General features: G+C 45.3%; 4 protein-coding genes and 2 long non-coding RNA genes across 8 annotated transcripts; 3 read left to right on the top strand and 3 right to left on the bottom strand.

The window, feature by feature from the left end:
• Nucleotides 1-60,508: 60,508 nt before the first annotated feature.
• map3k12 (mitogen-activated protein kinase kinase kinase 12) lies at nt 60,509-80,781 on the top strand (the record flags this gene model as incomplete). Its single annotated transcript, XM_073071921.1, has 13 exons — nt 60,509-60,680; nt 66,135-66,318; nt 66,503-66,694; nt 67,260-67,418; nt 68,862-69,020; nt 69,266-69,374; nt 69,785-69,894; nt 70,160-70,276; nt 75,649-75,762; nt 76,573-77,167; nt 77,453-77,520; nt 77,830-78,082; nt 79,942-80,781. Coding segments are annotated over 13 exons (2,334 nt in total), but the record flags the coding sequence as incomplete, so codon positions are not given.
• A 14,989-nt stretch (nt 80,782-95,770) lies between these two features.
• pcbp2 (poly(rC) binding protein 2) lies at nt 95,771-123,151 on the bottom strand. 3 transcript variants are annotated; one of them, XM_073071195.1, is made up of 14 exons: nt 123,013-123,151; nt 122,357-122,409; nt 119,890-120,012; nt 118,560-118,583; nt 118,428-118,460; nt 118,232-118,348; nt 117,878-118,009; nt 116,463-116,591; nt 108,093-108,170; nt 107,034-107,075; nt 105,602-105,677; nt 103,931-103,980; nt 103,131-103,300; nt 95,771-96,247 (listed from the first exon to the last, which is right to left on the bottom strand). In XM_073071195.1, the coding sequence occupies exons 3-14, from the start codon at nt 119,953-119,955 to the stop codon at nt 95,989-95,991; spliced, it is 1,176 nt and encodes a 391-aa protein (XP_072927296.1). In that variant the 5' UTR covers nt 119,956-120,012; nt 122,357-122,409; nt 123,013-123,151; the 3' UTR covers nt 95,771-95,988. The 3 variants fall into 3 exon arrangements, with proteins under 3 accessions (XP_072927296.1, XP_072927297.1, XP_072927298.1); XM_073071197.1 differs by lacking the exon at nt 95,771-96,247 and adding an exon at nt 101,306-101,717; XM_073071196.1 differs by lacking the exon at nt 122,357-122,409.
• A 2,380-nt stretch (nt 123,152-125,531) lies between these two features.
• Nucleotides 125,532-191,360, top strand: LOC140741232 (uncharacterized). The gene is made up of 3 exons (XR_012102037.1): nt 125,532-125,624; nt 190,836-190,990; nt 191,269-191,360. It is a non-coding gene; the product is annotated as an uncharacterized lncRNA (long non-coding RNA).
• Nucleotides 129,925-151,510, bottom strand: LOC140741587 (bone morphogenetic protein receptor type-2-like). The gene is made up of 10 exons (XM_073071893.1): nt 151,501-151,510; nt 151,239-151,391; nt 144,095-144,175; nt 143,246-143,325; nt 140,879-141,106; nt 140,057-140,171; nt 137,467-137,618; nt 134,426-134,573; nt 132,515-132,651; nt 129,925-130,386 (listed from the first exon to the last, which is right to left on the bottom strand). The coding sequence occupies exons 1-10, from the start codon at nt 151,508-151,510 to the stop codon at nt 130,240-130,242; spliced, it is 1,251 nt and encodes a 416-aa protein (XP_072927994.1). The 3' UTR covers nt 129,925-130,239.
• On the bottom strand, nt 168,305-257,975 carry LOC140741231 (nck-associated protein 1-like). The gene is made up of 31 exons (XM_073071194.1): nt 257,792-257,975; nt 244,440-244,550; nt 240,408-240,500; nt 236,646-236,702; nt 235,892-236,034; nt 234,889-234,979; nt 234,092-234,229; nt 232,844-232,892; nt 229,445-229,601; nt 227,435-227,491; nt 225,882-225,978; nt 222,080-222,189; nt 218,253-218,385; nt 214,295-214,376; nt 212,288-212,346; nt 207,847-207,992; nt 206,028-206,160; nt 201,366-201,485; nt 201,133-201,272; nt 199,495-199,626; nt 197,343-197,561; nt 194,865-194,995; nt 193,043-193,140; nt 191,750-191,843; nt 187,054-187,136; nt 185,577-185,657; nt 180,071-180,164; nt 172,199-172,312; nt 171,298-171,407; nt 170,607-170,696; nt 168,305-169,192 (listed from the first exon to the last, which is right to left on the bottom strand). Exons 1-31 carry the CDS (start codon nt 257,885-257,887, stop codon nt 169,076-169,078), a joined length of 3,375 nt encoding a protein of 1,124 aa, XP_072927295.1. The 5' UTR covers nt 257,888-257,975; the 3' UTR covers nt 168,305-169,075.
• LOC140741233 (uncharacterized) lies at nt 235,902-254,248 on the top strand. The gene is made up of 3 exons (XR_012102038.1): nt 235,902-236,014; nt 240,024-240,094; nt 254,133-254,248. It is a non-coding gene; the product is annotated as an uncharacterized lncRNA (long non-coding RNA).
• Nucleotides 257,976-281,456: the final 23,481 nt, after the last annotated feature.

Below are 281,456 nucleotides of genomic sequence, written 5' to 3'. Positions count from 1 at the left end.
GTGTGTACCTGTACCCCAAATTCCCTGAAATCTACTATGATCTCCTGCTATTTGCTAGTCTCTCTGTGTACCTGTACCCTGAATTCCCTCAAATCTATTATAATCTCCTGACATTTATCAGTCTCTATGTGTACCTGTACCCCGAATTCCATCAAATCTACTATAAACTCCTGACATTTACCGGTGTCTCTGTGTAGACCTCTACCCCGAATTCCCTCAAATGTACGATAATCTCCTGACATTTACCAGTCTCTGTATACCTGTACATCGAATTCCATCAAATCTATGATAATCTCCTGACATTTACCCGTCTCTCTGTGTGTAACTGTACCACAAATTCCCGCAAATCTACGATGATCTCCTGACATTTAGCAGTCTCTGTGTGTACCTGTACCCCAAATTTTCTCAGATCTACTATAATTTCCTGACATTTACCGCTCTCTCTGTGTACCTGTACCCCGAATTCTCTTAAATCTATGATAATCTCCTGATATTTACTGGTCTCTCTGTGGACCTGTACCCCGAATTCCCTCAAATCTGCTATAATCTCCTGATATTTACCGGTCTCTCTGTGTGTACCTGTACCCCAAATTCCCTCCGATCTACAATAATCTCCTGATATTTATCAGTCTCACTCTATGTACCTGTACCCCAATTTCCCTGAATTCTACTATAATTTCCTGACATTTACCAGTCCATATGATTACCTGTACCCCGAATTCCCTGATATGTACGATAATGTCCTGACATTTACTGGTGTCTCTGCGCACCTCTACCCTGAATTCCCTCAAATCTACTATAATCTCCTGACATTTAGCAGTCTCTGTGTGTACCTGTACCCCAAATTCCCTCAAATCTACTATAATCTCCTGACATTTACCAGTCTCTCTGCGTGTACCTGTACCCCTAATTCCCTCAATTCAACTATAATCTCCTGACATTTACCGGTCTCTCTGTGTACCTGTACCCCGAATTCCCTCAAATCTACTATAATCTCCTGACATTTACCGGTGTCTCTGTGTGTAGCTGTACCCCAACTTCCCTCAGATCTACTATTATCTCTTGACATTTAGCAGTCACTGTATATACCTGTACCCCGAAGTCCCTCAAATATACTGTAATCTCCTGAGATTTACCTGTCTCTATGATTATCTGTAACCCAAATTCCCTGATATGTACGATAATCTCCTGACATTTACTGGTGTCTGTGTGTACCTGTGCTCTGAATTCTGTGAAATCTACTATAATCTCCTAACGTTTACCGGTCTCTCTCTGTAACTGTACCCTGAATTCCCTCAAATCTACGATAATCTCATAACATGTATCAGTCTCTCTGTGTACCTGTACCCCGAATTCCCTCAAATCTGCTATAATCTCCTGATATTTACCAGTCTTTCTGTGTACCTGTACCCCAAATTCTCTCAAATATACTATAATTAACTGACATTTACCCGTCTCTCTGTGTACCTGTACCCCGAATTCCCTCAAATCTACGATAATCTCCTAACATGTATCAGTCTCTCTGTGTACCTGTAACCCGAATTCCCTCAAATCTACGATAATCTCCTGGCATTTACCACTCTCTGTGAACATGTACCCCGAATTCCCTGAAATCTACTATGATCTCCTGATATTTGCTAGACTCTCTGTGTACCTGTACCCTAAATTCCCTCAAATCTATTATAATGTCCTGACATTTACCAGTCTCTGTGTACCTGTACATTGAATTCCCTCAAATCTACGATAATCTCCTGACAATTACTGGTCTCTCTGTGAACATGTACCCCGAATTCCCTGAAATCTGCTATGATCTCCTGATATTTACCAGTCTTTGTGTGTACCTGTACCCCGAATTCCCTCAAATCTACTATAATCTCCTGACATTTAGTGGTCTCTGTGTGTGTCCCTGTCCCCAAATTCCCTAAAATCTATGATAATCTCCTGACATTTACTAGTGTCACTGTGCAACTCTGCCCTGAATTACCTCAAATCTACTTTAATCTCCTGACAGTTAACATTCTTTGTGTGTAGCTGTACCCCGAATTCCCTCAAATTTATGATCATCTCCTGATATTTACCAGTCTCTCTGTGTACCTGTACCCCGAATTCCCTCAAATCTGCTATAATCTCCTGACATTTATCGGTGTCTTTGTATGTACCTGTACCCCGAATTCCCTCAAATCTACTATAATCTCCTGACATTTACCGGTCTCTCTGTGTACCTGTACCCTGAATTCCCTCAAATCTACTATAATCTCCTGACATTTACCGGTCTCTCTGTGTACCTGTACCCTGAATTCCCTCAAATCTACTATAATCTCCTGACATTTACCGGTGTCTCTGTGTGTAGCTGTACCCCAACTTCCCTCAGATCTACTATTATCTCTTGACATTTAGCAGTCACTGTATGTACCTGTACCCCGAATTCCCTCAAATGTACTGTAATCTCCTGAGATTTACCTGTCTCTATGATTATCTGTAACCCAAATTCCCTGATATGTACGATAATCTCCTGACATTTACTGGTGTCTGTGTGTACCTGTGCTCTGAATTCTGTGAAATCTACTATAATCTCCTAACATTTACCGGTCTCTCTCTGTAACTGTACCCTGAATTCCCTCAAATCTACGATAATCTCATAACATGTATCCGTCTCTCTGTGTACCTGTACCCCGAATTCCCTCAAATCTACTATAATCTCCTGACATTTAGTGGTCTCTCTGTGTGTCCCTGTCCCCAAATTCCCTAAAATCTATGATAATCTCCTGACATTTACTAGTGTCACTGTGCAACTCTGCCCTGAATTACCTCAAATCTACTTTAATCTCCTGACAGTTAACATTCTTTGTGTGTACCTGTACCCCGAATTCCCTCAAATTTATGATCATCTCCTGACATTTACCGGTGTCTCTGTGTGTAGCTGTACCCCAACTTCCCTCAGATATACTATTATCTCTTGACACTTCGCAGTCACTGTATGTACCTGTTCCCCGAATTCCCTCAAATATACTATAATCTCCTGAGATTTACCAGTCTCTATGATTATCTGTAACCCAAATTCCCTGATATGTACGATAATCTCCTGACATTTACAGGTGTCTCTGTGCAGCTCTACACTGAATTCCCTCAAATCTACTATAATCTCCTGACATTTAGCACTCTCTATGTGTACCTGTACCCTGAATTCCCTCAAATCTACTATAATCTCCTGACATTTACTGGTCTGTCTGTGTAGCGGTACCCCAAATTCTCTCAAATCTACGATAATCTCCTGACATTTACTGGTCTGTCTGTGTACCTGTACCCCAAATTCTCTCAAATCTACGATAATCTCCTGACATTTACTGGTGTCTTTGTTTACCTGTACCCTGAATTCCCTGAAATCTAATATAATCTCCTGATATTTACCAGTCTTTGTGTGTACCTGTACCCCGAATTCCCTGAAATCTACTATGATCTCCTGCTATTTGCTAGTCTCTCTCTGTACCTGTACCCTGAATTCCCTCAAATCTATTATAATCTCCTGACATTTATCAGTCTCTATGTGTACCTGTACCCCGAATTCCATCAAATCTACTATAAACTCCTGACATTTACCGGTGTCTCTGTGTAGACCTCTACCCCGAATTCCCTCAAATCAACTATAATCTCCTGACATTTACCGGTCTCTCTGTGCAACTGTAGCCCGAATTCCCTCAAATGTACGATAATCTCCTGACATTTACCAGTCTCTGTATACCTGTACATCGAATTCCATCAAATCTATGATAATCTCCTGACATTTACCCGTCTCTGTGTGTACCTGTACCCCAAATTTTCTCAGATCTACTATAATTTCCTGACATTTACCGCTCTCTCTGTGTACCTGTACCCCGAATTCTCTTAAATCTATGATAATCTCCTGATATTTACTGGTCTCTCTGTGGACCTGTACCCCGAATTCCCTCAAATCTGCTATAATCTCCTGATATTTACCGGTCTCTCTGTGTGTACCTGTACCCCAAATTCCCTCCGATCTACAATAATCTCCTGATATTTATCAGTCTCACTCTATGTACCTGTACCCCAATTTCCCTGAATTCTACTATAATTTCCTGACATTTACCAGTCCATATGATTACCTGTACCCCGAATTCCCTGATATGTACGATAATGTCCTGACATTTACTGGTGTCTCTGCGCACCTCTACCCTGAATTCCCTCAAATCTACTATAATCTCCTGACATTTAGCAGTCTCTGTGTGTACCTGTACCCCAAATTCCCTCAAATCTACTATAATCTCCTGACATTTACCAGTCTCTCTGCGTGTACCTGTACCCCTAATTCCCTCAATTCAACTATAATCTCCTGACATTTACCGGTCTCTCTGTGTACCTGTACCCCGAATTCCCTCAAATCTACTATAATCTCCTGACATTTACCGGTGTCTCTGTGTGTAGCTGTACCCCAACTTCCCTCAGATCTACTATTATCTCTTGACATTTAGCAGTCACTGTATATACCTGTACCCCGAAGTCCCTCAAATATACTGTAATCTCCTGAGATTTACCTGTCTCTATGATTATCTGTAACCCAAATTCCCTGATATGTACGATAATCTCCTGACATTTACTGGTGTCTGTGTGTACCTGTGCTCTGAATTCTGTGAAATCTACTATAATCTCCTAACGTTTACCGGTCTCTCTCTGTAACTGTACCCTGAATTCCCTCAAATCTACGATAATCTCATAACATGTATCAGTCTCTCTGTGTACCTGTACCCCGAATTCCCTCAAATCTGCTATAATCTCCTGATATTTACCAGTCTTTCTGTGTACCTGTACCCCAAATTCTCTCAAATATACTATAATTAACTGACATTTACCCGTCTCTCTGTGTACCTGTACCCCGAATTCCCTCAAATCTACGATAATCTCCTAACATGTATCAGTCTCTCTGTGTACCTGTAACCCGAATTCCCTCAAATCTACGATAATCTCCTGGCATTTACCACTCTCTGTGAACATGTACCCCGAATTCCCTGAAATCTACTATGATCTCCTGATATTTGCTAGACTCTCTGTGTACCTGTACCCTAAATTCCCTCAAATCTATTATAATGTCCTGACATTTACCAGTCTCTGTGTACCTGTACATTGAATTCCCTCAAATCTACGATAATCTCCTGACAATTACTGGTCTCTCTGTGAACATGTACCCCGAATTCCCTGAAATCTGCTATGATCTCCTGATATTTACCAGTCTTTGTGTGTACCTGTACCCCGAATTCCCTCAAATCTACTATAATCTCCTGACATTTAGTGGTCTCTGTGTGTGTCCCTGTCCCCAAATTCCCTAAAATCTATGATAATCTCCTGACATTTACTAGTGTCACTGTGCAACTCTGCCCTGAATTACCTCAAATCTACTTTAATCTCCTGACAGTTAACATTCTTTGTGTGTAGCTGTACCCCGAATTCCCTCAAATTTATGATCATCTCCTGATATTTACCAGTCTCTCTGTGTACCTGTACCCCGAATTCCCTCAAATCTGCTATAATCTCCTGACATTTATCGGTGTCTTTGTATGTACCTGTACCCCGAATTCCCTCAAATCTACTATAATCTCCTGACATTTACCGGTCTCTCTGTGTACCTGTACCCTGAATTCCCTCAAATCTACTATAATCTCCTGACATTTACCGGTCTCTCTGTGTACCTGTACCCTGAATTCCCTCAAATCTACTATAATCTCCTGACATTTACCGGTGTCTCTGTGTGTAGCTGTACCCCAACTTCCCTCAGATCTACTATTATCTCTTGACATTTAGCAGTCACTGTATGTACCTGTACCCCGAATTCCCTCAAATGTACTGTAATCTCCTGAGATTTACCTGTCTCTATGATTATCTGTAACCCAAATTCCCTGATATGTACGATAATCTCCTGACATTTACTGGTGTCTGTGTGTACCTGTGCTCTGAATTCTGTGAAATCTACTATAATCTCCTAACATTTACCGGTCTCTCTCTGTAACTGTACCCTGAATTCCCTCAAATCTACGATAATCTCATAACATGTATCCGTCTCTCTGTGTACCTGTACCCCGAATTCCCTCAAATCTACTATAATCTCCTGACATTTAGTGGTCTCTCTGTGTGTCCCTGTCCCCAAATTCCCTAAAATCTATGATAATCTCCTGACATTTACTAGTGTCACTGTGCAACTCTGCCCTGAATTACCTCAAATCTACTTTAATCTCCTGACAGTTAACATTCTTTGTGTGTACCTGTACCCCGAATTCCCTCAAATTTATGATCATCTCCTGACATTTACCGGTGTCTCTGTGTGTAGCTGTACCCCAACTTCCCTCAGATATACTATTATCTCTTGACACTTCGCAGTCACTGTATGTACCTGTTCCCCGAATTCCCTCAAATATACTATAATCTCCTGAGATTTACCAGTCTCTATGATTATCTGTAACCCAAATTCCCTGATATGTACGATAATCTCCTGACATTTACAGGTGTCTCTGTGCAGCTCTACACTGAATTCCCTCAAATCTACTATAATCTCCTGACATTTAGCACTCTCTATGTGTACCTGTACCCTGAATTCCCTCAAATCTACTATAATCTCCTGACATTTACTGGTCTGTCTGTGTAGCGGTACCCCAAATTCTCTCAAATCTACGATAATCTCCTGACATTTACTGGTCTGTCTGTGTACCTGTACCCCAAATTCTCTCAAATCTACGATAATCTCCTGACATTTACTGGTGTCTTTGTTTACCTGTACCCTGAATTCCCTGAAATCTAATATAATCTCCTGATATTTACCAGTCTTTGTGTGTACCTGTACCCCGAATTCCCTGAAATCTACTATGATCTCCTGCTATTTGCTAGTCTCTCTCTGTACCTGTACCCTGAATTCCCTCAAATCTATTATAATCTCCTGACATTTATCAGTCTCTATGTGTACCTGTACCCCGAATTCCATCAAATCTACTATAAACTCCTGACATTTACCGGTGTCTCTGTGTAGACCTCTACCCCGAATTCCCTCAAATCAACTATAATCTCCTGACATTTACCGGTCTCTCTGTGCAACTGTAGCCCGAATTCCCTCAAATGTACGATAATCTCCTGACATTTACCAGTCTCTGTATACCTGTACATCGAATTCCATCAAATCTATGATAATCTCCTGACATTTACCCGTCTCTGTGTGTACCTGTACCACAAATTTTCTCAGATCTACTATAATTTCCTGACATTTACCGCTCTCTCTGTGTACCTGTAACCCAAATTCCCTCAAATCTATGATAATCTCCTGACAATTACTGGTCTCTCTGTGAACATGTACCCCGAATTCCATGAAATCTGCAATGAACTCCTGATATTTACCAGTCTTTGTGTGTACCTGTACCCCGAATTCCGTCAAATCTACTATAATCTCCTGACATTTACCAGTCTTTGTGTGTACCTGTACCCCGAATTCCCTGAAATCTACTATGATCTCCTGCTATTTGCTAGTCTCTCTGTGTACCTGTACCCTGATTTCCCTCAAATTTATTATAATCTCCTGACATTTATCAGTCTCTATGTGTACCTGTACCCCGAATTCCATCAAATCTACTATAAACTCCTGACATTTACCGGTGTCTCTGTGTAGAGCTCTACCCCTAATTCCCTCAAATCTACTATAATCTCCTGATATTTACCAGTCTCGCTGTGTTCCTATATAATGAATTCCCTCAAATCTACTATAATATCCTGACATTTACCAGTCTCTCTGTGTACCTGTACCCAGAATTCCCTGAAATCTACGCTAATCTCTTGGCATTTACCAGGGTCTCTGTGTAGACCTCTACCCCGAATTCCCTCAAATCAACTATAACCTCCTGACATTTACTGGTGTCTCTGTGTACCTGTACCCCGAATTCTCTTAAATCTACGATAATCTCCTGACATTTACCGGTCTCTCTGTGTACCTGTACCCCGAATTCCCTCAAATCTGCTATAATCTCCTGATATTTACCGGTCTCTCTGTGTGTACCTGTACCCCAAATTCCCTCCGATCTACAATAATCTCCTGATATTTATCAGTCTCACTCTGTGTACCTGTACCCCAAATTCCCTGAAATCTACTATAATTTCCTGACATTTACCAGTCCATATGATTACCTGTACCCCGAATTCCCTGATATGTACGATAATGTCCTGACATTTACAGGTGTCTCTGCGCACCTCCACCCTGTATTCCCTCAAATCTACTATAATCTCCTGACATTTAGCAGTCTCTGTGTGTACCTGTACCCCAAATTCCCTCAAATCTACTATAATCTCCTGACATTTACCAGTCTCTCTGCGTGTACCTGTACCCCTAATTCCCTCAATTCAACTATAATCTCCTGACATTTACCGGTCTCTCTGTGTACCTGTACCCTGAATTCCCTCAAATCTACTATAATCTCCTGACATTTACCGGTGTCTCTGTGTGTAGCTGTACCCCAACTTCCCTCAGATCTACTATTATCTCTTGACATTTAGCAGTCACTGTATGTACCTGTACCCCGAATTCCCTCAAATATACTGTAATCTCCTGAGATTTACCTGTCTCTATGATTATCTGTAACCCAAATTCCCTGATATGTACGATAATCTCCTGACATTTACTGGTGTCTGTGTGTACCTGTGCTCTGAATTCTGTGAAATCTACTATAATATCCTGACATATACCGGTCTTCCTGTGTACCTGTACCCTGAATTCCCTGAAAAGTATGATAATCTCCCGACATTTACCGGTGTCTCTGTGTACCTGTACCCTGAATTCCCTCAAGTCTACGTTAATCTCCTGACATTTATCGGTCTTTCTGTGTACCTATATCCTGAATTCCCTGAAGTCTACTATAATCTTCTGACATTTACCAGTGTCTGTGTGTACCTGTACCCCGAATTCCCTCAGATCTACAATAATCTCCTGACATTTTCCAGTCTCTCTGTGTGTACCTGTACCCTGAATTCCCTCAAATCTACGATAATCTCCTGATATTTACTGGTGTCACTGTGCACCTCTACCCTGAATTCCCTCAAATCTACTTTAATCTCCTGGCATTTAACAGTATTTGTGTGTACCTGTGCCCAGAATTCCCTCAGATCTACTATTATCTCCTGACATTTAGCAGTCACTGTATGTACCTGTACCCTGAATTCCCTCAAATATACTATAATCTCCTGAGATTTACCAGTCTCTATGATTACTTGTACCCCGAATTCCCTGATATGTACGATAATCTCCTGACATTTACAGGTGTCTCTGTGCACCTCTACACTGAATTCCCTCAAATCTACTATAATCTCCTGACATTTAGCACACTCTATGTGTACCTGTACCCTGAATTCCCTCAAATCTACTATAATCTCCTGATATTTACCAGTCTCGCTGTGTTCCTATATAATGAATTCCCTCAAATCTACAATAATATCCTGACATTTACCAGTCTCTCTGTGTACCTGTACCCAGAATTCCCTGAAATCTACACTAATCTCTTGACATTTCCCAGTGTCTCTGTGTAGACCTCTACCCCGAATTCCCTCAAATCAACTATAACCTCCTAACATTTACTGGTGTCTCTGTGTACGTGTACCCCGAATTCTCTTAAATCTACGATAATCTCCTGACATTTACCGGTCTCTCTGTGTACCTGTACCCCGAATTCCCTCAAATCTGCTATAATCTCCTGATATTTACCAGTCTCTGTGAACATGTACCCCGAATTCCCTGAAATCTACTATGATCTCCTGATATTTGCTAGACTCTCTGTGTACCTGTACCCTAAATTCCCTCAAATCTATTATAATGTCCTGACATTTACCAGTCTCTGTGTACCTGTACATTGAATTCCCTCAAATCTACGATAATCTCCTGACAGTTAACATTCTTTGTGTGTAGCTGTACCCCGAATTCCCTCAAATTTATGATCATCTCCTGATATTTACCAGTCTCTCTGTGTACCTGTACCCCGAATTCCCTCAAATCTGCTATAATCTCCTGACATTTATCGGTGTCTTTGTATGTACCTGTACCCCGAATTCCCTCAAATCTACTATAATCTCCTGACATTTACCGGTCTCTCTGTGTACCTGTACCCTGAATTCCCTCAAATCTACTATAATCTCCTGACATTTACTGGTGTCTCTGTGTGTAGCTGTACCCCAACTTCCCTCAGATCTACTATTATCTCTTGACATTTAGCAGTCACTGTATGTACCTGTACCCCGAATTCCCTCAAATATACTGTAATCTCCTGAGATTTACCTGTCTCTATGATTATCTGTAACCCAAATTCCCTGATATGTACGATAATCTCCTGACACTTACTGGTGTCTGTGTGTACCTGTGCTCTGAATTCTGTGAAATCTACTATAATATCCTGACATATACCGGTCTCCCTGTGTACCTGTACCCTGAATTCCCTGAAAAGTATGATAATCTCCCGGCATTTACCGGTGTCTCTGTGTACCTGTACCCTGAATTCCCTCAAGTCTACGTTAATCTCCTGACATTTATCGGTCTTTCTGTGTACCTGTATCCTGAATTCCCTGAAGTCTACTATAATCTTCTGACATTTACCAGTGTCTGTGTGTACCTGTACCCCGAATTCCCTGAGATCTACAATAATCTCCTGACATTTTCCAGTCTCTCTGTGTGTACCTGTACCCTGAATTCCCTCAAATCTACGATAATCTCCTGATATTTACTGGTGTCACTGTGCACCTCTACCCTGAATTCCCTCAAATCTACTTTAATCTCCTGGCATTTAACAGTATTTGTGTGTACCTGTGCCCAGAATTCCCTCAGATCTACTATTATCTCCTGACATTTAGCAGTCACTGTATGTACCTGTACCCTGAATTCCCTCAAATATACTATAATCTCCTGAGATTTACCAGTCTCTATGATTACTTGTACCCCGAATTCCCTGATATGTACGATAATCTCCTGACATTTACAGGTGTCTCTGTGCACCTCTACACTGAATTCCCTCAAATCTACTATAATCTCCTGACATTTAGCACTCTCTATGTGTACCTGTACCCTGAATTCCCTCAAATCTACTATAATCTCCTGATATTTACCAGTCTCGCTGTGTTCCTATATAATGAATTCCCTCAAATCTACTATAATATCCTGACATTTACCAGTCTCTCTGTGTACCTGTACCCAGAATTCCCTGAAATCTACACTAATCTCTTGACATTTCCCAGTGTCTCTGTGTAGACCTCTACCCCGAATTCCCTCAAATCAACTATAACCTCCTAACATTTACTGGTGTCTCTGTGTACGTGTACCCCGAATTCTCTTAAATCTACGATAATCTCCTGACATTTACCGGTCTCTCTGTGTACCTGTACCCCGAATTCCCTCAAATCTGCTATAATCTCCTGATATTTACCAGTCTCTGTGAACATGTACCCCGAATTCCCTGAAATCTACTATGATCTCCTGATATTTGCTAGACTCTCTGTGTACCTGTACCCTAAATTCCCTCAAATCTATTATAATGTCCTGACATTTACCAGTCTCTGTGTACCTGTACATTGAATTCCCTCAAATCTACGATAATCTCCTGACAATTACTGGTCTCTCTGTGAACATGTACCCCGAATTCCCTGAAATCTGCTATGATCTCCTGATATTTACCAGTCTTTGTGTGTACCTGTACCCCGAATTCCCTCAAATCTACTATAATCTCCTGACATTTAGTGGTCTCTCTGTGTGTCCCTGTCCCCAAATTCCCTAAAATCTATGATAATCTCCTGACATTTACTAGTGTCACTGTGCAACTCTGCCCTGAATTACCTCAAATCTACTTTAATCTCCTGACAGTTAACATTCTTTGTGTGTAGCTGTACCCCGAATTCCCTCAAATTTATGATCATCTCCTGATATTTACCAGTCTCTCTGTGTACCTGTACCCCGAATTCCCTCAAATCTGCTATAATCTCCTGACATTTATCGGTGTCTTTGTATGTACCTGTACCCTGAATTCCCTCAAATCTACTATAATCTCCTGACATTTACTGGTGTCTCTGTGTGTAGCTGTACCCCAACTTCCCTCAGATCTACTATTATCTCTTGACATTTAGCAGTCACTGTATGTACCTGTACCCCGAATTCCCTCAAATATACTGTAATCTCCTGAGATTTACCTGTCTCTATGATTATCTGTAACCCAAATTCCCTGATATGTACGATAATCTCCTGACATTTACTGGTGTCTGTGTGTACCTGTGCTCTGAATTCTGTGAAATCTACTATAATCTCCTAACATTTACCGGTCTCTCTCTGTAACTGTACCCTGAATTCCCTCAAATCTACGATAATCTCATAACATGTATCCGTCTCTCTGTGTACCTGTACCCCGAATTCCCTCAAATCTGCTATAATCTCCTGATATTTACCAGTCTCTCTGTGTACATGTACCCCAAATTCTCTCAAATATACTATAATCACTTGACATTTACCCGTCTCTCTGTGTACCTGTACCCCGAATTCCCTCAAATCTACGATAATCTCTTGGCATTTACCACTCTCTGTGAACATGTACCCCGAATTCCCTGAAATCTACTATGATCTCCTGATATTTGCTAGACTCTCTGTGTACCTGTACCCTAAATTCCCTCAAATCTATTATAATGTACTGACATTTACCAGTCTCTGTGTACCTGTACATTGAATTCCCTCAAATCTACGATAATCTCCTGACAATTACCTGTCTCTCTGTGAACATGTACCCCGAATTCCCTGAAATCTGCTATGATCTCCTGATATTTACCAGTCTTTGTGTGTACCTGTACCCCGAATTCCCTCAAATCTACTATAATCTCCTGACATTTAGTGGTCTCTCTGTGTGTCCCTGTCCCCAAATTCCCTAAAATCTATGATAATCTCCTGACATTTACTAGTGTCACTGTGCAACTCTGCCCTGAATTACCTCAAATCTACTTTAATCTCCTGACAGTTAACATTCTTTGTGTGTACCTGTACCCCGAATTCCCTCAAATTTATGATCATCTCCTGACATTTACCAGTCTCTCTGTGTACCTGTACCCCGAATTTCCTCAAATCTGCTATAATCTCCTGACATTTACTGGTCTGTCTGTGTACCTGTACCCCAAATTCTCTCAAATCTACGATAATCTCCTGACATTTACTGGTGTCTTTGTTTACCTGTACCCTGAATTCCCTGAAATCTAATATAATCTCCTGATATTTACCAGTCTTTGTGTGTACCTGTACCCCAAATTCCCTGAAATCTACTATGATATCCTGCTATTTGCTAGTCTCTCTGTGTACCTGTACCCTGAATTCCCTCAAATCTATTATAATCTCCTGACATTTATCAGTCTCTATGTGTACCTGTACCCCGAATTCCATCAAATCTACTATAATCTCCTGACATTTAGTGGTCTCTCTGTGTGTCCCTGTCCCCAAATTCCCTAAAATCTATGATAATCTCCTGACATTTACTAGTGTCACTGTGCAACTCTGCCCTGAATTACCTCAAATCTACTTTAATCTCCTGACAGGAACATTCTTTGTGTGTACCTGTACCCCGAATTCCCTCAAATCTACTATAATCTCCTGACATTTACCGGTCTCTCTGTGTACCTGTACCCCGAATTCCCTCAAATCTACTATAATCTCCTGACATTTACCGGTGTCTCTGTGTGTAGCTGTACCCCAACTTCCCTCAGATATACTATTATCTCTTGACATTTCGCAGTCACTGTATGTACCTGTTCCCCGAATTCCCTCAAATATACTATAATCTCCTGAGATTTACCAGTCTCTATGATTATCTGTAACCCAAATTCCCTGATATGTACGATAATCTCCTGACATTTACAGGTGTCTCTGTGCAGCTCTACACTGAATTCCCTCAAATCTACTATAATCTCCTGACATTTAGCACTCTCTATGTGTACCTGTACCCTGAATTCCGTCAAATCTACTATAATCTCCTGACATTTACTGGTCTGTCTGTGTAGCGGTACCCCAAATTCTCTCAAATCTACGATAATCTCCTGACATTTACTGGTCTGTCTGTGTACCTGTACCCCAAATTCTCTCAAATCTACGATAATCTCCTGACATTTACTGGTGTCTTTGTTTACCTGTACCCTGAATTCCCTGAAATCTAATATAATCTCCTGATATTTACCAGTCTTTGTGTGTACCTGTACCCCGAATTCCCTGAAATCTACTATGATCTCCTGCTATTTGCTAGTCTCTCTGTGTACCTGTACCCTGAATTCCCTCAAATCTATTATAATCTCCTGACATTTATCAGTCTCTATGTGTACCTGTACCCCGAATTCCATCAAATCTACTATAAACTCCTGACATTTACCGGTGTCTCTGTGTAGACCTCTACCCCGAATTCCCTCAAATCAACTATAATCTCCTGACATTTACCGGTCTCTCTGTGCAACTGTAGCCCGAATTCCCTCAAATGTACGATAATCTCCTGACATTTACCAGTCTCTGTATACCTGTACATCGAATTCCATCAAATCTATGATAATCTCCTGACATTTACCCGTCTCTGTGTGTACCTGTACCACAAATTTTCTCAGATCTACTATAATTTCCTGACATTTACCGCTCTCTCTGTGTACCTGTAACCCAAATTCCCTCAAATCTATGATAATCTCCTGACAATTACTGGTCTCTGTGTGAACATGTACCCCGAATTCCATGAAATCTGCAATGAACTCCTGATATTTACCAGTCTTTGTGTGTACCTGTACCCCGAATTCCGTCAAATCTACTATAATATCCTGACATTTACCAGTCTTTGTGTGTACCTGTACCCCGAATTCCCTGAAATCTACTATGATCTCCTGCTATTTGCTAGTCTCTCTGTGTACCTGTACCCTGATTTCCCTCAAATTTATTATAATCTCCTGACATTTATCAGTCTCTATGTGTACCTGTACCCCGAATTCCATCAAATCTACTATAAACTCCTGACATTTACCGGTGTCTCTGTGTAGAGCTCTACCCCTAATTCCCTCAAATCTACTATAATCTCCTGATATTTACCAGTCTCGCTGTGTTCCTATATAATGAATTCCCTCAAATCTACTATAATATCCTGACATTTACCAGTCTCTCTGTGTACCTGTACCCAGAATTCCCTGAAATCTACGCTAATCTCTTGGCATTTACCAGGGTCTCTGTGTAGACCTCTACCCCGAATTCCCTCAAATATACTGTAATCTCCTGAGATTTACCTGTCTCTATGATTATCTGTAACCCAAATTCCCTGATATGTACGATAATCTCCTGACATTTACTGGTGTCTGTGTGTACCTGTGCTCTGAATTCTGTGAAATCTACTATAATATCCTGACATATACCGGTCTCCCTGTGTACCTGTACCCTGAATTCCCTGAAAAGTATGATAATCTCCCGGCATTTACCGGTGTCTCTGTGTACCTGTACCCTGAATTCCCTCAAGTCTACGTTAATCTCCTGACATTTATCGGTCTTTCTGTGTACCTGTATCCTGAATTCCCTGAAGTCTACTATAATCTTCTGACATTTACCAGTGTCTGTGTGTACCTGTACCCCGAATTCCCTGAGATCTACAATAATCTCCTGACATTTTCCAGTCTCTCTGTGTGTACCTGTACCCTGAATTCCCTCAAATCTACGATAATCTCCTGATATTTACTGGTGTCACTGTGCACCTCTACCCTGAATTCCCTCAAATCTACTATAATCTCCTGACATTTAGCAGTCTCTGTGTGTACCTGTACCCTGAATTCCCTCAAATCTACTATAATCTCCTGATATTTACCAGTCTCGCTGTGTTCCTATATAATGAATTCCCTCAAATCTACTATAATATCCTGACATTTACCAGTCTCTCTGTGTACCTGTACCCAGAATTCCCTGAAATCTACACTAATCTCTTGACATTTCCCAGTGTCTCTGTGTAGACCTCTACCCCGAATTCCCTCAAATCAACTATAACCTCCTAACATTTACTGGTGTCTCTGTGTACGTGTACCCCGAATTCTCTTAAATCTAGATAATCTCCTGACATTTACCGGTCTCTCTGTGTACCTGTACCCCGAATTCCCTCAAATCTGCTATAATCTCCTGATATTTACCAGTCTCTGTGAACATGTACCCCGAATTCCCTGAAATCTACTATGATCTCCTGATATTTGCTAGACTCTCTGTGTACCTGTACCCTAAATTCCCTCAAATCTATTATAATGTCCTGACATTTACCAGTCTCTGTGTACCTGTACATTGAATTCCCTCAAATCTACGATAATCTCCTGACAATTACTGGTCTCTCTGTGAACATGTACCCCGAATTCCCTGAAATCTGCTATGATCTCCTGATATTTACCAGTCTTTGTGTGTACCTGTACCCCGAATTCCCTCAAATCTACTATAATCTCCTGACATTTAGTGGTCTCTCTGTGTGTCCCTGTCCCCAAATTCCCTAAAATCTATGATAATCTCCTGACATTTACTAGTGTCACTGTGCAACTCTGCCCTGAATTACCTCAAATCTACTTTAATCTCCTGACAGTTAACATTCTTTGTGTGTAGCTGTACCCCGAATTCCCTCAAATTTATGATCATCTCCTGATATTTACCAGTCTCTCTGTGTACCTGTACCCCGAATTCCCTCAAATCTGCTATAATCTCCTGACATTTATCGGTGTCTTTGTATGTACCTGTACCCCGAATTCCCTCAAATCTACTATAATCTCCTGACATTTACCGGTCTCTCTGTGTACCTGTACCCCGAATTCCCTCAAATCTGCTATAATCTCCTGATATTTACCGGTCTCTCTGTGTGTACCTGTACCCCAAATTCCCTCCGATCTACAATAATCTCCTGATATTTATCAGTATCACTCTGTGTACCTGTACCCCAAATTCCCTGAAATCTACTATAATTTCCTGACATTTACCAGTCCATATGATTACCTGTACCCCGAATTCCCTGATATGTACGATAATGTCCTGACATTTACAGGTGTCTCTGCGCACCTCTACCCTGAATTCCCTCAAATCTACTATAATCTCCTGACATTTAGCAGTCTCTGTGTGTACCTGTACCCCAAATTCCCTCAAATCTACTATAATCTCCTGACATTTACCAGTCTCTCTGCGTGTACCTGTACCCCTAATTCCCTCAAATCTACTATAATATCCTGACATTTATCGGTCTCTCTGTGTACCTGTATACTGAATTCCCTGAAATCTACTATAATCTTCTGACATTTACCAGTGTCTGTGTGTACCTGTACCCCGAATTCCCTCAGATCTACAATAATCTCCTGACATTTTCCAGTCTCTGTGTGTGTACCTGTACCCTGAATTCCCTCAAATCTACCAGAAGCTCCTGACATTTACCAGTCTCTCTATGTACCTGTACCCCAAATTCCCTCAAATCTACTATAATCTCCTGATATTTACCAGTCTCTCTGTGTTCCTATACCCTGAATTCTCTCAAATCTACTATAATATCCTGACATATACCGGTCTCTCTGTGTACCTGTACCCTGAATTCCCTGAAAAGTACGATAATCTCCCGGCATTTACCGGTGTCTCTGTGTATCTGTACCCTGAATTCCCTCAAGTCTACGTTAATCTCCTGACATTTATCGGTCTTTCTGTGTACCTCTATCCTGAATACCCTCAAATCTACGATAATCTCCTGATATTTACTGGTGTCACTGTGCACCTCTACCCTGAATTCCCTCAAATCTACTTTAATCTCCTGGCATTTAACAGTATTTGTGTGTACCTGTGCCCAGAATTCCCTCAGATCTACTATTATCTCCTGACATTTAGCAGTCACTGTATGTACCTGTACCCTGAATTCCCTCAAATATACTATAATCTCCTGAGATTTACCAGTCTCTATGATTACTTGTACCCCGAATTCCCTGATATGTACGATAATCTCCTGACATTTACAGGTGTCTCTGTGCACCTCTACACTGAATTCCCTCAAATCTACTATAATCTCCTGACATTTACCAGTCTCTCTGTGTACCTGTACCCAGAATTCCCTGAAATCTACACTAATCTCTTGACATTTCCCAGTGTCTCTGTGTAGACCTCTACCCCGAATTCCCTCAAATCAACTATAACCTCCTAACATTTACTGGTGTCTCTGTGTACGTGTACCCCGAATTCTCTTAAATCTACGATAATCTCCTGACATTTACCGGTCTCTCTGTGTACCTGTACCCCGAATTCCCTCAAATCTGCTATAATCTCCTGATATTTACCAGTCTCTCTGTGTACCTGTACCCCAAATTCTCTCAAATATACTATAATCACCTGACATTTACCCGTCTCTCTGTGTACCTGTAACCCGAATTCCCTCAAATCTACAATAATCTCCTAACATGTATCAGTCTCTCTGTGTACCTGTACATTGAATTCCCTCAAATCTACGATAATCTCCTGACAATTACTGGACTCTCTGTGAACATGTACCCCGAATTCCCTGAAATCTGCTATGATCTCCTGATATTTACCAGTCTTTGTGTGTACCAGTACCCCGAATTCCCTCAAATCTACTATAATCTCCTGACATTTAGTGGTCTCTCTGTGTGTCCCTGTCCCCAAATTCCCTAAAATCTATGATAATCTCCTGACATTTACTAGTGTCACTGTGCAACTCTGCCCTGAATTACCTCAAATCTACTTTAATCTCCTGACAGTTAACATTCTTTGTGTGTACCTGTACCCCGAATTCCCTCAAATTTATGATCATCTCCTGACATTTACCAGTCTCTCTGTGTACCTGTACCCCGAATTCCCTCAAATCTACTATAATCTCCTGACATTTACCGGTCTCTCTGTGTACCTGTACCCCGAATTCCCTCAAATCTGCTATAATCTCCTGATATTTACCGGTCTCTCTGTGTGTACCTGTACCCCAAATTCCCTCCGATCTACAATAATCTCCTGATATTTATCAGTATCACTCTGTGTACCTGTACCCCAAATTCTCTGAAATCTACTATAATTTCCTGACATTTACCAGTCCATATGATTACCTGTACCCCGAATTCCCTGATATGTACGATAATGTCCTGACATTTACTGGTGTCTTTGCACACCTCTACCCTGAATTCCCTCAAATCTACTATAATCTCCTGACATTTAGCAGTCTCTGTGTGTACCTGTACCCCGAATTCCCTCAAATCTACTATAATCTCCTGACATTTACCAGTCTCTGTGTGTACCTGTACCCCAAATTCCCTCAAATCTACTATAATATCCTGACATTTATTGGTCTCTCTGTGTACCTGTATACTGAATTCCCTGAAATCTACTATAATCTCCTGACATTTACCCGTCTCTGTGTGTACCTGTACCACAAATTTTCTCAGATCTACTATAATTTCCTGACATTTACCGCTCTCTCTGTGTACCTGTAACCCAAATTCCCTCAAATCTATGATAATCTCCTGACAATTACTGGTCTCTGTGTGAACATGTACCCCGAATTCCATGAAATCTGCAATGAACTCCTGATATTTACCAGTCTTTGTGTGTACCTGTACCCCGAATTCCGTCAAATCTACTATAATATCCTGACATTTACCAGTCTTTGTGTGTACCTGTACCCCGAATTCCCTGAAATCTACTATGATCTCCTGCTATTTGCTAGTCTCTCTGTGTACCTGTACCCTGATTTCCCTCAAATTTATTATAATCTCCTGACATTTATCAGTCTCTATGTGTACCTGTACCCCGAATTCCATCAAATCTACTATAAACTCCTGACATTTACCGGTGTCTCTGTGTAGAGCTCTACCCCTAATTCCCTCAAATCTACTATAATCTCCTGATATTTACCAGTCTCGCTGTGTTCCTATATAATGAATTCCCTCAAATCTACTATAATATCCTGACATTTACCAGTCTCTCTGTGTACCTGTACCCAGAATTCCCTGAAATCTACGCTAATCTCTTGGCATTTACCAGGGTCTCTGTGTAGACCTCTACCCCGAATTCCCTCAAATATACTGTAATCTCCTGAGATTTACCTGTCTCTATGATTATCTGTAACCCAAATTCCCTGATATGTACGATAATCTCCTGACATTTACTGGTGTCTGTGTGTACCTGTGCTCTGAATTCTGTGAAATCTACTATAATATCCTGACATATACCGGTCTCCCTGTGTACCTGTACCCTGAATTCCCTGAAAAGTATGATAATCTCCCGGCATTTACCGGTGTCTCTGTGTACCTGTACCCTGAATTCCCTCAAGTCTACGTTAATCTCCTGACATTTATCGGTCTTTCTGTGTACCTGTATCCTGAATTCCCTGAAGTCTACTATAATCTTCTGACATTTACCAGTGTCTGTGTGTACCTGTACCCCGAATTCCCTGAGATCTACAATAATCTCCTGACATTTTCCAGTCTCTCTGTGTGTACCTGTACCCTGAATTCCCTCAAATCTACGATAATCTCCTGATATTTACTGGTGTCACTGTGCACCTCTACCCTGAATTCCCTCAAATCTACTATAATCTCCTGACATTTAGCAGTCTCTGTGTGTACCTGTACCCTGAATTCCCTCAAATCTACTATAATCTCCTGATATTTACCAGTCTCGCTGTGTTCCTATATAATGAATTCCCTCAAATCTACTATAATATCCTGACATTTACCAGTCTCTCTGTGTACCTGTACCCAGAATTCCCTGAAATCTACACTAATCTCTTGACATTTCCCAGTGTCTCTGTGTAGACCTCTACCCCGAATTCCCTCAAATCAACTATAACCTCCTAACATTTACTGGTGTCTCTGTGTACGTGTACCCCGAATTCTCTTAAATCTAGATAATCTCCTGACATTTACCGGTCTCTCTGTGTACCTGTACCCCGAATTCCCTCAAATCTGCTATAATCTCCTGATATTTACCAGTCTCTGTGAACATGTACCCCGAATTCCCTGAAATCTACTATGATCTCCTGATATTTGCTAGACTCTCTGTGTACCTGTACCCTAAATTCCCTCAAATCTATTATAATGTCCTGACATTTACCAGTCTCTGTGTACCTGTACATTGAATTCCCTCAAATCTACGATAATCTCCTGACAATTACTGGTCTCTCTGTGAACATGTACCCCGAATTCCCTGAAATCTGCTATGATCTCCTGATATTTACCAGTCTTTGTGTGTACCTGTACCCCGAATTCCCTCAAATCTACTATAATCTCCTGACATTTAGTGGTCTCTCTGTGTGTCCCTGTCCCCAAATTCCCTAAAATCTATGATAATCTCCTGACATTTACTAGTGTCACTGTGCAACTCTGCCCTGAATTACCTCAAATCTACTTTAATCTCCTGACAGTTAACATTCTTTGTGTGTAGCTGTACCCCGAATTCCCTCAAATTTATGATCATCTCCTGATATTTACCAGTCTCTCTGTGTACCTGTACCCCGAATTCCCTCAAATCTGCTATAATCTCCTGACATTTATCGGTGTCTTTGTATGTACCTGTACCCCGAATTCCCTCAAATCTACTATAATCTCCTGACATTTACCGGTCTCTCTGTGTACCTGTACCCCGAATTCCCTCAAATCTGCTATAATCTCCTGATATTTACCGGTCTCTCTGTGTGTACCTGTACCCCAAATTCCCTCCGATCTACAATAATCTCCTGATATTTATCAGTATCACTCTGTGTACCTGTACCCCAAATTCCCTGAAATCTACTATAATTTCCTGACATTTACCAGTCCATATGATTACCTGTACCCCGAATTCCCTGATATGTACGATAATGTCCTGACATTTACAGGTGTCTCTGCGCACCTCTACCCTGAATTCCCTCAAATCTACTATAATCTCCTGACATTTAGCAGTCTCTGTGTGTACCTGTACCCCAAATTCCCTCAAATCTACTATAATCTCCTGACATTTACCAGTCTCTCTGCGTGTACCTGTACCCCTAATTCCCTCAAATCTACTATAATATCCTGACATTTATCGGTCTCTCTGTGTACCTGTATACTGAATTCCCTGAAATCTACTATAATCTTCTGACATTTACCAGTGTCTGTGTGTACCTGTACCCCGAATTCCCTCAGATCTACAATAATCTCCTGACATTTTCCAGTCTCTGTGTGTGTACCTGTACCCTGAATTCCCTCAAATCTACCAGAAGCTCCTGACATTTACCAGTCTCTCTATGTACCTGTACCCCAAATTCCCTCAAATCTACTATAATCTCCTGATATTTACCAGTCTCTCTGTGTTCCTATACCCTGAATTCTCTCAAATCTACTATAATATCCTGACATATACCGGTCTCTCTGTGTACCTGTACCCTGAATTCCCTGAAAAGTACGATAATCTCCCGGCATTTACCGGTGTCTCTGTGTATCTGTACCCTGAATTCCCTCAAGTCTACGTTAATCTCCTGACATTTATCGGTCTTTCTGTGTACCTCTATCCTGAATACCCTCAAATCTACGATAATCTCCTGATATTTACTGGTGTCACTGTGCACCTCTACCCTGAATTCCCTCAAATCTACTTTAATCTCCTGGCATTTAACAGTATTTGTGTGTACCTGTGCCCAGAATTCCCTCAGATCTACTATTATCTCCTGACATTTAGCAGTCACTGTATGTACCTGTACCCTGAATTCCCTCAAATATACTATAATCTCCTGAGATTTACCAGTCTCTATGATTACTTGTACCCCGAATTCCCTGATATGTACGATAATCTCCTGACATTTACAGGTGTCTCTGTGCACCTCTACACTGAATTCCCTCAAATCTACTATAATCTCCTGACATTTACCAGTCTCTCTGTGTACCTGTACCCAGAATTCCCTGAAATCTACACTAATCTCTTGACATTTCCCAGTGTCTCTGTGTAGACCTCTACCCCGAATTCCCTCAAATCAACTATAACCTCCTAACATTTACTGGTGTCTCTGTGTACGTGTACCCCGAATTCTCTTAAATCTACGATAATCTCCTGACATTTACCGGTCTCTCTGTGTACCTGTACCCCGAATTCCCTCAAATCTGCTATAATCTCCTGATATTTACCAGTCTCTCTGTGTACCTGTACCCCAAATTCTCTCAAATATACTATAATCACCTGACATTTACCCGTCTCTCTGTGTACCTGTAACCCGAATTCCCTCAAATCTACAATAATCTCCTAACATGTATCAGTCTCTCTGTGTACCTGTACATTGAATTCCCTCAAATCTACGATAATCTCCTGACAATTACTGGACTCTCTGTGAACATGTACCCCGAATTCCCTGAAATCTGCTATGATCTCCTGATATTTACCAGTCTTTGTGTGTACCAGTACCCCGAATTCCCTCAAATCTACTATAATCTCCTGACATTTAGTGGTCTCTCTGTGTGTCCCTGTCCCCAAATTCCCTAAAATCTATGATAATCTCCTGACATTTACTAGTGTCACTGTGCAACTCTGCCCTGAATTACCTCAAATCTACTTTAATCTCCTGACAGTTAACATTCTTTGTGTGTACCTGTACCCCGAATTCCCTCAAATTTATGATCATCTCCTGACATTTACCAGTCTCTCTGTGTACCTGTACCCCGAATTCCCTCAAATCTACTATAATCTCCTGACATTTACCGGTCTCTCTGTGTACCTGTACCCCGAATTCCCTCAAATCTGCTATAATCTCCTGATATTTACCGGTCTCTCTGTGTGTACCTGTACCCCAAATTCCCTCCGATCTACAATAATCTCCTGATATTTATCAGTATCACTCTGTGTACCTGTACCCCAAATTCCCTGAAATCTACTATAATTTCCTGACATTTACCAGTCCATATGATTACCTGTACCCCGAATTCCCTGATATGTACGATAATGTCCTGACATTTACTGGTGTCTTTGCACACCTCTACCCTGAATTCCCTCAAATCTACTATAATCTCCTGACATTTAGCAGTCTCTGTGTGTACCTGTACCCCGAATTCCCTCAAATCTACTATAATCTCCTGACATTTACCAGTCTCTGTGTGTACCTGTACCCCAAATTCCCTCAAATCTACTATAATATCCTGACATTTATTGGTCTCTCTGTGTACCTGTATACTGAATTCCCTGAAATCTACTATAATCTTCTGACATTTACCAGTGTCTGTGTGTACCTGTACCCCGAATTCCCTCAGATCTACAATAATCTCCTGACATTTTCCAGTCTCTGTGTGTGTACCTGTACCCTGAATTCCCTCAAATCTACCAGAAGCTCCTGACATTTACCAGTCTCTCTATGTACCTGTACCCCAAATTCCCTCAAATCTACTATAATCTCCTGATATTTACCAGTCTCTCTGTGTTCCTATACCCTGAATTCTCTCAAATCTACTATAATATCCTGACATATAACGGTCTCTCTGTGTACCTGTACCCTGAATTCCCTGAAAAGTACGATAATCTCCCGGCATTTACCGGTGTCTCTGTGTATCTGTACCCTGAATTCCCTCAAGTCTACGTTAATCTCCTGACATTTATCGGTCTTTCTGTGTACCTGTATCCTGAATTCCCTGAAGTCTACTATAATCTTCTGACATTTACCAGTGTCTGTGTGTACCTGTACCCCGAATTCCCTCAGATCTACAATAATCTCCTGACATTTTCCAGTCTCTCTGTGTGTACCTGTACCCTGAATTCCCTCAAATCTACGATAATCTCCTGATATTTACTGGTGTCACTGTGCACCTCTACCCTGAATTCCCTCAAATCTACTTTAATCTCCTGGCATTTAACAGTATTTGTGTGTACCTGTGCCCAGAATTCCCTCAGATCTACTATTATCTCCTGACATTTAGCAGTCACTGTATGTACCTGTACCCTGAATTCCCTCAAATATACTATAATCTCCTGAGATTTACCAGTCTCTATGATTACTTGTACCCCGAATTCCCTGATATGTACCATAATCTCCTGACATTTACAGGTGTCTCTGTGCACCTCTACACTGAATTCCCTCAAATCTACTATAATCTCCTGACATTTAGCAGTCTCTGTGTGTACCTGTACCCTGAATTCCCTCAAATCTACTATAATCTCCTGATATTTACCAGTCTCGCTGTGTTCCTATATAATGAATTCCCTCAAATCTACTATAATATCCTGACATTTACCAGTCTCTCTGTGTACCTGTACCCAGAATTCCCTGAAATCTACACTAATCTCTTGACATTTCCCAGTGTCTCTGTATAGACCTCTACCCCGAATTCCCTCAAATCAACTATAACCTCCTAACATTTACTGGTGTCTCTGTGTACGTGTACCCCGAATTCTCTTAAATCTACGATAATCTCCTGACATTTACCGGTCTCTCTGTGTACCTGTACCCCGAATTCCCTCAAATCTGCTATAATCTCCTGATATTTACCAGTCTCTCTGTGTACCTGTACCCCAAATTCTCTCAAATATACTATAATCACCTGACATTTACCCGTCTCTCTGTGTACCTGTAACCCGAATTCCCTCAAATCTACAATAATCTCCTAACATGTATCAGTCTCTCTGTGTACCTGTACATTGAATTCCCTCAAATCTACGATAATCTCCTGACAATTACTGGACTCTCTGTGAACATGTACCCCGAATTCCCTGAAATCTGCTATGATCTCCTGATATTTACCAGTCTTTGTGTGTACCAGTACCCCGAATTCCCTCAAATCTACTATAATCTCCTGACATTTAGTGGTCTCTCTGTGTGTCCCTGTCCCCAAATTCCCTAAAATCTATGATAATCTCCTGACATTTACTAGTGTCACTGTGCAACTCTGCCCTGAATTACCTCAAATCTACTTTAATCTCCTGACAGTTAACATTCTTTCTGTGTACCTGTACCCCGAATTCCCTCAAATTTATGATCATCTCCTGACATTTACCAGTCTCTCTGTGTACCTGTACCCCGAATTCCCTCAAATCTACTATAATCTCCTGACATTTACCGGTCTCTCTGTGTACCTGTACCCCGAATTCCCTCAAATCTGCTATAATCTCCTGATATTTACCGGTCTCTCTGTGTGTACCTGTACCCCAAATTCCCTCCGATCTACAATAATCTCCTGATATTTATCAGTATCACTCTGTGTACCTGTACCCCAAATTCCCTGAAATCTACTATAATTTCCTGACATTTACCAGTCCATATGATTACCTGTACCCCGAATTCCCTGATATGTACGATAATGTCCTGACATTTACTGGTGTCTCTGCGCACCTCTACCCTGAATTCCCTCAAATCTACTATAATCTCCTGACATTTAGCAGTCTCTGTGTGTACCTGTACCCCAAATTCCCTCAAATCTACTATAATCTCCTGACATTTACCAGTCTCTCTGCGTGTACCTGTATCCCTAATTCCCTCAAATCTACTATAATATCCTGACATTTATCGGTCTCTCTGTGTACCTGTATCCTGAATTCCCTGAAATCTACTATAATCTTCTGACATTTACCAGTGTCTGTGTGTACCTGTACCCCGAATTCCCTCAGATCTACAATAATCTCCTGACATTTTCCAGTCTCTGTGTGTGTACCTGTACCCTGAATTCCCTCAAATCTACCAGAAGCTCCTGACATTTACCAGTCTCTCTATGTACCTGTACCCCAAATTCCCTCAAATCTACTATAATCTCCTGATATTTACCAGTCTCTCTGTGTTCCTATACCCTGAATTCTCTCAAATCTACTATAATATCCTGACATATACCGGTCTCTCTGTGTACCTGTACCCTGAATTCCCTGAAAAGTACGATAATCTCCCGGCATTTACCGGTGTCTCTGTGTACCTGTACCCAGAATTCCTCAAGTCTAAGTTAATCTCCTGACATTTATCGGTCTTTCTGTGTACCTGTATCCTGAATTCCCTGAATTCTACTATAATCTTCTGACATTTACCAGTGTCTGTGTGTACCTGTACCCTGAATTCCCTCAGATCTACAATAATCTCCTGACATTTTCCAGTCTCTCTGTGTGTACCTGTACCCTGAATTCCCTCAAATCTACGATAATCACCTGATATTTACTGGTGTCACTGTGCACCTCTACCCTGAATTCCCTCAAATCTACTTTAATCTCCTGGCATTTAACAGTATTTGTGTGTACCTGTGCCCAGAATTCACTCAGATCTACTATTATCTCCTGACATTTAGCAGTCACTGTATGTACCTGTACCCTGAATTCCCTCATACTATAATCTCCTGAGATTTACCAGTCTCTATGATTACTTGTACCCCGAATTCCCTGATATGTACGATAATCTCCTGACATTTACAGGTGTCTCTGTGCACCTCTACACTGAATTCCCTCAAATCTACTATAATCTCCTGATATTTACCAGTCTCGCTGTGTTCCTATATAATGAATTCCCTCAAATCTACTATAATATCCTGACATTTACCAGTCTCTCTGTGTACCTGTACCCAGAATTCCCTGAAATCTACACTAATCTCTTGACGTTTACCAGTGTCTCTGTGTAGACCTCTACCCCGAATTCCCTCAAATCAACTATAACCTCCTGACATTTACTGGTGTCTCTGTGTACGTGTACCCCGAATTCTCTTAAATCTACGATAATCTCCTGACATTTACCGGTGTCTCTGTGTAGACCTCTACCCCTAATTCCCTCAAATCTACTATAATCTCCTGATATTTACCAGTCTCGCTGTGTTCCTATATAATGAATTCCCTCAAATCTACTATAATATCCTGACATTTACCAGTCTCTCTGTGTACCTGTACCCAGAATTCCCTGAAATATACACTAATCTCTTGACATTTACCAGTGTCTCTGTGTAGACCTCTACCCCGAATTCCCTCAAATCAACTATAACCTCCTGACATTTACTGGTGTCTCTGTGTACCTGTACCCCGAATTCTCTTAAATCTACGATAATCTCCTGACATTTACCGGTCTCTCTGTGTACCTGTACCCCGAATTCCCTCAAATCTGCTATAATCTCCTGATATTTACCGGTCTCTCTGTGTGTACCTGTACCCCAAATTCCCTCCGATCTACAATAATCTCCTGATATTTATCAGTCTCACTCTGTGTACCTGTACCCCAAATTCCCTGAAATCTACTATAATTTCCTGATATTTACCAGTCCATATGATTACCTGTACCCCGAATTCCCTGATATGTACGATAATGTCCTGACATTTACAGGTGTCTCTGCGCACCTCCACCCTGTATTCCCTCAAATCTACTATAATCTCCTGACATTTAGCAGTCTCTGTGTGTACCTGTACCCCAAATTCCCTCAAATCTACTATAATCTCCTGACATTTACCAGTCTCTCTGTGTACCTGTACCCAGAATTCCCTGAAATCTACACTAATCTCTTGACATTTCCCAGTGTCTCTGTGTAGACCTCTACCCCGAATTCCCTCAAATCAACTATAACCTCCTAACATTTACTGGTGTCTCTGTGTACGTGTACCCCGAATTCTCTTAAATCTACGATAATCTCCTGACATTTACCGGTCTCTCTGTGTACCTGTACCCCGAATTCCCTCAAATCTGCTATAATCTCCTGATATTTACCAGTCTCTCTGTGTACCTGTACCCCAAATTCTCTCAAATATACTATAATCACCTGACATTTACCCGTCTCTCTGTGTACCTGTAACCTGAATTCCCTCAAATCTACGATAATCTCCTAACATGTATCAGTCTCTCTGTGTACCTGTAACCCGAATTCACTCAAATCTATGATAATCTCCTGGCATTTACCACTCTCTGTGAACATGTACCCCGAATTCCCTGAAATCTACTATGATCTCCTGATATTTGCTAGACTCTCTGTGTACCTGTACCCTAAATTCCCTCAAATCTATTATAATGTCCTGACATTTACCAGTCTCTGTGTACCTGTACATTGAATTCCCTCAAATCTACGATAATCTCCTGACAATTACTGGTCTCTCTGTGAACATGTACCCCGAATTCCCTGAAATCTGCTATGATCTCCTGATATTTACCAGTCTTTGTGTGTACCAGTACCCCGAATTCCCTCAAATCTACTATAATCTCCTGACATTTAGTGGTCTCTCTGTGTGTCCCTGTCCCCAAATTCCCTAAAATCTATGATAATCTCCTGACATTTACTAGTGTCACTGTGCAACTCTGCCCTGAATTACCTCAAATCTACTTTAATCTCCTGACAGTTAACATTCTTTGTGTGTACCTGTACCCCGAATTCCCTCAAATCTGCTATAATCTCCTGACATTTATCGCTGTCTTTGTATGTACCTGTACCCCGAATTCCCTCAAATCTACTATAATCTCCTGACATTTACCGGTCTCTCTGTGTACCTGTACCCCGAATTCCCTCAAATCTGCTATAATCTCCTGATATTTACCGGTCTCTCTGTGTGTACCTGTACCCCAAATTCCCTCCGATCTACAATAATCTCCTGATATTTATCAGTATCACTCTGTGTACCTGTACCCCAAATTCCCTGAAATCTACTATAATTTCCTGACATTTACCAGTCCATATGATTACCTGTACCCCGAATTCCCTGATATGTACGATAATGTCCTGACATTTGCTGGTGTCTCTGCACACCTCTACCCCGAATTCCCTCAAATCAACTATAACCTCCTAACATTTACTGGTGTCTCTGTGTACGTGTACCCCGAATTCTCTTAAATCTACGATAATCTCCTGACATTTACCGGTCTCTCTGTGTACCTGTACCCCGAATTCCCTCAAATCTGCTATAATCTCCTGATATTTACCAGTCTCTCTGTGTACCTGTACCCCAAATTCTCTCAAATATACTATAATCACCTGACATTTACCCGTCTCTCTGTGTACCTGTAACCTGAATTCCCTCAAATCTACGATAATCTCCTAACATGTATCAGTCTCTCTGTGTACCTGTAACCCGAATTCACTCAAATCTATGATAATCTCCTGGCATTTACCACTCTCTGTGAACATGTACCCCGAATTCCCTGAAATCTACTATGATCTCCTGATATTTGCTAGACTCTCTGTGTACCTGTACCCTAAATTCCCTCAAATCTATTATAATGTCCTGACATTTACCAGTCTCTGTGTACCTGTACATTGAATTCCCTCAAATCTACGATAATCTCCTGACAATTACTGGTCTCTCTGTGAACATGTACCCCGAATTCCCTGAAATCTGCTATGATCTCCTGATATTTACCAGTCTTTGTGTGTACCAGTACCCCGAATTCCCTCAAATCTACTATAATCTCCTGACATTTAGTGGTCTCTCTGTGTGTCCCTGTCCCCAAATTCCCTAAAATCTATGATAATCTCCTGACATTTACTAGTGTCACTGTGCAACTCTGCCCTGAATTACCTCAAATCTACTTTAATCTCCTGACAGTTAACATTCTTTGTGTGTACCTGTACCCCGAATTCCCTCAAATCTGCTATAATCTCCTGACATTTATCGCTGTCTTTGTATGTACCTGTACCCCGAATTCCCTCAAATCTACTATAATCTCCTGACATTTACCGGTCTCTCTGTGTACCTGTACCCCGAATTCCCTCAAATCTGCTATAATCTCCTGATATTTACCGGTCTCTCTGTGTGTACCTGTACCCCAAATTCCCTCCGATCTACAATAATCTCCTGATATTTATCAGTATCACTCTGTGTACCTGTACCCCAAATTCCCTGAAATCTACTATAATTTCCTGACATTTACCAGTCCATATGATTACCTGTACCCCGAATTCCCTGATATGTACGATAATGTCCTGACATTTGCTGGTGTCTCTGCACACCTCTACCCTGAATTCCCTCAAATCTACTATAATCTCCTGACATTTAGCAGTCTCTGTGTAGACCTCCACCCCGAATTCCCTCAAATCAACTATAACCTCCTAACATTTACTGGTGTCTCTGTGTACGTGTACCCCGAATTCTCTTAAATCTACGATAATCTCCTGACATTTACCGGTGTCTCTGTGTAGACCTCTACCCCTAATTCCCTCAAATCTACTATAATCTCCTGATATTTACCAGTCTCGCTGTGTTCCTATATAATGAATTCCCTCAAATCTACTATAATATCCTGACATTTACCAGTCTCTCTGTGTACCTGTACCCAGAATTCCCTGAAATCTACGCTAATCTCTTGGCATTTACCAGGGTCTCTGTGTAGACCTCTACCCCGAATTCCCTCAAATCAACTATAACCTCCTGACATTTACTGGTGTCTCTGTGTACCTGTACCCCGAATTCTCTTAAATCTACGATAATCTCCTGACATTTACCGGTCTCTCTGTGTACCTGTACCCCGAATTCCCTCAAATCTGCTATAATCTCCTGATATTTACCGGTCTCTCTGTGTGTACCTGTACCCCAAATTCCCTCAGATCTACAATAATCTCCTGATATTTATCAGTCTCACTCTGTGTACCTGTACCCAGAATTCCCTCAAATCTGCTATAATCTCCTGATATTTACCAGTCTCGCTGTGTTCCTATATAATGAATTCCCTCAAATCTACTATAATATCCTGACATATACCAGTCCCTCTGTGTACCTGTACCCAGAATTCCCTGAAATCTACACTAATCTCTTGACATTTACCAGTGTCTCTGTGTAGACCTCTACCCCGAATTCCCTCAAATCAACTATAACCTCCTGACATTTACTGGTGTCTCTGTGTACGTATACCCCGAATTCTCTTAAATCTACGATAATCTCCTGACATTTACCGATCTCTCTGTGTACCTGTACCCTGAATTCCCTCAAATCTGCTATAATCTCCTGATATTTACCAGTCTCTCTGTGTACCTGTACCCCAAATTCTCTCAAATATACTATAATCACCTGACATTTACCCGTCTCTCTGTGTACCTGTACCCCGAATTCCCTCAAATCTACGATAATCTCCTAACATGTATCAGTCTCTCTGTGTACCTGTAACCCGAATTCCCTCAAATCTACGATAATCTCCTGGCATTTACCACTCTCTGTGAACATGTACCCCGAATTCCCTGAAATCTACTATGATCTCCTGATATTTGCTAGACTCTCTGTGTACCTGTACCCTAAATTCCCTCAAATCTATTATAATGTCCTGACATTTACCAGTCTCTGTGTACCTGTACATTGAATTCCCTCAAATCTACGATAATCTCCTGACAATTACTGGTCTCTCTGTGAACATGTACCCCGAATTCCCTGAAATCTGCTATGATCTCCTGATATTTACCAGTCTTTGTGTGTACCTGTACCCCGAATTCCCTCAAATCTGCTATAATCTCCTGACATTTATCGGTGTCTTTGTATGTACCTGTACCCCGAATTCCCTCAAATCTACGTTAATCTCCTGACATTTATCGGTCTTTCTGTGTACCTGTATCCTGAATTCCCTGAAGTCTACTATAATCTTCTGACATTTACCAGTGTCTGTGTGTACCTGTACCCCGAATTCCCTCAGATCTACAATAATCTCCTGACATTTTCCAGTCTCTCTGTGTGTACCTGTACCCTGAATTCCCTCAAATCTACGATAATCTCCTGATATTTACTGGTGTCACTGTGCACCTCTACCCTGAATTCCCTCAAATCTACTTTAATCTCCTGGCATTTAACAGTATTTGTGTGTACCTGTGCCCAGAATTCCCTCAGATCTACTATTATCTCCTGACATTTAGCAGTCACTGTATGTACCTGTACCCTGAATTCCCTCAAATATACTATAATCTCCTGAGATTTACCAGTCTCTATGATTACTTGTACCCCGAATTCCCTGATATGTACGATAATCTCCTGACATTTACAGGTGTCTCTGTGCACCTCTACACTGAATTCCCTCAAATCTACTATAATCTCCTGACATTTAGCAGTCTCTGTGTGTACCTGTACCCTGAATTCCCTCAAATCTACTATAATCTTCTGACATTTACTGGTCTGTCTGTGTACCGGTACCCCAAATTCTCTCAAATCTACGATAATCTCCTGACATTTACTGGTGTCTTTGTTTACCTGTACCCTGAATTCCCTGAAATCTAATATAATCTCCTGATATTTACCAGTCTCTCTGTGTACCTGTACCCTGAATTCCCTCAAATCTATTATAAACTCCTGACATTTACCGGTGTCTCTGTGTAGACCTCTACCCCGAATTCCCTCAAATCAACTATAATCTCCTGACATTTACCGGTCTCTCTGTGCAACTGTAGCCCGAATTCCCTCAAATGTACGATAATCTCCTGACATTTACCAGTCTCTGTATACCTGTACATCGAATTCCATCAAATCTATGATAATCTCCTGACATTTACCCGTCTCTCTCTGTGTAACTGTACCACAAATTCCCGCAAATCTACGATGATCTCCTGACATTTAGCAGTCTCTGTGTGTACCTGTACCACAAATTTTCTCAGATCTACTATAATTTCCTGACATTTACCGCTCTCTCTGTGTACCTGTAACCCAAATTCCCTCAAATCTACGATAATCTCCTGACAATTACTGGTCTCTGTGTGAACATGTACCCCGAATTCCATGAAATCTGCAATGAACTCCTGATATTTACCAGTCTTTGTGTGTACCTGTACCCCGAATTCTGTCAAATCTACTATAATCTCCTGACATTTACCAGTCTTTGTGTGTACCTGTACCCCGAATTCCCTGAAATCTACTATGATCTCCTGCTATTTGCTAGTCTCTCTGTGTACCCTGTACCCTGATTTCCCTCAAATCTATTATAATCTCCTGACATTTATCAGTCTCTATGTGTACCTGTACCCCGAATTCCATCAAATCTACTATAAACTCCTGACATTTACCGGTGTCTCTGTGTAGACCTCTACCCCTAATTCCCTCAAATCTACTATAATCTCCTGATATTTACCAGTCTCGCTGTGTTCCTATATAATGAATTCCCTCAAATCTACTATAATATCCTGACATTTACCAGTCTCTCTGTGTACCTGTACCCAGAATTCCCTGAAATCTACGCTAATCTCTTGGCATTTACCAGGGTCTCTGTGTAGACCTCTACCCCGAATTCCCTCAAATCAACTATAACCTCCTGACATTTACTGGTGTCTCTGTGTACCTGTACCCCGAATTCTCTTAAATCTACGATAATCTCCTGACATTTACCGGTCTCTCTGTGTACCTGTACCTCGAATTCCCTCAAATCTGCTATAATCTCCTGATATTTATCAGTCTCACTCTGTGTACCTGTACCCCAAATTCCCTGAAATCTACTATAATTTCCTGACATTTACCAGTCCATATGATTACCTGTACCCCGACTTCCCTGATATGTACGATAATGTCCTGACATTTACTGGTGTCTCTGCGCACCTCTACCCTGAATTCCCTCAAATCTACTATAATCTCCTGACATTTAGCAGTCTCTGTGTGTACCTGTACCACAAATTCCCTCAAATCTACTATAATCTCCTGACATTTAGCAGTCTCTGTGTGTACCTGTACCACAAATTCCCTCAAATCTACTATAATCTCCTGACATTTACCAGTCTCTCTGCGTGTACCTGTAGCCCTAATTCCCTCAAATCTACTATAATATCCTGACATTTATCGGTCTCTCTGTGTACCTGTATCCTGAATTCCCTGAAATCTACTATAATCTTCTGACATTTACCAGTGTCTGTGTGTACCTGTACCCTGAATTCCCTCAAATCTACCAGAAGCTCCTGACATTTACCAGTCTCTCTATGTACCTGTACCCCAAATTCCCTCAAATCTACAATAATCTCCTGATATTTACCAGTCTCTCTGTGTTCCTATACCCTGAATTCTCTCAAATCTACTATAATATCCTGACATATACCGGTCTCTCTGTGTACCTGTACCCTGAATTCCCTGAAAAGTACGATAATCTCCCGGCATTTACCGGTGTCTCTGTGTACCTGTACCCAGAATTCCCTCAAGTCTACGTTAATCTCCTGACATTTATCGGTCTTTCTGTGTACCTGTATCCTGAATTCCCTGAAGTCTACTATAATCTTCTGACATTTACCAGTGTCTGTGTGTACCTGTACCCCGAATTCCCTCAGATCTACAATAATCTCCTGACATTTTCCAGTCTCTCTGTGTGTACCTGTACCCTGAATTCCCTCAAATCTACGATAATCTCCTGATATTTACTGGTGTCACTGTGCACCTCTACCCTGAATTCCCTCAAATCTACTTTAATCTCCTGGCATTTAACAGTATTTGTGTGTACCTGTGCCCAGAATTCCCTCAGATCTACTATTATCTCCTGACATTTAGCAGTCACTGTATGTACCTGTACCCTGAATTCCCTCAAATATACTATAATCTCCTGAGATTTACCAGTCTCTATGATTACTTGTACCCCGAATTCCCTGATATGTACGATAATCTCCTGACATTTACAGGTGTCTCTGTGCACCTCTACACTGAATTCCCTCAAATCTACTATAATCTCCTGACATTTAGCAGTCTCTGTGTGTACCTGTACCCTGAATTCCCTCAAATCTACTATAATCTTCTGACATTTACTGGTCTGTCTGTGTACCGGTACCCCAAATTCTCTCAAATCTACGATAATCTCCTGACATTTACTGGTGTCTTTGTTTACCTGTACCCTGAATTCCCTGAAATCTAATATAATCTCCTGATATTTACCAGTCTCTCTGTGTACCTGTACCCTGAATTCCCTCAAATCTATTATAAACTCCTGACATTTACCGGTGTCTCTGTGTAGACCTCTACCCCGAATTCCCTCAAATCAACTATAATCTCCTGACATTTACCGGTCTCTCTGTGCAACTGTAGCCCGAATTCCCTCAAATGTACGATAATCTCCTGACATTTACCAGTCTCTGTATACCTGTACATCGAATTCCATCAAATCTATGATAATCTCCTGACATTTACCCGTCTCTCTCTGTGTAACTGTACCACAAATTCCCGCAAATCTACGATGATCTCCTGACATTTAGCAGTCTCTGTGTGTACCTGTACCACAAATTTTCTCAGATCTACTATAATTTCCTGACATTTACCGCTCTCTCTGTGTACCTGTAACCCAAATTCCCTCAAATCTACGATAATCTCCTGACAATTACTGGTCTCTGTGTGAACATGTACCCCGAATTCCATGAAATCTGCAATGAACTCCTGATATTTACCAGTCTTTGTGTGTACCTGTACCCCGAATTCTGTCAAATCTACTATAATCTCCTGACATTTACCAGTCTTTGTGTGTACCTGTACCCCGAATTCCCTGAAATCTACTATGATCTCCTGCTATTTGCTAGTCTCTCTGTGTACCCTGTACCCTGATTTCCCTCAAATCTATTATAATCTCCTGACATTTATCAGTCTCTATGTGTACCTGTACCCCGAATTCCATCAAATCTACTATAAACTCCTGACATTTACCGGTGTCTCTGTGTAGACCTCTACCCCTAATTCCCTCAAATCTACTATAATCTCCTGATATTTACCAGTCTCGCTGTGTTCCTATATAATGAATTCCCTCAAATCTACTATAATATCCTGACATTTACCAGTCTCTCTGTGTACCTGTACCCAGAATTCCCTGAAATCTACGCTAATCTCTTGGCATTTACCAGGGTCTCTGTGTAGACCTCTACCCCGAATTCCCTCAAATCAACTATAACCTCCTGACATTTACTGGTGTCTCTGTGTACCTGTACCCCGAATTCTCTTAAATCTACGATAATCTCCTGACATTTACCGGTCTCTCTGTGTACCTGTACCTCGAATTCCCTCAAATCTGCTATAATCTCCTGATATTTATCAGTCTCACTCTGTGTACCTGTACCCCAAATTCCCTGAAATCTACTATAATTTCCTGACATTTACCAGTCCATATGATTACCTGTACCCCGAATTCCCTGATATGTACGATAATGTCCTGACATTTACTGGTGTCTCTGCGCACCTCTACCCTGAATTCCCTCAAATCTACTATAATCTCCTGACATTTAGCAGTCTCTGTGTGTACCTGTACCCCAAATTCCCTCAAATCTACTATAATCTCCTGACATTTACCAGTCTCTCTGCATGTACCTGTAGCCCTAATTCCCTCAAATCTACTATAATATCCTGACATTTATCGGTCTCTCTGTGTACCTGTATCCTGAATTCCCTGAAATCTACTATAATCTTCTGACATTTACCAGTGTCTGTGTGTACCTGTACCCCGAATTCCCTCAGATCTACAATAATCTCCTGACATTTTCCAGTCTCTCTGTGTGTACCTGTACCCTGAATTCCCTCAAATCTACCAGAAGCTCCTGACATTTACCAGTCTCTCTATGTACCTGTACCCCAAATTCCCTCAAATCTACTATAATCTCCTGATATTTACCAGTGTCTCTGTGTTCCTATACCCTGAATTCTCTCAAATCTACTATAATATCCTGACATATACCGGTCTCTCTGTGTACCTGTACCCTGAATTCCCTGAAAAGTACGATAATCTCCCAGCATTTACCGGTGTCTCTGTGTACCTGTACCCAGAATTCCCTCAAGTCTACGTTAATCTCCTGACATTTATCGGTCTTTCTGTGTACCTGTATCCTGAATTCCCTGAAGTCTACTATAATCTTCTGACATTTACCAGTGTCTGTGTGTACCTGTACCCCGAATTCCCTCAGATCTACAATAATCTCCTGACATTTTCCAGTCTCTCTGTGTGTACCTGTACCCTGAATTCCCTCAAATCTACGATAATCTCCTGATATTTACTGGTGTCACTGTGCACCTCTACCCTGAATTCCCTCAAATCAACTTTAATCTCCTGGCATTTAACAGTATTTGTGTGTACCTGTGCCCAGAATTCCCTCAGATCTACTATTATCTCCTGACATTTAGCAGTCACTGTATGTACCTGTACCCTGAATTCCCTCAAATATACTATAATCTCCTGAGATTTACCAGTCTCTATGATTACCTGTACCCCGAATTCCCTGATATGTACGATAATCTCCTGACATTTACAGGTGTCTCTGTGCACCTCTACACTGAATTCCCTCAAATCTACTATAATCTCCTGACATTTAGCAGTCTCTGTGTGTACCTGTACCCTGAATTCCCTCAAATCTACTATAATATCCTGACATTTATCGGTCTCTCTGTGTACCTGTATCCTGAATTCCCTGAAATCTACTATAATCTTCTGACATTTACCAGTGTCTGTGTGTACCTGTACCCCGAATTCCCTCAGATCTACAATAATCTCCTGACATTTTCCAGTCTCTGTGTGTGTACCTGTACCCTGAATTCCCTCAAATCTACCAGAAGCTCCTGACATTTACCAGTCTCTCTATGTACCTGTACCCCAAATTCCCTCAAATCTACTATAATCTCCTGATATTTACCAGTCTCTCTGTGTTCCTATACCCTGAATTCCCTCAAATCTACTATAATATCCTGACATTTACCGGTGTCTCTGTGTACCTGTACCCAGAATTCCCTCAAGTCTACGTTAATCTCCTGACATTTATCGGTCTTTCTGTGTACCTGTATCCTGAATTCCCTGAAGTCTACTATAATCTTCTGACATTTACCAGTGTCTGTGTGTACCTGTACCCCGAATTCCCTCAGATCTACAATAATCTCCTGACATTTAGCAGTCTCTGTGTAGACCTCCACCCCGAATTCCCTCAAATCAACTATAACCTCCTAACATTTACTGGTGTCTCTGTGTACGTGTACCCCGAATTCTCTTAAATCTACGATAATCTCCTGACATTTACCGGTGTCTCTGTGTAGACCTCTACCCCTAATTCCCTCAAATCTACTATAATCTCCTGATATTTACCAGTCTCGCTGTGTTCCTATATAATGAATTCCCTCAAATCTACTATAATATCCTGACATTTACCAGTCTCTCTGTGTACCTGTACCCAGAATTCCCTGAAATCTACGCTAATCTCTTGGCATTTACCAGGGTCTCTGTGTAGACCTCTACCCCGAATTCCCTCAAATCAACTATAACCTCCTGACATATACTGGTGTCTCTGTGTACCTGTACCCCGAATTCTCTTAAATCTACGATAATCTCCTGACATTTACCGGTCTCTCTGTGTACCTGTACCCCGAATTCCCTCAAATCTGCTATAATCTCCTGATATTTACCGGTCTCTCTGTGTGTACCTGTACCCCAAATTCCCTCAGATCTACAATAATCTCCTGATATTTATCAGTCTCACTCTGTGTACCTGTACCCAGAATTCCCTCAAATCTGCTATAATCTCCTGATATTTACCAGTCTCGCTGTGTTCCTATATAATGAATTCCCTCAAATCTACTATAATATCCTGACATATACCAGTCCCTCTGTGTACCTGTACCCAGAATTCCCTGAAATCTACACTAATCTCTTGACATTTACCAGTGTCTCTGTGTAGACCTCTACCCCGAAATCCCTCAAATCAACTATAACCTCCTGACGTTTACTGGTGTCTCTGTGTACGTATACCCCGAATTCTCTTAAATCTACGATAATCTCCTGACATTTACCGATCTCTCTGTGTACCTGTACCCTGAATTCCCTCAAATCTGCTATAATCTCCTGATATTTACCAGTCTCTCTGTGTACCTGTACCCCAAATTCTCTCAAATATACTATAATCACCTGACATTTACCCGTCTCTCTGTGTACCTGTACCCCGAATTCCCTCAAATCTACGATAATCTCCTAACATGTATCAGTCTCTCTGTGTACCTGTAACCCGAATTCCCTCAAATCTACGATAATCTCCTGGCATTTACCACTCTCTGTGAACATGTACCCCGAATTCCCTGAAATCTACTATGATCTCCTGATATTTGCTAGACTCTCTGTGTACCTGTACCCTAAATTCCCTCAAATCTATTATAATGTCCTGACATTTACCAGTCTCTGTGTACCTGTACATTGAATTCCCTCAAATCTACGATAATCTCCTGACAATTACTGGTCTCTCTGTGAACATGTACCCCGAATTCCCTGAAATCTGCTATGATCTCCTGATATTTACCAGTCTTTGTGTGTACCTGTACCCCGAATTCCCTCAAATCTGCTATAATCTCCTGACATTTATCGGTGTCTTTGTATGTACCTGTACCCCGAATTCCCTCAAATCTACGTTAATCTCCTGACATTTATCGGTCTTTCTGTGTACCTGTATCCTGAATTCCCTGAAGTCTACTATAATCTTCTGACATTTACCAGTGTCTGTGTGTACCTGTACCCCGAATTCCCTCAGATCTACAATAATCTCCTGACATTTTCCAGTCTCTCTGTGTGTACCTGTACCCTGAATTCCCTCAAATCTACGATAATCTCCTGATATTTACTGGTGTCACTGTGCACCTCTACCCTGAATTCCCTCAAATCTACTTTAATCTCCTGGCATTTAACAGTATTTGTGTGTACCTGTGCCCAGAATTCCCTCAGATCTACTATTATCTCCTGACATTTAGCAGTCACTGTATGTACCTGTACCCTGAATTCCCTCAAATATACTATAATCTCCTGAGATTTACCAGTCTCTATGATTACTTGTACCCCGAATTCCCTGATATGTACGATAATCTCCTGACATTTACAGGTGTCTCTGTGCACCTCTACACTGAATTCCCTCAAATCTACTATAATCTCCTGACATTTAGCAGTCTCTGTGTGTACCTGTACCCTGAATTCCCTCAAATCTACTATAATCTTCTGACATTTACTGGTCTGTCTGTGTACCGGTACCCCAAATTCTCTCAAATCTACGATAATCTCCTGACATTTACTGGTGTCTTTGTTTACCTGTACCCTGAATTCCCTGAAATCTAATATAATCTCCTGATATTTACCAGTCTCTCTGTGTACCTGTACCCTGAATTCCCTCAAATCTATTATAAACTCCTGACATTTACCGGTGTCTCTGTGTAGACCTCTACCCCGAATTCCCTCAAATCAACTATAATCTCCTGACATTTACCGGTCTCTCTGTGCAACTGTAGCCCGAATTCCCTCAAATGTACGATAATCTCCTGACATTTACCAGTCTCTGTATACCTGTACATCGAATTCCATCAAATCTATGATAATCTCCTGACATTTACCCGTCTCTCTCTGTGTAACTGTACCACAAATTCCCGCAAATCTACGATGATCTCCTGACATTTAGCAGTCTCTGTGTGTACCTGTACCACAAATTTTCTCAGATCTACTATAATTTCCTGACATTTACCGCTCTCTCTGTGTACCTGTAACCCAAATTCCCTCAAATCTACGATAATCTCCTGACAATTACTGGTCTCTGTGTGAACATGTACCCCGAATTCCATGAAATCTGCAATGAACTCCTGATATTTACCAGTCTTTGTGTGTACCTGTACCCCGAATTCTGTCAAATCTACTATAATCTCCTGACATTTACCAGTCTTTGTGTGTACCTGTACCCCGAATTCCCTGAAATCTACTATGATCTCCTGCTATTTGCTAGTCTCTCTGTGTACCCTGTACCCTGATTTCCCTCAAATCTATTATAATCTCCTGACATTTATCAGTCTCTATGTGTACCTGTACCCCGAATTCCATCAAATCTACTATAAACTCCTGACATTTACCGGTGTCTCTGTGTAGACCTCTACCCCTAATTCCCTCAAATCTACTATAATCTCCTGATATTTACCAGTCTCGCTGTGTTCCTATATAATGAATTCCCTCAAATCTACTATAATATCCTGACATTTACCAGTCTCTCTGTGTACCTGTACCCAGAATTCCCTGAAATCTACGCTAATCTCTTGGCATTTACCAGGGTCTCTGTGTAGACCTCTACCCCGAATTCCCTCAAATCAACTATAACCTCCTGACATTTACTGGTGTCTCTGTGTACCTGTACCCCGAATTCTCTTAAATCTACGATAATCTCCTGACATTTACCGGTCTCTCTGTGTACCTGTACCTCGAATTCCCTCAAATCTGCTATAATCTCCTGATATTTATCAGTCTCACTCTGTGTACCTGTACCCCAAATTCCCTGAAATCTACTATAATTTCCTGACATTTACCAGTCCATATGATTACCTGTACCCCGACTTCCCTGATATATACGATAATGTCCTGACATTTACTGGTGTCTCTGCGCACCTCTACCCTGAATTCCCTCAAATCTACTATAATCTCCTGACATTTAGCAGTCTCTGTGTGTACCTGTACCACAAATTCCCTCAAATCTACTATAATCTCCTGACATTTACCAGTCTCTCTGCGTGTACCTGTAGCCCTAATTCCCTCAAATCTACTATAATATCCTGACATTTATCGGTCTCTCTGTGTACCTGTATCCTGAATTCCCTGAAATCTACTATAATCTTCTGACATTTACCAGTGTCTGTGTGTACCTGTACCCCGAATTCCCTCAGATCTACAATAATCTCCTGACATTTTCCAGTCTCTCTGTGTGTACCTGTACCCTGAATTCCCTCAAATCTACCAGAAGCTCCTGACATTTACCAGTCTCTCTATGTACCTGTACCCCAAATTCCCTCAAATCTACAATAATCTCCTGATATTTACCAGTCTCTCTGTGTTCCTATACCCTGAATTCTCTCAAATCTACTATAATATCCTGACATATACCGGTCTCTCTGTGTACCTGTACCCTGAATTCCCTGAAAAGTACGATAATCTCCCGGCATTTACCGGTGTCTCTGTGTACCTGTACCCAGAATTCCCTCAAGTCTACGTTAATCTCCTGACATTTATCGGTCTTTCTGTGTACCTGTATCCTGAATTCCCTGAAGTCTACTATAATCTTCTGACATTTACCAGTGTCTGTGTGTACCTGTACCCCGAATTCCCTCAGATCTACAATAATCTCCTGACATTTTCCAGTCTCTCTGTGTGTACCTGTACCCTGAATTCCCTCAAATCTACGATAATCTCCTGATATTTACTGGTGTCACTGTGCACCTCTACCCTGAATTCCCTCAAATCTACTTTAATCTCCTGGCATTTAACAGTATTTGTGTGTACCTGTGCCCAGAATTCCCTCAGATCTACTATTATCTCCTGACATTTAGCAGTCACTGTATGTACCTGTACCCTGAATTCCCTCAAATATACTATAATCTCCTGAGATTTACCAGTCTCTATGATTACTTGTACCCCGAATTCCCTGATATGTACGATAATCTCCTGACATTTACAGGTGTCTCTGTGCACCTCTACACTGAATTCCCTCAAATCTACTATAATCTCCTGACATTTAGCAGTCTCTGTGTGTACCTGTACCCTGAATTCCCTCAAATCTACTATAATCTTCTGACATTTACTGGTCTGTCTGTGTACCGGTACCCCAAATTCTCTCAAATCTACGATAATCTCCTGACATTTACTGGTGTCTTTGTTTACCTGTACCCTGAATTCCCTGAAATCTAATATAATCTCCTGATATTTACCAGTCTCTCTGTGTACCTGTACCCCGAATTCCCTGAAATCTACTATGATCTCCTGCTATTTGCTAGTCTCTCTGTGTACCCTGTACCCTGATTTCCCTCAAATCTATTATAATCTCCTGACATTTATCAGTCTCTATGTGTACCTGTACCCCGAATTCCATCAAATCTACTATAAACTCCTGACATTTACCGGTGTCTCTGTGTAGACCTCTACCCCTAATTCCCTCAAATCTACTATAATCTCCTGATATTTACCAGTCTCGCTGTGTTCCTATATAATGAATTCCCTCAAATCTACTATAATATCCTGACATTTACCAGTCTCTCTGTGTACCTGTACCCAGAATTCCCTGAAATCTACGCTAATCTCTTGGCATTTACCAGGGTCTCTGTGTAGACCTCTACCCCGAATTCCCTCAAATCAACTATAACCTCCTGACATTTACTGGTGTCTCTGTGTACCTGTACCCCGAATTCTCTTAAATCTACGATAATCTCCTGACATTTACCGGTCTCTCTGTGTACCTGTACCTCGAATTCCCTCAAATCTGCTATAATCTCCTGATATTTATCAGTCTCACTCTGTGTACCTGTACCCCAAATTCCCTGAAATCTACTATAATTTCCTGACATTTACCAGTCCATATGATTACCTGTACCCCGAATTCCCTGATATGTACGATAATGTCCTGACATTTACTGGTGTCTCTGCGCACCTCTACCCTGAATTCCCTCAAATCTACTATAATCTCCTGACATTTAGCAGTCTCTGTGTGTACCTGTACCCCAAATTCCCTCAAATCTACTATAATCTCCTGACATTTACCAGTCTCTCTGCGTGTACCTGTAGCCCTAATTCCCTCAAATCTACTATAATATCCTGACATTTATCGGTCTCTCTGTGTACCTGTATCCTGAATTCCCTGAAATCTACTATAATCTTCTGACATTTACCAGTGTCTGTGTGTACCTGTACCCTGAATTCCCTCAAATATACTATAATCTCCTGAGATTTACCAGTCTCTATGATTACTTGTACCCCGAATTCCCTGATATGTACGATAATCTCCTGACATTTACAGGTGTCTCTGTGCACCTCTACACTGAATTCCCTCAAATCTACTATAATCTCCTGACATTTAGCAGTCTCTGTGTGTACCTGTACCCTGAATTCCCTCAAATCTACTATAATCTCCTGACATTTACCAGTTTCTCTGTGTACCTGTACCCCTAATTCCCTCAAATCTACTATAATCTCCTGATATTTACCAGTCTCGCTGTGTTCCTATATAATGAATTCCCTCAAATCTACTATAATCTCCTGACATTTACCAGTCTGTCTGTGTGTACCTGTACCCCAAATTCTCTCAAATCTCCGATAATCTGCTGACAGTTACCAGTTTCACTGTGTACCTGTACCGTGAATTTCCTCAAATCTATTATAATCTCCTGACATTTACCAGTCTCTATCTGTACCTTTACCCCGAATTACCTGAAATCGACGATAATCTCCTGACATTTACAGGTGTCTCTGTGTCCCTGTGCTCTGAATTCCCTCAAATCTAGAACACTCCCCTCTCATTTACCGGTCTTTCTGTGTGTACCTGTAGCCCTAATTCCCTCAAATCTACTATAATATCCTGACATTTATCGGTCTCTCTGTGTACCTGTATCCTGAATTCCCTGAAATCTACTATAATCTTCTGACATTTACCAGTGTCTGTGTGTACCTGTACCCTGAATTCCCTCAAATCTACCAGAAGCTCCTGACATTTACCAGTCTCTCTATGTACCTGTACCCCAAATTCCCTCAAATCTACAATAATCTCCTGATATTTACCAGTCTCTCTGTGTTCCTATACCCTGAATTCTCTCAAATCTACTATAATATCCTGACATATACCGGTCTCTCTGTGTACCTGTACCCTGAATTCCCTGAAAAGTACGATAATCTCCCGGCATTTACCGGTGTCTCTGTGTACCTGTACCCAGAATTCCCTCAAGTCTACGTTAATCTCCTGACATTTATCGGTCTTTCTGTGTACCTGTATCCTGAATTCCCTGAAGTCTACTATAATCTTCTGACATTTACCAGTGTCTGTGTGTACCTGTACCCCGAATTCCCTCAGATCTACAATAATCTCCTGACATTTTCCAGTCTCTCTGTGTGTACCTGTACCCTGAATTCCCTCAAATCTACGATAATCTCCTGATATTTACTGGTGTCACTGTGCACCTCTACCCTGAATTCCCTCAAATCTACTTTAATCTCCTGGCATTTAACAGTATTTGTGTGTACCTGTGCCCAGAATTCCCTCAGATCTACTATTATCTCCTGACATTTAGCAGTCACTGTATGTACCTGTACCCTGAATTCCCTCAAATATACTATAATCTCCTGAGATTTACCAGTCTCTATGATTACTTGTACCCCGAATTCCCTGATATGTACGATAATCTCCTGACATTTACAGGTGTCTCTGTGCACCTCTACACTGAATTCCCTCAAATCTACTATAATCTCCTGACATTTAGCAGTCTCTGTGTGTACCTGTACCCTGAATTCCCTCAAATCTACTATAATCTTCTGACATTTACTGGTCTGTCTGTGTACCGGTACCCCAAATTCTCTCAAATCTACGATAATCTCCTGACATTTACTGGTGTCTTTGTTTACCTGTACCCTGAATTCCCTGAAATCTAATATAATCTCCTGATATTTACCAGTCTCTCTGTGTACCTGTACCCTGAATTCCCTCAAATCTATTATAAACTCCTGACATTTACCGGTGTCTCTGTGTAGACCTCTACCCCGAATTCCCTCAAATCAACTATAATCTCCTGACATTTACCGGTCTCTCTGTGCAACTGTAGCCCGAATTCCCTCAAATGTACGATAATCTCCTGACATTTACCAGTCTCTGTATACCTGTACATCGAATTCCATCAAATCTATGATAATCTCCTGACATTTACCCGTCTCTCTCTGTGTAACTGTACCACAAATTCCCGCAAACCTACGATGATCTCCTGACATTTAGCAGTCTCTGTGTGTACCTGTACCACAAATTTTCTCAGATCTACTATAATTTCCTGACATTTACCGCTCTCTCTGTGTACCTGTAACCCAAATTCCCTCAAATCTACGATAATCTCCTGACAATTACTGGTCTCTGTGTGAACATGTACCCCGAATTCCATGAAATCTGCAATGAACTCCTGATATTTACCAGTCTTTGTGTGTACCTGTACCCCGAATTCTGTCAAATCTACTATAATCTCCTGACATTTACCAGTCTTTGTGTGTACCTGTACCCCGAATTCCCTGAAATCTACTATGATCTCCTGCTATTTGCTAGTCTCTCTGTGTACCCTGTACCCTGATTTCCCTCAAATCTATTATAATCTCCTGACATTTATCAGTCTCTATGTGTACCTGTACCCCGAATTCCATCAAATCTACTATAAACTCCTGACATTTACCGGTGTCTCTGTGTAGACCTCTACCCCTAATTCCCTCAAATCTACTATAATCTCCTGATATTTACCAGTCTCGCTGTGTTCCTATATAATGAATTCCCTCAAATCTACTATAATATCCTGACATTTACCAGTCTCTCTGTGTACCTGTACCCAGAATTCCCTGAAATCTACGCTAATCTCTTGGCATTTACCAGGGTCTCTGTGTAGACCTCTACCCCGAATTCCCTCAAATCAACTATAACCTCCTGACATTTACTGGTGTCTCTGTGTACCTGTACCCCGAATTCTCTTAAATCTACGATAATCTCCTGACATTTACCGGTCTCTCTGTGTACCTGTACCTCGAATTCCCTCAAATCTGCTATAATCTCCTGATATTTATCAGTCTCACTCTGTGTACCTGTACCCCAAATTCCCTGAAATCTACTATAATTTCCTGACATTTACCAGTCCATATGATTACCTGTACCCCGAATTCCCTGATATGTACGATAATGTCCTGACATTTACTGGTGTCTCTGCGCACCTCTACCCTGAATTCCCTCAAATCTACTATAATCTCCTGACATTTAGCAGTCTCTGTGTGTACCTGTACCCCAAATTCCCTCAAATCTACTATAATCTCCTGACATTTACCAGTCTCTCTGCGTGTACCTGTAGCCCTAATTCCCTCAAATCTACTATAATATCCTGACATTTATCGGTCTCTCTGTGTACCTGTATCCTGAATTCCCTGAAATCTACTATAATCTTCTGACATTTACCAGTGTCTGTGTGTACCTGTACCCCGAATTCCCTCAGATCTACAATAATCTCCTGACATTTTCCAGTCTCTGTGTGTGTACCTGTACCCTGAATTCCCTCAAATCTACCAGAAGCTCCTGACATTTACCAGTCTCTCTATGTACCTGTACCCCAAATTCCCTCAAATCTACTATAATCTCCTGATATTTACCAGTGTCTCTGTGTTCCTATACCCTGAATTCTCTCAAATCTACTATAATATCCTGACATATACCGGTCTCTCTGTGTACCTGTACCCTGAATTCCCTGAAAAGTACGATAATCTCCCGGCATTTACCGGTGTCTCTGTGTACCTGTACCCAGAATTCCCTCAAGTCTACGTTAATCTCCTGACATTTATCGGTCTTTCTGTGTACCTGTATCCTGAATTCCCTGAAGTCTACTATAATCTTCTGACATTTACCAGTGTCTGTGTGTACCTGTACCCCGAATTCCCTCAGATCTACAATAATCTCCTGACATTTTCCAGTCTCTCTGTGTGTACCTGTACCCTGAATTCCCTCAAATCTACGATAATCTCCTGATATTTACTGGTGTCACTGTGCACCTCTACCCTGAATTCCCTCAAATCTACTTTAATCTCCTGGCATTTAACAGTATTTGTGTGTACCTGTGCCCAGAATTCCCTCAGATCTACTATTATCTCCTGACATTTAGCAGTCACTGTATGTACCTGTACCCTGAATTCCCTCAAATATACTATAATCTCCTGAGATTTACCAGTCTCTATGATTACCTGTACCCCGAATTCCCTGATATGTACGATAATCTCCTGACATTTACAGGTGTCTCTGTGCACCTCTACACTGAATTCCCTTAAATCTACTATAATCTCCTGACATTTAGCAGTCTCTGTGTGTACCTGTACCCTGAATTCCCTCAAATCTACTATAATATCCTGACATTTATCGGTCTCTCTGTGTACCTGTATCCTGAATTCCCTGAAATCTACTATAATCTTCTGACATTTACCAGTGTCTGTGTGTACCTGTACCCCGAATTCCCTCAGATCTACAATAATCTCCTGACATTTTCCAGTCTCTGTGTGTGTACCTGTACCCTGAATTCCCTCAAATCTACCAGAAGCTCCTGACATTTACCAGTCTCTCTATGTACCTGTTCCCCAAATTCCCTCAAATCTACTATAATCTCCTGATATTTACCAGTCTCTCTGTGTTCCTATACCCTGAATTCCCTCAAATCTACTATAATATCCTGACATTTACCGGTGTCTCTGTGTACCTGTACCCAGAATTCCCTCAAGTCTACGTTAATCTCCTGACATTTATCGGTCTTTCTGTGTACCTGTATCCTGAATTCCCTGAAGTCTACTATAATCTTCTGACATTTACCAGTGTCTGTGTGTACCTGTACCCCGAATTCCCTCAGATCTACAATAATCTCCTGACATTTTCCAGTCTCTCTGTGTGTACCTGTACCCTGAATACCCTCAAATCTACGATAATCTCCTGATATTTACTGGTGTCACTGTGCACCTCTACCCTGAATTCCCTCAAATCTACTTTAATCTCCTGGCATTTAACAGTATTTGTGTGTACCTGTGCCCAGAATTCCCTCAGATCTACTATTATCTCCTGACATTTAGCAGTCACTGTATGTACCTGTACCCTGAATTCCCTCAAATATACTATAATCTCCTGAGATTTACCAGTCTCTATGATTACTTGTACCCCGAATTCCCTGATATGTACGATAATCTCCTGACATTTACAGGTGTCTCTGTGCACCTCTACACTGAATTCCCTCAAATCTACTATAATCTCCTGACATTTAGCAGTCTCTGTGTGTACCTGTACCCTGAATTCCCTCAAATCTACTATAATCTCCTGACATTTACCAGTTTCTCTGTGTACCTGTACCCCTAATTCCCTCAAATCTACTATAATCTCCTGATATTTACCAGTCTCGCTGTGTTCCTATATAATGAATTCCCTCAAATCTACTATAATCTCCTGACATTTACCAGTCTGTCTGTGTGTACCTGTACCCCAAATTCTCTCAAATCTCCGATAATCTGCTGACAGTTACCAGTTTCACTGTGTACCTGTACCGTGAATTTCCTCAAATCTATTATAATCTCCTGACATTTACCAGTCTCTATCTGTACCTTTACCCCGAATTACCTGAAATCGACGATAATCTCCTGACATTTACAGGTGTCTCTGTGTCCCTGTGCTCTGAATTCCCTCAAATCTAGAACACTCCCCTCTCATTTACCGGTCTTTCTGTGTACCTGTACCCCAAATTCTCTCTCCCCTGTCATTTACCAGTCTCTCTGTGTACCTGTACCTCAAGCTCCCTCTGATCTACAACACTACCCTGTCACATACCAGTGTTTCTGTGTACCTGTACCCTGAGCTACCTCTGTTCAAAAACACTCCCCTGTTATTTACCGGTCTCTCTCTGTATCTGTACCCCGACCTCCTTCTATTCCACAAAAGTCTCCTGTGATTTACTGCTCTCTCTGTACCTGTACCTCGAACTCCCTCTGTACCACAACACTCCCCTGTCATTTCCCAGTCTCTCAGTGTACCTGTACCCTAAGCTCCCTCAGTTCCACAACACTCCCCTGTCATTTACTGGTCTCTCTGGGTACCTGTACCCCGAGCTTCCTCAGTTCCACAACACTCCCCCCACTCCCCCTGTCATTTACCAGTCTCTCTGTGTACCTGTATCCCGAGCACACTCTGATCTACAACAGTGCCCTGTCATTTACCGGTCTTTCTGTGTACCTGTGCCCCGAATTCTCTCTCCCCTGTCATTTACCAGTCTTTCTGTGTACCTGTACCCCGAGCACACTCTGATCTACAACAGTGCCCTGTCATTTACCGGTCTCTCTGTGTACCTGTACCCCGAGCACACTCTGATCTACAACAGTGCCCTGTCATTTACCGGTCTTTCTGTGTACCTGTACCCCGAGCACACTCTGATCTACAACACTCCCCTGTCATTTACCAGTCTCTCTGTGTACCTGTACCCTGAATTCTCTCTCCCCTGTCATTTACCAGTCTCTCTGTGTCCCTGTACCCCAAGCACCCTCTGATCTACAACAGTGCCCTGTCACATACCAGTCTCTCTGTGTACCTGTACCCTGAGCACACTCTGATCTACAACAGTGCCCTGTCATTTACCGGTCTTTCCGTGTACCTGTACCCCGAGCACACTCTGATCTACAACAATGCCCTGTCATTTACCGGTCTCTCTGTGTACCTGTACCCCAACAACAACAAGGCGAGTTCAAACATAAGTTAGCATAAAGTTAAATTTTGCTGGTTAAAGCATCCATTAAATGCCAATTAAAGCATTGAGGAAGCTTGAGACATTGAGGTGAACGTGGAAGGCTAGTAAGAGTTCCATACTGACTGCCTGCCTTCTGACTGCTGCCAGAGAAGGAATCTGAGTGGCCTATTGCTGTGTGGCTCACTGTGGCTGGCAGGTAGGCCTCACTGCCTCATGTGGTGACCCTCTCTTTCGATTAATGTTGGTGATATCATAGGATGGTATCGTGGTACAGCATTTATGGATTGGACTATTGTGTTTATGGACTGTGGACTTTTTTAGACTCATAGTTTTTATATTCTGTATGTTTTTATCGCCTGTTCCTTTTCCATTTTGTTGTATGAGGGGAGGGGGTTTATGGATTGATGTTCTGTAGTTTTTGTGTGGGAGAGGGGTTGTTTTTGGGGCTGGATGATCCCGTTGCATTTTGTGCAGGGGGAGGGGAGTTGATCATTGGGATGCTGGATGCTGTTCCTTGTGTGTGTAGTGGGAGGAGGTTGATGTTTCTCTCTGAACGACTTGCACGTTTTTTCTTAATTTTGTCTTCAAGAGAAGACAAACTTCAGAGCTGTATATGGATACGTGCTTTGAAGCTGTTGTTGAACCTTTATGTGGGGATCTTCAGATTCCTGTACCTCCTGGCTGATGGTTGCATCACAAAGAGTGGGGTCCTTCACGATGGATGCTGCCTTCTTGAAGCACTGCTTTTTGAAGATGTTATTAATAGTGGAGTGCATTGTTAGGGAGTATTCTGGAGTTACAAGAATGAGACTTCAGTTTTCAATATAAATTGCAAGCTGTAAATTGAAGTTAAAAGCACAGGCTGGCCCACAGACTAAGAGATGCGGTTTGCAAAATGGTGACCAAAATGTTTTTTTTGCATATGCATCAGCCAAAAGTTAAGACAATGGGGTTGTGTTAGTTAGCCTGCATCAAACCAGGCAACTATGAGTTTAAGTAATTTGAACCATGATAAGCAAGTTCAAGGAAGTTTGCAGACCAGTTCTATCACTTAGCTCATCAAATAGCTGATCTATTGTGTACTTAGAGAATCATCTCACAGGTCTGACCAGGGTCCGATATACAGTAGCTGTAACATTACCCCTCAGCTCTTAAACTCAATCCTATGGTTGATGAAGGCCAATGCACCATATTGAATCACCTGTTGTTATCTTTGACCTTTGGGTTTGTGAGCCTCAACCAAGAATGATGTCTGTTTGTCCTGATGAATAAAGGCTCTATATCACCAGCTTCAGTGAACCCCAGCAACTTCGATCACTGTCACAACATACTGTAGAACATAGACAAATCCTTCCCACATAGTGTCACAGATCCCAGTGACGACATCCTTCACGAACAGGACCTGTTGTTGATTGGAGATGTCCCGATGGGATGTGGTGACTCAGAAGAGGTAGAAGTGGGATCTTCACTGATGGACAGGTGTGCCGTCCTGTCCCAAGGATTGTGAACCCACCTGTGGGTGTCACCTCCAGCAATGGAGAGTTGACACCAGTGACCCCACCCAACGAGTGAGTGCCCCAACAAATGAACACTGAAGAAATCTCGCTTGCCCGGTCACACCGCACTGTGTGGAATGTAGAGGGTGTGTGGGCAGTCGGCAGTGAGTCAGATGTTGTGTTCTGTGTTATTCTACTGAACATTGTGGGTATGCTGTGTGTGGCGACACTTGCAGGCTACCCCCAGCACATCCTTCGGTTTTGTTGGTTAACACAAAAAACAGTTCACTGTGTGTTTCGATATACCTGTGATACATAAATATGAATATGAATCTAGAACTGCCCTCTAAGCAGTAAATCTGTCTTTATGTCTGCTTCCCCTTTCAAGTGGCAGGTCCCTCTTTAAGGAGTACCTGCCTCTTTAAGGAGTAGACATCTGCCCTCTCCTTTATGCAGCAGATCCTATAAAACAGAGGATCCAGACCCCCCACTCCCCGATGTTTATGTGCGCCCGTCCCTTTAGGTGATGAATCCTTTCCCCTCCTCCTGGAGAAGAGCACGCCTGCTTCTTTAAGGCGGGAGCGCGGACGGTGCTCAGGGCGTGTCTGCGCGTCGAGGGCGCGCCCACTGCCGGAGCGGGAGCGCGGCAGTAGCAGCGGTTGGGGCTCGGAGCGGAGGTGAGAGCGGCGGGGGCGCTGGTAGGATCGCGGGAGCGGTGGACGGAAGGACCCGGGGGGTGACCCCACCTGCAGCGAGAAGCGGAGCAGGTGCGCGATCCGGTTCGGTTGCGGGATCCAGTGCAGGGAGGCCGGGAGCGGAGGGAGGGAGAGGCTTATGCATCAACTCTGAGAACAGCATCAGGACCAGGACTGGATCAGGAGCGGGAGCAGGGAGCATCGCCTGGAGCAGGGACAAGGGAGGGGCTCCTGCTTCAACTCCTGGATGGGAGCAGGATCCGCAGTGAGAGCAAGATCGGGAATAGGGAGGAGGGGGCCGTCACCTGGAGCGGAGGAAGGATGGGATTGGGAGTGGGGAGAGGCTCCTGCATCAACTCCGGAATCAGCATCTGGACCAACACTGGATCAGGAGTGGGATCTGGATCAGGAGGAGTAAGGAATGGGACGAGGGAGCGGGAAAGGATCTCTGGAAGTTCTGGGATTGGAGAGAAGGACAAGAGGTCTGTTGCAGCGGTACAAGACCTGTAGTCCTGTGTACAGTTTGGTCACCCAGCGATAAGAAGGATGGGTTTGAGGTGGAGAGAGTGCAGAAACGATTCACCAGGATGATACCAGGACTGGAGAGTTTGCATTAGAAGGAGAGACTGGACAGGCTGGGAATGTTTTTCATGGAGCAAAGGAGGCTGAGGTTTATAAAACCGGGATGTAGATAGGGTTGGTGGTCATAGTCTTTCCCTGCAGGGTTGTGGAGGCTAGAACTAGAGGGCACAGGTTTAAAGTGAGAGGGGAGAGACTTACAACTTTTTCACCCAGAGGGTGGTCTGAGTGTGGAATGAGCTGCCAGAAGAAGTAGTTGAAGCAGGTATATTAACAACACTGGACAGGTACAGGGATAGGAAAGGTTTAGTGATATGGGCAGATGGGACTCACTTGGATGGGAATCTGGGTCAGCACTGACCAGTTGGGCTGAAGGATCTGTTTCAGTGCTAAGTGGATCTGTGACCAGGAGAGGGAGCAGGACCATGGAGAGTGTTAGGGTGTGCAGGGAGAGGGGACGTGTGGGGGAATGAGAGGGTTGGGAATGTAGATGGGAACAGGTATAGGTCCTTGGCAGGACATGGATCAGGAGTGGAGTCGGAGAGGAAAAACAGCTCATCCAATAGGAAACGTTGGGGGAGGAGGAGGTGGGGAGAGGAGGGTGGAGGGTCAAGGGGGAGGTGGAAGGGTTGAGGAAGAGACCGGGGAGGGGAGACAGCAAGGGAAGGAGGTAGAGGAGGAGGTCAAGGAGGAGAGTCAGGGGAAGAGGGGAGTGGTGTGGGTTGGGGGCCAGTTCCTGGAATTCTGAGGGAGGGTGGATGGGGATTTGTGTGGGTCAGTTCAGAGTGTTGGTATTCAGTTCTGTTCTCTGAGTTTGTTTGGGAGAGGGTGTGGGATTCCTGGGAATGGAATTGAATTTGGACGGAGAAGGGACCTAGACAGGGAAAGTGGAGTTTATTGTCACACACAAGTCCCATGTGTGCACAGGGGCAATGAATAACTTACTTGCATCAGAGGCACAACATTCACAAGGAAAACATCAATTAAGCATAAACTACAGACACATTTTTACAAGTAAGAACACAGTTAGAACAAAAGCAAAAGTCCATTGTAGTGTAATGCTGGGATTTAAATGGGGAAGGAGTGGTGAAGAAGATGATACTGAATTTCTTCAGTTTCCCAAAGAAGGGAAGTAGCTGTTCCTGAACCTGGTGATGTGGGACTTCAGGCTTCTGTACCTCCTGCCCGATGGGAGCTGTGAGAAGATGGGATGGCCCGGATGGTGGGGATCTCTGATGATGGACGTTGCCTTCTTGAGGCAGCACCTCCTGTAGACACTACCCATGGTGGGGAGGGATGTGTCCGTGATGTACTGGGCAGAGTCCACAACTCTCTGCAATTTCCTACAAAGTGGGGGGTTTGGAGTGTATGAGGAGGTCTGGCAGTGGGCCAAGAAGGTGGGCTCAGAAGGAGCAGAAACTGGGAGTAGAACAGGACGACATCCAGAGAGTGGGAGTAGACAGGAATGAAGGAAGTGAAGACCGATGCTGGGTCAGGAGCAGATCCAGGGCTTAGGACTCGGCTGGGAGATTGGGTCTGGTGCTGCATCCTGAGATTGGACTAGGAGCTGCAGATTGGATTGGACTGGATTGGGATTGGGGAGCAGGATTGGAATGGATTTGGATGGAGAACAGGATTGGATTGAGATCGGATAGGGAGAGTGGGATTGGATGGAGACACTTGGACTGGGTTGGGATTATTCCTAGATGAATGGGAGATGAGGATTGGAGTCATTCAGCGAGAATGTAAAATTCTTCATGTGACTCCTGACCCCACCTTGCACTCAGTGTGCCTGGATAACAGACACCACTGCTTCTCCTGTTCCTCACTCCTCCCCATCATCCCCTCCCTCAGTCCCCCAAGAGGGTCTCAGTTTGAGGTACATGTGGGTGTGGACCCTGGACCCATAACCCAGCTCCAGTTCCTAGTCTCCAATGGATCAGAGGCTCTGCAAACCTCTCTCCCACCAGTCTCACTCTAAGTGTACCCCATCTTCCTCCTCCCCCAACCTTTCTCCCCTCTACACCCTCCCCCTTCACTGTGGTACAGCGTGCCTGTGCTTGCCTCCTGCAGTGACATAGCCACCAGTTTTGCCTGCTGCTCATCCCAGGACCTCGACTGATTTCTCAGCCAATGGATTGATTGTATCCCCTTCCCAGAGTAAGCAACATTCCCTGCTCCACTTGTCTCCCGCCACCCCCCACAGACTACCCCACCAAAGGGTCCTATTGAACCCGTGTTAAACTCAGGTGGGGAGGGGGGTGCTGAGATACTACTCATGGCGAAGAGATATTAGGGCAGTGGGGAGAAACTTAAACAGAATGGTGGGGGGCAGAGAGAGAGAGAGAGAGAGAGAAGGGTGAGATGAGCATAGGGGAGGGGAAGATGTGAGAGGAAGTGAGGATGAAGAGAGAGGAGAGAAGAATGGAGGAGAGGAAGAGGAGGGAGAAATCAAGAGGGAATGTGTGGGTGAGAGAGCATTTTGGAGAGGAGGGAGAGGGGGAAGGACAACCATTCCTGTGTCTCTGGAGACAGAGGTATGTACTTCACCCCTCAAGCTGGGTGCCCCTGACTCCCGGTGCTAGAGGTGTTATCAGGTTGCTGTCCCAGAGGGGTGGGTACGGAGAGAATAGGGCAGTGACCCTGGTGGGCTGTGTTGATGTGTGGATCAGCCCAGGGCAAGGGGGAGGGGGAATCACCATTGTTTGCTGCCTGGGTCCCCGGGGAGGTAACTGGAGAGCTGCAGGAGGCAGGGAGGTGGAGAGAGAGAGCGCGCAGGAGTGACAGGGAAGAGAGACCCTGACATGGTGGGAGAGTGAGAAACAGAGAGAGAGAGAGAGAGAGAGAGAGAGAGAGAGAGAGAGAGGAACAGCAACAGGCCCAAGAAAGCAGAGGGAGACACACACACACACACACACACACACACACACACACACACACACACACACACACACACACACAGTCTTTCTCCTCTCTCACTCCCCCTTCCCTTCCCTCTTTTCCCACTTCTCTCACACCCTTCCCTGTTACTTTCCACCTATCTCTCTCATCTGCTGCCTCACCCACTCTCCTTCTCTTGCTCTCCCCCCAAGTCTCCCTCTCTATTTCTCCCTCTATTTCCCCCTCCCTTGCACTCCCCCATCTCCACTTCATCTCCTCTACCTCCCATCCTCCCTCCCCGTACCTTCACCCTTCTTTTCCCTCTGTGTGTGTGTGTGTGTGTGTGTGTGTGTGTGTGTGTGTGTGTCTGTGTCTGTCTGTCTTTCACCTTCCTTTTGTTATCCCTACCCCCTCTTCCTTTCTCTATCTCTCCTATATCTCCACACCCTCTTCTGTCCTCCCTCCCTCCCTGCCAGCCCGTACAGAGCTAATCGAACCAGCCTTGCCTTCCTCACTGAACACACGTTCCCGTAATGTGCAGTCAGAGCTAATCTTAGCTGCTTACCTCATTGCTCAGTGACTGATGTGATCTGCGCCCTGGGAACCCCCCCCCCCCCCAAGCCTCCTGCTTTTTCTTCTGCTCCTGTTTGGTGTGAGGGCAGGTGGGAAGTGGAGGGTTGTGGAGGGGTTCGAGCAGGAGGTGGGGGGGGGGGTGGGAGTGTTGAAGGGGGTGTGCTGGGGTGGAGCGAAATGGTGGGGGTTGAAGTCAAGAGAAGGGAAGGTGGGGACAGGGTGGGGCAGGGACTGTCAGAATCATCCTAGGACCCACCATCAATGGGGAGGGCCATTCGGCCCCACCAGTGTCTGCTACCCCATTCCCCTGAGATTGAGGTCCACCTCCTCCTCTGATTTCCCTGGATATGAGAGTACCTTTTGGGGGACTGGATTCACATGATGCAGAAAAAGGCCCTTTGGCCCATCTGGTCCATGCCATCCGAGATGCCCCTGTAAGCCGGTCCAGTTTGCTCATGTGTCAGTCAGCTTATCAGAGGCAACTTATGTGATGAGAAATCTGCTGTTTTTCTGGTCGCAGCATGGTGCAAAGACATAAAATTACTATAAATTACAAAAAAATCATGCAAGAAAATGAGGAATAGTGAGGTAGTGTTCACAGGTTCATGGACCGTTTAGGAAACTGATGACAGAGGGGAAGAAGCTGTTCCTGAATTGTTGAGTGCGGGTCTTTAGGCTTCTGTATCTCCTACCTGATGGTACTAATGAAAAGAGGGGATGTTCTAAGTGGTGAAGGTCGTTAATGATGGATGCTGCCTTCATGGGGCATCACCTCTTGAAGATGTCCTCGAGGATGGGATGGGTTGTGCCTGTGATGGAGCTGGGCACAGACATCTTTGTCCCATATCCCTCCGAACCTATCCGGTCCACGTACCTGTCCAAGTGTCTTTTAAATGTTGTTAACGTACCTGCCTCTTCCTCTGGCAGCTTGTTCCATGTACTGACCACTCTCCGGATGAAAAAGATGCCTCTCAGTCCCAACTAAACCTCTCCCCTCTCACCTTAAACCTGAGTCTTCTAGCTTTCTGGGTACCTGTAACCCGAGCTCCCTCTGTTCTACAACACTCCCCTGTTATTTACCAGTCTCTCTGTACCTCTACCCTGAGATCCTTCTGTTCTACAATACTCCCCTATCATTTATGGGTCCTCTAATTAGCTGTACTCTGAGCTTCTTCTGATCTAAAACACTCCCCTGTCATATACCGGTCACTCTGACTACTGTACACCGAGGACCCTCTGTTCTGCAACACTCCCCTGTCATTTTACTGGTCCCTCTGTGTACCTGTACCCTGAGCTCCCTCTGTTCCACAACACTCCCCTTTCATTTACCTGTCTCCCTGTGTACCTGTACCCCAAGTTCCCTCTGTTCTACAATGGTCCCCGGTGCCTTGCTGTTCACTGTTTAACTTCTGCGCTGGTTTAATGCATCCACAACTCCCATTCCCCCCCCCCCCCCCACCGATCATTTTGTCCAAGTTGTGTTGTTGCTTGAGACCAGAGGTGTAGGAACTGTGCCAGGCCATTTTGTCTATCAAGCCTCACATCTTATTCCAAACATTTTTTCTCTCAGTGCTTCTCTCCCAATTTCTCCCACATAGCCCTCAACCCCTTTTAACATGGAACAGGCCTGTGATCACCATGGTATCAAACTCGACCAATCCCTACTGGCAAGACCATGTCCACATCCCTTCGCTGCCTGCACATTCTCTATTGTATCTGCTTCGATCACCGATCTGGCAGCACATTGTCATCACCCACTAAGAAAAATACTTGCCCTGCTCATCTCCTTTAAACTCTCACCTCATATCTTAAATGCATGCCCTCTGGATTTGGATATTTTGACCCTGGGGTAGAAAGATATCAGCTGTCTACTCTAATCTGTGCTGGGCTCAGGAATGGCTCAGTGGGGACAGCACCCACGGCAGGTTACACTGGATGTGAGGGAGAGAGTGGTTGGTGTGGGGGAGAGCTTGTGGGGCGAATAAAGGGAGAGAGATGTAGGAGGGTGGGAGAGGCACAGGAAGCTGCAGAACAGTAGATGGGGGTTGGTGAGGTGAATAGAGGGGATCCTGGAGAAGAGGAGTTGGGGGTGAGTGGGATGGGGAACAGGTAGGGGTGAGGACAGGAGAGGAAGGATCCAGGCTCTGGAGGTGGGAATACAAGTTGAGGTACCAGCAAAGCTCTCTCAGGCCGGAGATGTGTATTTGCGGAACAGTTCATGGGCCAGATTGTGCTGTGTGACAGAGGTGTGTGTGTGTATGTGTATGTGTGTCTGTGTGCAGTCACCATCCTTTGAGTGGATGTGAGCCCACAGATTCTAGTCCCTGCAGCCCTACTGATGTCCTAAGACAGGGGAGGCTGGGTGGTGGGGATTGGGATGGAAGGGGGTGATGGTCAGTTTTGGGAGGTCAGGGGGTGATGAGGGGGCACCCCACTGAACCTCAATGACCTGATACTTTGACCTCTCTTTCACTTTCCAGAGTGACCTTTCGTCTGCAACCTGCGACCTCTGACTCTCGGGTAACTGCGGTCACCCCAGTAATGACCACTGGCCACGGGGAGCATCTTGGATACTGAGCGTCCTTTTACCCATCCCCCCAATGCCCCCATCCATGACGTCTGGACCTTGAGTGACCTTCAGACATTGACCAACTGACAGTCTCACCCCCTTACCTGGGCTCACAGTGACCTCCTCTCCCCAACACACAACCCGACTGCAAACCTGGACACTTCAGTGACCCCTGACTCCCAGGTACAGAGTGACCTTTCACCCCTGATCTGTGACACTGACCTCTGATTCCTAAACCCCAGGCATGGACTGATCTCTTGTCTCTATCCATGACCCTGTTCTTGACTCCATGACCTTTCATCAGGAGTGACCCTAAGACCGCCTCTTGACCCTCCCCTCCCACCCCCTGGTCACCATGGCCTGTCTTCAAGAGAGGCGGACCCCATCGCCAGGCCTGGGCCTGGGCTTGGGCCTGTGCGGGGCATCCAGGCGCCTGCCTGAGCCGCCTGAGGACCCGGGGGGTTCAGGGCAGTCACCGGCAGCAATGTCACCCACCCAATGCGCGCTGCAGGGTGGGTGCAGCCCCCCCACCATGACGGACGGCAGCGAGGACTCCCCACGCGAGGCCTTTACCCGCTGTGTACTGCGGCTGCAGGAGGCCGAGGGGGGTGCAGCAGCTGGGGGTGGAGGAGCAGGGGGTTGTGAGGGGGGTGGCCGCAGGGAACCCCGGGCTGGACACCCACCCCATCTCCGCCCACCCATCAGGCCCCACTGTGTTCATCCGGGGCCCGGCTTCCTCGAGGGCCTCTTCGGCTGCCTCAGGCCCGTCTGGAGCATCCTGGGCAAGGCCTACTCCAGCGAGCACAAGCTCCAGGCCGAGGGTGAGTGAAAACCCTCCAGATCCCTTCAAAACCCTCCAAATCTCTCCATCTGGGACCCTCCGAATCTCTCCCTCCTCACTCCGGGAAATTCCCTCACTCCCTTACCCCATCAATGAGGCCTATGTGAACCATAGGGTGCAGGCTGAGGTTGAGTGTAAACCCATCTACATATCTCTGGGACCTATCTTCCTCACTCATAGACCCTCTGAAAGTTTCCAGGAACCTCTTCCCTCCCTCTTCACCTCCTCCATCACTCCAACTCCCCAATGAGGGAGGGGGTGAGGGTGAGGATGTACAGCCTTCTGGGTCTCATCCTCCTCTTCTTTCCTCTGCGGCTGTAACATCCACCCCTCTCCCCTGCCCTGGACCGTCTTTTCCTCCTACAGTCATGAACACTCGAGCCTTCACTCGCTCCCCTGCCTACTCTCTCTCAACACGCCCCCTGCTCTCTCCACTACTTATTCACTTCCCACACACCCCTTCTCTCTCTCTCCTCCCCACCTGCACTCTCCCCCATACACCCCACCCCCATTGCCCTTTTGTTCTCTCCAACATGTACTCTTTGTACCTCTCTCTGTCTCCCTCCCTCCCAATACCCTATCTCCCCAAGTCTCCTCCAAGACTCTCTCTATCCCCCATGCTTTTTAGTTTCCTGGTATCTCTCTCTTTCCCCGCTCTCTCTGTCAGTCCACCCTCTGTGTGTGTGTCTCTCTCTCAGAAACAGAAAACACTATCGCCTGTCTACTCCCATCGATCTGCACTGGGACTGTTGCCCTCCATATCCCCCCCCCCCCCCCCCAATCCATGTACCTATCCAAACTTCTCTTAAATGTTGAAATCATACCCACATCCACCCATTGTGCTGGTAGGTCATTCCACACTCTTACCACCCTCTGAGTGAAGAAATTTCCCCTCATGTTCCCCTTAAACATTTCACCTTTCACCCTTAACCCATGACCTCTAGTTCTAGCTTCACACAACCTTGCTGGAAAAAGCCTGCTTGCATTTACCCTATCTATACCCCTCATTATTTTGCACATCTCTGTCAAATATCCTCTCAATCTTCTACGCTCCAGGGAATAAAGTCCTAACCTAGTCAACCTTTCCCTGTAACTCAGGTCCTCAAGTCCTGGCAACATCCTTGTAAATTTTCTCTGCTCTCCTTCAACCTTATTGATATCTTTCCTGTAGATACGTGACCAGAACTGCACACAATACTCCTAATTAGTTCTCACCAATGTCTTGTGTGATTTCAACATGATAATACCATTCCCTGTACTCAAGACTTTACGAAGGCCAAAACACCAAAAGCTTTCTTTATGACTCTGTCTACCTGTGCTGTCGCTTTCAATGAATTATGGAACTATATTCCCAGATCCCTTTGTTCTACCACACTCCTCAGAACCCTACAGTTCACCGTGTAAGACCTACCCTGGTTGGTCCCACTGATGTGCAAAACCTCGCACTTGTCTGCACTAAACTCCATCTGCTGTTTTTCAGCCCATTTTCCCAGCTGGTCCAGATCCCTCTGCAAGACATGATAGCTTTCTTCGCTGTCCACTACACCCCCAATCTTGGTGTCATTCACAAATTTGCTGATCCAGTTAACCACATTATCATCCAGATCCTGATATAGATGATAAACAACAATGGACCAAGCACCAATCCCTGTGGCACACCACTAGTCACAGGCCTTTAGTCAGAGAGGGAACCATCTCCTACCACACTCTGGCTTCTCCCACAAAGCCAATTCAGAGCACACACAAAATGCTGGAGGAACTCAGCAGGCCAGATAGCATCAATGGAAAAGAGTAAACAGTCAACATTTCAGGCCAAGGCCCTTCATCAGGACTCTAATCAAATTTACTACCTCAGCTTGCATGCCAAGCGACTGAACCTTCTTGCCAACCTCCAATGCGGGACCTTGTCAAATGCCTTGCTAAAGTCCACGTAGACAACATCCACTGACTTGCCTTCATCCACTTTCCTGGTAATGTCCTCAAAAAACTCTTTAAGATTGTTTAGACACGACCTACCACACACAAAGCCATGCTGACTATTCCCAATCAATCTGTGTCTATCCAAATACCCATATATATTTGGTCCCTTAGAATACCTTCAAATAACTTTCCCACTTTTGATGTTCATTGGCCAATAATTTCCTTAGAGCTTTTCTTAAACAGCCGAACAACATCAGCTATCCTCCAATCCTCTGGCACCTCAAGTTTTAAAAATCTCTGCTAGGGCCCCTGGAACTTCTGCACTCCCCTCCCACAGGGTCCGAGGGAACACCTTGTCAGTCCCTGGGGACTTATCCACATTAATTTGCAACAGGACAGCAAACACCTCCTCCTCTGTAATCTGTATAGGGTCCATAACCTCACTGCTGCATTGTCTCACTTCTATAGTCTCTCTGTTTGCCTCCTGAGTAAATACAGATGCAAAAAAATCCATTGTCCCTTACTATCCTTTGCTCTGAATATATCTGTAGAAGTCCTTAGGATTCTCCTTCACCTTGACTGCTAGAACAACTTCATGTCTTCTCCTGATTTCTTTCTTAAGAGTGCTCTTGCACGTCTTACACTCCATAACAACTCATTTGTTCCTACCTGCCTATACCTGCTACGCACTTCCTTTTTTGATTAACCAGGTCCTCCATATCTCAGGAAAACCAAGGTTCCCTAAGCCTGTTATCCTTGCCTTTTATTCCGACAGGAATGTACAAACTCTGCATCTCAAAATTTCACTTTCGAAGACCTCTCACTTACCAAGTATGCTTTTGTCATAAAACAACCCGTCTCGGTCCACACTTGACAGATCCTTTCTGATACTGTTAATTTCTCCAATTTAGAATCTCAGCCTAAGGACCTATTCTTTCCCACATTTAACTTGAAACTAATGGCATTATGGTCACGAGAAGAAAAGTGTTTCCCTACACAAACTTATGTCACTTTGCCTTCCTCATTCCCTAATAGGAGATCTAGCATTGCACTCTCTAGTATTGTAGTTGGGACTTCTATGTACTGATTAAAGAAACTTTCCTGAGCACATTTGACAAGCTATATCCCATCCAGTCATTTTACAGTAATGACAGTCCCAGTCAATATCTGGAAAGTTAAAATCACTTACCATCACAACCTTATGTTTCTTCCAACAGTCTGCGATCCCTCTACAAATTTGTTCCTCTAGATCCCTTGGACCATTGGGTGGTCTATTATATAATCCCATTAACGTTGTCATACCTTTCTTATTCCTCAGTTCTACCCATAAAGTCTCATTAGATGAGCTCTCTGGTCTGTCCTGATTGAAAACTGCCGTGACGTTTTCCCTGACTAGTAATGCCCCCCTTTAACCCCTCCTGCTCTGTCACATCTAAAACAACGGAATCCCGGGACACTGAGCTGCCAGTCCTGCCCCGTCTGCAACCAAGCCTCACTAATGGCTGCAACGTCACAATTCCACGTGCTGATCCAAGCCCTGAGCTCATCCTCTTTTCCTGCAACACTCCTTGCATTGAAATATTCGCAGCTCAGAACATTAGTCCCACCGTGCTCAACCTCTTGATTCCTGACCTTGTACGTACTGTAGGCCTAATAACATCTTTCTCCAAAACCTCTCCACCATCTGTTCTGCTCTGGTTTAATAACCGTTCTGTGCAGCACTAACAAACCTTCCCGCTGGGATATTAGTCCCCCTCCAGTTCAGGTGCAAACTGTCCTTTCTGTACAGGTCCCACCTTCCCTGGGAAAGAGCCCAATGATCTAAAAATCTGAAGCTCTCCCTCCTATACCATCTCCTTAGCCACGTGTTAAACTGTATAAACTTCCTAGTTTTGGCCTCACTAGCATGTGACCAAGGTAACAATCCCAAGATCACAACCCTGGAGATCCTGCCCTTTAACTTAGCACCAAACTCCCTGAACTCAATTTGCAGGACCTCTTCAATCTTACTAACCATCTCACTGGTACCAATGTGGACCATGACCTCTGGCTGTTCAACCTCCCACTTAAGAATGCTGAGGACTTGATCCAAGATGTCCCAGACACTAGCACCAGGGAGGCAACATACCATCTGGGAAGAACCTCCTCACTGTTCCCCTAACCAATGAATCCCCTGTCATTACGACTCACCTCTTCTCCCATTCCCTTCTGAGCCACAGAGCCAGACTCCGTGTCAGAGAGCTGAACACTATGGCTTTCCTCTGCAAGGTCATCCGCACTCCCTCCCCAACAGTATCCAAAGCAGTATACCTATTACTTGAGGGGAATGGCCACAGGGGTACTTGACACTGGCTGCCTCTTCCCTTTCCCTCTCCTGACAGTCACCCAGTTACCTGTGTCTTACACGCTTGGGTGCACTTATCCCCCACCATATGTCCTATCTTATCAACCCCTCAGCCTCCTGAATGATCTGCAGTTCATCCAGGTCCAGCTCCAACTTCTCAGCACAGTCTGTTAGAAGCTGCAGCTGGATGCACTTCTTCCAGGTGTAATTATCAGAGACCCTGGAGGTCTCCCTACTTTCCCACATCCTGCAAGAGGAGCATTCCTCTAACCTGCCTGGCATCCCCTCTGCTCTAAATGTGCAATAAGAAATAAAGAAAAAATAAGCAATGAGAAAAAAACTATGGCTTATGCCTCTCCTTGTTGAAGCCTTGATAAGCCAAAGTCTCAACTCCCCACTTTAATTCTGGCCCACTCTCACAATGGCCGCTCCATTTAAACCTAACTTCTTTTTATTAGACCTTGTCAAATGCCTAATTATGCGCAATCCATTGTCTCCTCGGGAACTGCGGCATGCAAAATGTGGCCCTGCTCGCTTTTAAACCTTTTCTCCCTGTACGCAATCCAAAGTCTCCTTCCGGAACTGTGGCGCACAAGATTTGCTGACTGTCCCCGCTTGCTTTTTTTAAACACTCTCTCCGTCTCCGCAGTATGATATCTCCTCAGGACTGTGGTGCGCAAAATGTGCTGGCTGCCCCTGCTCACTTCACTTAAACTCCTCCCTTTACGCAATCCATTGTCTCCTGGGGAACTGCGGCGCGCAAAATGAGCCGACTGCCCCCACTGGCTTCTTTTAAACTCTTCCTCCCTCAACGCGATCCAAAGTCTCCTTGGGAATTGTGGCGCGCAAAATATGCTGATTGCACCCGTTCGTTTCCTTTAAGCTCTCTCTCCCTCTACACACTCCAAAGTCTCCTTGGGAACTGTGGCGCGCAAAATGTACCGACTGCCCCTGCTCACTTCTTTTAAACTCTCTCTCCTTCTACGCAATCCGGTGTCTCCTCAGGAACTGTGATGCACAAAATGTCACTCTTCTGCTTTCTATTCTCCCCCGATTTTTGTCTCCCCAACACCCTACTCTCTCTCTCTCCCCATCCCCCACTATCTCTGCCCCCTCGTTCTCACCCCCCCTTTCTCCCACCTGCAGTAACCAATTGCTTCATGTCAGCAGAATGCTGGGAAGTTCCCTTCGAAGAGATCTCGGAGCTGCAGTGGGTGGGGAGCGGGGCACAGGGAGCTGTCTTCCTGGGACGCTTCCGCGGAGAAGAGGTCGCCGTGAAGAAGGTCCGAGACCGGAAGGAGACGGAGATCAAACATCTCCGCAAGCTTAAGCATCCCAACATCATCACCTTCAAGTGCGTTCAACGTAACCTTCTCTTCTCCCTCTGTGTCGCCCCACTCTCTCTTCTCCCCTCTCCCTCTGTTGCATGGGCGCCCTCTCCTCTCTTCTGCACACTCCCCCCCCTCTCTCAATAACATGCACGGTTCCCTCTGTCTCTTGCGCACACACTGACTGTTGCCCCTCCATCTCTATTGCAGGGGTGTGTGCACTCAGGCCCCCTGTTACTGCATCATCATGGAGTACTGTGCACAGGGGCAGCTCTACGAGGTGCTGAGGGCAGGCAGGAAGGTCGCCCCCTCCCTCTTGGTCGACTGGTCAATGGGGATCGCTGGAGGCATGAACTATCTGCACCTCCACAAGATCATCCACCGAGACCTCAAGTCACCCAAGTAGGTGGAGCAAGGAGGGGGAGGGAGGTTGGGGGAGAGGAGAAAGTTTCCGGGGACTGAAGGGTGGGGTTGGATGGTTACCAGGTACCAGGAACAGGCACAATGTTGGGGTGGGTAGATGGTCCCTACGATTGGACCGAGGGACAGGAGGGTGGGGAGGATGATTTGCAGGGACAGACTGAGAGGCGGGAGGGTGGAGGGAAGTTCCCATGGACAGACACAGGGAAGAAGGGTGGTGGGGGGAGATGTAAACATCAACAGGGACAGACAAATGCCTGGGGTTGGGGAGAGATGGTTGGGGGATTGTTCCCAAGAAGCGTCCAAGGGATGAGTGAGGGGGATCAGGAGAGTAGTGAAGTGTTTTGTGCCCCATTCCCAATACTGTACTTGTTACTGACCCTCTTCATCCCAGTTACTGTCCCTCATTACTTACTGACCCAATTTCCCCTAGCATTACAGAGCCTGTTTGCAGATTTTGTTACAGTTCTCATTACAAACCCCGTTAGGGGCCTCGTAACAGTCCCTGTTACTGACCCCATTGCTAACCCTGCCCACTTTGCCACAGCATGCTGATCACCTCTGACGACGTGGTGAAGATTTCTGACTTTGGAACTTCCAAAGAGCTGAGTGACAAGAGCACCAAGATGTCATTTGCCGGCACTGTGGCCTGGATGGCTCCCGAGGTGATTCGCAACGAGCCAGTATCAGAAAAGGTGGATATCTGGTGAGTGGCGAATGCCAGAGAGGGGAAGGCAATGGGGTCACTGTGGATGGGAGGTCGCTTGTGCAGAATCTGATGGAGCGGAGGTCACCAGAGAAGGGAGATCATTGGAGAAAAGTCTTATCAACCTGTACCAGGGTCACTGACGGTGGAGGTTGGGGGGGTGGGGGGGGTGTGATGGAGGAGGCAAACTGAAATTGCACAGTGCTCCCAGTGTGAACCTAGCACCAGATCTAGAATGGCCTCTCCTATAGTCCCCTGTTCATATATTGTGTCAGAAATGGGGCAAATTCTGCCCCAGCTGAACCTTTTGCACTAAGGATGTACAGTACCAATCAATATTAGGGAGGTTGAAGTCCCCCATGACAACAACCCTGTTACTTTTGCATATTTCCAAAATCTGCCTCCCTATCTGCTCCTCAGTATCTCTGTTGCTATTGGGATGTCTATGGAATACTCCCAACAGAGTGATTGTTCCTTCCTGTTCCTGACTTCCATCCACACTGACCTAGTACAGTAGACAATTCCTCCAGGATGTCTTCCCTTTCTGCATCTGTGATATTGGAATACATAGTATTATAGATTAGCAACGGCACTCCCCCATCTCTTTCACCTCCTTCCCTGTCCCTTTGGAAACATCTAAACCCCAGAAGATCTAGCAGCTTTTCCTGCCCTTGTACAGACAAGTTTCTGTCGTGGTCATGACGTTGTAGCTCCATGTACTGACCCGTGCTCTAAGCCCATCACCCTTGTCCCTGATAATTCTTGCATTAAAATAGACACACTTCAAACCATCCCAATTGACTACGGTTTTGCCCTGCTAACTTTCTATCCTTCCTCACAGTCTCTGTACAGGCTGCATCTGCCGATAGACCAACTGCCCCAACCACTGACTTATCACTCTGGTTCCCATCCACCTACCAAACCAGTTTAAACCTTCCCCTACAGCTCTAGTAAACCTGCCTTCAAGGGTATTGGTCCCCCTCAAGTACTTGTGAACCCATCCTTTTTGTACAGGGTCATATCTTCCCCAGAAGAGATCCCAATGATCCAGAAATCTGAAGCCCTACCCCTTGCACCAGTTCCTCAGCCACACATTCATTTGCCAAATTGTCCTTTTCTTACCCTCACTGGTGCATGGCACAGACAGTAATCCAGAGATCACGACACTTGAGGTTCTGTTTTTCAGCTTCCTACCGAGCTCCCAATATTCTCCCTTCAGGACCTCCTCCCTTTTCTTACCTATGACATTGAGAAATGTGCACGGTGTTCCCAGTGTGGGTCTGACTCAGGGATAGGGAGACAGGAACTGTGTATGGTGCTCCCGGTGTGGGTCTGACCCAGGGATAGGGAGACGGGAATTGTGCATGGTGCTCCCAGTATGGGTCTGACCCAGGGATAGGGAGATTTATTTGTTGTTGGTGTAATGGACCTCATTGTCCGCAGGTCTTTTGGTGTGGTTCTGTGGGAGTTACTGACGGGGGAGATCCCCTACAAGGACGTTGATTCATCTGCCATCATTTGGGGTGTTGGCAGCAACAGTCTCCACCTTCCTGTCCCCACGGGCTGTCCTGATGGATTCAAACTACTCCTGACGCAGTGCTGGTGAGTCTCATCTCTCGGTGTGATGCTGCCTCATCATACTGCTCTCCTCCCTCCTCACCACCCTACCCTCCCTCCTTCCCCTTCACCATCCCACCCTCCTCCCTTCCCACCGACCCATTCTCGTCCCTCCTCACCACCCCGCCCCCTACCTGCAGTAACCACCCCGATCCCACTCTTCCCCTTTCGACCCCTTCTCTTTAAATCTGCCCTCCACTCCACTGAATCCTCCCTCCTTGCCACTGCAGGAATGGGAAGCCGAGGAATCGACCTTCCTTCCGCCAGATCCTCCTTCACCTCGACATTGCTTCGGCTGATGTGTTGGGCACCCCGCAGGAAACCTATTTCCAGTCCCAGGTACAGGGCGTAGGAGGGAAGGAGAGAGGGGTTAGAGCAGGGAGAGATGGAGGGAGGAGAAGAAGACGTTACGGTTATCGTACCGCTTTACAGCGCCAGAGACCTGGGTTCAGTTCCCTCTACTATCTGTAGAGTTTGTATGCTCTCCCAGTGACCGTGTGGGATTCCTCCAGGCGTTCTGGTTTCCTCCCACATTCCCAAATCATACGGGTTAGGTTAGTGAGTTGTGGGCATTCTTTGTTGGCACCGGAAACATGCCGACACTTGCGGACTGCCCCCAGCACCACCTTCGGATTGTGTTGGTGGTTGATGCGCAGAACGCATTTCACTGTATGTTTCGATGTACGTGTGACAAATAGAGCTCATCTTTTATCTTTAATCCCTCTGCCCCCACCCCTCCCTGTCCCCAGGCCGAGTGGCGACAGGAGGTGAAGCAGCATTTTGAAAAGATCAAGACCGAGGGGACGTGCCTCCACCGGCTGGATGAGGAACTGGTGCGCAGGAGGCGCGAAGAGCTCAGGTGGATCCTCAGGTTTCAGCCTGACACGGGGAGGGGGGGAGTGGGTGACACGTTACACAGTACAACACAGGCCAGGGGCCAGGTGCCAGACATAGAGGGGGGTGGAGGGGGTGACCGTGTTACACATTATGCAGCATAATGCAGGGCAGATGCAGTACACAGTACAACATGGGGTGATGTGTTCAGGGTCTTTATGTGAGTGGGTGCTTATATGGCACAGTGTTTCCATCTCTGATCACCTCTCTCCTCTTTTCCCAATCTGCAGACATGCCCTGGACATCCGTGAACACTATGAGCGGAAGCTGGAACGAGCCAACAATCTCTATATGGAGCTCAACGCCGTCATGTTGCAACTGGAGCTGAAGGAGAGGGAGTTACTCAGGTCAGAGTTTGAGTGGGGAAGCGGGTAACGTGGTGGTTCCTGGGGCCAAATCCCATCCTTTGCTAGGATGGAGTATTCTTGGGACATCTGGCTGAGTGCCCCATCCCTCCTGGATGAGCCAAGCTCTCCCACATCCAGGGAGTCCCACACAGGCAGTGGGACTGCCCCTGTGATGGGAGCTGATTGCAGAAGCCTTGCGAGACAAGAGGGGAGGGCACATCTTCTTGCCAGGGGAATGCTGTGTCCATTCCTGAGATGGGTGGGTGGCTGAGACCACGTCTGGAGCAATGTGGACTGTATTACACTCTATACAGTTACAGAGCACAGTAACAGGCCTTTTGACCTAATTGGTCCATGATGACCAAGATTCCATCTAACCCAGTCCCATTTGCCTGTGTTTAACCCATATCCCTCTAAACTTTCCCTATCCATGCACCTGTCCAATTGCCTTCTAAATGTTAATGTACCTGTTTCAATCACTTCCTCTGGCAGCTCATTCCATATAGAGACCACCCTCTGGGTGAAGACATTGGCCTTCAGGTTCCTATTATACCTCTCCCCTCTTACTTTTAAACCTGTGCCTTCTGGTTCTTGATTCCCCAACCCTGGAAAAAGCATCTTATCTATGTCCCTCAAGATCACTCCTCAGTCTCCTATGCTCCTAGGAATAAGACTGCAGGATTTTATATGGAATGTAAAAATAAAACTTTTATTTTTAATTCCATCAATAACTGGAGTCATAATGGAAGTGAAAATTTCATTTAAAAGTCCTGGCAACATTGAAAAATACAGTATCTTGGTGTCAGGATAGACCCTGGATTGGGTGTCCCAGTCATGACTGGCTGAATAAATTTGGGAGATGGTGTACAAAGCTGACTCAAAAGGTGGAAATCTTTAGGACGTACTCCATCCCTCAACTTTGCCAAACTCTCCCCATAACTATCAGTCTCCTTATTGAAGGAATAACGTTGATGTGTTGGGAGAAGTTCAGAGAAGATTTACCCATACTCCCTCTCCCCCTCGTCTCTGTCCTCCTCCCTCACTAAGCATCACCCTCATTTCTCTTTCTCTTATATCTTCCACTCTGATTTTACCCCCACCCATCCTTGCCCCCGCCTTTATCCCAGCTGTTTCAGCTCTTTCTCTCACCCACTCACTGCTCTCTGCCTGACCTTTAACCCACCTGCTCTGCCTCTCACCTTCGCCACCATACATAAACACTCTCCCCTCCTCTCTCACCTCTCTCCTTGTCCTCACCCACCCATTGTACTTATCCAAACTTTTCATACTTGTTGAAATTTAACCCGCATCCACTCCTTCCACTGACAGCTCGTTCCACTCCTGCAGCACCCTCTGAGTGAGGATGTTTCCCCTCTCTGCACTCTTTCAACCTTGTTTACATCTTTCCTGTAGGTAGGTAACTAAACCTGCACACAACACTCCGAGTTAGCTCTCATCTACGTCTTATACAACTTCAATATAACATCCCATCTCCTGTACTCAATACTTTGATTTATGAAGGCCTATGCGACCCTATTTACCTGTGACACAACTTTCAACGAAGTATGGACCTGTATTCCCAGATCCCTTTGTTCTACCACACTCCTCAGAGCCCTACCGTTCATTGTGTAAAACCTACCCTGGTTGGTCCTATTGAAGTGCAACACCTCGCACTTGTCTGCATTAAATTCCATCTGCCATTTTTCCAGCTGGTCAAGATCCCACTGATTAGCCTTTTTCGTTCTCCACTACACCCCCAATCTTGGTGTCATTCACAAATTAGCTGATCCTGTTAACCACATTATCATCCAGATTGTTGATATAGATGACAAACAACAACAGACCCAGCACTGATCCCTGCAGCACTCCACTAGTCACAGTTCTCCAGTCAGAGAGACAACCATCTACTACCACTCTCTGGCTTCTCCCACAGAGCCAAAATCTAATCCAAGTTACTACCTCACCTTGAATGCCAAGTGACTGAACCTTCCTGACCAACCTCCCATTCGGGACCTTGTCAGATGCCTTACTAAAGTGCATGTGGACAATATCCACTGCCCTGCCTTCACCAACTACTGATGTCAGGCTCACCAGCCTATAAATTCCCCACTTATACTTAGAGCCTTTCTTGAACAACAGAACATTATCTATCCTCCAACCCTCTGACACCTTGTCAGTGCCTAAGGACATTTTAAATATCTGTGCCAGGGTTCTTGCACTAGCCCCCCACAAAGTTTGTGGGGAGACCTTGCCAGGCCCTCGGCGTTTATCCACCTTAATTTGCCTCAAGACAAAAAGCACCTCCTCTTCTGTAATCTGTATATGATCCATGACTTTATTATTGTTTCACCTTGCTTCTATAGACTCTGTGTCTGTCTTTTGAGTAAATACAGGTGCAAAAAATCCACTTATGGTCTCCCCCCATCTCTTTCAGCTCTGCACATAGATAATCACTCTAATCTTCCAGAGGACCAGTTTTGTCCCTTGCTATCCTTTTGCTCTTAATATATCTGAAGTAGCCCTTAGGATTCTCCTTCACCTTGTCTGCTAGAGCAACCTCATACCTTCTTTTAGCTTTCCTGATTTCTTTCTTAAAGTGTTCTCTTATATTTGTTATATTCCTCAAATACTTCATTTTCCACTTGCTGCCTACACCTGCTATGCACCTCCTTCTTCTCAAACCAGGGTCTCACAATCTCTCAGACTAAGGTTCCCTAAAGCTGTCAGCCTTGCCTTTTATTCTGACAGAAACATAAAAGCTTTGTACTCTCAATATTTCACTTTTGAAGGCCTCCCACTTACAGTGCCTATAAACAGTATTTGTCCCCTTTGGAAGTTTTCGTGTTTTATTGTTTTACAACATTGAATCACAGTGGATTTCATTTGGCTTTTTTTAACACTGATCAAAAAACGAATTTTTTTGTGTCAAAGTGAAAACAGATCTCTACAAAGTGATCTAAATTAATTACAAATATAAAACACAAAATAATTGATTGCATAAGTATTCACTCCCTTTAATATGACACACCAAATCATCACTGGTGCAGCCAATTGGTTTTAGAAGTCACATAATTAGTTAAATGGAAATCACTGTGTGCAGTCAAGGTGTTTCAATTGATTGTAGTAAAAATACACCTGTATCTGGAAGGTTCAATTGCTGGTGAGTCAAAACTACACCATGAAGACAAAAGAACTCTCCAAGCAACTCCGTGAAAAGGTTATTGTAAAGCACAGGAGATGAATACAAGAAAATTTCCTTGGCAGTACAGTTAAGTCAATTGTTAAGAAATGGAAAAAATATGGCACAGCTGTAAATCTGCCTAGAGTAGGCAGCCCTCAACAACTGAGTGGCCGTGCAAGAAGGGGAGTAGTGAGGGAGGCCACCAAGAGACCTATGACAACTCTGGAGGAGTTACAAGCTTCAGTGGCTGAGATGGGAGAGATTGTGCATACAACAACTGTTGCCTGGGTGCTCCACCAGTCACAGCTTTATGGGAGAGTGGCAAAGAGACAGCCACTGTTGAAAAAAACTCACATGAAATCTCGGCTAGAGTTTGCCAGAAGGCACGTGGGAGACTCTGAAGTCAGCTGGATGAAGGTTCTATGGTCTGATGAAACCAAAATAGCGTGTTTTGGCCATCAGACTAAACGCTATGTTTGGCATAAGCCAAGCGCCACACATTATCAAAAACACACCATCCCTACAGTGAAGCATGGTGGTGGCTGCGTCATGCTGTGGGGATGCTTCACTGCAGCAGGCCCTGGAAGGCTTGTGAAGGTAGAGGGTAAAATGAATACAGGGAATTCCTGGAGGAAAACCTGATGCAGTCTTCAAGAGAACTGTGGCTTGGGAGAAGATTTGGTTTCCAGCAAGACGATGATCCCAAGCATAAAGCCAAAGCTACACAGGAATGGCTTAAAAACAACAAAGTTAATGTTGGAGTGGCCAAGTCAGAATCCAGACCTCAATCCAATTGGAAATTTGTGGCTGGACTTAAAGGGCTGTTCCGTCACGATCCTCATGTTATCTGACAGGGCTTGAGCGGTTTTGTAAAGAAGAATGGGGAAAATTGCAGTGTCCGGATATGCAAAGTCAATAGAGACCTATCCACACAGGCTCATGGCTGTAATTGCTACCAAAGATGCATTTACTAAATACTGACTTGAAGGGGGTGAATATTTATGTAATCAATTATTTTGTGTTTTATATTTGTAATTAATTTAAATCACTTTGTAGAGATGTTTTCACTTTGACATGAAAGAGTCATTTTCTATTAATCAGTGTCAAAAAAGCCAAATTAAATCAATTGTGATTCAATGTTGTAAAACAATAAAACATGAAAACTTCCCGGGGTGTGAATCCTGTTTATTGGCACTGTACCAAGCATGTCTCTGCCAGACAACAACCTGCCCCAATTCACTTGCCAGGTCTTTTTTGATACCATCAAAATTGGTGTTTCTCCAATTTAGAACCTCAATCCGTGGACCAGATGTATCCTTTTCCATAATTACCTTCAAACTAATGGAATTATAATCATTGGATCCAAAGCGATCCCTGCACAAACGTCTGTCACCTGTCCTGTCTCACTCTCTAATAGAAGATCCATTATCTCTCGTTGGGACCTCTGTATATTGATTAAGGAAACTCTCTTGAACATATTTCACAATCTCTATCCCATCTAGCCCTTTGATAATATGGGAATCCCAGTCAATATGTGGAAAATTAAAATCACCTACTATCACAAGCTTTATTTTTCTTACATCTGTCTGCTATTTCTCTACAAATTTGCTCCTGTAAATCCTGTGGACCATTGGCTGGTCTGTAATATAATCCCATTAATGTGGTCATCCCTTTTTCATTCCTCAGTTCCACTCATTATGCCTCAGTAGATGAGCCCTCCAGTCTAACTGGGAGGCACAGAAGCGTAGCGGTTAGTGCAATCTCTTTACAGGAGCCAACTCTAAGATCGGAGTTTGATTCCTGTCACTGTCTGGAAGGAATTTGTACATTCTCACTGTGCCATGAGATTTTCTCCTGGGTGCTCTGGTTTCCTCCAACATTCCAAGGACATACAATTCAGGGTTAGTCAGTTGTGGGTAAGCTGTTTTGGAGCTGGAAACATGATGACACCAGCTCAATCCTCATTGGTTTGATTTGACACAAATCTTTATCTAATAATACAACCCCTACCACTTTAATGCCTCCCTCTCTAAGCTGATGGAACCCTGGAACATTGAGCTGCCTGTCCAACTGCTCCTGCAGCCGAGTCTCACTAATGGCTTCCATGTCATAATTCCACGTCGTCTTCCCCTTCTCTCCATCCACAACCCTCCAGCACCACATTAAAGTTCTTTCCCTCTCCCCCCCTTAGGAGAGAGGAAGCTCTGGACCAGACGCACCCCAAGGTTTTCCGTCCACCCCACCTCCGCCCGACCAATTCTGTTGATAAACTTCTGCTGAAACATCACCTGACGCACAGCAAGAGGTTAGTGCACTGAACTCAGCAGGGCAGGGATCAAGGGTCATAGCAAGGGGCCAGTGGGATAGGAGGTCAAGGTACATCAGCAGGTTCAGGGTCACAAGATGTCAGGTCACAGACGTTGGGTTCGGTGTGTCAAGGGGCATGGCTTGGGGGGAAGTCATTGGGCTGGAGGAAGGTTCAGGGGTCACAGCAAAGATCATCACCCAGAAGGCATGGTTGGGGAATCAGAGGTTCAGGGTTCACAGTAGAAGGTCAACAGGTTGGAGTGAGGGGGTTGCGGTTACGAGAGGAGGTCAGGGTTCAGAAGGAAAAAAGGGGTTACAACTGGTCAGGGTTCAGGAGGGGGTTGGGGCACGGATGTAGGGGACAAAGTTCATTACACCTCCCTCCCCCAGGACAGGCTTTGACCCAAACTCAACTCCAATCCTGACCTTCACCCTGTTGCTGTAGGCCTAACCTCCTGAACTTGACCCTGACTCTCTTACTTTCCATTTTAGGCTGGACTTCCAACCTTGATCTTTGGCCCTAACACTCCCTTCCTTCCCCACTGGAGGCCAGAATCCCCTGACTTCTGATGTGACACTCACACATTTGGACCCTTCACCCATTAAAAGACCAGGCTCTCTGATCCTGACCTTTGCCCCCTCTATTATAGTCCCAACCTCAGACTGGGACCCTTGACTTTATCTGCCACTCCTACTCTGCTAAGAGATTGGGACCACCTGACTTTAACCCCACCTGAACTTTGACCCCAGTAAGTCTTTGAGTCTGACCTCTAACCCTAACACCTTCTTGCTCTCTGCTCTGTTTCAGGCCAGACCTGCTGAGGTCGGAGGTCACACTGCCGAAGCCGGAGGTCCGCTGGAGAAGGGCAGGGGGGTCTGTAGCTGGTAGGGTGGATGGGGGAGAGGGGGGCTCCCCAGGTAGGGGCCGGACCCGGCCCAGACCCCGCTCTCGCTGCCGGAGGGGGGCAACCAAAGGCAGCCGTGGGGAGGCCGAACTCTGTGGAGGCCCGGGGGTTTCATCCTGCCCCTGCTCCTCCAAACTGTCCCCTCCCCCTGCACAATGCCCAAGGGCTCCCACTCAGCGCCTCCTCCCTGGGTCCTTGCACTCCTCCAGCCCTGACTTGTTGTGGGGGGCTTTGGGCCCTGAGGCCTGTGGTAGGCTCCAGGGCCTGGGTCCACAGCCAAGCTCCAGATCCGAAGCCAAGGAGGGGGCCCAGGCCATGGGTAGAGGGACTGCGCCGAGGAACCAGGCCACAGAGCTGGAGGGGCACATGGAAGGTAGCCCTGATGCTGTGGAGAGAGGGGGAGACAACGGAGGCCTGAGGCAGGAACCTACTGGCACTGGCAGATGCAGCGAGACCCAGGGGCCAGGCCAGGGCGAGGACCCAACATCAAGGAAACAGGTAAATGGGAGTGGGTGAGGGAGGAGAGGGGAGGGAAGGGGCAGGGGGAGGGGGAGTGGGAATGGGAAGAGGAGGGGAAGGGGAGTTGAGGCATGGAGAGGGGAGGGTGGGAGAGGGATGGTGGTGATGTGGGAGGGAGGGATATTTACCCTCCCTGTCTCTGTGACCCCCTCTGGTTATCTCCAGACACGTTAGGGTGGGTGGTGATGTAGGATTGTATCAGATGTTAGAGGTCGAGGCAGCAATGAAGAATATCCCTCATTTTACCACCCCCACTTCTGGCAGAGACTCTGCTCGTCTGAGGAAGAGGAAGGAGAGGTTGACAGCGAGATGGAGTTTCCACGGAGACAGAGGTGAGAGGTCACCCTGTGTTTTTGGTGAGGGGGGAGATCTCTAACACCGGCTGCTGTGTGTGTGTGTTGAGGGATTGTGTGTGGGAAGATGCAAGGGAGTGGTCTGTGAGAGGGATGGAGTGTGGAGGGAGGGGGAATGGCGGCTGTGAGGAGGAGTGATGGTGGTGAAGGAGGGAGGAGATTGTGGGTTGGGGAGGAGTGTGTAGATGGGGATCAGGAGGTGTGAAGGGTGATGGCTGCAAAGTGGGAGGGGAGGGGATGGGGATTGAAACATCCACTCACTTTCTCCCTCATGACTCCACCCCACAGACTCCACCACGACCTCAGTGCCTGCCCCTCCCTCTCCACCTGCAGCCTAGAGAACGGTTCGGTCTCAGACGAGGGAAACAGCAGTGAACTCTCCCCTGAACTGCCTGGCACCCACACAGAGGAGAGAGGAGGAGAGAGATCAGATGAGCCCCACTCCCTGGGCTCCGAAGTTCTGTCCGACGGTCTGTCTGAGAGGGGGGCTGTCCTCCACCACGACCGTTCCCGGATCCGCCCTGGCTCCCTGCTCCCTAAGGTAGGTCCTGGGGCCTGCTTCCCAGGGTACAGAGACTGAGGGGATCCTTCTGTACATGGGTGGGATGCTGGAAAGGATGGTGGAAGTGAGGAGATGAGGAAGGAGGGGAATAGGGAGGAGTGAGTGAAGAATGAAGGGAAGGGTGGGAGAGGGAGGTAGAGATCTGCAATAGGACTTCTGGACTGCTATATTCAAAACCCTCTTTTAGATGTTAATAGAGTCAATCAGCATGGGAACAGGCCCTTCAGCTCCATGTCAACCCAGATTCCCAATTGTTAATCCCATTTCTCATGATTCACCCATAATCCTCTATATATCTGTCCAAGTGTCTTTTAAATGTTGTCAATGTACCTGCTGGGGAAATGTATGTCTACCTTACCTATGGCTCTCAAAATCTTATAAACCTCTATCAGATCTTCCTTCAGCCTTTACCACTGCAGAAAACAACCCAAGTTTGTCCAACCTCTCCTTATAGCCTGGTGAAAAGGTTGCCCTCAGGTTCCCATTAAATCTACCCCCTCTCAATCTCTTATGCTCCAAGGAATAAAGTCCCAACCTCTCTCCATTACTCAGTCCCTCGTTTCCCAGCGACATCCTGTGAATCTCCTCTGCACTCTTTCCACTTAAGACCTTTTCTATTACCGGGTGATCAAAACAATACTCCTAGTGCGGCCTCACTCACATCTTGTACAACTGCAATGTAATGTCCCATTTCCTCCACGTTCAACGCCCTGGCCAATGAAGGCAAGCGTGCTGTACACCTGTCTATGTGGCCACTTTCAGGGAGCTGTGGACTTGGAGTTCAAAATCCCTCTGTACATCAGTGCTGTTAAGGATCCTGCTATGAAATGTAACTTCTCCCCTTATATTTAACCTCACAAAGTGCAACACCTCACACTTGGAGTTCCAGTCTTGATGAAGGGTCTCAGCTCAAAGCGTCAACTGCCTCCACCGATGCTGAGTTCTGTCAACATTTTATGTGTTACTCTGGATTTCCTGCATCTGCAGAATCTCTTGTGTTTGTCACCTCACACTTGCTGGGTTTAAACTGTATCTCTGCCCAGATGTTGTGGGGGCAGGGGTCGCATTTTCAGTGCTGTATTCAGCTCTGGTGACCCAACTATAGGAAAGCTGGGAAGAGTTCAGAGGAAGGAGATTTATGAAGAAGTTAGGCTGGTTGGAATTTTATCCCTTAGAGTGTGGGAGACAGAAGTGTATAAAACTATGAGGGATATCAATAGGGTGAATGCACAGTCTTTTTCCCCAAGGGTGGAGAATCAAGAACTAGAGATGGGAAATTCAATAGGAATGTGAGAGGCAACTTTTTTTTCATCCAGAGGGTGGTCAATATGTGGAACAAGCTGCTAGAGACATAAGGAGCAGAATTAGGCCATTCAATCCATTGAGTCTGCCTTGCCATTCCATCCTAGCTGATTTATTTTCCCTCTCAACCCCATTCTCCTGCCTTCTCCCCATAACCTTTGACACCCTGACAAATCAAGAACCTATCAACCTCCGCTTTAAATAGACCTAATGACTTGGCCTCCATGGCCGCCTGTGGCAGTGAATTTGACATATTCACCACCCTCTGCCTAAAGAAATTCCTCATTTCTGTTCTACTCTGAGGCTCAGACTGTGTAGTAACATTTAAAAGGCACTCAGACAGGATGTGAATAGAAAAGCTTTAGATCAGGGTTTCCCAACTTTTTTAATGCCAGGTTGGGAACCACTGGAGAGATATGGGATAAACGCTGGCAATTGGACTGGCTTGGATGGGGATCTGGGTCATCGGGGATGGATTGGGTCAAAGGCCGTCTCTGTCTCTGTGTTGTAAACTGATCCTGGTGTCTCCTCCACAGGGCACTGCTCCCGGCGAGGACTCAGACTGCGGTGTGCCCGACGTGGACAGCTGCCTTTCCGTGGATACGCTGCTTCAGCCCCGGAGTTCCGCCTCATGGTAGCCTCTGGAATAGCTGGCCTGTATATACTTAAGTTTGGGATGGAACTGCTCCGTCTCTTCTCCTCTATTCCTTTCCCCACACCATCCACCTTATCGCGTGCTTCCAACGCTGGAATGGAGACGGAACAGAGCACTCCACACGCGTGTAATCAGGGATCACACCACCTGCTGTGGACTCGACGCCCTCCTGATCTTTTCACCGAGGACACAAATGTCATATTTTAGGTGCTAAGTTCAACAGCCCCAATGTGTGTGTGTGTGTGTGTGTGTGTGTGTGTGTGTGTGTGTGTGTGTGTGTGTGTGTGTGTGTGTGTGTGTGTGTGTGTGTGTGTGTGTGTGTGTGTGTGTGTGTGTGTGTGTGTGTGTGTGTGTGTGTGTGTGTATAAGGGGGGAGAGATGCATTGGTCAGAAAGAACCCCTGCTTATCTTGGCCCCCACCTCTCCATGTGTGTATGAAGGGGGAGTGAGAGAATCTCTGTCCTGCCTGCCTCCCCTCCCCCAGACACTCCTTCACATGGAAAGGGAGATGGGGAGAGAGCGAGGAGGGTGGAGAGGGTGAGAAGGGCGAGACAGAGAGGAGGAGACTGAGAGGGAGAGAAGAGTGTGTGTGTGTGTGTGTGGGAGAGAGAGAGAGACTGACAGACAGAAGCGAGAAAGAGACTGCTGTCTCTCCACACGCACACAACACACACAAAATAAATATGAGAATTTTAGACAAACATGTGGTGTGTGATGTCTCTGTATGAGTGGCGGGTGGAGGAGACCGTAGATCATGGAACAGTACAATAACTGTGCTGACTATAAGAGATAAGAACAGAATTAGGCCATTTGGCTCATCGAATCTAGTCCACCATTTGATCATGGCTGATCCATTTCCCTCTCAACCCCATTCTCCTGTCTTCTCCCCATTACCTTTCATTCTCTGATTAGTCAAGGCCCATTTGCTTCCAACTTAAGCGTACCCAGTGACTTGGCATCCACAGCTGCCTGTTACAATGAATTTCACAAATGTAAATCTGTGGCCCTAGACTTCTTCACCATAGGAAACATCCTCTCTGAGGCCTTTTGACACTTAATGAAATCCTCCCTCTTTCTTATAAACTCCAATGAATATGGGTCCAGAGCCATCAAATGCTCCTCATATGTAAAGCCTTTCATTCCTGGGATCAATCATTTTCATCAACCTCCTCTGGATCCTTTCCAATAGCAGCACATCCTTTCTTGACAAAGTGCCCAAAATAGCTGACAATACTCAAGCTATGGTCTGACCAAAGCCTTATAAAGCCTCAGCATTATAGTAAATCCTTGCTTTTATATTCTAGTCCTATTGAAATGAACGCTAACATTGCTTTTGCCTGCTTCACCACCGACTCAACCTGCAAATTAACCTTTAGGGAATCCTGCACGAGAACTCCAAGCCCCTTGGTGAGTTTGGATTTTTGAATTTCTCCCTTTAGAAAATAGTCTACCCTTTTATTCCTCTACCAAAGTCCATGACCATAAATTTCCATCTGCTACTTCTTTACCCATTCTCCTAACCTGTGTAAATCGTTCAGCAGCTTCCCTGCTTTCTCAACATTACCTGCTCCTCCACTGAGGCTCTAATTGCAGCCAATCAAAAAGGCTCCCTTTATTCCCACTCTTCGCCTCCTGCTAATCAGCCAATGCTCTATCCGTGCTAGAATCTTTCCTGTATGAGGCTGCTTAGCAAGATATGTAGCACTTTATCAAAGGCCTTCTGAAAATTCAAGTAAACAACATCCACTTACACTCCTGTGTCTGCTCTCAGGTCCCTATTAAATCTATTTCCCACGCTCACCTTAAAACTATGTCCTCTGCATTCAACTGTGGGGAAGAGTGTGTATTCACCCTCTCTGTGCCCCTCATGGTTTTGTACACTTCCATAAAGACACTCCTCCGTCTCCTACGCTCCAAGGAATAAAGTCCCAACCTGCCAACCTCTCTCCATAATTCAGTCCTTCAAGTCCCAACAACAACCTTGTAAATCTCCTCTGCACTTTGACTAGCTTAATGGTATCTTTCCTATAGCATGGTAACCAAAACTGCACACAATAATCCAAGTGTGGCCTCACCAACATCTCATACAACCTGCAACGTAACATCTGAACTCCTGTACTCAGTGCATCGACTGATGAAAGCCATTGGACAAAAACCTCCTTCAACATCCTCTGCAAGCCATGACAGCCTTTCTCACTGTCCACTACACCCGCAATCTTGGTGTCATCTGCAAACTTGCTGATCCAGCTAACCATATTATCATAGATGACAAACAACAAAGGACTCAGAACCGATCCCTGTGGCACACCACTAGTCACAGGCCTCCAGTCAGAGAGGCAACCATCTCTTACCACTCTTTAGCTTCTCCCACAAAGCCAATGTCTAATCCAATTTACTACCTCACTCTGAATGCTGAGCGATTGAACCTTCTTGACCAACCTCCCATGTGGGACCTTGTCAAATGCCTTGCTAAAGTCCATGTAGACAACATCCACTCCTTGCTTTCATCCACTTTCCTGGTGACTTCCTTCAGCAGTTTCATGCTTCCTGAACACTACCTGCCCCTCCACCTCTCTTCATATAGTCTACAAACTTGGCCACAAAGCCATCAATTCCGTCATCCAAATCATTGACATACAACATAAAAAGCAGTCCCAATGTCAACCCCTTCAGAACACCATTAGTCATTGGCAGCCACCTAGAAAAAGGCACCTTTATTCCCACTCTTTGCCTCCTGCCAGTTAGCCAAACTTCAATCCATGCTAGTGTCTTTCCTATAATACCATGGGCTCTTATCTTCTTAAGCAGCCTCATGCATGGTACCTTGTCAAAGGCCTTCTGAAAATCCACGTAAATAACATCCACTTACTCTACTTCGTCTATCATGCCTATTATTCCCTCATGTTGACTATGGCCTATTTTACCTTGTGCCTCCAAGTACCCAAAATTTTGTTCTTAACAATTGACTCCAACATTTCCCTGGCCACTGAGGAATAATTTTCATTCGTCTATCCCCATCCTTTCTTAAAGAGTGGAGTGACATTTGCAATTTTCCAGTCCACTGGAACCATGCCAGAATCTAGTGATTCTTGAAAGATTGTTATTAATGCCTCCACTATCTCTTTCAGAACACTGTGGTGTAGTCCTTCTGGTCCAGGTGACTTCAGACCTTTCAGATTCCCAAGCACCTTCTCCCTTGTGAAGGCAACTGCCTTCACTTCTGCCCCAACACTCTCGAACCTCCAGCAAACTGCTAGTGTCTTCCATAGTGAAGACTAATGCAAAATATTTATTCAGTTCACTCCATATTTCCTTGTTCCCCATTATTACCTCTACAGCGATGTTTTCCGGTGGTCCAATATCCACTCTCATCTCTCTTTTACACTTTATATATCTGAAAAAAACTGGTATCCTCCTTGATTTTTGGCTAGCTGACCTTTGTATTCCATCTTTCCATGAAGTCTGGGTGATCAGAATTGAATGGAGTACCCCTACTACAGCCTGACCAGAGTTTTATACAGCACAACCTGTCCCTTTGTTAATGTGTGTATGGACAGGTTCAGTCGACAAGGTGTGGTATGAAATGTCCCATTGATGCAGAGTTCTTTAGCATGGAAACAGGCTCTTCGGTCCAACTTGCCCACGCCGACTATGGTGCCTTTCTGACCTAGTCTCAACTGGTATTGGTATAGGTTTATTATTGTCACGTGTACCGAGAAACGGTGAAAAGCATTCAGACAGATCATGCCTAACGTAACAGACATCACAAGTGTAAAAAAGAAAACCTAATGCAGAATAAAGTGTTACAGCTACAGAGGAAGTGCAGTGCAGGCAGACAATAAGGGGTACCATAAAGTATATAACATGGAACAGGCCCTTCAGCCCACAATGTTGTGCCTAACTAATTAAACTAATAATTAACCATGATGAATTTGGCCTAATTTAATCATGTGCCTCCAAGTACTCTCATCTTTTAATGGACTTCAACATCTTCCCAACCACTGAGGTCAAGCTGTTCTGTAATTTCTTTTCCTCAGCTTCCCTCCCTGTGTACCTCTATCCCAAGCTCGCTCTGTTCTCCAAAACTCCTGTCATTTACCGGTCTCTCTGTGTTCCTGTACCCCAGGCTCCCTCTGTTCTACAACACTCCCATCATTTACCAATCTCTCTGGGTACCTGTAACCTGAGCTCCCTCTGTTCTATAATGCTCCTCTGTCATTTACCAGTCTCTCTGTGTACATTTACCCCGAGCTCCCTCTGTTCTGCAACTCTCCCCTGTCATTTACCGGTCTCCCTGTGTATGTGTACCCCAAGCTCCCACTGTTCTATGACTCTCCCCACTCATTTACCGGTCTCTCTGTATACCCGTACCCTGAGCTCCCTCTGTTCTACAGCATTATTTCTCTAGCCCTCTATTTTTCTTTCATCCGTGTGCCTGTCTAAGAGTCTCTTAAGTGTCCCTAATGTATCTGCCTCTACCACCCTACATGGTAGTGCAACCTGTCACTCTATGACTCTCCCCCATACATTCCTCCAATCACCTTAAATGGATAAACTCTGGTATTGGCCATTTCTGCCCTGGGAAAAACTCTCTGGATGTCCACTTCTGATCATTTTGTACATCTCTACCAAGGCAAGTCACCTCTCATCCTCCTTCACTCCAGACAGAAAAGCCCTAGCTCACTCAACCTGTCTTCATAAGACATGCTGTGTAATCCAGGCAGCATCCTGGTAAATCTCCTCTGCAGTCTCTCTAAAGATTCCCCATCCTTCCTAAAATGAGGCAACTGGAACGGAACCCCATTTTCTAAGTGAGGTCTAACCAGAGTTTTATAGAACTGCAACATTACCTTGTGGCTCTTGAACTCAATCCCCTGACTAATGAGGGCCAATACAGCATATGCCTTCTTAAACACCCAGACACTGTGGGGTGAAGGTCCTGTTCTATGTTCTTACATCAGGAGGGAAAGTAATTTCTCTAATGATAGAGTAGGGAAGCATCTAAAGGATGATGGGGAGGGGGAGGGCTCCATGTACACGGGGAATGGTGGAGAACGTGCGACACTGGGTGTATAGAGGCGTCTCTGCTCCAGACCGGCAGACTTCGACACTCCAGGAGACTAGCTGGAATGCCGTGAGAAGAGAAGAGGGAGCCGAGGGTGAGCAGGTGGGATGCAAAACTGGGTATCATCAGGATCTGCCATCTGATCACCTTGGATCATCTGCCTATAATTTTCCATCTTCTGCCTCCCTTGCTTCTTCAACAATGGACTGACATTTACAAATTTCAGTCATTGAGTTGTAGAGCACTATAGCACAGAAACAGGACCATCGAGTCCATGCTGAAGTGTTCATCTGCCAAGTCCTTGGATCATAGGCCTTCATACCCCTGTCACCCACGTACATATCCAAATTCCTCTTATATGCTGCAAATGAATCCACATTTGTCACTTTCACGCGGTCACCACCCTCTGCGTGAAGTTCCCCTTCACATTCCCTTTAAATATTTCACCTTTCACCCTTAGTCCATGACCATCATTCTAGTCTCTCCCAAAGTCAGTGGAAAAAGCCTGTCTATATATATCGCTCATCATTCTGTATATGTCCATCCCAACCTGCTCAACCTTTCCCTGTGACTCAGGTCCTCAAGTTGTGGCAACATCCTTGTAAATTTTCTCTGCTCTCTTTTAATCTTATTGATATCTTTCCTGTAGGTAGGTGACCAGAATTATACACAATACTCCAAATTTGACCTCACTAACATCTTACATAACTCCTGTACTCAATATTCTGATTTATGAAGGCAGATGTGCCAACAGCTTTCTTTACAATCCTATATACCTGTGATGTCACTTACAATGAATTATGGATCTGTATTCCAGATCGCTTTGTTCTACCACAGTGCCCTACCATTCACTGTCTAAGTCCTGCCCTTGTTCGTCCTCCCAAAGTGCAACACTTGTCAGCATTAAATTTCGACTGCCATTTTCCAGCTAGTCCAGATTATGTTGCAGGTTTTGATAGTCTTAACTTGTTGTCACTACACCCCAATCTTGATGTCATCTGCATATTTGCTGATCTAGTTTACAGGTTATCATAGATTGTTAATAAAGATGACTTTTGAAGGCAACTCACTTACCAAACACACATTTCCCAGGAAACAAGTATCCCAATCCACACTCGTCAGAGCCTTACTGATACCATCAAAATTGGGCATTCTCCAATTTAGAATTTTGACCCAAGGACTAAATCTATCCTTCTCTATAATTATATCCTGAAACTAATGGAATTATGATCACTAGATCCAAAACTTTCAAACTTTCTGAACGACCATGGGGAACTTTGTCAAACACTTTAGCAACATCCATATACGCCACATCCACTGCTCTACCTTCATCAGTGTGCTTTGTTACTTCCTCAAAGAACTCAATCAGGCCCATGAGACATGACCTGCCCCTCACAAAGCCATGCTGACCAACCCTAGTCAGACTATACTTCTCCAGATGCTTGTAAATCCTGTCTCTAAGAATCCTCTGCAATAATTTGCCCACTGCTGTTGAAAGACTCACTAGTCTATAATCCACAGGGTTATCCCTATTACCTTTCATGAACAAAGGAACAGCATAAGGCTTTTGACAAGGCCTTTGAGCAGCGGCAAATTGGAGATTGGAAGCCCGAGAATACAGAGCTCACTCAGGTCCTCTGACTGAGTAGGAAACGCAGTAACTTGCGCCAGTTTGATGCTTTGAGCAGCAGCAAATTGGAGATCAGAAGCCTGAGAAGATATAGCTCACTCAGGTTTGCTGTTTGAGTCAAAAAGGCAGCGTTTTGTGGCAGTTTGGCGCTTTGAGCAGTGGCAAATCAGAGAGATCTGAAGCCTGAGAAGACGTAGCTACCTCAGGTCCTCTGACTTGAGTACGAAAAGGCAGCGTTCTGTGGCAGTTTGGTGTTTTGAGCAGCGACAAATCGGAGAGATCAGAAGCCTGAGTAGACGTAGCTACCTCAGGTTCACTGATTGAGTAGAAAAGGCAGTAATTCGCATCAGTTTGGTGTTTTGAGCAGCGGCAAATCGGAGAGATCAGAAGCCTGAGAAGATGGAGTCCACTCAGGTCCTCTGTCTGAGTAGAAAGAGGCAGTGACTTGCAGCAGTTTGGAGCTTTGAGCAGCGGCAAATTGGTGTTTGGGACTGATTGACAAGAACAAATTAAAGTAAGGCAGGGACAAGCAGTGTGGCCACCATTGGAGTGGATAGAGTTAGAGTGGGATTTTTTGAGGCTTTAGCGCTCCGAGGCTTCAGCGAGCAGAGGCTTCAATCAGGGAAGGCAAAAAAAGCAATAGGTAGAATTTTTTTTTCTGCCTCAGTTTATTGTTTCTCCTTCTTTATAGTTGCTCAGTTAGGAACAGTAGAGATGTCAGACAGGATAGTGGAATGCTCCTCTTGTGGGATGTGGGAAAGCAGGCAGACCTCCAGTGTGTTTGACGAATACACTTGCGAGAAGTGCATCCAGCAATTGGTCCTCTGGAAGTTCAGAATGGTAATCTACGTGTGGAGCTAAAAGAGATGAGGGAGATCTAAAATTGATTTTCTTTTGTACCTGTATTTACGCAAAGGGGCTATAGAAGTAAGGCAAAATGGAATCAACTTCACGGACTCCATACGGATTCCAAAGGAGGAGGTGGCTGCTGTCTAGAGGCAAATTAGGATGGATAAATCTCCAGGGCCTGACAAGATGGTGCAAGAGGCAAACGTAGAAATTGTCAGGGCTCTAGCAGAGATATGTAAATCATCCTTAGTGACAGATGAGGTTCCAGAGGAATGGAGGAGAGCCAGAGTTGCTCCACTGTTTAAGAAAGTTTTTGAGAATAAACCAGGAAATCATAGGCCAGCATATCTGACATCAGTTGTGGGAAAGTTATTGGAAGGTATTCTAAGAGACCAAATAATGAGTATTTGGATAAACATGGACTGATTTGGGATAGTCAGCAAGGCTTTGTGTGCTGTAGGTCATGTCTCACCAATCTTATAGAATTTTTCGAGGAAGTTACCAGGAAAGTTGATGAAGGCAAGGCTCTGGATGTTGTCCGTATGAACTTTAGTAAGGTATTTGACAAGGTCCCGCATGGAAGGTTGGTCAGGAATGTTCAGTTGCTCAGCATGCAAGGTGAGGTAGTAAATTGGATTAGACATTGGCTTTGTGGGAGAAGCCAGAGAGTGGTAGTAGATGGTTGCCTCTCTGATTGGAGGCCTGTAATACTTGGAGTGCCACAGGGATTGGTGCTGGGTCCATTGATGTTTGTCATCTATATCAACGATCTGGCTGATTCAGTGGTAATCTGGATCAGCAAATTTGTGGATGACACCAAGATGGGGTGTGTAGTGGACAACAAGAAAAACTAACAAAGCTTGCAGCGGAATCTGGACCAGCTGGAAAAATGGCAGATGGAATTTAGTGCAGACAAGTGTGATGTTTTGCATTTCAGTGGGACCAACCAGGGTAGGTTTTACACAGTGAATGGTAGGGCTCTGAGGAGTATGGTAGAACAAAGAGATCTGGATATACAGATCCATAATTCATTGAAAGTGGCATCACAGTTTGATAAGGTCATAAAGAAATCTTATGGCAGGCACATTGGCCTTCATAAATCAAACTACTGAGTACAGGAGATGGAATGTTATGTTCAAGTTGGGATGTAATGGTGAAATTGCATGACATTGGTGAGGCCTAATTCGGAGTATTGTGTGCAGTTTTGGTCACCTACGTACAGGAAAGATGTAAACAAGGTTGAAAGAGTACAGTAAAAATCTACAAGGATGTTGCCAGATCTGGAGGACCTGAGTTATAAGGAAAGGTAGAATAGGTTCAGACTTTATTCCTGGGAACATAGAAGATTGAGAGGAGATTTGATGGAGCTATACAAAATTATGAGGGGTAAGGAGAGGGTAAATGCAAGTAAGCTTTTTCCACTGAAGTTGTGCGGGTCTACAACCAGAGGTCATGAGCTAAGGGTGAAAGGTGAACAGTTTAAGGGAAATACGAGGGGAATCTTCTTCACTCAAGAGTTCTGAGTGTGGAACGAGCTGCCAGTGGAAGTGGTGCATGTGTGCTCGATTTTAATGTTTAAGAGAAGTTTGGACAGGTACCTGGATGGAAGGGTTATGGAGGGCTATGGTCCTGGTGCAGGTCAATGGGAGTAGGCAGTTCAAATGGGTCGGCATGGACAAGATGGGCCGATGGGCCTGTTTCTGTGCTGTGCTTTTCTATGACTCTAAGGGATGCTGATGACAAGGTTAATCAACAAGATTAGGATGGTGACTTGGCCAGTGGGATTCAGAATTGGCTTGATAACAGAAGACAGAGGGTAGTGCTTGATGGGACTTATTCTGGCTGGAGGTCTGTGACTAGTGATGTTCCGCAGCGATCCACATTAGGACCTGCTGCTTGTGGTGTATATAAATGACTTGGATGAAAATGTAGATGGGTGGGGTAGTAGATTTGCACATGACACAAACATTGGTAGTGTTGTGGGCATGGTAGAAGATTATCAAAGAGATATAAATCAGATATAGACATGGGCAGAGAAATGGCAGCTGTAGTTTAAGCTGGGCAAGTGTGAGCTGTTGCACTTTGGGGGTCAAATATAAAGGGAAAGTACACAGCTAATGACATGACCCTTAACAGCACTGATGTACAGTGGCACATTGGGGACCAAGTCAGCAGCTTCCTGAAAGAGGCCACACAATTATATTGGGTGGTAAAGAAGGTATATGGCACACTTGCTGTACGGTCAGGCAACACTTGAAATGTTGTGTGCAGTTCTGGTCACCCCATCACAGGGCATGAAAGCTTGGAGAGGGTGCAGAAGTTGTTCAACAGGATATTTGTCCTTACCTAACAGCCCATGAGCCTCCCCATCCAACACATCATTCTTCATAACTTCTGCCATCTCTAAAGGGACTCTACCACCAAGCATATCTTTACCTCACACCCCCCCCACACCCCGTTTTCTGCAGGGATCGCTCCCTTTGTGATTCCCTTGTCCATTTGTCACTTCCCACTAATCTCCATCCTGGCACTTATCCCTGCAAGTGTCCAAAGTGCTACACCTGCCCATTCACCTCCTCCCTCACCTCCATTCAGGGTCCCAAACAGTCCTTCCAGCTGAGGCAGCACTTCACCTACAAATCTGCTGGGGTCATCTATTAAGTCTGGTTCTCCCGATGCGGCCTCCTCTACATTGGCGGGACCAATCCTAAATTGGGGGACTGCTTCATCAAGCGCCTCCATTCCATCCGCCAAAAGCGGAACTTCCTGGTGGCCAAACATTTCAATTCAGATTCCCGTTCTGACATGTCGGTCCATGGCCTCCTCTTGTGCCATGATGAGGCCACACTCAGGGTGGAGGAGCAACATCTTATATTCTGTCTGGGTAGCCTCCAACCTGATGGCATGACTATCAATTTCTCCTTCCAGTAAAAAGAACTTTCCCTCTTCTTCTATCCCCCACTCTGGCCTGTTACCTCTTCTCACCTCCCCCTGGTGCCCCTCCTCTCCTGTCAGATTCCTTCATCTCCAGCCCTTTACCTTTCCCACTCGCCAGGCTTCACCTATCACCTTCCAGCTTGTCCTCCTTCCCCTCCCCCCACCTTTTTATTCTGGCATCCTCCCCCTTCCTCTCTAGTCCTGATGAAGGATCTCAGCCCAAAATGTCAACTGTTTATTCATTTCCATTGATGCTGCCTGACCTGCTGAGTTCCTCCAGCATTCTGGGGTGTGTGTTGCACTTGGATTAGAGGGCATGAGCTATAATGAGGGTGGACAAACTTGGGCTGTTTTCTCTGGAGAAGTGGTGGCTGAGGGGAGACCTGATAGAGGTTTGTAAGATTATGAGAGGCTTAGATAGAGTAGGCAGGCAGTATCTTTTTACCCCAGAGTGGAAATGCCTAATCCCAGAGAGAATGCATTTAAGGTGAGAGAGAGTGGATTTAAAGATGAGCAGGGCAAATTTTTCACACAGAGCGAAGTGGGTGCCTGTAATGTACTGCCAGGAATGGCGGTGAAGGCAGATATGATTGAGGTGTTTAAGAGGCTGTTAGACAGCCACATGGATGTGCAGGAATGGACAGATGTAGAAATGTACAGGCAGAAGAAATTTAATTTAATTCAGCATTGTGTTTGGCACAGACATTGTGGGTCAAAGGACCTACTCCTCTGCATTGTTCTAAAACACAACCCCTGCTCTATTCTCTCTACACACATGACTGTGTAGCATAGAACAGGCTGATGGACTGGAACTTGTCAATGTTAAGAAAGAAAATGTGTAACTTTTGAAAAACATTTGGGAAGACCCCAGGGCCAGATGGGATATACCCCAGGTTATTAATGGAAGTGAGAGAAGACATTAGAGTCAGAGAACTACAGCACAGAAACAGGCACTTCGGTCCATCTAGTTCATACTGAACTATTATTCAGCCTAGTCACATCAACCTGCACTGGAACCATAGCCCATCCCCACTCCTCCCATTTACGTACAGTGCTTAACAAAACTTCTCTTAAGTCTTGAAATCGAACCCACATTCATCACTTCCCACTGGCAGCTCGTTCCACACTCACAACACCCTCTGACCGAAAATCTTCCCACTCACGTTCTCCTTAAATATTTCATCTTTCACCTTTAACTCTTGATGTCCAGTTATAGTCTAACCCAACCTCAGTGGAAAAAGCCTGCATTTACCCATCAATACACCTCATAATTTTGAATATCTCTATCAAATCTCCCCTCATTCTCCTACACCCCACGAAACCAAGTCCTAACCGGTTCAACCTTCCCCTATAACTCAGGTCCTTGAGACCCGGCAACATCCTTGTAAATTTTCTCTGTACTATTTCAATCTTAATGATATCTCTCTTGTAGGGAGGTGACCAGAACTCCATACAATACTCCAGATTAGGACTCATCAACATCTTATGCAACTTCAATATAACATCCCATCTCCTGGACTCAATATTTTGATTTATGGAGGCCAATGTACCAAAAGCTCTCTTTATGATCCTCTCTAACTGTGATAACACATTCATAAGACCATAAAAGCAGAATTAGGCAACTCAGCCCATTGAGTCTTCTCCACTGTTTCATCATGGCAGATTTATTATCCCTCTCAAGCCTTCTCCCCATAACCTTTGATGCCCTAATCAAAAACCTATCAATCTTCACTTTCAATGAATCATGGGCCTGTATTTCCAGATTCCTCTTTTCTATCGTACTCCTCAGTGCCCTATCACTTATTGTGTGTCCTCCCGAAGTGCAACACTTCACACTTGTCTTCATTAAATTACATCTGCCATTTTTCATCCCATTTTTCCAGCTGGTCAAGATCCCGCTGCAAGCCATGATAGCCTTCCTCGCTGTCCACTACACCCCCAATCTTGGTGTCATCTGCAAATATGCTGATCCAGTTTACTGCATAATCATCCAGATCATTGATACAGATGACAAACAACAGTAGTCCCAGCACTGATCCCTGTGCACTCCACTAGTCACAGGCTTCCAGTCAGAGAGGCGCCCTTCTACTACCACTCTCTGGTAAGTTAATGTCTAGTCCAATTTATTCCGTATGTCAAGCAACTGAACCTTCTTGACTAACCTCCCATGCAGGACTTTGTCAAAGTCCATGTAGACAACATCCAATGCCTTTCTTTCAATGACTTTCCTAGTAACCCCTCGAAAAACTCTATGATTGGTTTGACATGACCTACCATGCATAAAGCCATGCTATCCCTAACAGTCCATGTCTATCCAAATGCTCATTACTTACACATGCTGATACATGCTCTAAGCTCAACACCTTACCTACAATATTCCTTGCACTGAAATAGAAACAGCTCTATTCCCACCCTACTCAACCTTTGGATTCCTGTCTTTGCATGTAGGCTAAACACCACCTGTCTCCACCATCTCTCCACTCTCTGTTCTGGCACTCTGGTTCCCATCCCCTTGTAACTATAGTTTAATCCCACCCCGGTGCAGCATTAACAAACTTTCCCACTATGATATTAGTCTTCCTCCAGGTCAGGTGCAAGGTGTGCCACCTGCCCTGTAAGAGAGCCCAATGATCTAAAAATCTGAAGTCCTCACTTCTGCACTAACTCCCTAGCCACATGTAAAACAGTATGATCTTCCTATTTCTGGCCTCACTCGCACGTGGCACAGCTAGCAATCCTGAGACCACAACCCTGGAAGTTCTATCTTTTAACTTATCACCCAACTCCCTGAACTTTGCAGGACCTTCACTCTACCTATGTCATTGGTAGCAATGTGGACCATAACCTCTGGCTGCTCACTGAACTTCCTGTCTGTTCCCCTAACCAATGAATCCCCTACCTATCACAGAGCCGGACCTGGTTACTGTGGCTTTCCTCTGTGAGGTTATCGCTCCCAACAGTATCCAAAGTGGTATACTTATTATTGGAATGGCCACAGGGGTACCCTGCACTAGCCACTTTTCCCTTTTGTCCTCCTGACAGTCACCCAGTTACTCATGTCCTGCACCTTAATTGTAACTACCTCCCTGTATCACTTGTCAATCAACCAAAATGATCTAGAGTTCATCCAGTTCCCTAACACGGTCTGTAAGATGCTTTTCCTAGGGAGTAGTCGTCAGGGACACCGGAGGTCTCCCTGCCTTCCTACATCCCGCATGGGGAAAATTCCTCTACCCTGCCTGGTATTCCCACTACTTTGACTGTACTATAAGAAGAAAGGAAGTTACCCGAAAACCTGAGGCCTCTTCACATCAAAGCCTCAAACTCCCCACTCTAACACTGTCCCACTCCAAAAATGACTGCTCCCAGAATGGCCGATCTACTCAAACCTAGCATCATTTTATTGGCCCTACGATCTCTGGCATGCGAAATGTCCTGACTGGCTCCACTGGCTTTTTCAAAACTTGCTCCCACAATTGCTCCAACAGCTCCTGATCATCTCTGGTGCGTAGATTTCTGCACCTTTGATGATGATCTTTGCATCCTCACTGACCACAGGAGTAGTGCCTGATGACTGGAGGGTGGCAAATGTTATTCCTTTGTTCAAGAAAGGGAGTAGGCATAATCCTGGGAATTATAGACCAGTGAGTCTTTCTTCAGTGGTGGATACATTATTGGAGATGATTCTTAGAGACAGGATATACAAGGATTTGGAAAAAGTCTGATTTGGGGAGAGTCAGCATGACTTTGAGAGGGGCAGGTCATTGTCTCATGAGCCTGATTTAATTCTTTGAGGAAGTAACAAAGCACACTGATGAAGGTAGAGCAGTGGATGTGGTGTATATGGATTTTAGTGAGGCGTTTGACAGGGTTCCTTATGGTAGCTCATTCAGAAAGTCAAAAGGCATGGGATCCAGGGAAACTTGTCTATAGGGGTTCAGAATTGGCTTGCCCACAGAAGGCAGAGGGTGGTAGTAGATGGAGTGTATTCTGCCTGGAGGTAGGTGACCAGTGGTGTTCAGCAGATATCTGTTCTGGGATCTCAACCCTTTCTGATTTTAACAAATGACTTGGATAAGAAAGTGGGAGGGTGGATTAGTAACTTTGTAGATGACACAACAGTTGGGTATTGTAGATAGTGCAGAGGGTCGTTGTGGGCTGAGAAGTGGCAGATAAGAGTTCAATTCAGAAAACTGTGAAGTGATTCGCCTAGAAAGGCTGAATTTGAAGACAGAATTTAAGGTTAATGACAGAATTCTCAACAGTGTGGTGGAACAAAGGGATCTTGGGGGTCCATGTCTAAAGATTCCTCAAAGTTGCCCTGCAAGTTGACAGGGTGGTTAAGCTAGCATCTGGTGTGTTGGTCTTCATTAGTCAGAGGATTGAGTTCAAAGAGCCATGAGGTAATGTTGAAGCTCCAAAAAACCCTGGTTACACCACACTTGGAGTATTGCAGTCAGTTCTGGTCACCACATTATAGGAAGGATGTGGAAGCTTTAGAGAGGGTACAGAGGAGATTTACCAGCATGCTGCCTGGACTAGAGGGCATGTCTTATGAAGATAGGTTGAGTGAGCAAAGGCTTTTCTTTTTGGAGTGAAGGGGGATGAGAGATGACTTGATCAAGGTGTACAAGGTGATAAGAGACATAGATTAATAGCCAATAACTTTTTCGCAGGGTGGAAATGGCTAATATGAGGGGGCATATTTCAAAGTGATTGAAGGAAACTATGGGGGGGGGGGGAATGTCAGAAGTAGAATTTATTATTTTTTTTAAAACAGAGTGATGGGTGTGTGGAACACCTTGCCAGGAGTGGTGGTAGAGGCAGATACTTTGATAGACATATGGTTGATAGAAAAACAGAGGGGTATGTAGGAGTGAATGGTTTGCTTGATCTTAAAGTAGGTTAAAATGTCAGCACAGTCACATGGGCCAAAGGGCCTGTACTGTACTATCATGTTCTGTTCTTATATTTTGTACTGTACTCTGTTGTGCTAAGGACAAAGTCTGTCTTGCCTTATCTACACCACTCATAAGCTTATAAACCTCTAACCCTTCTTAATACTGCTGTCAGACAGGAGCCTGAAGACCACAGCTCAAAGTCCAACAACAGCTTTTTCCCCAATGCCATCAATTCTTGAATCCACCTGCAGAACCCCAACACGAACTCGCACTGAATTTCTCTCTCTCGCTGTCTCTCACAGCGTGACATTGAGTAAGTTACGTGCAATCTTTGTGAATTGACCTTTATGTTTTCATTACCCTGGGCAGCTACTGCTGCAAAGACATAACTTCCCTGCACGCTTGCAGGAGCTCGCAACGATACACTCGAAAACCGGCACTTTGAAGTGCTTTAATAAGGGGCCGTCTTCAAGCACAGACCCAAGGAGCCGAAGGGTCTGCATGCGCGCCCCCCACCACCTTTCCATGTCCAGGGATGGGGGTGTGTCAGTAAGGGGAGAAACGGACCTTACCCCCCTTCTGTAGCACAGAAGCCGACGCCCCTTCCTCTCCCCCTTTCGAGGAGCCCACCGCCCTAAGGGGTGGGTGCGGCTCAGCCTGGGGGCTAAGGGGTTCAGGGAGGGGTTGGGGCAGGCTCTCCGCAGGCTCTTGAGGGGGTCCAGGACTGGGGGCCTCACCCACAGGAGTGTCCAGACCAAGGGGGGCAGCCGAGGGTTTCTGGCTGGTGGGTTTAGAATTCTCTAAACTGGAAGAGAGAGAGAGAGTGGGAAAGGATGGGGGGGAAGGGTGGCAGGGGAGAGAAAGAGAGGGGATGGGAATGGGGGAGTAAAGGGTTGGGGAGAATGGAAGGTAGAGAGGAGGTTTGAGGAGAGGGGAGGGGTAGAGGGATGAGTGAAGGGAAGAGAAAGGTATAGGGGTGGATGTGGGGAGTGAGGGGTTTGGAGAGGTAGAGCATAGGAGGGGGAAGAGGGTGAGAGGATGGGGGAGAAGGGAGGGGAGGGAAAGTGTGGGAGGAGAAATGGGGAAAGAGGAGAGGCGGGAAAGGGTTAGGGAGGGGAGAAGGGTGGGAGAGAGAGGAGAGGGTGGGGAAAAGAGGGAGTGGTTTTGATGGGGTGGGAGAGAGAGGGAAGGGGAGGAGGGAGAGACATAACAAACAGATTGACATTAGAATCATTGGGTTAACAGTTAGCGGGGGAGAGGGGTAGGTCAAAGGGAGATAGAGAAGGGTGAAGACTTGTTCAAAACACTCCCCAGGATCCGCAACACAACCCTACGCCTACACCCACCCACACACACATAAAAACACACACACACAGGTGCAGTCGGCCCAAGCGATCCATGCTGACGTAGATTCCAATCTAAGCCAATCTCACTTGCACATCTTTGTCCTTTATTGTTCCAAACTATTCCTATCCCTGTTCCTGTCCAATGTTGTTAATATACCTCCCTCAACCACCACCTCTGGAAACTCGTTCCATACACGGACCATCCTCTGAGTGAGTAAGTTGCCCCTCAGGTCTCTATTAAATCTCCTGCCTCTCACCTCAAAACTGAAGCTTTTGGTTCTTGATTCTCCAACCATGGGAAAGAGACTGTGCATTCACCTCGTCTCCTGTGCTCCAGGGAATAAAGTCTCAACCTGCCCAATCATTCTCAATCCTTCATTACCTCAAATCCAGACGGCAGTATCTAAAATCCCCTCTGTACTCTTTACAGCTCAATGACATCTTCTCAATAGCAGGGCTACCAAAACAGTACACAATTCTCTTTCTGGGGGATTGGCAACGTCTTGTACGAGTGCAAAATAACATCGCAACTCGTATACTCAGGGCCCTGACTGATGATGGCCAATGTGACACTAATTTCAGGGAACCTGTGCTGTATCCTGAGCTCCCTCTGTTCTACAACACTCCCCTATCACTTACCAATCTCCCTCTGTTCTACAACACTCCCCTATCACTTACCGATCTCCCTCTGTTCTACAACACTCCCGTCATTCACTGTGTACGTGTATCGATCTCGCTCTGTTCCGCAACACTCCCGAGCCCTGCTTTTCATTGTGATAGCGCTGGTTTGTCTGCCCGAACTGCAACACCAGTCACAGAAACATACATATATATATATACATACACACACACACACAGAGTCAGATGCACATAAACACAAACACAGAGTCAGATGCACATAGAGGCGCACACGCGCACACACACCAGTGAGGCAGATATACAGTTAGACTCACAAATGCACACCGTCAGACACTCAGTTCATGTGCACACATTCTCGAACACACTGTCCTATCACACAGGTGACACGACCCCAAGGTTAGAGGGGGTGTGGGGGGGTGGTTGGGGAAATTATGAAATCACGGTGGGAGGAGGTCTGGAGACAGACTCGACTTACTAGTTTGGGATCTGCCCCCTCCACCAAAGGCTTGTCTCTGACCTGGTTCAGGCCACACTGGAACAAACAGGCAATCATACATCACCCGCCCCCTCTCCACACCCAATGCCTCATGCATCCCGTGCCCACTGCAAGTTTAATTACAGGAGCAGCAGCAAATGTTCTGCCACTCTCAACAAGCATTCATTTACATCAACAACTTGGATGTGAATTTTCAAGAGACAGTGTTTAAGTTCATAGATGCAGTAAATAGGTGATTTTGTAGATTCTATATTGGGGAAAATTACAGGGGGATTTAGATCATCTCAATATGTGGGTTGAAGATTAGCAATGGCTTTTTAATCCAGATGAATGTGATGTTATTTCAGCATGGGAGATCAAAACCAGAGCAGGACATACAATCAATGGTAGGGCCTTGGGAGTGCTGAGAAACAAAGGGACCTTTGAGTAGAAGTGTATCATTCTCTGAAAGCAGTGAATGTGTGAAGAAGGTATTTGGCAAGCTGTCCTTCATCAGTCACCAACACCAAGTACAGGAGTTGGGAAGTTATGTTCAATTGTACAAGACATTGATGAAGCCGCACTGGGGTACCGTGGACACCCCGCTGCAGGAAAGATGCCATTAAACTGGGAAGAGTGCAATGGAGATTTATGAGAATGCTGCTTTTTGTAGGGAGATTGGGACTTTCTTGCTTGGAATGTAGGAGATTGAGGGGGGTGACCTGACAGGAGGTCTGGAGGTCATGGACAGGATGTAAGCAGAGTCTTTTCCCCAGGGAGGGGTGCTAAAAACATGAGGGCATAGTTTAAGATCAAAAGTTAGAGATTTAAAAGGGACACCAGGGGCAGCTTCTTCACACAAAGGGTGTTGCAGATTTGGAATGAGCTGCCAGAAATAGTGGTTGAGGCAGGCATGTTAACATTTAAAAGCTATATAGGTTAGTACATGGACAGGAGAGGTTTGGAGGGCTATGGGTCAAACATGGACAGATGAGACTAGCTCTCTGGGCAATGGTCAGTAGGGAAGAGTTTGGTCAAAGGGCCTATTTCTGAGCTGTATGATACCAGATGCAGACAGGAAACCACTGGAGATAGATACCTCCACCCAGAGGTGCACAGTCAGCAGCTTCAAATCCCTGGCTGTTAACACATTGGACAACAGGTCAGGTGCCTAGCACACAGATATAGTCGCAAGTGGGGCTGGTTTGACCCCATTTGGGGTATTATCTGTAGTTCTGGTCGTCCCATTACAGGAAGGGTGTGGGGGCTTTGGAGAGGGTGCAGAAGAGGTTCACCAGGATGCTGCATGGATGAGAGGGCATGAGCTACAAGGAGAGGCAGGACAAACCTGGGTTGTTTTCTGTGGAGCAGCAGAGGGTGAGAGAAGATCTGATTGAGATTCACAAGGTATAGACAGACAGCCGGTATCTTTTGCTTCCGGGGTGGATAGGTCTTATACCAGAGGCATGCAATTAAGGTAAGGGGTCCAGGGCAGGTTTTTAAAAAATATACAGCGAGTGGTGAGTGCCTGGAATGCACTCAGAGGTGGTGGTGGACACAAACACGATGGAGGTGTTTAAGAATAGAGTAGAGGTTCCCAACCTTTTTTTATGCTGTGAACCCCAGGTTGGGAACCTCAGGAATAGAGGGATATGGACAGAAGTGATTTAGTTTAATTTAGCATTGTGTACAGCACAGACATTATGGGTAGAAAGACCGGTTCCTGTGCTCTTCCATGGTACCTCAGTGCCTGTAATTTCTTAGAAGCTGAAGAGTATTTGGCATGTCACCAAATACTCCATAAGCTTCTCCAGATGTACTGATACATTAGTCTGGTATTCCAAATTCCACTGCAAGAAAAATCAGTGCCATGGACACATCAAGATCTGTCACAGGTACTTCCCTCCCCACCATGGGTAGTATCTACAAGAGGCATGTCCTCAAGGGGGCAACATCCATCATAAAAATCCCCACCATCCTGGCTATGCCATCTTCTCACAGCTCCTATCTGGCAGGAGGTACAGAAGCCTGAAGTCCTACATCACCAGGTTCAGGGACAGATACTTCCAATTCAACCATTCAGTTCTTGAAACAACCAACACAACCAAAACAACTAACAATCACCACCTCAGCAATGCCACTCTTGCACTTGCATTATCTGAGAAAGGATGTGCTTGGCACTGGAGAGGGTCCAGAGGAAGTTCATTGCATGTGCCCAGGAATAAAAAGATTAACATATGAGGAGCATTTGATGTTGCTGGGCCAGTATTCACTAGACTTTAGAAAAATAGCTTGGAGGGAGAGTTGGAAGATCTCATTGAAACCATAGAATATTGAAAGGCCTAGATAGGGAGGATGTTTCCTATAGTGGGGGAGCCTAGGACCAGAGGAGAGAGCCTCAGAAATGCCCCTTTAGAACAAAGACAAGAAGCCAGAGGGTGGTGAATCTGTGGAATTGATTTCCACAGAGGCCAAGTCATTAGGTATGTTTAACGCAGGCGTTGAGAGGAATAATAAATCAGCCATGACAGAATGGCCATATACAGCAGGGATACAGGCCCTTCAGCCCAACTAGTTCATGCTGACCATGATGCCCACTCCACTATACCGTGTTCTACCCATATCACTCCAAGTGCTTCTTAAATGACACTGCCTCAACCACTTCCTCTGGCAGCTCATTTCATAGACTCACCACCCTTTGCCCCTCAGATCCTGCTAGCGACTTGTTTGCAGTTTCCTTTTCTTTGTATTACTGATGTTTAGTTATACCCTTGTGTTGTCTGTGATAGTGCTGCAATTTTATTTTTAATTGAGACTATACCTCCGTGTATTTGTGCTCATGACTAACTCCACCTGAATGTTGTTTCCTCACCCCCTCCTTGTCTGAACCCTTGCCCCAAGGGGCCTATGGTTTCTATTCTGGACCCCACACATGAACTAATTTCAGTGCCAATTGCAAGTCAGGAGACCGATCTCTCAGTCTCACTGAGTGGTGTGCAGTGCAACTGAAGTGTACCAACTTCAGGGGCTGGGGTACACTGACAGTTAACTGGCCCAAATACAGTCTCAGGGGTCCTATTCCATTCTCCCACATTCCCCCTCCCAGTTTCTACCCCTAATCCACACTCTGGGGTCCCAAATTAACACACCCACACCTCATAAGGCTAGGAGAGCAACGGAGCACTAGCACACGCAGAAAGAACGTGCAAACTCAACATGTACCCACACACACACTCCACACAAATACAAACACACACAGCACAGGAGGTCAGGATCAAACCTGGGTCTTTGGAGCACTGAAACAGCACCAATTACACCCTCACCCCACTCCCCTGCCACCCACACCCAACACCACCCACTCTGCTCCAGAGGCAGTGGAAGGATGCTCGGCACAGGTTCGATCCCCAGTTCTGCTTGTCTTTTCATTTATTAGAAAAATTCCAACATTACAGAGTTTTGGTTGACACTGGGGAGAAGTCGGTCCATTCGGAATACAACTGCCCCCAAGATCGCTCTCTTTCGTCCTTCTTTCTTAAACGCCGGTTTTCAAATCAGAAGCCAAAAAATAAATCCTCGTAAACAATAAAAAGAGGGAGAGAGGAGAGGAGGAGAGGGAAAAGGAAGGGGGGAAAATATATGGATTTGGGTGAGGGTGCATCGGACGGAGGACAGGGCGGGTTGGGGAGAGAGGGGGGGTTAAATCGCCAGGCAGGTGACAGGTACAAATTTACAAACTGCATGGGCGTGGAACTGGTCGAGGATTGCGGAGGGGGCTGTACTACTGGCTCGCCATTCCCGACGCTTCGGAAGACAACCTAGAACGCAGGGAATGAAGGAGAAAGGCGTGTGTAAGCGGTGTATAAACCATACCACGCGACAACCACGCTACTGGGCACTTGTTTGGGTGGGAGGAGGGGGAAAGGGGGAGGGGGAGGGGTGGATGGTGGTGGTGGTGAAGGAAGTCAGGCACGCAAGCACACCTGTACAGTTACACACATACACACACCACAATTCAACCACACACCCACACAAACACTGGTACAGTTGCACACACCGCAATAGAACCAGACAATATGCAGACAGAGTAAGGCGCAAAGGCATACATACACACAAAGTCAGGGCACTCCCCGCGTGTTCCAGCACACTCCAACAAGCAGTCCTACCCACACGCGTGACACGACCGCCCCCAAACTCTTTCCTGGCCCGTCAAGGGTGGGGAAACTGCCATCTCTCACAGGAATACAATGCAGCCAGTCCTGGTTTGGGGGGGGGGGGGGGGGGGGGGGGAGGGTTCTGGAGACATCAGGACGGGTGGCTTGCCTGCCCCTTCCCTCATAGTGACAGACTTCCAGTCTGGGATCCAATACTGTCCCACTTTGAAATCTCCCTCCTGGTCAAACTTATTGCACAGGTAGTTACAGTCTCAGGGACTGAGGTATAGTAACAAAATTCTGTTCTGTTAACAGCCTCCAGGACTGCAGTGTAGTTGTTGAGGCCTTCCATTGGTTGGGGTCAATCATGGATATTGCATCCTAGTTGTCATACACAAGCCAGAGAAGTACAATACGGAGAGCAAGCTGTTCTCCATGCAGACGGAACAGCAGAGACTAAAGCTGCTTGGCACCAGCAGCATTATAGGAGTTGAACTGCCTTAGGGAGTCCATTTCCAGATTTTCCCTCAGGGTTTACTCCCGAAGCCTTCCCCATGAGTGGGTATAGCTGCAAAGCAGCAGAAGTTTAAGATCAGAGTTTTCTTTCTCCCAGATGAGCTGCCAACCACGGCTGCCCAAAGCGACTGGTTTTAAGGTGCCAGTAGGTGACAGTTCTCCTATCAGTAGAAACAGTTCCACCGGGCTTAGTAGCTAAGCCAAATGCAAAGGCCAGGAGGTGGACTTGGTTGTCAGAGACTATGTGAGACACACATCATTGAGAGTATTTAACAGGTAGCGGGAGTTTATCCCCTCTACCATCACCACCCTCCCCCCAAGCCATGACAACTATAAGCTGTACCAGTTACAGTCTCAGGGACTGGGGTATTGTTCAAGTGCACTGAAGTAGTTATGCCCTACATCCACATCCATCCTGCAAACCACTTAACAGGATGCCATAGTTAACAGGTGGAAGGGAGAAGTCACACCACAGGGACAGAGCTGCATTGAATTCCTGTCAGGGTGGTTTGTAGGGGGAAAGAGTAGATAATCTGAGATTCGGCTCCCTGAACACCTTACCTTGCATTAATAAGGTACTGGGCCAGGCTGATGTTGGCGGGTGAACCAGTAATGGTGATTTGTCGGTCAGTTGAGCCCTCAGCAGGGTTGGAGATCTTGATCTGTGCCCCAGACATCTGCCGGATTTCGTTGATCTTGCTGCCTTGTCGTCCAATGATGCATCCAATCAGCTGTGAAATAAGAGAGGGGAGATGGGGCGTCACAGACTGGTGGGAGAGGGAGATGGGGCACCATAGACAGGTGTGGGAGGGTAGACAGGGTGCCTCAGGAGACAGAGATCATAGAGGAGAGAGAGACAAGCCAAAGAGCAAGGAGAGTCACTGAGGGCTGAGAGACAGGATATTGGGGGGGAGGGAGGAGAGATACACTGTGTCACACAGAGAGGAAAGTGGATCAGAGATGGTCACCTATTGCCAGGGGACAGAATAGCTAGGAGAAGGAAGGGGAAACAGTGACCAACGGCTGAAACAGTAGACAGAGTCATAGGCCCAGTCATGGGGGCAGGGAGATATCGGGATAGTTAAACCTCGGCAGCAAATACCAAGTGCGGAGAATGGCTGATCCTCTCAAGTCAGACCACAGCAGGAGGGAGGTATCCACAAACTCAGCAACACTGGTCTCGTGGAGAAAGGATGGAGTTAACGACATGGAGCTCCCACCCACTGAGCTGAATCGCCTGTGATAGTACCCCTTGGGGCCACCCCAATGCCCTCTGGTGCTGTCAGGGATGGCTAGGAGGTCTTAAGGGGGGTGGGGTGAGGAAGGAAGAAAGGGATCCAAAGCAGGAAGAAGGTACTCACATCGTTGGGAATGGCAATTTCATGAGAACTGGTTTGGGAGGAGTCCAGACCTGTGGAAGACGAGACAGATATTAGCCAGTTACTAAAAATCGCTGAAGTTTGTGGCAGCATCAAAAGTTGTGCAAGACCCAAAGGAACACAATACAGGTCCTTTGGCCCAACTGGTCTATGCTTAACCTAATGCAACTTATCTGAATGCGGTCTGTATTGCCCCAACCCCATTCTGCACCTGTTTACATGCCTGTCTAAAGATCTCTAAAGTTGCTATTCAAAATTAGGCTTATCATTGACATACAGAATGCTGTGCAATTTGCTGTTTTGCAGCAACTGTACAATACAAGACAAACATTCCTATAAATTACAATAAACAATGCAAAGGAGGAACAACAAGGTAGTGTCCACAGACCATTCAAAAAACTGATGTCTGAGGGGAAGAAACTGTTCCTATTGCATCTGTTTTCACTGCCTCCACTAACAGCATGTTCCAGGCACCTACCTCTGTGCTTTAAAATAAACTTGGTTTATAAATCTTTTACAGAGGGTGGGTAGTGCAATGCTTTATAGCACCAACAACCCGGGGTCAATGCCCACTGCTGTAAGGAGTTTGTATGTTCTCAGTGACCACATCACTTTCCTCTGGTCTCCTCCCACATTCCAAAGAGGTAGGGGTTAGTGAGTTGAGGGCATGCTATGTTACCACAGGAAGCACGGCAACATTTATGAGCTGCCTCAACACATGCTCGGACAGCACTGGTTGCTGATGTTATGGGAAGTGACCAAAGTGATTGGAATAAAGCTAATCTTTGATCTTTTATATTCTATCCCCTGTCAACGCCTCCCACAGCCTCTGCCACTCCCAAAACCCCCACAACATTCTGGTCCATAGACCTAGTCAGTGACTCTGTAAAACAATCCATGATCACTAGGGTCTGTAGAAAGTGATTACTGACCCTTCCTTAGGTTATTAAGGAGGTTTGGCTTGTTAACAACTACTCTAATAAACTTCTACAGATACTTAGTTGGAAGTGTCCTGACTGGATGCTTCATGGTCTGGTATGGCAATCTGAATGCACAGGAACTTAATAAACTGCAGAGTAGTGGACTCTGTCTAATATATTACGGACACATCCCTCCCCACCATGGGTAGTGTCTACAGGAGGTGCTGCCTCAAGAAGGCATCGTCCATCATCAGAGATCCCCACCATCCGGGCCATCCCATCTTCTCACAGCTCCCATCGGGCAGGAGGTACAGAAGCCTCAAGGCCCACATCGCCAGGTTCAGGAACAGCTACTTCCCTTCAAACATTCGGTTCCGGAACCAACTGGCAAAACACTAATCACTGCAGTGTAGCAACACTATGACCACTTTGATCATTCTCTACTAAAGTGCACTACATTTGTTTATGCTAATTGTTTTCTCATAAAAATCATGTAAACTTTATGCCTAATTTATGCTTTTCTAACAATGCTCGGTGCCTGTGACTCTACTGCAGCAATTAAGTTTTTTCCTTGCAATTATGTATGACATTAAGCTCCACTTTGATTCTAACACAAGTATCCACTAGGTTTAGAATATCTGTGACCGGCATCCCCAGGGGTCACTGGAGAGTGTGGAATGATGTACAACCCAGTATCCCTGACCCACCATTTACTGGACGCCAAGGTACTGACCAGAATATCCTGGGCTGGTTTGTCCCACTGGTGTGAAAGGTGTCTGCTGCATAGCCAACTGGTGGAGCTTGGTGAGCTGTGTGAACAGAAGGTAGAGAGCAGTAACAGTTATACATCTGTATATAGATGGTAATAATAAACCAATACTAGCCTGCCCAGCTGTTAACCTGGGGGAAGGAACTAGCAAAAGCTAGCACGACCCTGTGATAGGGGACAGCTTCTCAACTCTATCATCCCAGACACCGGAATCCTCAAACAACAAAACTGCAAGCCCCTATGCTAGGCTCACCCTCTGCCTCAAAGACATCCACAGACTCTGAAGCTAGTGCCCTCCAAAGAAGCAAGCTCCACCAGCCCTCAATAAATGGCACTGTCCCACATTATTGGGCGCTTCAGCCCATCCAATGCATGCTGGCCTGGCCTTCTGCCTAGTCCCATCTACCTGCAACCGGACCATAGCCCTTCAAACCGTACCCCATCCACGTACTTATCCAAACTTCTTAAATGTTGCAATTGAACCCATATCTGCCACTTCTGCTGGCAGTTCATTCCACACACTCACCATCCTGAGTGAAAAATCCTCCTCAGATTCCCCTTAAATATTTCACCCTAAACCTATGACGTCTAGTTATAGTCTCACCCAGAGGAAACCTCTGCATGCATTCATCCTATCTGCAGCTCTAAGACAACCTATCATTCTCCTACGCTTCAGGGAATAAAGTCCTAACCTATCCAACCTTTCCCCATAACTCCAGTCCTTAAGTCCCTGCAATATCCTTGTAACTTTTCTCTGCACTCTTCCATGTATTCAGGATGGGAGGTGTCTGAATAAGGTCACCTCTCAATCCTCTAAACTCCACGGGATAGACACAAACTGTCCAGCCTCTCCTGACGGGAGATCCATCTCAACCCAGCAATTACCCTGGTGAATCTCCTTCCAATGTCTTAATTCAGGAGACCAAAACTTGAGTACCAAACCTCAAGCATGGCCTCACCAACACCCTATACAACTGCAGCAACACTATTTTTAAACTACGCCCTTAAGAACCCAAAATATTGCACTCCTAAAATAACCTGCTGTTTCAGACCCACACTCCAAAACACACCTGAATTTTGCTGATTTTCAGTGTGTGGATTTGTGCTCTCCACAGAACAGGCCATATAGTCCACCAAGTCTATGCTGACATGCACGTGGTCTACATCTTCATTCCTTGCACGTTCACATATCTAAAAATGTCTCCTAAACATTGCTCCCTGGTGAACCTTTTCTGCACCCTCTCCAAAGTCCCCACATCATTCCTGTAATGGAGTAGCAAGCACCACATGCAACCTGACCCCACGTTTGATAACACTTGAACTTAAAAAATGCTTTAAAATATATTGCAAAACTTCTAAGACGAGATTTGAGAAAACAAAAATGAAAGGAACTTACATCAGGATGTGGAATGGCAAACTGTCCCTGAATGGTGTAAGCCTATAAAATTGAGGGAAGAAAGAAGCTGTAAGTGAATCAACCACCATCTCCAACCCAACCCACAATGAAAGGCTGAGCAAGCAAGCCCTGATCATTTCTGCAGTTCAGCTGCTTCAGATAGGATCACCTTAGCCTCTAAATGATCCGTGTGAGACAGGGAGGGAGGAAAAATAGAATAGTGCCAGGCCTTTGCACTGACCCAAGATCAATTTAACCCATCTCTTCTACACAGTCCTTCATTCAAACAATCTTTTAAATGTCCTTCATGTATCTGCTTCTACCACTACCCGTCAGAACGTTCCATGCACCCACCTCTCAATCTGTAAAACAACTACGCTTGGTACTTTGCACCAATCACCTTAAACAGATGTCCTGAGGTATTAGCCATTTCTGCCTGTGAAAGTCACTGGTTGTCCATTCTATTGATGCTTCTTGTCTTGTACAACTCTTATCAAGACACCTCTCATCCTCTTCCACCACAGAATGAAAAGCCCTAGTTTGCTCACCCTGTCCTCATAAAACATGCTCTCTAATCCAAACAGCAACCTTTATCAAACCCCCTCTGCACCCTCTCTAAAGCTTCCTATAATGAGGCAACCAGAACTGACACAAAATTCCAAGTGTGGTCTAACCAGTTTTATGGAGCTGCAACATTACCACACAGGTCCAACTCAAACCATGACTAATGAAGGCAACACATGCCTTTTTCACCACCCTATCTACTGCAGCAACTGAGGGATGTATCAATGTGCACCCCAAGATCCCTCTGTTCCTCCACACTGTATTCTGCCTTCATTTTCAACTTTCCAAAGTGAATCACTTCACACTTTTCTGGGCTGAGCTCCATCTGCTATTTCGCAGCCCAGCTCTGCATCCTGTTTAAACTTATGACAATGTTATGCACTATCCACAAAACCACCAACCTCATGGGGAGGGGGAGTAAGGAAGGAACAGGATCACCACTGGCAAAGCAGCAGGAGCGAATGAGGGTGCTGGTGAAGACTGTGGCTTCCTTACCTGCCCGCCAGCAAAGATGACGGGAGCTGATACAGGCTTGGGCCGGTACGGCACGGTTATACCCTTCGGTGGAGATTGCTGTAAGACAGAGAGATCATGAGTCAGGAAAGCACCCAGCAGAAGGCTCCAAGGTACCCCCACCACCCACTCAGTATGCAAAGCTGGTACATGTTCACTGCAAGTTAAGGAAACGAAACCAGGCTGTTCAGCCTACCAACCCTGCTCCACACATTCAACTGTGGTCCATCCTTTTATCTCAGCTCCATTCTCCCTGTAATCCTAAATACCACACCCTTCGCCACAATCTGTTGGTAAACACACAAAACATAGCACCTATGGAGTGCAACAGTCAACGTTTCGGGCTGAAACTCATTATCAGGACTAACATTAACCTCTCCATAGATGCTACTTGTTGAGTCCCTACAGCATTTTGTGAGAGTTGCTCTGGACTTCCAACATTTGTGGGGGGGAGAAGAGAGAAGAGAACTGTCTACATTTTTGGTCCTGAACCAAACCTTTAATCTGAGACGCCAGCAATTCCTCTTCCACTACCCATCCCCATAGATGCGCTTGATGCACCCGCCCCCCCCCCCCCCAGCAGGTTTGTTGCTCCAGATTCCGCACAGCCTCCAAGAACCCACCCAAGTCTGACTTAAACACACTGTCTTAGCCTCGCACCATCCTCCGTGGCAATTGCCCAGAGTCTCCAGAATCAGGTTTATTATCACCGATACACAATTTGAAATTTGTTGCATTGTGGCAGTACAATGCAATACACAAAACATACTATAAATTATAAGAAATAACTATGTAAAAATAAAAATAAATTAGTAGTGTAAAAAGAGAGCAAAAGTATTGAGATGGCGTTAATGGGTTCATTGTACGTACAGAAATCTGATGGTAGAGAGGAAGAAGCTGTTCCTAAAATGCTGAGTGTAGGTCTTCTGGCTCCTGTAACTCCTCCCCAATGGTAATAATAAGAGGACATATCCTGCGTGATGGGGGCCCATAAGAACATAAGATTATAGGAGCAGGATTAGGTCACTTTGCCCATCATGTCTGCTCCGCTATTTCATCATGGCAGATCCAATCTTACTCTCAACCCTAATCTTCTGTCTTCTTCATGTCCTGACCAATCAAGAATCTATCAATTTCTGCTTTAAATATGCACAAAGACTTGGCCTCTACAGCTATCTGCGGCAAAGAAATCCACGGCTTCACCACTCTGTGGCTAAAGAAATTCTTCATTTCCGTTCTAAAAGGACACCTCTCTATTCTGAGGCTGTGTCCTCTGGCCATAGACTCTCCACATCCACTCTATCAAGGCCTTTCACCATTCAATTGGTTTCAATGAGGTCACCCCCCGTTCTTCTGAATTCCAGTGAATACAGTCCCAGAGCCATCAAACACTCTTAATATGACAAGCCATTCAATACAGGAATCATATTCATAAACCTCCTTTGAACACTCTCCAGTTTCAGCACACCTTTTCTCAGAGGCCCAAAACTGATAGATAGATAGATAGATACTTTATTCATCCCCATGGGGAAATTCAACTTTTTTCCAATGTCCCATACACTTGTTGTAGCAAAACTAATTACATACAATACTTAACTCAGTAAAAAATATGATATGCATCTAAATCACTATCTCAAAAAGCATTAATAATAGCTTTTAAAAAGTTCTTAAGTCCTGGCGGTTGAATTGTAAAGCCTAATGGCATTGGGGAGTATTGACCTCTTCATCCTGTCTGAGGAGCATTGCATCGATAGTAACCTGTCACTGAAACTGCTTCTCTGTCTCTGGATGGTGCTATGTAGAGGATGTTCAGAGTTTTCCATAATTGACCGTAGCCTACTCAGCGCCCTTCGCTCAGCTACTGATGTTAAACTCTCCAGTACTTTGCCCACGACAGAGCCCGCCTTCCTTACCAGCTTATTAAGACGTGAGGCGTCCCTCTTCTTAATACTCACAATACTCCAAGAGAGGACCCACCAGTGCTTTATAAAGCCTCAACATTACATCCTTGAGTTTATATTCTAGTCCTTTTGAAATGTATGCTAACGCTACATTTGCCTTCCTCACCACAGACTCAACCTGCAAATTAATCGTTAGGGAATCCTACCCAAGGACTCCCAAATCCCTTTGCACCTCAGTTTTTTTGAATTTCCTCTCCATTTATAAAATAGACAACCCTTTCATTTCTTCTACCAAAGCGCGTGACCATACACTTCCCGACACTGTATTCCATCCGACATTCCTGTGCCCATTCTTCTAATCTGTCTGACTTTCTGTAACTTCTACTTCCTCAAAACTACCTGCCTCTCCACTCATCTTCGTATCACCTGCAAACTTTGCAACAAAGCCAATTCCATCACCCCAGCCATTGACATAAAGCTGTGCTAGAAAGTTTGTGAACCCTGTAGAATTTTTTCTACTTCTGCATAAATATGACCTAAAATGCGATCAGATCTTTACACAAGTCCTAAAACCAGATAAAGAGAACCCAATTAAATAACATAATAAACATACTTGTTTGTTTATTTATTGAGAAAAATTATCCAATATTACACGGAGAAGCGATGTCGACGTTTCGGGCCGAGACCCTTCGTCAGGACTAACCGAAAGGAAAGATAGTAAGAGATTTGAAAGTAGAGGGGGGAGGGGGAAATGCGAAATGATAGAAGACCGGAGGGGGTGGAATGAAGCTAAGAGCTGGAAAGGTGATTGGCGAAAGTGATACAGAGCTGGAGAAGGGAAAGGATCATGGGACGGGAGGCCTCAGGAGAAGGGGGGGGTGGGGAAGCACCAGAGGGAGATGGAGAACAGGCAAACAACTAAATATGTCAGGGATGGGGTAAGAAGGGGAGGAGGGGCATTAATGGAAGTTAGAGAAGTCAATGTTCATGCCATCAGGTTGGAGGCTACCCAGCCGGTATATAAGGTGTTGTTTCTCCAACCATCTGCCCTCACCCCATCCACCCGCCACCCCACTCGGGATAGGGTTCCCCTTGTCCTTACCTACCACCCCACCAGCCTCCAGGTCCAACGTATAATTCTCCGTAACTTCCGCCACCTCCAACAGGATCCCACTACCAAACACATTTCCCCCTCCCTTTCTGCTTTTCGCAGGGATCGCTCCCTACGCGACTCCCTTGTCCACTCATCCCCCCCCCCCCCATCCCTTCCCACCGATCTCCCTCCTGGCACTTATCCTTGTAAACGGAACAAGTGCTACACCTGCCCTTACACTTCTTCCCTCACCACCATTCAGGCCCCAGACAGTCCTTCCAGGTGAGGCGACACTTCACCTGTGAGTTGGCTGGTGTGGTATACTGCGTCCAGTGCTCCCGGTGTGGCCTTTTATATATTGGTGAGACCCGACGCAGACTGGGAGACCGTTTCGTTGAACACCTACGCTCGGTCTGCCAGAGAAAGCAGGATCTCCCAGTGGCCACACATTTTAATTCCACCTCCCATTCCCATTCTGATATGTCTATCCATGGCCTCCTCTATTGTCAAAATGAATCCAAACTCAGGTTGGAGGAACAACACCTTATATACCGGCTGGGTAGCCTCCAACCTGATGGCATGAACATTGACTTCTCTAACTTCCGTTAATGCCCCTCCTCCCCTTCTTACCCCATCCCTGACATATTTAGTTGTTTGCCTGTTCTCCATCTCCCTCTGGTGCTTCCCCCCCCACCCTTCTCCTGAGGCCTCCCGTCCCATGATCCTTTCCCTTCTCCAGCTCTGTATCACTTTCGCCAATCACCTTTCCAGCTCTTAGCTTCATCCCACCCCCTCCGGTCTACTCCTATAATTTCGCATTTCCCCCTCCCCCCTCTACTTTCAAATCTCTTACTATCTTTCCTTTCGGTTAGTCCTGACGAAGGGTCTCGGCCCGAAACGTCGACATCGCTTCTCCCTATAGATGCTGCCTAGCCTGCTGTGTTCTACCAGCATTTTGTGTGTGTTGTTGTTTGAATTTCCAGCATCTGCAGATTTCCTCGTGTTCGCCCAATATTACATGTATTTGTTAGAAAAAGTAAGTGAACCTCTGGGGTAATGCCTTCTACAAATGCTATTTGGAGTCAGGTGTTCCAATCAGTCAGATGAGATTGGAGGTGTTGGGTTGTAGAGGTGCCCTGCCTTATAAAAATGTGACAAACAAAGTCAGGTTACTGACAGAGCCTGCTCTTCTCAAGAAAGATTTGTTTGTGCACCATGCCTCAATCAAAACAACTTTCAGAGGACATTAGAATTGTAGAGATGCATGAAGCTGGAAAAGTCTACAAAAGCATTTCTAAAGACCCGAGTGTTCATCAGTCCACAGTAAGAGAAATTGTCTACAAATGGAAAAAACTCAATTACTATTGCTACTCTCCCTAGGAGTGGGCATCCTGCAAAGATCACACCAAGAGCACAATGTGCAATGCTGAAGGAGATGAAAAAGAGTCCAAGGGTAACAGCAAAAGACCTGAGAAATCTCTAAAGCTTGATAAAGTCTCTGTTCATGTGTCCATTACAAGAAAAACTCTGAAGAAGAATGGTGCTCATGGAAAGAAAAAAAATTGCTGCATGTCTCAGGTTTGGAAAAGATCACCTGGATGTTCAGCAATGCTTCTGGGACAATGCTCTGTGGGCTTCTGGGACAAAAGTTGAACTTTTTGGCAGAAATGCACATTGTCACATTTGGAGAAAGAAGGGCACTGCTTACCAATACCAAAACCTCTTCCCAACTGTGAAGCGTGGTAGAAGGAGCATCATGGTTTGGGGCTGCTTTGCTGCCCCAGGACCTGGACAGAGGGAACAATTAATTCAAAATTGTATTAAGACATTTTACAGGAGAATGTCAGGGTAGCAGTCCGTCACCCGCAGCATAATAGAAGTTGGATAATGCAACAAGACAATGATCTGAAAGACAATAGTAAATTAATAGAATGGTTTAAAAAGAAACTTCATGTTTAAGGATGGCCAAGTCAAAGTCCTGACCTTAATCCTATAGAAATGTTGTTGAAGGACCTGAAGCAAACAGTTCATGCAAGGAAGTCCTCCAACATCCCAGAGATAAAACAGTTTTGTAAGGAGGAATGGCCCAAGATTCCTCAAAGCCAGCTGATGTGCAGGACTGATGAGCAGTTACAGAAAATGTTTGGTTGAAGTTATTGCTGTACAAGGAGGTTACACCAGTTACTGAAAGCAAAGTTTCACATACTTTTCCCCACAAACCACTTGTAATACTGGATCATTTTTTCCTCAATAAATAAATGAACAAGTATGTTTTTGTGTTATTTACTTATTTGGGTTCTCTTTATCTAACTTCAGGACTTGCGCGAAGATCTGATCACATTTTGAGTCATATTTATACAGATATACAAAAAAATTCTATAGGGTTCACAAGTTTTCCAGCACCACTGTATAACGTAAAAATAATATGTCCCATTACAGACTCCTGTGGACCACCACTAGTCACCGGCATTCAGCCAGAAAAGGCTGAATGCCTTCATTTCCATTCTTTGCCCCCTGCCAATCAGCCACTGCTTTATCTATGCTAAAATCTTTCCTGTAATACCACGGGCTCATAGCTTGTTAAGCAGCCTTATGTGTAGCATCTTGTCAAAGGCCTTTGGATAATCCAAGTACACAACATCAACCGATTCTTTGTTTATCACGCTTGTAATTTCTTCAAAGAATTTCAACAGATTTGTCAGGCAAGATTTTCCTTTGAGGAAACCATGCTATGATCTATTTTTTCATGTGCCTCCAAGTACTGAAACCTTATCTTTAATAACCGACTCCAACATCTTCCCAACCACTGAGATCAACTAACTGGCCTATAGCTTCCTTTCTTCTGCCCCTCTCCCTACTTGAAGAGTGGAGTGACATTTGCAATTTTCCAATCTTCTGGAACCATTAAAGAATCTAGTGATTCTTCAAAGATCATTACTAATGCCTCCACGATCTCTTTAGCCACCTCTTTCAGAACTCCGAGGCGTACACTATCTGGACCAGGTGACTTATGATGTTCAGGCCTTACAGTTTCACACGAACCTTCACTAGTTCGAGCCTCAGCTGAGGCAGCGTGTTTGTGTCCTTGAGCAAGGCACTTAACAACACATTGCTCTGTGACGTCACCGGTGCCAAGCTACATGGGTCCTAGTGCCCTTCCCTTGGACAACATCGGTGGCGTGGAGAGGGGAAAGCCTGTAGCTTGGGCAACTGCCGGTCTCCCATACAACCCTGCCCAGGCCTGCGCCCTGGAAACTCCAGGCGCAGATCCATGGTCTCTCGAGACCAACAGATGCCACCATAGTTATGGGAACTTCCACCATACTGCTAGTGCCTTCCATAGTGAAGACTGATGCAAAATACTTATTCAGTTCGTCCGCCATTTCAGTGTCCCCATTACCACCTCTCCAGCATTGTTTTCCAGTGCTCCGATATCCACTCTCACCTCTCTTTTACACTTTATGCATTTGAAGAAATTTTTAGTATCCTTTAATATTATTGGCTAGTTTACTTTCGTGTTCCATCTTTACCTTCTTAATGACTTTTTTTTTTAGTTGTCTTCTGTTGGTTTGTAAAAACTTCCCAATCCTCTAACTTCCCACTAATTTTTGCTCTATTATATGCCCTCTCTGGCTTTTATGTTGGCTATGTTAGTCTCTTGTTAGTCATGATTCTATCATCTGTTTCTTCTTCCCCTTTGAAATGTAAATATCCTGTGTCTTCCAAATTGCTTCCAGAAATTCCAGTCATTGCTGCTCTGCCGTCATCCCTGCCAGTGTTGTTTTCCAATCGATTCTGGGCAACTCCTCTCTCATGCCGCTAATTTCCTTTACTGTAATACTGATACATTTGACGAGCTTGTCCTTCTGAAATTTCATGCTGAATTTGGTCACATTATGATCACTTTCCCCTAAGGGCTCTATTTCTCTCAGTTCCAAAGGGACGTGGTTTCAGTCAAAGGCTGTGCCATTAGATCCACAGCTCTCCCATTGATGGACACGTCCTCTCCAGATGTACGGTAGAGAGCACTGAATTATTGCATCACCGCCTGGTATGAAGGCTTCAATGCACAGGATCACAAGAGGTTTCAGAGTTGCAGACTCTATCACAGGTACAACCCTCCCCACCAGAGGACATTTTCAAGAGACAGTGCCTCAAGAAGGCAACATCCATCACTAAGGACCCTCACCATCTAAGACCTGCCCTCTTCTCATTACTACCACTGAGGAGGAGGTACAGAAGTCAGAAGACTCACACAATGTTTTAGGAACAGCTTCTTCCTCTCCATAAGAATTCTAGGCAGTCCATGAACATGACCTTACCTTTGCACTATTTAATTTTGTTTCTAAACCACATACAGTATTTACTATTATTATTACTGAATATCTAAGTGTTCTAGGATGGTGGAGCAGAGACATATCTCTACCAAGAGGTGTAAAGTGCTCCTTCCTTCCACTAGCCTGCTGGTCACCCTTGGGCAAGGTATAGCACCTGGTTGCCCTTGCCCGCCCCCCCCCCCCCCACCCCCTTATCAGAAGACATGGGAGTAGGTGGTGGATGGCTGTATGAGCAGCTAGTGCATATCACGAATCCTGGTTACATGACCACTGATGCCAGGCAAATAATCTCAGTAGAGTATTGATAATAGCTGGAGTCACTCATCCACTGTGCAAAAACACTACCCAGAAGAAAGCAATAACAAATCACTTCTGCAGAAAATTTGCCAAGAACAACGGTTTATGGAAAGACCACGATCAACAGCATCATATGACACGACGCATATCGAAAAATCGGTGTGTTCACTCACAACCAGTAGAAAATATAAACAGAGTGAAGCTATTGCCAACTGGCCCTGCAATTTACTATCCAAATACTGATATACAGGTCTGTGAGAGGTTCAAAATATCACACGCTGTTGCAACCACCTAGTTGATGCCAAGCCGGTGTGAGACTTTTCCTGTGAAAACATATCACTACCCTCTGGTTGTAAAAAGTCATTTGCTGCATTATTTTGCAGTAAAGATAATCATTAGGTTAATTTTTTAATTGTGGGTGGGGTTTAAAGAATTGAGGGGCAGCAGTGCCAACAAAAGTTTTTGCCCATTCTATCTAGGGCAGAAACCATTCCTGTTTAATAACAATTTTTTTGTCTTGCCACAAAACAAGCTGCACAATGTACACCAGTGATAATAAACCTGATTCCAGAATTGAACCCATGGTCCTTACACTTGGGAGGGAGATATGGGGCATGGAGCAGCTACTACCTCCTGCCCCTGGAGGCAGAAGGTTCGAATGCCCCACCCAAGAAGGTCCCAATTCCCCCCACCCCACAACACCCTATCAGTAAGTCCCAGGTACCTCCAGGATCACCAGACAGATCTGCTTGGCGCACTCAATGATAGAAGGCGGGGTCCCGGCAATGGTGATAGCTCTCTCAGTTGAGTTGGGCAGCATGTCGCCAGCCACCTGGACCTGGGCTCCGGTTGACTGGAGAAACAAGAGAGAGGGGGTCACATAGATTGGAGCAGAACAGCACAGGAACAGACCATTTAGCTAATTAGGTCCTGCTGAATGCGATACAATTACTAAACCCCACCTGTGTGTACATAGAACAGCATAGCTACAGGCTACACTGAACAGTGCGAAATTAAACCTAACCCACCTACCTACCTGTACATAGAACACTGAACAGTGCACTATAGGAACAGGCCCTTCAGCCCACAATGTTATGCTAAGCTAATTAAATTCATCCCTTCTGTCTACACAATGTCCACATCCTTCCATTTGCTACATATTCATGTATCAACAGCCCCTTAAATGACTCTAGCGTATCTTTCTCCACCATCACCCCGGCAGCACACTGCAGGCACCCACCAGTGTTGAAATATCCATGCATTTAAGGTGAGAAGGGGGTAAGTTCAAAGGAGATATTTCAACCCTGGAGAAAAGATCTTAGCTGTCTATTCCTCTCATACCAACTCTCTCCTCAGCTCCATCACTCCAGAGATAATAACTCATATTTGTCTGACCATACTCTACAGTTCTTGTGCTCTGAGCCAGGTAGCATCCTGATGAAGAGTAAAACTGAATGAAATACTCCAAATGATGCTGCAACGTGATTTCCTTACTTACATTCAACATAGCAAGCGATGAAGGCAACTGTGCCGTATGGCTTCTTTAGCACAGTCTACTTATGTTAACAATCCGCTGCAGGAACTTAGAGATACAGGGTTTTGACCTGAAGTGTCAATAATTCCTTCCCTCCCAAACTTGCAGCTCAATCTGCTAAGTCCCTCCAATGGGTTGCTTATTACTCCAGATTCTAGCACCTACAGTCTTGCGCCTCCTTTCTGCTTGTCTACTTCTCTCTTGCATTTGACCTCATACCTGCTAGGATAAAACGGCACCTACCATTTCTTTACTCAGATTTCCAATTGTTGGATCAAAGTTAGATAGAACTTTACACAGCAGGGGAATTAATGGTTATGGGATAAAGACAGGAAGGTGAAGCTGAGTCCATGGTCAGATCAGCCACAAACTTATTAAATGGTACAGCAAGCTCAATATGCCAGATGATAAGACTCCTGCCCCTAGTTCTTATGATCTTATACCCCATTCAAACCTTTGTTTGACAGCACCACAGAAAAAGAAGTTGTTATAGGCAGATACAGCTCCAAATTGGGACCAGGTACACACACAAAGGAACAGATGCCCACACCAAAAGGGCAAATCCTTTCCTCCTCCCCAATTGTTGACACAACCATAGAGCTCACCTCACGGATTTCCTTAATCTTGCATCCCCCTTTGCCAATTAGCGATCCACACTGACTGGCTGGGATCACAATGCGCAGGGTGACTGGAGGCTGGCTGGAGGCCGTGCTGTTCGCCATCCCACTGTTGATATCCTGAGGAGAAAGGGTTCAGGGAATGGTCAGACATGTGCTTAATGATGGAAAGCCCAAAGACACAATCCCAGAGAGGAGATAATAGCAGGTGGGCAGGTACGAAAGAGACAGATCAAGGGGGCAAGAGAAATAGGGCCAGAGCTGGGGTGGGTGGTTCCCAAAATTTCAAACCCAACACAACTGCTAACCCATGCAGGGATTCTAGCCACAACCCAAACTGACCTCTTCCAGCTTGTGAGTGATCATGGTGAATGCCTTGAAGATGGCACTGGTAGGGCCAGACAAAGTGACAATCCGCTCGGGGCAGTTTCCCTCAGAGATATTAATTCGCGCTCCACTCTGTGTGTGAAAGAGAAAATTTCAGATGAAGCACCAACATGAAAGCAGAGACTGTTGAGACTGGAAAATGGGTACTTACCTCCTCTCGCATCTTCTTCACGGTCTCTCCTTTCTGGTGGGAGAGGGGAAAAGAGAGAAAAATGTTTACCTGCTGTTCAGAACACTGACAAAAAGGAAGATGCTATACATTACCTGTCACACAGCCACTAACCTTCCCAATGATACTTCCCACTTCCTGCAGACAGAACAGAAACAAATCGCTTAAGGAATGTTCTTTTGCAAAACAGTCAAACTTGCTTGAAAAGATAATCAAGGGCAGATCCTACTCCTACCTGCCTTCACTTGATTAGGAATTTGTGGCTAATGTGAAGTCTCAAGTCAGTGCTGTAAAGCACAGGAACAGGCACTTAGGCCTACCATAACACTGACCATCGTGCCTTTCTATACTGATCCCACTTGCCTGCATTAATCTCATTTGCTCTACTCTCTGCTCATTCAAGCACCTGTCCAAGTGCCTCAAGTGTTGTTACTGTTTCTGCTTCCACCATTTCCATTAGCAGCTCACTCCACATCCCAAGCAGACTGTGTGGAAATAGTTTCCCCCTCAGGTGCTTTACAAACCTCCTCCATCCCACCTTAAACCTATGCCCTCAGTTTTTATACCATGGGAAACAGGCACTAGTTGCCTGCCCTAACTGCACTTCTCAAAATGGTACAAGGAGGCCACCTTTAGGCCTCCTGCAATCCAAGGAAAATAGTTTCAGCCTCTCCTTATTGCTCCAAATGTGAATTTTTTCTGCGCCCTCTCCTGCTCAATCCCATCCACTCTATCACTGCAAGACCAAAACTGTACGCAGTACTCCAGGTGCGGTCACAACAACATCTTGTGTAGCTGGAACATGACATCCCAAACCCTATACTCAGTGCCCTGACTGAAGGCCAGCATGCCAAACATTTTCTTCACCACTCTGTGCTTCCACTTTCAGGGAACCATGTACTTGCATTTTTCTGCATTCTCTGTTCTGAACCACCCCATCACCAGTCAAAAATACAGCACAGAACCAGGCCCATTGATCCAATAGGTGTATGCTGATCATAGGGCCTGCCTGAGTCAATCCCACTTGCATGTTTATCCTACGCCTATTTAAACTTTCCCTATCCATGTACCTGTCCAAGTGCCCTTTAAATGCTGTTAATGTACCTGCTTCAACCACTTCCTTTTTCTATACCCACGTGAGAAAAGCTTGCCCTCCAGGTCCCCTTTAAGTCTTTCCCCTCTCACTTTAAACCTGTGCCCGCTAGTTTTGGACTCCCAACCCCTGGGGACAAAACCCCAACTATCTACCCTGTGGCTGCCCCTCACTTTTATAATCCCTATACTGGTCACCCTACACTACAGGGTAACAGCCCCAGCCTGTCCTGACTCAAGATCTCCAGTTCAGTCAACATTCCTGCAAACCTTTCCTGTGACCTCTCTTGCTAAACCAGAGCCTCCCCCATTGAGCATACCTCTACCTCAGCCACCATGGAGAAATACAAACCTTGCCATGCATCAGCAGCCTGAGAGTCAGGGTGACATTGAGTCCTCCTTCAACACCAGGGTCCATGTCGATGAATCGAAATGGGTGGAGTCTGCAGCACTCTCTGGTGAATCAGAGATGTTCCTACAACAACACAAAATAGTTTCTTCAGTAACCTTCCTGCTAACTCCAGACATTTACACCCCCACAGCACCCCTGCTGTAAGGGTTGCCTGGTCACTGATTGAATAGCAACAGGAGATGCAGTACATTCTGCATGACCCCATTAACTCTTACTAATGTTTACTGATGCACCACAGGAAGCATCCTATCCACGTGCATCACAGTTATTCTACCTGTGATGGGAAGAAACTGTAAAGTCATAGGCACAGCTCAGCACATCATGGAAAGCAGCCTCACCTCCATGGACTCAGCAAAGCAGCCAGTATAATTAAAGACCTTACCCGCCCAGGTAATCTCTTCCTCCCCACCCTAAGGATAGAGATATGAAAGTTTGAAAGCAAGCACCATCAGGCTCAAGGACAGCTTCTATGCAACTCGACCTCAGAATCTGCAGTACTATGCAAAAGCCTTAGGCAAAGATATATAACTAGGGTGTCCAGAACTTTTACACAGTGCTATATATTGGTCAAAACATGAAGGTAGTTTGGGAAACAGAAATAAGAGTACTTAGCTTTGTATTAGCTCAGTAGTGTTAAGTGTTATTTGGTAACTGGAAAGACATCGCATAAAGTCTTTTGTACAGTACTGCACCTCATTATGTTCCCTGCACTGCAATTCCTCTAACACTACCCTGCATTGTGTTATTGCTTTTCCCTTATTATTGTTACCTGAGTGAAAAACTTGCACAGTGAATTGAAGTGCTGATGCGATTCAATGATCTATATGCAAAAGCAAGCTTTACTAATTGAATAAACACAAGATTCTGCATGAAATCCAGAACAACACACACAAAATGCTGGAGGAACCCAGCAAGTTGGGCAGCATCTATGGAAATAAACAAACAGTTAATGCTTTGGTCTGAGACCCTTCGTCAAAACTGGAAGGGAAGGGGAAAATGCCAGAATATGATTGGGGTGGGGGGCAGGGGAAGGGGGATGAAGTAAGAAGCTGGGAAGTGATAAGTGAAAAAGGCAGAGCACTGGGGAAGATGGAATTTGATAGGAGAGTCGATCACAGGAGAGGGGAAAAGAGGAATTACCAATTGATTTATTATTGTCAGAGCTGAGATTGAACTTCGACTAATCGCAGCTTGACAATACCAAACATTATCTCAAAGGCACAACCCTCACCATCATCAAGGACATCTTAAAGAGGCGTTGCCTCAAGAAGGCAGCATCTGTCACTAAAGACCCTCGCCACCCAGGCCATGCCCTCATCTCATTACAACCACTGTGGAGCAGATACAGGAGCCTGAAAAGAGACACTCAACATTTTAGGAACAGTTTCTTACCCTCTGCCATCAAATTCCCAAACAATCCACAAAAACTTCTTCACTCTTCCTTTTTGTACTATATTTTTATTGCAACATAGTAATTTTTTATGTACTGTACTACTGCCACAAGATACAGCAAATTTCATGACATACGTCAGTGATCATAAACCTGATTCACTCATTCTTCAACACACCATAGGGCACTACCAGTCAACCCAAGATGTTGACTGTTTATTCTTTTCCATAGATGCCGCCTGGCCTGCTGAGTTCCTCCAGCATTGTGTGTGTTGCTTGGATTTCTAGCATCTGCAGATTTTCTCTTGTTTGATGCTGAATACCCTACCCTTTTACACAGAACTCCTTCTGTTCAACATTCCCCACCATTCACTGTTTGTGTTTTACCCTTGTACATTGATATCTGTCCCTTGATACTTGCCAGTGTATGCCCTACCCTTGTATACTAAACACTCAACATTCCCCACCATTAACTGTGTTGAACCCTTGTATGCTGAGATCCCTGTTCCTCAACACATCATTCATGGTGTATCCTACCTTGCACTCATTTACATACCCATCACTTTGGGAAGAAGTTGCCCCTCAGATTACCCTTAAATCACTCCTCTCTCACTTTAAACCAGTGCTCTCTAGTTTTAGACCCCTACACATACAAAAAATTAACAAGGATTAAGTGGGCAAATGTCACCATGCTTCCAGTGCCAACTTACTACCCCCTTCACTGGGTATGTCTTTGGACTGTGGCACCAGAGCACCCTGGGGAAACCCAGATGGTCATGAGAACGTACAAACTCCTTACAGGCAGCGGCAAGAACTGCAACAATCCTATGCTACTGTGTTGTCCCCTATCTTAATGCTCTCAATGTTATAAAGCTTGATAAGGTCACCTCTCAGTGTCCTATGCTCAGGAGAAAAAGTTCCAATTTAGCCTCATTTCACTGAACTTAAAAACCATCACAAGCAACCGAGGAAGTGGGGGAAGCGGTGACCCCCACTCTCCATTGGATGCAGCCCTCACCGTTGGACTGAATTGGAACGATGACCCTGGCTCTGACCAGCGACGTCTGGGAACTGTGAATTAAACCAGAGGCACTTCAGGAATGGGATAATCCAACCAAAATCCTCCCGTACAAACCCCCCTAGCCTCCATCTTTCCGTCCATTACAAACCCCCTCCCACTTCTGTCCCTCCCCTCATCACAACTTCTCCCTCCTTGTCCCCTTCTCTCCATCTCCCCCACCCACTGTGATGCCTCTCCCCCTCAGGACACACCCCTCATAAGTCTACTAGAACACCCCATCCCCTCTCCTCTTCAGCCGGCTCCCAAACTTCCCTCTGCATCTCCACTTGCGTCCTCTCCTACAGACCACTACCCCTCTCCCCCAATAACGATTCTGTTCCCTACAAACTATTCTCCCCCCAACTCCCTTCACTTACATCCTCCCCCTTCCGTCCCGTGCCATCACTTCATCATTCCCTCCCGATCTCCGTCTCTCCCTATTTCCTCATTCCCAAGAAGAGACCCAGTGGGAAAACGGCAGTGACGCCACTCGTAGGCCTCTGGCCTACTCCGCTTCCCTCCGCCTGAAGTCCGATCCATTCCTCACAATTACGCACTCCATATCTCAATACACCCCGCGAAACACCCACCACACTCCTTCCAACCCCCCTCACCTGTTCCAGGTCCGGGCGGGGAGGGCCTGGGCGGGGAGGTCGGGTCGGGGCCGGGACTCGGGACTCGGGGAGGCGGGAGAGAAATGGCGGCGGCAACGCGGGCACAAAGAAGCTGCGGCCTGAACCCTGACCCCAGCACGTCACTGACTGCCGGCCGCCGGCAACATGTTCAACACTACGCCTGCGTTTCTGCCCGCCCTGCCGGCTACTTTACCAACTGCGCCTGCGTTGCTGCCTGCCCTGCCAGCCACTCCACCAACTGCGCCTGCGTTGCTGCCGAACTCTCCGTCAACGAGTCTGCGCGTCCAACCGTCAGCTGAAGGTAGCGCGCTTACCGTTAACGCTCCGCGGTTCTGCGCGCAGGGTGGTTGTGTGGGAGGAGGGATGTCGATTGGCGCCGATGTAGTGCGCCTGCGTGGAGAGAGGTGGTAGCGAGGTGTCGGGGATAGTTTCTGACCCTGCAGAAAGTTAAATAATTTCAGGCTCAAATGTTGCTCGTGTTTGTTTGCAGAGGGCATTGTACTGTAATCGTCGCACAGTGGGGTGGATCACTGCGCTGTAAACATTGCACACCATCAAGGGCCCCTACTTTGCGTGACGTACTTTTTCTCAAAAGTTAAAAGGAAAATTTATTATCAAAGTACACATATGTCACCATATACAAACTTGTGATTCATTTTCTTGCAGCCATACTCAATAAATTCAATAAACATATTTAGTCAATGTACACACTGGTGTACAGCTAGTGTGCAAAAGACAATAAACTGAGCAAATACAAAAATAAATAAATAATAAATAAGCATTTAAAATCGACTTGAGATGAAGAGCCCTTCAAAGTGAGTCTGTGGGTTGTGGGAACATATCAAGTGATGGGACGAGTGAAGTTATCCCCTTTGGTTCAGGAGCCTGATGGCTGAGGGGTAATAACTGTTCTTGAACCTGATGGAGTGGGTTCTGAGGTTCCTGTATCACCTCCCTGGTAGTATCAGCAAGAAGAGATCATGACCTGGGTGGTGGGGGTCCCTGAGGATGGATTCTGCTTTTCTGCGACAGTATTTCATGTAGATGTGCTCAATGGTGGGGAGGGCTTTACCCGTGATGGATAGGGCCATAACCACTACTTTTTGTAGGATTTTCCATTCAAGGGCACTGGTGCTTCCATGCCAGACTGTGATGCAACCAGTCAATATACTCTCCACGACACATCTATAGAAGTCTGTCAAAGTTTTAGATGTCATGCTGAATCTTTGCAAACTCCTAAGTTAGTAGAGGTGCTGCCATAGTTTTGTTGGAATTGCACTTACATGCTGGGCCCAGGATGGATCCTCTGAAATGATAACACTGAGGAATTTAAAGTTGCTGACCCTCTCCTCCGATGAGGAGTGGCTCATGGATCTCTGGTTTCCTCCTCCTGAAGTCTATAATCAGCTCCTTGGTCTTGCTGACATTGAGAGAGAGGTTGTTGCTGTGGCACCACTTAGCCGAATTTTCAATCTCTCTCCCATATTTATCAGGATACAGTGCACAGTAGGCCCTTCCAGCCTTTTGAGCCACACTGCTCAGCGACCCCTGATTTAACCCTAGCCTGATCACAGGACAATTACAATGACCAGTTAACCTCCCAACTATTATGTCTTTGGACTGAGGGAAGAAACTGGAGCACCGGAGGAAATTCATGTGGTTACAGGGAGAAACTGTAAAGTACAAACTCCTTACAGGCAGTGACAGGAAATGAACCTGGGTTGCCTGTACTGTAAAACACTGTGCTAACCACTGCACTACTGTGCCGCCCCAATATGCTGAATCATCACCATCTTTGATTTGGCCTACGACAGTTGTGTCGTCAGCAAACTTGAATATTGGAGCTGTGCTTAGACTCACTGTCATAAGTGTAAAGTGAGTAAAGCAGTGTGATGCATCTATGCTGACGGAGATTGTGGAGGAGATGTTGTTGCCAACTGGAACTGATTGGGGTCTGCAAGTGAGGAAATCGAGGATCCAGTTGCACAAGGAGGTTTTGAGGCCAAGGTCTTGGAGTGTATTGATTAGTTTTGAAGGGTTGATGGTGTTGAATGCTGAACTGTAGTCAATATAGAGCAGGGGTGTCAAACTCATTTTAGGTCACGGGCCGGATTGAGCAAAATGCAGCTTCATGCGGGCCGGATCAGTCTGACGCGTGCGAACGCAGCTTTCGTTGCCTCCGTTTTTTCAGCCTGCTCTCATGTGTCTCAGTCTCTGCTATAACTACAAAGTGTTTCACTTTACAAATTTCGTTTCTTATGAAGAAGACTGCCGAATAAACACTAAAAACCCTGAAAATCTGGTACCTGAATAAACTCAGCATTAGCCATATCATACGCCATAGGCGCTTCGATTACTGGGGCCAGCTTTAATAGTAATTAGATATTATCTCGCGGGCCAAAGATAATTCCACCGCGGGCCGGATTTGGCCCGCAGGCCTTGAGTTTGACATATATGATATAGAGCATCCTGATGTATGCATCTTTTCTGTCCAGATGTTCCAGGGTTGAGTGAGGAGCCAATGAGATGGCATCTGCTGTGGACCTGTTGCTTCAGTAGGCAAATTGGAGTAGATCCAAGTCACTTCTCTGGTAGGAGTTGATATGTTTCATCACCAACCTCTCAAAACACTAAAATTACCAATAAGTAAGTAGAACTAAAATGAGGAATAGTGAGGTAGTTTTTATGCGTTCAGAACTTTAATAATGAAGGGGAAGAAACTATTATTGAATCGTTGAGTGTGGGTCTTCAGGCCTCTATACCTCCTCTCTGACAGTAGAAATGGGTGTTGAGGGTCATCAGTGAGATATAATTATGTATAATCTATGCATGATTTATGTTAAATGTATGTTAACTTATATACAACACTGCTGGAACCAAACTGTATTGGTCTCTGCCATTCAAGTTCATCAGAAATGTGGAGAGGGGGGAGCTTGCTACATGGACAACGGCTTGCTCTCCATATTGTACTCTTTGTGTATATAAACAGCTAGGATGCAACATTCATGGTTGACCCTGACTGACAGAGGCCTCACATGTTAACTCCTGTTTGTAATGTACAATACTGCTACCGCTGGGAATAGTTAATTTTCATGGCATTTATACCCATGACAATAAACTTGAACTTGCACACACTCTCTGAACATGGTTGCACCCCAAAAGATCGACTGTATATTCCTATCCATTGATACTGCCTGGCCTGCTGAGTCATGTTATGTTGAAGTTGTAAAAGACATTGGTGAGGCCAAATTTGGAGTTTTGTATGCAGTTCTTGTCACCTACCTAGAGGGAAGATATCAATGTACAGAAAGTTTACAAGGGCGTTGAGATCCTGAGTTGTAGGAGAAACTCTACCCTTTTCAACCTTTCCCTATAGGTTAGACCCATAAGTCCCAGCAACATTGGGAACTTCTCGGTTGAGTCCATAGCCATCTTAAGGAGGGATGAGCAGCTAGAGATCATGGTCCACGTTGATACCAATGACATTGGCAGGAAGTGTAATGAGGTCCTGAAGAGTGAGTTCAGGAAGTTTAACATATGGCTAAGGAGATGGTGAGGAGGGAGGGCTTAGGTTTTTGGATTGTTCTCGTCCAGGGAAGGTGAGACCTGAACAGATGGGACAGATTTGCACCTGAACTGGAGGGGGACTAATATCCTTGTGAGAAGGTTTGCCATTTCTGCTGTGGAAGGTATAAACTAGAGTTGCAGAGGGATGGGAATCAGAGTGCCAGGGCAGATAGTGGAGTGGCCGTGGGGAAAGATGTTGTTAAGCCTGCAGGCAAAGCCAGGAATCAAAAGGTTGAGAATTGTGAGAAGAATGATCTGAGTTGCATCTGTTGGCTAGAAAGAACAACAATCACTGAACAGGAATGGAGGCAGCCATTTCATGAGACTGTCTTTGCAGCCACCATTTTGTGAACTCTTTGATTAACTGATTCTTGGAATAACTTGATCAGAGCAGTTGAACACGGGCACAAGAAGTTTCTGCCAAAGATCTGCTAGACCTGACACTGTTATCAAGTAAGAAACTGTTTATTGTGTAGCCCTGTGCTACATCTAATGAGAATCTGACGCAGGACAGTCAGATGACCTCGAGGAACAAAATTGAAACAATGTATATCTTTAAACCCAACAGAAAAATGTATTTTGTTGCAATGGAATTGATTCTGACTGGGGCCATGGTTGGTCTTGCATGGCGTCATCCCAAGAGGGAGTATGACCCTCCACGAATAGTCAAAGAAAAAGTAACAAAGGAGAAACAGAAGATTTAATTTTGTATTATACTGGAGTGGATGGTTTGACGTGTATGGACAAAATCTTAGGTATTCCAGAGGGTACAAATCTACAATTCTCATAAAATTCAAAAGATGACATCAAGTATTCCAGAGGGAAATATTGAGTGACTCTGATTTTTGGGGTAAGTTTTAGAGTTGGAGATCAAATGTTCAAGTATATCCACGGGTGAGAATAGTATCACATGCCTCTGAATTACTAATTTTATGTACGCTGATAATTGATGAAAGCACAACAACACCTCTACTTCTTCAGGAGTCTGTGAAGATTCAGCATGTCATCAAAAACCTTGGCAAACTTCTATAGATGTGTGGTGGGAAGTGTGCTGACTGGTGCATTATGGCCTGGTATGGGAACACCAGTGTCTGAGCAGAAAATCCTACAAAAGGTAGTGGATTTGACCCAGTACATCACGGGTAAAACCGTCCCAATTAATGAGTACATCTACATGAAACATTGCCATATAAAAAGCAATATCCATCATCAAAGATCCTCTCCACCCAGGCCAAGTTCTTTTCTCACTGCTGCTATCAGGTAGAAGGTACAGAAGCCTCAGGACTCACACCACTAGGTTCAAGAACAGTTCATTCCCCTCAATCATCAGGCTCTTGAACAAAAGCAGACTATTCTCAAATAAGAAACTGTTTATTGTGTAAAATGGCTGGTTTGTCATCTTGTCATCTGGGATTAGTGTCTGGGTGATGTGGTTTAACTGGTTTGAACCAGTCAGAGTTGAATAGAACAAAAGAAGTCATCTAAGGCATGAAGTTGAAGGTGAAGGCCATAGAACTATACTGCTTGTAGCTCTGGGCTACGTCCAATGAGAATCTGACACAGGTGGTCAGATTACCTCAAGCCAACAAAATTGAAACATCATAGATTGACCTCATAAGGAAAAGTATAAAAATAGATGATTTGGGTGGCTGAAGCAGCATCAACTCACTGGACACCAACCATCGCGGATGTGGAGGACCCCGTGTTAGACACGTTGAGATCAGTGTAGACTCTTTTTCCCGTGTATTACCTTTTCTATTCTTTGACTGTTCATGGAGGGTCAGTGAAACCTAATGGGTGTGCATGCAGGCAGTTACTTTGTGAACCCATGTGCTTTTTAGTGGAGACAATAAGGCACTTGTCAGTAAATACAGATTCTCTTTGTGCCTAACTGATCATATTACTAAGGGGTAATCCTTGTAACACATCTACTTCAGCACAAGCTGTATTGTAGGTAAGGCAGATGAGCTTGGAGCATTGATCAGAAAGTTGAACTATGATGCACTACAATAATAAGAATTGGTTGGAGGAGGACCAGGACTCGTAACTTAGTGTTCTGAGGTTCCATTTTTTAGCCATTATAGGGGAAAGAAGTTAAAGGTGGAAGGGTAGCATTGCTAATCAGAGAAAATGTCACGGCACCGCTCAAACAGAACAGACTGGGGGACTATTCTACTGAGGCTAAATGAGTGGAACTAAGGAACAAGAATGGGATGACCACTTTAATGGATTATATTATAGTCCTCCCAATAGCTAGTGGCTTTAGAGGAACAAATTTGTAGAGAGAGAGCAGAAAGTTGCAAGAAAAATAATGTTACAAAAGTAGGTGATTTTAACTTTCCACATATTGACTGGTGATCCCATACTGTCAAAGGACTGGATGGGATAGAGTTTGTCAAATGTGTTAAGGAAAATTTCCTAATTCAATATGTAGAGGTCCCAACTAGAGAGAGTACGATACTGGATACAAGGCAGGGCAAGTGACTAATGAGGTGCCCAAGGAGTATAGGAAATGCAAGGGTAGTCAGGAGGGCTAATAAAAGGCATGAGATTACCCTAGCAGAAAAGGTGAAGGAGAATCTCAAGGGCTTCTACAGATATATTAAGAAATGGGGGAAATCTTAAATGGGTTTTCATTGCATCTGTATTTAGTTGGGAGTCTATAGAACTCAGGCAAAACAATAGTGAGGTCATGGAGCATATGCTGATTACAGAGGAGAGGTGTTTGCTGTCTTGAGGCAAATTAGGGTGAATAAATCTCAAGGGCCTGACAAGGTGGCAACTGACTGCAAGAAACTGCAGAGAGATGTGGATACAGCTCAGCACATCACTGAAGCCAGACCCCACCAACCCAGGACATTCTCTCTTCTCCCCTCTCCCATCAGGCAGAAAATACAAAAGCCTGAAAGCGCGTCCCACCAGGCTCAAGAACAATTTCTACTTCACTGCTATTAGACTATTGAACGGTCCCCTAGTATGAAAGGATGGATTCTTGACCTCACCCTCATTGTGACCTTGTACCTTATTGTCTACCTACACTGTACTTTCTCTGTAACTGTGACACTTTATTCTGCATTCTGTTATTGTTTTACCTTGTTCTACCTCAATACACTGTGTAATGATTTGATCTGAATGGACAGTGTGCAAGACAAGCTTTTCACTGTATCTCAGTACATATGACAATAATAAACCGATTCCAAATCCAAGTATTAAAAAGACTCTCAGGGACTCAGAGTTAACATTTGTATTTTATTTGAGTGTTTCGGCTGAGTGGTTGATCAAGTGAAACCAGTCTCGGAGAAAAGCTCAATGTTTGATCTCCAAAACAATCACTGTGGGGCTCAGGTGCGGGGTGTAACAGGACTGTAATTAATTCATGTAACCGAGGTTTCCTGGCCCCAGAGGAACCCCATGTGGTGAGGGAGGGGGGTGGGTTGAACTCCTCTCAGAAGCCTTTTAGGAGAACCATTGGGCACAGCGGATAATCTTGCGGGAAGGAGAGGAGGTGGAGAGGGAGAGCCGTGATGTGGGTGGGGCAGCGAGGAGGGAGGGCAGTGAGTGAGCACTGTGCTGTGGGAGGGGTAGTACTGAGAGAGGTTCACACTGTGGAAGGGGCGGCACTGGGGCAGTGAGAAGGGATCATCGTGATGTCTCACTGAGAGGGGTCAGTGTCTGGAGGGAGTCAGCGAGAGCTGACATGTCTGCCAGTCGGTGCTCCAGGCATTGGGCAGAGAGTCGAGCCTCAGGATCGTGGTCCCAGCAGTCACTGATGGTCTCAGGCAGGCTCTGTGGGAGGGGAAACACAGGCAGCATGAGTTAAGGACTGTAGCTGACCATTCAGCCCATCTACCTTGACTGTTGATCACAGTGGCCCACCCTCCATCTCCTAGAACTGGAACTCTGCATTCCCATTACCACTGGACCCTTGACTCTCTGACCAACAGACTGCACTCAGTTAAGACAGGCAGCAACACCTCTACTGTGATTATCCTGAACACTGGTGCCCCACAAAGCTGCACCCTCAGCCCCTACTCTACTCCTTGTACATGTTGTTATTGTCTATATTAATGAGTTACATGAAGTGGCAGATGGAGTTCAACCCAGATAAGTGTGAGATGGTTCATTTTGGTAGGTCAAATATGATGGCAGAATATAGTATTAATGGTAAGACTCTTGGCAGTGTGGGGGATCAGAGGGCTCTTGTGGTCCGAGTCCATAGGACGCTCAGAGCAGCTGTGCAGGTTGACTCTGTGGTTAAGAAGACATACAGTGTATTGGCCTATATCAACCGTGGGATTGAGTTTAAGAGCCAAGAGGTAATGTTGCAGCTATATAGGACCCTTGTCAGACCCCACTTGGAGTACCGTGCTCAGTTCTGGTCACCTCACTATAGGAAGGACGTGGAAACCATAGAAAGGGTACAGAGGAGATTTACAAGGATGTTGCCTGGATTGGGGAGCATGCCTTATGAGAATAGGTTGAGTGAACTCGGCCTTTTCTCCTTGGAGCGACGGAGGATGAGAGGTGACCTGATAGAGGTGTACAAGATGAGGAGAGGCATTAATTGTGTGGATAATCAGAGGCTTTTTCCCAGGGCTGAAATGGCTAGCACAAGAGGGCACAGTTTTAAGGTGCTTGGCAGTAGGTACAGAGGAGATATCAGAGCTAAGTTTTTTATGCAGAGAGTGGTGAGTGCATGGAATGGGCTGCCGGCGGCGGTGGTGGAGGCGGAAACGACAGGGTCTTTTAAGAGACTCCTGGATAGGTACATGGAGCTCAGAAAAATAGAGGGCTATGGGTAAGCCTAGGTAGTTCTAAGGTAAGGATGTGTTCTGCATAGCTTTGTGAGCCAAAGGGCCTGTATTGTGCTGTAGGTTTTCTATGTTTCTATGATAATGCGGTAAAATGGATCAACAAATTTAGAGTCATAGTTATAGAGCACTACAGCACAAAAGCAGGCCTTTCAGCCCATCTGGTCCATGTCAGCCTGGTCTTCTGCCCAGCCCCAATGACCCACACCTGGACCCTAGACCTCCATACCCCTCCCATCCATGTACCTATCCAACCTTCTCTTAAATATTGCAATCATACCCACATCCACCACCTTTGCTGACACTCATTCCACATTTGCACCACCCTCTGAGTGAAGAAGATCCCCCTCAGATTCCCGTTAAAGATTTCACCTTTCACTCTAAATCTCTCACCTCTAGTTTGAGTCTCACCCAGCCAGAAGCGCCTGCGTGCATTCACCCTATCTGTACCCCTCATCATTTCGAATACCTCTATAAGATCTCCCCTATCCTCCTGCGCAACAGAGAATAAAGTCCCAGCTTATTCAACCTTTCCCTCTAACTCAGGTCCTCAAGTTCTGACAGCATCCTTGTAAATTTTCTCTGCACTCTTTCAATCTTATTGACAACTTTCCTGTTGGTAGGTAACCAATATACTCGAAATGTGGCCTCAGCAACGTCTTTTACAACTTCAACAAAACATCCCATCTCCTGTACTCAGTACTTTGATTTATGAAGGCCAATGTGCCAAAAGCTCTTTTTAAAAAAATGAATTTTGCTGATAGCATCAAGATTGGGGGTGCAGTGGATAGCGAGGAAGACTATCAAAGCTTGCAGTGGCTTCTGGGCCAGCTGGAAAAATGGGCTGAAAAATGGCAAATAGAATTTAATGCAGACAAGTGCGAGGACAAACCAGGATAGGACTTGCACGTGAGTGGTAGGGCACTGAGGAGTGCAGTAGAACAGAGAGATCTGCGAATACAGATCCATCATTCCTTGAAAGTCACAGGTAGATAGGAATGTAAAGAGAGTTCTCTCTGGACATTCACCCACTCTTTCTGGACACTGACCTCAGCCACACATAAGTGTGTGGGATGGTTTGGGAACCCAGATATTTCACTCACCCTGTTGACCATTGCCCAGCTCGGGGGGAATTTGGGCCTTATTCGACCCCTGACTACAGTGGTGACCATCTCCTCGAAGGTTGGATCCCTCGTAATCTCCGCTTGGAATGCTGCTTGAAATTCTGGTGTGGATCGGCCTGTGAAGAGGGAACAGTAGTCAGTGCCTATCTGTTTGTTCCTTTGCTCAATATCCAGTCAGACCAGGGTGAGACATTGGACTGGAATCTGGTTAACGTCTCGAGGGGCTGGGGTGAACAGAACAAAGATGGGCTTCGATCACTTGCAGAAATAGGCTGTTCAGCCCATCAGGTCTGTGCTGACCATCAACCAATCATTTACACCATCATAGACCATTACAGCACAGCAAAGCCCCTTCAGCTCATGATGTGCTGCCCTTTAACCTACTCTAAGATACCGTACTCTCACATAGCTCCCCAGTTTTCTTTCATTCGTGTGCCTATTTAAGAGTTTCTTAATTGTCCCTAATGTATCTGCCTCTACCACCACACCTGGCAACGTGTTCCACATACCCAGCGCACTCTGTGTATATTTAAAAAAAAACTCTGATATCCCCCCCAAAATTTCCTCCATTAATGGTCGTCCTCTGGTATTGATCATTGCCGCTTTGGGGAAAAGTCTCTGGCTGAACACTCGATCTAGGCCTCTTATCAAGTCACCTCTCATCCTCCTGATTAGGGATAGTCAACATGGCTTTGTGTGTAGTAGGCTATCACAATATCATAAATCCACGTGCTGATTCATGTTCTAAACTCAAACACTTTACCTACAACCAGCTTGCATTGAAATAGATGCAACTCAGAACACCGGTGGCCTCAAGAATGCATGTTTAGTCACTCTCTACTCTCTCTATACCCATGACTGTGTGGCTAGGCACAACTCAAACACCATCTATAAATTTGATGATGACACAACTGTTGTCGGCAGAATTTCAGATGAGGACGATGATGTGTAAAGGAGTGTGATAGATCTGCTGCTTGAGTGGTGTCGCAGCAACAACCTTGCACCCATCTCCACTAAAACCAAGGAATTGATTGTGGACTTCAGGAAGGGGAGGTCAAGGGAACACAACACCAGTTCTTATTGAGGGATCAAGATGAGCATTTTCGTTCCTGGGTGTCAATATCTCTGAAGATCTATCCTGGACCCAACATATTGCTGCAATTACAAAGAAGGCACAACAGCGACTATATTTCATTAGGAGTTTGAGGAGTTTGGTATGTTAACAAAGACTGGCAAATTTCTCCAGATGTACAATGGAGACTGTTCTAACTGGTTGAAAGAACTCTTGATTCTCTGATCATACACCGTAAATTTTGGGAAGTCAAATTCTGTTAGGACAATTACAGTAAATGGCAGGGACCTTAGGAGCATTCACGTACAGAGGGACTTTGGGGAATAAGTCCATAGCTCTCTGTAAGTGGTGACACAGGTGGTGAAGAAGGTGTTTGGCATGCTTGCCTTCATTGGCTGGGTATAAGAGTTGGGATGATACATTGCAGCTGTACAAGACATTGGTTACCACACTATGAGAAAGATGTGATAGAGATGGAAAGGATGCAGAAGAGATTCACCAGGATCTTGCCCAGGATGGAGGAGCTGTGGTGGTAGGGAGAGGTTGGACTAGCTGTTTTTTTTTCCATTCTGGAATGTAGGTGGCTAAGGGGTAACCTTATACAGGTTTATAAAGTGATGAGGGGCATACATACGGTGGATGGTAACAGTCTTCTCCCCAGGGTAGGTGAGTCTAGAACTGGAGGGCACACGTTGAAATTAAGAAAAGAGGAATTATAAAGATATGGGCGGCAAGTTTTTTGACCCAGAGGATGGTGGGTATCTGGAATGAGCTGCCAGAGGAGGAGGTTTCTCTAAAGTATCTGCCTGGGTACTGACCAGGGAAGAGGGTGGTGCACCTGGTGAATATCTCCCACAGGACCAGTCCTAAGGAATAAACGTCAGCCTGCTTCAGGGTGGTGCCATAGTCCCTCAGGTTGATGGAACCATCCAGTAACTCAGGAGCCATGTAGCGGTATGTCCCGACCTGGAAGAAGAGGAGAGAGGGAAAAGGGAGAGTCACAGAGGGTGAGGTCATAGTCAGAATCAGGAATTGCCTCCCTTCCTGCAGGAAGGAAACTGGCTCTTCGGCGCAGCCTGTCCATGCTGGCCAAGACAAGGGGTCTTGACCCAAATCATCGACTGTCCATTTCCTGACCCACTGAGTACTGTCCAAACCATTCCAGATGTGGTTTCACCAAACCACCTATCACAGGGATTGTATAACAAAACTTTTCTGAAGTTCTCCCAACACATCAACATCCATTCTTCAACAAGGAGACCTCCACTGACCACACCATTCAGGATGTGGTCTCACCTTAATATCTTTCCTTCAATGTGACCATACCTGTGAAACTAAGAGTGACCTAGCCTCTTTAAACAAATTGGTGAATTGTTTTATTATTGTCACACATACAGTGTAAAGCTTTGTCATAGAGCAGTACAGCACAGGAACGGCCCATCTAATCAGACAGCGCATCAGTTGCAAAAGTGCCGGTAATCAGTGATCAGGGTTCAATTCCTACCACAGTCTGTCAGGAGTTTGCACGTTCTCTCTGTGACTGCATGGGTTTCCTCTGGGTGCTCCAGTTTCCTCCCACAGTCCAGAGACATACAGGTTAGTAACATTTGGATATGCTAGGTTGATACCAGAAGCATGGCGGTTCTTGTGGGCAGCCTCCAGCACATCCTTGCACTGTGTTTGTCATTGACGCAAATGATGCATTTCATTTTATATTTTTATGTTTTGATATACATGTGACAAATAAAACTAATCTTAATCTAGTCCATGCTGACCCGAACTTCTGCCTAGACCCAGCTACTTGCACCGGAAAATACTATAAGACATCGGAGCAGAATTAGGCCATTTGGCCCATCAAGTCTGCTCTGCCATTCTGTCATGGCTGATGTATTATCTCTTTCAACTCCATTCTCCTATCTTCTCCCTGTAACTTTTGACATCCTTTCTAATCAGAAAACTATCAACCTCTGCTTTAAATATACCCAATGACTTGGCCTCCACAGTTATCTGTGGCGATGAATTCCACAGATTTACCACTCTCTGGCTAAAGAAGTTACTCCTCATCTCTGATCTAAAGGGATTTCCTTGTATTCTGAGGCTGTGCGTTTGGTCCTAGACTCCCTCACTATAGGAAACATCCTCTCCACATACATTCTATTTAGGCCTTTCAATATTCAATAGGTTTCAATGAGATTCTCCCCCCCCCCCCCCTCCATTCTTCTAAACTCTAGTGAGTACAGGCCCAGAGCCATCAAAGTCTCCTCATACATTAACCCTTTCATTTCTGGAATAATTCTTGTGAACCTCCTCTGGACCTTCTCCATTGCAAGCACATCCTTTCTTCGATATGGGGCCCAAAACTTCTTACCATATTCCAAGTGCAGTCTGACCAGTACCTTATAAAGCTTTAGAATTACATCCTTGCTTTCATAGGCTCGTCCTCTCAAAATGAACACTAACATTGCATTTGCTTTCCTTACCACTGACTCAACCTGCAAGTGAACTTTTATGGAATCCTTCACTAGGACTTCTAAGCCCCTTTGCACCTCCGATTTCTGAATTTGCTCACTGTTTAGAACATAGTCCATCCTTTTATTTCTTCTACCAAAGTGCATGACCATACACTTCCCTACACTATACTCCATCTGCCACTTCTTTGCCCATTCTCCTAATCTGTTTTAAGTCCTTCTGCAGACTTCTGCCTCCTCAACACTATCTGCCCTTCCACTTATCATCTGCAAACATGTTAAAGGACTGAGGGGAGATCTGATAGAGGTATACAAAATTATGAGAGGTATAGAAAGGGTAAATGCATACCTGCTTACCCTCCATGCCCCTCCCATTTATGGACCTATCCAAACTTCTCTTAAATGTTACAAATGAACCCACATCCACCACTTCTGCTGGCAGATTGCTCCGCACTTGCACCTCCATCTAAATGAAGAAGATTCCCTCTTCCCCAGATTCTTCTTATATAATTTCATCTTTCACCCTAAACCTATGCCCTCTAGTTCTAGTCTTACCCAAACTCAGTGGAAAAGAATCTGCATGTATTCACCCTAACTAAGCCACTCATAATTTTGTAAAGCTCTAGCAAATCTCGCCTCCTTCTCCTATGCTACAGGGAATAAAGTCTTAACCTATTCAACCTTTACTTAGATCCTCAAAGTCCCGGCAACATTCTTGTAAATTTTCTCTGTACTCTTTCAATCTTATTAACATCTTTCCTGTGGGTAGGTGACCAGAATTCCACACAATACACTGAATTAGCCCTCGCCAACACCTGCACAACTTCATCTTAACATCTGAATTCCTGTACTCAATACGCTGATTTATGAAGGCCAATGTGCCAAAAGCTTTCTTTATGACCCTACCTAGGAATTGTGGGTCTGAATTCCCAGATCCCTCTGTTATACAGCACTTCTCAGTGCCCTAACACTCACTGTGTAAGTCCTACCCTGGTTGGTCCTCCTAAAGTGTAACACCTCACACTTGTCTGCATTAAAATCCATTTGCTGCTCTTCAGCCCATTTTTCCAGCTGGTCCAGATCCCACTGCAAGCTTTGATAGTCTTCCTCCCTGTCTACTAAGTGCCCAGTCTTGGTTTCATTCACAAATATGCTGATCCAGTTTACCATATTAGCATCCATTGATATAGAAAACAAACAACAACAGACACAGCACTGATCTCTGCAGCACACCACTTGTCATAGGTGTCCAGTCAGAGAGGAAACCATTCACTACTCTGGCTTCTCCCGTTAAGACAAGTAGATAATATTGCATTGTCCATACAGATCATTTCACCGCACTGGGATATTGAGATGATACAAGGGAAAGCAATAACTGAGAACTACACTACCATGTAGACCTGGACTCCTTTGCCAGTCAGCCTCTTGTTGCTGCTCATCACTGAGGCCAGACCAAAATCACTGATCACGCACGTCCCATCCTCCTTCACCAGCACGTTGTCGCTGCTGAGGTCCCGATGGACAATGGCAGGCTTGTAAACACCTGGTGGAGAGAGACAAGCCCTTTCTTGTGGTTAGTTCCAGAGATGCTGATGTTAGCCAGGTCTGGTCAAAGGCAAAGTCAAGTTTACTGTCAATATATGCAGATGAAATGAAAAACTTATTTGGAGTTGGAACTAGTTTATTAACATCACACGTAATGAGGTTCATATTGTCCATTCAGATCAGATCATTACACAGTGTATTGAGGTAGAACAAGGTAAAACAATAACAGAATGTAGAATAAAGTGTCACAGTTACAGAGAAAGTACAGTGTAGGTAGACAATAAGGTGGACGATCATAACAATGTGGATCGTGAGGTCAAGTTCATATTATTGTACTAGGAGATCATTCAATAGACTGATAACAGGGGAATAGAAGCCATCCTTGAACCTGGTGATATGTCCTTTCAGGCTTTTGTATCTTCTGTCCGAAGGAATTGGGTTTATTATTGTCACATGTACTGAGATACAGTGAAAAGCTTGTCTTGCACACTGTCCATACAGGTCAGATCATTACACAGTGCATTGAGGTAGAACAAGGTAAAACAAATACGTCAACAGAACAAAGGAGCTGGTCAATGAATTCAGAAAGATGGGACGGTGCACGTGCTCCTGTCTACATCAGTGGTACTGAGGTTGAGAACTAGGTGTGAACATCACCAACAGCCTGTCCTGGTCCAACCACAAAGATAGGACCAAGAAAGCTCGACAGGACCCCTACTTCCTCAGGAGGCTAAAGAAATTTGGCATGTCCACATTGACTCTTACCAATTTTTATCAACACACCATAAAAAACATTCTGTCTGGATACATAATTGCTCTGCCCGTGATCACAAGAAACTGCGGAGAGTTGTGGACACAGCTCAGCACATCACAGAAACCAGCCTCCCCTCCATGGACTCTGTCCACACTTCTCACTGCCTCAGTGAAGCAGCCAGAATAATCAAAGACCCCACCCACCCCAGATACTCTCTCTTCTCCCCCTCTCACATTGGGCAGAAGATACAAAAGCCTGAAAGCGTGTCCCAACAGCTCAAGGACAGATTCTATCCCAGTGTCAAACAAGAGAAAATCTGCAGATGCTGGAAATCCAAGCAGCACACACAAAATGCTGGAGGGACTCAGCAGGCCAGGCAGCATCTAGGAAAAGAGTAGTCGACATTTTGGGCCGAGACCCTTCTTCAGCACTGGAAAAAAGAGTGGAGGAGTAGATTTTAAAGGCAGGGGAGGGGAGAAAGAAACACAAGGTGATAAGTGAAACAAACCTGAAGGGGGGGGGGGGTGGTGGAATGAATTAAAAAGCTGGGAAGTTGATTGGTGAAAGAGATACAGGGCTGGAGAAAGGGGAGTCTGATAGAAGAGGACGAAGGCCGTGGAAGAAAGAAAAGGGGGGAGGAGCACCAGAGAGAGGTGATGGGTGTGCAAGGAAATAAGGTGAGAGAGGGAAAAGGTGAATGGTGAAGAGGAGGGGCATTACCAGATGTTTGAGAAATCGATGTTCATGCCATCAGGTTGGAGGCTACCCAGACAGAATATAAGGTGTTGTTCCTCCAACCTGAGTGTGGCCTCATTTCAACAGTGGAGGAGGCCAAGGACAGACATATCGGAGTGGGAGGGGGAATTAAAATGGGTGGCCACTGAGAGATCCCGCTTTTTCTGGTGGATGGCGCGTAGGTGCTCGGTGAAGCGGTCTCCCAATCTACATCGGGTCTCACCGATGTACAGGAGGCCACACTGGGAGCACCAGACACAGTAGATGACCCCAACAGACTCACAGGTGAAGTGTCGCCTCACCTGGAAGGAGTGTTTGGGGCTCTGAATGGTAGTGAGGGAGGATGTGTAGGTTCAGGTATAGCACTTGTTCCACTTGCAAGGAGGGACAAATGGACAAGGGTGTCACATAGGGAGCAATCCCTGCAGAAAGCAGAAAGTGGGGGGAGGGAAAATATGTGCTTGGTGCTGGGATCCCATTGGAGATGGCAGAAGTTATGGAGAATTATGTGCTGGACGCAGAGGCTGGTGGGGTGGTAGGTGAGGAATGGAGGAGCCCTATCCTGGTAGGGTGGTGGGAGGATGGGGTAAGAGCAGACGTGAGTGAAATGGAAGAGATGCAGTCGAGGTCAGCGTTGATGGTGGAGGAGGGGAAGCCCCTTTCTTTGAAGAGGGAGGACGTCTCCTTTGTTCTAAAATTAAAAGCCTCAACCTGAGAGCAGATGTGGCGGAGACGGAGGAACTGAGAGAAGGGGATGACGTTTTTACAAGTAACAGTGTGGGAAGAGGTATAGTCCACGTAGCTGTATTCTGTTGTTGTTTTACTTTGATATACCTCAATTCACTGTGTGATCTGATCTGTATGAACAGTATGCAAGACAAGCTTTTCAATTTACCCTATTAGATTTGACAATATTGAATCAATATCCACTATCTGTTAAGACTTACCTCTGGACCAGGTCTCTGTGTGAAGGAAACTCACTCCTGCTGTGACGGACTGAGCCATCTTGAGACTAGCCCCCCAGCTGTTGCAATGCTGTCTCAGGTAATTGGATAGGGATCCCTTCCAGAAGAAGCCAGCTATTAGAAGGTTCCCAGTCAATGCTCTCCCCACCTTTGTTTCTACCGCCACCCTCTCCCCACGTTCCAGGCTCCATTTACCCACTTCCTTTTTTCTTTCCTTATGGAGTTATAGAGCCAGTTCCCAAGGCCCAACCCAGATCTCCATCAAAACAAATCCCTTTTGCCAGTGTTGAATCTGGGCATACACCTCCTTGTCCCATATCCTTCCAAACCTTTCCATTTACCTGTCCAAGTGCCTTGAATATGAGATGATCCCCTACCATTGACCCTCTCTCCCACTGCCTTCTCCCTTACCTTAGGATAGTACTCACTGATTTTGAGATAATTTCACCTCCCTCGCCTATCTCTTCTCCTCTCTCTTCTCTCTCTTTCTCCTTGCCTCTTCTCCCTCCCTCCCTTACCCTGGGACAGTACTCAATGATGACTAGATGTCTCCCCTCCCATCTCTTCCCCCTTACCCATCCCTCCCCCCTTACCCTATCCTTCTTCCCTCCCCATCCCTTCCTCCCTCCCCATCCCTTCCTCCCTCCCCATCCCTTCCTCCCTCCCCATCCCTTCTTCCTTACCCCATCCCTCCCCTCCCCATCCATCCCCCTCCCCTTCCCTCCCCTCTTATCCCAGTACTCAGTGAAGATTCGATGGACCCAACCTCAATACCCCCTCCCCACCCCTCTTGGCCCTCCTTACCCCAGGACAGTACTCTGTGATGATCATGTAATCCGTGCTCCCTCTGTGCTTGCACGCTCCGGCCCCGACAAGCCTCACAATGTTCTGGTGCCCCACGGAGACCAGGTTGTGGAATGCCTGCTCGTTCTGGAAATGATCTCGGTGGGCAGCAGGGAACAGCTTCACTGCCACCAGCTGCTGGGTCTGGAGCCCTCTCCACACTGTTCCATGCCTGCCCTGTCCAATCACCTGCCACGTCAACCCAGGGAGAGACAATGAGGGGTTAACCTCCAGGGAGAAGGGCGGAGGGCGGGACAGCGAGGGGTTAACTTCAGCCTACTGTAGTGTAGGGCAGTGGAAACCCTAACTTCTGTGTTGTATCACAGTTGGGAAAAGAGCATGAAGTTTGTGCTGAGATCCCTGCTGATCTTGTTTTTGTAACAGAAACAGAATTAATACAAATACACCAGGCCTTCACAATCTGTAGTTGAGATGCACGTGATCCACAGTGAATTGGCCATTTGGATTCAGAACTGGTTTGCCCACAGAGGGTAGCTGTTGATTCTAGCTGGAGGTTCCACAAAGACCAGCATTGATGGAGAGAGAGATTTTAGGGTCCAAGTCTGTAGCTCTTTGAAACTGGCTGTGCAGGTTGAAAGGGTGGTAAAGAAGGCATACAGTATGCTTGCCTTTACTTGTCAAGGAATGAGTTCCAGATTCAAGAAGTTATGTTGCAATTTTATAAAACTCTGGTTAGGCTACATCTGGAGTATTGCATTCAGTTCTGGTTGTCCCATTACAGGAAGGGTGTGGGGGCTTTGGAGAGGGAGCAGAAGAGGTTCACCGGGATGCTGTCTGGATTAGAGGGCATCAGCTATAAGGAGAGGCTGGACAAACTTGGGTTGTTTTCTCTGGAGCAGTGGTGACTGAGAGACCTGAGAGAGGTTGATAAAATGATGAGAGGCATAGATAAGGTACACAACCAGCATCTCTATCACCAAGGCTAAAATACCAGAGGGCATGAATTTAAGGTGAGAAGGGATAAGTTTAAAGGACAGATAGGGGACGTCCTTACACAGGGAGAGGTGGGTTTTCAGAATGTGCTGCCAGGGGTGGTGGTGGTGGAAACAGATACAATAGAGATGTTTCAGAGGTTCTTACACAGACACACGGATGTGCAGGGAATGGAGGGATATGGACATTGTGCAGGCAGAAGGGATCAGTTTAGCTGGGCATTTTATTATATCAGTACAACATTGTGGGCTGAAGGGCCTGTTCCTGTGTCATACTGTTCTGTGTTCGATGTTCTTCACAGCAAGAAAACTTTAAATCACAGCATCGTCCATCCAGGACATATCCATCCCCTATGGAACACCTCCATATTTCCTGCAGACACCACCTCCAGGGATATCCAGGCATGAACCTACCCCCTGGAATATCACCAGGCTGTAAGCCTGGGCAGGGCCCTCAGCTGCCAATGGATACCGAGGCTGGGCAGCCAGGACTTGCCAACACCTCCCCCCCGCCCACCACCACCACCACCATTTCCCACCTCCGTACTGGGTGACCGAACTTGAAGAGGGTGGGACTGAAGAGCAGCCAGGAGCAGGCAATTCGGAGGGGTAAAGAGGGGCTGGATACACATACAAGCCATGTATACTTATGGTATACAGTCTTTTCCAGCCCACAGAAGTGACAGGTGATTAGGAGATCTATGCAGCAACTGAGAAACTCCCTACAGGGCTCTGTAACCCTCACCTAAACCCCAGTATGTACAGTGCCCTCCACCCCAGGTCCCCAATGTATGAGGAAAAAACACCCCGTTTAGAGGGAGTTCCACTGGAGACCCCATCCCACGGATCCCTGGTGGAAACCAGGCAGATTCCTCAGTCTGTACCTATATTTAATTCTTAGCAGTTTGGATGAACAGAGAGATCTTGAGGTACATGTCCATAGATCCCTCAGAGTTGTTGTGCAAGTTGATAAGTAGAGGGTGGGTGGAACACACTGCCAGGGGTGGGGGTAGAGGCAGATACATTAGGGACAATTAAGAGACCCTAAGGCACATGGATGAAAGAAAATGGTGGGTTATATGGGAGGGAAATGTTAGATTGATCTTAGAGTAGGTTAAAAGGTCAGCACAACATTGTGGGCTGAAGGGTCCATAATGTTCTTTGTTCTATGTGCTATGTCTAGAGTCCTAGGCAAATTCCAACAGTATTCCCAATCCCAATTGAGAACCCTGCTGGGATTAGGAAACCGGGGAGATTCCCAACCATACCAATGTCTAAATATCATGGATCGGTGACTGTGCTCCCCTTAGGGGTCAGGGTCAGTGGGCTCATTGCCTAGGGGTGAGGGGTCAGGGGTTGAGAAGTAGTGAGGTACCTCAAGTAATTCGACAGTCTGCAGATTTCCAGGAGCAACGGGAGGAGCCGAGCACCGAAAGGCAGAGAGGGCGGTCCGTACTGGAACAGAGAGAGACAGAGGGAATTAGAAGTCTGGCTCATGGGAGTGGAAAGAGTGGTCCACATTGGAACAGAGAGTGGTGGGGGTTTAGAATTTCAGAAAAGGGGGAGAGGGAGAGAGAGGGTAGAGAGGAAATAAAGAGAGAAGGTGAGAGAAAGGGGAATGGGAGGGGGGAGAGAATTGTAGAGGAGGTGAAGGGGATGAGTTGAAGAGAGAGGGTGGAGAGAAGAGGAGAGGGGAGAGAGAAGGCAGAAGAATAGGGGTAAGAGAATGGAAGAGGAGGGGTAGAGGGGAAAGGACAGTTTGCTCCAGAGCAGTGAGAATGTGGGTCAGAACACTTGGGTAATGGGAGGGAAGATAAAGTGGAGGCAGAGGGGAGGGTGGAAGGGAAGCAGGAGGTGAGGGCATGCATTATGGGGGAAGGGAACGTAGGGAGGGTGGTGAGGCTGCATGGGGAGGGAGGAGGAAGGGAGCATGAGTTGTGAAGGTAGAAGGGGAGGGAGTGGAATGGAGGGTGGATGCGAGGTGAGGGAGGAGAGAAGGGGAATGGAGGGGAGCAGTGAAGGGGGACAACTCCCAGAGATTGGCTCTGTGTGATCCCCTCAGGGTTTCAGTTCCCTCACATCCCATTCTGTCCTGGGTCAGAGAGACCTGGTCTGTTTGTCAGTCAGCTGTGACAGCCGGTGCAGGGAGTAAAGATTCAGAAGCCCCCTAAACCCAGGGGAACTGACTGTGGGGTCATCCCCAGGTGGAAAAAAAGCATCGTACCTCGAGGACACATTAGCACCAGCACGAGGATTGAGGAAATCAGGAGGACTACCAGTAGACAGATGATCCCATTCAGTAGTCCTGGAATCAGCAGAGAGCAACAGAGTAGTTATTACACACACATTCACACAGTCATTCCTGTTCATACCCACACTGGGAGCACCGTGCACAGTTCCCATCTCCCTATCCCTGGGTCAGACCAACACCGGGAGCACCGTGCACAGTTCACGAGGGGTATAGGGTAGGGAGAGTGATATGGAGACGAGGGGTGTAGGGTAGGGAGGGTGATATGGAAACGAGGGGTGTAGGGTAGGAAGAGTGATATGGAGATGAGGAGGGTTGTAGGGGCCAGAGTGTATGACGGAGATAAAGGAGGATGCAGGCCTGTGGGATGACATATAATTTGCTAACGGACAAGTTAGTGGGATATATATTAAATATGCACCATATGTGCTGGTGAACGGAGTGTGTGTAGAAAGTGTATTTGCTGATGTCATGGACAGGATGGACTGAAGGTTCTCTTTTACACTGCATGACTGTAAGGCTGTGTCAGATATGAAGGTGTAAGGAATGGAGCCCTGAGATTTCAGGGAACTGTTGGCTCCTTCAACCATGCAGCTGTGGAGCTGTTTCCCTGTATTGTACAGAGACACCGTTTGTGATATAACTCCCCGTCAACAGGATCAAAGTTGATGGATAGCCTCCACATCTCTCGTGTGGGAGGATCACTCGATATTTTGCTCCTTATCTGTCTAGTGTTGGATGTGTTTGGGTGGGGAGAACACACCACCAACCACCCTCCCCCATCCGCTCAGCTTCTTCCAAGGACAGAAGGCAGTAAATTAGGAGACCTTGAAGAGTTGAGTCCACCTCCTGGAGAATAGTCTAGAAACCTGTTAACCCTCTCATAGCCTGAACTGCAGGAGCTCTCTCATTCACTGTGTTGCTGAGTCATAGGGTCATCAAGCTTTACAGCCCTTCAGCCCATGATGCTAATTAAATTCCCTTCTACCTACACAGTGTCCACCCCCTCCATTCCCTACATCTATGTGTCTGTCTAAGAGCCTCTATCGTATCTATCGTATAAGAGCCTCTGTCGAGAGGCGGCCTGGTCGAGGGAAGTGCCTGGTGTGAGAAGTGCTAGTCTTTGGCTCGAGAGTCTTCGGCGAGGAGACTACGCCAGGCACAATTGCAGAGGGTGAAGACATGACCACTAAGCTGATTCAGTGTGCTACGTGCATGATGTGGGAGGTCAGGGACACTGATGGTGCCCCCGGCTGCTACAGCTGTGGAAAGTGTGTCCAGATTCAGCTTCTGAAGGAGCATGTTGCAGCACTGAAGAAAGAACTGGATGACCTCAGGTTTATCTGCGAAAACGAGGGTTTTCTGGACAGGACCTACAGTGAGGTCATTACACCGAGGATACCAGAAGAGAGAAAGGGGGCGACGATGAGGAAGGAAAGGATGCTTGAAGTACAGGAGACCCCAGGGGATGTACCTCTCGTAAACAGGTTCACCTTCTTGGAAGCTGTCAGGACAGAAGATACTGCCAGTCTGAGAGGTGGACAGGTCTGCGAGCCGAAAATTGGTGCAGAAGCAGAGCCAAGGAGGCAGACATCAGGAAGAGCCGTGGTAGTAGGGGACTCCATAGTAAGAGGTACGGAAAGGGGTTTCTGTGGCAACAGGCGAGATTTAAGGATGGTGTGTTGCCTCCCTAGTGCTAGGATCCAGGACATCACGGACCGATTGCAGGGAATCCTTAAGGGTGAAGGTGAACAGCCAGAAGTGGTAGTGCATGTTGGCACAAATGACATCGGGAAGAAGAGGAAGGACATTCTGCAGCGGGACTTCAGAGAACTCGGAAGAAGGCTGAAAAGCAGGACTTCCAGGGTGGTTATCTCTGGTTTGCTTCCAGTTCCTCGTGCTGGAGAGGGCAGGAACAGGGAGATAATGGATCTGAATGTGTGGCTGAGGAACTGGTGCAGGAAGCAAGGATTTACATTCTTGGACCACTGGGATCTGTTTTGGGGTAGGGATGAATTGTACAAAAGGGACGGGTTGCACCTTAATAGGTGGGGGACCAGCATTCTGGCAGACAGGTTTGCCACTGCAACACGGATGTGTTTAAACTAAGTAGTGGAGTGGAGGGGATGAACTGGAAATATAAGGATGGAGTTAAAGGGAAAGTGAAAATAAGAAAAGTTAAAAAGGACAACAGAATCAATGGAGTAGAAAGCTCAAGAAGAGATCATACAGTATGGCCAAGTGAAATAGGAATTGATATGAAAGGAGAGGGGAGTAACGAATTAAAAGTATTATATATGAATGCACGAAGTATAAGGAATAAAGTAGATGAGCTTGAGGCTCAGCTGGAAATTGGCAAGTACGATGTTGTGGGAATAACAGAGACATGGCTTCAAGCGGACAGGGCCTGGGAAATGAATATTCAAGGATATACATCTTATCAAAAGGACAGACTGACTGGCAGAGGGGGTGGGGTGGCTCTGTTGGTGAGGAATGATATTCAGTCCCTTGTGAGGGGGGACATAGAATCTGGGGATGTAGAGTCAGTATGGATAGAACTGAGAAATTCTAAGGGTAGAAAGACCCTAATGGGAGTTATCTACAGGCCCCCAAACAACAGTCTGGATGTAGGGTGTAAGTTGAATGAAGAGTTAAAATTGGCATGTTGCAAAGGTAATGATACAGTTGTCATGGGGGATTTCAACATGCAGGTAGACTGGGAGAATCAGAATGGTACTGGACCCCAAGAAAGGGAGTTTATGGAGTGCCTCCGAGATGGATTCTTAGAACAGCTTGTACTGGAGCCTACCAGGGAAAAGGCAATTCTAGATTTAGTGTTGTGCAATGAACCGGATTTGATCAGGGACCTCAAGGTAAAGGAACCATTAGGAGGTAGTGACCATAATATGATGTGTTTTAACCTACAATTTGAGAAGGAGAAGGGAAAATCGGATGTGTCAGTATTACAGTTTAACAAAGGGAACTATGGAGCTATGAAGGAGGAGCTGGCCAAAGTTCAATGGAACAATACCCTAGCAAGGAAGACAGTGGAACAAAAATGGCAAGTATTTCTGGGAATAATGCAGAAGGTGCAGGATCGGTTCATTCCAAAGAGGAAGAAAGATCCTAAGGGGAGTAAGGGGCGGCCGTGGCTGACGAGGGAAGTAAAGGGCAGTATAAAAATAAAAGAGAAGAAGTATAACATAGCAAAGATGAGCGGGAAACCGGAGGACTGGGAAGCTTTTAAAGAGCAACAGAAGATAACAAAAATGGCAATACGCCAAGAAAAAATGAGGTACAAAGGTAAACTAGCCAAGAATATAAAGGAGGATAGTAAAAGCTTCTTTAGGTATGTGAATAGCAAAAAAATAGTTAAGACCAAAATTGGGCCATTGAAGACAGAAACAGGTGAATTTATTATGGGGAACAAAGAAATGGCAGATGAGTTGAACAGGTACTTTGGATCTGTCTTCACTAGGGAAGACACAAACAATCTCCCAGATGTAATAGTGGCCAAAGGAACTAGGGTAAAGGATGAACTGAAGGAAGTTTATATTAGGCAAGAAACGGTGTTGGATAGACTGTTGAGTCTGAAGGCTGATAAGTCCCCGGGACCTGATGGTCTGCATCCCAGGGTACTTAAAGAGGTGGCTCTAGAAATCGTGGACGCATTGGTAATCATTTTCCAATGTTCTATAGATTCAGGAACAGTTCCTGCTGATTGGAGGGTGGCTAATGTTGTCCCACTTTTCAAGAAAGGAGGGAGAGAGAAAACAGGGAATTATAGACCGGTTAGCCCGACATCAGTGGTGGGAAAGATGCTGGAGTCAATTACAAAAGAGGAAATTACAACACATTTGGATAGCAGTAGAAGTATCAGTCCGAGTCAGCATGGATTTATGAAGGGAAAATCATGCTTGACTAATCTTCTGGAGTTTTTTGAGGATGTAACTATGAAAATGGACAAGGGAGAGCCAGTGGATGTAGTGTACCTGGACTTCCAGAAAGCTTTTGATGAAGTCCCACGTAGGAGATTAGTGGGCAAAATTAGGGCACATGGTATTGGGGGCAGAGTACTGACATGGATTGAAAATTGGCTGGCTGACAGGAAACAAAGAGTAGGGATTAACAGGTCCCTTTCGGAATGGCAGGCTGTGACCAGTGGGGTACCGCAAGGTTCGGTGCTGGGACCTCAGCTGTTTACAATATACATTAATGATTTAGATGAAGGGATTAAAAGTAACATTAGCAAATTTGCTGATGACACAAAGCTGGGTGGCAGTGTGAAATGTCAGGAGGATGTTATAAGAATGCAGGGTGACTTGGACAGGTTGGGTGAGTGGGCAAATGTATGGCAGATGCAGTTTAATGTGGATAAATGTGAGGTTATCCACTTTGGTGGCAAGAACAGGAAGGCAGATTACTAACTAAATGGAGTCAAGTTAGGAAAAGGGGAAGTACAACGAGATCTAGGTGTTCTTGTACATCAGTCAATGAAAGCAAGCATGCAGGTACAGCAGGCAGTGAAGAAAGCTAATGGCATGCTGGCCTTTATAACAAGAGGAATTGAGTATAGGAGTAAAGAGGTCCTTCTGCAGCTGTACAGGGCCCTGGTGAGACCCCACTTAGAGTATCGTGTGCAGTTTTGGTCTCCAAATTTGAGGAAGGACATTCTTGCTATTGAGGGAGTGCAGCGTAGGTTCACAAGGTTAATTCCTGGAATGGCGGGACTGTCATATGTTGAAAGATTGGAGCGACTGGGCTTGTATACACTGGAATTTAGAAGGATGAGAGGGGATCTGATTGAAACATATAAGATTATTAAGGGATTGGACACGCTGGAGGCAGGAAGCATGTTCCCGCTGATGGGTGAGTCCAGAACTAGAGGCCACAGTTTAAGAATAAGGGGTAGGCCATTTAGAACAGAGATGCGGAAAAACTTTTTCACCCAGAGAGTGGTGGATATGTGGAATGCTGTGCCCCAGAAGGCAGTGGAGGCCAAGTCTCTGGATGCATTCAAGAGAGAGTTAGATAGAGCTCTTATAGATAGCGGGGTCAAGGGATATGGGGAGAGGGCAGGAATGGGGTACTGATTGTGGATGATCAGCCATGATCACATTGAATGGCGGTGTTGGCTCGAAGGGCTGAATGGCCTACTCCTGCACCTATTGTCTGTTATCTGCCTCCACCACCAGCTTGGTAGCACATTCCAGTCACCCACCATGCTCTCTGTTAAGAAAATACCTTGCTCCACACATTTCCTTTGAACTTAACACCCTGTGTGTCTGTGACTATGTGCATGTTTGTCTCTGAGTGTGTAAGAGGGAAAGAGAGTGAGTGTGTGTGTGTGAGTGACAGAGTTCGCGTGTGTGTGTGTGTGAGAGAGTGGTGTGTGCCTGTGTGTGTGTGACATAGACCACGTGTGTGTGTATGAGAGAGAGAGAGGCTGTGTGATTGTGTGTGTGTGAGTGAGAAAATGTATGTATGTGAGAGAGCTAGTGTGTGTGTGTGTGTGTGTGAGGGAAGGAGTGAGTGAGTGTGCATGCATGTGAGAGAGTGAATGTGTGCGTGTGTGTGTCAGAGAGAGACTGAGTGTGTGCGTGAGAGAGAGTGTGAGTGTGTGTGTGAAAGAGGGAGTGAATGTGTGTGAGAGGGAAGGAGTGAGTGAGTGTGCATGTGAGAGATGGAGTGAGTGTGTGTCTGTGAGAGAGAGTGAATGTGTGTGTGAGTGAGTGAATGTGTGTGAGAGTGAATGTGTGGGTGTGTAAAAGAGGGAGTGAATGTGTGTGAGAGGGAAGGAGTGAGTGAGTGTGCATGTGAGAGACAGAGTGAGTGTGTGTGTCTGTGAGAGAGAGTGAATGTGTGCGTGTGTGTGAGAGAGAGTGAATGTGTGTCTGAGAGAGAATGAATGTGTGTGTGTGTGTGAGAGTGAATGTGTGGGTGTGTGTGAAAGAGGGGGTGAATGTGTGTGAGAGGGAAGGAGTGAGTGAGTGTGCATGTGAGAGACGGTGAGTGTGTGTGTCTGTGAGAGAGAGTGAATGAGTGTGTGTGTGTGTGAGAGAGGGAGAATCTGTGTGTGGTAGAGAGAGTGTGTGTGAGACGGAGTGAGTGTGTGTGAGAGAGGGAGAATGTGTGTGTAGTAGAGAGAGTGTGTGTGTGAGATGGAGTGAGTGTGTGTGTGAGACAGGGAGTGTGTGCATGTGTGAGAGAGTGAATGAGTGTGTGTGTGTGTGAGAGAGAGAGTGTGTGTGAGACGGAGTGTGTGTGTGAGAGGGAGAGTGTGTGTGGTAGAGAGAGTGTGTGAGACAGAGTGAGTGTGTGTGAGAGACAGGGAGTGTGTGCATGTGTGAGAGAGTGAATGAGTGTGTGTGTGTGTGAGAGAGGGAGAGTGTGTGTGAGACGGAGTGAGTGTGTGTGAGAGACGGAGTGTGTGCATGTGTGAGAGAGTGAATGAATGTGTGTGTGTGTGGGAGAGAGAGTGAATGTCAAGTCAAGTTGCTTTTATTGTCATTTCGACCATAACTGCTGGTACAATACACAGTAAAAATGAGACAACGTTCCTCCAGGACCCTGGTGCTACATGAAACAACACAAAACTACACTAGACTACGTGAGACAGCAGAAAACTACATTAGACTTCAGACCTACATGGGACTACATAAAGGGCACAAAACAGTACAATAATTAATAAATGATGTAAATGTAAAAAATGTTTTATCAGGAATTGAGAAAGAAATGAGCAAAAATTGCAAAGGGAGTGAGTGGAGTGGTGTTCAGGTGTGTGTGTGTGAGAGAGAGTGATGGTGTGTGAGAGGGAAGGAGTGAGTGAGTGTGTGAGGGGGAGTGTCTGTGTGAGAGAGAATGAGTGTGTATGTGTGTTTAACGCGTGGAGTTTACTGTGGATACTGTAGGTGATGTTGGGGGGGTTGGTGTCAGACGATGAAGTGAGGGTGGAAAGGGTAATGCCATTGTCTGCCGAAGGATGGTGAAGGGGTTAGAGGAGGTTGATGATGCTGGAAGGGGCTGTTGGAGGATGTTGGGGGCGGGGGTGCAGTGTGGAGGTTGTATCATGAAGTGGGGTCAGAGGACGTTGGGGGTGTGGGGTAGGGTGGAGGCTCACCGTTGGTGGAGAGTTGTTCAGACTCAGAGAGATGAGGGGGGCCACTGTTACACAGGTCTGTGCTACAGCAGCAGGAAGTGAAGCGGTGGGACCTGTGGGATCGGTCTGTGCACTGTGGGGTGCAGGAGAGGACGTTCCGGGTCGGCCAGCAGCCTGTGGGGAGAAGGAGACAGAGTGCGTCAGTCTGTTCTCAGTGATTCTCCTCTCCCACCCTGACAGCCCCTCACGGGAGTCTTCCCTTCCCCAACCTGAGGCAACACACCTCTTACCATCCGCACCCCCCCAAAAGAGATCCCCCTCCCATGATTCTGTGTCTCACTGTCACCCTCCATTTCTTTCTCTCTCTCCTGCATATCTCTTTATCTCTCCCTCGCCTCTATTTCTATTTCTCCCTTTCTTACTCTTCCTGTTTTACTCACCTACTCTCCCTCTCTCTCTCTCCCACTCTGCTCCTGTGTTCTCCCTGTTAACCCCCTTCCCCTCTATATCTGCCTCCATCTCTCCCTCTCTCAATTTCTCTTTCTCACACTCCATCTCTCTGTCCCCCTCTCTTTGTATTGCTCTCCATCTCTACTTCTCTCCCTCTCTCCTTATCTCTGTCTCTCCTCCATTTTCTTTTTCACTGCCTTTCTTCTCCTTCACTCACTTCCTGCCCACCAATCTCTCTCTCTCTCACACACACACACTCTCTCTCACACTCTCTCACTCTCTCACTCACTCACACACAATCACAGCTTCACCTTGTCTGTCTGGGTAGAAAACTCCGTCAGCATGGCGGATCCAGATCCCAAAGCAGAAGTCAGTGGACTTGCACCTGACTGTGCCATTCCTGAAGACCAGAGTCCGGTTAGCAGACAAGGGGAACACTGTGCAAACTCTTCCTTCTCCAGGGACTCCTACACAGGGGAGAAAGGGAGAGCTGAATCACCGGGCAGGGAGCGAGGGAGCTTGTCCGATGATGGGACCCATGGGGAGGAGTGTAGGTGTGCTGGGCAGATGGAGTGGGTGTAGAACAAGGGAACTTGAGGATCACGATCCATAATGCCTTGAATGAGGTGTCACAGGTAGATAGGGTCATCCAGCACATTGGCCTTCATAAATTAAAGTATTGCCTACAGGAGTTGGGATGTTATGTTGAAGTTGTATAAGACATTGGTGAGTCCTAATTTGGAGTATTGTGTGCAATTTTGGTCACCTACCTACAAGAAAGATGTCAATAAGATTGAAAGAATGCAGAGAAAATTTACAAGGATGTTGCCAGGACTTGAGGGCAGAGTTACAGGGAAAGGTTGAGTAGGTTAGGACTTTATTCCCTAGAAAGTAGAAGAATGAGGGGAGATTTGAGAGAGGTACACAAAATTATGAGGGGTATAACTAGGGTAAACATAAGCAGGCTTTTCCCCCTCAGTTATAGAACCCCACAGCACCTAAACAGGCCCTTCTGCCCATCTAGTCTGTGCTGAACTGTTATTCTGCCTCATCCCATCAACCTGCACCTGGACCATAGACCTCCATACCCCTCTGAGACTAGACGGGCCGTAAGACCTGTTTTTGTGCTGTAGTGCTCTGTGACTCTATGACTATGAGGAGGGGAGAGAAACAGGGGTATGGTGGGAGTTGGGTGGGTATGGGATGAACTGGGTTAGATCAGAAAGAAAACGGACAGAGGGAAACATCCCTTGGTCCCATGCTCTGCCTCCCTTTCGTATCAGATCCCACCACCCACAGCTCTTGGTCACCTCTCCCTGTCCACCCCTGATTCTCTCCCTCCACCAATCATCCCTCTTCACCTGGATCCACCTATCACCTGCTAGTCCTTCCCATATACCTACCTCCACCTTAACTCTTTATGCCAGCTATCTCCCCTCACTGCCACCCACCTCTGGTCCTGCTGCAAAATATTGACTGTTCATTTCCCTCCATAGATGCTGCCTGACCTGCTGAGGTTTATAAAGAGGGCATAACTAAGAACATAAGAACTAGGAGCAGGAGTTGGCCATCGAGCCTGCTCTGACATTCAATAAGATCATGGCTGATCTGACATGTGGACTCAGCTTCACCTATCTGTCTTTTCCCTGTAGTACAATTCCCCTATTATGCAGAAACCTATCTAACTGTGTTTTAAATATATTTAATGATATAGCCTCTATTGCTTCCCTGGGTAGAGAATGAAACAGATTCATTACTCTCTGGGAAAAGCAATTTTCCTCATTTCCATTCTAGATCTATACTCCTGAATCTTGAGGCTATGTCCCCTTGTTCTGGTCTCACTTACCAGTGGAAACAACTTTCCTGCCTCTATCTTATTTAACCCTTTCATAGTTTTATATGTTTCTATAAAATTTCCTCTCATTCAGAATTCCAGTGAGTACAGTCCTAGGCAACTCAATCTCTCCTCATAGGTTAACCCCCTCATCTCTGGAATCAACCTGGTGAGCTTCCTCCTTGCCTCCAAAGCCAATAAAGTGGATGGTCACAGTCTTTCCCCCAGGATAGGGGAATCCAAAACTACAGGTTTAGAGGGGAAAGATTTAATTGAAACCTGAGGGGCAATTTTTTTTCCTCCAGAGGGTGGTCCGTGTATGGAACGAGCTGCCAGAGGATGTGGTTGAGGCTGGTACAGTAACAACTTGGATAGGAATCAGAATCAGGTGTATTATCACTGGCATATGTTGTGAAACGCACACTAAATGCTGGAGGAGCTCAGCATTGATGGAGGGGAATAGACAGCTGATGTTATGGTCTGAGACGTTTTATCAAGAATTACTATCATTCTCAATAAAAATGAAATAAATAAATTGAGCACATGTGGAATAGCAAGATCGTGTTCCTGAATCACTGAGTGTGTGTCTTCAGAATCCTGTACCTCCTGAGGGCCTGGGTGTGGAGGGACATCTTAAAGCATTAAGATGAGTTGGACTAAAATGCCTGTGTCGGTGTTGTGTGTGACTGAATGATTCTGGAATTTCGCAGATGTGCAGACCTGAACATGAATGGGCCTAATGTCTCCACCCCCCACCACTCAGAAACTCGCCCACGACCTCTGGCACCAGCAACTTAATGATTTGCAGAAAGGCTTTGAAATGCGAGGTGGTGGGAACTCCAGTTCCCCACAACAGTAATGTTATTACTGTTTAAAGGATGTTGGGTCTGGGAGATGAGAGACAGGCTGCTGAGCTCCGACTAGTGCCAGCATCAAGGCCCTCCTCTCTCCTCTTGTTCTTACAGCCACCTGCCTACTCTCTTCCAGTCCTCGCTTGAATCCCCATCATTGTCCCATCCTGTCTCTTCTCCTTGACCCTGAAAGATCTGCCTTGAGCTTTTTCCGCCCCCTTACCTCACAGAGTCAGACAGGCCTTTTGTTGTGCTGACCCTTGAATCTACTCCAGATTGCGCTAACCACTACCCTATCGTGCCTCCCCAAATTCAGTACTCCTAAATCCTATCTCTAGGAATCCTCTCCATTTGCCCACAATGGATGTAAGACCCATTGGTCTATAATTCCCAGTATTATCCCTATTACCTTTCCTGAACAGGGTAATAACATTTGCCACCCTCCAATCCATAAAACCATAGGAGTAGAATTAGGCCATTCAGCCCATCGAGTCTGCTGATGGCTTAATTCATGGCTGATTTATTTTCCCTCTCCACCTCATTCTCCTGCCTTCTCCCTGTAATATTTGACACCATTACTAATCAAGAACCTGTCAACCTCTGCTTTAATTACACCCAATGACTTGGCCTCCATAGCTGTCTGTGGCAATGAATTTCATAGATTCATCACCTTCTGGTTAAAGTAATTCCTCCCCATCTCTGTTCTTCTGGTACTACTCCTGTGGCCAGAGGGAACCCCTATAAATCTCTCCCCTCTCACCTTATTCTATCTGCCTCAACCACATCCTCTGGCAGTTCATTGAATAGACTCACCACCCTCTGGATGAAAAAGTTGCCCCTCAGGTCTCCTTTAAAAATCTCTCCCATCTCCTTTCCCCAGGGTAGGGACTCTAGCTACACCTTCACAATTTTATAAATCAGATCACCCCTCAGGCTCCTACTTCCCAGAAGGAATAAACACAACATCTCCATCCTCCTTTACTGGCAACTCTCTCCCATTTGCCCCCAGTAGGACCGTGTCCTTCTACGCTTCATTGATTTAAGTGTCTAACACAGTGAGTGTCTCTGATTCCAACCCTACAACCCCACAACCCTACAGGCAGCACCTTCCAGATATCACTCACTCCCCATGTGGGAAAACTTGCTCACTTTCAAATCTCCTCCACCTTAAATTTGTAGCCCCTTGTTTATGATTATCCCATGGCTGGAGAGGGGACTGATTGCTGCCTCTAGTGCCAACCTCACTCCCCCCCCCCCCCACCCCCAGTTCCTGGAATTGCCCTGCCTGTTCTGCATGCTGTTTCACTCCAGTGCACCTCTCCCACACAATACCAGGATGTTATATCCCCGGGGATCAGAGGAAGCATGAAAATACCTTGAGAGCTCAGGAACAGCGAAAGGGATGTTGCCACGAAGAAAGCAAGTGAAACATCCATTGGCAAGAACGCAGCCTCCTGTCCTGAGAATGCTGGAACTGAGTCTGTTGCCCTGATGGTGAAGTATCATCCCTCCCTGAACTCCTGACGATCGTTCTGAATGTAGCCCAACCCCTTCCTACAGCACACATGCATTCCTCAAAAGGTTCTGCCATGGATTGGACTTTTTTTAAAGATATGTTCATTCAGATTAGTTTATTGTCATTTACACCAGGGTGCAATGAAATTCCTTGCTTGTGTGAAGCTCAGAGTGTGCTCAGCAATAAAAAAACATAACAGTAATGAGCACAAATCGAATTGGAATTAGAATCAGATTTATTATCACTGACTTATGTTGTGAAATGTATTCTTTTGTACAGCAGCAAAGTGACGTCCCAACTCTCGTATTCAGTGCATTAGCTAATGAAGGCAAGCATGTCAAATGCCTTCTTCACCATTCTGTCCATCTATATCACCACTATGCAAGCCAAGGTCCCTCTGTATGTGACCACTCCTAAGTTCCCTGTATCTGTCTAGCAGAACTTGACTTCCTAAAGTTTATGGAGTATGATCAGAGATACAAGAGATTCTCCAGATGCTGGAAATCTTGAACAACACACACAAAGTACTGGAGGAACTCAGCAGGTGAGGCAACATCTATGGAGGGGAATTAAACAGTCACCATTTCAGGCTGAGACCCTTCATCACAACTGTTCACTTCCCTCCATAGAAGCCTGGCCTGCTGACCTGAGGAATTTCTTTAGCCAGAGGATGGTGAATCTGTGGAATTCAATGGTAGACACAATCTCCATGGCTCTTCACATGGCCTTAGACCACCTGGACAACACAAACACTTATATCAGGATGCTGTTCATCGACTATAGCTCAGCATTTAACACCATTATTCCCATAACCCTGATCGAGAAGTTGCAGAACCTGGGCCTCTGTACCTCCCTCTGCAATTGGATCCTCGACTTCCTAAGCAGAAGACCACAATCTGTGTGAATTGGTGATAACATCTTGCTGATGATCAACACTGGTGCACCTCGGGTGTGTGCTTAGCCCACTGCTCTATTCTCTCTATACCCACGACTGTGTGGCTAGGCATAGCTCACATACCATCTATAAATATGCCGATGATACGACCATTGCTGGTAGAATCTCAGATGGAGATGAAAGGGCATACAGGAGCGAGATATACCAACTAGTAGTGATGCACCATCAATAACTCTTGAAGACGCGAGGCGAGATATCGGCTTTTATTGGCTGGAAGAAAGAACAAGCAGCAATTGACCACCACACTGCATCCTGGAGACTGAGGGCGGCGGCTGTGTCTCCAATCGCCTTTATACCGGGGTCCGTAGGAGGAGCCACGGTCAGTGGGAGGAGCCACAGGAGCAGTCAGCGGGGGGGCATGTCCAGACAGGTATATGTAGTTCACCATAAGTAGAATGGTGTCACAGCAACAACCTTGCACTCAATCATCAGTAAGACAAAAGAGCTGATTGTGGACTTCAGGAAGGGTAAGACGAAGGAACACATACCAATCCTCACAGAGGGATCAGAAGTGGAGAGAGTGAGCAGTTTCAAGTTCCTGGGTGTCAAGATCTCTGAGGATCTAACCTGGTCCCAACATATCGATGTAGCTATAAACAAGGCAAGACACCGACTATACTTTATTAGGAGTTTAAAGAGACTTGGCATGTCAACAAATACATTACTGTGACAGATTTCGTGGTTGTATGTCTACTGAGCCTTTCCAATGATAGAATTTTGGATTTTAAATCAAGTGAAATTTTCAAAGGGAGCTGGAATTTTGCAGTCTCTGGAGGGACACCTTTCCCGGTGGAATGATAATCTGTTGGAATGGTTGAGTCGGTGTTGCACCACTGCGGCCCTCTAGTGGACGCTTCACATTAGTGCAGGAAAACAAACTGCTGGAGGAACTCTTGAGGCTTGAAGTTTATTGACATGGGCATTCATACTCGGGGTATCAGTGTTATGAAAATCAGCAGTGCAGTACAAATATTGTTACTATAAGTTACTTATATTGTAAATATATGTTAATGTAAACTTAGCAAGAATTACACATAAATTTCACAACAAAATTTTCTCTCTGGAGTGAAGGAGGATGAGAGGTGACTTGGTAGAGATGTACAAAATGATCAGAAGCATAGATCGAGTGGACATCCAGAGAGTTTTTCCCAAGGTGTACAAAATTATGAGGGGCATAGATAGAGCGGATGGCCAGCACCTTTTTCCCAGGGTGGAAATGGACAGTATCAGAGGGCATCTGTTTGAGGTGAATTAGAGGAAAGTATAGGAGGGATGTTGGAGGGAGATGGTTTTTTTTGCACAGAATGGTGGGTGTGTGAATGTGCTGCCAAGGGTGGTGATAGAGGCAGATACATTAGGGGCATTTAAGAAACTCTTGGATAGACACATGGATGATAGAAGACAGGATGTTATGTTGAAGTTGTATAAGACATTGGTGAGGCCTATTTTGGAGTATTCTGTGTAGTTCTGGTCACCTCCCTACAGGAAAGATGTAAATAAGTTTATAAGAGTACAGAGAAAATTTACAAGGACATTGCTGGGTTTTGAGGACTTGAGTTACGGGGAAAGGTTGAATAGGCTGCAATGCAGGAGAATGAGGAGAGATTTGATAGAGGTGCTGAATGCAAAATATGAGGGGTACTGATAGAATAAATGCAAGCTGACTTTTCCCACCGAGGTTGGGTGAGTCTGGAACAAGAAATCATGGGTTAAGGATGAAAGGTGAAAGATTTAAGGGGGGAACATGAGGGGGAACCTCTTCACTCAGAGGGTGCTGAGAGTGTGGAACAAGCTGCCAGTGGAAGTGGTGGATGTGGGTTCAATTTCAACTTTTAAGGGATATTTGGGTAAGTACATGGATGAGAGGGGCAAGGAGGCCTATGGTTCAGGCACAGGTTGATGGGACTAAACAGAATAATAGTTTAGCATGGACTAGGTGGGCCAAAGTGCCTGTTTTGGTGCTGTAGTGCTCTATGACTCTTTTAAAATGGAGGTTTCTTGGCTGTGTAGAGGGAAGGGTTAGATTCATTGTAGAGTAGGTCAGCACAATATTGCGTGCTGATGAGCCTATCCTGTGATTTATTGTTCTAAGTTCTAACAAGATAATGTATGGCACCATCATTAGAGTTGAGAAAGAGGAGAAGAAATTCAGTCTTAGATAGTGTAGGGGATTCCCAGGTTAGGTCAGGACTCGTGTACCTCCTGCCTGATAGCAGCATTGGGAAGAGGGCAATGGCCCAGATGGCGGGGGTCCTTCCTGAACTTCAGATACTGCCTTCCTGAAAAGGCTCCCATTCAGAAGGAGTGGTTGGATGGGCTGGGGTGGGTGGGTGGGGGGGGGGGCACATGGGGGAGAAAAAATGTAAAGGAAATTCACCAGGGTGTAGCTCAGATTGGAGGACTTTGCCAAGGGGAGAGACTGGACAGGCTGGTTTTCTATGGGGCAGCAGAGGCTGAGGGATGACCTGACAGACATTTAGAAAATTATGAGAGTCATGGGCAGATAGACAGAACTTTTTATTCACTCATGGGAGGGGAGAAGCAACTGCTCTGCCTGTGACTACAGGAACAGCACATCAGGAAACCAGCCTCCCCTCCATGGACTCTGTCTACACTTCTCACTGTCTCAGTGAAGCAGCCAGAATAATCAAAGACCCCACCCACCCCAGACATTCTCTCTTCTCCCCTCTCCCATCGGGCAGAAGCCTGAAAGCATGTACCATCAGGCTCAAAGACAGCTATTATCAGACTGTTGAGCGGTTCTCTAATAGGATAAGATGGACTCTTGACTTCACTATCTACTCTGTTTGCTGATGGGAACCTATTTCCATTGACACCTGCCAGTGTTGTTTCCCGTAGGCGAAAAGGATCTCCTTGAACCTGTGCCACCATTTAATTAATGTTTTTTTTTCCACCTCACTCCATTCCTTACATTTGCTCAATATTCCTTCTATCTAATTCGTCCAGATCCATAACCACATTTTGTGTTCTTATACAGAAGGAGGCTCTTCAGCTTGTCAGGTTCATGACCCTTTGTTGTGTCTCTTGTACCTTATTGCCTACCTACTCTGTACTTTCTCTGTAACTGTGACACTTTATTCTGCATTCTGTTATTGTTTTACCTTGTTCTACCTCAACACACTGTGTAATGATCTGATCTGTGTGAACAGTGTGGAAGACAAGCTTTTCACTGTATCTCAGTACACATGACAATAATAAACCAATTCCAACTCCAAATACAAACACCAGGAGATTTAAAGGAGACCTGAGGGGTGTTTCCTGGCAGATATTGCCAGAGGAGGGGGTGGAATCACTGTATTTGAGGGGCATTTAGATAGACACTGAATCAGGTAGAGGTTAGGAGGACATAGTGCTGATGGGGCAAATGGAATTGGTGTTCTGGGGCAAAACAGTTGATGTTATTATTAATGCTTTTTGAGTTAGTGATTTAGATGCATATCATATTATTACTGAGTTAAGTATTGTATGTAATGAGTTTTTGCTACAACAAGTGTATGGGACATTGGAAAAAATGTTGAATTTCCCCATGGGGATGAATAAAGTATCTATCTATCTATCTATCTATCATGTAGTGGGTTGATTCAGTTTGCCTCGAGGAGTCTCGATGTATCATATCAAATTTACTGAAAGTGCTACTGATCTCAGTTGTAAAAAAAGGTTCCAGAATCATTGATTCAGAGTCACACAGCACAGAAACAGGCCCTTCAGCCCAACTTGTCCATGCTGGCCAAGGTGCCGGATATATTTTGACATTTCAAAACATAACATTAATTGGAAGAAATACAGGGAGTTCAGGATGCGTGTCTAAGTTTGTTTTACTCTTAGTGAGGTGCACACATATGACATGGTGATGTAATGATGTATGTCATTCACATACTTTTACATATAACCTATGTTGAATTATGAAAACAACAAATAATGTTTAGTCAACCAATATATTTGCAATATTGCTAAAATATTCAATACGCCTACCAAGCATGACCCATTTGCCGGCATTTGTCTCATATCCCTCTGAGCCTTTTCTATCAATGTATCTGCCCAAGTAAAGGTGGGATCTGTCAGTGGCCACCCATTTTAATTCTTCCCATTCCCATTCCAGCAAGTCAGTCCATGGGCTTCTCTACTGTCGCAGGTGAGGCCACACTCAGGTTGGAGGAGCAGCACCTCATATTCAAACTGGGTAGCCTCTAACTTGATGGCATGTGTTAGAGTGATTTTTGGATTTAGGTCATTTACATTTAGCAAATATCTTTGGCTACCAGTCTTCTGTTCCTTGACAATGTATCGTGGATTTAATTTGGAACGATGCATTTCTAAAAGCTGTGGATCCCAGTCCAGATGCTGCTGGCATCTGTGGGATGGATGCGAACCAGAAGGTGTGAAGTTTGTAGTTTCAAAAGGAAGCATTGTCTATACTTTGCAAATATGGAATTGTCCATTGTGTTTAGCAAATAAATATTGAGCCCCACGTTGGGCCAGCAGACCTTTGCACAGAAAGCGTCTCCATATGATGCCTGCTGTACCTTGTTTTGTCGAATAAAGAAGCTGCTTTGTATCTACCAGTCACTCTCTCCGGTGATTTCATTCACACAACAACAGCATGAACATCGACTTCTTGAACTTCTGGTAATTGCCCCCCCCCCCCCCCCCCCACCATTGAGCCTGCACTACCCAATGTGACCAATGAACTCACTAATCCGTATGTCTTTGGAATGTGGGAGGAAACCAGAGCACCCGATTGAAGTACCAGAGGGGCATCAGGAAAAGCTGTGTACTTTGCTTCACAGAAACGTGGCTCATGTGTTGCAGCCCGATGGTCAGTTGAGTCTTTAAAGGTAGAGGAGGGGGAGTATACTTCATGATTAACTCATCGTGGTGCATAGATGTGACAGTTCTGTCTCAGTCCTACTCCCTCGACCTGCAACACCTAGTGGTCAAGTGTTGTCCATTTTACCTGCTGAGGGAGTTTTCCACCACTATCCAGGCAACAGTGTACGTTGCACCTCAGGCCAATGTCAGGCAGGCACTGGAGGAGCTGGGCACCGTGACCAGCAGTCACAAAACAGCACACCTTGATGCCTTCCCACTTATTGTGGGGGATTTCAACCAGGCCAGCTTGAAGAAGTCTCTGACCATTTCATTTGTTCGTTATGTGCGGTGTTGTCTGATATGGAGGGGCCACTGCACAGGACCGGAAAATGTTGCAGAGAGTTGCAATCTCAGCCATCATGGGCACCAGCCACCCCAGCATCGAGGAAATTTTCAAAAGGCAGCATCCATCATTAAGGACCCCCATCACCTAGGACATGCTCTTTTCTCATTGCTACCATCAAGGAGGAGGTACAGGAGCCTGAAGACACACACTCAACTTTTTCTCACAGCTTCTTCCTTTCGGCCATCAGATTATAGAATGGACGTTGAACCAACACATGAATACTAACTCACTATTTTTACTCTCTCTTTGCACTACTTATTTAATTTATTTTAAAAATATTTCCTTACTATAATTTAGTGATTTTTATGGATTGAACTGTACCACCTCTGCAAAACATAAAATTTCACGGCATGTACTCGGTGGCCACTTTATGAGGTGCACCTGTACACCTGCTCGTTAATGCAAATATCTGATCAGCCAATCATGTGGCAGCAACCCAATGCATAAAAGCATTCAGACATGGTCAAGAGGTTCAGTTGTTCAGACCAAACATCAGAATGGGGAAGAAATGTGATCTAAGTAACTTTGACTGTGGAATGATGGTTGGTGCCAGACCATGTGAGTGAGTATCTCAGAAACTGAAGATCTCTTGAGATTTTCATGTACATCAGCCTCTGGAGTTTACAGAGAGTAGTACGAAAAACAAAAAAACATCCAGCAGGCAGGGTTTATGTGGGTGAAAACACCTTGTTACTGAGAGAGGTCAGAGGAGAATGGCCTCAATTTACTAACCCTCCCTTCATATCTTCCTCATCCAAGTCGTTTATAAAACATCACAAAGAGCAGAGGTCCTAGAACAGAGTTAGTGGACTGCAGCATGTTCAAAGACTCCTCAGAGGGCCTGAATGAACATGCGTGGTTGTCACAGACTTTATAAAAACACTTGTGGATGAGTGTGTCCCCACAAAATCATTCAGAGACTTTCCCAACCAGAAGTTCTGGATGAACCAAGAGATCGACAATTTGCTGAGAGCCAGATCGGTGACACTCAGTCTTGCGACCAAGGCAAGTACAAGAGCTCCATGCACAACATCTGGAAAACCATCTCATGCAAAGTGCCAATTCCAGCACAAAGTTGAATCACTGAAGGATGCTCGACAGCTGTGGCAGGGCTTGAATGCTATCACCTCTTGCAAAGTGAAACCAAGCGGCATAGGTGACAACAAGGTGTCACTCCCAGATGAGCTCAATGCCTTTAATGCTCGCATTGACCATCAAAACACGGGGGCACCTTCATGAGCCCCATTAGCCCCAACAACACTATGATTTTAGTCTCTGACATTGACGTGAGAGCATCTTTTGGGAGAATGAATCCATGGAAAGCGTCTGGCCCAGACAGTATACCTGACTGAATACTGTTCTGATCACCTGGCTGGAGTGTTCACTGAGATCTTTAACCTCTCGCTTCTGCAGACTGTGGTACCCACCTGCTTCAAGCAGGCTTCAATTATTCTGGTGCTTAAGAAGAACGTGGTAACCTGCCTCAATGACTATCGTCCAGTAGCACTTACATCCACAGTGATGAAGGGCTTTGAGAGGTTGGTTATGAAACATATTAACTCCTGCCTGAGAAGCAACTTTGATCTGCTCCAAATTATCTACTGGCACAACAGGTCCACAGCAGATGTCATTTCAATGGCTCTTCACTCAGCTCTGGAACATCTGGACAGTGAAGATGCATACATCAGGATGCTCTTCATTGACTACAGTTCAGCATTCAATACTATCATCTCATCAAAACTCATCACTGAGGAAATCCTCAGTTTCCTCAGTGACAGACCCCAGATAGTACAGATTGGCAGCAACATCTCCCACACACTCACCATCAGCACTGGTGTACCACAAGGCTGTGTCCTTAGCCCTCTGCTCTACTCGCTATGACTGTGAGGCTGAGTACAGCTCCAATGCCATTTTTAAGTTTGTTGATGACTCCACTGTTGCTAGTTCAATCAAAGGCGGTGACAAGTTGGCATATAGGAGGGAGAATGAAAATCTGGTTGAGGGGTGTCACATTAACAACCTCTCACTTAATGTCAGCAAAACAAAAGAGCTGATTGTTGACGACAGGAGGAAGAAACCAGAAGTCTGTGAGCCAGTCCTCATCAGGGGAACAGAGGTGGAAAGTGTCAGTAACTTTAAATTCTTTGATGTTACCATATCAGAGGATATATCCTGAGACCAGCATATAAATGCCATCACAAAGAAGGCACGGCAGCACCTCTACTTCTTTAGAAGTTTGTGCAGATTTGGTGTGTCATCTAAAATGTTGACAAACTTCTATAGATGCACAGAGAAGAGTATCCTGAGTGGTTGCATCACAGCCTAGTATGGAAACATCAGTGCCCAGGAACAGAAAAACTTACCAGAATTAGAATCAGAATCAGGTTTATTATCACTGGCATGTGTCGTGAAATTTGGTGACTTACCAGCAGCAGTTCAATGCAATTCATAATATAGAAGAAAAATAAATAATAATAAATAAATGTAAATAAATAAATGAGGGGAAGAAGCTGTTCCTGAATCACTGAGTGTGTGCCTTCAGGCTTCTGTACCTCTTCCCTGATGGTAACAGTGAGAAAAGGGCATTTTCCTACCAATGTCATTGGTACCAATATGTACCGTGACTTCTGGCTGCTCACCATTCCCCTTTAGATTGCTGTGGACCTGATCCAAGATTGGCATCTGGGAGGCAGCATATCATCTGAGTGTCTTTTTCACATCCACAGAATCTGCTTTCTGCTCCTCTAATTATGGAATCCCCAGTCACTACAGCACTCCTCTTCTCCCACCATCCCTTCTGAGCCACTGAGCCAGACTCAGTGCCAGAGACCCAGTTGCTGCAGCTTCCCCCAGTAGGTTGTCCCACTTAACAGTATCCAAAGTGGTATACTTATATTGAGGGGGAAGGTCACAAGGGTACTCTGCACCAGCTGTCTATTCCCTTTCCTTCTCCTGACAATCTCCCAGCTAACTGTCTTCTGCAACTTCAAGGTGCAGCTCCTATCTACCACCTTCTCATTTATGAGCTGAAGATCATCGAACTGCAGCTCCAGTTCCTTAACACGATCTCTAAGGAGTTGCAACTTGATGTATTTCATGCAGATGCAGAGAAAATAAAACTTACTTAGAGCCTCTCACCATTCTCACCAAAGCCTCCCACTCTAACTCTGGCCCACTCACACAATGGCAGATTTGCTTACACTTTGCTTCCTTTTATTGGGCCTTGCCATGTTTCTAATAATTGAAGCAATTTTCAGCTCTGCAGACAAGTCCTGACAAGCCTCACTTGCTTTTGAAAACTGGTGCATAAACTCCACAAAGAACTGCCTCTAGCTCTCGCTACAATCACTATGGTTGCATCAAAATTATTTTCCAAAGAAACTCTAAACCTGAAAATTGATATGTCAAAAGTCTTGAGCAATATCTTTTAGGTTCTGTAATAAGAAAGCAGTGTTTCTAGTAAGAACAAGTCTTATGACCCCCCCCCCCCAAATATCCCAATCTTCGAAAGTATCAATTCCAAATTCCCAGTTTAACTATCCACTGATGAAAAATTTCCCCAAATGCTGATTGCCCTCTGAAATGTGTGCATCTTATATCTGGAATAGAGACGCAGAGATTTCCATCACCTTAACTTGGATTCCACGTGGCCAGTGTAGAACTTGGGTCTCTCTATAAAATCAATTCCACAGGAAACAGGTAAAGGAACATAAACTAAAAACACAGAAGACAAAACAAAAATCCGTGCAGGTTGATAAGGTGGTTAAGGCATATGCTGTGTTGGGCTTCATTAGTCATAGGACTGAGTTCAAATGTGATAAGGTAATGTTGCAGCTCTATAAAATTCTGGTTAGAGCACACTTGGAATATTGTGTTCAGTTCTGGTCTTGTAGGACGTGGAAGTTTTGGAGAGGGTGCAGAGGAGATTTACCAGGCTGCTGCTAGGATTAAAGAGCATGTCTTATGAGGGTAGGTTGAGCAAGCTAGACCCAGGTTCTCTTTGGAACAAAGGAGGATGAGAGACAACTTGATAGAGGTGTACAAGATTGTGAGAGACATAGATAGTATGGACAGCCAGGTAATGTTGCAGCTCTATAAAGCCCTATGGAAATGAGAAACAGTCAATATTTCAGGCCAAGATCTTTCTTCAGGACTGGAGAAGTGGAGAAGTTCAAGACTACCAGCCCTGTAAAAGGGTCTTGGTCTGAAAGGTTAACATTTATTCATTTCCATAGATGCTTCCAGGCCTGTTAAGTTCCTCCAGCATTTTGTATGTGTTGCTTTGGATTTCCAGCAACTGCAGAATTTCTTGTGTCTATAAAGACCTGATTAGACCACACTTGGAGTATCGTGTTCAGTTCTAGAAGCTTTAGCAAGGGTGCAGAGATTTGTCTGGATTAAAGAGCATATTTTATGAGGAAAAGTTAAGTGAGCTCAGGCTTTTCTCTTTGGAATAAAGGAGGATGAGAGGTGACTTGATAGAGGTGTAAGTGATGAGGCATAGGTTATAAGGTTGGCACAACATAATGGGCTGAAGGGCTTGTACTTGTAAATATTCTTTGATGAATAAAGTTTATTTTGATATATCAAAAATCTTTCAATTGGTCACCTTCTCTTCCTCTGAAACGTGTGATTCATTCAAACTTCCAATATCAACTGAGCCTGCGTTCACTCATGAATTCTCCCTCTCTCAAGTGAGCTCACATGTGGCCACACCTCACAAATAATTTGAAAAGCACAAACATTTGCACTTGAAACCATTTCAGAAAATAACCTGCTCTTCTTAAGGGTTAACAGTTGCCAAAATATTAAATTACAATCAGACAAAATTGAGGAAACATGTTATTTTATGACTTTAAAATAAAGAAATGCCAAAAGTGATTCATCATGCACAAATTGAAAGCATGACATCCCCACATTAGCCAACATTCCAGCATCTTCTGTAACTCCAATCTCTGACTTATGTTAGGATTCAGATTATCCAGGCTGTTTGCTGTACAGCTCCAGGCATAATGACCCACATTACCACAGCTGAAATAGCACTGTACTGGGATGGTTGCCCCTGACAACAGTTTTTGTGATTGGGTGAAGGCTGTGTTACTTCTCTTCTGCAATCTGTCTGCTGGCTTCTACCCTGAACTGTGCTTTTCCACAAGGCACATTGTGTTGAGACACTTGTGTTCTTAATCATCTATTTGAGGGCTCTGGTTTGTAATGATCTCAATCTAATGTTAATCTTTGCAACACCATCCAAATGCAGTGGGTGTTTTCCTCTTCTTAGGTAAAATCTGCTCAGTTGTCAACTCTGTTACCACCCATAATACTCAGTATTGCATTCTTCTCTGTGACAGGTTCTATGCTCCTGTGTGCCTGTGCCTGTGTTTCTGTGTCCCAGTGATAGTTTCTGAGTGCCTGTTATCATGTGCACACTTATTCTTGTCCCTTCACACTTGTTTTGATTCTCTGTGCTCCTGTAGTTATGTGTTCCACTGCTCCTGGTGTTTCAGAACTTCTGTGGTCTTGTGTTTCTGTTCTCCTCAACTCCTGTGCTCCTGCTCTCCTGTAATTCTGTGATGGCATGGGCATTTATTTCTCCAACGTCCGGTAGTTTTTCCACCCTCCCTCTTCTCTGCTTTTCTATTCCCCATTCTGGCTCCCCTCTTACCCCTTGTCTTCTCCTCACTTGCCCAACACTTCCTTCTGGTGCCCCTCCTTGTTCCCTTTCTCTGATGATCCACTGTTCTCTCCAATCAGATTTCTTCTTCTTTGGCCCTTTATTGGTGTTACCTATCACCTCCCAGCTTCTCAATTTATCCCCTCCCACAACTACCTACCTTCTCTTTCAGCAGAGGATGGCTGTTCCTGTGAGGGAACTGGGTCAGATTCCCTACAGCGAAGGAGTCTCGGTGTGGAGCAGAGAGAGGGTCGGTAAGGCATCGGTGAGACCACAATTAGAGCAGCCCATTCTCTCTTTTTCCATTTCCCATTCTGGTGGCCCTCTCACCTCTTCTCTTCACCTCCCCTGCCCTCCTCACCTGCCCATCACCTCACTTTGGTTCCCCTCCTCCTTCCCTTATTCCCATGGTCCACCCTCTTCTCCTATCAAATTTTTTAGCCCTTTATTTCTTCCGCCTATCGCCTCCCAGCTTCTCACATAATCCCCTGACACTCTGCCCTCTGCTCCTCACAGCTTCAGAACTTCTGTCTATCCCTTTGCATCCAACTACTATCCAGCAGTTAAATGATTCTTTTCAAAGTTTCTCAGTGCATTTATTATCAAAGAATGTATACACTATACAACCTTGAGATTTGTTTGCTTACAGGCAGTCGTAAAGCAAGGAAAGCAAAATATTTCAAACTAAAATGCAAGCGTTGCTGTTTATTTGATTTTGCGGCAGAGTTAAACAGTGCTCTGAGCGGAAAGTGTTATTTGGTTTCAGCAAAGAGCAGATCTTCTTGGGTAATTATGTCTGTATCCGGCAGTGGAGTAGGCAGAGTTGGGATAGACTAAACTACTGTAGCCCCATCTCCTTCCACCTGAGTCCTGTGAATGATGGGTCTCTCTCTCTCTTCTCTCTCCTCTCTCCCCTCTCTCCCCTCTCTCTCCCCTCTCTCTCCCCTCTCTCTCCCCTATTGCTGTCCTCAAGGCCAAATTCAGCTTCATCTCCTTGCTGACCTAATGCCCTCCATGGTGTCTACGTCCCGATTGTCCCACACCACCTCTGTACCTCTTCTCCAAAAACACACCTGATCCCTTTCCTCTGTGCACCTCACCTGTATCACCTAAATCAACCCCTGTTCCTCCCACCTTCCTCCATCTCCCAAGGCCCAGATTCCTGAACATTTTCTTCTGCTCCTCCACTGGTCCTCTGTGGTATCCAAATCACGTCCTTGTTTTCATTCCCAATTCACCCGGCCCTTCCACCTGACCCCACCTACTCCCCGTGCCTAGAATCTGCAATGCATCTTATTATGTCTAGCTTAACAGATGGATTTGAAAAGAAAACATGCTGCAGTTATACTATGGTCATGACAACAGGTCTGTACACTTCACGAAAGGCATTCCTCAGCAGAACATATGGAAAGTAGTCCTCCAGCATATCCATTTCCAGGAAAGGAGACTCCTCGATTAACTGCAAAACACATCAACACTAATTAGTTGAACAAGGAACTTTAACTATTTTACTGAATTGTTGAAATTGAAAGGTAACTCTCATGTGTAAAAGGTAAAGGATGTAAATGAATTAGTAAACCATTGATTTAACATAAGGATGTTGCCTGGATTGGGAAAACAGTTTGAGTGAACTCGGCCTTTTCTCCTTGGAGCGACGGAGGATGAGAGGTGACCTGATAGAGGTGCACAAGATGATGAGAGGCATAGTTAGTGTGGATAGTCAGAGGCTTTTACCCAGGGCTGAAATGGCTAACATGAGAGGGCACAGTTTTAAGGTGCTGGGGAGTAGGTACAGAGGAGATATCAGGGGTAAGTTTTTTTACTCAGAGAGTGGTGAGTGCGTGGAATGGGCTGCCGGCAACGGTGGTGGAGGCGGATACGATAGGGTCTTTTAAGAGACTTTTAGATAGGTACATGGAGCTTAGAAAAATAGAGGGCTATAGGTAAACCTAATAATTTCTAAGGTAGGGACATGTTCGGCACAATTTTGTGGGCTGAAGGGCCTGTATTGGGCTGTAGGTTTTCTATGTTTCTATATTCATTTTCTATTTTTAGTTAAAGATACAATGAGGTAACAGCCCGAGCCTATGCCACCCAATTACACCATGTGACCAAATAACCTCCTAAACGGTGCACTTCTGGACTGTGGGAGGAAACCAGAGCACCTGGAGGAAACCCACTCGGTCATGGGGAGACCGTACGAACTCCTTACGGACTGCGTTGGGAACTGAACCCGGTTCGCTGGCACTGTAATAGCGTTCTGTTAACCACTGCGCTACTGTGCTCTCCAACACAGAGGCATACAGTACAGAAACAGGCCCTTCAGCCCATCATCTCCATGTAGACCATCAGCCACCTTACTCTACCAATCTCGGTCTGCACCCTTCTCTGTCTGAGTGACACAGGTGCCTCCACCACCCCCTCAGGCAGTGTGTCCCACATTTCAAACACCTTCTCAGGGGAAAATAACTCTTCCCCTGACCCCCACGTGTTGCTAAAGCTAAGATGTCATCATAGCAAGAGCAATGTGATGTGAAGTGTGGTGCAGGAGACTGAGACGTTGCAATGGGTGCGTGAACTGCAGTTTCCTCTGCAGTTTGGATTAGCATTGACTTTTGCAAATGTTGGACTCTCAGGAGGAGCTAAACCAATGCATGTATTGGAATATGGGGATGCAAATTTTAAAATTGGGGTTCCGTGTAACCAGAAACAAGAGTGTGTCGGGATGAGAGGATGTGACCAGACCGCTCTACCAGGAGAACAATATCTGTGCAAGAACAGGATGGGTGGACAGGAAGGATAACAGAGGCTGGAGAGGAATGAGAGTCCTGCAAGGGACTGGGCAAAAGTTCCAAAAAGTCGTGTTTTCTTACCATATGCAGAATGAGGTAAACCGATTCCCTGTTTTTCACAAGGTTTTTATCTATTTCTTGACCAATCTGCAGCAGGCTCATTGAAGCACACTAGGGAAAGGACAAACAACATAAAGGGCAGCACAGCGAGAACTCATTCCGCGCACAGTTCACCCGGGGCCAGCTGCTGCCACCTCACCTCAACCCCTCGGCAAAGTATTCAATGGCTCTGCTCGCACCATTCCAAATGGCAGGAGGGAAACAAAATTCACCTCCTTCCATCTTAAATGTTAGAACTCACACTGATGCCCAGCTTCAGGGTCTGTCATGAGCCTACAGGATCTTAAACACTGCAGTCCCATCCTCACTCACTCTTCTGAACTCTTACAGACTAGCCTGTCAAACGTTCCACAAAATAACCTCTCTGTGACCACTAACCCCCCCCTTCCAACTCACCATCACCTGTCACCCCTCACATGGTCCACTGTCCATCCCTCACTGTTGCCCCATCTCCCTATCGCTGACCCCCATCACCCCCTCACACTTCCCACTGTTCTCCCGTTCCCCTCACCTTACCCTTGTCCCTCCTTTACCATTCCCATTCCCCTCTCACTGTTCCTCCCCCAACCCACCTCACTCTTCCCACCCTTCCTTAGGAAGTGACATGTTCACCCAATGCAACCCTACCCCGACTTGACTAATCTCTACTTACCAACAGGAACTCCTTCAGATGAACCTGAATATTTTGCTGGTGAATGGTGTAGAGTGCAGCTGCAATCTCATTGATCGCCCTGGCCAAGCAGTGCATATTGTTACGGTGACCTGATGGTAAAGGTGGCTGGCGTGAATACTCAGGGACGACAGGAGCGGCATGCAATTTATCAGAGATAACCGCTGTGGCAGGTGCCCGCTTGCCAGAGCAGCAGGATTGCAGGGGCACACAAGTGTGGGGAAGGTGGTGCAGAGGGAACACCTCACACTTGGCAGGGGAGCACTTGGGAGTGCCGCCCTGCTGGGAGACAATTCAGCTCTCACTAGTCCCAATTTCAGACCTCTCTGTGACCTTTCTCATCCCAGTAATACTGCACACTCTCTCCCTGCCTATATGCTGCACTTCTGCTCCCTTTCTCCTCCCCACATCTAAACACCTCTCCTCCTTCAATAAGTTTCCCTTTCCCCTCCTACAATCCCCTTCTCCCCTCCTTCAATCACCGCTCGTCTTTCAATCAATCTCCCATTCCTCCACCCTCTCTCCCACTGCAATTTCTTGCTCCCTTTCCTACAATTTTGTGTTCTTTCACTCTCCCTCTATTTTTCCCTCAATCCTCCCCTGCTATTTCTCTCCCTGATTCTCTCTCTATCTTCCTTATTTCTCTTTCTCACTGTCTTCCCCTTCTCTCTCTCTCTCTCTGCCCTGTCTTTCTCATTCCTTCTCTCAGTCTTCTCCACTTCTCCCTGGCTGTCTTCTCCCCTTCCCTGTTCCGCTGTCTCCCGCTCGCCATTTGAAAAGGCATTCATGCTAATGAGCGCCTGGATTATGTTGTACACATACGTACAATGTATTCCTGTCCATTAGTTTCATAATAAAGCACCCGATCCCTGCCAGCACTTACCCTGGTGCTCCTGATTATAAACAGACAAAGGGTCAATGGCGAGAGATGGGAGGGAGACAGCCACATAAACCATGAGGAGACAAGTCAGTTTGTATTCTTCTTCAGATAGGGCCTCTGCAAACAAAGCAGAGAATCATAAACACAAGAAACTCTGCAGATGCTGGAAATTTGCAGTAACACACACACAAAATGCTGGAGGAACTCAGCAGGCCAGGCAGCATCTAGGGAGAGGAATAAACAGTTGATGTTTCTGGCTGAGTTCTTTCATCAGGCCCGAAACAATGACTGTTTATGTATTTAATGAGATACAGAGCCCCCCCCCCCCCCCCCACCGGCCCTTCGAGCCATGCCACCCAGCCGCCTCCCTACAGATGACATCGGAATTGAATTCCGAACTCCAATGCCCCAGGCGGACCTTGGTGCCCTCCTCTCCATGGATGCTGCTATGTTTGCGGCACTGGGAAGCCGGGTGGTCGTGAATAATAAAACAAGAGAAATGGAGAGGTCAGAAACAAATGTGTTGCTGTTTATTTTACTTGGAAGTCATCTATCCCGAATTCCCTTTCAGATTACGTTCAGTACGTAACACACAGTAAAGCTCGATGGAAACCTGTAAGGGTCAAAATATACATGAATACATAAAATATTCACCCTCCCCTTATTTTAAAGGTTGCTCACCTTTCCCATACTGCTGAATTATTCAATGGAGTAATAATCAAATTCAACCAACAACAAAAAAAACATTTTTTTCTAATCTAGGGGAAAAGGGTAGACTGTCTCTATTCCCAGACATAACCCTGGAGATTATTCTATCCCAAGTGCTGAGGCTTTGTCACCAAATTAGAGATTTGATCTTTCTGGAGGCCACCTGTTTCTGTAAGGGTACCAATGACCTGGGGTTGGTGCCAAAGTCATTTTATCTCTTGGTGATCTTGGCTTGGGTACTGCATTGTCAACAGGGGCCACCTCAGGAAGCACAGGTGATGAGGGAGCTCTGGCTGTGATCTTAATGGAGGTTCTGCAGTTGTTGTCTCAGAGTCCTGTCCCATTTCTACTGGATTGGGATTGGTCAGTTTCCGTTGGTTTTCAGTTGCCTCAGCTGATCAACACACCTTCTCCAGATATTATGGTTACTGGTTTCCACTGTGTACGACACAGGATCTGTTTGTGCCACCACTATCGCAGATATCCACTTTGTTCCAGAGAGGTAGTTATAGAGTCATAGAGAAGTACAGCACAGAAACAGGCCCTTTGGCCCATCTAGTCAAACCAAAATCATTTAAACTGCCTACTCCCATCGACCTGCACCAGGACCATAGCCATCCATATTCCTACCACACAGGTACCTATCCAAACTTCCCTTAAACATTGAATCAAGCACACATGCACCACTTGTACTGGCGGCTCATTCCACACTCTCACGACCCCCTGAGTGAAGAAGTTTCCCTAAACTTCTCTCCTTTCACCCTTAACCTATGACCTCTGTTTGTACTCCCACCCTACCTCAGTGGGAAAGCCTGCTTGCATTTACCCTATCAATACCCCTCATAATTTTGTATATCTCTATCAAATCTCCTTTCAATCTTCCACATTCAAAGGAATAAAGTCCTAACCTATTCAACCTTTCCTTATAACTCAGGTCCTCCAGACCTGGCAACATCTTTGTAAATTTTCTCTACACTTTTTCAACTTTGTTGACATCTTTCCTGTAGGTAGGTGACCAAAACGGCATACAACACTCCAAATTAGGCCTCACCAATGTCTTATACTTTGTACAACTTCAACATAACATCCCAACTCCTGTACTCAATACTTTGATATCTGAAGGCCAATGTGCCAAAAGCTTTCTTTACGACCCTACCTACCTGTGATACCACTTTCAACAAATTATGTACCTGTACTCTCAGATCCCTTTGTTCTACCACACTCCTCAGTGCCCTACCGTTCACTGTGTAAAACCTACCCTGGTTGGTCCTACTGAATTGGAAAAACCTCGCATTTGTCTACATTAAATTCCATCTGCCATTTTTAAGTCAATTTTTCCAGCTGGTCCAGTTCGTGCTGCAAGATTTGATAGTTTTTCTCGCTGTCCACTACACCACCAATTTTGGTGTCATCCACAAATTTGCTGATCCAGTTAACCACATTATCATTCAGATCATTGGGATAGATGACAAACAACAACAGACCCACACTGATCCCTTTGTCACTCCACTAGTCACAGGCCTCCAGTCAGAGAGACAACCATCTCCTACTGCTCTCTGGCTTCTCCCACAAAGCCAATGTCTAATCCAGTTTACTATCTCACACTGAATTCCTAGCGACTGAAACTTCTTGACCAGCCTCCCATGTGGGAGCTTGTCAAATGCCTTGTTAAAGTCCATGTAGACAACATCCACTGCCTTGCCTTCATCCACTTTCCTGGTAACTTCCTTGAAAAACTCTAAGATTGGTTAGACATGTCCTATCATGCATGAAGTCATGTTGACTATCCTTAATCAGTCCATGTCTATCCAAATATGTATATATCCAGTCCCTTAGAATATCTTCCAATAACTTTCACCCTACTGACATAATTTCCTGGTATCTGTTTAGAGGCTTTTTAAACAGCAAAAGAACATTGGCTGTTCTCCAATCCTGTGCTATCTCTCCTGTCACTAAGGATGATTTAAATATCTCTGCTAGGGCCCTGGCAATTTCTGCACTTGCCTCCTGTAGGGTCCGAGGGAACACCTTGTCAGCCCTGGGGATTTATCCACCCTGATTTGCCTCAAGACAGCAAACACTTCCTTCTCTGTAATCTGTACAGGGTCCATGAAGTTGATGCCTCACTTCTATAGACTCTGAATCTGTCTTCTGAGTAAATATAGATGCAAAGAATGCATTTAAGATCTGCCCCATCTGTTTTGACTGCACACATGGATTACCATTCTGATCTTCCAGAGGGCCAATTTTGACCCTTGCAGTCCTTTTGCTCTTAACATATCTGTAGAATCCCTTAGGATTCTCCTTCACCTTGTCTGCTGGAGCAACTTCATGCCTTCTTTTAGTCCTCCTGATTTCTTTCTTAAGTGTTCTCTTGTATTTCTTGTACTCCACAAGCACCTCATTTGTCCTAGCTGCTGACACCTCCTATGTGCCTTTTTTCTCTTAACCAGGGCCTCAATATCTCTTGAAAACCAAGGTTCTCTAAATCTTTTATCTTTACCTTGTATTCTCACAGGCATATAAAAGCTTTGTACTCTCAAAATTTCACTTTTGAAGGCCTCCCACTCACCAAGAACACCTTTACCAGAAAACTGCCTGTCCCAATCCACTCTCGCCACATCATTTCTGATAGCATCAAAATTGGCCTTTCTACATCTTCCAATCCTTTGTCACCTGTTTTTAAGGATTTGATTTGATTTTTTACCAACAGAGCCACCCTATCCCCTCTGCCTACCTGCCAGTCCTTTCAATACAATGTGCATTCTTTGATGTTAAGCTCCCAGCTATGATCTTCTTTCAGCCACGACTCAGTGATGCCCACAATGTCATACCTGCCAATCTCTAACTGCACTACAAGTTCATCTCCCTTATTCGTATACTGCATGCATTGAAATATAACATCTTCAGTCCTGTATTCATCACCCTTTCCAATTTTGTCAACCTATTACACTGCAACTAATGCCACTGACCACAATTTTGCCCTATCATCTGCCTGTCCTTCCTGACAGTCTCACTGCACACTGCCTCTGCTTGTAAACCAACTGCCCCACCCTCAGCCCTATCACTCTGGTTCCCATCCCCCTGCCAAACTGGTTTAAAACAACCCCAACACCTCCAGCAAACCTGCCAGCAAGGATATTGGTCCCCTTGGGGTTTAGGTGTAACTAGTCCCCTCTGTACAGGTCATACCTTCCCCAAAAGAGATCCCAGTGATCCAGAAATCTGAAACCCAGTCCCCTGCACCAGTTCCTCAGCCACGCATTCGTCTCCCAAATCACCCTATCCTTACTCTCACTGGTGTGTGGGACAGGCAGCAATCCGGAGATCACTCTGCTGGAGGACCTGCTTTTCAGATTTTACCCAGCTCCCTAGGTTCGGTCCACAGGACCACCCCCCTTTTCCTACCGATGTCACTGGTACCAATATGTACCACAGCTTCTGGCTGCTCACCCTTCCCCTTCAGAATGCTGTGGACCTGCTCCGAGACATCCCTGACCCTGGCACTGGGAGGCAACATATCATCAGGGTGTCTGTGTCGCATCCACAGAATCTCCAGAATCTCGTGTCTACTCCTCTGTCTATGGAATCCCATATCACTACTGCAGGCCTCTTTTACCTCCTTCCCTTCTGAGCCACAGCACTAGACTCAGTGCTAGAGACCAAGTTGCTGCGTCTCACCCCCCTCCCCCACCCCACCAATATCCAAAGCAGAATACTTATTACTGAGGGAAACAGCCACAGGGGTACACTGCACTGGCTGCCCATTTCCTTTCCCTCTTCTCTCAGGCACCAAGGTACCTGCCTGCTGCAACTCTGGGGTGATTATCTCCTTTTAGTTCCTATCTATTAGCTCAGTTTCCCATATGAGCCGAAGTTCCTTAACACGTTCTCTGAGGAGCTGCAGCTCAATGCAGATGTGGTTATCTGGGAGGCTGGAGGTTTCCCAGAATTCCCACATCTCACATAAAGAACACAACACGGCCCACGGAACCATCCTCAATGTTCTCTACCGATGTACTAACAGATGAAGAAGAAACTTACCAGATACATACCTCACCCAAGCCTAATGAGCCAAAGCCTCCCCACTCTAACACTGGCCCACTCTAACAACGGCCACTCCGCTTGTCCCTGCCTTATTCTTATTCGCCCTTGCTAATGAATTGTGATTTAATTGGGCTGCCAGAAAGCCCTAAAAGCTCAGGAAAGCTCCTTTTTAAATCCCACTCACGAACCTGATGTTCCTCTTGTTCCTGATTTGATTGGGCTGCTGGAAAATGCTGAAAGCCCACGGATGCCCCTTTTAAGATCTCACTCACCTCTCACCTCTCACACCCAACTTGATTGGGCTGCCAGAAAACTACTCTTTCTCCTGCTGTGGAATTTATGTACTATACTTTGGCATGTCTCTCTGCTTGGGTTTTCTTTTCATTTAGCAAAATCTGTTTTGTGTTTGGGGGTTAAAGCAGGTCAAGCTGGGTGCAATGCTGTCTTTTCATCAGTGTAGTGGCTGGAGCCAATTTGGTGGTGTTGGTACATCAGCAAGAAAGTGTTAAGGCACTGGTTGAGGGATCCACTTTCCACTAAAGTCTTGAGGGTTTGTTTCATTGTATGTACGAATCGTTCAGCAAGGCCATTAGTGGCTGAATGATATGGTACTGACTTGATGTGCTGAATACAGTTTGTTTCCATAAATGCCTTGAACCCTTCAGACACAAGTTGTGGGCCATTATCACTTACACGCTGTTGAGGAAGCCCAAAGTAGCTAAAGATAGAACATAACTCCTCAATGCATTTTTCAGACTTGGTGTTCTTCATGATGGCAACCTTTGGACCATTTGCTGTGTGCGTCCACTATATGTAGCCTTCTACAGGTCCTGCAAAATCTAAGTGAATCCCCAGGCCATTCCCATCGATACAAAGGAGCAAGTTGAGGAACATTTATCACTCACTGACAATGTGGGCAAGCTTTGGCCCTCTCTTCAATGGTTCCATCCAGTGCTGGTCACCAGAAGTAGCTGCATGCGATTTCTTTCATGTGCATGAAACCCACAGTGTCCTGCATGCAGCTCGTCAAGCACTTGCTTTCTGAATGGTGGAGGAATGACAACACAGTAGCCCCGTAGTAAACATCCTGCTTGGACTGTGAGCTCCTTCCATCGAGCCTGGCAAGGTTTCAATTCTATGGTTGGCTCTTCTTTCCATTCATGAGTTACCATATCCATCACTTTAGATAGAACAAGGTCAGTATGCGTGTACTTCCAGACTTGCACTGCTGTTATCAGAGTTGTAGGTACTTTCGTTGAAGTAAAAGATCTCTTTCGGGGATGGTTCTGGAGCTGTAATAACTGAGAGAAGTTTGGATACTCCATCAGCACCTTTGAACTCCTGTACAGACAGAAACAGCCCAACATTGCATTCGAATAGCAGCCAGGGAAGGAATGCCTCGATGTGGACCAAAAATTGATACCAAGGGGCAATGATCTGTCAGTAGTGTAAATCATTGGCCAAAGAGAAATTGATGGAATCTCTTCACCCCCGAAGACAATGCCGAATGTTTCCTGTTCAATTTGGGCACAGTACCTTGCTTTAATATCGTTCAGCCGACGGTATGATGTGAGAGGTAACTGCCCCCCACACCACAGGGTGATGCATTGCAGGCGAACTCTAAGGGCAATGACAGGTTGAAGTGTGTGAGTGCTTCAGATTGAGACAAAGCTGTTTTGGCCTTTTTAAAAGCCTCTTCACAGCGATCTGTCTACTCCCAGTGTGTTGATTTATTTAAAAGCTCATGAAGTGGTTTCAACATGCTAGCTAGGTTAGGAATAAATTTTGCGTAGTATGTTAGTAGAAAGATCTTAACTGTCTTCACCTTTGGTGCCTTGTCAAACCCTGAGTTGTCGATCACATGGCTCAAATATTCAATCGAAGGTTGAAAGAACTCACACTTGTTCTTCCAGACCCTTAGCCCATATTCCTTAAGTCTTTGTAGTGTAGCATTCGGGTTTTGTAGGTGCTCATGCTCATTTTCCCCAGTAATGAGTAAATCATGTCAATAGCATTGTACCCCTGTCGACCTGCTCAGGATCTGGTCCATTGCTTGCTGAAAAAGTGCAGGAGCCGTGGTGATGCCTTCGGTACCTGAACATTCCTCTGTGAGTCACTGTGGCCACCAGTTCCTGTGACTCTGGCTCCACATGCATTTGCAAGTACACTTAACACGAGTCAATCTTGCTAAATGCCTGTCCTCGATCAATCCTGCATCAACGAGGGGAAGAGGTATTGTTCAGCCATAAGTCACTAGTGACTTTGGATATTTTGGCTCTAGATGATGCAGAAGGTGGATTAAGAAGCATGACATTTGATTTGACCTATATGTATCCTCACCATATCTACATCTGATTCACATTTAATTAAGGATTCAGACCTGACCTCACAGTGTGAGTGGAGCCCATGGCCAAGTTAATCCTTTGAGGTTCTCCTGGTCCAAAAGTTTGTCCACCTCCACTGTGGAACTGGTGAGCTGAGGTAATTCATGTAGAAAGTTTTCAGAGTTCAAAGTAAGTTTATCATCAAAGTGCGTACTGTATATGTCCCATATACTACCTTCAGATTCATTTTCTTGCAGGTATTTACAGGAAAGTAAAGAAATACAATAGAATTTATGAAAAACTGTACATAAAGACTGACAAACATCCAATATGCAAAAGAAGACAAATCAAGCAAATAATAAATTTAAAAAGTAAATAATAATACTGAGAACACAAGTTGTAGAGTCCTTGACTCCTGGTTCAGGAGCCTAATGGTTGAAAGGTAATAACTGTTCCTGAACCTGGTGGTGTGTGAGTCCTGAGGCTCCTGTACCTTCTGCCCAATGGTAGCAGTGAGAAGAGAGCATGGCCTGGATGGTGGTGGTCCTTGATGATGGATGCTGCTTTTCTGTGGCAGCGCTCCTTGTAGATGTGTTCAACGGTGGGGAGGGCTTTGTCTGAGATGGACAGGGGTGTATCGACCACTTTTTGTAGACTTTTCTGTTCCTGGGCAATGCAACTAGTCAGGATACTTGCCAGTGGGCATCTATAGAGATTTGTCAAAGGCTCTCCATCTTTGTAATACCACCACCATTGCCATTAAACTGGCCTTTCCCCTATGCCCCAGAAAACTTACCGTTCTTCTGATTTGACAGCGCAGTGACAAGCGCAGGGTCCACATCACATGGAGTCCCGGATGCTGATGTCAGTTCATAGATGGCCAGCATATCCTGCAGAGGATGAAAGCAAGATTTATCTGTCACTATGCACTTAAGACATAGGCTTCTACTTTCAACAGATATGGGGTTGCAGAGATAAAGGTATGTGAGCATTTGACATGAAGCCCAAAGGCCAAGAGTTCAAAGCTCACAGTGGAAGGTTTTCAATGGAAACTTAAACATCTGTCAGCCTCTGTTTCCTATCACAGGGCCAGAGCCTGTCTTGAATCCAATTTGCTACTCTCCCTCAGACACCAGCATGCCATATGGCTCTGTGACAGGAAACAGAGAGTGATGGATGTTTAAGTTTCCATTGCAAAACCTTGTTACCTCCTTAAAGAAATCAATTCATCAGAGTCTCCGTTCTGACTTGTCTTGATTCATGAAGGTTTATTCTGTCTCCAAGAATGGATCCAATAATCTGCTCACGGCTAGTTAAACTAACTGGCGTGTAGCTGGCCTGGTTTATCCCTTCCTCTCTTTATAACAACAGCCGCAGTATTCCAGTCGTTGACTCCTGAAGTGTTGTGCTCAGAATATCTGAAATTTCCTGCCGTTTATATCTTGAGATGTACTTTATTCTCTTTCACTGATGTTGAAAGCCTCACTACATCTCCTCCTATCTTCTCCTATGTTTACCCCATCCAGTATCTCACACTCATTCACATTAAGTACAGTGTCTCCTCGACTTCCCCCTCATGTCAGTGCAGAGGGTTTATCAACAACCTTCCCCACATCCTGCATTCCAACACACACACACCTTCCACAGAGACGCTTATCTTTCCTTGGTTATCCTCCTGCTCTTCAAAAGTCATAAAACATCTTTAGGTGAGATCAATTAACTTGCATAGAGTTACAGAGAATCATACAGTAAAGATATAGGCCATTTGGCCCACCGTGTCCTGAGAGCTTTAGTGAGGAGGTCACTCCTAACATTCAGGCTGCAGATAGTTGGGTGACCATCTGGATGAGCAAGGGGAATAGGCAGAGGGTGCAGGGTTCTCCTGTTGGGGGATGTACTTTCAGGAGAAAGCAGCAGTACCCAAGACCATGGCACTGTGAATGGCTCTGAGGTTTAGTGGGGAAGGATGGATGTTCTGTGGTCACAAACCAAAAACCCAGAATGGCGTGTTGTCTCCCTCGAGTGGAGGTTAAGGACGTATCTGAGCGGCTGCAGAACATCCTCAAAAGTGACACAAATGTCACAGGTAGAAAAATGGGTGAGGTCCTGCAGTGAATACAGGGAGTGAGGGAAGAGGTTAAGAAGTAGGACTTACAGGGCATTGCTACCTATGTCATGTGCTAGTGAGAGGAAGAACGGGAAGATATGGCAGATAAATGTGTGGCTGAAGAGTTGGTGGGGGGGGGGCAGGGACTTAAATATTGAGATCTCTTCTGGGGCAAGGGTGACCTGTACAAGAGGGACAGGTACACCTGAACTGGAGGTGGACCAATCTCCTTGCAGGCAGATTTGCCAGTGGTACTACGTAAGATGGGTTTAAACTCTATTGGCAGGCGGTGGGATCCTGAGGCAATGGAAAGGCGGAATAGTGATACAGGAAACAACAAAACAAGTTGAACAAGCAGGATGAGGAGTATGGCAAAGAGTGAAGAAAGTCTGTAGGATTAAACTGCATTAATTTCAATGCAAGAGGTCTGACATGTATTTTGGATAAACTCAGGCCTTGGATAGCTATGTGGGCTAAGATATCCATTACAGAAACGTGGCTGAGGGAGGGTCAGGACTGGCAGCTTAATGTTCCAGGGTACAGGTAGTTTAGGCAGGATAAAGGTGGGGGGAAAAGAGAAAGGGGGGGGTTACTTCTTTTGATTAAGGGGAGCATCACAGCACTGCTTTTAAGGTGACGTTACCGAAGGATTATCTAGCGAGGCTTCATGTGTGAAGTTAAGAATCAAGAAGAGGATGATCACATTGTTGGGATTGTACGATATATACATTTAATCCTTGGAGACTGGGGAGAATTTTAAGACTATTAGGGTTGTCATTGTAGATTTTAAGTTTCCTAACATTGACTATGACTGCCAGAGGGTCAAGGCCTTAGATGGGGTGGAATTTGTTGTTTGTGTTCAGGAAAGTTTTCTGAGGCAGCTAATAGAGGGTCCTAGTAGGGAGAAGGAAAAGCTCGATCTACTCTTGGGTAATAAGGATGGAGAAGTTGTTGGCCATGGTGGATTTAAAATATGGAAGAAAACGTTGAATTCAAATGGATCAAGGACAATGGAAGCAGACAGATCAATTGTCTTTGTTCCTGCCATGTGCTTGGAGTTGGAGGTTGCCATTTTGTTAGATGGAGTTGGTTTGCTTTCTGTATTTTAAGTAAGACACAATGATACTTCAGGCAATCTGATGTACTAGAGATCATTTCCAAATAAGAAGTTATTTGTGAGATGTACTTTGGTTGGACATAACATGCAGGTTTGTGAATGTTGGGGTTGGTACCTGCCTGGAGTGATTTGAGCTGGTTACTGAAGAGAACAAAGAGCCATAAATTACTGACTGTCACTTGCTGGGAATAGGGCAATAAATAGATGCTGGCCTAGAGCAGAGCCAATAAAAAGGTCAATCAGATGACCTACAGCCAATGACACTGGAATGTAATATTTGAATTAGTAAGGAATGAATATAAAAGTGGATGCTTCGAGTGGGCTGTCAGCGATAACTCTCTCAAGAGACCCACCTTCGCAAGGAACAACTTCCATGCCATGGGCTGGGCGAAGAAAGGACTGATCATCTGGCCAACGGAGACCCCCTATTTTATTGTTATAAATTGGACAAGTCATCTGAGTGAGTATTGATACAGAGGGAACAGCAGAATTCATGTTCTAAGCTGTTGGTCCGGGGTCAACATAATAACGTTGTTTGTGCAGAGACAATAAAGTGCGAGTTTTGATTAATTACGAGTTGCGTATGAATTTCCTAACCTAGTTCCGTTGACGAATGGTCAACAAAGTGACTGAGGTCACGATAAGAGCACTTTGTGACCAGTGACCATAGTTCTTTTAGTTCTGCTAGTCTTAAAGTAGTCATGGAAAGGGACAAAATTCATAAACAGGAGAAAGTCTGCAGATGCTGGAGATTCAAAGTGACACACGTACAATGCTGGAGGAACTCGGCAAGTCAGGCAGCATCTGTGGAAATGAATAAACAGTCTCTAGCAAGTGGGAGGCTTTTAAAAGTGAGACATCAAGACTTCACTGTCTATATGTTCCCATTAAAGTAAAAGGCTGGGAGTTGGGAACCCTGGATGTCAAGGGATATTGTAACTCTTGTCAAGAAAAAGGAGGATGCTTGGATCAGGTACAGGCAGCTGGGAATGGGTAAATCACCAGAGGTATATAGAGGATGTTAGAGTGTACTCAAAAATAAAGTTAAGAGGGCCAAGAGGGGGCATGAAATGGCATTGGCAGAGAAAATTAAAATTCTCAGAGATTTTAGAAGCATACGTATTAAGGGGAAAAGAGTGACTAAGGAGAGAATAGGACCCTCAAAGACCATGATAAAGATCTACATGTGGAACCACTGCAGATGAGTAGAGTTCCCGATGATTATTTCTCCTCTGTTTTTGCCACGGAGAAAGTTATGAAGACCTGGGAGCATGGCAAAGTTAATGGAGATGTTTTTGGAGCCATCCATATGACAGTAGAAGAGGTATTGTATGTGTAAAGGTGTGTGAAGGTAGATTAATCCCCAGTCTAGATGAGGTTTATCCAAGAACATTATGGGATGCTGGAGAAGGCACTGTGGGAAATCTCACTGAGATATTTACCACATTGCCGTCCTCAAGTGAGGTGCTGCAGGACTGGAGGATAGCAAATATCTGCCTTTATTTAAGGAATGTAAGGATAGGCCTGTTGGCCTAATGCCTGTGGTAGGTAAGTTTCTGAGGGATAAGGTATATTTGGAAAGACTGTTTGATCAGGGCATGGTGTTGTGTGTTGGAGATCTTGTCTTACCAGTTTGAGTTTTTTGATGAGTGGCGAGGATAGTTGACTAGGGAAGGGTGACAGACATAGTATATGTGGATTTCAGTAATGCTTTTGTTAAGGTTCCACATGGTAAGCTCTTCTGGAAGGTTACATTGCATGACATCTAAGCAGTGTTTGCAAACTGGAAACAAAATTGGCTAGATAGTAGGAAACAAGGTGATGTTGGAACATGTTTCTCAGGCTGGATGTCTGTAACTAATGGTGAGCTCCAGAGCTCTGATTTGTCATCTATATCAATGATTTAGATAAGAATATATGAGGAATAGTTAGTAAGTTTGCTGATGACACTAAAAAAATGGTGTCATAGACAATCAAGGATTGCAGTGGGACCTTGATCGACCAGGTAGGTGGGTTGAGGAATGGCAAATGGAATTTAATTCAGATAAGTATGAGGTGTTACATTTTAGTAGGGTGATGTTGCAAGGATATTTCTCAGACTGAAGCTCCGTGACTAGTGGTGAGCCTTGGGCATCGGCGCTGGGCCCATTGATGATTGTTATCTATGTCAATGACTCTCATGAATGAGAATATATAATTAGTAAGTTTTCAGATGACATTAAAAGAAGTGGCATTGTAGGCAGGGAAGAGGAGCATCAAGGATTGCAGTGGGATCTGGATCAGCCAGATAGGCGGGCTGAGAATGGCAAATGGAATTTAATTCAGATAAGTGTGATGTAATACATTTTGGAAGGACAAATCAAAGTTGGACTCTTACATTGAACGGAAGAGCCTTGGATACTGTCATAGAACAGAGAGACCTCGGATTACGGGCGCATAGTTCCTTTAAAGTGAGCCACAGGTAGACGGGGCAATGGAGGAGGCTTTGGCATGCTGGCCTTCATTAGTCTGGTAACTTTGTAAATTAAGTTGGTAAATTGCTTTATTATTATCACATATACCAAGGTAGAGAGAAAAGCATTGTTTTGTATGCCATCCATACCTTTCAACCTCAGCTTTAAATATACCCAGTGACTTGTCCTCCACAGCCATCTGTGGCAATGAATTCCACAGATTCACCAACCTCTGGCAAAAGAAGTTCCTCCTCATCTCTGTTCTAAAGAGATGTCTTGTATTCTGAGGCTATGCCCTCTGGTCCTAGACTTGTCCACTATAGTAAACATCCTCTCCATTTCCTCTCAATTTAGGTCTTTCAACATGCAATAGATTTCAATGAGATCCAATCGCCCCCCACTTCATTCTCTAAACTCCAGTGAGTACGGGCCCAGAGCCATCAAATGGTCCTCATATGTTTCCAGGGATCATTCTCATAAACCTTCTCTGGACCCTCTCCAATGTCAGCACATCCTTTTTTAAATAAGAGGACCAAAACCATTCACAGTACTCCAGGTGCAGTCTGACCAATGCCTCATTGAGCCTTTTTTTTTGTACCAATATCAATTTATACACCAATCATACCTTTCTCTCAGTAGTTAAGCTGGCGATATCACTCAGAATATTCATGGAACCCATGAGAAATGGGATGTGGCCGGATAAAACCTGGCAAGGCAAAAGAAACAACATGAGTTTAATGCAAGGAGCCTGATCAGCAAGAGCAGAGAAACTTCGAGAGTTAATCGTCACGTGGGAATATTGACTGAAAGAGGGGCAGGACTAGCAAATCACCGTTCCAGGCTAGAGAATCCTCAGGCGTTACAAGGGAGGAAATAAAGGAGGACAGGAACTTGGCATTATTCACCAAGGAGACCATCAGTCCAATAACAAGGGAGGACGGCTCAGAAGGTTCTTCACACTCAGTGGGTAAGAGTGTGGGAAATGAAAAGGGGGCAATTACTTTACTGGAAATATACTACAGGTTTCTTAACAGTCAGCGGGAGACAGAGGAGCAGATCCAGAGACTAAGCACAGAGATGTGTAAGCAAAGCAATGTTATAGTAGTGAAGTCTCCAACGTCCCCAATAATACCTTGGATTACCATTTGTGAGGAAGGTCTGAAGCAGGTGAAATTTTTCATATGGATGCCGGGCAGCTTTGTGAACCAGACTGTAGAAAGTCCAACAAGAGGTGGGGTAGTACTGGATCTTACCTTGAGGAGCAAATGTGGGCAAGTGGTTGTGGGGTCAGTGGGAGAGCACTTTGAGTACAGTGACCATAACTCAGTCAGGTTCAGAGTAGTCTGGGAAAAGGATAAAGATGGACTGGACATTGAGGATAAGCTGGAGGAAGACCATCTCAATATCATTAATCAGCACCTGGGAAACGTAGACTGGGACCAGCTACTCAGAGGTAAATCTGCATCCCATGCGTGGGAGCCATTCAAAAGGGAAATGGTGAGAGTTCAGGAGAAATGTGTTCCCCAGAGGGTGAAAGACGTGGAACAGCACGTCCAGGGAACTATGAATGTCCAGGATATTAATGACAGCTTAGCAATTCAACACCAGCCTCCCCTCAGTATAAATCACCAAGCTCTAAACCTGGGCCTGTACTTGCACCAACATACGTAGCACTGACAGACCAGACACAGCCTGACTGACAGAGCCACTAGTAACTCTCAAACTTTGTGCTCGTGGTGACAGGGGCATGTTGAGGGCTGCTGGAAAAGTCAGGAATATAAAGTTCCCAACACGAGTGAATCTGCAGATGCTAGAAATAAATAAAAACACAAAATGCTGGCAGAACTCAGCAGGCCAGACAGCATCTACGGGAGGAGGTAGTGATGACGTTTCGGGCCAATGGAGGGTGCTGATGAAGGGTTTCAGCCCGAAACGTCGTCACTACCTCCTCCCATAGATGCTGTCTGGCCTGCTGAGTTCTGCCAGCATTTTGTGTTTTTAATATAACGAGCCCACTGGGTTCAGTGCAGAGTGCACTCCTACTGAATCAACATAACCTGTGCATTCCAGTAAAGGAACAGAAAGCATGTGCTGCCACTTACATCATGAAGTGCTTCCTGTGCCATTGATCGGAAGGTCAGGATCACTCCAATGATCATCATCCTCTTCAGGACATTTTCAGAAGCTGGAACAACACAGCAGGAATTAGACCTAAGACAAGATTACCCAATTCTTCGGCCAGTTGTGGTACTGCCACCCCACTTCTCTGTCCCATGCCAGAGTCATGGGCAGGGGGAGGGGTCACCATGAGCTGAGAAGGGGAAGGGCTCTGTCCAAGGGACAGGAAGGTGTGGAGGAAGACAAGAAACTTCCAGGCCCATCCCCTAGACAACCATTCCAGGCCTGAACCTACCTTTCAGCCTGACCTTGGGGATCCCTCCTGCCCAGAGGCAGAGCCAGGTGCAGGGGAGCTGGGCAGGGAGAGGGAGCAGTGGAGGCAGAGACTTCCTCCATGATGGAGGTCCCCTAGTCTCCACAGCCCTCTGAGGAGGCACCCTCCCTCTGAGATGGAGGATGGGTCCCCTGATGGAAGGGAGTCCACTACTGGGGATTGGAAAGGGTTTCAGCCTTTGCTCCCTTGGGGAAAAGACAAATCCCTTGATTCCTGACCCCAACCTCTTGTCGTGGGGACCCTCCTAGAGCTGGTTGTAAAGGTCAGGTCTTCCATCCTGACCCCACAGATGTTGGGAGCTGCCCACCTCAGGAACAACAAAGTCCATATGTCATTCCCCAGCCTGGTGGGACCGTGACAGGAGACCAGCCCCTCATGATACCACTCTGGCTCGATGCCCCAAGCAGAGGATGTTGGGGAGCATTCTCACGCTCTTGAGCAAGTCTCCCCCATCCCTGTGGAGGAACTGCAGGACGTCCTGGAACAGAGGTGACATCATTGACGGGTTTGCCAAAAATCAGTTAGGGAAGTGGGTCAAGGGGTGACAAATGGATCTCAATATAGGTAAATGTGAGATGATGCATTTTGGAACGTGACCTTCCAGCACAGGACTTGTGCAATGAGTGGTGGGACCCTTGGGAGGGGTACAAGTGCTGTCACAGGGGGGTGAGGGTGTCTGGCACGCTGGCCTTCATCAGTCAGGCCACTGAGTACAGGGGTTGGCACATCATGTTGCAGTTGTACAAGTCGCTGGTGGGACCGCACTGGGAGCACTGTGTACAGTTCCGGTCACCCTGTTGTAGGAAAGACGTGGTTAAACTGGAAAGGGTGAGAGGCAGGCACCCTAGAGGGGCTGAGCTACTCAATCAGCAACTCATCCATCTCCCAAACACTCCCTCCCCCCCACCACTGGCTGCATGGGTCACTATCTACAAAATGCACTGCAGCTACTCCGAGAGCACCTGCTGAACTCACCAAGAGGACAAGGTCAGGGGAACATCGCCACCTGCAGGTTCCCCTCCATGTCACACACCAACCTAACTTGGAAATATATCACCCTTCCTTCATTGTCACAGTATGTAGAGAGGCCGTCCACAGGAAAGGCCATTCTGGATCTGCTGTTGGGCATGAACCAGGTCAGGTCTCAGATCTCTCAGTGGGTGACCACAAGTCCCTGACTTTTACCAGTGCCTTGGAGAGGGATAAGAGCAGACACTACTGGAAAACATTTAATTTGGGAGAGAGATTATGATGCTATTAGACAGGAACCTGGGAACGTAAATTGGAAACAGATGTACTCAGGAAAAGGCACAATAGAAATGTGGAGGTATTTTAGGGAGCACTTGCATGGGGTTCTGGATGAGTTTATCCCGTTGAGGCAGGGATGAAAGAATCATGGTTGACAAGAGATGTGGAATATCGAATCAAGAGGAAGAAAGAAGCTTACTGAAGGTTTAGGAAACAGGGATCAGACAGGGCTCAAGGGAGTTGCAAGGTAGCCAAGAAGGAGCTAAAGAGTGGACTTAGGAGAGTTAGAATGGGACATGAGAAGGCCTTGGTGAAGTAGGGTTAAAGAAAACACCAAGGAGTTCTACGCATATGTGAAGAACAGGAGGATGACCAGAGTGAGGGTAGGACCGATCAGGGAAAAAGGAGGAAACACTTTTGGATAGGTACATGGAGCTTAGAAAAAGAGAGGGCTATAGGTAAGCCTAGTAATTTCTAAGGTAGGGACATGTTCAGTACAATTTTGTGGGCCGAAGGGCCTGTATTGTGCTGTAGGTTTTCTATGTTTCTATGTGACTGGAGTCAGAGGAGGTAGGGAAGTTCCTTGATAAATACTCTGTCTCAGTATTCAGCAGTGAGATGGACCTTGATGAATGTGAGGACAGTGTAGAACAGGCTTATAGGCTGGAATGTGTTGATGTTAAGAAAGAGGATGCCCTGAAACTTTTGAAAAACATTAGTATAGGTAAGTCCCTGGGGATGGACAGGATATATCCCGCGTTACTGCGGGAAGTGAGGTAAGAGATTGCTGCACTTTTGGCAATGATTGTTGCATTTTCACTGGCCATAGGAATAGTGCTGCATGATTGCAGGGTGGCCAATGTTATTCCTTTGTTCAAAGAAGGTATAATCCTGGTAATTATAGACCAGTGAGTCTTAGGTCAGTGGTGAGCAAATTTTTAGAGAGGTTTCTTAGAGACAAGATGTACGAGCATTTGAAGAAATATAGTCTGATTAGGGAGAGTCAGCATGGCTTTGTGAGGGGCAGGTCATGCCTCATGAGCCTGATTGAATTCTTTGAAGAAATGACCAAACAAGTTGATGGAGCCAGAGCAGTGGATGTGGTGTATATGGATTTTAATAAGATGTTTGACCAATATTCATTCAGAAAGTCAGGAGGCATGGGATCCAGGGAAACTTGGCTGTGTGTGGATTTAGAATTGGCTTGCCCACAGAAGATGTTGGTTGTAGATAGTGCATATTCTGCCTGCAGGTTGGTGACCAGTAATGTTCCACAGGGATCTATCATAGGACCCTTGCTCTTTGTGATCTTTATAAATGACTTGTATGAGGAAATGGAAGGGTGGGTTAGTAAGATTGCAGATGACACATGGGATGGTGATGTTGTGGATAGTGTAGAAGATTGTCGTAGGTTAGAACAGGACATTGACAGGATACAAGTGCCTACAGATCCTTCAAAGTTGCTGTGCAAGTTGACAGGGTGGTTAAGAAGACATACTGTGTGTTGGCCTTTGTTAGTCAGGGGATTGAGTTCAAGAGCTGTGAGGTAATACTGCAGCTCTATAAAACCCTGGTTAGACCACACTTGGAGTATTGTATTCAGTTCTGGTTGCCTCATTATAGGAAAGAATGTGAAAGATTTAGAGAGGGTACAGAGGAGATTTACCAGGATGCTCTCTGTATTAGAGAGCATGTCTTATGAGGATAGGTTGAGTGAGCTAAGGCTTTTCTCTTTGGAGAGAGGAGGATGAGAGGTGACGATAGAAATGTACAAAATGAAATGAAGCATAGATCAAGTGGACAGCCAGAGACTTTTTTCCCCGGAGATGGAAATGGCCAATATGAGGGTTATTCAAGAGAGACTTAGATGGGCACCTGGACATTGAAGCTTTGGACACTACCTCACTTTTTAAAAAATATACAGTATTTCTGTTTTTGCACATTTAAAAAAATCTATTCAATACATGTAATTGATTTACTTGTTTATTATTGTGTTTTATTTATTATTATTACTATTATTATTATTTTCTCTCTCTGCTATATTATGTATTGCATTGAACTGCTGCTGCTAAGTTAACGTCACATGCCGGTGATAATAAACCTGATTCTGATAAAAGAAAAATGGGGGTGGCTATGTGAGAGCAAAGGCTAGATTGATCAATCAGCTATGTTCATTGTTACTAGGTGTGAATGCTGGAACTTCCTCGCCAACAGCACTGTCCACCTTCACCAGAGGGACTGCACTGTAACTCACCACCACCTTCTCAAGGGAAGTTTTGGATGGACAATAAATTCTGGCATTGATGATTATGCCCACATCCCAAAAAATAGATTAAAAAGTAAGTAATAGAATCATAGAAAACCTACAGCACAATACAGGCCCTTCGGCCAACAAAGCTTACCAATAATACTATATTCTGCCATTATATTTGACCTACCAAAATGAACCACCTCACACTTAATCTGGGTTGAGCTCCATCTGCCACTTCTCAGCCCAGTTTTGCATCCTATCAATGTCCCACTGTAACTTCTGACAGCCCTCCACACTATCCACAACACCTCCATCCTTTGTGTCATCAGCAAATTTACTAACCCATCCCTCCACTTCCTCATCCAGGTCATTTATAAAAATCATGAAGAGAAGGGGTCCCAGAACAGATCCCTGAGGCACTCCACTGGTCACATGATTTGAAAATCACTGGTACAGTAAATAATAGTGTAATGAATAAGAGATAATAAAATTAACATAAAGATCCAGTTGGCATTTAGGAACTTCTTTCATATAAATAGGTTGAAGTGCAGAATTTATTATGTTTTATTTTAGTTATTATTATTTTTATCTCTCTCTGCTATATTATGTGTTGCATTGAACTGCTGCTACTGAGTTAACAAATTTCATAATAAAGCTGATTCTGAAGTCCTACTGCACATGTGGGTGTGGTTTGCATCTCATGAAGGGAATACGTGCCTCAGGCGTGGTACAGCCAGGATTCACTGGGTCTATTCCTGGCCAGAGGGTATGGCAGGGATTCAGGCAGCTATGCATCGGATACAATTGTGTAAAGGGTCAAACTAAGGGATAACGTTATGTCACTTACATGTTAGGCGCTTGGCTAAGTTGGCCATCACATTGGGTTTCTGAATGTTGGCCCGCACCTGGACCAGGATATCCATGTTCTCCACCACCAGTTTCTGTTTAAACAATGAAAAGTAAACTGTCATTCACCCACATTTCTCCCTCCTCACTTGCATACATTTTAGCTTGGTCAGCAGCAGCACTGTTAGCACAGCATGCCAGCAGCCCGGGTTCGATTCCCACCACTGCCTGTAAGGAGTTTATACATTCTCCCATGACCACGTGGATTTCCTCCGGGTGCTCTGGTTTCCTCCCACAGTCCAAAGATGTACCGGTTGGTAGGGTTAACTGGTCATTGTAAATTGTTCTGTGATTAGGCCAGGGTTGCTGGGTGGCCGATTGAGTGCTGCATCTCAATAAATTAATAAATAAATAAACTTTCTGGGTACAGTTAGGCTTTGGACTCATTCGAAAGAAGGGTAAGAATTCATTAACTACAAAATGCAGTTGTCAGGAAATGACAGGAATGGTAGAATTGAAGGACACTGAGACAGCAATCTTCCCCTTCAAGGTGTCAACAGATACCACAGCAGGGTTCTCAAAGCCTGACCACATTCCCCAACCAGAACAGACATGGAAAGGATGTTCCGTATACTGGGGGAGTTGAGGATCAGAGGGCACAGCCTCAAAATAGAAGGAACTCCCTTTAGAACAGAGATGAGGAGGAATTTCTTTAACCATTGAATCTGTGGAATTCATTGCCACAGATGGCTGTGGAGGCCAAGTCATTGAGTGTATTTAAAGTGGAGGTTGATAGGTTCTTGATTAGACAGGGTGTCACAGTGAGAAGGCAGGAGAATGGGGTCAAGCGGGATAATAAATTAGCCATGATGGGTTAATGGAGCAGACCTGATGGGTCAAATGGCCTAATTCTGCTCCTGTAGTCTTATGGAATGTCAAAGGGGAAAGGAGGACCCTGGTGTCAAAATCTCCTGCGGAGAAAAGAAGTCAATGAAGTCAGTGCCTTGAGCTTGGATGGTTCTGTATTCCTTTGAGTTTGGAAGAATGTGTCAGCACTGATGTACAGAGGGATCTTGGTGTGCAAAGGACCCACTCCCTGAAAGTGGTGACAGTTGTAGATCTGACATTAAAGAAGGCTTGTGGGGGTACATGTCTTCATTGGTCAGGGCGTCAAGTATAAAAGTTGAGAAGTCATGTTTAGGCAGACACTCTAGAGTCCAGATGGAAAGCGGAATTGGTCAAGGCAGTATTCCACAGGACGTCTACACTGACTGCTCAAAGACACAGTGCTTACCTTAAGCTCATTCATCTGTGAGCTGATGTGCCACATCAGGTGCTCACTCAGGTGCTTCATCCCATATGGACCAATCAGTTCTGCCAATGCCCGCATCTCTGTGGAGACACAATAATTGAAATGAAGAGCAAAACAAAAATAATCCTTCAATGAGCAACAGAATCCAATGGGAATAATGTCATCAACTAGTGTCCCATGACAGTACAAAGCCCAATCGCTGCAGGTAACAGCTATAGATTGAGCGGGTGGCCAGTGATCTTTTTCCATGCCAGTAATAGTTAATACCATGGGGTATAATTTTAAGGTGACTGGAGGAAAGTATAGAGGGGATGTCGGAGGTAAGTGCTTTACACAGAGAGTGGTGGGTGGGTGGAACACTCGGCCAGGGGAAATAGAACAGGCAGGTATATAAGGGGCATTTCAATAATTCTTAAGATGGTCACGTGGATGATAGAAAAATGTTTTATGTAGGAGGGAAGGGTTAGATTGATCTTAGAGTAGGTAAAAAGGTCAGTATAGTATCATGGGCCGAAAGGCCTGCAGTGTTCTGTGTGTGGATGCACGTTCAGAATGGTCCAGATTATCACTAAACATACATGCAGGTCATTCCTCAGAAAACTTCAGGCTGGACTGCAGACTAGGTTCCTCACAGATGTCCGTGTTACACTTTGCCTCCTCTCGCACACACAGTGATGGTGCTGGCACAGCAACATGTGAACAGGACAACCGTGAATCCAGGGATTTGCAGATGAAGAAGTTATAAGTTAAACACCTAATAGAGGGCATACTTGGTATTCAGTCTTTGGTATCAGTGAGGCCATGGTAATTTCATTTCCAATAAAGCAACAAACTCACCTCAAACTATGAATTGATTTTGAATGAGGGGAGATTTGACAGAGGTATACAATGTTACATGGTAAAATGCAAGCAGGCTTTTTCCATTCACATTGGGTGAGACTAGAACTAGGGGTGATAGGTTTAAGGTGAAAGGTGAAATTTTAAGGGGAATCTGAGGGGGACCTTCTTCACTCAGAGGGCAGTGAGAGTGTGGAACAAGATGCAAATGGAAGTACTGTAGTGTGTGTGGGTTCGATTTCAACATTTAAAAGAAGTTTGGATAGGTACATGGATGGGATGAGTACAGAGGGATATGGTCCAGTTGCAGAACCAGGCAGAATAATAGTTCAGAATTGATTAGATGGGCTGAAGGGCCTGTTTCTTGCTATAGTGCTCTGTGACTCTATGATTATGTTACATTTTCTCATCAGAGTGCACAGTACAGTGGTCAGTGACTGCACTCTGCTTGCCACATCTTTGCCCACTTACAGAACCTATCTATATCCTTTGTAGTCTCAGCATGCCATAGAGTCATGGGCAAACTCTGAGCTGAAAATTGCTTTCAGACTGAACAGGGCATCTGTGTAGGCCACCATTTTGATTTGGTTAACTGGAAACATCTTGCAAAGCAATTTACCATTTTCATTGCTGTATGGTGGAAGCTTCTTGATCAATTTAATTATGGAAATAAGTGCACTCACATTTTCTAGAGCAGCACAAATGGGGAAAAAGAGAAACTGGAAGGTGTAATCAACAAAACTCAGGGTGATATCAAATCACGGCCAATTTTGCGGACAGGCCAGATTTGAAAGAGATATTGAACTAATCCAAAAAAACCTGCAGGAACTCACTGTGAGCTCACATTCAATTTACGTTTGAAATTCCCTGAAGTCTTGTGTTGACTTAGACAATTTGCACTGCTGAAAATACTAAAACCCAGAACAGTAACCCATCGACAGGTATTGATTTGAATCAGTTCACTAACCTGAAACATCAGAATATTCTTCAGCACTGAACATCTGTAGATTCTCAGTTGGCATTGTCACAAACGATTTGATGGCAGGGGCGTGAATGATTACCCCATTACTGGTCTGCCTCAGAAGACTTTCCAAGTACCTAGAAAGAAGAGTCATCTCAGAAATAAATTTTACCAGGAGCCGTGACGTGGAGCAAGAGGCATGAGGGTTTAAGGGAGATGGGTTTCAGGATTTGCTACTGAGTTTCACGTACCAGGATTCTAAAAGAGGCACATTTACAAATTGTTAGTTAATAGTTGATTAGCTACCTAGTTAATTAACAGCAGGTAATAAAAAAAAAGTTGAGATCAAATGGAGCTGCCATTGTGACAGCAGTCCAGTGTAAGAGTGGGGAGACCATAAGGCCATAAGATATAGGATCAGAATTAGGCCACACGATCTATCGAGTCTGCTCTGCCATTTCATCATGGCTGATCCAATTTTCCTCTTAGCCCCAAGGCTTTGGTTCAAGGGCTTCAGTGAGAAGAGATGGACTGATGAAGGCTCCCGGCCCACGGTGTCAATTGTTTACTCTTTTCCATGGATGCTGCCTGGCCTGCAGAGTTCCTCCAGTATTTTGTGTAGGAAACAAGGGGTGATGGCTGAAGGTTGATTCTCCATCTGGATGCCTCTGACTTGTGGAGTGCCCCAGGGATTAGTGTTGGAACCTCTGTCATTTATTGTTTATGTAAATGATATTGATATGGATGTACAAAGCACAATTAGCAAGTTTGCTGATGATACTCAATTAGTTTTTTTATATAGTGAAGCAGGTTACAATGAATTACAGCGAGATCTTAATCAGTTGGTGAGATAGGCTGAGGAACAGCAAATACATTTTGACTTATAGATAAGTGTGCGGTGATGGATTTTGGACAGTGAAATCAGGGTAGGACGTACACAGTGAATGGCAGGGCACTGCTGAGCGTTGTAGAACAGAGAGACCTGGGAGTACAAGCACATTTTTCACTGAAAGAAGACATTGGGAGGTGATGGGTGGGAGAGGTAAAGGGCTGGAGAGGAAGGAATCTGATAGGAGAGGAGAGTGGACCTTGGGAGAAAGGGAAGGAGGAGGGACACCAGAGAGATGTGATGGACAGGTGAGGAGAAGAGAAGGAGTGAGAAGAGAGCCAGAATGGGTAATGGAAAAGGGAGAAGGGGGTGGGGAAGAAATGACCAGAAGTTTGAGAAATCAACGTTCATGCTTTCATGAGGTGGTCATGCTCTCATGACAGAATATGAGGTGTTGCTCCTCCATTCTCAGAGTGGCCTTGTCATGATAGTAGATACAGTGGATACTGGTTAATTAGGCTATCAGTTAATTGTGGCACCTCTTATTTGAAACAACTCTTAAAGAACAAAAACTAATGAAGAATATAGCTGGGATTTCCTTTATTTAGTTGGGACACTGAGTTGCATAATTGGAACAGGAGACTGTTGTTGAACCATTTCTGACTAGTGTCATTTGAGTGCACTTTTGTGACCTATAGACACTGCACCGTGCTTAGAGTCAACAGTTTTTAAACAGCGCCAGTTGTGTGCGTCTGGGTATTTATTTATCTATTTAGTGATACAATGCGGGGTCAGCCTTTTTGACCCTTCAAGTGACACTGCCTCAACAACCCCCGACAAACCTGATTAACTCTAACCTAATCATGGGACAATTTACAATGGCCAATTAGCCTATCCAGTATGTCTTTGGACTGTGGGAGAAAATCGGAGCACTTGGATGAAATCCATGCATTCCTCAGGGAGAATGTAAAAAATAGTAGTGATTTTTGGCACTGATAGTTGCATTGATTAAGACAATTCAGAACTGTTTTTCTCATTGTAGTTTCAAGCTTTCAGGCTTGGAGGTGGCAGAAACAGCTGGGAGAGAAAATGAAATGATTTCATTACTGGGTTTGTGCTGATTTTGTTCATTTATAGTCAATCGAAAGAATGTGGATGAATTCCTCCATCGATAACTATTAGGATCTAATACAGTTTTATAGAACTGTAGTAATATTGGCAGTGTTCCAATTTGTTCTGTATTTCATTTAAATACATAATTTGTTACTCAGTTAAATGGTAGCTAGTCTTTTTTTACACCTTTTTAACTATTTCCATGAAACTTTGGCTAATTGGTGTAGCTACTTATTGGGCTCAAATGTACTGGTCCCAATTAAATGGAATACACTGTATTAGAAACTAGAGGGCTTAAGTTTAAGGTGAGACGGGAAAGACACCATCCGGGACCAAGCAGCCTGTTCAATCGGGACCCCATCCACCACCTGAAACACTCCCTCCATCTACCAGCACATGGCCCGTCTCTGAACTCTGAAATACATTGCAGTTAGGCTGGTTGAATTACACCTTTCAATCCCATGACCTCTGCCACTGACAACAATGGTGGGGGGTGGGGCAGAGGTCATATCTGATGCAGTGTCACTGAGCTCTTCACCTACCAATTGGTGTACGCTGTCGTCAGGGTTATTTCTCCATTGGCATCAACGGCTTGAGACTGCTGCAGCAGCACATCCTTGCAAATCCTGGTCACGTCAATGTTCACGTAATGGCCAACAGAGTGCATGAACGTAATGAAAGCCTTGACACTGGACAGCACCTCAGAGGGCTTGACAATCTCCTGTGTTTGCTGGTTGTAACCAGTCAGTCGCAAAATAGCCCTGAAAGCATTGAAAAGACATCAACCTGAAGCCAATATACATAAAAATTGATTAATGTTTTTGCTCTTAGCACATAGTTAAAGGTGTAACCCTGCAACTTAATGCACAGCTCAGGATGGATCTGTTTGTCAGTTAACCTTCTGGTTAGTTTTATATTCATGGGACCATCCTCAACACTGTAATAAAAGGAGCATATTGTGGGTGTATGGCTTTAAGAACAGACACCAGTGTTAATTATTCAAAGGGTTCTGCTAGTTGGGATGTGCTACCATTGTAAATATGTAATTCTGTAAATTTACCTGACTACATTCAAAATGTTAAAGTAGGTGATTATAGCAATTGAAACTGTATTTTATTGTTTAATTGAGTCCTGATGAAGGGTTTCAGCCCAAAACAATGACTGTTTATCCCTTCCCATAGGTGCTGCCTGACCTGCTGAGTTTCTCCAGTATTTTGTGTGTGTTGCTCCAGATTTCCAGCATCTACAGAATCCCCCCACTTTTTTGTTCTGACATCTTCCCCCTTCCTTCTCAGTCCTGATGAAGGGCCTCAGCCTAAAATGTCAACTATCTATTCATTTCCACAGATGCTGCCTGACCTGCTGAGTTCTCCAGCGTTTCATATGTGTTGCTTTGGATTTCCAGCATCTGCAAATTCTTTTGTGTTTATGATCTGCAGAATCTCTTGTATTTAATCAGTTATTGTTTATAGAGAGAGTAGAGCAGTGGGATAAGCACACATCCTTGAAATGTGCCGGTGTTGACTGTCAGCGAAGAGGAGATGTAATTTCTGATCCACACAGACTGTGGTCTCCTGAGGGGATGTCAAGGATCCAGTTGCAGAGGGAGGTACAGAGGCCCTGGGTTTTGGAGCTTGTTGATTAGTACTGAGGGTATGATGGTGTTGAACACTGAGCTGTGCCAATAAACAGCAGTCTGACGTAGATATTGCTGTTGATCAGGTGATCCAAGACTGAGAGGAGAGCCAGTGAAATTGCATCTGCTGTAGACCTATTGTGGTGGTAGGCAAATTGCAGTGGGTCCAGGTCTCTGCTTAGGCAGGAGTTGATTCTAGCCATGACCAACCTCTTCCTCACAGTAAATGTGAGTGCCACTGGATGATAGTGATTGAGGCAGCTTGCCCTGTTCTTCTTGGGCACTGGTATGATTGTCATCCTTTTGAAATGGGAGAGAACCTTCGAATGCAGAACTGAGAGATTGGAAGTGTTCTTGAACACTCCAGCTAGTTGGTTGGCACAGGTTTTCACAACCCTATCAGGTACACCATCAGGGCCTGACACCTAGCAAGGGTGGACAGGGTGGTGAGGAAACACAGTCTTTTACCCCTGGGTTGGGGAATCAGGAAGTAGATGGCACAGGTTCAAGATCAGAGGGAAGAGATTTAACAGGGACCTGAGGGGCAACTTCTTCACCCAGAGGGTGGTCTGCGTATGGACCAAGCTGCCAGAGGAAGTGGTTGGAACATTTAAAAGACACTTGGTTGTCCAAGTTGTTGGACAATGTACTTGGTTGTACGTGAATAGGAAAGGTTCAGAAGGATATGGGCCAAACTCTGGGAAATGGGATTATCTTAAATGGGGATATTGGTTAGCACGGAACAGTTGGGCTGAAAGGCCCTGTTTCTGTGCTGAATAAATCTGTTCACAAAACTGATGCTGCGTTGTGGCCTCAGTGTGACAGATCGGAGAACAAATTTCCAAAGTCAAGCATCCGAAAGCCCTCTGTAGATGTCTAACCATATACAGAGAATAAGGCAGGCAAATATTAACTGGATCCCAAGATAACTTATCAGCTTCATTCAGGTCTACTCTGAGCCTTCTTTGCTCAGAAGTGAATCTACCCAGCCTGCTGCTAACTCCCAAATTTAAGCAAGAGTAACAAAGCTGCAGAATGTGTTCAGCCTTGGGCATTACTTGGTGAGCCGCACTTCCAGGTGATTAGTGAGGTATTCGACAGGTAATATGATGTGGTCGAAGACAATCAGCTGTCGCCTGTGGTTGATGGTCTTGCAGTACTCAGTGAGGGTAAGGTGATGTTTATCCATACTGAAACACAAACAGATTTGATGTTACTTTTCCAAATCAAACTCCCATGGAATCTCTTAAGTATTTTAAATATTTTTATGGTGTTGCGTGAAATTTTTCCAAAGCTCTGCTTGCCTGGATCCCGACTGAACAGGTTGGCTCAGCAATCACTTGATCCATATCCCTCCACTCCCTGCACATCCACGTGTTTATCTAAAGTATATTAAACTTCACTATCATGTCTGCTTCCACCGCCACCCCTGTTCGAAGCATCTATCACACTGGGAAAGAATTGTCCCACATCTCTATTTAGAATTCACCCCCCTCACCTTAAATGCATGACCTCCAAAGACAGTTCTGACAATCTAGCCTACCTAGGCCTCTCATAATTTTATAACCAATCAGATCTTTCCTCAGCCTCCAACACTCCAAAGAAAGCAACCCAAGCTTGTCCAGCTTTTCCTTGTATCTTGTACCTTCTAATCCAGACAAGATCCTGGTGAACCTCTTCTGCACCCTCTCCAAAGCCTCCACCTCCTTCCATGACCTAGTCTTCATTAGGAGATCAGAGGTGGAGAGGGTCAAAAGCTTTAAATTCCCTTTGTATTACCGTATCAGAGGATCTGTCTTGGGACCAGCATTTCAATGCCATTACAAAGAAAGCACACAGTGCCACTACTTTCTCAGAAGTTTGCGTAGATTCAGCTTGTCAGCTAAGACCTCAAGATCCCTCTGACACCAAAATGCTTAGATGATGATACCGCAGACTAAACTGGGAATTTGTGCCTGTCATTTGATGCATCTCCACCTTTTGCAACCGGGAAATGTATCCGGTAACTCCCAGGTGGTGGCCTCATGCTTCACGTGTGGCCCTGTGCCCAAATCAACTTGTGCCATGGTTTCACCGTGAGTCATTGCTGATCTACACTCAGTGGACACTTTAGTAGGGACCTCCTGTGTCTAATAAAGTGGCCACTAAGTGTATTTCTGTTTGTCTGTGGTCTTCTGCTGCTGTAGCCCATCCACTTCCAGGTTCAATATGTTGTGTGTTCAGAGATTCTCTTCTGCACACCATTTTGTAACTCATGGTTGTTTGAGTTACTGTTACCCTCCTGTCAGCTTGAACCAGTCTGGCTATTCTCCTCTGACCTCTCTCAGTTACAAGGCGTTTTCACCCACAGAACTACCGCTCACCGGATTTTTTTTTTGTTTTTCTCACTATTCTCTGTAAGCTCTGGAGTGTTGTGAAAATCCCAGATCAGCAGTTTCTGAGATACTCAAACTACCAACCTGTCACCAACCATCATTCCACAGTTAAAGTCACTTAAATCACATTTCTTCCCCATTCTGATGTTCAGTTTGAACAACAACTGAACCTCTTGACCATGTCTGCATGCTTTGAGTTGCTGCCACATGATTGGCTGATTAGATATTTGCATTTACGAGCAAGTGTACAGATGGCCACTGAGTATATGTAAATGGATTGCATCAGTCACGCGTCCTCCGTGCTCCATCCACTTCACCTACTTGGTGACGATGAGTCTGTCCTTACGCTGGCTTTCGATGCCCGGCTTCTCACGATTGGGCTCAGCCTTCTTGCTGGCAGGCTTCTTTCGCTTCTTGTTGACAGCTTTGCTGATGGTCTGCGCTGTGTACTTGGGCAAGAGCTGTGGAGACAAAAGCCCAAGAAGCTGTATGTCAGTACAACAGTAGAGTTCCAGTTCCTGAGCAGGAGACGCTCCATTCACAATGTTACTCACCTTCTCGCTGAGGTTGCGTTGCTCCAGGCAGAGCTCAATAATACAAATGCTGGCTTGTTTGGTGATTTCATCCAGAAAATTGGCACATAGCTTTACACTTCGGTTTTGGAGGACAACATACTGCGCAGAAATATACAACACTTCCATCAGTTATCACACAAAGGCAGGCCTCAGCCAACAACAGCCGTCAGATGGTGTCAGTCCAGTTCAGGCAATCCTATTTTCAGTCTTAATCTCTGAGTGTCGTGGACATGGCGCAGTGCAGCATGGCAACAGGCCCTTTGACCCACGATGTTGTGACGGAACTAATTAAACTGGTAATTAAATGCCTGACTGAACTAATCCCTTTTGCCTACACAATTTTCATATCCCCCATTCTCTGCACCCATCCCTCGGTGTATGTGAAAAAAGAATTTGAAATTAGGCCATGGTTTTCTAAATGTTCATAAATCCTATCCCTAACAATCCCCTCCATTAGATTTCCTAGCATTGATACAAAACTACCTGGTCAATACTTTTGAGGAATGTCCCCATTTTCTTTCTCAATCAAATTGTTGGCTGGTGGCCAAGTGGCTAAGGCTTTGGGCTGGTGATCTGCAGGTTGTTAGTTCGAGCCTCAGCTGAGGCAGTGTGTGTGTCCTTGAGCAAGGCACTTAACCACACACCACTCCTGCACGTTTATAGCCCAGTGGTGGTAGATGGTGCAGTATGGACAAGACAAGACAAGAACAATACTAGCTAACAGACAATCCTCTGGGACCTAACCTGTGGCCCGAGAAGACACAAAGACGTTGGTCAAGGTCCCAGAAATCTCCTCATTTTCCCCTCTCAATAACCTGAGGGGGTATATGGGTATATCCCATCAGGCCCTGGGGACTTATCCACATTAATGTTTGCCAAGAGACCCAAAACTACCTCCTTCTTTATCTGAAAATGCTAGCACACTAGCATGCTCCACACCGATCTCCCTATCTCTATGTCCTTCTCCTTGGTAAATACTGATACAGAGTACTCATTTAGAACCTCACCCACATCCTCCACATTCAAGCTATCTGAAAACTTGGGGAGTAAGTCTGCTCCGCCATTCCATCCCCAGCCTTGGTCACTTCGAGCCACGTCTCTGTAATGTCTATTGGGTTAACCCCATTTATTACCACCTGTGGCACCAGTTCACAATGTACCCCGTTACAGTGTTGTGTAGATTCAGCTGGAGGGGCTTCACCATCCCCTTTGCTCCATTTCCCTGCTCTCGCCTCCACGGGAAGCCGACTCCCTTGTCTTTGTGTCCTTTCCCTTCAGTACACATAACTCACTAGCCCACACAGTTGCCCTGTCCTTCAACCTTCTAAACTCCCCATCACTGCCCCTCCCCTCTCCCCACTCCCGACTCCTGACTACCCACTAGGGTAGGGAATGGTGTCCACCTCTCTGCAGTTACCCACTTCTCCACACAGGTTGTGAGAAACCTGTACCAGTACCTCCATGGAAAATAATCCTGATTCTGGACGTCACAAGGTGCACCCATCGAAGAGGAGGAAGTTTAAAGGAGATGTGCGGTTAAGTTATTCACACAGAGAGCAATGGGGGCCTCAATCAGATTCGACAGAGGCATTTAAGAGAGTTTTAGACAGACACATGAACGTGCAGGGAATGGAGGGGGACAGAAGGGATTCATTGAATTAGGTCAGCACAGACATGCTGGGCTGCAACACCCGTTCCTCTTCCGCACTGTTGTTTGTTCTATGTTCAGAAATGACAGCTAACCTCCTCCACCTCCCTCTCCCGTAACTGCCTCTCCTCTTTAACCTCCTCCACCTCCCTCCCCCATAACTGCCTCCCCTCCCTCCTCTCTGTAATCTCCTCCACCTCCCTCTCACGTATTGGCCTCCCATCCCTCCCCTCTGTAACCTCCTCCACTCCTTACCCCTGTAACTTCCTCCCCTCCCCCTGTAACCTCCTCCAGCCCTCTCATTCTTAGAACTCCAAATCCCTCCTCCATTGAGGCCATAAGGTCTGGAATCCACTCCCCACCCTTCTTCACAAACAAGAGAAAATCTGCAGATGCTGAAAACCCAGAGCATCACACACAAGATGCTGGAGGAACTCAGCAGGTCAGGCAGCATCAATGGAAAAAAGTTTGGGCCAAGACCCTTCTGCTTTAAATACACCCAATGGCTTAGACTCCATAGTTGCCTGTGGCAATGAATTCCACAGATTCACCACCTTCTGGCTAAAAAAATTCCTCCTCATCTCTGTTCTAAATGGACGACCCTCTATTTTGAGGCCGTGCCCTCTGGTCCTAGTCTCAACCACTATAGTAAACATCTTCGCTGTGTCCACTCTATCTCGGCCTTTCAATATTCGATAGGTTTCAATGAGGTCCTCTCTCATTCTTCTGAACTCCAGCAAGTACAGGCCAGAACCATCAAATGCTCCTCACCCTTTCATTCCCTGAATCATTCTCATGAACCTCTTCTGGATCCTCTCCAATGTTAGTACATCTTTTCTTAGTTAAGGGGTCCAAAACAGCTCACCATACTCTAGGTATGGTTCCAAGGTTGTCAAGCCAAGGAGTGGTGGTGGGGACAAGCTCCCACTACCTAAAAGTGCTCTTCACGGTGTGCGCCTCAAATAGCTTCTGACAACCAAGTCCAACTCCTGGCCTTCTCGTGTGGCTTAGCCTCTAAGCCCGACAGAACTGTTTCTACTGACATGAGCAGGAGCGAAGGCAGGTCCTGGCGCCTTAAAACCAGTGCTTTGGGTAGATGGAGCTTATCAGCCTGGGAAGGCAGTCCATCTAAGAGAGGGAAAACTCTGATTTCAAACCTCCGCTGCCTTGCGGCCATACCCACTCATGGGAAAGGGTTCGGGAGTAAACCCTGAGGACAAATCCGGAGCTGGAGGCCCTGAGGCAGTCCGACGTTGCCTTCAACCTCGTTCTGGCAACTCCTGCGATGACCCTGGTGCCAGGCTGTATAGGCCCTTGCCTTTCCCTTGGACAACATCGGTGGCATGGAGAGGAGAGACTTGCAGCATGGGCAACTGACAGTCTTCCCTACAACCCTGCCCAGGCCTGTGCCCTGGAGAGGACACTCGCAAGGCTTTCCTGACGCAGATCCATGGTCTCGCGAGACTAACGGATGCCATCATCACTCCAGGTATGGTCTGACCAGTGCTTTATGAAGCCTCAGCATGACATCCTTGCTTTTATATTCGAGTCCTCTTGAAATGAATACTAACATTGCATTTGCCTTCCTCAGCACCGACTCAACCTGCAAGTAAACCTTTAGGGAATCCTGCACAAGGACTCCCATGTCCCTTCACACCTCTGATTTCTGAATTTTCTCCCTATTTAGAAAATAGCCTATTCCTTTTTCTTTCCACCAAAGTGCATGGCCATACACTTCCCTACAATAAAGTCCATCTGCCACTTTGCCATTCTCCTAATCTAAGTCCTTCTGTAGCCTCTCGACTTCCTCAACAATTCCTCTCAATACTCTCCTGGATGCACTTAACAAATTCTGCCTTGTCTAAACCTCTTGCATTATAAAGAGGTCTTAGTCTATATTGGGGAAATGGAAGGCACCATGACAACAGTCCTGTTTTTATACCTTTCCTTAATTTACCTGCATATCTGTTCTTCAATGTCCCTGTGGCTACTGGGGGGTGGTGAGTCTTTGTTATATAACCCCATCAGAGTGAATGCACCTTTCTTATTTTGAGTTTTACTTTCCACTGGATTGGTGATTCAAGATTGTTTTTATTTATTCTTCAGTGCATGAGTGTAGAGGAGAACAGAATGATTGTTACGCTGGATCTGATGCAGCATAAAAAACACAATAAGCATAAAGAAGCCAATAAAGAAACAAAAAAAAACTACAATAAATATCAATATAAGAGTATTCCTCTCAAACACAATGTACAAGTAACTGTTTTGTGCATAGACTGATTGTATGCACATGAAGTGATGCTTGCTGATGTGTTCTGTGGTAGTGGGGGTGGGTTAATGGGTGGAGGTGCTGATCAGCCTGACGGCTTCAGGGAAGTAACTGTTTTTGAGTGTCTTGGTACATGTGACAATAATAAACAAATTTCCAATGATACTGTATTTTCATGACTCTTCCGACCCCAGTTAAGTAACTTGTACTGCAGCCCTGTGTGATGTGAATGAAGGTGATACCTGCAGGCTAACAGTGGTGCACTGCTCATCTCTGAGTGGATGATGAGTGGGCTGAACCTGAGGGACCTTTGACGTGATTGCTCACACATCTCACATCATGGCAAGGAACGGAAATGGGTGACCTGCTGTTTCCAGGGAGGGCTATGGACCACGTGCCGTCTATGGGACTAGGTATAATAACAGTTCAGCATGGACTAGATGGGCAGAAGGGCCCATTTCTATGCTATAGTGCTCTCTGACTATAACTTTATGAGTCTTTATTCCTCTTGATTAGATGTTCCATATCTATGGTTCCTTTACCCGGCTATCCTCTCCCTGCCTCAATGGAACAAACCCATCCAGAACCCCATGGAAGTGCTCCCTAAACAATGTCCACATTTCCATTGTGCATTTCCCCAAGTACATCCAATCCCAATTTACGCTCCCAATTCTTGCCATTTCACCTCAGAAAAGCCACGTCCAGACGATACTCGGTGACTTACCTCTTCAGGGCACATGTCATGGAGACAGCTGGAGAAGTGGGCGCAAACCATCGGAAAAGCAATCAAGTATTGCAGCTGTGTGGGATCCTCTGCACTTTGTGAAAACATCTTTTCAAACAAAGTTGGGTAGAAGCTGCCACAGAAAAGAGACACTGTTAATCAAACAAGTAGTTTGGCCCCTACAGCTTGAAGTGATCCCATGTGTGAATGTGCACTTTTGTGGAAAGGAGAAAGAGGCCGAGCATAAAAATGTTTCTAAAGAGCAGCTTTGGAAGTGGAATGGGGTACAAAGTGGCAGGGTTTGGGTAGGGGTGGAAGCAGAGTATAATTCACTATTCAGTGAACGTGGAACTGTGATCACGGCTGCAGATTCCAGAGGAACCTCTTAGACTTGCTTTGTAACCACACGATGCTCTTGGTCACACTTTCTGCAGACTGTCCAGAGGGTCAAGGACACGTTCTTCTCTATTTTGCTCTCACTCTGTTATCAAACACTACCTGGAAATCATCAGCTCTATGGAGTGAGAGTTTCCAATTTTTTCTTTGTGGAATCACATCTACCTCAAGCCTTGTAACCTGCATCAAAGCACGCAGGTCTCAACCCATTCCTTTCTCTGCAGAACAGGGAAACGAAGTCTGAACTTTGTACTCTGTAATTCCCTGTCTCCACCACAGAGCCAGCTACTGCCACACACTGTGGGGAACTCATCACACAATGGGAACTGAGGAGTCTAGGACCAGGGGTTGCACACTCCGAATAAGGTGTCAAGCATGAAAATTCAAAGTAAATATATTATCAAAGTCCATATACTACCCTGAGATTCATTTTCATGCAGGCATTCACAGTAAGACAAAGATATACAATAGAATCAATGACAAACTACACACAAAGACTGATAAATAACCAATGTCCAAGAGGAGACAAACTGTGCAGATATAATAAATAAATAAATAATACTGAGAACATGAGATGTTTAGTCCTTGGACTGAGATGGAGACAAACCTCTACCGAGGCTGGGGAGCCTGGGGAATTCTGAGCCCCGGAGTCTGGTGCAGTCACTGTCACTGGGTTCATTCACAACAGAGATGGATGGACTTCTGGCTGAGAAGGAAATCGGAGGACGTGGGAAGAGCTAGAGCAACGGATTTGGGGTGGAAGTCAGTCGTGGTCAGGGGGATGGTGCTGCAGTCTCAAGGGCTGGAGGGATATTCCCTGTTCCTGGCTCTTGAAGTTCAAAGTACAGTATGTATCTGTCACCATATACCATAAAACCAACTAACAACCAATGTGCAAAAGAAGAAAAACTGTGCTAAACAAACAAATAAATAAATGATACTGAGAACATGAGTTGCAGAGTCTTTGAAAATGAGTCCATAAGTTGTGGAATCAGTTCAGTGTTGAGGTGAATGAAGATATCCACTCTGGTTCAGGAGCCTGATAGTTGAGGGATAACTGTTCCTGAACCTGGTGGTGTGGGATCTAAGGATCCTGTACCTCCTTCCCGATGGCAGCAGCGAGAAGGGAGCATGCCCTGGATGGTGGGGGTCCTTGGTGATGGATGCTGCTTTCTTGTGGCAGCACTCCTTGTAATTGTGCTCAGTGCTGGGGAGGGGTTTGCCCATGGTAGATTGGGCTGTGTCCACTACTTCCTGAAGACTTTTCCATTCCTGAGCATTTGTGTTTCCATACCAGACCATGATACAACTGTGATGCTTTTATCTTTCAAGATAAAAGGAAGAATAATGTCACTGCCTGCTCTCCTGCTAGGGACCAACAAATGTGAGAAAACTGAAGCTGAGCTGTGATTTTGACACACACCAGAATGGAATGATGTCTGCAGTCTCCTGCAGCAAGCCGTCCAAATCGTCCAGCATCCGAGTGTGGAAAGCAATTGTGTTCATCAGGGATGCGAGGCTCAGGTTTTCTCGCAGAACCAAAGGTGTTTTCGCAATACTTGTATAAGCCTGAAATAGAACCATCAATTGACGTGATACAGTAACGAGGGAGAATGTCTCAAATCAGAACAAACAGAACATAGTAATTAAAAAGGACAACACACACAAAATGCTGGAGGAACGCAGCAGGCCAGGCAGCATCTATGGAGGGAAAATAAACCTGAGAGCCAGTCCTAATGATGAGTCTCGGCCCAGTGTTGCCTGTCCATTTCTGTCAGTTAAATATTTAGGGAGAAAGGTTTAATATGGTCTCTCACAGTCTGAGGCAGGAGAAACTGCACTGGTGAATGAGGAAATGGCAGAGAAATTAAATAACACACACAAATTGCTGGAGGAAGTCTTGGAGAAGGGTCTTGGCCTGAAACGTCAACTGTTTATTCCCTCAGTAGGACTTGTTGAGTTTCTCCAGCATTTTGCAGGTGTTAATCAAGATTTCCAGCATCTGCAGAATCTCTTGTGTCAATAAAAAAGTGGGATCACTTTGTTGGGATTACACTCCAGGCCACCCAACAGTCAGTGGGAGATAGAGGTGGAGATCCATAGACAAATCACAGAGAACTATAAGAGGAATATGGTTATAGTGGTGGGGTCTCAATGCTCCCACAAAAAATGCCCAAGTGTAAAAGGATGGAATTGTTGAAGTCCATCCAGAGAGCTTTTGGTGCCATTAGGTAGATAGTCCAATAAGAGGAGGGACAGTACTGGATCTTACCTTGGGGAGCAAATATGGGCAAGTGGTTGTGGGGTCAGTGGGAGAGCACTTTGAGTACAGTGACCATAACTCAGTCAGGTTCAGAGTAGTCTGGGAAAAGGATAAAGATGGACTGGACATTGAGGATAAGCTGGAGGAAGACCATCTCAATATCATTAATCAGCACCTGGGAAACGTAGACTGGGACCAGCTACTCAGAGGTAAATCTGCATCCCATGCGTGGGAGCCATTCAAAAGTGAAATGGTGAGAGTTCAGGAGAAATGTGTTCCCCAGAGGGTGAAAGATGTGGAACAGCGCGTCCAGGGAACCATGGATTTCTGGGATATTGAGGGTTTGATCATGATCATAGAAGAAGATCAGAAACACATGGAAGAGTGGAGAACTGAAAATGGAGGAACAACGGCCAACCTACTGAGCTCCTCCAGCAGGTTGAGTGTTACTCGACATTCCAGCATATGCAGTCTCCCGTGTCTCTTGAAAATGGTGGAGGCTCTTCAGGACCATAGAATACAGGTATATCGAGAGGGTACTTTAAAATTCTTGAGGAAGATCAAGAGAGGCCATGAATTAATGTTGATGGAAAAGATTCAGGAAAATCATAAGGTGTTATTCAAGTGCAGAAATCCAGCAAGGGTTCAGTGGCGTCTGTTGGCCTCTTGCTTGTTGCTGCCGGAGGTGGGTGCTTGTGTGCGATGGATCTCTCATTTCCTGCTCCTGAGGGAAGGCCCTTGCGTCCAGAGAGTGGGTGGGTGGTCTCTCTCCCCCTCGGTGCTGTCAGAGGATGATACCGAAGATCTGGATCTGCGATTTATGGACTGGACTGTGGTTCTCCTGGACTCTCTCATGTGTTTTTGCCTGTTCTTTCTTGTTGCTGTTTGTGCGATGCGGTTTTTTGTTTTGCGCGGGGTGTTGGGGTTTGATGTTCTTGTTGCTGTTTGCGCAATTTGTTTGCTTTTTTGCGCGGGGTGGGGTTTGGGGTTTAATGCTCTTGTCGCCATCTGCAAGATGTGTTTTTTGCGCCTGGGAAGCAGGGGTGTTAATGTTCTTGTTGCCATTTGCGCGATTTCTTTTTTTTTTGCGCATGAGGGGGTTGATGTTTTTCTTTTAACGGTTGCCATGATTTTCTTTGTTTTGTGGCTGTCTGGAGAAGATGAATCTCAGAGTTGTGTACTGCATTATACTTTGATAATAAATGTACCTTGAAGTGTATTAGGAACAAGAGGGTAACCAGGGAAAGAGAGGGGCTTATTAGGGACCAGAGGGGCAATCTGTTTGTGCAGTGAGCATGTATGGGGGAGAACGTAAGTAAATATTTCTTATCTGTATACTCTGAGGGGAAGGGAGGGGTGATGTGGATCTTTGAGAGTGCACTGTCATTAAAGAGGAGATGATATTGGAGCACTGAGGGAGAGTGTTGGGAGCTTGGGGGAGTGTGGAGAGTTGATGGGTGAATGTAGGGAGTGTATGCAGAGAGTTTTGAGATTGTGGTGTGGAGAGTGTAGCAAGTGTGCAGGGATGCGTGGGGAATATTGGGAACGTGATAGGGAGCGCGTCAAGTTTGTGGGGCAGAGAGTGTTGGGAGTGTGGAGGTTTGTAGGTGTGTGGGGGAATTGTAGGGAGTGCGAAGGGTGAACCGAGTGTGGGGGGAGGGAGTGTGTAAATTGAAATTTGGAGGCACAAAGTGGACAAAGCTGAAGGATAATAGTCAGGTATTTATTTGGACATCAAGGACAAGGTGGCAAACCAGGGACAGGGAAAAGCAAACACAGGCTGACAGGGTTTTACACAGCTCCTGGCTTGGTTTGCAATGCCCCAGCCAGTGTACACTTCCCCTCCTATCCTGCCTACTCGTATTACCCCTTTCTCTTTAACCATTTGTTCAAGTTCGAGTTCATTGTCATTCACCCGTACACATAAGAATATTAGATGGATGGGAATGCTCATTGACATTGCTAAGGGCCCTGTGGCTGCAACACACCTGGTAAATATCTCCAATGGGTAGAAGAGAGACCCCGATGTTCCCCTCAGCAGTCCTCGTAATACTTTGTAGGGACTTGTGGTCAGATGTGTTTCAATTCCCATACCAAACAGTGATGCAGCTAGTCAGGACACACAATGGTGTTCCTGTAAAAATTGGTTAGAATGGGGATAGTGGGGTAGCTTCGGTCGCTTCACTCTCTTCAGGAAGTGGAGACAAAGAGGTCGGATGTAGGAAGCATGATTATTAGGCCGCAGATTTCTTGAGAAACAGTGACATTGGCAGTGAGGATGGAGCTCTTATATTGCAAAACGTTATTGGTCAGCTGGTAAGTTGGGCAGAGCAATGGCAGATGGAATTTAATGCTCAAAGTGTAGGGTGATCTATTTTGGGAAGTCAAATAAAGGTAGGGCACACATCGTGAATGGCAGGGCCCCAGGGAGTCCTGAGCAACAGAGCAACCTGGGTGTGCAAGTCCAAGGCTCCCTCATGGTGGCAACACAGGTTGTTGAGGCGATGAAAGAGGTGTATGGGATCACTGACTTCATTGTGGCATAGAATATAAGAGCAGGGAGGTTATGGTACAACTTTATAAAACACAGCTGGAGTATTGTGTGTAGTGCTGGTTGTCACACTGTAGGAAGGATGTGACTGCACTGGAGAAGGTGCAGAGGAGATTCATCCAGGCCATTGCCAGGGATGGAGCCCTAGAGTCATAGATTTAGACAGCACAGAAACAGGGCCTTCAGCTGACCAAAGTGAAGGTTATTTTGACAGGATTTCCCCTCCCCAATAGTCAATAGACCCACAGCTCAAGGTTCAACAACAGCTTCCCCCCCCCACCACCATCAGGTTCAGGAACCAACCCAAGAAGACCAACACTGAACCTGCTATTGGGAAATGAAGCTGGACAAGTGACAGAGGTGTCAGTGGGAGAGCATTCTGGGACCAGTTTAGTTTCCTTTTAGTTTTAAATCAGTTATGGAAAATGACAGAATGGTGCACAGGTTAAAATCCTAAATTGAGAATAGGCTGATTTCGAAGGCATTAGACCAGAAGTTGCAGAGCTTGATTGAAAAAGGCTTTTAGCAGGTAAAGGGATATCTGGCAAGTGAGAGGCTTTTAAAAATGTGACAAGGAGAGCTCAGGGTCTGCATGTTCCTGTAAGAGTGGAGGACAAGACTGGCCAGAGTGGAACACCCCAGTTGTCAAGGAACATTGATGGCAGTTACTTGCTGGTCCCAGGATGGACCCTCCAAAATGCCAACAGCAAGGAATTTAGTTACTGCCCCTCTCCAATGAGGACCGGCTCACGGACCTTCAGCCTCTTCCTACACACACCCATTACAACCCTGTGATCCATCACACCCACTCTTCGCCTCATCATTGGGTGACTCACATTCACCCCAGATGAAACAATGTCTTGGGGCTTCAATACCTCCTTCTATCATGAAGTTGCATTATTACATAGACAAAAATCCCTGCGTCAATGATATTATACAATGACATGATATTAAACCGATCTACCTTTATACATAACAATACGTGACCACGCCTATTAAGTTTTCAAAGGTTACTGCTGTTTGTTTGTCAAATAAAAAAAATCTAATTACCTGGAGTCGAAACCAATCCAGTCTCAGACCTTGGAAGTTAAATTGCTCGTCAGAATCAACTGTGAAGAAAATAAAAATGTGCCACTGTTAACCCCTCGATGTTGCAGAATGAGTTTCAGTTCATGTACGTACAAGCAGCTGCGCCACAAAGTGCAAGCCTCAATGGACAAGAGTCAATACTTGATATGTTGGAGATAGAGCAGAGATAAAATGGGTCAATACAACCAGCAGAACACTGGGAAGAACTCAGTGGGCCAGGCAGCACGTGCAGAGGAAAGGGTGCACGTCATCATTTCATGCCAGGGCCCTCTTGCAGGACTGAGCGGGAAGAGGAGAGATTGTAGGATGAAAGGGGTGAGAGCAAGGCTGGTAAGGGGTGGGCAATGTTCCCTCTAAAGTGTGCGCACACACAGCTTTTGCTACTGGCGCACAAAAGGTTGTCGCCCTCTACCTCGTCGGCACGTTAAGTATATTTCATGATAGTACACGATCTCATTTCCTTTTCCGAATTCTGATGCGGACTGTGTTGACAACATGGAGTTTACGATGATTTGTCTGCAGATTTTAGACCTGGCTTTTTTATGCTGTTTTTATTGAAGAAAGTATTCAGTGCGCATATCTTGTTCTCACTGGGCAAAAAAGTGCACAGCACAAGATTTTTGCGCACACTGGTCAGTACAAATTAGAGGGAACAATGTGGGATGAGGGGTGGAAAGAGGCTGAGGAGGAGTTGGGAACTGTTAACAAGGGGAGAAGAAAGCTCAGTGGACTGACGAAAGGAGAGTGTTCACACCATTCGGTTGTCAACTGACCAGTGGAAGACGAGGAGTTGTGCTCATTTCTGGCAATGGAGGAAGCAGAGGTGAGCGTGGGAATGGGAAGGAGAATTGAAGTGGCATTCACCGGGAGATCAGAAGGCAGGTGCTCTCCTGGTCTGCACTGAGTCTCACGGATATCGAGGAGGCTACATCGAGAGCACCAGTTCAGTAGACCAGGTTGAAGGAGAGATATGTAAACCTTTGCCTCACTTGGAAGGCTGGTATGGTGAAGGGAACTCCACCGCTGTCCTACCTGGGTGGAGGTGTGGGGAGAGCACTGAGGGATGGGAGGAAAAGCCTGAGGACGCTCTGTCAACCACAGCAGAAGGGAAGCCACATGCCTGGAAGAAGGAGGACCTCTCGGAAGTCGAGACAGAGAAACTGAGTAAAATGGGTGGTGTTGTTGAAGTAACTGTGGGAGTCAGTGGGTTTCTAAAAGATATCAATGTAAGTCAGTGTCCTGAATGGAGGTGGAGAGATGTAGAGAGGAAAGAAAAGCGTCAGAGATGGTCCAGTTGGATTTGGGAGCAGAGTGGAAGCTCTTGTTCCAGATTCAATCATCTATGGTCTCTTTGTCTTTGCTTCTCTGCAATGGGTCAGTGTTTGATATGGAGCAGTGTCTTTGAATGGGAGATTACTCCATAAACTGGACAGTAATGTTCCCTGCAAAATCATTCCTCCATGTGCTTCAGATTAGATAGAATCACACGGCTCAGATTAGATTAGACCATATATGTCAAACTCAAGGCCCACGGGCCAAATCCGGCCCGCAGTGGAATTATCTTTGGCCCGCGAGATAATATCTAATTACTATTAAAGCTGGCCCCAGTAATCGAAGCGCCTATGGCGTATGATATGGCTAATGCTGAGTTTATTCAGGTACCAGGTTTTCAGGGTTTTTAGTGTTTATTCGGCAGTCTTGCTCGGCAGTCTTCTTCATAAGAAACGGAATTTGTAAAGTGAAACACTTTGTAGTTATAGCAGAGACTGAGACACATGAGAGCAGGCTGAAAAAATGGAGGCAACGAAAGCTGCGTTCGCACGCGTCCGACTGATCCGGCCCGCATGAAGCTGCATTTTGCTCAATCCGGCCTGTGACCTAAAATGAGTTTGACACCCCTGGATTAGACAGAATCAAAGCATCACATGGCGAGGAGATCTGTTTTTTTTCACCAGTTTCTATCATTACCTTGTTTGATATTCAGAGATGTCAAGTTGTTCACAAATGAAGACATTATCACAGATTCTTCCTCAGGACAGACTGAGAGATTCTAAAAGAAAAAGGAAGCAAAAACTTAGACATCCAATGAATTTGTAGAATCACAGAATTTGTATAGCACCAGAGAAGGCCATTTGTGGGTGCGGTCATTGTTGAAGTGGCCAGGGTTAGAGTGGGGGAGGCTTTGGCTCAACAGGCTTCGGTGAGAACATACCAAGGCTAAGGGTGCGGAATCATTTTTGGATTCATTTAATTGACTGTAGACTTTAAGCTTAAGAAGTTAGAGCCAAAGGTATAACAAGTGTATGCAGTGGAATGCTCCTCCTGAAAGTTGTGGGATTTCAGGGTACCTAATGGTCTCACTGATGACTATATCTTCAGGAAGTCCATCCAACTTCAGCTCCTGACTGATGAGATCAAGGAACTGGGACCATCCAGGAGGCTGAAAACTTCATAGATGAGACTTTTACTGATGTGGTCACACCCAGAGTGCAGGCTTCAGAGAGTAGATGGGTGACCACCAGGAGAAGTACGGGGAGTAAGCAGTCAGTGCAGGGCTCCCCTGTTACCTTTCCCCTCGGCAACAGGTAAACCCCTTTGGATACTGCTGGAGGAGTCGACCTATCAGGGCACAGTGGCAGCAGCCAGGCCAGTGGCACTGTGTCCGCCTCTGCGGCTCAGCAGGGAAGGGGAATGTTAGGCACAGCAACAGTGATAGGAGACTCGATAGTTAGGGGGACAGACAGGATGGTGTGTTGCCTTTTGGTGCTAAGGTCCAGGATGTCTGGAAATGGCTGCAGAATATTCTCAAGGAAGATGATAAATGCCCAAGGGTCATGGTGCACATTGTTAGAAAGGGGGAAGAGGTCCTGCACAGTGAGAATAGGGAGTTAGGAAAGAGGCTGAAAAGCAGGACCTCCAAGGTAGTAATCTCTGGATTACTCCCACTGTTACAGGCTAGACAGGGTAGGAATAGGATGATAGTACAGATGAATGAGTAGCTGAGGAAGTGGTGCGGTGGGCAGGGTTTCAGGTTCTTGGATCATTGAAACGTCAAGACGTCTTCTGTGGCAGTGGTGACCTGTACACATGGGACAGGTTGCACCTAACTGGCGTGGGGGGACCAATATCCTGGCCAGGAGGTTCACTAGTGCTACTTGGGAGGTTTTAAACTAGTTTGGCAGGGGGATGGGAGCCAGAGCACTGGGTTAGAAAGTGGAAGGATGAAGAGGAAGGTAGATGTTAGGGCCAGTAAAAACAGACAGGAGCAAAGTACTGGATAGTTCAATGCATGTATGTTAATGCGAGGAGTATTATGGGTAAGGGTGATGAACTTAGACCATGGATCAGTACCTGTCTAAATGCACTGCCTGGGGTGGTGGTCGAGGCAGAAACATTAGATAGACACATGAATGTGAGGGAAATGGAAGGATATGGACATTGTATAGGCAGAAGAGATTAGTTTCGTTGGCCATTTGATTACTAATTTAGTTGGTTTGGCACAACACTGTAGGCCAAAGGGCCTGTTCCTGTGTTGTACTGGTCTATGCTGTGTTCTAAAGCTATGTGCCTGCTCCCTGTAGACTCTTCCACCCATCTTATTTCCCCTGCTCCTTTCCCACCCCCTACAGATAATTCCCTCTAGTGCCAATCCAATTCTCCTTTGAGGCCTTAGCTGACCCCTTTTCCACTCCCTACAGACACTGAGTCCCAGATCATCACCGTTCTCTGGATAAAGAATCCAGAACCATTGCAGGAGATCATTTCTGCCCCTCTCTGGCATCCTCACATCCTTCCTAAAGTGTGGTGACCAGAAATGGACGCAGTCCTCCAGTTGTGTGCGAGTCAGTGTTTGTCCAGGTTCCACATCACCTCCCTGCGTCTGTTCTCTGTCCGAATCCCAGGATCACAAACACTTCACCGACCACTCTCCCAACACGCCTGGCCACTTCCAAACACTGACGTTCATGTACACCCGGGTCTCTCTGTTCCCACACCCTTCAGCACTGTGCTACTGGGCCCATGGTGTCTCTCCTTGTTCTTTCTGCCAAAGTGTTTCACTTCTCACCACTCTGTATTAAATTCCATCTGCCTCCTGTTTGCCCATTCTGCCAGCCTCACTGTGTCCGGAACAGACAGTCAGAGTTTTCCCCAACCAGAAGCCCTGGATGAGCTAAGAGAGATGCAGTCTGCTGAGGTGTTCAATACTAGTGACCAAGTAAAATACAAGAGGTCCAGATACGACCTCACATGCAAAATGGCAATTTTGACCAACTGGAATCACTGAAGGATGCTCGACAGCTGTGGCAGGGCTTGATTGCTGTCACCTCCTACTAAGTGAAACCAAGCGGCATAGGTGACAGCAAGGTTCTACCTCCAGATGAGCTCGATGACTTTTATGCTTGCTTTGACCATCACCTTCATAAACTCCCACAGCCCCCGATGATCCTGCGATTTCAGTCTCTGAGGCCAATGTGAGGGCATCTTTCAGGAGGGTGAACCCACGGAAAGCATCTGGCCCAGTCAGAGTACCTGGCCGAGTACCGAAGATCCGTGCTAATCTGGCTGGAGTGTTCTCTGATATCTTTAACCTCTCACTTTGGCAGCTTGATGCACCCACCTACTTCAAACAGGGTTAGCCATACCAGTGTCCAAGAAGAACGTGGTAATCTGCCTCAGTGACTATCATCCAGTAGCACTGTGGTGAAGTTGTTGAAACATATCAACTCCTGCCTGAGGAGTGACTTGGATCTGCTCCAATTTGCCTCCTGGAGCAACAGGTCCACAGCAGATGCCATCTTATTAGCACTTCACTCAACACTAGATCATCTGGACAGTGAAGATGCATTCATTAGGATGCTCTTCATTGACTACAGCTCAGCATTCAATACTACGATCCCCTCATATTCCTGCTCTACTCAATTTACACTTATGACTGTGTGGCTAAGCACAGCTCCAATGCCATATTCACTGATGACACCACTGTCAGTGGCCGAATCAAAGGTGGTGACGAATCAGTATACAGGAGGGAGACTGGAAACTTGGCTGAGTGGTGCCACAACAAAAACCTCTCACTCAATGTTAGATTATTGACTACAGGAACAGGAAAATGGAGCCTGGGGATCAGAGGGTCAGAGGTGGAGAGGGTCAACAACTTTAAATTCCCCTGTTTATCATTTCAGAGGATCTGTCCTGGGTCCAGTACGTAAGTGCCATTACGAAGAAAGTGCAGCAGCACCTCTACTTAGAAGTTTGCGAAGATTCGGCATGTCATCTAAAACTTTGACAAACTTCTATAGATGCACAGTGAAGAGTGTGCTGACGAGTTGCATCACATCCTGGTATGGAAACACCAATGTGCTTGAACAGAAAAGCCTACAAAAAGTACTGGAACAGCCCGGTCCATCATGGTCTACTCTCCTCTCCTACTAGACTCTTTCCTCTTCAGCCCTTTACCTTTGCTACCTCTCACTTCCCAGCTTCTTACTTCATTCCCTCTTCTTCTACCCACCATCCCACCTTCCCCCTCACCTACCACAGGCCAGTTTGTAATCCTACTCTCCCCCCTTCTTATTCTGGCTTCTTCCCCCTTCCTTTCCAGTCCCAATGAAGGGTTGCAGCCCGAAACATCGACCGTTTATGCCTCTCCGTAGATGCTGCCTGACCTGCTGAGTTCCTCCAGCATGTTTTGAGCATTGTTTTTGGAACTGTGATTATTCGCCACACTGCTCTCCCAGATATTTTCTTCCCTTTAAAACAATGTTGGATCTGACTGTTCAATTCTTAGATTAGAAGACCTCTATAACTTTCCTTTGTTTTATTAACTCTTAATAAAACGATCGTGTAGCAACAAGTTTTGTGCCTCTTTCCTGACTTCAGAAAGAACGTCGGATTAAAACTCCAGAATCCAACAATGGCCTCTCCTTACCTGAATGGTTTCATTGAGGACGACGGCATCAAAACGAGACAGGTACAGGAGGAAGTAGCGCTGGATCACCTTTTTGTGCATGTGCAGCAGTTTGCGCAGCTCCTCCATCACAAACAGGAGTTCTGCGATGTTGCTGGAAGACACAGAGGAGACAGAGAGTGAGCTGATCCAGCCAGGAGCTCTGTCTCACCTTGCTAAGGCCTGAGAGTGTGCGAGCTATTAAAAACATCGTCTCATTGCGTGTGTGATTCACTTGAGCCAATGAAAAGAAATGAGGTTTAAGCAGCGTGACCTGGGAGTGGCGATTGTTGGAGTGGGCAGTGTTAGAATAGGGCTTTGGCTCAAGAGGCTTCAACAAAAAGAAGTGAAGGCTCTTTTGGATTGGCATTGTGTGAGTAGGCCAGTGGAGGAGTCTAAGGCTTTGGCAAGGAGGCACAGGTGAGTAGCAGGTAAGAACAGGTAAGGAGTTTTCATTGTATGTAGAAGTATGTTGTCTCTCCAGTGGTTGTTCCTGCTTTCCTTCATCACTTGGGTTTACTGGGCATAGTTTGCAAATGTGCAGATGACACACAGATTGGGGGCATGGTGAACTGTGGCCAGGACTGGAATAGACCAAGAGGAGATAGACAGGCTGGGAGAATGTGTGGACTTGTGAAAAAGCAAATATGGCAGATGGACTTCTTAGGCAGGAATTAACATAGAACATTACAGCACAGTACAGACCCTTCAGCCCACAATGTTGTGCCAACCTTATAATCTGCTCCAAGATCAATCTAACCCTTTCTTCCAACATAGACCTCCAATTTTTTTAATCATCCATGTGCCTAAGGGATTCTTAAATGCCCCTAATGTATTTGCCTCTAGCACCACTCCATGGACCCACCACTCTGTGTGTAAAAAAAAACTTAACTTTGGCATCTCCTCTATACGATTCTCCAATCAGCTTAAATTAAAAATATTGTCTCCTTGTATTTCCATCCTGGGAAAAAGACTCTGGCTATCTACTTGATCTATGCCTCTTATCATCTTATACACCTCTATCAAATCACCTCTCATCTTTCTTCGCTCCAAAGAGAAAAGCCCTAGTTCACTCAAACCTATCCTCATAAGACATGTCCTCTAGACTAGGCAGCATCCTGGTAAATCTCCTCTGCACCCTCTCTGAAGTTTCCACATCCTTCCTACAATCGGGTGACCAGAACTGAACACAATATCCAAGTGTGGTCTAACCAGGATCTTATAGAGCTGCAACATTACCTCACGGCGCTTCATTACTCCCTAGACTAATGAAGGCCAACACAACATATGGCATCTTAACCTGACCTGGTTCCAACACCTGATCCAGTATGGCCTCCCCTCACTACATATTGAATCAGGAATCCTTCCTGGGCTCACCTCACAAGCCACTCCCCATCTAAACATTTTGCACGAAGCAAGCGCCAATCAATATTAGGGAGGTTGAAGTCCCCCATGATGACAATCCTGTTATTTTTGCATGTTTCCAAAATCTGCCTCCTGATCTGTTCCTCAGTGTCTTTGTTGCTATTGGGGGGTCTACAGAATACTCCAGATAGAGTGAATGCTCCCTCTTGTTCCTGACTTTCACCCACACTCACTCAGAAGACAATCCCTCCAGGACATTCTCCCTTTCTGCAGCTGTGAAACTATTCCTGATTAGCACAGCCACTACCCTCCCCACCCACACAATCCTCCTTGAAATATCTAAACCTCAGAACATACAGCAGCCATCCTGTCCTTGTGACAGTATAAACCGGAGGAAGCAATTCTAAAAAAGAGTCAAGAACAGGGAGGTCTGGTGGTCTTTTGTGCAGTTAGCTAGGGAAGGCGCACAGGATCTTGGGTGTTATAGACAGAGAGTACAAGAGCAAGGAGGAGTTTCGTGGCAGCCCCAGCTATTCACCATCTATCACTGACTTGAGTGAAGGAATCAAGTGTAATATATCCAAGTTTGGTGATGGTAGAAAACTGGTTGGCAGTGTGGGATATGGGCAGGGTGTGGGGAGACGTTGGGGGATATAGCCACTTGAATGTGGAAACTGGAAGAAAACCAGAGAAAGGCAGAGTGTTGTTTAAATGATGAGAGTTTGAAAGGGGGTGATATTCAAAAGAACCTGGGAGCCCATATACAACAGTCACTAAAGGTTAATATGTAGAAACAGCATAGAAGTGAGGAAGAGTTATGTTGGTTTTGAATGCAAGAAGATTTGTGCAATGAACCTTTTAGGACTGTGTTGGTCGTTGATGACAAATAAAGCTAATCTTTTAAATCTTTATCTTTAATCTATTTAAGGCAGGATCACCAATCAACCTCCACGTTACAGAACAGAAACTCACCTCACAGAATTCACAAACCACAACTCAAAATTTTGAGATACAGAATAAAACTCACTCTCATCAAATTTGTGGGGGGGGGGGGGGGTGTGGATAGGAAGGAAAAACAAAATAAATCTTTTTCAACAGACTTTTCCTGACACATGCACAGATGATGCGGCCATTTTGCAGAATGCAGCTGCCCCTGAATCTCCAATAAAGTGAATGCAATGGGCGGCACAGCGGTGCAGCAGGTAGTGCTGATGGCGCACAGCTCCAGACACCCGGGTTTGATCCGGCGCTGTCTATGTGTTTGCACGTTCACTCTATGACCATGTGGGTTTCCGCTGGGTGTTTGGTTTCCTCCAAGGTCACAAAGACATGAAAGACATACAGGTTGGTGGGTTAATTGGCCACTATAAATTACCCCTAGTCTGTTGGTGAGGGGTAGAAATTGGATTTGGGGGAACTGATGAGAATAGGTCACAGGGACGCCACTAAAGACGTGGGATCGTTCTGTGAGCCAGATCCTTCTTTCTATATTGTCGAAAGGATGGCTCACCCATTGATTGCCAGGATGGCAGGTTTGTTATCAGGGCAATGAAGCAGATTAGGCCTGCACTATGTTGTGTTTAGCAGAATGAGAGGAGATCTCATTGAAATGGACAAAATCCTTCCAGGGCCTGAGACAGGCTAGATGTGGGGAGGATGTGTCTTCTGGCTGGGTGGCCCAGAACCGGGGTTCCAGTCTCACAATGTGGTGTTGACAGTTCAGGACACAGATGGGGAGGAGTTTCTGCATTGGGGTGGGGAAATTCTCTGGAGCCATCTCCCCACAGGGCCGTGGAACACAGCTCACTCAGAACACAGATCGATAGATTTTTGGATGTGAAGTCAGTCAGAGGAGATTCCAGGGAAACAGCACTGAGTGAAATGATCAGATGTAATTGTGGTGAACCGCAGGGTAGCCTTAAGGGGCTGAACGGCCTCCTGCTTCTTACGTTCTGGTGTGATGAGCAGTCCACTGATGGGTGGGTAGAGAATGCACTTTTCAACAGTTAGAGCAGGGAGAGAGGCCATTCATCCCATCCAGTCCTTGCCAGCTGTAGTCCATATCTGCAGATTTGAGCACTTCAGATCCCATGACCAAGCTCATCAAGGGTTTCCCTTCTCCAGTCACTCTCTTCACCCATCCACCAATCTCTTGAAACCCCTGCCCCGAGGCTCCACTCCTTCCACCAAGTGCCCTTCTCATTCAAGTACTTGTCTAGATGCCTTGTCCATGTTGTTACTGTTCCTGTCTCCACCAGCTCGTTCCAGATAACAACAATGTACCTACTGCTCTCCTTAACTCTTCAATACATTCAATGGAATGAATCAGGTCTCAGTGCACAGACTCACTCCATATATTTATTTCACTGGTCACCACTGTCAGACATAAGGATGTAAATCAGCCCAACCCACGAGTTTCCCCTTCTTTCATCCCTCTTCCTCACCTGTCTACATAGTCCTCAGGGGTCTTGGTTTTAGTGATGTTCTCAGCGTGACGCACAAGCCATGAAACCTCATCACGAGAAAATGACAGAGCCATGAAGACAAAAAGAGCCTGGATCAAAGAGCAAAAGTTTACAGTGAAACTTTGACCAAGATACAGAAGGCATCACTTTTATTTGCATAGAAAAACCTACAGCACAATACAGGCCCTTTGGCCCACAATGCTGTGCCGAACATGTCCTTACCTTAGAAATTACCTAGGGTTACCCATAGCCCTCAATTTTTCTAAGCTCCATGTACCTATCCAGGAGTCTCTTAAAAGACCCTATCGTCTCTGCCTCCATCACCACCGCCGGCAGCCCATTCCACGCACTCACCACTCCCTGAGTAAAAAACTTACCACTGACATCTCCTCTATTGTGTTTGACGGGGCTCAGAAGATTAAAATGCATGGGATCCATGGTAACTTGGCTGTTTGGATTCAGTATTGGCTTGCCCATAGAAGGCAGAGAGCAATGGTCAATAGGATTTATTCTGGCTGGAGGTAATCTGCCTAGTGGTGATCCACAGGGATCTGTACTGGGTGCTCTGCAGCTTGTGATGCATGTACACTAAATGACTTGGATGAAACTGTGGATGGATGGGCTAGTAAATCTGCAGACAATATAAAGATTGGTGCTGATGTGGACAATGAAGATGCTTGTCAAAGGATACAGCAGGATATAGATCAATTGCAGATATGGGTGGAGAAATGGTAGATGAAGATTAAGGGTGAGGAGCTGGATATCTTAAAGGGAATGAAGGTAGATAAATCTCCAAGGCCTGATCAGGCACATCTAGTGGGAAGCTATAGAAGAAATTGCAGGAGCCCTGGCTGAGAATATTTGTATCATCATTAGGAACAGGTGAAGCGCTTGAAGTCTGGAGGGTGCTGAATGTTATGCCTATAGTAAAGAAAGACGGCAAAGAAAAACCTGGGAACCATAGACCAGTAACTCTAACATCCATACAGGTGCCCCCTGCTTTCCGAACGTTTGCTTTACGCAACTTCGCTTTTACAAAAGACTGACATTAGTACCTGTTTTCACTAACCAAAAGAGGATTTTCGCTTTTATGAAAAAAGATGCCCACTTTAAGCTTGTGTTTACCCTGAGGAAGACTACCATGACTGTGAAGCCTTGCTCGGGCAGGTGTTTGTGCATGCGTGCACGTGCTGATTTTTTTCTACAAATCAGTTTTGGCTCAATTTTCCTGATTCTGGTAAGTGAAACTACAATGTAGGTACATTATTTCTACTTTATAGAGCTGTATATTTATCATATCATTCCTGCTTTTACTAAATGTTAGTGTTATTTTAGGTTTTATGTGCTATTTGGTATGATTTGGTAGGTTATTTTTTGGGTCTGGGAATGCTCAAAAAATTTTCCCGTATAAATTAATGGTAATTGCTTCTTCACTTTACGCCATTTTGGCTTACAAACAGTTTCATAGGAATGTTCTACCTTCGGATAGCGGGGGAAACCTGTAGTAGATAAGTTACTGGAGAGGATTCTGAGAGATAAGATACACATACAGCTGGGAAGATAGGTTAGTCAGCATGACTTTGTGCATGGGAGATTATGTCTTATTAACTTGATAGATTTTATTGATGATGTTTCCAAGAAGCTAATGAGGACAGTATGGTCTTCAGTCAGGACTTCAAGTAGCCTTAAGATTCAGGGGAGTAGATTTAGGATGGAGATGAGGAGGAACTGCTTTTCCCAGAGATTGGTGAATCTGTGGAATTCTCTGCCCAATGAAGCAGTGGAGGCTACCTCAATAAATATATTTAAGACAAGGTTGGATAGATTTTTGCATAGCAGGGGAATTGAGGGTTATGAGGAAAAGGCAGGTAGGTGGAGATGAGTCCATGGCCAGATCAGCCATGATCTTATTGAATGGGGGAGCAGGCTCAATAGGCCAGATGGCCGACTCCTGCTCTTATTTCTTATGTTCTTATGACTTTGTAAGTTTCCACGTGGCAGGCTGCTCTGGAAAATCAGATCACATGAGCATTTGAAGGCTCTGGGCCTGTACTCACTTGAGTTTAGAAGAATGGGGGTGTGGGGAATCTCACTGAAACCTATCAAATATTGAAAGACCTAGATAGAGTGGGCATGGAGAGGATGTTTCCTAAACTGGGGGAGTCTAGGACCAGAGGGCACAGACTGAGGCTACGTCCAGACTAGACCGGATAATTTTGGAAAATGCCGGTTTCGCGTAAAAACGATAGGCGTCCACACTAGGCGTTTTTAAAAATATCTCTGTGTACATTAAAACGGATATTTGGGCGAATCTCCTCCTCCTGGGTATGCGTAGGACACATCTACCGAAAACAACCAAAGAGGAAGCGGTTTACTATTTCCGTTTCTGCTGTGGCGTTGTTCTATTGCGTTCATGAAAACAATGACATTCCGTGCTGCCATCACCATCTGTTCCGGCAAGTCATGACAGTGTTTTTAGATTTCTCCGGTTACCCTGTCCACACTGCTCTGCCCAAGCAGCGTTTTCAAAATTACACACTCTGGAGAGCGTTTCTGAAAATCTCCATCTTCGGGGGACGAAAACGCCATTTTACTGCGGACGGAGGGTAAAAAGGAAGAGAAAAAGCTTCGGTTACAGATCTATCCGGTGTAGTGTGGACGTAGCCTCAGAATAAAAGACATTCCTCTAGAACAGAGATGAGGCAGAAATTCCTTAGCCAGAGGGTGGTGAAGCTGTGGAATTCATTGCCACAGACAACTGTGGAGGCCAAGTCATTGGCAATATTAAATTGGAGGTTGATGGGTTCTTGATTCGTAAAGGCGTTAAAGGTTCTGGAGAAAAGACAGGAGAATGGGGTTAAAGAGGGATAATATGGTACTGTGCAAAAACACATACATATAGCTAGGATGCCTCAGACTTTTGCAGAGTACTGTAGTAATTTTATGTTTTGCACTGTACTGCTGCTGCAGCAAAAAAAAAACAAATTTCATGACATATGTGAGTGATGATAAACCTGATTCTGATATGGGTCTCTGTTGTGGACTGAGAGTGGGAAGGGGGCAGGGAGAGGGGAAGCATGGTTAGGAAAAGGGGAAGGGAGAGGGGAGGGAGCAGCAAGCATCAGAGAGACATTCTGTAATGATCAATAAACCGATTGTTTGGAATCAAACAACATTGCCTGGTGTCTCAGGGCTGGGTGTGTCTGCACCTGCACCACCCCTGCCCCTGGCATTCCTTCTCTGCCACCTGTCCCACACCCCTCCCATGGCGCTCCACCCTCGACGTTCCAACATCCTTTGCTCCCGCCAGATTGACAAACTTGCTCTGTGCTCCACATTGACAAGTACAGTACTGTGCAAAAGTCTTAGGCACCATAGCTATACATATGTGCCTAAGACTTTTAAGGTTGCTTCTCGAACTGGAGGCCTGTGACCTGTTGTGCGCCTCAGGGGTCGGTGCTGTTTCGAATCTGTATCAATGATTTGGATGAGATTGTACCAGGCATGTTCAGGACATTTGCAGATGGCACTAAAATAGATGGACAATGAAGAAAGTTATTAAAAAAAAACTACAGGGAGATCTTGATCAGCTGGGAAAGTGAGCTGAAGAAAGGCAAATGGAGTTTAATTCAAATAAGTGCAGAGTGTTGCATTTTGGAAGGTCAAACACAGTTAAGATTTTCAGAGAGCCCTGGAGTGTTTGGTTTTGTTTCAGATTCTCACTGCCTGCACTGCACTGGTTCTGGTTGAACAGTACCCACACCTGCCAAGACGCCCCTACCTTTGGTCCCAGCAGCCCGGGTTCGTCAGTCAGGATGGTACTCAGTTCCCTCACGGCACTCCTCAGGAAATGACGTTTCTCCCTGTGCACAGATCCGCTAAACGAAAAGCACAAACCCAGTGTCAACAGATCTGTCACCTCATCCCAGAGCATTCCCTGGCCTAAAGATTAGAGAGCTTAGTGACATGGTGTCCTGACGCCAACCTTTCCCTAAATGTCATTAAAACCAAAGAGCTGGCCGTTGACTTCAGGAGTGGGGGTGGTGCACATGCTCCTGTCTACATCAATGGTGTTGAGGTTGAGAGAGTTGAAAGCTTTAATTTCCTAGGTGTGAACATCACCAAAAGCATTTACTTGCACTGCCCTTTTTCAGTAGAACATAGACCATTAATCAAACATCAAGTGTTACAGCACAGTACAGTACAGGCCCTTCTGTTGTTGTGCCAACCTTTTAACCTACTTTAAGGTCAATCTAACCCTTCCCACCCACATACTCCTCCACTTTTCTATCCTCCATTTGCCTATCTAGGAGTCTCTTAAGTGCCCCTAATGTATCTGGCTCTACCACCACCCTGGCAGGGCGTTCCATGCCCCACCATCCTCTGTGTAACAAAAACTTACCTCTGACATCCCCCCTATATATTCCTCCAATCACCTTAAAATTATGCCCTCTCATATTAGCCATTTCTGCCCCGGGATAAAGTCTCAGTCTATGCCTCTTGCCATCTTGTACATCTCTGTCAAGTCACCTCTCATCCTCCTGCACTTCAGAGAGAAAAGCCCCAGCTTGCTCAACCTATCCATTTAAGACATGCTCTCTAGTCCAGACAGTAACCTGGTAAATCTCCTCTGCACCCTCTCCAAAGCTTCCACATCCTTCCTATAATGAGGCAACCAAAACTGAACCCAACATTGCAAATGTGGCCTTGAAGTAAATTACCTTTTACACTTTATTCTGCATTCTATTATTGTTTTACCTTGTTCTACCTCGATGCACTGTGAAATGATCTGATCTGAATGAACAATATGCAAGACAAACTTTTCACTGTATCTCAGTACATGTGACAATAATAAACTAATTCCAATTCCAAATAAAGACAACTAAAATGGTCGATTTCAAACTGTGATTAATAACTGCCTCTCCAAGTGACCGTTCCTTCCTATTTCAGTTTCTGAGACAGGTAAACAAAGCCCTGAAGTTGGGTTGAGACAGTGGGAAGGGGTCAGTAGGGGTAGGAGGGGGTCAGTGGCAAAGAACTGCTGCCCCGTTAACAAGCCACAGCGGATCAGGCCATAGGCTTCAACCCATGAACCGATCTCACTCGCCCGAGGGTAGCTTCCCTGTCCCACTACCCTTGTTCACCTCACTCTCACCCACCCCTGACTGACTCCTCCCACCACCTAACAGTTCCTGATCCTCCTACACTCCCACATAACCCCCCAGTCTTTCTTTCCTTCAGTCCCCATACCTTTATCTCCCGACACCCCCTCCCCCGTTTCTCCCCCTCAGCCTCCTTCCCTTCACCGTTTGCGTCCGTACACAAGTCCATTACCTGTGTGAGGTGACGTGCTCCCGGCACTCTTTCACATCGCTGATCCGCTTGCTGTATCTGCAAGAGCAGAGATGGCAGTCAGTGCTGTGACTGAGGACAGGCACGGACCCGGCAGCGAGCCAGGGAAACATGGATGGGACATAAATTGTAAAATGGTCTGAAGGTGACAGAGGGAAGGCAGCAGCCATTGCAGTGTGTCGGAAGCCGGAGGATTTCCTCCTTGCCTGCTCTATCATTGGCAGCACACACCTGATACGTGAACGCCCAAGTCGGGCGGACTTTCTTTGATTCTGTTATGGTTATTATTCTACAGATTTATTGAGAATGCCTACAGGAAAATTAATCTCAGGTGACATATCTGTACTTTGATTATAAATTTACTTTGAACTTTGGTGAGGTTGGTGTGTGTGTGTGCACGGCAAGAACTTTGGAAGAAGTTGCTATCAGGACTTGAGGACCTGAGTTATAGGGAAAGGTTGAATAGGTTCGGACTTTATTTCCTGGAGCATTGGAGAATGAGAGTAGGTTTGACAGAGGTATACAAAATTATGAGGGTATGGATAGGGTAAGTAGGCTTTTTCCACTGAGGTTAGGTGAGACTAGAACTACAGGTGATAGGTTAAGGGTGAAAGGTGAAATGTTTAAGGGGGATTTGAGGGGTAACTTTTTCACTCAGAGGGTGGTGAGAGTGTGGAACAAGTTGTCAGCGAAGTGGTGGGTGCAGTTTTGATATCAACATTTAAGTAAAGTTTGGTTAAGTCTGTAGATGTGAAGCGTATGGAGGGCTATGGCTCAGTTGTAAGTCGATGGGACTAGACAAGAAAGTAGGTTGGCATGGACTAAATGGGATGAAGGGCCTGTTTCTGTGTTGTAGTGCTCTATGATTCAATGACTCTAAGCGGGACTGCACAGCTACCTCTCCCTCCTGCACTTTCCCCCACCGACAGCTCCCTGGCTTTCTGCCCTGAACCGGAAGGGTATGGGACCAGCACAGAGAGAAAGGAACCCAGGCACAGCTCGGGCTGGTGGTAATGAAACCATTGAGTTACCACCTGACTGCAAGCATCTGGTAGGCCCTGAGCCTGTGCCCAAGGGGCCCAACACCCACCCTCCATTGTGATGGAGGCAGAGATCTCTGTGGGAAGGTAAAATAGGAAGGGACCATCTTCCTTGAAGGAAAGATAGGAAGGGACCGTCTTCCTTGAAGGAAAGATAGGAGGGGACCGTATTCCTTGGAGATGGGATGTGTTGGGTGGGGGTGGAGAACACAGAGGGGTAAAACACTAAGGAACAAAAGAAGACCAATCAGTCAAAGCATATTTATGTCACCATATAGTTCCTTAAGATTCATTTTCTTGCAGGCATTTACAGGAAAATAAAGAATACAACAGAATTTATGAAAAAGACCTAAGACAAGATCTGAGATCAAAAAGGCTCATTATGTGGACAAAAAGCTCTTGTACCTCCTGCCGGATGGTAGCTGCGAGAAAAGGACAAGGATTTGCTTTCAGGGAACAGCGGAAGGACTGGCAGTGATTTAGTTCAATCTGTAACCAGGCTCTTCTACCTACGAGCCAATCCCTGGCAACACTGCACGGTCTGTACAGTGTGTAACACTTTAATACATTGTTCACAAGTCATATGTAAGCCTTTTAGGCAAAAGAAAAACAATACAAAACGCTTCAACTGTGGTTAACAAGATAAGTTAAAGACACTGTTAGATCAAAAAGGCTCATAATGTCGACAAAAGGAGCAAACTGAAGATTGGGGAATTGCTAAGATTCAGCAAGGAGAGGCAAGGCCTTGCTGAGGACAGGAGAGAGTGAGTGACGGAGAAACAGAGATGTGTGAAATGAAGCAAACCTCACACTGTCCCATTGGCCATTTGTAGGCAGCAACAGAGGTAGAGTACAGCTCCATCTACAGGGAAGGCTCACTGTGGAGTAAAGCCTTCACATTCCCAATGAGGGCTCAGTCCAGGTAACGTGACAGTGGAGTTAGATACATTACCCTTTCATGCTGCTGAACAGCTCCTCGGTCACCTTGTGATGGATTAGAACCTCGTCTCTGAAAAGCTCAATGCACAGACTGCACTGCAGTGCCTCTTTCCACAGTGCCTGGCATGCTTGCTCTGAGTTTAAACTGCTGTGGCAGAGCAGGAAGCCAACTAAATCAGAGAAAAACAAGAATTTATCAGAGGTGCGAAAGGTGTATAATGTGGCACAAGTAAGGGTGCATTTTATTCAAGCTCACTGCATGGCGTCTTCTGTTCGCACACCTGCCCATTGTCCCTCCACAAGAACAAAGATAACACGGTACCCAGTCCTGTCAGGACAGAATCACCCCACAGAGAAAGACGTGAACACCTGATCATCATTTCACAGGGCTATACACACACACACACACACACACACACACACACACACACACACACACACACACACACACACACACACACACACACACACACACACACACACACACACACACACACACACACACACACACTTACTTTCCCTCTGCCATCCGATTCCTAAATAGACTTTGAAGCTTTGGACACTACCTCACTTATTTAAATATACAGTATTTCTGTTTTTGCACATTTTTTAATAATCTATTCAATATATGTAATTGATTTACTTGTTATTTATTATTGTTTTATTTTATTTATTCATTATTATTTTCTCTCTCTGCTAGATTATGTATTGCATTGAACTGCTGCTGCTAAGTTAACAAATTTCATGTCACATGCTGGTGATAATCAACCTGATTCTGATTTTGACCATTTTGGGGCATCATGGAACACAGAATGGAAACAAGACCTTTACCCCAACGTGTCTGTGCTGATTAATTAAACTAGTAATCAAACACCTAACTAAACTGATCCTTTCTGCCTGAACAATATCCATATCCCTCCATTCCTTGCACACCCATGTGCCTGTCTAACAGCCACTTAAACACCTCCATTGTACCTGACCACCACCATCCCTGGCAGCACATTCCAGGCACCCATCACTCTCTGCAAAAAAAACTTTCCCTTTCTCACCTGAAATAAATGCCCTGTGGTACTAGACATTTCAACCCTGGGGAAAAGATACAAGCTGTCTACCCTGCCTATGCCTCTCATAGCCTTATAAACCTCTATCAGATCTCCCCTCAGTCTCCGCCGCTCTAGAGAAAACAACCCAAGTTTGTCCAGCCTCTCCTTGGAGCTCACACTCTCTAATCCAGGCAGCATCCTGGTGAGTCTCTTCTGCACCCTCTCCAAAGGCCCCACATTCTCGAAAAACTTAACAGTGCCATTTAGAAATTGGGATCCTTTTGGTCTGCATTCAAATTTCTTGCATCTCCCAGTGCTCAGCTACACAGCAGCCTGGGAAGACGCGGCATTCCCCTGCAGCTCCTGCAGAATGTAGCTTCCCTCGACGTGGCTGCCCCTGTGATTACTCGAGCAGGGAACCATGCTCCCAAGTTCACTGCCAGTGGAATAAACATGAGTGACTTGGCTGAGGCTGTAGGGTCCGTGATCAGAAGTCCAGAGATGATCTGAAGCAAACCTTTAAGGAATTCAGGTCAGTGAGCAGCAGCTGTGGAGGCAGAGGGACAGTTGACATTTCTGGTCGGGTTCAGAGTGGAAGGGAGAGAGCTGGTGTAAAGAGGTAAGAGGGAGGGATGAGGCAGAGGCTGACAGGTCACAGGTAGATCAGATGAGAGGGTGTGTAGGGAGGGAGAGCGGAGGTGGAGGTGGAGGCTGGGAGGTGACGAGGCAAGGCTGCGCTGGTGTCAGCAGCAGGTGGACTGAGTACCCATACCCTTCCCAACTGTCCACCATTGGATCTTCAGACTGCACCGACCTCCCGTCGCAGGTCTGAACCACACTGGAGACAGCTTTCCACAGATCCTCATGTCATTCTGTCAAATTTGTTGATGGGGAACGATGCAAACGTGAAAATGTCACCCTCGCAGGGATCCACCAGTCCACACCAACTCCAAGACAAAATGAAATGTCTCTAAACTGCTTTGTGCCACGTGTATTTAAATGTACACTGCAGAGAGACAGATTCTGAGGACTTTCAAACATTGCCTAACAATGTCTGGATAATTCTTTATAACACAAACACAAATGCTGGTAACACTCAGCAGGTCAGTCAGCACCAGTGAAGAGAGAACTAGAATTCATGGTTCATGGCAAAGACACTTTGTTGTTTGGTTCAACTGAAACAAGCCCTTTGGCCTTTCTAGTTTACGTGAAGCTATTACTCTGCTTAGTCCCATTGACCTGCTCCTGGACCGTAGACCTCCGTACCCCTCCCATCCATGTATCTATCCAAATTTCTCTTAAGTGTTGAAATCAAACCCACATTCACCACTTCCCATTGGCAGCTCGAACCACACTCTCACAACCCTCTGAGTGAAGAAATTCCCCCTTAACATTTCACCTTTCACTCTTAACCCATGACCTCTAGTTCTAGTCTCACCCAACCTCAGTGGAAGAAGCCTGTCTATACCCCTCAAACCTTTGCATACCTCAATCAAATCTCCCCTCATTCTCCTATGCCCCAAGGATTAAAGTGTTTTCAGTATTTTCTGTTTGATTTTAGGTTTCCAGCATCTGCAGTGTTTGGATTTTCATCTCCTCCGGATTTTTTTTTTACTTCATTTATCTGTTATTTGGCAGTTCTTTGCAATGTAACACACACAAAATGCTGGAGGGACTCAGCAGGTCAGGCAGCATCTATGGAAATGAACAAACAGTTGATGTTTCAGGCCGAGACAATTCATCGGGACTGGGAAGGAAGGAGAGGAGAAGCCAGAGTAAGAAGTGGGGGGAGGAGGGGGAGGAATACTAGCTGGAATATGATAGGTGAAGCCAGGTGGAGGGAGGAGTTGAATTGAGAATCCGGGAGGTGATAGGTTAAAGGGCTGAAGAAGGAGGAATCTGATAGGAGAGGAGAAAGGATTATGGGAGAAAGGGAAGGAGGAGGGGCACCAGAGAGAGGTGATAGGTAGGTGAAGAGAAGGGAAGGGGTAAGAGGGGAGCCAGAATGCGGACTGGAAAAAGGGAGAGGGGATCAGGGTGTTTGAAATTACTGGAAGTTAAGGAAATTGATGTTCGTGCCATCAGATTGCAGGCTACCTAGATGGAATATGAGGCGTTGCTCCTCCAACCTGAGAGTGGCCTCATTATGGCAGAAGAGCGGGCCATGTTGGAATGGGAATGTATTTCACTTATATATTGTATGTATGTGCAAACCCAGATTAAAAATTAAATTCCACTTCCTGCACTACTTGATCAGAGCAATATCAGTTTTGTTTGCATTTAGTACCATGTTTCTAATGTCTTGTGTACGGGCCATATTGTGTACAGCTATAAAACCCAGGGTTCCAGTGAGCTGTGCTGATACTTACTGATAATCCATTTCTCCATTGTTTCCAGGGACAAATATTCACACGGCATCTGAAGTAAAAGACAAGAGTTCAAGGGTCACTTTCATTCCCCATGTTCGCAACCAACGCATCAGCGTTACTAACATCAGAATGGGAACCCAAAAATATTTTCATCCATTAATTAGCAGTGCAGCAAAGATATCATGACCCACAGTTTGCGTTGCATCAGCACGCAGGATGGTGTGCTGCAGGACCCAGGTGAGTGGGTATATGGGACCCAGATTTAAATGCACAGCAAGGCACATTGACACCGCTCCGACCCCGAATCACACACAACGTTGTGGAAGTTGCAGCAAGGAAAGAGTTAAAATGGTGTGCTAACAGAACAGAGAGCAAACACTTTGTACGGCCTTCCTATGTGTGGGAGTTTATTAAGGCAAGAGTCAAGATGATAAGCTGACCGAGACAGCGTGCACACATGGTGCAGTCACCCAGGCTGAACACAGCACTCTTCTGTTCGAGCCTGGGACCCAGAGTCACTGAGCGTGCCGAGATAAAGATGCAAACGAAGGATTTTAGGGCAACACTTACTATTGGACAGTTATTTTACTAATTCCCAGGTGTTATGGGTCTTTAACATAGATTTAATTAGTTATTAACACCTTCCTGCCACTGTCTGTAAGGAGTTTGTGTGTTCCCCCATGACTGTGTGGGTTTCCTCCAGGTGCTCCAGTTTCCTCCCACAGTCCAAAGGCATCGGTTGGTAGGTTAATTAGTCATTGTAAGTTGTCCTGTGATTAGGCCCGGGTTAAATCAGGGCTGCTGGGCGGTGCAGTTCGAAGGGCCAGAGGACCTATTCTGTGCGATATCGCAATAAAAATAAATAAATAATAACTGATGCTTAAATATGCAAATGACAGGATTCTGAATTGTACAGAGTTTCTATTGGATTAATATCTGTGTCCAACTAATCAATTTCTGTGTAAAAATGACATTTCTTTGTTCAGTGTGGGTGACGGGCCAGGCTGTTCTCCGCGTGCGCTGAGAACAAGAGTGAATTGTCAGAGTCGTCGACAAACAGCCAGAGTGTCTTCTCAGTTTCACTTCGCAAAGTCATTCAAGCACAGAGTATGAGTAGATTTAAAAACTAATTAGATAAGTTTCCGGAGAAAGGTGAGAGGCAGGTAGAGAAATACTGGCCTTATTAAATGATCAGTTCTACGGTTGGCAGAAAGCTATGTTGGAAACTGCAGGACTGGTTATGCTTACGGTGTTGGATGCAGCAGGATTCAGCATGGCGTTCGAGGTGCTGATCAAACTGAGCAGCTGAGCACTCCGCCAATGGTCAGCAGTGAGGTTCCTCCTTGGGAAGAGGGTTTGCAACGAGAGGAGGGCATCGGTGAGGAGCTACAACAAGAAAAGAAGTCATTAAACAGCCAGTGACACCAAACAGATGAAATGCCACCCAGAAGGAATTGTGCATTAGTTCAGTGCACAACACTGAGTACCATTATCAGAAAAACAAAGGAAAAAACCTCCCTTTCTCCAGCTGAGGGTGTGGTGAACTATATATACCTGTCTGGACACACCCCACCCTGCTGACTGCTCCTGTGGCTCCTCCCACTGACCGTGGCTCCTCCCATGGGCCCCGGTATAAAGGGGATTGGAGACACAGCCGCCGGCCTCAGTCTCCAGGATGTAGTGTGGTGGTCAATTGCTGCTTGTTCTTTCTTCCAGCCAATAAAAGACTATATCTTGCCTTACGTCTCCAAGAGTTATTGATGGTGCATCAGAGGGGAAGGGACCATACCTGTGGCTCTTAACTTGATAAAGCTGCTATGTTCAGATTCTACACTGGGTGCATTCAGGGAACCAAGGCCCAACTCTACAGAGTTAGGCAGCTTGGATAGTGAACAAGAGCAGAGAAATGCAAGACTCTGTGAAATGGGGCATCGGCCTAAGATTTGATCTTAAACACTAGCTCAACCAAAAACACTGAAATCAAGGCACAAAACATTTCCTCACTGGAAAAATGTGGGCCCACCTCTGATTGTGTGAAGACTCACCTTCCAATGGGATTCAAATTCCTCTGTGAGTTTCTTCAGTGGGTGGTCATAATCTAGGAACATCTGCCCAAGCCTGGAATAATTGGAATCACTAATTGGGAAAAAACAGGGAAAATTGAGCAAACGAGAAAATCTGTAGATGCTGGAAATCTAAGCAATACATACAAAATGCTGGAGGAACTCAGCAGGCCAGGCAGCATCTATGGAAAAAAGTTTCGGACACAGGTTTAAGGTGCTGGGGAGTAGGTACAGAGGAGATGTCAGGGGTAAGTTTCTTACGCAGAGAGTGGTGAGTGTGTGGAATGGGCTGCCAGAGATGGCGGTGGAGGCAGATACGATAGGGTCTTTTAAGAGACTCCTGGATAAATACATGGAGCTTAGTAAAATAGAGGGCTATGGGTAACCCTGGGTAATTTCTAAAGTAAGAACATGTTCGGCATAGCATTGTGGGCTGAAGGGTCTGTATTGTGCTGTAGGTTTTCTATGTTCTATCAGGACCACGATGAAGAGAAAATTGAGCATTTCTGTTTTGAAACAGCTCTCATTTGGGATGTTTACAGTGACAATGCGGGGGGGGGGGGGGGGAGGAGGAAAAGGATGGGGGAGGGAAGAGACCGGAGGAAGGGAGAGTGTGGGGAGGGGAAGGAGTGGGGCAGGGAGGGAGAGTGTGTCAGAGGGGAGGAGGGGAGGGGAGTGAGGAAGTACAGCGAGGAAGGCAGGGGAGAGTGTGGGCGAGAGAAATTGTGTGGAGGGAGAGTGTGAGTGAGGATGACTCAGGGAGGGGAGAGAGGTGGAGGGAGTAAGTGGGTGAGAGTGGGAGAGGGAAAATATGGAGCACTGGAGAATGTGTCAGAGGTGAGAGAGGGGGCAGAGAGTGTGGGTTAGGGACAGCATGGAAGAGGGTGAATGTGGAGGGGAAGATGGCTAAATATTCATTAACAATGGTGAGAGCTTTCCAACTCTTTGTTTCAGTAATCACATAAGTAATGGGAAGCTGCTTTACCTGGTACCATTGGACATCTCATAGGCACAGTTGTACAAGCCAAGCAGGACCTTGCGATCTTCAACACGAGCCAACAGCATGACGATGGAGGTGTACGTAGTTACCAGATCAAGATAACCCTTGGTAAGGTCATAGTTTACATTCTGCAAGTGAAGTAATCGTTGAAAAAGTTAACCCCTCTCCATCGTATTCATCACTTTTTCCTGTAATCTAAGATCATCCTTCTCACTAGCAACAACACCCCCATCTCGCTCGACCCAATTTCCTGTGTTCAGCCCATTTTACTCTAAGCCCCTCCCCACCGTGTACCCCTCCCAAGTGCTGCTCAAGCAACACTATTGTACCTGTCTCAACCACTCCCTCTGGTAGATTGTTCTATAGACTCACCACCGTCCGGGTGAAAATGTTGCCTTTCAGGTCCCTTTTAAATATTTCCTCCAACTTTTTGTGTGCCGTTCCAGATTTCCAGCATCTGCCGTCCTGTGCCACTACAGCTCATCCTCTCATTGCTACTTTGAACTCTCCTAGGTGAGCACAACAAATTCTCCACAGCTTCCACCATCTTCCACGGGACCCGACCACCAAACATCATTACCACCTCCCCCACTCTCCGCTTTCTGCAGGAATTGCCTCTCCGTGATTCCCTTATCAATTTCGTCCCTCCTCTCCAACTCCCTCCTGGCACTTATCCCTGCAAGGGGAAAAAATGTTACACCCGCCAATTTACCTCCTCCCTCCTGAATAAGGTACTTACAATGTCCAGGTACATTTGGCAGGCATCCATTGTATTCAGTAATTCATAGATATTGTTCTGTAAAACACAAACAGAAGGACCTTCAGTAGAAGTCAGATGAACAGCCAAAACGTCCTTAATGCAAAAAGCATTTGCTGCAAATACTAAAATTTCCCAGACCCACTGAAGATACCTGATATCAAAGATTAATCATGACATTTAGCTTCTGTATCCAGAAAACATCATATGTTTTTCACCCTCCGCATGCCACCTTGGCTGAACAGAGGAGCACTTTTCGTAAGAGACTAAGACAACTGCGCTGCTCCAAAGAGCGCTACATGAGGTCATTCTTACCTTCGGCCATTAGACTCTATAACGAGTCAACCTATAGCCGAGGAAGTGATGTTAGGCTGTTTGTGGCAACTTGTTTTTTTATTCTTTCCACTTTTCTTCTAATATTTATATCTGTGCATTTGTAATGCTACAGTGATGCTGTAATTTCCTTTGGGATCAATAAAGTATCAATCCATCATTCTTCGTTTCTGTCTCCAGTGGGATCCTATCACCTGGCATATCCTTTCCTCCACCCCCTCTCTGCTTTCCGCAGGGATCACTCTCTGTGTGACTCTCTGGCCCATTCATCCCTCCCCACAGATCTCCCTCAAGGTACTTATCTCTGCAACGATGATAAGTGCTGCACCTCAATCTGTCAGGCTGCTCAGGGTCATGTATCCGGAGCTCCCAGTGCCGTCTCCGCTACATTAACAAGACCTGATGAGTATTGGGGAACCACTTTGTCGAGCAAAACAAGGCAGGATCTCCTGCTGGCTATCCATTTCATTTCCCATACCAACATGTCTGTCCATGGTCTCCTCTATTGCCACGATGAGGCCAAACTCAGCCTGGAGGATCAACACCTCATATTCCATCTGACAGCATGGACATTGTTTTGGAGGTAACCATTCCTCCCAGTATTCACAATCACCACCCCCCTACACACTAGTTTTGTTTCTTCCCTGTTCTGTTGACCCTCTCACCCCATTTCTTCTCTTCCCCTCCCCTCATGACCTATTCATCACCTCCCCCTGGTTCTCCACCTCCTTCCCTTCATTCCACTCTCCTCTCCTATCAAATCCCTTCTTCGGCCCTTTACCTCTTCCACCTATCACCTCCCAGCTTCTCACTTCTTCAGCCCTCCTTCACTCGCCTATATTCCCACTCCCTTGGTCTAACCTGCCACTTGCCAGTTTGTACTCCTCCCCCACCCCACCCCCACCACCTTATTCTGGCATTTTCCCTTCCAGTTCTGATGAAGGGTCTAAGGCTGAAGTTTTATTCCCATCCACAGATGTTGCCGGACCTGCTGGGTTCCTCCAGATTTTTGTGTGTGCTGCTCAAGACTTCCAGCATCTGCAGAACCTCTTGTGTTCACCATCCAGTCTACCTGTAGCGCCTCTTTCAGGGAACAATATACCTGTACTCCAAGGTCCCTCTGATCTACAACATTCCCCTGGGCCCTACCATTCACTACGAACCTCCTACTCCAATTTGTCCTCACTGAATTAAATGCATTTCCCTTTCCTCAGTCCACTTACTCAGCAGATCAAGATCCAGCTGTAATTCTTATTAACCATCTTCACTGAGAGCGACTACTTGGTCCTGCTCTTTGAAGGGGCAAATTTCAGACCTTTGCTTTTCCTGCCTTTCCAAAGCCAGACATCTCCAAGCTCCTCTCACTCTGGACTCTTGCACTTCAGTTATTTGTGGTAGCCATGTTTTCAGCTGCCTCAGCGTGCTGAGCTCTAGAATTTGTTCCCCTTTCCCTCTCTCATTCCTTCCTTGTTGCTGTTCCTTTAAGTTGCTGCAGTGGACAGTGTCAGGACATAATGTGTGCTGATGATCAGTTATTACATTATTTCTCCAGCTGAGTTACATTACTAACTCTGAAAGTGTACACGTCACTGACCAGCTTGTAGCTCTAGAAAATAGAAATCTACAGCACATTACAGGCCCTTTGGCCCACAATGTTGTGCTGACAATGTAACCTACTGTAGAAACTGCCTAGAATTACCCTACCACATAGCCCTCTATTTTTCTAAGCTCCATGTACCTATCTAAGAGTCTCTTAAAGACCTTATTGCATCTGTTTCCACCACCGTTGCCGGCAGTGCATTCCACACACCCGCAGCTCTCTTGTGTGGAAAACTTACCCCTGACATCCCCTCTGTACCCACTTCCAAGCACCTTTAAACTGTGCCCTCTTGTGGTAACCCTTTCAGTCCTGGGAAAAAGCCTCTGGCTATCCACACGATCAATGCCTCTCATCATCTTATACACCTCCATCAGGTCACCTCTCATCCTCCATCACCCCAAGGAAAAAAAGCTGAGTTCACTCAACCTATTCTGATAAGACATGCTCTCCAATCCAGGCAACATCCTTGTAAATCTTAACCATGCCCCCTCATGTTAGCTCTACATCTGTATTTTTTTATATTAAACACAAGTGTGATCCGGCAAAGATAAGAATACATTGGGCATAATTTTTAACCCCTCCCTCCCTCTGTAGACTATTGGGGCCGACCCTCTGGCAGTACTGATCCAGGCACCATTGTTCCTGGCTCCCCTGCTGGCACACCGACTCCATCCCCTCCTTCAGTGAGGACAGACACACAGTTTCTCAGTCAGTAACTCACTCACACACTCTGCACTCACAACATCTTCTTCATGTCCCCTAGTCAGCCCCTCCCTTCCTATATCTGCTCAGAATAAACTTCTGAGTTCCCTGTTGCGTTACTTAAACTTGGTTTTCACTGTTCATTTCCTTTTTTGGTTCAGCTTGACATTTCCTGTTTTCTGCTTCATAATTGACTGCAATATTAACTTTGTGTTTCAAGTTTCATAGAACGTAGAACTTGGAACATTACATGCCCCCTATACTTTCCTCCAATCACCTCAAAATTACACCCTCTCATATTAGCCATTTTTGCCCTTCGTGGTCGAGACAGCCACAGCCAGTGTCCCTTGCTGTAACCGTAATGCGTGCCCAAGGTGCAGCAGCTGCTATTCCAAAACTAGGAGGGGACGCAGGCCACAAAATAGTCTTCAGGAGAGAGCTCCACTGGTGGGACAGATCCGGCTGAGTGATGGAGGAGGGGGTTCTGAAAAGGGGAAGCAGGGGTGGTGCTGACTGCACTGTTAAGGGAATTGAAGACGAAATTCCCCGACTGCGGTCAGTGCAAATGATGTAACCAATGATGGAGCCCCGGTGTAATGAGGTCCAACATTCCCGCTAATGATCCAAGAGGAATGATGTCATCCCGCGCACCCTGGTTGCTAGGGTGTCTGTGCCGGGAGTGATGGGAAACAGACCAGCAACACTCATTGCTGTGTTTCATGCAGAGGGAAGATATTTCACCGCCCTGCAATTGAAGATTGAAGCGGACACTGAAAAGTCTACAGGGTGTCGGGAGGTGAGTCACAGGATCCCCGGCCTCTGACCGGTCTCGTTTGGCTTTGGGTCACCGTTAGAGTTAATAATACACTGCACATCAGGGGTAAGTAGTTCAACTCTTGTATTGGATGTGCTCAGGGGAATCACTGAGGACTCGGCTGTGGCACCCCGACCATATTTGTTAATATATCAATGCATGGTGCATGACCCCAGGCAATGAATTGGGTTGTTGGCGTGTCTCTCATTTAACACACTTTAACCTTTAACTTGCACAGCCCAACCTGTCTCTGGGTAAAATCAAAGTTGATAGTGTCATTAAACTCCAGACTTACCCGAAGCTCCATGATATCCACAAATGACTGGTAGAAATTGGTCACATTCTTCAGAACTTCAGACTTTTCCTTCTGGATGCTGCTGAGCTGACTCTGCCAATGGAGAATTGAATAAACAAGTCACAGAGCTGTCGTGCAGCATGCCCTTCGGCCCATCATGTCCATGCCAACCATTGTGCCCACCTACACTTGATCATAGTCAACGGAGGAAGGTTGTCAAAGGATTCAGCAATATGGAGATCAGTTAGAAACGTGAGCAAAGTTCAAAGTAAAACTTACTATCAGAGTACGTACATGTCACCACATACAACCCTGAGATTCTTTTTCTGCGGGCATACTTAGCAAATCTATAGAACAGTAACTAAACTGTAAACATCAGGAACTGTAAACTGTAAACAAGTAGTGCAAATGCAGATGTAAATAAATAGCAATAAATAACAAGCATGCAATGACAAATTAACATCCGTCAATATAACAGAGTCCTGAAAAGAGTCCTTAAATGAGAGCAGCTATCCCGTTTTGTTCAAGAGCCTGATGGTTGAGGGGATAGTAACGATTCTTGAACCTGCTGGTGTAAGTCCTGAGGCTCTTGTACCTTCTACCTGATGGCAGCAGTGAGAAAAGAGCCTGGCCTGGGTGGTGAGGATCTCTGATGCTGGATGCTGCTTTCCTACGTTTCATATTGCTGTAGAAAAGCAGAGAAAAAATCGAGACAGAATTTAATCTGAACAAGTGTGAGGTGTTGCACTTAGGGAGGTCAAATATAAGAGTAAAATATTCTCTAAATAGCAGAGATCTTGCAATGCTACGTCATATCTCACTGAAAGTGGCAACACAATATATCGGGTGGATAGAAGGGGTATGGCATACTTGCCTTTATTGGTCAAGATGTTGAGTATAACACTTGGGAAATAATGTTGCAGCTGTATAAAATGGCAGTCAGGTCACACTTGGAGTATTGTGTGTGGTTCTGGTCACCCCAGTACAGGAAGGGTGTGGAAGTTTTGGAGAGGACACAGAAGAGATTCACCAGGAGAGAACATAGAACAGCACAGGAACAGACCACCATATCTGTGCCAAAAGTCTCTGGCTATCCAATCAATCTATGCTTCTTATTATGTTATCAACTCTTATCTCCTCTATCAAGTCACCCCTAATCCTCCTTGAGTGAGAAAAGCTCATTCAACCTTCAAGCTTCATAAGACATGGAGGCAGATAAGGTAGTGATGTTTAAAAGGCACGTAGACGGTCACATCAGCAGGCAGGGATACAGACCGTGTGCAGGGTGACAGGGTTAGTTCATTGTGGGCCAAAGGGCCTGTTTCTGTACCCTGCTGTTCTACGCCTAATTCCATTTACCAGCACTGGTAATTTCCATTGTCCACAACCTTCTCTGTCTTGGTGATTCAATGTGGTCCAGATACTTGTTAAACATTGTGAGAGTCCCTGCCTCCACCACCTCCTCAGGCAGTGTGTTCCTGCTTGCAACCTGCCCCCCAACCGTGCCCAGGGAAGAGAAATCTTCCTCAGATCCCCTCTAACCACCCCCACTCCATCCCCTAACCCAATTTCCACTACCATGAAGAAAATTTTCTCACTATTCATCCTAACAATGACTTTGTTCATTTTGTACATCTCTATCAGATCCCACCCCCACCCCCCAGCCTCCTCCACTCTAAGGAGGACAGCCCAGTCTCTCCATCCAGGTAAAGGCCTGGTGAATCTCCTCTGCACCCTCTCCAGTGCAGTCACATCCTTCCTACAGTGTGGTGACCAGAACTTAAAAAGTACTCCAGCTGTGGTCAGACCAGTATTGTATAGGAGGACAATGGATATTTTTGCAAAAATTGTCTTGTCGATCTTTCATCAAGTTGCGGTCAATGGCCTACAACACTCTGACAGATTAGGAGACTCAGCTTGAAAGATCTACTGGCTGCGAAAGGAGGAAGGTAGCAGTGATTTAAGGAGCATCATCAAAAATCCTGATGCAAATAAGTGTGACGTGGAGGTGTTTGTGATGGAGAGCTGTAAGAAAATAAAGAAGGGCTTGTCTTTGAAGAAGGCCTGATGTTGCCAGGTGTGGCTGAAGCACCACACCCCACTGTTACCTTTGTAGTGCTGCCAATCTTTTGATGGAATCATAAAAACTCAAGGAACAAGAGCAGGAGGAGGCAACTTGGCTCCTCAAGCCTGCCCCACAGAGAAGGTTGATCCAGTCCTGGCCTCAGCACCACTCACCCTCTCTCTCACAGCCCTCGCCTACCTCCTTGTCAACTCCCAGCTGGATACTATCAGCAACTCCACTTCCACACTCTCTGGAGCAGAGAACTCCAGGGATTCTGCTGAACAATTTCAATTTCAAACATTGACCCTCCTCATCCCAAGCAACAACTCAGTAAATCCTCCCTGCATAGTCCACATTGTTGGAAAAGGAGATAGAATCATCTATGATAAGAGGCATAGATCGAGTGGGTAGCCAGATACTTTTTTCCAGGTGAAATGGCTGATACGAGGGGGCATAGCTTTAAGGTGATTGGAGGAAAGTATAGGAGGGATGTCAGAGGTCAATTTTTTACACAGAGAGTGGTAGGTTTATGGAACAAAGGGTGGTGGTAGAGGCAGATATATTAAGGGCATTTAACAGACTCTTAGATAGGCACTTGGTGTCACACTAGCAACTACTGAACCCAGGTGTCGCGGAAATGAGGAATTCTAACAGAACATCAGTGGCTCAACCGCAAGACAAATTCTCAAAACAGGGACCCCGCAATAAGGGTTAATCGGGAGTACACTTTAAATAATTACAATGCGGAAAACCTGTGCCAGTCAGAATAAACTTGACAAGATTCAACAAAGCACAAGGGTTTACCGACTCTAGTTATAACAGCAATTAACAAGTACTGGTGGTTTCGGAGCCCAACACTCTACAGTTAGCCACACATGCCCGAAGGGCTCATGACACGTGGATGATGGAAAAATGGAGGGTTATATAGGAGGGAAGAATTATATTGATCTTAAAATAGGTTAAAAGGCCATCATAACATCAAGGGCTGAAGAGCCTGTCCTGTGCTGTAATGTTCTATGTTCTAAGACCATTCAGCCCATTGAGTGAATGCTAGACCATGTCTAATGAGATCTGGTACACTTTGCTCCTGCTTCGCAATTACAGGCAATTTTACTCAAGTTGTAGGATGGGGCAGCAGCGTCGATGACCAGGCATCCAGCTCCATGTGATGGGGAGGAGAGGATAGTACTGGGAGCAGGAATAAAGGAATGAGAGGAATTCCATAAATGAAGATCAGAATGGTACAGCACAGAAACAGTCTCTTCGGCCCACCAAATTATGTCGACCTTTAGCACATCCACATCACTTCCCCTTGCCTGCATTAGGACCCTACCCTCCCATGCCTTGCCTATTGAAATGTCTGCCTAAATACCCTTTAAACATCGTGGTTGTATCTGATTCCTCCACCTCCTCTGGCAGTGCGTTCCAGAGTTGGGAAGGAGGAGGAAATTGTGCAAAGCAGAGGGAGTTTGGAAACATTTTGTGTCTGAGGAAATTTCACTTCTGGGCCTGGTGTTGTTGTGTCACCCTGACTCGCTCCTGTTTCAACAAACACATCCAGCCTAGCTTCAGAGACACATGCGTCACCAGGTGCTGAGATTTATCAGTGTGATTACTTCCAGTGACAGAAAAATGGAGAACTGCAATAAGAAATTTCCATCAACTGGTATTCTCACTAGAGTCCAGGTATGACTTCACTCTCTGCTACCTGACCAGTGTCATTAAGTTTTGGGGAGATGTGTCCCACCCCTGGTACTTGAAGCAGTCTCTGACAGCAATCGTTGCTTTCAGAACTCCCATTTTAGCAATGAACTGACATTTGGAGCAATGCAGGGTTTCTGTACAATTACCCAATGAAGCTTTGTTTCCTGTGTGCACTGGGATATCACTCGAAAGCACACAATCCGGACTGGTGCAGCAAGCCTTTCAGCACACAGGCAGTCCCAAGACCAGCAGGGAATACTTACACTGTTGGATCGAATATCAATTGTTGGAAACTTCCTTGTGATGCATTTGATAGCAGCTTCCATGGTCTTCTCTGTTAAGTAGGGCAGCTTTGTCTTGGGTTCTGAACATGTCTGCAGGAGAGAGAAGGAAAGATTTCAAGATAAAACTCTGGCCTTGTGCACAATGAATTATTGACATCATGAAGGAGCTTCTACTAGCACCTTAACTACGAGACTAAAGCAATGCACGCAATGCTGGAGGAACTCGGCAGGCCAGGCAGCAGCTATGGAAATGAATAAACAGTTGATGTTTTGGGTTTTGGGCTGAGACCCTTCATCATAGAAACATAGAAAACTTACAGCACAATACAGGCCCTTCGGCCCACAAAGCTGTGCCGAACATGTCCTTATCTTAGAAATTACTAGGCTTACCCATAGACCTCCATTTTACTAAGTTCCATGTACCTATTTAAAAGCCTCTTAAAAGACCCTATTGTATCCGCCTCCACCACCGTTGCCGGCAGCCCATTCCACGCACTCACCACTCTCTGAGTAAAAAACTTACCCTGACATCTCCTCTGTACCTACTCGCCAGCACCTTAAACCTCTGTCCTCTTGTGGCAACCATTTCAGCCCTGGGGAAAAGCCTCTGACTATCCACACGATCAATGCCTCTCATCATCTTATACACCTGTATCAGGTCACCTCTCATCCTCCGTCGCTCCAAGGAGAAAAGGCCGAGTTCACTCAACCTGTTCTCATAAGGCATGCTCCCCAGTCCAGGCAACATCCTTGTAAATATCCTCTGCACCCTTTCTATGGCTTCCATATCCTTCCTGTAGTGAGGCGACCAGAACTGAGCACAGTACTCCAAGTGGGGTCTGACCAGGGTCCTATATAGCTGCAACATTCCCTCTTGGCTCCTAAATTCAATTCCACAATTGATGAAGGCCAATACACCATACACCTTTTTTTTAAAACTTTTTTTAATTGAGTTTTCGAATAATTACAGAAATAAAAGAAAATATATGAAAAAAAAATATATATATACCCTTCCCCCCTCCCCTTAACCCCTCCCCCCTAACATCCCTATAGAAAAAAAAGAAAGAAAAAAAAAAGAAAGAGTGCCTGGATATTGGAAGATCCCCACATGCTCCATGGAGTTCGTAATAACTTTAGTATATATATTTATTTATTTCCCCAAATAACCAATTATTTCATCTTCGGAGCACCTATATATTTAATCCTGTCTTTTGTAAATAAGGGCGCCAAATTTTCAAAAATGTTTCATATTTATCTCTTAAATTATAAGTATTTTTTTCAAGTGGAATACAGCTATAAATTTCCTTCTTTCAACGATCTATACTTAAGTATGCATCTGATTTCCAAGTAACTGCAATAGCCTTTTAACCATACGCCTTCTTAACCACAGTGTCAACCTGTGCAGCTGCTTTGAGAGTCCTATGGACTCGGACCCCAAGATCCCTCTGATCCTCCACACTGCCAAGAGTCTTATCATTAATACTATATTCTGCCACCATATTTGACCTACCAAAATGAACCACTTCACACTTATCTGGGTTGAACTCCATCTGCCACTTCTCGGCCCAGTTTTGCATCCTATCAATGTCCCGCTGTAGCCTCTGACAGCCCTCCACACTATCCACAACACCCCCAACCTTTGTGTCATCAGCAAATTTACTAACCCATCCCTCCACTTCCTCATCCAGGTCATTTATAAAAATCCCAAAAAGTAAGGGTCCCAGAACAGATCCCTGTGGAACACCACTGGTGACTGACCTCCATGCAGAATATGACCCATCTACAACCACTCTTTGCCTTCTGTGGGCAAGCCAATTCTGGATCCACAAAGCAATGTCCCCTTAGATCCCATGCCTCCTTACTTTCTCAATAAGCCTTGCATGGGGTACCTTATCAAATGCAGGACCAGCATCTGCAGAATCTCTTGTGAATACAAGAGTAAACATGCATTTCTAAAGCACCTGTTGTATCCGCAAGAACTCAAAAGTGTTTCAGACACCCTTGATGCGTGTTCACTATTACAATAATAAGAAACACCAATGTATGCACAGCGTGGCCCCATGACAATGAGGCAATGGCTAAGTTAGTTGCTACCATGCCACTCAAAGTTAATTTTTCTTGGGCAGCGTGGTATCACAATGGGCAGAGCCACTGCCTCACAACTCCAGAGGCGCAGGTTCGATCCTGACCTTGGCCGCTGTCTGTACGTTCTCCCTGTGACCAGGTGAGTTTTCCAGTTTCCTCCCACATCCCAACAACGTGCAGGTTGGTGAATCAGAATCGGGTTTATTATCATTGGCACATGTGAAATTTGTTGTTTTGTGGCAGCAGTACCGTGAAGTACATAAATATTTAAAAACTAACAATGTGCAGGTTGATGAGTAGTAAGGGGTAGGAAGAGGAGAAAATAACAGGTGAATGTGTTGTTGAAAAACTGGTGCAGGGGAAAGGGATTCAGATCTTTGGGCTGTTGGGATCTCTTCTGGGGCAGAGGTGAGCCATACAAGAGGAATCAAAACCCTGGCAGGCAGATATGCTGGTCCTAAGAGGAAGGGCCTGTTAGGGAAATTTTGGGGTTAGGACAGACAGCAAAATATTAACTAATAATTTCAGCACTATCTTCAGCCACCAATCTTCAGATCTGAATATGAACTGTAGATTAAATTTAAAATGCAGCTTTGAAATGGGTTCAGAAGAGCATTGAGCTGCAGTTAATAGGGAAACCAGACAATGCTGACTTAATATTCATTTGGGTGTCTGTAGTGTGGGTGCGAAGGAGGTGTGAAAGTTATATGTAATTCAAAGGAAGCATTGTAGATACATTGTAAATATAGAATTGTCCTTTGATCTTTAGCATATAAAATGCCGTGTAATGTTGAGTCGCACTGGCCTCTTCCTCTGAAAGGGTCTCAATATGATGCCTGCTGTGTCTCACCTTGTCAAATAAAGAGACTACTTCATATCTACTAGCTACATCTCTCCAGTGACTTTGTTTACGTCACAACACGGCCAATAGTAATTTGGCTGGGAAGTGGGATTCTCAGCTGGAAAGTGATGCAGATTTCAGTGACAACAAGTTGAATAGACATATCAGGCAGGAGAAAGGTCAGGAATGAGGAAAACCTGTGGGATTAAACTGCATTTACTTCAATGCAAGAGATCTGACTAGTAAGGTGGATAAATGCAGGACATGGATAGCTATGGGACTAAGATAGCCATTATGGAAAGATAGCTGATGAAGGGACTGGCTGTCGGCTTAATGTTCCAGGGTACAGGTACTCTAGGCAGTCAGAGGAAAGAGAGGATGGGGAGCTGCTTAAGGGGAATGTCACGGCATTAATCAGAGATGAAATTAATGGGAGTGATTAAGGGGCATGTCATGGCTGTGCTTACAGGTGATGTTACTGGTGAGGCTTCATGGGTGATCTGAGAAATAAGAAAGGGGTGATCACTTTGTTAGGATTGTACTATAGGCCCCCTGATGGGAATTAGAGTAAATGTGCAGGGAGATTGTGGAAAGTGGCAAGATTGATAGGGTTATCCTAAGTGGGAATTTTAACTTTCTTAATATAGACTGGGACTGTCATCATATTAAGGGCTGAGATTGGGTGGAATTTGTTAAGTGTGTTCAGGAAAGGTTCCATGCACAATATATTGAAGGCCCCGATTACGGAGGGGACAAAGCTCGACCTACTCTTGGGTAAAATGTCGGGGCAAGTGACTGAGGTGTCGGTGGGGGAGGAGCACTGTTGTTCTATTAGATTTAACTTAGTTAAGGAAAGGGGCAGACCTGGTCCACAAGTTAAAGCTCTAAGTTGGGGCTGGGCAAATTTTGACAGTATGAGACGGGAACTTGCAAAAGTTACTCGGAGTAGGTTGTTTGCGGCAAAGGGACCACAGGCAAATGGGAGGGTTTTAAAAGTGAAATAATGAGAGTTTAAGGTCTGCATTTTCCTGTTAGAGTGAAGAGCAAGGCTGACAGGAGCAGGGAACCCTGGATGATGAGAGACATTGAGGTTCTGGTCAGGAAAAAGGAGGAGACATGGGTCAGGTCCAAGGAGCTGGGATTGAATGAATCCTGGGAGGAGTATAGTGGATAAAGGAGTGTACTCAAGAAGGGAATAAGGAGGGCAAAAAGGGAACAAGAGATGGCTTTGGCAGAGAAAGCTAAGTAAATCTAAAGAGATTTTATAAGGATATTAAGAGGAAAGTAGTAACTAGATAGAAAATGAGGTCCTTCAAAGACGAAGATTATCACGTTTGTGTGGAGCTACAGGAGATGGGTGATGTCCTCAATGAGTATTTCTCCACTGTTTTACTGTGGAGAAAGAGGTGTAGACTTTGGAACTTAAGCTAGTTAATGGGGAGGTATTGGGATAGTCCATGTTATAGCAGAAGAGTTACTGGATGTCTTAAAACTTATGAAGGTAGATACATCTCTGGACATGATCAGGTATAGCCAAGAACACTGTGGGAGGCTAGGGAAGAAATTATGGGAGTTCTGGCTGAGAGATACATATGCATCATTATTAGCCACAGGTGAGGTGCCGGTAGACTGGAGAGTAGTGAAGTTTGTGTGCTTATTTAAGACTTGCAAATTTCTATAGATGTACCATAGAGAGCATTCTAACCGGTTGCATCACAGCCTGATATGGAGGCCCCAATGCATAGGATCGAAAGAGGCTACAGAGGGTTGTAGACTCAGTCAATTCCATCAAGAACACAACCCGGACATCTTCAAACAGTGCCTCAAGAAGATGACATCCATCAGTAAAGACCCTCGTCATCTTTGTGCTACCACCATCGGGCAGGAGGTACAGGACCCTGAAGACCCACATTCAATGGTACAAGAACAGCTTCTCCTCCACCAACAGATTTCTGAATAGTCCATGAATACTACGTCAAAATTTCACTTCTGAAGGCCTCCCACTTACCAAGTACACTTTTGCCTGAAAACATCCTGTCCCAATCCATACTTGCCAGATCATTTCTGATAATATTAAAATTGGCCTCTCTCCAACTTAAAATCTCAACCCAAGGACCAGACCTATCCTTTTCGATGATTACCTTGAAACTAATGGCATTATGATCACTAGATGCAAGGTGTTCCCCTACACAAACTTCTGTCACCTGCCCTGTCTCACTCCGTAATAGGAGATCTAATATCATGCACTCTCTAGTTAGGACTTCCCTGTACACATTTGACAACCTCTATCCTATCCAGTCATTTTACAGTATGGCAGCCCCAGTCAATATGTGGAAAGTTAAAATCACTTACCATCACAACCTTATGTTTCTTCCAACAGTCTGCGATCCCTCTACAAATTTGTTCCTCTAGATCCCCTGGACCATTGGGTGGTCTATTATATAATCCCATTAACGTTGTCATACCTTTCTTATTCCTCAGTTCTACCCATAAAGTCTATTAGATGAGCTCTCTGGTCTGTCCTGATTGAACACTGCCGTGACGTTTTCCCTGACTAGTAATGCCCCCCTTTAATCCCTCCTGCTCTGTCACATCTAAAACAACGGAATCCTGGGACACTGAGCTGCCAGTCCTGCCCCGTCTGCAACCAAGCCTCACTAATGGCTGCAACGTCACAATTCCATGTGCTGATCCAAGCCCTGAGCTCATCCTCTTTTCCTGCAACACTCCTTGCATTGAAATATTCGCAGCTCAGAACATTAGTCCCACCGTGCTCAACCTCTTGATTCCTGACCTTGTACGTACTGTAGGCCTAATAACATCTTTCTCCAAAACCTCTCCACCATCTGCTATGGCACTCTAATTCCCATCTCCCTGCAACTTTGGATTAAGACCCCGCTCCCCCCCCCCACTAACTACACCATGATGACCAAAACACAATATTCTAAATGCAGCCTCACCAACACTGCACACTGTACACTGCACCACGACCTCCCGACTTTTATAGTCAGTGCCCTGACTGTTGAAGGCCAACATGCCAAAAGCCGCCTTCAGTGCCCTGTCTATCTGCGACACCACATTCAGGAAACCATGCATGTGTACTCCGAGGTCCTTGTGTTCGACAGCACTCCCCAGGGAGAGCGTTGCCTATTTTAGTGTCATCTGCAAACTTACTAACCGTGCGTTACCCCATCTCATCCTAATTGTTTATGTAAGATCCCAGCACCAGCCCCAGTGACACAGGCCTCCTGTCTGCGAAACAACCCTCCACTTTCACCACCTGCTCCTCGCCACTGAGCCAATGATTAAACAAGAAGCCGGGAACCTGGCAGCATCACCATCAGGCCCTCGGAGGGGCTGACTTCGGGAAAATGGATCCCCAATCTGCAGGCAGGTCAGGACCTGTTTGAGTGTGGGTTTCTGTGATCCCAATGTCTGAAGAGTTTTGGGCCAAGGTGGGAGACAGTTGAAGCACAGTTTAACCGGGACCGTTGAGAATGGCGGGGCAGGCTGCAGGGTGAATGGCTTCTTCCTGGCCCTCCATTACACGAGTGTTGTTGAGTGACAGCCAATAGCGCAGCCTGACACTGTCAGGTGGTCACAGTTAAAGTGGACATTGTGACATCCACCTCCATCAGCTTAGCAGCCTCATTACCACTCTCGATTAGATTAGGTTGAACAGAAATAAACCCGAAAGGTTGCTGGTGGAAGTCAGAGTTCAACCTATCAGGCTGGAAGCAGATCGGTAACACTGACATCCTGGGGCAGCAGACTGTTGCCGAGAGAGCAGCTTGCAACAGGAAGTAAAAGCCGTCCGAGCGACAAGGCATCAGTTTGAGTGGGTGAGCTCAACATCCCCATCTGTCCCTCAGCCTCATATCAAGGACAAAGTTATTTTTGAACAACAGAGATGCATATGTGTGTGTGTGTGTATATATATATATATATATATATATATATATATATATATATATACACACACACAGACACACACACACACACATTCTCTCTCTCTCCCTCTCTGCCCCTCCCTCTCCCCCCTCTCACTCTCCCCCCACCCTCTCCAAGAATTATGCCATACACATAATGCCTGCAAGAAAAATATCAGCCCACCACAGCTGGAACATTAGCTGTCAGCTGGGGCTCTGCTCTTTCGAGCTCAGTGTATCCGTCCGGTCTCCTCAAACTGTATTTGCATCTCTAAACCTCAATCCAACACCTGGTGAATAAGTGAATAAACAAAATTTGCAACACTCCCTGAGAGAGAGAGACACACACACACACACACACACACACACACACTCTCTCTCTCTCTCTCTCTCTCTCACACACACACACACACACACACACACACACACACACACACACACACACACACACACACACACACACACACACACACAATTCAAACCATTACTCTTGCTGTCTGTTGGAGAAGTGAAGTCTAATTATGGTACTCATTATGATGGATCAGTGCAGAGGAGGTTCACCAGGGTGTTGCCTGATCTGCAGAGTTCGGAGTGCTGGGTCTCTTCCTTGGAGTGGCAGAGGCTGCCTGGGGTGGTCATGGAAGCAGATATGATAAAGGCATTCAAGAGGTTTTAGAGAGATACATGAATATGCAGGGAATGGAGAGATATGGATGAACTCAAGAGGGGCCACCCTTTAGAATAGAGGTATGGAGGAATTTTTTAGCCAGAGAGTAGTGAATCTGTGGAAAGTTCTGCCATAGACAGCTGTGGAGCCCGAGACTGTGGGTATATTTAAAGCAAAAATTGATACTTTCCTGATTGGTCAGGGCATTATAGGTTATGATGAGAGGGTAGGTGTATGGGATTGAGTGGGATCTGGGATCAGCCCTGATGGAATGGTGGAGCAGAATTGATGGGCTGAATGGCCTAATTCTGTTCTAATGCCTTTTGGTCTTATGGTCTGATAAGAACGGCAGACAGGATTGCAGGCTGAATGTTGGCAAACGGGAGAAGGCAGAATTCTCTGTGAATGGGCAGACTGAAAGCACCCATCTCTATGCTGTGTGTCAACCCGTGGGTGGGGATAGGTCTGGGGATGTAAGAGTGATGCTCAGGAGCAGAGTGAGGGACGTGGCTCCTGCGACTTCTGCAGGCTGGGTTTGCCTGGAGTGATTTTTAGGGAGGATGGTAAAAAATTAATCGTAGTGCTGGTTGAATATCTTCCCCACTGTGCCTGGCCTTGAGCGTACATGACTGGGACAGTGAGAATGCTAAATCCTGTGGGAGGACAAAGCAGCGTCTGTGAGAGCACAACCATGGGAGTATGAAAGCCAGGTGAACACATGGGAAGAGTGGTGACGTGACGACTGGCTCTGGTTCCGAGACTGAGCTGCTCTCAATGTCAACACAAGTGAATTTGCAGATGCTGGAAATAAAAAAAAACACAAAACGCTGGCAGAGCTCAGCAGGCCAGACAACATCTATGGGAGGAGGTAGTGACGACGTTTCAGGCCGAAACCCTTCATCAGGAGTGAAGTAACATGGGATGGTCGAGGGGGGATAAGAAGTGGGGGGAGGGATAAAGTAGAGAGCTGGGAAGTGATAGGCTGGAGGGAAATGGGCTAGGGGGAAGGTGGAGAATTATGGGAAATAAAAGAGAAAGAAAGGTAGGGCTGGGGGGAGATTATAGTGAGGGGGGAAAAAGAGAGAGAGAGAGAACCAGACTAACATTATAGATAGGGATGGGGTAAGGGGGGGGGCAGGGGTATCAATGGAGGTCTGTGAGTTGGATGTTCATGCCGGCAGGAAGGAGGTTACCTAGGCGGGAGATAAGGTATTGCTCCATCAACCTGCGTGTGGCCTCATCTTGACGGTAGAGGAGGCCATGGACAGACATGTCGGAGTGGGAGTGGTCTGTGGAATTGAAGTGTGTGGCCACAGGGAGACCCCGCCACTACTGGAAGACCGAGTGCCGGTGTTCGGCGAAACGGTCTCCCAGTCTGCGGCGGGTCTCCCCGATGTATAAACGGCCACATCGGGAGCACCGGATACAGTATATCACCCCAGTTGACTCGCAGGTGAAGTGGTGCCTCACCTGAAAGGACTGTCTGGGGCCTAGGATGGTGGTGAGGGAAGAAGTGTGGGGGCAGGTGTAGCACTTCTTCCGTTTGCAGGGATAAGTGCCTGGAGGGAGGTCGGTGGGGAGGGATGGGGGGGACGAATGGACCAGGGAGTCACGTAGGGAGCGATCCCTGCGGAAAGCCGAGAGTTGGGGGGAGGGGAAGATGTGGTTGGTGGTGGGATCCCGTAGGAAGTGGTGCAAGTTACGGAGGATTATACGTTGGATCTGTAGGCTGGTAGGGTGATAGGTGAGGACCAGGGGGACTCTATCCCTGGTGGGCTGGCGGGGGGATGGGGTGAGGGCAGAGGTGCGTGAAATATGGGAGACGAGATGGAGGGCAGAGTTGATAGTGGACGAAGGGAAGCCACTTTCTTTAAAAAGGGTATTGGTCCACTTACAGCAACATTTCACATCAGGAGAGAGAGTATAAAATAGAGCATTTGGGGCTTGAAGGTAGTCTTCGAGGCCTCACTAACAGGCTGGTCATGCACAACCGCATGGATTCAGCATAACAGCAGGTGTGCTGCAGAGTGAGAGGGGCCCGCGCATACATAGATAAATATTTTAATGCTAATGCTTGCTATTCTGTCCTAATAAACACAGTTTTGTAGTTCAAAGTAAATGATTGTAATCTGGGACTTCCTGCCTTGCAGAGCTGGATCAGAGAATCATTACATGCAATGTAACAGCAGATGGCAGCAGCTTCGATAATTTGGGCTGAAACAAAAGAATTTGCGTGTGCAAACGGCATGCATGCACTCAGGTGGGAATTAGAGAGCAGAGAAGGTGGGCAGTGGATAGGATGGGAACAATCTTAGCAGCCATACCCCAGTGTGATACAGTGACAGACCCATCCCCACCGGTACCGTACCCCGGTGTTACACAGTGACAGACCCGTCCCCACCGGTACCGTACCCCGGTGTTATACACTGACAGACCTGTCCCTACCGGTACCGTACCCCGGTGTTACACAGCGACAGACCCGTCCCCACCGGTACCGTACCCCAGTGACAGACCTGTCCCCACCGGTACTGTACCCCGGTGTTACACAGTGACAGACCCATCCCCACCGGTAACATCCCTGGGTGTTATACAGGGACAGACCCATCCCCACCAGTACTGTACCCCGGTGTTACACAGCGACAGACCCGTCCCCACCGGTACCGTACCCCGGTGTTACACAGCGACGGACCCGTCCCCACCGGTACCGTACCCCGGTGTTACACAGCGACGGACCCGTCCCCACTGGTACCGTACCCAGGTGTTATACAGTGACAGACCCGTCCCCACCGGTACCGTACCCCGGTGTTACACAGTGACGGACCCGTCCCCACCGGTACCGTACCCCGGTGTTACACAGTGACCGACCCGTCCCCACCGGTACCGTACCCCGGTGTTACACAGCGTCAGACCCGTCCCCACCGGTACCGTACCCCGGCGTTACACAGCGACAGCGATGGACCCGTCCCCACCGGTACCGTACCCCGGTGTTACACAGCGACGGACCCGTCCCCACCAGTACCGTACTCCGGTGTTACACAGCGACGGACCCGTCCCCACCGGTACCGTACCCCGGTGTTAGACAGCGACGGACCCGTCCCCACCGGTACCGTACCCCGGTGTTACACAGCGACGGACCCGTCCCCACCGGTACCTTACCCCAGTGTTACACAGCGACAGACCCATCCCCACCGGTAACATCCCTGGGTGTTATACAGGGACAGACCCATCCCCACCAGTACTGTACCCCGGTGTTACACAGCGACAGACCCGTCCCCACCGGTACCGTACCCCGGTGTTACACAGCGACGGACCCGTCCCCACCGGTACCGTACCCCGGTGTTACACAGCGACGGACCCGTCCCCACTGGTACCGTACCCAGGTGTTATACAGTGACGGACCCGTCCCCACCGGTACCGTACCCCGGTGTTACACAGTGACCGACCCGTCCCCACCGGTACCGTACCCCGGTGTTATACAGTGACAGACCCGTCCCCACCGGTACCGTACCCCGGTGTTATACAGTGACAGACCCGTCCCCACCGGTACCGTACCCCGGTGTTATACAGTGACAGACCCGTCCCCACCGGTACCGTACCCCGGTGTTATACAGTGACAGACCCGTCCCCACCGGTACCGTACCCCGGTGTTATACAGTGACAGACCCATCCTTTTGATGCTTTCTCCTTTCTGTTGATTTATCAAATTATCAAACAGATTATACGCCATCTGCCACCTCTCCTACCATACCTTCAACTGATGTTTTCTTTGAGTCACCTTTACATTGTTGAAGGCTTTGTTTTTCAAAATTGTGCAAAACCTCTCCCATTTTTTATATGTTTCCACACCCAGATGGCTCTGCTGACCTTTAAGTTGACTTGTTTTGTAGATTGTTTCCCATTCATTCTCAATATACTTTTATGTTCTTCCACTTTGCCTGCAGACAGTCTTGCCCAGTCAACCTCTTAAGATCGTACCTAGCTCCAAAATTTGCTCTGCCCCAGTTTTGGGTCTTCACCTGTGAACCTATCACAACCTTCTCCCTTATAGGAATATGGCCACTGGTTCCAAATTGCTCCAGCACTGACATCTCAGCCACTGGTCCTGCTCCATATCCTGAGTTTTGCCAACTCCCCAGCTGGGCCCTTGTTGCACTGCCTGAGGACACTTTCCTGAACATGCTTGACCCTTTCCAGCTCATCTGAGCCCTCAGCACTGTGACTTGCCCAGTCTATATTAAAGAAGTCAAGGCAAGTTTATTTATATAGCACATTTAAAAGCAACCCGCGTTGACCAAAGTGCTGTACAGATCAGAGCAGAAAGCTAAAATCACAAATACATGTAACACAGACATAACCAACAAGGCAAACAGCTTATAGGCACAAAAGAAACAACAGAAGGGCCTAGGCACAAAGCCAAAAGTCAGCCACATCAGGAGGATTCAAATGCTAGTGAATAAAAGTAAGTTTTGAGCCTGGATTTAAAAGAGTCGATGGAGGGGGCAGATCTGATAGGGAGGGGAATGCTGTTCCACAGTCTAGGGGCTGCAACAGCAAAGGCGCGGTCACCCCTGAGCTTAAGTTTGGATCGCGGGGCAGCCAGGAGCCCCAAGTCAGCCAACCTGAGGGACCTGGAAATAGAATAAGGGGTTCGAAGGTCTGTGATATAAGGGGGGGGGGGGACAGCCCATTTAGGGCTTTATAAACAAACAGGAGAACCTTAAAATCAATTCTGAACCGTGCTGGAAGCCAGTGGTGGTTGGCCAGGATAGGAGTAACATGGTCCCTCTTCCGAGCACCCGTCAGGAGCCTGGCTGCAGCGTTCTGGACCAGGGACGACTGACTAATCCCAGTATACGGTGAGTTGGAATAAGTCCAAGCGGGAGGATACAAGGGCGTGGATGACTTTCTCAAGATCTTTGAAAGAGAGAAACTGTTTGATTTTGGCAATAGTATGAAGCTGGAAAAAACTGGCTTTTACTACGGCATTAACTTGCTTGTCAAACTTAAAGGTGGAATCAAATATCAGACCAAGGTTTTTGACGTGGGGTTTGACAAGGGTGGACAGGTTACCAAGACTGTTGGTAATCACTTTGATGGAGTTAAAAAAGTGTTAAAAAATCTCTAGAATGACAGCCTAAATATTCTTGCAACTTTCTGCAGTCTCTGTACATTTGTTCCTCTAATTCCCATTGAGATTTGGGAGGGTATGGTACAATCCCAACAAGATGATTCTTCCCCCCCACCCCAATTTCTGAACTGCATCTTTGGAGCCTCACTGGATGATCCCTCAGTAACTTAATCTCGGTTTACAGCATAATCTTCTCCTTCATCAGAAACGTTGGAAGATCATTCCAAACTTCTGCTGCCCTTCGTGACCTAGTGCTTATGATGTCACCCTGATTGGCCTGGTTCAATGCTGAAGCCTCAGTTTCCAGCAGAGGGAATCTTCCAACCTCATCAGCTCCTGCATTATTCTGAACCCTTCAGTCACATCGCCCCTTACTCTTCTCCGTCCAAATAATACAACCTTGGTTTTGCAACTAGCCTTCATCGTGTAACATTTTGACTGCAATATCATCCAAGCGTAAGTGCCACACCTCATTCAAGCGAATTCTTCCTGTCACACCAGAACACAGAACTTGTACTTTCTTACTGCTGTTCTAGAAGAATGCACACTTACGCCTTTATATGAGCTGCATGATTTCCTTCAAAGGTGGGACCTAACTGTCCAGTTTCATGGAGCTTCAGATGGCCCAAGCTGCAAATAAGGAACTGTGACTAAACGTACTATCTGAAAACGTACACTCACCTTCTTAATGTTGTAAATTCGAACGAGCACTCCTTTCGCTCGATCATTCAGAATGGAAAGTTTCTCAGCAAACTTGTGCTGCAATATTCGTGACATCTCTGCATAAGGCAAGTGTGCCCGAGAGCTGGCCAGGCAGCACAGAGACACCAGCGTCCGCCTTGAAAACCAGGCTCCAAAGTCTGTGGGCCCACCTCCACTCTGCGTTCATTGGTGGAGCAGATCCCTTCACAGAAAGGAGAAGTGCTTGAAGACTTTCGACTGGTCCGCTGTCCCGTCAGCTGAATCTCAAGCAGCCCTTTTGCCACAAGCCACTTCCTTCCTCTCTGATCTTCCTCAAACATGACAGCTACTGGCTGCCATCTTACAGCTCTGAGGTGAAGGTCCAATGATGTGATGCAGAAACAGCAGGCCCAGCTGAAACAGGCAACAGGCCGTGAGATCAGAGCCCAGAGGCTGAGAAATGAAGCGAGAGAGCTCTGTGAGAGCTCTAACGACAGGAATGTATTTTGGTAACATTTAAAGCCAGAATAAATGTGACCTTGTTCAGCAGAAAGACCCCTTAACAATACTAAATTAAGCATTTGTATGAGGTGATGTTTCACCCACCAGTCACCTGTTTCCCATCTGAGAATGTTCTTCTTGGACTACAGTTCAGCATTCAACACCATAGTTCCCTCCAGGCTTGAAAAGAAGCTCAGAGACCTTGGCCTTCACCCTGCCTTGTGCAGCTGGATCCTGGACTTCCTGTCAGATCACCAGCAGGTGGTAAGAGTGGACTCCCTCACCTTTGCCCCTCTGACCCTCAACACAGATGCCCCTGAGGGCTGTGTCCTGTACCCCTCCTTTATTCTCTGTATACCCATGACTGTGTTGCCACCCACAGCTCCGATCCGCTAATTAAATTTGCTGATGACACTACACTGATTGGCCTAATCTCAAATAATAATGAGGCAGTCTACAGGGAAGAAGTCATCACCCTGACACAGTGGTGTCAAGAAAACAACCTCTCCCTCAATGTCGCAAAAACAAAGGAGCTGGTTATGGATTAAAGGAGGAATAGAGACAGGCTAACCCCTATCAACATCAGTGGATCTGGGGTTGAGAGGGTGAACAGCTTTAAGTTCTTTGGCATACACATCACTGAGGATCTCACGTGGTCTGTGTGATGAAAAAGGCACAACAGCACCTCTTTCACCTCAGACGGTTGAAGAAGTTTGGTATGGGCCCCCAAATCCTAAGGACTTTCTACAGGGGCACAATTGAGCGTACCCTGACTGGCTGGATCACTGTCTGGTATGGGAACTGTACTTCCCTCAATCACAGGACACTGCAGAGAGTGGTGCAGATAGCCCAGCACATCTGTAGATGTGAACTTCCCACTATTCAGGACATTTACAAAGACAGGTGTGTAAAAAGGGCCCGAAGGATCATTTGGGACCCAAGTCACCCCAACCACAAACTGTTCCAGCTGCTACCATCCGGGAAACGGTACCACAGCATAAAAGCCAGGACCAACAGGTCTGGGACAGCTTCTTCCACCAGGCCATCAGACTGATTAATTCATGCTGACACAACTGTATTTCTCTGCTATATTGACTGTCCTGATGAACATGCTATTTATTACAAATTCCCATAAATTGCACATTGCACATTTAGACGGAGATGTAACATAAAGATTTTTACTCCTCCTGTATGTGAAGGATGTAAGAAATAAAGTCAATTGAAATTTTTTATGATCTACCTTGTATTGTCAGCAGACGTCACCATGTTACACTCTGTCTCCCATGGAGGTTATCAATACAGTTGGCACATTAACTCCTCGAGAAGCCCTAGACTGACAGTCTCACAGTTTTTAGTTTTATACTTAATCCTCGGCATTCTACAAGACTGTCTGTGTGGTTGGGGATGCCGAGGAATGTCTGAGACTGCAGGACAATATCAGTGGACTGGTGAAATGAAATGACTGTGTAAAATGGATTCAATGGATGAAGTGTGAGGTGATGTTCAACATTTACACTCAGTGACCACTTCATTAGCTGCACGTCAGAGGAGAATGGCCAGACAGGTTCAAGCTGACAACAATTCAAGAGTCAAGCTGTAGTAAACTGGATCAGCAAATCCGCGGATAACACCAAGACTGGGGGTGTAGGGTGCAGCGAGGAAGGCTAGCAATGCTTGCAGCAGGATCTGGACCAGCTGGAAACAATGGGATAAAAAAAACTGATGGAATTTAATGCAGGCAAGCGTAAGTGTGAGGTGTTGCACTCTGGGAGGACAAACCAGGTAAGGACTTACACGGTGAGCGGTAGAGCACTGAGGAGTGTGGAGATACAGACCCACAATTCCTTGAAAGTGGTGCCAGAGGGTCATAGAGAGAGCTTCTGGCACACTGGCCTTCATACTTTAGATCAAGGTATTGACTACAGGGGACGTTATGTTGAAGTTGTATAAGACATTGGTGAGGGCTAATTTGGAGTGTTGTGTGCAGTTTTTGGTCGCCTCCCTACAGGAGAGATATCAATAAGATTGAAAGAGTATAGAGAAAATTTACAAGGATGTTGCCAGAACTTGAGTACTTGAGTTATAGGGAAAGGTTGAGTGGGTTAGGACTTTATTTCCTGGAACATAACAGAATGAGGGGAGATTTGATAGAGGTGTACAAAATCATGAAGGGTATAAACAGGGTAAATGCAAGCATGCTGTTTTTCACTGAGGTTGGGTGAGACTTGAACTAGAGGTCATGGGTTCAGGGTGAAAGGTGAACATGAGGGGGAATTTCTTCACTCAGAGGGTAGTGAGAGTGTGGAACAAGGCATATGGAGGGCAATGGTTCAGGTGCAGGTCAACAGGACTAGGCAGATTAATATTTTGGGTCAAAGGGCCTGTTTCTGTGCTGTAATGTTATTTTTTTCATTTTTAATCTTTTTTTATTGATTTAAAATATATATAAAGACAGATACAAATCAGAGGAGAAGTTATATCAAATACATATTCTAATGGAAGTACAAACAACAAAAAAGGAGTGTACACTGTCAAAATCATATATAATATTGAGCTCTTCAATATCCACAGCTCCTCTTAACAATTCAAAAGAAAGAGATCAAAATTGCCATTATTAAGAAAAAGAAAAAAAAACTCCGTTAAACTAACCTAAAACAAAAAAAAAAGAAGACTGGGAATTCCATTTGAGGATATAATTTCAAAAAAAAAGGGGGAAATCCTTCCGGTCAAATCTGAAAAGTCACGGAGAAGAAGAAAAAAGATTACCTAAAAAAGTGAAAAAAAGTTTTTAAAAAAGAAGAGAAAATTTAAATCATATGAAAATATTGAATGAAAGGTCGCCAGGTTTGCTCAAATGTAATGTTCTATGACTCTTCTATAAAGACAAGCAACCATGCATTACAATAGTGGTGGACAGAAGAGCATCTCTGAAGTGGATGAGCTACAGCAACAGAAGATCACGAACATACACTCATTAGCCATTTTATTAGGTGCAGGAGTTACCAAATAAAGTGGCCACTGAGTGTATGAACTGCAAATGATTTGGAATATACAAGGCAAGGTTAGTAAGTGTGTGGATGTCACAAAAATATTAGTTTTTCAAAACATTTTACAAAATTAAAAACCCCAAATCCCAATGAGGAGCATTAATACAGAGCAAGGTTAAGCATACAATAACAATATGCTACACAGGAAGAGAATGAGAATGGATGTCACAAAAATATGTGGTATTGAAGACAGTAAAGGTTGTCAAAAATTACAGGGGGATCTTGACCGGATGGGTAAATGGGCTGAGGATTGGCTGATAAAGGTGAGTTATTGCTGTTTGGGAGGTCAAACCAGGGTAGGACTTTCACAGTGAAAAGTCGGGCCTTGGGGTGCGTTGCAGAATAGAGGGAGTTCAGGTATATGATTCCATGAAAATGGTGTCACAGGTAGACAGGATGGCAAAGAAAGCTTTTGGCACGCTAACAGTCAGGGCACTGAGTATTGAAACTAGAAGGTTATTTTGCAGTTGTACAAGACAACAATTTTGGTCGTTCTGTTATAGGAAAGATGTTACTAAACTAAAAAGGTAACGGAAAAGATTTCTGAGGATGTTGCCAACACTTGAGGGATTGAGTTATGGGGAGAGGTTATGGTAGGAGAAAGAGGGATGATCTTACAGAGGTGTATAAAATCATGAGTGGGAGAGAACAGTACAGCACAAGAACAGGCCCTTCAGCCTATAATGTTGTGGTGAACCAATTAAATTAGTAATCAGATGGCCAACTAACATAATCCCTTCCACCTTCACAGTGTCCATATCCTTCCATTTCCCTCACATTCATGTGACTTTCTGAACGTCTCGGAAAAGGCCCCAATGCACCCTGGCATCGCATTCCAGGCACCCACACATCTGGTTGGGTTGAGTTGTTCTCCGATCTTGGCAATTTACTTGCAAGTGTTCTGTCACCACGAGAGGAGACATTGTCAGTGCGCTGCTGATTGTGGTGTGCCCTCCGAATGCTTGGCCTGATTAGATGTCATTTCAGAAACTCAGTTATGATGGAATCTCGTCGCTGATTGGCTGTGTGGTCAACTTCATGTGTTATCGTCTGGAATTTTCGTCACACAATTGAGTTTTCGGGCTTTTGTATCTTCTGCCCAGTAGGGGGGAGGGGTATATATATTCTGACCTCATAACACATATACCCTAAATAAACTTTAGTCGGCAATCTCTCTTCATCCACTTTAAAATATATGACACTTTAAAATGTCATTTCTGACATTTAAGATGCTTTAAATGTCAGAAATTTGGGCATATTGTGGCAGTCTGCAGAGGGAAACAAAGATGTGGGAGATGCGCTGGAGAGCATGAATACGGGAAATGTGAGGCGGGAGCTAGGCTGAAATGCTGCAATTGTGGCTGGGAACACAGTGCAGCTTATCGAGGGTGCATTAATAGCAAGAAGGCAGCTGAGATACAATATCTTAAGGTAACTCAAGGGGTTAGCTATGCAGAGGCAGTAAAAGGTATCGCTGAAAAGGAGAAGGCTATCAAGTGAACGAATATAGGAAATAATAAACCAGTGAACTGTGAGGGCTGTAATAAGATAAATAATGAGTAGAAAGGATTTCGTACTGTTTATGGTAGATGCAATAACTGTTCAGCACAAACAGACAAGAGAACCGAGAAAATTAAAATTATAGTCAAGTCTGCAGAAAAATATCTTGGTATTACAGGGCTTAGGTGGGAAGTAGTTAAAGAAACGCTGAATGGAGGATCAAACAGTTCACAGGCAGGAGAGGCAGGATATTAATGGCAGTATATATTTTACAATGGAATGCAAGGAGTCTTATTGCAAATGGTCAAGAATTTAAGAAATATGTAGCAGAACTTAAGGAAAAACCTCAGATTTTATGTATACAGGAAACATGGTTGAAACCAAACTTAGACTTTGTTTTACAAGGATATACAGCTATTAGGAAGGATAGAAATGATAGCAATGGTGGAGGAGTAGCAATATTTATAACCAGTGGGATGAGGTATAATATAATCAACATAGGGCAAAAATATGAATCAATAACAATCAAAATTTGGATAGGCAGAGAAAGCTTGGTAATAATAAATTATTATAATCCATGTAGAAGATTAAGCAGAGATACATTAAACACAGTGGGTGGTGGGATGAAAGGGAAAATAATATGGTGTGGGGATTTCATTGGGCACAGTACACTATGGGGATGTAAAAATACTGATGAAAATAGATTAGTGACAGAGGAATTTATAGATGATGAAAAACTGGTATGTATAAATAATGGAGAAGGTATGAGATATAATATTTCCCAAAACACAGAATCCACAATAGACTTAACATTTGTAAGTAGAGAATTAGCAGGGATCAGTACCTGGAACGTATTAAAACAAACTACAATAGGAAGTGATCACTATCCCATACTCACAAAGATACAGATTAAAATAGAACAAAATAAAGGACCTAGAGTGTCAAGGTGGAAACTAAATGAGGCAGATTGGGAGATATTTCAAAGAAGAAGTGAAGCAAGATGCATAAAGATTTTAGATGAAGATATATTGGATATAGAAGAAATGAATGATAAATTAGTCACAGCAATTTTAAATTTGGCAGAAGAAACAATTCCGAAAAGTAAAGGTAGAGGAGAGAGGAAAAGTGTTCCTTGGTGGAATTGTGAATGTAGTAGAAGTATAAAAGTAAGAAATAAAGCATTTAAAGTGTTAAAAAGACAACATTTGGTAGAAACATTAATACAATATAAAAGAGCACAGGCAGTAGTTCGGAAAATAATCAGACAGGCAAAGCGAGCATACTGGAGACAATATTGTAACAAAATTGGAAGAGAAACTCAACTGTCCGAAATATGGGGCACGATAAGGAAAATGAATGGTATAAGAAGTAGCACAGAGATTCCTGTGCTAAAAAGCAAGGACATAATAGCAATCAACAATGTAGAAAAAGCAGAAATATTGGCAAAAACTTTTGTTAACATACATAGCTCGGAAAATTTGACAGTTGAGGCTAGACGGCAAAAGGAGGAGAGGCTTAAGCAAAATCCAGGAATTACGGACAAAAGAGCAACAAGTGCTGGATACTCCTATTAGTATAACAGAAATAGAAAGGGCCATTGTGAATGCGCGGCCAACTTCTCCTGGGAAGGACCAAGTATGGAGTAGAATGCTGAAGCATTTATCAGGAAGTGCACTTCTAGTTCTGCAGAGACTGTTTAATGATATACGGGGAAAGAGGTAAAATACCCTCTGCATGGAAACATTCTGTTATTGTTCCAATATTAAAACCTGGTAAAGATTCATCAGACCCAACAAACTATAGACCAATTGCATGAACTTCACAGCTAGGTAAACTTATGGAGCAAATAATAACTGATAGGCTTACATACTTTCTAGAAAAAAGAAGTCTTATTTCTCCCTACCAAAGCAGTTTTCGTAAAGGAAGAACTACAGTAGATTCAATACTTAGCCTGGAATCTGAAATTAGGAAGGCTCAAACAAATAAAGAAATGGTCCTTGTGGTATTCTTCAACATAGAAAAGGCTTATGATATGCTCTGGAAAGAGGGAGTGTTAATTAAATTAAAAGAATTAGGGGTGGAAGGAAAATAATATAACTGGGTTTTAGACTTTCTTTTTGATCGAACAATTCAAGTCAAGGTGGAAGAAGAGTACTCCAGGACATATTCGGTTGAAAACGGAATGCCACAAGGTAGTGTCTGCAGTCCATCACTATTTATCATAATGATAAATGACATATTTGAGCAAGTTGAACATAGTGTGGGGAAATCCTTATATGCAGATGATGGTGCTTTGTGGGTGTGGGGAAGAAATTTAATTCATATACAAAGGAAAATGCAAGATGCAATTAATAAAGTGGAGGAGTGGGCAAATAAATGGGGTTTCAAATTGTCTATAAGTAAGTCACAAGTGATATGTTTCTCAAGAAATCATAAACCAGTTTCCGTGAAATTATATGACCAAAAATTAGAGCAGATAAAGGTAATTCAGTTCCTCGGTTTGTTATTTGATGAGAAACTTACATGGAAAAAGCAAATTGAGAAAGTTACAAACAAATGTAAAAAAATAAACAACTTATTGAGGTGTTTTGCTGGACAGGATTGGGGTGCGAGCAGGTTATTGCTATCAAGCTCTAATGAGGGCTACTTTGGATTATGGATGTGTAGAATACATGTCAGCTGCAGAAAGTAATTTAAAAATGCTGGATGTGGAGCAAGCTCAGGCCCTCAGGATATGTAGTGGTGCATTCAGAACTTCACCTGTATCAGCCTCTTCAAGTCGAAACAGGGGAAATGCCATTAAGACTTAGAAGAATAAAGTTAATGCTACATTACTGGGTTGACATCATGAGGCATAACTATTCACATCCAGCTAAAGCTGTACTAAAAGATTGCTGGGAACATAATAATTCAAATTATAATAGCTTTGGATGGATCGGAGATGCAGCAGCACAAAAACATGGTCTACACAAGCTGGAATAAAGCCCTACAGTTCCATTATCCGATGTTCCTCCATGGCTCTTTACAATACATACAGTGTACATAAACCTGCAACAACTTTTAAAAAAGTCTAACTGTGGAATCAAACTGATAGTACGAGAATATATAGACCTGCATTTTAGAAACAAATGAGTAATATTTACGGATGGATCAAAAGACTCTGGCTCTGGCCACACAAGTATTGCAGTTTACATTCCTCAGTGCAAAACTAGCATTAGGAAAAGAACATCAAACCATTTATCAGTGTATACAACAGAATTAATGGCAATACTGAGTGCATTATCTTGGATAGAAGAAAATAATGTCAAAAAGGCTGTAATTTGTTCAGACAGTTTGTCTGCATTAATCTCTATCAAATCAAGAAAACCAGAAAGTAGACAGGATATTTTATTGGAGATTCTATGCAAGTTGTATACACTGACTGAAAATGGGGTGGAAGTATGCTTCCTTTGGGTTCCTGCTCATTGCGGTGAGGAGGGTAATGACAAAGTGGACATTATAGCTAAACAATCACTCAAATCGTCTATAATGGAGGTCCAGATCCCTCTAAGCAAAGCAGAAGTCAAAAGCATTATAAAAACACGTATTGAGGAGACATGGCAGAAGCATTGGGATGAGAGTGAAACAGGGAGACAACTGTACAAAATACAAGGGCAAGTCAGATACTAAAGAATATCAGGTGGTCATAGAAAGATGGAAATGATCATCAGTCATTTAAGAATTGGTCATACAAGTCTTAATTACACATTATACAAAATAGGGAAACATCCAACTGGGTTGTGTGAATACTGTAATCAACCAGAAACAGTTGAACATGTATTGATAAAATGTAAGAATATGAAAGAGAAAGAGTGAAGATGACAGGAGCGCTTAAGATAAACAAAAAAACTGCTGTGGGTATAGAAGACATTTTAGGTGGGAGTTCGAGAGAAATACGAACCTATATCATGAAGTATTTAAAAGACTCTGGTTTATTATATAGAATTTAGGGAATGCAATTCTTTTCCTTCCTCCTGTTTATCAAACGATCCACACTCCAGTCCGATAGGTGGCGGTAATGCACCTTAAAGCTGGTTTGCCAACCGCCAGAAAACAACACAGGAAGAAGAAGAAGAAGAGGTTCGGTTGTTGTTCAGATCAAACATAAGAATGTCGAAGAAATGTGATCTATGTGACTTTGACCATGGGATGATTGTTGGTGCCATTCGGGGTGGTTTGAGTACCTCAGAAGCTGCTGATCTCTTGGGATTTTCACACAGAACAGTCACTAGGGTTTACAGAGAGTGGTGTGAAAAACAAAAAAACATCCAGTGACTGGCAGTTCCATGGTGACAATGCCTTGTTAATCAGAGAGGTCAGAGGAGAATGGCCAGACTGGTTCAAGCTAACCAGGAAGGCGACCAACTCAAATAAGCACATGTTATAACAGTGGTTCCTTTCAGTTGTTATAGCCGGGGTGGTGGTGAGGATAAGCTCCCACTATCTATTAAATGCTCCCAATGTCATGCGCCTCAAATGGCTTCTGACAACCAAGTTCTTCTCCTGACCTTCACGTGTGGCTGAGCTACTAAGCCCAGTGGAACTGTTTCTACTGTGCCTTAAAACCAATCGCTTCTGGCAGATGGGCTCGTCAGCTGTGGTTGGCAGCTCATCTAGGAGAAGGAAAACTCTGATCTCAAACCTCCGCAGCCATGCTTCTTTACCCACTCATGGGGAAGGCTTCGGGAGTAAACCCTGAGGAAAAAATCTAGAGCTGGACTCCCTAAAGCAGTCCTACATTGAATTCAAAGCTTAATCCTTATCCTTCCACTCAGCATTCCCACCAATGAAGGCCTGTACTGCCCCCATGTGGCTGTCATGGGGAGAGTGGCTTCAAGGCCCATTTCTCATTCCTGTAGCCCAAGCCCTTGCACTTTGCACATTAGCACCTCTTACTCTTTACAGGCTGACAACACACAAACACTGCCGTATGCCTTGTTTCATCCAATTTTGCAAATTCTTAGGAAGGAAGCCTGATTGGCTGCTGAGGCTAACTGCAATACTTAGAATACCAATCCTTAGAAGATTGGCGTCATTCAATGTTTGTAGTGAGATGCTGAAGATGTTCTATAGGTCAGTTGTGGAGAGCGCCCTCTTCTTTGTGGTGGCATGTTGGGGAGGCAGCATTAAGAAGAGGGATGCCTCACGTCTTAATAAGCTGGTAAGGAAGGCGGGCTCTGTCGTGGGCACAGAACTGGAGAGTATGACATCGGTAGCAGAGCGAAGGGCGCTGAGTAGGCTACGGTCAATTATGGAAAACCCCGAACATCCTCTGCATAGCACCATCCAGAGACAGAGAAGCAGTTTCAGCGGCAGGTTGCTATCGATGCAATGCTCCTCAGACAGGATGAAGAGATCATTACTCCCCAATGCCATTCGGCTTTACAATTCAAACGCCAGGGGTAGGATATGTTAAAGTGCCGGGGTCAGGACTGAGCTTAAGTTACCATTCAATGTATTTCTTAGTAAACTATTTAAGAACTTTTTAAAAGCTATTTATTAATGCTTTTTGAGAGGGTGATTTTAGATGCATATTTATATTGAGTTAAGTATTGTATGTAATTAGTTTTGCTACAATAAGTGTATGGGACATTGGAAAAATGTTGAATTTCCCCATGGGGATGAATAAAGTATCTATCTATCTATCTACTGTTTTAGTGGGCCACAAATCAACTAACTTCAAAGGAAATCATGGAAACAGGGTAAACAGACCTTTACCCCAAATAGGCCTGGTGGACTTAATGCTGAGATTGATTCTTTAGGGGCACAGTTTGCCTCCCTGTTCCCCTAACCACTGAATCATTATTCCATTAAACAAATTCATGCTCCTCACACTGAGGTAGTCAGTTAATGATATAACAATCCAACCTTCCTTGTACATTTTAGATACAGCTATCAAACCTACTTTCCCATTTGAATGAGGGAAAGAATGTAAACCAACCGTCAGTGTTGTTCCTCAATTTCAATTCATCATCAGCCCTTTCCCTCTCAGATTGTAGTGGGAGATCAGATGACTCCTTCACTTTGGAGCCTGGACCTTAAAAGCCCAGGAGTTAATGACACAATCACACATTGTTGTAACATTTGGGATCAAAGAATCATGCACCAATTCCAGTTGTCCAGACAGGAGTAAATGAATTGAATTGACTTTATTTCTTACATCCTTCACATACATCAGGAGTAAAAATCTTTACGTTATGTCTCCGTCTAAATGTGCAATGTGCAATTTATGGGAATTTGTAATAAAGAAACAGTCAATATAACATAGAAATCCACTCAAATCAGAGTGAGTTCATCAGTCTGATGGCCTGGTGGAAGAAGCTGTCCCGGAGCCTGTTGGTCCTGGCTTTTATGCTGCGGTACCGTTTCCCGGATGGTAGCAGCTGGAACAGTTTGTGGTTGGGGTGACTCGGGTCCCCAATGATCCTTCGGGCCCTTTTTACACACCTGTCTTTGTAAGTGTCCTGAATCATGGGAAGTTCACATCTACAGATGCGCTGGGCTGTCCGCACCACTCTCTGCAGAGTCCTGCGATTAAGGGGCATACAGTTCCCATACCAGGCAGTGATGCAGCCAGTCAGTAATTGTGCCCCCGTAGAAAGTTCTTGGGATTTGGGTAGCCATACCAAACTTCTTCAACCGTCTGAGGTGAAAGAGGCGCTGTTGTGCCTTTTTCATCACACATCCGGTATGTACAGACCACGTGAGGTCCTCGGTGATGTGGATGCCGAGGAACTTAAAGCTGTTCACCCTCTCAACCCCAGATCCATTGATGTCAATAGGGGTTAGCCTGTCTCCATTCCTCCTTTAATCCATAACCAGCTCCTTTGTTTTTGCGACACTGAGGGAGAGGTTGTTTTCTTGACACCACTGTGTCAGGGTGATGACTTCTTCCCTGTAGACCACAACCCTGCTACTCCTTTGCACTATCGTACTCCAGTTATTTTTCTAATTTAAAGTAATTTTTACATCTTTACAGCTGTACTGCAGCTGCAAATCAACAAACGTTATGTCATCTAACTTAGTGGTCATAAATCTGATTCTGATTCTAAGCTTCTGGAGTAAAATTCATTTCCTCTGAAATCTAGTTAGGCATTACAAAGGAAAGAGCATTCAGTGTGAGAAGGAACAAGAGGCAGAATCCAAATCAGGTTTAATATGTCGTGAAATTTGTTAACTTTATGTTAACAGTACAATGAAATACACGATAAATAAATATATAGAAAAAAGTTGAATTACAGTAAGTATATACTGTATATGTCTATTAAATAGTTAAGTTAAAGTAAGTAGTGCAAAGCAAAACTGGAGTGAAAAGTAGTGAGGTAGTGTCAGCACTGATAGAGGTAGGGGCACTGTGCTCTACTTGTCTGCGCTCACAATTTATTCCTCAACATCCTTCATTTTGCATTGTTCACAAACTTGCTGCATCCCAAATGGCCTGTGTATCTTAATACTTCAAGAACTATTCGCAGCAAAAATTATATTGTGCCATCAGCAGTGAAAATCAACCGGATCTTGATAAACTGCTCAGCTTGACTGCAGCCATCTCGGCTCCTCAAAGTAAACACTGCCAACATTGCATTCCCTGGATGACTGACGCTTACAGCTTTGCAAACAGATTAACCAAATGGTTTACACAGAAGGATAACATCAAAGATAACATCGGAATCAGCCTGAAGAAATTCAACATTACATCTGAAAACTGGGAAGGCGTTGAACTCGATGGACCTGGAGGAAATGTGCTCAGGAGGGAGCTGCACGACCTCCGCTGTGCCGCGGAGAGCAAGCGGCAGCTGTGAAAGGAGAGAATGAACAACCAGAAGGCCCAGCCACTGACCAGAGTCACCACCTACTCTTGCCCACTCTGCACCAGAATATGTGGATCCCAGATCTGCCTCTACAGCTACCTGAAGACCCACCAATATGAGAGCATCGTACTCATCTCGAGCGATTGCACAAAGGGGAGAATCATCCAACATCAGACAAGCTCCAGAGAGACATCTTTAATAGCTGCCCTCATTAACCCAATTTTATTCGCTGCTTTCAGATTTTCCAAGGCAGAACAAGGGGAATCAATCCCTGGCCAATATTTGGCTGCATGTAAGCAAATGGGAACTGGTTAATCGCTTGACAACTACAAGAAGTGTAGGAGTGCATGTAAGAGAGAGGTTAGGAGGGGAAAAAGAGGATATGAGAGGGTTCAGGCAGAAAAAAAATGAAGCAAAACCCCAACAGCTTCTAATGGCTAGGGAGAGAGTAGGTCCCCTTAGCGACCAGTATGGCCTACGTGATGGATGGGTTTTTAACCAATATTTCTCCTTGGTGTTAACTGAGGTGAAAATCATGGTTGTTCAAAAGATAAGGGAAACAAGTGGAGATATTTTGGAAGATGTTTATATTAGCAGGGAGAGATTACCAGCCTTACAGTTCATTCAGGTGGATAATTCTTCAGAGTCCAACAGAGTGTATCCTCAGAACTTGTGGGTGGAAAGACAGCAAATTTTGGAGGCCTTGTGGAGGCATTTGCTACATTGTTAGCCACTGGTGAAATACCCAAAGTCTGGAATGTGCCTCATGTCGTTCCATTGTTTAAGAAGGGACGCAAGGACAAGCCAGGGAACTAAAAGCCAATCAGCCCGATATCAGTGGCAGGGTTGTTCCTGCAGGGAATTCTGAGGGACCAGATCTACCAGAGCCTGATTAGGATGAGTCAGCATGGCTTTGTGTGTGGGAATGTACTGGATTAATCTTTTAGAGTTTTTTGAAGAGGTACCCAAAAAAGGCAGAAATTGGTAGGGCCTATTTGGACTTTAGCAAGGCCTTCACCAAGGTTCAGAAAGGCAGGCTGGTCTGGAAGGTCAGAGCCCATGGAATTTCAGGGAGAGTTAGTTTGGTGGAATCAAAATTGTCTCAGAGGCGGGAAGCAGTTGAAGGTTGTTTCTCCCACTGGAGGCCAGACACAGGTGGTGTACCGCAGGGGTCAGTGTTGGACCTTGTTATTCGTTATTTATATCAATTATTTCGATGCGAATGTACAAGGCTTGATCAGTAGGTTTGGGGAGGACTCAAAATTAGGAGTTGTTATTGATAGTGAAGGTTATTGTAGATTACAGGAGGATTTTGATCATTTAGGGAGGTGAACCAAGGAATGGCAAATGGATTTCAGTACAGATAAGTGTGAGTTGATGCATTTTGGAAGTCAAACTCATACCCATTTAAGTAGCTCTCTGGAGTGTAAGCTTTAGTCTTTCTCCCCCAACCCCCCACCCTTCCTGCTGTCCCAGTTAACATTACAATCTCTGCAGAAACATAAATTTTCCCCTTTTCCCTCCCATCCTCCAACCATCGACCCACTCCAGTAACCTTTCCAACCTCCTGATGAAGAATTGATCTCCCTCCAGCTTCAAAATGTTCAGTGTCAGCTTCCACCAAGGCTCTTACCAAATTCTATTAATTTTAAAATAATTAAGAAAGATGAGACCGGTTCACAGTTTAAGGCCCTGAATTGAGGCAGAGCAAATTTTGGAGCCATTAGGCGGGATCTTGCAGCAGTTGATTGGGTGAGATTGTCTGCAGGGAAAGGAACATCTACCAAGTTTGAATGTGTGATGGTGAGAGTTCAGGGTCTGCAGGTCTGACAGGTTCACAGAACCTTTGGTTGATGAGAAATATTGAGGCTCTGGTTAAGGAAAAGGATAAGGCATGCACCGTTCATAAGTAATTAGGAATTAATAAATTCCTCGATGACTACAAGAAGTGTAGGAGGCACTTAAGGGTGAGTTGAGGAAGGCAAAGAAGACGATAGGGAATTTTATGGGAGAAACAGAATCAGGATTAATATCAATGGCATATGTCATGAAATTTGTTGTTTTACAGCAGCAGTACATTGCAATACTTAATAATAAAAAAACACAACAACTTACAATAAGAAATTTTGTAATTTTGCTTAATTGGGCCATCGGGGCAGCTGCTTATTTGGGACTCACTAAGAACAAAAACTAATGGAGAAAATTGCTGGGATTCCCTTTGCTTATTTGGGACACTGCACTGCTTAATTGGAGCAGGAAGCTGTTGCCAAACAGGTTTTAACTGGTGTCAGCCGTTAGATGCCAGTTAGAGCAAACAGTTTTTAAATAGCATCAGTTGTGTGTGTTTGTGTTCAAAAAGCAGTGATTTTTGTCACAGTGATAGTTGGCGAGAAGTAAGCAGTAACTCAACTTGGAACTGTTTTGCTCACCGCGGTTTCAAGCAGTCAGGCTTGGAGATGCCAGAAACAGCCAGGAATGAAAGTGAAAGGATTTCACTACTTCAGCAAGTTAAACAAAGAATTGGAAGGTATTGACAATCATCTTGAATGTTACAAAGAAAATGAAGATTTGGAGGATGCAATTGTTAAAAGCACTATATGAAGGCACTAGGTATGAATGCTTATCTGCACTAGGTGTCTGCGTGGATTTTGTTCATTTGCAGTCAAAAGAACATGGCAGCGTACAGTAGATGAATTTCTCCACCGATAACAATAGGGAACTAATACCCTGTTTTATAGTGCTGTAGTGGTACTGGTAGTGTTCTAATTTGTTCGGTATTTCATTTAAATTCATCCTTTGTTACTCCGTTTTCCTTTTTTATATCTTTTAAACTATTTCCATGAAACTTGTCTAAATGGGGCAGCCACTTAATTCAGACAAAATACACAGATCCTGATATGTCCCAATTAACTGGAATCCACTGTGTGTATGTATATATATATAATTAATTATCAGAACAAACAAGAATGCTTAATCAATAAATATATTTTTTCTCTCACCCCTTTAGGGTGGTACGTATGTGTATTTTGGGTCCCCAACCAGAGGCCTGGGAGCTTGAGGGTTCAGCACAGTATCCTTGCTGTTCCTATTAATGCGCTCTTCAGGACTGAGATCTCAGATGTTGTTCCCGGGATTTGTCGGAGCCACTCTCCCAGTCCAGGTGTCACAGCTCCAAGTGCTCCTATCACTGGCTTTAACCTTTCACATCCATTCTATCTGCTCTTTCGAGCCCTGGTATTTCTCCAGCTTCTCATATTCTTTCTTCCTGATGTTACTGTCATTCGGGATTGCCACATCTATGCCCGAGGTGAGGATTGAACTTGCATTTCCCGTGTACAAGGTGATACTGTTACCTTTGCATCATCTGTGAGTTGTGGGGGTGGGGTTTGAACTTGTATTGCCCGATCGGCTCGGTTCTGGGGTGATGTTGCTGTGGTGCATCGTGACTGTATGTCTTCCAATTCAGGATGTGATAGCAAGCCTCTGCTGACAATGTTTGATCGCTGGGTGACCAGTTGTGTTTCCGTGAATGTGGACGACGGTCTTCGTTGCTGCCGGAGTCTCCAGGTGCGCTGGATGTATCCTCTTTCAGGTGAAAGTAGCATTCCATAAATTCCACATTGTCTAGTCTTGTCCATTTATAGTTTGTTTCCGTAGCGAATTTGTCGCCAGGTGGTCCCGATTCCCTGACCATTGGCGTGGGCCTCGTTAATCCGGGCGACGACCGAGCCGGCATGATTCTTCTTGTTCTGCTCACTCTCACCCCGAGGATGTTGTGGGCAGATGTAGCACAAGCACAAGGACTCCGTCCCGAGACCCCTACCGGGACCCGAACCCCGGACCCCACGCTGCGGAGCCCAGACGGTTCCTGGCCTCGGCCTCCGAAGCTTGGAGGGGCGGAGGGATGCGCGGCGGGTAGTGGAGGGGGTGCGCGGTAATTTATATTGTATTTAATATATATTAAATTAAATAAGTAGTAGAAGAAGAGAGGAAAATAGTGAGTACATATCACTATCAGTACATATAGTAGGTTCATTGTCCATTCAGAAATCTGATGGCAGAGGGGAAGAAGTTGTTCTTTAAATGCTGAGAGTGTGTCTTTAGGCTCCTGTACCTCCCCTTTGAGAAGAGGGCATGTCCTCTGCGATGGGGGTCCTTAATGATGGATGCTGCCTTTATTGAGGCAAACTCAAGCAAGGCGTGAATAGTCTATTTTTATATTAAGAATAAAAGTGTAACCAGAGAGAGAATAGGTCCCTTTAAGATCAGCATGGCCGTCTTTGTGTGGACCCAAACGAAAGGGGGGAGATTTTTAATGACTTTATCTTCAGTTTTTACTGTGGAGAAACCAATGGAAGCTCAGGGAATGGGGGAAATGAGTGGTGATGTCTTGGACAACATACTAATTAGAAGGGAGGAGGCACTGGAAGCCTTGAAGTGCAGTAATGCCTGTCCTGGTGCATTCTCTGACCTCATGGGAAGTTAGAGAAGAAATTGCGGAGGCCCTTACAGAAATTTTTGTTTTCATCATTCTCTGAGGTTCCAGAGGACTAGTGGCTAATGTGGTACCGTTGTTTAAAAAGGGTAGCAAATACAAGGCAAGAAACTGCAGGCCAGTGAGCTTGACATTGGTAGTGGGTAAGTTGCTGGAGGGGAGTCTGAGGTTCAGGATCTACTAAGTATTTGGAGAGACAGGGTCTGATTTGAGACAGTCAGCATGGCTTTGTGTCTGACAAATCTCTTGGAGTTCTTTGAAGAGGTAACCAAAGATCAGGCAGTGGATTTTGTCAACATGGAATTTAGCAAGGAGTTTGACAAGGTCCCTCAAAGTGGGCTAATTTGGAAGGTTAGATCACATTGGAAGCATGGACAGATAGCAGACTGGATTCATAATGGGTGCGGTGGTAGGAAGCAGAAAGCAGACTGGAATTTTGTGTCTAGTGGTGGGCCACAGGGGTCAGTGCTGGGATCTTTGTTGTTTGTGATTTATATAAACACTCTGGATGTGAGTGTACAAGGCATGGTTAGTAAGTAATACACACAGAATGCTGCAAGATCTCAGCAAGTCAGGCCCCTACTTAGACGAATAAACAGTCGACTTAGACCCTTCCTGAAACATTCACTATTTATTATTGTATGTTGCTCAAGATTTCCAGCATCTGCAAAATCTCTTGTGTCTATGATTAATAAGTTTGTGGATGATACAGGAAAAAGTTTGTGTTGTGGATAATGTAGAAGGTTATGAAAAATTATAGGCGGATCTTGATCAGCTAGGTATGTGGATGAAGGATTGGCAAATGGAGCTCCTTATCTCAGAAAAGATGTACTGGCATTGGAGAGGGTCCAGAGGAGGCTCACGAGAATGATTCTGTGAATGTATGAGGAGTGTTTGATGGCTCTGGGCCTGTACTCTCTAGAGTTTAGAAGAATGAGGAGGGATCTCATTGAACCCTATTGAATATTAAAGGCATCAAAAGAATGGATGTGGAGAGGACATTTCCTATAATGGGGGAAGTCTAGGACCAGAGGGCACAGCCTCAGAATAGAGGGATGTCCATTTAGAACAGAGATGAGGAAGAATTTATTTAGTCAATAGTGAATCTGTGGAATTCATTGCCACAAATGGTTGTGGAGGCTAAGTCACTGAATATACTTAAAGTGGAGTCTGATAGGTTCTTGATTATTAACGGTGTCAAAGATCACAGGGAGAAAGGAGAATGGGTTTGAGAGAGATAATAAATCGCCCATGATGGAATGGGGGTACAGATTCAATGGGTTGAATGGCCCAATTCTGCACCTATCTCTCATGTTTTTATGGTCTCAAATGACTTTCAAACCTGATAAATGTGAGGTATTACATTTTGGGAGATCACGCCAGGGTAGGAACTAGAGTTTGTTGAAAGCTGTATCTCAGGTTAGTAAATTTGCTGATGATACAAAGGTTGGGGGTGTTGTGGATAGTGTGGAGGGTTGTCGGAGGTTACAGTGGGTCATTGGTAGGATGCAGAACTGGGCTGAGAAGTGGTAGATTGAGTTCAATCCAGGTAAGTGTGAGGTGTTTCATTTTGGTAGGTCAAATATGATGGCAGAATATGGTATTAATGGTAAGACTCTTGGCAATGTGGAGGATCAGAGGGATCTTGGGGTTCGAGTCCATAGGACACTCAAAGCAGCTGCGCAGGTTGACTGTGTTGTTAAGAAGGCGTACGGTGCACTGGCCTTTATCAATCGTGGGATTGAGTTTCAGGAGTCAAGAGGTAATGTTGCAGCAATGTAGGACCCTGGTCAGACCCCACTTGGAGTACTGTGCTCAGTTCTGGTCACCTCACTACAGGAAGGACGTGGAAACCATAGAAAGGGTGCAGAGGAGAATTACAAGGATGTTGCCTGGATTGGGGAGTCATGCCTTATGAGAATACGTTGAGTGAACTCGGCCTTTTCTCCTTGGAGCGACGGAGGATGAGAGGTGACCTGATAGAGGTGTATAAGATGATGAGAGGCATTGATCATGTGGATAGTCAGAGGCTTTTTTTCCCAGGGCTGAAATGGCTAGCATGAGAGGGCACAGTTTTAAGGTGCTTGGAAATAGGTTCAGAGGAGATGCCAGGGGTAATTTTTTTACTTAGAGAGTGATGAGTGTGTGGAATGGGCTGCCGGCAACTGTGGTGGAGGTGGATACTATATGGTCTTTTTGTTGTTGTTGTTCGTCCTTCAGAGTCGAAGACGACCACGACTTCTGTCAGGTGGAGGGTTTGTGACTGTGGGTCCAGAGGTGACTGGTGAGGCCAATCCAGGCCCTGAAAGCTCGCCCACATGTGGGGCACATGAGGGTAGGTGCTGCAGTGGAAGTGGAGGTAGTTCGAGCCTTGCGCACAACGCGTTTCCTCTGAGCCTCTGCGGTGCGTCTGATTTCTGCTGCATACGCTCCTTTAGTGGTCCTGCTCCACCAGGTTGGGCGGTCCAGAGCAAGCGATTCCCAGCTACTGGGATTGATGTTGAGGTCTTTGGTCTTTTAAGAGACTCCTGGATGGCTACATAGAAAAATAGAGGGCTATGGGTAAAGCCTCTAGTTTTTTACCATCCATGTACCTATCTAAAAGATTCTTAAATGTCCCTTTTGGTTACCTTGTTATAAGAAAGATGTTACTAGACTTAAAGAGTGCAGAAATCAGTATCAGAATCGGGTTTAATATCACTGGTATGTGTCATGAAATGTGTTGTTTTGCATCAGCAGTACATTGCAATACATAAAAATCACTATAAGTTGCAAATAAGTAAATAGTGGAAAGAGGAATAGCAACATAGTGTCCATACAGTGTTCAAAAATCTGATGACGGAGGGGAAGAAGCTGTTCCTAAAATGTTGAGTGTGGGTCCTTAGGCTTCCATACCTCCTTCCTGATGGTGGTAATGAGAAGAGGGCATATCCTGGATGGTGAAGGTCCTTAGTGACGGATTCCACCTTCTTAAGTTACCACCTCTTGAAGATGTCTTTGATGGCCTGTGATGAAAAATATCTGAGGTGCAAAGGGACTTGGATTCCCTAAAGGTTAACTTACAGGTTGAATCTGTGGTGAGGAAAGCAAGTGCAATGTTAGCATTCATTTCAAGAGGACGAGAATATAAAATCAACAATGGAATACTGAGGCTTTGTAAGGCACTGGTCAGACTGCACTTGGAGTATTCAGGAGCATTTGATGACTCTGGACCTGTGCTTGCTACAGTTCAGAAGAATGTTGGAGGGAATCTCATTGAAGCCTATCAAATGTTGAAAGGCTGAGAAAGAGTGGATGTGGAGAGGATGTTTCTTTTAGTGGGAGAGTCTTGGACCAGTGGGCACAGCCTCAGAATAGAGAGACTGTGGCGACCCACTTTCTGCGCAGGCGAACCGGCTCACAAATAGCCAGCGCTTGGGGAGAGACTTTGATAATGCACCTCTGACGTCATTTCCGCCCAGAGAGGGCAGGCGCTAGGGATTAAATGCCAGCGCCGCGAAATTTGAATAAACTAGTCTCGAAACGGCTTACGAAACGGAAACGGCGTGTCGTTATTTCAGCGCTGTATGTAGCACATCGCTACATTGGTCCAAACGGGATTTGGACCAAAGATGACCGACTCTTCACCTGTTCACGCAGTTTCGCTTGTTACGAACCCCGTAACTGGGTCACTTACCAGCAAAGATGGAGAGGTCCGTTGAAGTCTGATACAATTTTTAACAGTATTTATTAGTAAAAAGACACAAAAATAATATCAATGCAAACATACAGATAATATACGTCGTCAATACTAAATCTGAAAGTACAGGTATAATAATAATCAATGAGAAATAAGCTCTATCGTTGTCTAGGGGATAATGTATTGTCCGATGGAAATATAAAAGTCACTCAGTTCATGCAGGCTGCAGCCTTTGGTTTGCTGGCTTCAGCTGGGTTTGCAATTGTTGGAGAGAGAGAGATTTTGAGAAAAGAAACTTGCCGGCTTTCCTTGATCTGATCTTGATCCGTATTCGTCCTTTAGCGAGGCCGTTCCGTGGAGGACTTGTCATCCAGGCAAGGATGGACACACACACACAAGTCCCCACCGGTCTCATACGTTTCTCCTGGTGTGTCTGAAGGGGTTGTTCCCCAGACCCTCTTTTATCCTCACTCACGGGGTCTCAGATGTCAATCAGGTTGGGATGATGCAATCCCTCAACCAGCCCACTCTGGTCATCCCCTGAGGGGTTTCAATGAATAGTACAGTACTCAATACACAATTCCGTCTCCAAGAGACAATGGCCGTTATCCGTGGCTTTGTCTTGCTGAGGGGCCAGGACACATTCCAAAACCTTGAGGATTCTCTCTCATTTCCTGGGTCCAAGACCTGAATTAATAGCGATCTTGCGATTCTCAAGAAGGAGGGGGCGACTTTGTACCCTTCGGCCCCTCAGAGTTGTGGCACATTCGTACCACGCTAAAACTGCCGACTTTCTGGACGCTGCGACCACGTGTCTGGTTTAGCCAAGCAGAAGCCCAGTTCCAGATTCAGCAGATATCTTCTGATTCCACGCGTTTCTACCACGTGGTGAGCGCCCTCGACCAGGAGACGGCCGCCCAGGTTGCGGATTTCATACAGTCGCCCCCGGAAGAAGGAAAATATGAAGCATTCAAAGCGCTGCTCATTGGGACCTTTGGCCTCTCACGGCGTGAGCGGGGTGCCCGCCTGCTTCACCTGGACGGTTTGGGAGACAGGCTGCCGTCAGCATTGATGAACGAGATGCTGTCCCTGGCTGACAGACGCAAGCCCTGCCTCATGTTCGAGCAAACGTTCTTAGAGCAACTGCCCAAGGACATACATCTGCTGCTGGCCGACGCAGATTTCAGCGACCCCCGGAAGGTGGCGGCCCGGGCAGACGTGCTGTGGAAAGCCAAGAGGGAGAGCGTGGCGTCCGTCGGTCAGATTACCAGGCCACGCGCCCAACAGCAGACCAGACCAGGCCCGGCAGGGGGGTGCACACAACACAGAGGCAGGAGTGAGGAGGACAGTGAACAGTGGTGTTTCTACCACCAGCAGTGGGGTACAGAAGCCCGGCGTTGTCGCCCGCCCTGCAAGGGCCAGGGCCAGGGCCAGCTGCCACTAATGACTATGGCGGCTGGCCACCAGGACAGCCTCTTGTACGTCTGGGACAAACAGTCGGGACGCCGCTTCTTGGTCGACACCGGAGCGGAAATCAGTGTCTTGCCCCCGACGGGGTATGACACCCGCAACAGGAAGCCAGGACCCACCCTGAGGGCCGCAAACGGCAGCACGATATGGACCTACGGCACCCGCACAGTGCAGCTGCAGTTTGGCACCATCCGGTTCACGTGGGACTTCACACTGGCCGCCGTGGCCCAACCACTCCTGGGGGCGGACTTCTTGTGAGCTCACAGCCTGCTGGTCGACTTGCAAAGGAAAAGACTGGTACATGCCGAGACTTTCCAGACGTTCTCCCTGGGTGAAGCCAAGTTGCCGGCCCCACACCTGGACTCCATCACGCTGTCGGACAACGAATTCACCAGAATCCTGGTGGACATTCCATCGATTCTGGCACCTCAGTTCACAGCAGCCATGCCCAGACACGGGGTACAGCACCACATCCTGACCCAGGGACCACCCCTCCACGCCCACGCACGAAGGCTCCCCCCGGAAAAGCTCCGACTGGCGAAGGAGGAGTTCAAGAGGATGGAGGAATTGGGGATCGTATGGAGGTCCAACAGCCCATGGGCCTCCCCCCTGCACATGGTGCCCAAAGCAGCTGGGGGTTGGAGACCATGCGGCGACTACCGCAGACTGAACGAGGCTACAACTCCAGATCACTACCCCGTGCCGCACATACAGGACTTTGCAGCAAACTTGCACGGGGCAAGAATCTTTTCCAAAGTAGACCTCGTCCGGGGATACCATCAAATCCCGGTGCACCCTGAAGACATCCCCAAAACAGCACTCATCACCCCGTTCGGCCTGTTCGAGTTCCTCTGAATGCCGTTCGGCCTGAAGAATGCCGCACAGATGTTCCAGCAGCTAATGGATGCGGTGGGACGCGACCTGGACTTTGCGTTCATCTATTTGGACGACATCCTTATAGCCAGCAGTAGTCGCCAGGAGCATCTGTCCCACCTCCGCCAGCTCTACTCCTGCCTGAGTGATTTCGGCCTCACGATCAACCCAGCCAAATGCCAGTTCGGTCTCGATACCATCGACTTCCTGGGCCACAGGATTGCCAAAGATGGGGCAACACCTCTGCCCGCCA

This window comes from Hemitrygon akajei, chromosome 18 (genome assembly GCF_048418815.1).
Source record: "Hemitrygon akajei chromosome 18, sHemAka1.3, whole genome shotgun sequence".
In the NCBI taxonomy this organism is placed as follows: Eukaryota; Metazoa; Chordata; class Chondrichthyes; order Myliobatiformes; family Dasyatidae; genus Hemitrygon; species Hemitrygon akajei.
This window is presented reverse-complemented; position numbering and strand designations above follow the sequence as displayed.

Bases quoted from the DNA above. Each gene is read 5' to 3' on its own strand.
- pcbp2 (XM_073071195.1), bottom strand. From the start codon at position 119,955: ATGGACCCTGGTGTTGAAGGAGGACTCAATGTCACCCTGACTCTCAGG. The intron at 118,349-118,427 runs GTAAGTACCCAT...TTTCACACACAG, and splicing joins TGAAGAAGATGCGAGAGGAG to AGTGGAGCGCGAATTAATAT. The intron at 118,010-118,231 runs GTCAGTTTGGGT...CTTTCTCCTCAG, and splicing joins TCACTCACAAGCTGGAAGAG to GATATCAACAGTGGGATGGC.
- LOC140741587 (XM_073071893.1), bottom strand. The intron at 137,619-140,056 runs GTAAGTCTTAAC...TCTCTCCACCAG, and splicing joins CACAGAGACCTGGTCCAGAG to GTGTTTACAAGCCTGCCATT. The intron at 130,387-132,514 runs GTGAGTGAAATA...CCCCTCCCACAG, and splicing joins GCTGGGCAATGGTCAACAGG to AGCCTGCCTGAGACCATCAG.
- LOC140741231 (XM_073071194.1), bottom strand. From the start codon at position 257,887: ATGTCACGAATATTGCAGCACAAGTTTGCTGAGAAACTTTCCATTCTG. The intron at 199,627-201,132 runs GTAGGTGAAGTG...TTTGTGTTTCAG, and splicing joins GACAGACTCATCGTCACCAA to TATGGATAAACATCACCTTA. The intron at 180,165-185,576 runs GTATGATTGGTG...CATCCTCTGCAG, and splicing joins GCTTAACTACTGAGAGAAAG to GATATGCTGGCCATCTATGA.